General features: G+C 33.0%; 21 protein-coding genes and 1 non-coding gene across 34 annotated transcripts; 12 read left to right on the forward strand and 10 right to left on the reverse strand.

Moving 5' to 3' along the window:
- The first annotated feature begins 374 nt into the window (after positions 1-374).
- LOC116775296 (cytochrome c oxidase subunit 5B, mitochondrial-like) lies at positions 375-2,563 on the forward strand. Its single transcript, XM_061524696.1, has 4 exons — positions 375-536; positions 1,325-1,498; positions 1,915-1,958; positions 2,326-2,563. Exons 1-4 carry the CDS (start codon positions 449-451, stop codon positions 2,386-2,388), a joined length of 369 nt encoding a protein of 122 aa, XP_061380680.1. The 5' UTR covers positions 375-448; the 3' UTR covers positions 2,389-2,563.
- A 735-nt stretch (positions 2,564-3,298) lies between these two features.
- Positions 3,299-8,025, forward strand: LOC116775110 (uncharacterized). Its single transcript, XM_061524580.1, has 8 exons — positions 3,299-3,620; positions 3,953-4,103; positions 4,342-4,435; positions 5,249-5,492; positions 5,712-5,843; positions 6,140-6,247; positions 6,486-6,588; positions 7,397-8,025. The coding sequence occupies exons 1-8, from the start codon at positions 3,614-3,616 to the stop codon at positions 7,989-7,991; spliced, it is 1,434 nt and encodes a 477-aa protein (XP_061380564.1). The 5' UTR covers positions 3,299-3,613; the 3' UTR covers positions 7,992-8,025.
- Positions 8,013-11,336, reverse strand: LOC116775109 (coiled-coil domain-containing protein 102A). The gene is made up of 2 exons (XM_032667926.2): positions 11,173-11,336; positions 8,013-10,318 (listed from the first exon to the last, which is right to left on the reverse strand). Exon 2 carries the CDS (start codon positions 10,299-10,301, stop codon positions 9,168-9,170), a length of 1,134 nt encoding a protein of 377 aa, XP_032523817.1. The 5' UTR covers positions 10,302-10,318; positions 11,173-11,336; the 3' UTR covers positions 8,013-9,167.
- A 1,010-nt stretch (positions 11,337-12,346) lies between these two features.
- Positions 12,347-28,473, forward strand: LOC116775305 (uncharacterized). Of its 2 annotated transcripts, XM_032668178.2 has the most exons (10): positions 12,347-12,553; positions 13,024-13,089; positions 15,387-15,561; positions 18,339-18,534; positions 20,205-20,450; positions 20,820-21,061; positions 21,189-21,542; positions 21,775-23,800; positions 24,519-26,150; positions 26,359-28,473. In XM_032668178.2, exons 3-10 carry the CDS (start codon positions 15,388-15,390, stop codon positions 26,433-26,435), a joined length of 4,947 nt encoding a protein of 1,648 aa, XP_032524069.2. In that variant the 5' UTR covers positions 12,347-12,553; positions 13,024-13,089; position 15,387; the 3' UTR covers positions 26,436-28,473. The 2 variants fall into 2 exon arrangements, with proteins under 2 accessions (XP_032524069.2, XP_032524070.2); XM_032668179.2 differs by having other exon boundaries at positions 12,347-13,089; positions 20,208-20,450.
- A 1,454-nt stretch (positions 28,474-29,927) lies between these two features.
- On the forward strand, positions 29,928-31,106 carry LOC116775115 (cytochrome c oxidase subunit 6C-like). Its single transcript, XM_032667935.2, has 3 exons — positions 29,928-30,087; positions 30,741-30,913; positions 30,986-31,106. Exons 2-3 carry the CDS (start codon positions 30,741-30,743, stop codon positions 31,047-31,049), a joined length of 237 nt encoding a protein of 78 aa, XP_032523826.1. The 5' UTR covers positions 29,928-30,087; the 3' UTR covers positions 31,050-31,106.
- A 972-nt stretch (positions 31,107-32,078) lies between these two features.
- Positions 32,079-65,076, reverse strand: LOC116775054 (uncharacterized). Of its 2 annotated transcripts, none has more exons than XM_032667847.2 (24): positions 64,840-65,076; positions 46,193-46,329; positions 45,062-45,250; positions 44,401-44,568; positions 43,756-43,906; positions 42,534-42,690; positions 41,925-42,077; positions 41,324-41,493; positions 40,954-41,046; positions 40,673-40,801; positions 40,424-40,529; positions 40,025-40,187; positions 39,544-39,752; positions 39,071-39,329; positions 38,466-38,629; positions 38,185-38,261; positions 37,569-38,117; positions 37,361-37,478; positions 36,960-37,089; positions 36,662-36,734; positions 36,454-36,590; positions 35,959-36,159; positions 35,203-35,337; positions 32,079-34,991 (listed from the first exon to the last, which is right to left on the reverse strand). In XM_032667847.2, exons 1-24 carry the CDS (start codon positions 64,905-64,907, stop codon positions 34,753-34,755), a joined length of 3,975 nt encoding a protein of 1,324 aa, XP_032523738.2. In that variant the 5' UTR covers positions 64,908-65,076; the 3' UTR covers positions 32,079-34,752. The 2 variants fall into 2 exon arrangements, with proteins under 2 accessions (XP_032523738.2, XP_032523737.2); XM_032667846.2 differs by having other exon boundaries at positions 46,193-46,350.
- A 454-nt stretch (positions 65,077-65,530) lies between these two features.
- LOC116775212 (zinc finger protein 354C-like) lies at positions 65,531-67,990 on the forward strand. Its single transcript, XM_032668063.2, has 5 exons — positions 65,531-65,691; positions 65,935-66,549; positions 66,956-67,112; positions 67,395-67,526; positions 67,832-67,990. The coding sequence occupies exons 1-5, from the start codon at positions 65,631-65,633 to the stop codon at positions 67,965-67,967; spliced, it is 1,101 nt and encodes a 366-aa protein (XP_032523954.2). The 5' UTR covers positions 65,531-65,630; the 3' UTR covers positions 67,968-67,990.
- LOC116775058 (MTOR-associated protein MEAK7) lies at positions 67,973-83,409 on the reverse strand. Of its 5 annotated transcripts, none has more exons than XM_032667860.2 (11): positions 83,279-83,409; positions 82,454-82,583; positions 75,915-76,047; positions 75,742-75,833; positions 74,924-75,117; positions 74,124-74,260; positions 73,716-73,862; positions 73,170-73,396; positions 72,677-72,862; positions 69,495-69,606; positions 67,973-69,294 (listed from the first exon to the last, which is right to left on the reverse strand). In XM_032667860.2, exons 2-10 carry the CDS (start codon positions 82,580-82,582, stop codon positions 69,496-69,498), a joined length of 1,356 nt encoding a protein of 451 aa, XP_032523751.1. In that variant the 5' UTR covers position 82,583; positions 83,279-83,409; the 3' UTR covers positions 67,973-69,294; position 69,495. The 5 variants fall into 5 exon arrangements, with proteins under 5 accessions (XP_032523751.1, XP_032523748.1, XP_032523749.1 ...); XM_032667857.2 differs by having other exon boundaries at positions 82,421-82,583; XM_032667858.2 differs by lacking the exon at positions 83,279-83,409 and adding an exon at positions 83,121-83,262 and having other exon boundaries at positions 82,421-82,583.
- Positions 83,410-83,744: 335 nt separating this feature from the next.
- Positions 83,745-85,144, forward strand: LOC116775060 (26S proteasome regulatory subunit 8). Its single transcript, XM_032667861.2, has one exon. The coding sequence runs from the start codon at positions 83,880-83,882 to the stop codon at positions 85,086-85,088; it is 1,209 nt and encodes a 402-aa protein (XP_032523752.1). The 5' UTR covers positions 83,745-83,879; the 3' UTR covers positions 85,089-85,144.
- Positions 85,145-85,355: 211 nt separating this feature from the next.
- On the reverse strand, positions 85,356-103,341 carry LOC116775169 (vitellogenin receptor). 3 transcript variants are annotated; one of them, XM_061524509.1, is made up of 36 exons: positions 103,208-103,341; positions 102,693-102,886; positions 102,096-102,256; positions 101,659-101,776; positions 100,919-101,083; positions 100,399-100,650; positions 99,678-99,775; positions 99,342-99,449; positions 98,849-99,033; positions 98,261-98,453; positions 97,984-98,146; positions 97,361-97,507; positions 96,975-97,124; positions 96,588-96,713; positions 96,352-96,496; positions 96,120-96,226; positions 95,952-96,044; positions 95,643-95,795; positions 94,689-95,027; positions 94,400-94,501; positions 93,006-93,162; positions 92,506-92,591; positions 91,677-91,816; positions 91,315-91,388; positions 90,735-90,910; positions 89,876-90,019; positions 89,440-89,587; positions 88,705-88,851; positions 88,513-88,621; positions 87,922-88,050; positions 87,495-87,715; positions 86,937-87,249; positions 86,446-86,588; positions 85,955-86,026; positions 85,808-85,889; positions 85,356-85,620 (listed from the first exon to the last, which is right to left on the reverse strand). In XM_061524509.1, exons 2-36 carry the CDS (start codon positions 102,883-102,885, stop codon positions 85,531-85,533), a joined length of 5,229 nt encoding a protein of 1,742 aa, XP_061380493.1. In that variant the 5' UTR covers position 102,886; positions 103,208-103,341; the 3' UTR covers positions 85,356-85,530. The 3 variants fall into 3 exon arrangements, with proteins under 3 accessions (XP_061380493.1, XP_032523896.2, XP_061380494.1); XM_032668005.2 differs by having other exon boundaries at positions 86,446-86,591; positions 103,208-103,340; XM_061524510.1 differs by lacking the exon at positions 85,808-85,889 and having other exon boundaries at positions 86,446-86,591.
- A 362-nt stretch (positions 103,342-103,703) lies between these two features.
- LOC116775290 (trifunctional enzyme subunit beta, mitochondrial) lies at positions 103,704-109,347 on the forward strand. Its single transcript, XM_032668159.2, has 11 exons — positions 103,704-103,902; positions 104,950-105,121; positions 105,356-105,543; positions 105,982-106,169; positions 106,540-106,714; positions 107,091-107,221; positions 107,434-107,535; positions 107,741-107,854; positions 107,953-108,027; positions 108,109-108,186; positions 108,732-109,347. Exons 1-11 carry the CDS (start codon positions 103,839-103,841, stop codon positions 108,864-108,866), a joined length of 1,422 nt encoding a protein of 473 aa, XP_032524050.1. The 5' UTR covers positions 103,704-103,838; the 3' UTR covers positions 108,867-109,347.
- Positions 109,348-109,838: 491 nt separating this feature from the next.
- LOC116775407 (uncharacterized) lies at positions 109,839-121,653 on the reverse strand. The gene is made up of 22 exons (XM_061524687.1): positions 121,134-121,653; positions 120,143-120,382; positions 119,890-119,994; positions 119,480-119,668; positions 119,328-119,392; positions 118,821-119,021; positions 118,431-118,528; positions 118,153-118,294; positions 117,689-117,819; positions 117,152-117,404; positions 116,736-116,870; positions 116,408-116,596; positions 115,938-116,149; positions 115,171-115,189; positions 114,783-115,013; positions 114,200-114,316; positions 113,641-113,786; positions 113,132-113,285; positions 112,484-112,804; positions 112,304-112,399; positions 111,571-111,792; positions 109,839-111,161 (listed from the first exon to the last, which is right to left on the reverse strand). Exons 1-22 carry the CDS (start codon positions 121,288-121,290, stop codon positions 111,036-111,038), a joined length of 3,549 nt encoding a protein of 1,182 aa, XP_061380671.1. The 5' UTR covers positions 121,291-121,653; the 3' UTR covers positions 109,839-111,035.
- Positions 121,654-124,460: 2,807 nt separating this feature from the next.
- On the reverse strand, positions 124,461-133,367 carry LOC116775188 (probable ATP-dependent RNA helicase DDX27). Its single transcript, XM_032668034.2, has 15 exons — positions 133,178-133,367; positions 132,820-132,906; positions 132,462-132,594; positions 131,885-131,985; positions 131,373-131,568; positions 130,636-130,781; positions 129,921-130,004; positions 129,214-129,341; positions 128,054-128,251; positions 127,518-127,662; positions 126,751-126,933; positions 125,989-126,169; positions 125,593-125,790; positions 124,982-125,124; positions 124,461-124,792 (listed from the first exon to the last, which is right to left on the reverse strand). The coding sequence occupies exons 1-15, from the start codon at positions 133,268-133,270 to the stop codon at positions 124,478-124,480; spliced, it is 2,331 nt and encodes a 776-aa protein (XP_032523925.2). The 5' UTR covers positions 133,271-133,367; the 3' UTR covers positions 124,461-124,477.
- Positions 133,368-133,564: 197 nt separating this feature from the next.
- LOC116775112 (phosphatidylinositol-3-phosphatase SAC1) lies at positions 133,565-143,068 on the forward strand. The gene is made up of 14 exons (XM_032667931.2): positions 133,565-133,780; positions 133,945-134,039; positions 135,768-135,886; positions 136,025-136,117; positions 136,321-136,452; positions 136,669-136,777; positions 137,264-137,379; positions 137,663-137,887; positions 138,628-138,795; positions 139,543-139,749; positions 140,454-140,621; positions 141,004-141,105; positions 141,312-141,442; positions 141,561-143,068. Exons 1-14 carry the CDS (start codon positions 133,743-133,745, stop codon positions 141,631-141,633), a joined length of 1,776 nt encoding a protein of 591 aa, XP_032523822.1. The 5' UTR covers positions 133,565-133,742; the 3' UTR covers positions 141,634-143,068.
- Positions 143,069-143,586: 518 nt separating this feature from the next.
- LOC116775227 (proton-coupled zinc antiporter SLC30A2-like) lies at positions 143,587-169,666 on the forward strand. 2 transcript variants are annotated; one of them, XM_032668078.2, is made up of 10 exons: positions 143,587-143,919; positions 159,254-159,382; positions 161,002-161,164; positions 163,894-164,085; positions 164,313-164,469; positions 164,718-164,811; positions 165,119-165,243; positions 167,134-167,249; positions 167,496-167,671; positions 167,890-169,666. In XM_032668078.2, the coding sequence occupies exons 1-9, from the start codon at positions 143,788-143,790 to the stop codon at positions 167,645-167,647; spliced, it is 1,260 nt and encodes a 419-aa protein (XP_032523969.2). In that variant the 5' UTR covers positions 143,587-143,787; the 3' UTR covers positions 167,648-167,671; positions 167,890-169,666. The 2 variants fall into 2 exon arrangements, with proteins under 2 accessions (XP_032523969.2, XP_032523970.2); XM_032668079.2 differs by lacking the exon at positions 143,587-143,919 and adding an exon at positions 151,770-151,872.
- Positions 169,667-170,566: 900 nt separating this feature from the next.
- On the reverse strand, positions 170,567-177,643 carry LOC116775194 (SH3 domain-binding protein 5-like). Its single transcript, XM_032668039.2, has 9 exons — positions 177,428-177,643; positions 176,908-177,099; positions 176,398-176,583; positions 175,866-175,987; positions 175,044-175,225; positions 174,561-174,727; positions 174,045-174,273; positions 173,576-173,723; positions 170,567-173,180 (listed from the first exon to the last, which is right to left on the reverse strand). The coding sequence occupies exons 1-9, from the start codon at positions 177,476-177,478 to the stop codon at positions 173,078-173,080; spliced, it is 1,380 nt and encodes a 459-aa protein (XP_032523930.1). The 5' UTR covers positions 177,479-177,643; the 3' UTR covers positions 170,567-173,077.
- A 224-nt stretch (positions 177,644-177,867) lies between these two features.
- LOC116775276 (dynein light chain roadblock-type 2-like) lies at positions 177,868-180,078 on the forward strand. Its single transcript, XM_032668142.2, has 4 exons — positions 177,868-178,016; positions 178,085-178,163; positions 178,317-178,417; positions 179,696-180,078. The coding sequence occupies exons 1-4, from the start codon at positions 178,014-178,016 to the stop codon at positions 179,804-179,806; spliced, it is 294 nt and encodes a 97-aa protein (XP_032524033.1). The 5' UTR covers positions 177,868-178,013; the 3' UTR covers positions 179,807-180,078.
- Positions 179,938-184,125, reverse strand: LOC116775186 (KH domain-containing, RNA-binding, signal transduction-associated protein 2-like). 2 transcript variants are annotated; one of them, XM_032668028.2, is made up of 8 exons: positions 183,772-184,125; positions 183,356-183,480; positions 183,137-183,246; positions 182,708-182,913; positions 182,149-182,256; positions 181,770-181,942; positions 181,371-181,591; positions 179,938-181,171 (listed from the first exon to the last, which is right to left on the reverse strand). In XM_032668028.2, the coding sequence occupies exons 1-7, from the start codon at positions 183,977-183,979 to the stop codon at positions 181,379-181,381; spliced, it is 1,143 nt and encodes a 380-aa protein (XP_032523919.2). In that variant the 5' UTR covers positions 183,980-184,125; the 3' UTR covers positions 179,938-181,171; positions 181,371-181,378. The 2 variants fall into 2 exon arrangements, with proteins under 2 accessions (XP_032523919.2, XP_032523920.2); XM_032668029.2 differs by lacking the exon at positions 182,149-182,256 and having other exon boundaries at positions 183,772-184,123.
- Positions 184,126-184,432: 307 nt separating this feature from the next.
- Positions 184,433-185,465, reverse strand: LOC116775187 (dynein light chain roadblock-type 1-like). The gene is made up of 4 exons (XM_061524539.1): positions 185,371-185,465; positions 185,057-185,144; positions 184,815-184,915; positions 184,433-184,680 (listed from the first exon to the last, which is right to left on the reverse strand). Exons 1-4 carry the CDS (start codon positions 185,425-185,427, stop codon positions 184,519-184,521), a joined length of 408 nt encoding a protein of 135 aa, XP_061380523.1. The 5' UTR covers positions 185,428-185,465; the 3' UTR covers positions 184,433-184,518.
- Positions 185,466-185,807: 342 nt separating this feature from the next.
- LOC116775275 (transient receptor potential channel pyrexia-like) lies at positions 185,808-201,943 on the reverse strand. Of its 3 annotated transcripts, none has more exons than XM_061524538.1 (13): positions 201,808-201,943; positions 200,050-200,188; positions 199,389-199,583; positions 198,859-199,076; positions 194,557-194,753; positions 193,122-193,303; positions 192,764-192,989; positions 192,299-192,457; positions 190,939-192,051; positions 190,615-190,875; positions 189,355-190,232; positions 186,926-187,007; positions 185,808-185,907 (listed from the first exon to the last, which is right to left on the reverse strand). In XM_061524538.1, the coding sequence occupies exons 1-12, from the start codon at positions 201,818-201,820 to the stop codon at positions 186,989-186,991; spliced, it is 3,600 nt and encodes a 1,199-aa protein (XP_061380522.1). In that variant the 5' UTR covers positions 201,821-201,943; the 3' UTR covers positions 185,808-185,907; positions 186,926-186,988. The 3 variants fall into 3 exon arrangements, with proteins under 3 accessions (XP_061380522.1, XP_061380520.1, XP_061380521.1); XM_061524536.1 differs by lacking the exon at positions 201,808-201,943 and adding an exon at positions 200,600-200,786; XM_061524537.1 differs by lacking the exons at positions 185,808-185,907; positions 186,926-187,007; positions 201,808-201,943 and adding an exon at positions 200,600-200,786 and having other exon boundaries at positions 188,941-190,232.
- Positions 186,776-186,847, forward strand: Trnad-guc (transfer RNA aspartic acid (anticodon GUC)). The gene has a single exon. It is a non-coding gene; the product is annotated as a tRNA-Asp (tRNA).
- LOC116769118 (dynein light chain roadblock-type 2-like) lies at positions 195,301-198,168 on the forward strand. Its single transcript, XM_032660133.2, has 4 exons — positions 195,301-195,391; positions 195,590-195,668; positions 197,428-197,528; positions 197,990-198,168. Exons 1-4 carry the CDS (start codon positions 195,368-195,370, stop codon positions 198,095-198,097), a joined length of 312 nt encoding a protein of 103 aa, XP_032516024.1. The 5' UTR covers positions 195,301-195,367; the 3' UTR covers positions 198,098-198,168.
- Positions 201,944-244,057: the final 42,114 nt, after the last annotated feature.

Here is a 244,057-nt window from a genome sequence, read left to right on the forward strand (position 1 = left end):
TTTAAGTCACAAATGAAATACACTATTTCAAAAATTGAATAGACTAAGTTATAGACAGGTTATAACAATTTCCTGATAAAAATTAATTTTCAGTATTGAAAAAACAAATATAATATGGTGCAATCACTAAATTAGTTAAAATGTTGACTGAAAAACAATACTCAATATTTTAAATAAAATATTTTGAGCTCAAATATTTAGACGGGTATAATGTTTATTCGTTTTAATGATTTGATTATAAAAAACAAAATGTTAATTTTTCTTCATTTGGAAGCTAGTCCAAGAAAAAGTAACAAAATAAAACCATTAAACTTTTTTTTTATAAAATCGGTATTTTTCTAGAATACCGACAAAAAATAAAAATTTGTTTCATTTATAGCAACACTATTATAAACCCTTAGACTCAACTGGCTATCGTAAGAAGCGGTCTAGTGAGAAATAAAGTGCAATGGCTTCGTTGTGTAGACAAATTATCCGTGCAAATGCTGTTAGGAGTGCGCTCCTTTCAACCGCTCGACGGGGATATGCTGACAAAAGTAAGAATGTAATATAAATGTAAAATTCCTAACCATATCTGTCATTGTTACGTTACGTAATGTCAAAAAAATCATTTGTCCCCAAAAGAAAACCAAGTTAATTAATTTACAAACAATTTGTCAATAGTTTTTCCTTCACAAATACTATACAACAACTTTTCCATAATTTTCTGTGTTATTTCCTTCATTGGAGTAACGGAATTATGACATTGAAAATGACAATAAGCTACGCACATTTCACTATTGATTTACAATAATACTTACAAGGAATTATTATTTAAAAAATAAGTTACATATTTATCTATGAATCAAAAATTAAATTATTCACATTACAAATTATGTACATACTTAAGAATACATATTATAGGCTACTATTTTGGGGATAATCAAAAATCAGTATTAAGGTTATGTATATCTTATCAATTCTGAATAAATTTGATAATGGCATCAAAATTAAAAATTTTATATTTCTCTTAGGGATGAGAACCCCCTAACAATCATAATCAAAGACAGATACATACTGTGTGTAATTTATTCCACAGACTTAGCCAAACAAAATATATGTAAAATTACTTTTTGGGAGAGTTCTGAGATGAAATAACATTGATATAAGTTAATTTAAACACAAGAAAAATTATATATATATATATATATATATATATGTAATTTTCAATTTTAAGGCTTATAAGATTTAAATTTAAAGTAAAATTATTGTTTTTGTATCACATTAACATTGTTTGATTACTCATTAGATATTAGTTATATTTAAATAATTTTCTCTTCTCAAGTGATGCCTGACCCCCTCGAGCATGCTACTGGTCTTGAGAAAAAGGAACTGCTGGCGATGCAGTCTGGTAATGACGATCCTTTCAACATGAAAGTTCTCAAGAAAGCTGCCGGCACCCGTGACCAACCAACACTAGTACCCTCCTGCTTTGACGCTAGAATTGTAGGATGCATATGTATGTACCCAGTGTAGTTATATTTTTAATGCTATTAAACTCATATGAAAATATTAACTCATAAGAACTTTTGTGTTCTTTATGAGAAATAAATGTTTTTAAACCGAAGAACATAATAATCTTTACTATTAAGTATCTTTCTAAATCAGCGGTTCCCAAACTTATTTTGTCCACTGGCCACTTTGAGAATATAAATTTATAGCACCCCAATTTTTTTACCTTAAAAAAACACTATAACTTATTCTAGCTAAATAACATATTACCCCAGGCCTCTACAAAACTCCACTATTTCTTTCCTGGGTATCTTACCACTTTAGCCCTGCAGCACCCACTAGGGGGCGTTATCACCTACTTTGGGAAAGGTTGTCCTAAATCATAATGGATTGCATAACATTTTCAAAACACTATAATTTCAGGCGAGGAACACTCGACATCTATTAACTGGATGTGGATACATAAGGTACTTGTTTAATATTGACCCAGAAAATTTGTCATATGATTATAATTTGATTTAACATTAACATTGAGTTTAGTCTCTTGTATATGTCATAATAGTTTAAAAATACTTAAAATAATAACCATAACTTCAATTCTATGGATATAGAAAAGAGTTTTTATTCATTCAATCATATACATGTATGCCATGTTTGTGTGAGAATAAAATTAAAAGCATTCTATAGCTAATTTCTAAAGATAGTCCAATTTCAATATAGATATGATTTTATTAATATTTCATTTTTATGTACATGTAACTGATAGCTTTTATAACTAAACATTAATGTGCCCAGATTTCTATATATATACATACTAATATTTAATATTTCCAGGATCACCCACGTCGCTGTGAATGTGGACACTGGTACAAGCTTACCGAGAAGGCGCCCCTTTAAACACTATTTAGTATACATTAGTAGTGATTATAAACAACGATACGCATCCATCAAGATTCCACAGTTCCTGATGCGTCAATAAAACATAAGCATTATCAGTGTTTCATTCGTTACCTGCAGTGTTGTGTTGTTTACGGGATTTATTTTATGTAGATAATTAAAGTCTAATCAATTATGTACCTGTTTTATTCATTATTCTCATAAAAGTACTCGGATAGTCATTTGGACAGTTAATTCTTTTTTGTATTCAAGGACATTGAACTTATATGTGAACAGTTATAGAAATTAGTGTAGAGAACCTTTAATTTCATAGTCTTGTATTTTAAACAAGCAATGCCTTTCTAATATGTAATTAATGTAAACCAAATTATAAAACTTTGATATATAAGATTTTCGCGTGTACGCTTTTAAATTAAATCTAAGTTTTTCGAATACTGCACCTATTATTTTATATACTCTTGAACACAGCTAGACGAGGTGAAACTATTACAGTTACTCTAAAGTAATCGAAATGTAGGAACATTTAAATATAAAATAATAAATAATGCGTAGTATCCTAAAAACATCGAATTTTTTGCTTTAGTTCTAATGTTTAACTGAAAAAATGACCAGCATTTAAATGAACATAGAAACAGAATTACATTCCTATGAAAATACAAATTATGTTATTACCATTTACCAATAAGTTGCGAAGAAATAAAAATACTTTTAAACCGAAAAATTTTAAAAATATATATTATTAAAAAGTAATAAATGTATATATTGTGAAATTATTAGCGTTTGGACATATTAACAGTTTTATTCAATTCTATTTTGTGTACATTACTTTAATACAAATGTAACTCATCTGTAAATTATATAATCTGTATAAAGGCGACTTGACATTTATAAATTCAAATACGAGGGGGTTGAAATACAATTTTTGGCAATGACAATGAATTGTTATGGTACATAGAAGAAGAAAAAGTATTTTATTAAGGCCATATCTAAAACAACCAACCAAAGTGTTTTTTCCATTCGACAACTCCTTTGTTTTTTCTCCTCATAGTACTCAAGATTATAATCGTCCAACAAACATGACCAAGACTTTGGCAAAATATGCGTGGTTCCAGTGTGATTGAATACATAGTCTATAAAAAAAGTGTTTGTTTGTAATGTGTGTGCAATAATATAGAAGGATTAAAAATTATTCTTCGAAATAGACAAATTAAACATTATCATAAATATGTCACGTAAGTAAGAATGATAAAATCACTCTAACAAAATATAACTCTGGTAAATTATAAAAACGATCAATTAAAAATTTATGGTGTCCAAGAAAATACTAGTAGTTTTCTTAATATTAAGAATATAAAATTGTACTTTTTGAATAAATGTGGATGAGATGTCAATTGAAATTCAAATTTGTGTTGTGGATAATTATCTGAATGGTGTCCTGGAACATTTATTGTGATTTAATAGTTATGTGTGAGGTCATAAACACATCTTGTTCCTCTACAAGATAAAATAAATACATTTTGAAGTTCAATGAGCTAATGGTACATAATGTTGTTGTTCTTCCCAGGCTACAATCACCACATATATAAAGTTTATATAGCAGATGGATTTGCGACTGATTGTGATGAACTGATTCATCGCTGCCTGCAGCTGTCCAAGTTGGATTATCAAGAGTTCTGCAAAATTTGGAAGGACCTGGACTTTAGCATGATTTTTCAGTATGTCTTATTATTTTCGAATAACATTATTATTGTCTTTTTTAACCATTAACATAACTTGTCTAATGTCTTCTCAATTTACTGGGATCTCACACTGACCACGTTGTACGTCCATATAGCAATACTTTAATATAAGAAATATTTAAAAATGCACAGTAGCATAAATTATTGTTACTGGAGTGAATAACTTCTAGGGTAAATATTAGTAAATAAATTAGCAATTCTCAATTTATTGCAGCGGTAGAAATTCAGGTGCAGAGATAGCAGAACTATCGGAAGAACTTGTGTATATAAGTAAACAATATCTGCTGAAAAATACTGAAAATTTTGAGGTAACAATATTCATTTACTCTAGTAAGAAAGTGTTATAGATTAATAAGACTTTCCCAAGTTTTATTCATTTAAATGTAACTAATATTTTTCGGATATACTACGCGTGCTTAATGCTTATACGTACGAAAAACAGTACAAAATCCCCGAGGATATTTGTGAATCGGCCTCCAGGCCAGACATATTTATGTATTCGCGAATTTTAAAGCGCGTTGTGATGATAGAGCTTACGGTTCTTTAGGAAACCAACATCCCCAAAGACCATACCAGCAAGGTGAACAAATATTACGAGCTCACAAATGAATTCACTCGTAATAGGTTCGTCGTGGATTTATACGCGGTAGAAGTGGAAGCGAGAGGTATAACGGCTAAATCTCTCTACAACCTACTAAAAGACTTGGGCCTGTCTAGAACTAACATCAATTCATTCTTGGAACGTACTTCAAAGGCAGCACCTTAAACCTACACCTGGATCGCAAGTCCCTGGCACCGTTAAAGCTCCTCTCCCTGCATCGCGATGGACCCGGCATCCGCACGGTGAATCCATGGAATCCTAAGTTTCGTCTCTTGTAAAAACTTTTCAGCAACCGTGATCACCCATAATCTCGGTTGCTGAAAAGTAACCGAAACGTCAGGAGTATGAAGTTTTTTACAAAAATAAAGCACGCGTAGTATATCCGAAAAATACTAGTTTCATTTAAATGTCATAGGTTATTCAGTGATTTATCTGAATATTTATATCATACAAATATACAAAAGTTTATAAGAATATTTCACCAAGATATTGTCTTATTAAAATCTATATATTATTGTAGGAATCAGTGGCTGGTTTATTTCTATTGTATGGAGTGCTGACTCTCCAGCCGTATACTAACTTTGCATGGCTTCGTCTCACTCCAGATGATATACCGGCCATTAAAAGAATAGAGTTAGTTGCAAGACAGGACAGGAGACTGGATCTGCTGTATATTCTTGGGGAGATACTTATTAAGTACACTCAATATCATGCCGTTGAGAGGGAGAGGGGTATGGAATCTGTGTTGAGGAAATATCTGGATGGTTAGTTGTCACTATGGTTGAATATTTATGCATGGAACTACATTGATACGAAGGCAGGATCAGAGAACAGAATATCCACCAATATTAACTATAGTATATATTTTTTTATTTTGACATATTTTGTTGTGGAAATAATGCATCGGCCGTTAATACAAAGACATTTTTTTTTATGTAATTAAATTTATATAAACGCTGATAATATTTATTGAAATGGTACAGGTTACACTAGTATAGACAAACTGGGTGTCCGACCTAAAGGTGTGTTCTACCGACAAAACGAAGAGCTGGATATTATAAGAGATTTGGGAACCGTCTCAAGACAGTACACAAAAGCTAAGGACATGCTCAGAGGTAATTCACAATTAATTAATTTGTAATCATCCATAAACAATAATGTTACATTTTGTTCATTTTTATATATGTGCTTAATAATTAACTATAACATTATAATACATTAATTGAACAATTAATTTAATATAATTAAATGTAATCACTTAATTAAAATCCCAACTATTAAATGCTAAGATTAGAGTTAATAACTTAAAATCTTTTGACAATCACTTATATATATATATATATATATATGTGTATGTGTGGGTGTGTGTTGTATACACAAATTTCAGTACCAATATAATGATGTATTGTAGTTGCTGGTCGGCCGGATCCCAGCCTGCAGTACATCAATGAAAACTTGCCATTTGAGTTGAATGTTACCCTGAAGAAGATTATCAATGGAGCTATAGACGATGATTGTGGTATTGCAGAAATATATAAATATATTATAAATAGAGTATTGATTATATACAGTATACACAGATTATACATATTACTCTTTTGCATTAAGAACTATTGCAATTTCAAATTCTATTCTTGACAGTTAAAATCTTAAATGAAGTTACACATAATAAAGAAAATCAGTATAACAATTGAATTATAACAGAAAAGACTTGTAAAGGAACAAAATAATTTGTTTATATCATGTTTTTTAAACAGACGATTCACCCGACGAGCATTATAACATGGTGCAAGCTATTAAGACCAGGGCGGTGACGAATACTGTCGACAACATGAGACATCTCATAGCAGTCGAAGACAGGTCTGTGTTGCATGAACATTGTACAAGAAATAATTTTTCAAGATATCCATAGGAATTTATTAAAGTTTTTTTTTTTGTTCTAGCAACACTTTAATAGTGGTGGATCTGTAATAATTTATATTGATATATATATATATATATATATATATATATATATATATATATATATATATATATATATATATATATATATATATATTAACAGGCCTAGTGAATGGTTTTAAAGCATTTGATTATGTTATTCTTTGTATTTAGTGATTTTAATGTTACCATATACATACATAGTAATTGATTTATAATCTCATGACACGTCAATTTTCTCCTTTCGATATGCGAGGGCCTTATGAGACAAATAACTCGATACAACATATATGTCCATATTTGTAAAAAAAAATATTGAAGTTTATTCAGAAGTACCTTCGTTATCTTATGTCTGAACCACATCAAAAATAATAAGTCAAATAATTGTGGTGGCAACACACACTTTTCGTTTTTATTTCTTTAAAATCCTTAAACCAATAGTATCTTTAAAATCTGTTTTATAGTACCTTTGATTAGTATGAACAAACAATCTGCCGAGCATCGGTAACCAAGTAACTGATGGTTGGTGGTATATATTCAGTCATTCTGATATGCCGTATCGTCTTTCATTCTTTTTGCTAGCCCCACTTAATCCCAGTCACGCCTGGTTGTGTGGTATTCAGAAACACATTTTTTTCAACCGTCAAAACAGACGAACCATTATTACAACACTTTCAGCCTTATTATATTCAAAGAAAGAATCTTGAAACTAAAAAAGAACTTACAGGATATCAACGCAGGAGAATTCAAGTCCAAGAACAAGTAAACAGGGGAAGAGTGATTTGAAAACACCAACTGGTAGAGTCAAATCTGGTAGTCCAACCAAAAGAATGACCAGCTCGCCAGGAAAAAGGAAGTTGGATGTGAAATCGGTAAGAAAAAAGAAGATCTGTGTGGAAAATACAAAATCGGATGCAGGAAGCGCTGATATAGATGTGGAGGATTTTCATAAGGCAGCAGCGAAGGTCATAGCTGAAGGTGCTGAGGGTGGAATCACACACACAAAGGAAACGGATATACATATAGATCCTACGGCTGTGGTTCTAGGGAAGGATGTAGCGAAGAACTTGGAGATCGAGTTCATTGATGTAGGGAATCTATCAGTAGACGGTAATGGGGACAACGAATCTGGAAGAGATACTGATACCACAAGCGACACAAACAGAACAGCTATCAAAACTAAAATAAAGAAACCAGAGAAGAGAGAACTCAAGAGACTGCATTTGAAATCTAAATTCAAACGTTTAGGAATGTTACCAGTCGCTAACTTTAATGATAAAAATGGCGACCTTGACAATAATACGGACCAAATGGGAAATTAAAGCAAAATATGAAATAAAAACTTTATATATTTCACATGTAGTTTTATTTTTAATTATAAATTCTGACATCACTAATCTTAGATTTCAAAAAAATTAGGCGTAACATAATCGTTTACAACATCACACATTATGATAAACGTATAATTATTAGTTACGAAAATATCGTTAAAAATAATCTCTTCAAATTATATAAGACATACATAATACTAAAACCCTCGTAATTTCATTCGTAGTCTGTTAAGAAAAAATATATACTCAAAAAGCTATAATCCTTCATGGAGAGTAGAACAAGAGTTGGCACAATTACTTTCTATGTCTAACGGCAAGTCTAGCAAAATAAATAAAATCTTAAAATATCTACATAATGGAATAATATTTCAGACAATTTAATGAACATATTTTTTTAAAGCAAGACTTTTAATGTTATCTAATTATTCTGCCAATGTCAAAGAATATACAACCTATTTGTATGGAGTAAATTAAGTTGATAGAAATTAATTAATATTATGATTGTTTTCTAGTGACTAGGCATATCCAACTTATTTGCCGATTATTTGCTTTTGTTTTTTTCATAATTATCGCCTATTTTGTGACTTCATATAGAATAATAAAACTAGACTATAAAAATTGTTAACAATCAGTAGGTGATGAATACACACATTAGGCCTCTGTGATGTAAGAACGTTCTAGAAAATTCCCGAACATTGACAAATTATTTTTGTGATGTGAAAATATTGTTTCGTTTTTTTTTTTTGGTGTTTTTTTTTTATTACTACTACATCAACAACAACAGCACAACAACACTTTATTGATATCATAGATATACTAAAAGCTAATTATAATAATACATTTGTCCGTTTTATATACTTAGGCCAGTCGCTATCGCTGTTTTGAACCGAAGCATCGTTGAATAACGGCCGTTAAAATGAACTAACACACACCCAATCTAAAGTCTATCAGAAAAAATCAATCCTTGAAATACTTCGTGGAATGTATTTAAATCGTATTTTTGTCATATTATATATATATTTTTTGTACTGAACGATATTTGCCAAGCTTTAATTTTTTTTAATATATTTATTAAAACCTATTTTAGTTGTAAAAAAAAAATTGACAACATCGAATCTATCAACACCATTCAATATTCATTGTTTCCTACATTATTTTAAGGTAATTTCAATGTTTGTCGTTTTTCTCTACGATGGCCAGTTCATCTTCCTCGCCGGAGGTGGTTTTGTTGTCGTAATTCGTTAAATTGGCTTCGGACGAGCCATTGCTGGACTCGTGTGACCTCGGACTGACGCTCGTCTTCCTCGTGTACAGCACGTTAGAATCCAGTCTATGTTCGAAGGGGACGCCGTAAGCGCTGCCGTCTGATATTCTATTCAGCTTATGTATTTGTTCTCGAAGCTCGCAGACTTGGCTATATAATTTTTTATTGTCCCTCAATATAGCTATGTTCTCAGTTTCCAGTAACTCTCGTTTGCTCCATTGTATCGTGTTCTCAGACTTTAATCTCTCTATCTCCATTTTGTATTCCGCTATCTTCTCCTCTAGCACCTGTTTAGCTGCTATCTCGTCTTGCAGCTCATTCTGCAGCCTCTCCACTTCACTGTGACTAGAATCCGATCCCAGGGTCCTATCATTATGCGTCAACTCCATCTTGGTGTCGTGTAATTCAGCTGTGAGTGTCTCTATTTTGGATAGAAGATAAGTTTTCTGATCTTTCTCGCTCTGCAAACTCTTGCATGCTTCATCCAAACGGAGACGCATTTCACTTAATTTGTTTGCGAGGACATTATCAACATTGGAAAATTTGTGTGAATCCAAAGATGCCCGCTGTCGCATCGACTGCTCATTTGGGGATACATATCCGAGATTCTTTCGTCTCAATTCCACTCCATCATCAGCTGTCAACTCACCAGAAACTATTCGACTCTCACCTAGGCTTAACAGTGTTTCATTATCCTTTTTAAGCTCAATTAACTGTTGTTCCAGATCGGCCTTCTCAGTCTTGATAGCCGCCAGCTCTTTGGCTAGAGCATCAGCTTTATTCTTAAACTGTTTAGCTTCTTCTCTAGCTTTGTTCCGTTCATTACGTACCTTGCTCCACTTTTCCCTCCAGTTGGCCGTGCAGTCTGACCACCAGCGCATGGTTTTCTCCATCTGTGTGGCTCTGGCCCGTGATTCATCCAACTCTCGTTGATAGAGCACCTCCTTGGCTTCCCAGTCAGAGTTTGTGTACCGTATTGAACTGCTGTCATGATCGCGACGCGGTCGATGGCTGCCTCCGTGTGAGCTTTGCGCCATCTTTCATTTATATTTACCTGTAATTTAATAGCATCCCATGAATATAGACATAAATAATTTTTTGTCTAGTAAAATTGTTAGAAACAAATCCCATCCCAAATTTATAAAAAATCTGCATACACTTATAAATAAATTATTATTATTAATAAACATTTATAAATAAATGACATTTTAGCATAATATTAAATTGATTAACATCCTTTCATTTCCTAATGACAAACTTACATAACATTTGAGTATTGTCGTTACTTATTTAAACAATATATATTACTATCAGAGACAATGTTATGTAATTATATCCAGCATGAGTTGCCCGGCGCCAACTCCTGATCCTTGCCAGCAAATATGTCCTCCTCCGCCCCCACTCCCACCATGCTATGTAAAACCCATAATGAAAAGGCTGCACTTAAATCAAACCAAACGTATTCTCGCACAAGCTCTAACTCTGTCATGCATAGCCGGAGCATGTGTATATTTCTTTCTCGGTGTTCCAAGAAGACACAAGTACAAGGAATATTATGCGTGAGTATTCATTTTATATTATAAATGTAATTATTTAATAAAATTTATTCAGTAAGTCATTATTTTTCTATCAAATCCTGGAGACAAGACATAATAAACAGTTTTAAATTATATTTAGGATTTAGTTTTAGATGTTCGTTTTGAAAGTATGACCTAGCAGAATATAAATAATAAATTGAATCATAATATTTAAACGAAATAAAAACAATAATCTTAAAACACCCTTTTCAAGAAACATTACTTAGAAACCCACAAATGCTTTGTGTCAGCATTGATATTTACTTGAACCATTTATGTTTACATGAAGCCAAAAAATATATAACAAAACAATTTTTTATATTTCAAATACCTGTTAAGAGATAATACATTCCTTGTTGACGGGGTTGATATAGTAGTAATAGTATATAATTTAAATTAACTTATATAATTTAAATAAAACTAATATCACTTTGAATACAAAATTCAATAAAATTCTTATCCAGATGCTACTCACTAGTTGTTACTTAAGGCTTTGACAAATGACATTTTATGAATTATGAATTTACTTTAGAAGTTCAGCTTTTCTCATAGACAGATTATTTATTCTAAGTTACTAATAAATTACTTTCAAAATAAAATTTTGCGTACCCATGTGTATTTTATATAAATCAAACTTTCCAAATATTATCCAAATTATCAAACTGTGTATAAATAAAAAAATCTTAGTTTAAAATTTTTGGTCTTTTGCAATACCATAAATTAAAAACGTAAACCCTATCGGTCAGCATTTAATGGTTTTATATAATAATAAAAAGCTTGTTTTGCAAGTTGCGTTTTAACTTTCTAATATTGTTGTAAGTTAATTATACGATTATTATTGTCTGTTTTCAATTAATAGGAGAGCTGAATTAGAAGACTATGCCGATGAAATGGCACGAAAAGGCTTATTTCAATCGGTGCCAAAAGAATCTTTGAAAGATAATCAACACATGAAGAAATAAGCTTTGTGTAATATATGTTACTATAATTTTAAATAAATTATTTAATTTTAATAGTTGATTTTTTTCCAAGTATATTTTATAATCGATCTTATCTTATGAATATATCATGAAAAAAAAACTTTTTCTATGATGAAGTAACAATATTTATGAAGATTTGTAAAAATTTTGTTAAATAAAATTGGTTGAACAAATAAAATTCTATCAACAGGAAGTGATTCGTGTCCTCACGTTTCATGGCGGCAGCCAATCATAAATGCTCATACTATTTAAAAATATGGAGATTACTCTCTACACCAATCACAAAGAACTTGCAATGGAGCATGAATTTTTAGATATTTAACATTGTAAGGACGTATGGTCGTGGACATAGTAGAATATTGAAAGGTTTATATTAAACAAAGAATAATAATTAATTTATATTTTTCCCTGACTTATTGAATGAAAATTTTTTTTCGATGTTTTACAATAATTAATTGAATAAACTACTTGTTTTAAAAGCGACGTCACGTATGTTTGTCTACATCGAGTCAATGCGCATGTCAAGTTGAAAATTGCAAATGGCGTCCGTTGTTATTGTTCGTACCGAATAACTATTTGTAAAATATATACTAATCTTTTTAGCGATTTTTCTAATGGACTGTTATACTGATGCGATGCTTTAACTTCTGATGTTTCGACGCGACGGTTTTAACTACGTCTTTATGTGTTTCGAGTGTTTTTTTCAAATTCTATGTGTGTCATGCAAATGGGGTAAGCTGGAATTATCGGATGTCGCTTAGGTTGTTTTGGATAGTTTCAATAAGAAAATGGAGTGAAGTTCTGTGACCTAAAGTGTAAAAATGAAATCTTTATGAAGTTAATTTATTAGCGCATTAAGTTTGGAATGAAGGAAGAGACGGGAAGTGTAGTAAATTACTAATGTTCCATGCCGTGACTGAACTCCCCGTACATTTCAAAATGGCTGCTGCTCTTCACGATATATGAGCTTTGCGTCACTGAAACATAAATCAGTGGTTTTGATTCGTGAGGAAATTCGCGTGTTTTTAGTTGGGTGATCCCATGTGAAAAGTTGATATTAAAAGAAGGACAGTGCCCCGGGAAATCCTGGGGCGGAACAATTGTGGCATATCATATGTTTTGGTAGTAGTGGACACAGTGACCATAGGACCGATTTTGCTTTACGTCCAAGCCGGATAGTAATGTTGCACTTGATTTTACAGGATGATTTGGGACACGAGACAATAGAACTTGTGTGTTATTGAGCGGAATGTGACATTGTATGATAGGTGAGTTTATTATTTTTTCGTTTATTTACATTTTGCTGGGTGTACGATCGAGTGGTGTTTCGGACAAATTTACAAAATGGACACATTAGAGGGTGACAGTAGGTCGGCCGGCGGTGGTTGGTGTGCCCCGTGCCTTTAAAACACAATCGGCGACATATTTTAATGAACTTTCCACTATTATATATAAAATACGTAATAAAAAAAAGTTGTGTAACGATGTTTAGTCGACCTTGCAGTGGAATAGGAAATATTTAATGCATTAAAATTTTGTAAGGACCAAAATATGCCAACCCTCTGCTACAATTAGTTGGTCGTCTTATTAGCGTGTTTTATGTTTGTCAATCGGGTTTTTGAAAGTGAGGTTATTGCTTCTTGTATAGATTACAACTACTATCTGTCACAAGTTATAGTATGTCCAGATATTATATATGCATCATTATAATTATATGAACCTATTTAACTATATTTTTTGTTTCTTTTTGCTTCATATGAACATTTAAGATGCTATACCAAATATACTTTTAAATAATTTCAGAATAATTTCTAAGACATTTAAAACTTACCTATATATGTTAATATTTTTATATAACTTTATTATTAAAAAATTAAAAAAAAAATTGTACATAGGTTATATCTTATAGGTTGCATGATAAGAATTAAATATTACATTAATCCTACCATTCACATGTTAAAATAAAATATAGTAATTAACATAATATTATTAGATATTTCTATTATTATTTTTTTATGTAGTCTTTAACAGAGATGACACAAGTCATTATTTTTTTTTTAAATGAACAGGCAATAATTTATATATATAAAATGTAATAAGTAAAAAAATAATGTTAATATTCTGACTCAAATTTTACAATAAATTTTGGCCAAATCCGGTGATTAATAATAGCTATGATGCTTTCCCATATAGTTATTTAAGTATTTGACAAGTATTTTTAATTATTACTCAGGCTTACATTCAAAAAATTCTCAGCATAATAAATTAAATACAATATACCATGAAACTATGTTAGAATAAACATTTTATTATAATAACTCTAATGAAAATAAACATGTTTTTGTAAGCATATATTTCGTTAATTACACAGTAGAAAAACTATACCAAAAAAATTTAATTTAATTTTTTTATCATATAATGATTTTCATAACTTATTATAAGACACAAAACTATTTTTTAGGTATACAATTGCACTGTGAAGTTTTAGACTTAAATGGACTTGTTTAGTATGGGAACATTATATGTATGTATATATATAGCAAAAACTAAGCGATTCCCAAACAATATAAAATTTTATATATTAAAAAGACTTATTTATAAAATCATTAAACAGATTTTGGTTTATTTATTAATTTTAACAATCATTTTATAATATGTAAAGCTATCTAAATTATCTATTATAGATTGGTCACATAAAAGGCTCTGATTTTTTTCTTGATGATGAATTTTTTTTTTTTTACATATTAAATCCATGCTAATATATTTTATGAAAAATTTGCATCAAAAATGTCTTAATTTTTTTAATAGAAATGATAATTAACGTTCCGTTTTGTCTTAAATGTGATAAACATTTTTTGTTATTAGTTTTTTTTTTACTCTAATAAAAATATTTAGAATAATAAGTGATAATAAAATTACAGATAATAATTACTTCAACCGTTTTAGTTTATTTCATTGATTAAAACTCATAACTCGCTCATTTTAATAACACATAATATATGTACATAGTATAATATTAAATAATAATAATATCCTTACAAAAAAAATATGTTTAAGTACACCTAATAAATTATAATTTTTTTTTTCCCATCAATTTATTCAACATAGAAATCAATTATTTTATTATCATTAATAATAATAAGAAAATACATAAAAAATGTATTTAGTTGTAATGCTAATGAAATTTTGTATTATCTATGCCATTTCTCAATAGACAATAAAGACTTTTTTTTTTAGTTATTTACTTATTTAAAATGAAAAATAATTGTGATATTTAGGATTTGTATAATTGTACAATTTATTTGTACATTGATTTTGGTGATGACAAAAATATTAATTATACATGCCCCTGACATATGTCAAGTCCAACCCAAGACAGTGAAGTAAAGACTTATTGGGGATATACTATTTTCAGTTATAATAATATGCTATTAATTGTATGATACAGTGGATTGGAGGATAAGAAAGATATAGAGATCTCACTTAACATTTTCTGTCTTCTTCATAAAAATCTAGGTGATTACTAAAGTATTTTTTTTATTAATTAATTTAAAATGTTTTTCAGCATGGCAGCGGATAGCGATGGGTTAGGCACGGCTGGCGGCGGATCGTGCGGAGTGGTTGTTACCTGCGAGGGGGATCTTCGAGACCCGCGCTTCCCTGCCCGCCTCCGCCGCCTGTTGCGAGATCTGCGCGTCCTGCTAGCGGAGCCCCATCCGCACACACTGAAAGTTAACAAGGTGGGTGGATCATGGACATAGGAAATAGTGCCATGGTGGAGGCATAAACTGATTTTTGTTTTATGTAGTCCAAACTGGCGGAATGTAAACTAAAAGTGCTGAATATGGTCCAAGCAGGTTGAATATAGTGGACACTAGCAGAATATTAGTCATAACAGACTGCTCATAATCCAAAGCAAATCCAAATGGGCTTTGTAGAACCTGTGTCATGATAAGGATGTTTCAGTTTTGTTAGCAATTTAGTTTTCAGTCCGATGGCCATACGAAATTTATATGAGATGAGGTTTCATACAATTCTTTTGAATATAAAGACAACTTTCCGTTCTAATTGAATCTACATATCAGTTGTTCTATGCACCTATAACAGTTTGGAGGAAATCAATATGCTAATATAGTTTTTGTTTATAAAAAAATGTATAATAATTAATATGTTACAAAAAAATTCCTATTCTTTACATTAAAAAAATATATATCTTAAGGTATAGGTAATTCATTGCTTGGCATTATCTTTATACAGTTATGATGGAAGGTTTTAATGATTCGTCAGCAGTTTATAACAAATTTAAAATTTTGACAAAGTAATATATAAGCCTTTATTCCAAGAAAATACCAAATGCTGTTAGTGTAGTGTGAAGATCTGAATATATATATATATAGAACTTTTGATTTTTTTCTTTGACTTGAATTAATTTTATTGTTTTGGTCGTTCTTTCATAGGAAGCTGCTTTTTTTTGTTGGAAAACAACAAATGAAACGTAATATATACATATAATTTTCATTGGACGAATTTGTGGTTTCTATAACATATAATTGGGCTATGATTGTCATAAATAGTTTTAATATGAATATTAATTTACGAATTTTACTTAAGAAAACCAAAAACATATATGTGTTTTTCCTCAACAATCATTACTTACTAAAAAAAAAAATCAGTAATAAAAATTACAGACAGACAATTTGCTTAACCTATAAAAGTATGAATAGAAAAAATATATATAATCTACAATTAATTTAAAATATGTTCTGTATTTTTAATTATCACAATATTTATTAATTGTTTGTGGTACTTATTGAAAAAAAATATGATACATATAAAATAAAAAAATATAGGAAAAAAGTGTTCTAATTCTTTAGATGTATGAGAAAATTATGACATTGGATACAACATGTATTGCTCTGGGTTTTTCCCGTCAAAATATATATAATCTTATCTTGATATGTTGCCATTATAATTCTCATATATCACCAAATAATATTTTATATAATTCTAATGTGAAGCAAAAAAACAAATAAAAGCACTTGGTGACTGATATAAACAAAAAAAAAATGGTTCAGAAAAATTTTTTTTTTTTATGAAATACATAAAAAAAATTACTCAATTTTAAATATAGTTATATGATATAGTTCATACAGAAGAATTGCATGATATATAATAAATTTAATCTTGTGTGCTTTGTTTGAGACAATAGATGGCGCTGTTTTCTGGTTGCCATAACAATTTTTCTAAGCACACATTATAAACTTGTCTGTGAAGTCTGTAAAAAGCTTGTTTATACGTAACATTGTTTTTGAACAAATAAATAATTTACTATAAAACATTATATTCAGAGGAAGTTTTTGTGTAACTCGAACAATATTGACTAATTTCTAATGTTATTTTTCATAAGGAAGTTGTTGTAGTATATGATTCAATACATTAAAAAAAATAGTTATATTAAAATATTTTTGACCACACTGAAGTTAAATGTCTATGTAAATTAATAATGATTTTAGAAATGATATGAAAGTACACAGATTAAAAAAAAAGATAATGTTTTATAAAACTTGAACTTGTATTCAATGTAAAAAAATATATTAACTCTGAGAAAAATTGGAATGTATGTTCTCAACAATTAAATTACACCATAACCATTAGCCAAATTCTAGCCTGAACCTATTGTGATGAGATTTGTTTGTTGTGATGGTGATACTGCATGAGATGGAATTAGGGTATTAAATTATCTTTCCCAAATATTAAAACCACGTTCTATTGAAATTACGAACGGCTAAGAGAGTACAAGTCTAAAAAAAATTATAAAAAATGTTTGAGTCGTAATAAAGAAACTTTGTCTTTACCAACTCGCCTTTTTTTTTTTGGGAGTCCCAAAAAAAAATATATATTTTATATGCTTCATTACATTCGCCAGTTATTTACACGTAACTTTATCAAAATACATCCAGTCACGACACTTAGCAACGATTTTATAGACTAATTGTACATTCTATATTGTTTCTTTATAGTTATAGATTAGAATGTTACTGCAAGATATTTTATTTACATATTTATATTAAATGTCGAGAAAAAGATTATTAAAAAAGGTTGATCGCACGGCGTGTTTGTATTTAAATATCTCGGTATAAGTTGGTCTGATAAGTATGGGAAGTCATGAAATCTAATGTTGTAAAACATAGTAAAACAATAGCAATTACGAAATAAGTAGGAATTTAATAAAAAAATATTTGTCTAATTTATTAGGTTATCCTTTTATGGGTTTATTACGTGTTTGTTTATCTTTTGCATGATATTATTTTCCTATGACAATTCGTTTTTTTTTAAATTCTAGATATAAGTATGCAGAATTAAAAATATTCGCCTTATATTTTTTTTTTACAGTATTACTGTTGAATAAAATGTCGACTTTTTACTAGTACTTTTTTTTATATATATAATATATATTACTTATTTTTATATATAATATATATAGAACTTCTTTTGTTTGATTGCTCATCATCCGCAGGTGGAGCCGTGGAACTCTGTCCGTGTGACGCTGTCGGTGCCCCGCGCAGCTGCGGCCCGTCTTAGGGCTTTGGCCGCAGCGGGGGCGCCGCAGCTTAGGGCTCTGGGCATCCTCTCGGTCCAATTGGACGGGGACGCGGCTGTGTCACTGAGGCTGCAGCACGGGACCGAACTGAGGATCAATACGGATGCTGATGGTGAGTGTTGTTTTATTAGTAGAGGAGACCAAAGGATATACATGACTAACTAACCCCTAGTATAGGTTTGAACTCTCACAGATTATTAACATAGATTTAAGAATTGGATAGTGGAAACACCTTTCATATTTTGATGGTGGAAACTTACTTGTTGTAAGGGTAAAGTAGATAATAGGTGAGATTGGATCAATTAGTGTACTATGGAACAAATAATTATGTGGATATATCTAACTGAATCAATTAATATTGATTTTTTTAAAGACACTTACTGGATATTTCCACTTTGTAGTTGCACACATTCGACATAAAGACAATGTCATCCCGTAGTTATGTTTTATACAATGTTGAGCTAAAATTTTCATTGAATTTCAAACAGAATATGATAGAGTGTAAAATTATTTAATATTGGAATTTGTATCAGATGTCGCAGATCAAATTCTGCTTGTTTTGATTCATTTTTAAGTTTGGTTAGATTTTGTACTGGTTTATTTTTTAAGTGTCTTCAAAACAAAGAGTTCATGTAAAATTATATATGTATATGTGTTTATATATATATAATTTTTCTAAGCTTTCTATTAATTTTAACATTTTTTGAGGTGATCTATGTTTTTTTTATTTTTTAATAAGTTTGTTCCATTACACTTTTAATATTCATCTCCATTTCTTGTTATGTGATATTGCACCAATGTTTAACTAAATTGACTCTACTTACCTTTAGTTCTTAATGCCTACTACTGTGAGGAAAAGTGTTATTATTTATTTTATTAAGGACTTCTTAAAATCCTGTCCATTCCAAATACTATACTAATTTTACATACATACATTTGTTATGTAATTGTAAGAACAAAACAAACAATTTTGTTCGTTTAAATATTAAGGGCTGGACTGATTTCGATAGAATCCGAAGCACAGATATAAAAGAAACATGTCGTATTTTATTTTAATACAACCGCAACATTAATGTCCAGGTCGTAAAGTGAATTACATCAAAATTACCAAGGAATAGTAGTTAAAATTTTAACATACACGTAGATAAATGCTAAAGTCTCGCATACAAATGCTATTTTCAGTAATTTACTGTAAATTTTATATTTTAAATTATTATCTTTATCAGGCCACAGGGATATATGTTGGTAGTTGGTCTCATACCAATATATTCATGTGCTATGAAATGTGTGGTATTCCATCCTTTCTATGTTAAAACCTCATTGACAAAATATTAATATTATTTTTATTTTAAAGTGTATAAGTTTTATGAAATGTTAATGTATTTTAAAAAAAAATTAATCTAGTTTTTTATTTGTTCGAATCTATTTTTTGGATATTAATTTTATCTCTGTAATAATAGAAACTTATATTTTAACCGACCTCAAAAGTAGGTATTCAACTACTATATATTAATTGATTTTTTTAAATTTCTCTCAAAATATTAACGTTTTTTTGCGTATATATTTATAGTTTATCTAACAGCATAATTTCAAAATGTTGCCATTATAGGGTGTTTGTAAATTGAAAAGGAAGTCCCTTAAATCATTAATTTGTTGCTTCTGTTTAATGAAACAATATTTAGACAAATAAAATATGCTGGATATATATGAAATGATCAGTGTATATAACTGAAATATTCAATCAAAATAGCTGTTTTAAAAATTTTATCTGTCTATTTCTAGAAGCGAGCACATCCCGTCAGTCTACGGAACTGCTAGCTGGTCTCGGAGGAATCGGTCGTCTGATATCGGACGAGGGGGCTTCCACCAGCTCGGAACCGGTTCAGAACTTCAAATCACCCAACACAGTCTGCCCCATGGATGGTAAAATACCACAGAACATTCCCACACCCACCACAGATAGATGCGAATACCCCTTCGGCAGCATGACCCAGGCCAGGGTTATACATAGGAAGGAGAACACTTTAGGTGACTATATACAGACTGTTTTAAAGAAATTAGTTGGTTCATAGTTTTTTTATATATGTATATTATTTTCTTATTAAAGTTATGATATATTGGAAGGTTATAAATTATTGATTAGTATATGGCACCCATCAAGATGAGATATATATAATATGACACTTAATGTGCTAGAAAATACTATAACTCTATTTGCAAAGCCACTTTGAAGCTATATCGCGGATCTCTGGTTACAATCCTAATTGATGAAAAAGTTCTTGATCTAAATGAATTAAAATTTTTATTTATGTTCATCATAAGAAAAAAATAATATACTTAGAGTTATAAATAAAGGTATGTATACATGAATATAAAATTTTTGATCATATCTTCCAGGTATAGGTCCAACTTTAAGGCCGGCGTCAGCGGAGCCTCAGTTTCCCCGGCCGTCGACCTCGTTCACAGGTCCTCCGCCGCCGTACCCCGCCCCCAGTACCCCGGGACCCCCGCAGTCACCCACCCCAACAGTGGCTATGTCCTCCCCACTGCTGGTCAATCTATTACAGAACGACGCACCAGCACCACAACCAAGAAGTAAAGCCAATCCAGCCAAACTAGATAGATTGGAGGATTCACAGGTGATATATATTATGCATATGTTAATATTTTATTCTGAATTATACACAAAAAGAAAAGTTAGTTTCGTAAATAACATTAGTTAACTGAATATAGGATATATTTTAAGATATATTATTTAATTATTAGGTGGAGTTGGCTGTTGGTCGCGCTCCATTTGAGTATCGCGGCGGAAGGCCGACCACCCCTCGTCCTACCACCCCTACACCACCGTCACCACGGCCGCCAAGACCGATGGTGCGAAGGGCATTTCCCCCACGGCCGACACCCCCTACTCAATACAGACCTCCAAATGCGACGGTCGTAGGTAGGACGAGGTTCCCAACGCCGTATGACACGTTCCCAGCGCCTCCGCCCCCGCCCTACAGACAACAGGTGCCGAGGCCTAGACCTCCACCCCCGAGGGTTACGCCAGAGGATCTTCAAGCTCTCCTGCCGCCTTCGACGACGTCGATGGATCAGAAAACGCAGTCTAGTTTCCAGGTATTTCTATACTCATAAATTATTGGCCTATTGGTATATATACACATATATATTTTTTAAATATGTCATTTATTATTAATATATATATACTATTGTTCTATTTTCATGTAAATTTGTACTTAAATATATATAAATATATAATATAAATATTATCATAAAAACTAAGAATGACGTAAAATATGTTATGCCAATTGCTTTCTATTTAATAATGTTAATTTGTTTTTGTTTTCAGGAGTTCCAACGCTACCAGCAGCAATATAATGCTCGCCAGCGAGCGGCGTCCCGAGCCGCGTCGCAGCCTGACTGGAACGAGCCCTACCGGGACACGCTAGGGCTGTCCATCCCCGACTTACCTGATAACTGTGATCTCGACCAGTTGCTGCCAACCCTGGACCTAAATCTCGACGACACCGCCCTCTCCGCCATATCGGACCTCGACTCTAACACTAAGCTAGACCTCCTTTATGATCAACAAGATTCTATGCCCAACTCGGAATCGACCCCCGATTCCTTACTCCAGGAGATCACAGGAGGTCAATACCCCGCTCCTACCCTCAACGGACCCTACAGTGATGCGACTCCCACCACGAGTCAGATGAATAGTGATGTGCCTTCAAAATCATCGGATTCGTTCGATGGTAATACTGAGACGGCGTTCATGCCGCCTCCTCCGCCCGTGCCTCAACAGTCGACTTCGAAGTTTGTCAATTCGCCGAACCATACGGTGCCTCATCCATCTTTCAAGTCGCCGCCCAACGCTACGTACACAGCCAACGAGAGAATGGATAGAAACACAAACCAGTCGGCATCGATGCCTCCACCTATGAGGCTGCCTATAAGGGCTATGACCTCTGTGTCTACAGCGACAGTCGGCTCACAAGCCACTGCCCAAGAAATAGAGGAGCAAAGCAAACAGTACCTGATAAAAACCCTCATGAGGGACGATGAAACACCACCACCTAAGGATCCGGTCAAAAAGAGCGAAGAGGTGACGGTGGCTCAGGTCAAAGTTAAAGAAAATTGGACGGAACCGACTACAGAACTGTTTGGTATTGGGAAAGCAACAGAAGATGATAGTAAAAAGGATGATGAGCTTAAATCGAAGAATAAGATAATCAAGAAGGAAAAAGATGATAAGCTGGCTCCCAAGGGAGGCAAGCTGAGGACCGGTGGCGCGAAAGAAAAACCGGCGATACTGAAAGAAAAGATAGTTAGGGATGGGAAATGTAATAAGGTGGCCTTTCCACGACCCGTAGTTGTGAAACACAACGCAGATGGACCGAAGTCCCCGTCGGGAGAGAAGGAGTCTCTGAAACTGAGATTAAAACTCGACAAAAATGAGCCCATCGTCCAACCCGTGTACAAATCAGACGTCAGTTTCAATAACCAGCAAGTCAAAGGCGAAAAATCAATGGAAGGCGAGCCTAGGGTACCGCCGTTACATATAAGCCTCAGGGGTCCAAATTCAGCGGTGATAAAGAACTCGAAAAAGGAAAAGAAAAAACTGTGTCCAGAGTTCCTCCATTCGAAGAAAATCAAAATACGAAAATCACTGGAATCCGATGAGAAATCTCATAGACGGGACTCCCAGGAATCACTGGCGTCCAAGTCCGATAGCACTGAAAACTCAAAGACTGATGAGTATTTACATGTTAAAAACATGAAACTGAATAATCATTTTAGTGAAGGGGATGCGATGAAAGCCGAGGTCACAGGTGGCAACAATGTATATAGAATGAAAACGATATCCAAGAACGCTCACATCGTGACCAAATCCCACGACTACACCATACTCACTAAAGTGCAGTCACTAGACAATATGAAACAAAAGAAGAAGTCGAAAATGTTGAGCGAAGGAAAATCTATAGAGAAAGAGAGGGACAAAGAGTGGAAGAACGATTTGTTGGACAAAGAGGGGAAATACGCTCAGAACGAAGGTTACAGAGAGACACAGAACAATCACGAAGTGAAAAAGAAGTTACCCACAACTAAAGTTGAGAAGGATTTAGTGAAATGTGATATAAAATCCAGTGATGTTAAAATAGATGAGTACGGTGACATTAAAACTGGTGCTAGTGAGTTGGAAGGCAGGTTGTTAAAGTGTCATAAGAGTGAACGGACGGTGAGTGTTGACGAGGAGGGGAAGTTCGATCGGGACGAGAACAAGTTGAAACGGACACTCACCGAGAGTGCTATAACATCTCCTAACGGACTGATCTCGGAGAAGAAAAGGAAGACAAGCCATACATCCTGCCCAGGTATGTATGTTGATTTGCAAGTGTAGCATATAATTATACTCCAGTTGGAAAATAAACTAGAATCCCTCACATAGGACAGTTCTGTATATGATAGTATAGGTCTGTATCCGGGCTGGATTGTAATTATATTACAAACATTGTAAATTAATATCATTAATGATATATTATACATTTTAACTGTTTTAATATATTACTTTCTAACCACTCAATGGATGATGAAATGATATTATGGATATGAGAATGTAAATAATTTTCAATTTTTTTTTTTATGTATAGGTGGTTTAGATAAAAAAAAATATATATAAAATAATCAAAATTTATGTTCGTATGTGGACCAAATCATTTCACTGTTTATTAAGAATTGTTATTAGCGCATTCTTCACAAGTAGGTTTAAGTTAATAGAATAGTTCGATATCTGTAGACATCCTGATATTGTATATAAATGTAATTAATATCTATTCAAAAATAAATTTATTTGACCCAACAGTAGTGATCATTTTATTTGTAGCATGGAAAGCACTTACTGTCCATTGGCCCATTTAGTAATAAGAATTTGTATTATTGAGCTAAAAACATCAGATATAAACTATACTAGTCAGTCACAATATTGACATTAATTGATAATAATTTGTATATAGAAGAGAATTAGTTCCGCGGCAACTACCGAACGAGTAGTATAAATTCAGAAATGTGAAGGCTTATATGTTTGGGTTCCAGATGCCCCTGGATCGACAAACATAGGCACGATAGGAGGCAGTCGGGAATCGTCACCGCCCGCCTCTAGTCAACGCCCCGGTGCGGTCTCCCCTCGCCGGAAAGAGAGGCCCAAGGACAAAACGTACTGCAAACTCGTAGCCGAGAGGTCCTCAAGGCCCGAGGCCGACAAGTTTAATAATCGGTCGCCAAACTCGCAGGCCCAAGGCGAGGACTCGGGCATCGAGTCGATGGACGCCTTGTCAGAGAAATCCCCAAACCAGGCGAGTCAATCCCCACCCGGGCCCCAGAGAAAAGAACGTCTGGATATGACCAGATCGACCAGTCCTACGTCCGTGCAGAGGATAATAGGGGTCATAGACCAACCGCCCGCGTCAGACGATTTGCTGGAAAGGCTGTCACTGGCGACGGGCCCGACCCACTACGATCCCGGACCTCCGGACATCGACGACATGGGAGACATCGAGGCCGAGCTGGCGAAAATGCACGCGGATCATATAAACGGAGACGACGCTCCCAGGAGGCCGCCCGACGATAACGCCTTAACCAAAGAAGTGAAAAGGGAACCCACACCGATCCTCAGAGACGACGAGAAAACGAAACAGAGTATCGACAGGATTGAAGTCAAAGACGAAGCGATGGTCGAGTCCAAGGCGACGGATCCTGACGGCAATGGAGGCTCCACCAATGACCAAAAAGTCGAAGCGCGCCCAGAAGAATCGACGGCCTCGCCCAAGAAAGAGAAGGGGCTTGAAGACTTCGACCACTTACCGAGTAGAGTCTCGCCGCCGCTGTACACGTATTCCAATCAAGAGAAAGTGTGTACAAATGACTCCTCGGAAGCGAAAGAGGAGAAGTCTACTGAAGTATCGGAGAACGGTGAGAGGAAAAGCGTGGAGTCGGAGGTGAAAGACAAGCAGGAGCTGCAAATCGAGAGGTTTCCCCTTCAGGCTGAATTTCCAGATAAGAGCTTATTAGAACAATTACTAATAGAAATACCTACGCCTGATTACGTCGGAAAGAGGCCGGAGTCACCGTCCCCGTTGTTGGAGAGGGTTGCGAGGAGTAGCGTACGGACGAGGTCTAGTAGTAAAATGAACAGCCCCGCCGACGGACCTAAAACGCCACGGCTAAGTCCGGGGCTCATTAAATTAGAAAGGTCGGATTCACCGGCGTTGCAGCCTAGGAACTGTCTCCGCAGTGGCTCAGTGGACAAAACCAGCCCGAGGACCGCGAACGCTGTGGGGGTACCCGCGAAACCCGCGCCGGCTGTAAAACGGAAGAGAAGGGAATCAGAGAGTTCCTGCGCCTCCACCATCAGCTGTGAGGAGGGCGTCTCACCGGGACGGCTGAAGAAAAAACCTCGAAGGGTCGACCAGAAACCCATGAACCCTGCCGCCATAGGAGGGAAAGGGAAGAAGGAGTCAGACAGCGATAGTGACGAGCCGTTAATATGTAAAGTACGCGGGAAGGGTATAAAAGCTGTGAAGCCAGGGGTCAAGGTGCCGAAGAGTGGTGTGGTGGGCGCCGAGGGTGTGGGCACCAGGCGGTCCGTGAGACATGGACCCGCGCCCGCCCCGCCTACACCAGCGCCACCTAACAGTACACCTGTCAGGCGGAAAACTAGGAGTGCAGGTGAGTAGCATCATAGCACTATTAAAATTTTAATTTGAATCGGTCTATTATATTGAATCGAGATAGTAGTCATGTTTTGAACTAATTATCATTTGAAGAAAAAGTGTGAAGAAAGAATGTGGATCCTGAAAGATATATTAATTTAAATGGCCTAAATCAATAATGAATATATTTTGTTATATTATAACGGGGAACTGTTTCATTTCAGTGGTGGAGGGTCCAGCGACGACCGGCGGTGGTGCGGGGGTGGTACGTCGGAGACGAGCTTCGCGCGACGGCAAGTGACGGCGGCGACGCGCGGGCTGTGCCGCGCCCCCACTCACACTCCCAGCCTCACACCCTCTACCGCACCCTCTGCCGCTGCACCCTCTGCACCCACTGCACCCTCTGCCGTTGATGTACCTCGAATGACACCCTCGTCCGCACCACGTCGAACCAAATGGAAGCCGTGCGTGTCCGATCCGTCGGCGTGGTATCGTTATACTAGTGTTTGTGACAGTCGAGGGTCCACTGACGCCCCCGGGCCGGTGAAAGGACCATATCAGTTACAATGAACGGTGTGATGATTTGTGGACATTATATTTCAATGAATCTCACGTCTGTAGAATGAAAATTATAATTTTTTGTTTTTGAATATTGTGCAATAAACAACGAGGAGTCCTCTGAGGAATTTTAACCGAAGTGTGTGTTTTTTATATGTAAATGATATAGCGTGTGATCGATGTTTGAATCAAGTGTTCATAATGTTCCTGTGCAGTCGAGTTCGCCGCTCGCCGTTCGCCGACATGTTCTACATATTATTAATTATTGAACAAATCATGTTACCATTCACTGTAAATCACTCGACGTTTCGTTTAACCGTAAGCTTATTTGTTCTATAGTGTTTTAAGAGGTAAGAGCCTCAGACCGCCGGGTCGACGGCCGCGGTCTAGGTTAGCGTGTAGTTGTATCGATAATGTACAAAAGAGCACTCGTCTAACAGGCACATTGTTGATAGAATAGTTATCCGAGATATGCATAAAGTTTTAAAAAGAGATATTTTCATACGTTTTTGCACGACACCACGCGGCAGCGTCAACATGGTAGTATTAAAACGTTGGTTTTGTAAGGAGGTGGCCGCAGTCTCGTATCCGGCCGCTTCCCGTTCCGATGCTGCTATAGAGATGTTAACTTTTTTATATGTAAGTGATATCACGACCAATAAATGTAATTTTATGTGACATTGTAACTTGTATAATTTCTTAGTGAACTGATAGTTATCGCGACTGAACGTATCGACACTCTGACTGGGCTTCCACTATACTAACTATTATTTAACGCCCGCCCCCTCTACAGCCATTCACTCTGGTATCCAGTTGAACGATAATTTAAATGAAATTTTCTGCGAACCAGTGATTCATATAATTTTATATAAGCTTTTTCATCGCCTTGTACATAGTTGAAACATGATAGTATGTAATGACAGAGTGAGCTGGTGCCTCTTCAGTTTTGATATAAAAAAAGTAATCTTGTATTCATATACAATTCGTCTCACCGTTCCTAAATCTGAACGCGCTCCGAAGCAATAAAAAGTGGATGTGAGTAACAATTGATTAAAGACCCCTCTCGACTGCCTTAAAATTTTGCCTCCATTTGTAACGGTTCGTATGATATATGTTTTATTGGATGTTGTTGTTGTCATAATGTTTTTATATTGGACAACGATAGTGCTACAATACAAAATACATTTAGGATTATAGTATTTATATATTGTGGATATTTTATAATTAAATATAATTTAAATATATATATATATACGATAATATTGCCTGAAAAATTGTGCCCTAACACGTGTGCCGTTGTTGAGCTGTGTGTATAAATACTGATACGTTAGTAGTAAGGGGCGAGGCGGAGCCCCAAGTGTGACGGCGCAGGCCTGGGTGCCGTTCACCCACGGGGGGTATCTGTAAATTTTGGTGTATAGATGGGAAAAATATAATTATGTTACGCGTTAAGTAAATTTTGTTTTTTTTTTCTTTTCGTCTTATTTTTTTCGCCGATCGTCGCATTGTACATACGTCTTCGCGCCGAGCGACGGCCGCTTTAGGGTAAAACGCCTTGTACTGTAAATTAAAGAATAGGAATAGCTCGTGTACCATATAATTTTAGTGACCGGGGTCCTCAGATGTAGCTGTGTATATTGGGTGTATAGTTATCATTTAGTTTGTTTTCATTTTGGACTAATGATAGTTATTTATGCTGATAAAATATTTATCTATATTAAAAAAAAAAAAGAGAAATACAAATAGTTTAAACACTATATATATAGGCTAGGGGTTACACACGATATAGTATATAGTTTTGGTATGTAAACATTTAATGAATTGTAAATAGATACGCAGATATAGTGAATAAATAAAGAATTGATACAATAAAATATTATAATTTTATGTTATTGTAATATTTTTTCTAGGATGTGTTGTTAGTCGGCGTTGTGTCGCCGTATTAGGTCAAATATAGAGCATGTACATTTTTGTTGCTGGCAATTATCGTGTTGCGACTATTCTTATATATATACATATATATATATTATATATATATTTTTAATTATTGTGCATTATTTTTTTTTTCTCCTGTAAGTTGCTTTCTCTGTCGTTCTTCATTATTTTTTTTAAATATAATTATATTCATAAAGTACTATGAGTCATGGTGAATTATTATCATATTATTATGAATGAAAAGAAATAAGGAATATTATTGTTCTGCTATTATTAAATTTGTAAAGTTAGTTTATTAATAAATGAATAAAAAAAATATTTGTTTCTTTATTACCCGACGGTCTACTCTAAATTGACGAACAAACCAAAAAGTATGTACAGAATTTATTTTTAAATTAATTTCATTGATAATAGTGTAAATAATTTACTATTTTACCATATACATAAAAACTATTTCCTGATTGTAGCTTCTAAGCTATATGTTTACATATATAACGAACCAATTGATTACCTAATGACGTGTTGAGCTTCAGCCCAAAACATTCATTAAGATGAGAGAAATAAAAAAATGAATTTGTTATTTTCCCTGTTAAGCACGACACCAACTCCTTAGATAGAAAAAACAAAAAAAAATAAAGTAGTTAACATTCTAATCTAAATGATTGTACTTTATTTTATATAAAAAAAAAAGTTATTAATCGTTCAATCTTGTTAATTACAAATGCTAGATAGTAAATAATATTTGGAAGATTTCTTTGACAAAAAAAAACTTGTCCTCATTAATTTGTTTTACTCTTGTGTGTAAACTCTTCACGGTTGGCTATTCCAGCAATTTTTAGAAGAAAAAAATATCTGTAAACAAAGATCTGTGATAATAGTTGTATGTTTATTATAGATAATATATCAGTTTTTATTCAAACATTAATATATCTGGTACGTGTAAACCAGGGATGTCACGGAGGTAATTTTATCCGAAGGCGGAGTCGGAGTTTTATGGCGGGACAGAAGTCGTTGCAGAGAAATTTTTTCGTTTAAAGACAGGATACAATAAGAGACATTTTTTATATAAAAATAGAATGATTTGATAAATGGGTGAAACAAAGAGATTTAGCTGATTAAAAGCAAACATTGATAAAATTATATTAAAATTGACCTGCAATTATAAATAATGAGAGGGTTTTAAATTGAATGTGTTTTTTTCAAATAAATATATTTCATTAATTAATTCAATGAAAAATGGTAAAATATTTATCACCAATCAATATATTTTATGAATACATATAATTTTGTTTGATTTCATTTTATTGGTAAAAATTATCTTTGACTAATATTAATCAATAGAATATTTTTAGTCTGTGAGCTACAACAAAAACTAGCCTACTTCAATATTTATTGAACAGACTGCATTCGCAGTATATTCGAAGTTTCATAAGAATTCTTAAATTTAATTACATACAAATGTAAGTATTAAGTTTTATATTACTGACAAGTTTGTTTAATTAAAACATCAAAAATCGTAGGATTTGGATAAAATAAACGAACGTAGTAAAATCTTACGCCTATGTTATGTAAGAACGTCAATATTCTATTTTCAAATTAAATTTTTGAGTTTTTCAATTAGGAATATTTATTTTTTCTTAATATTAATAGTTTTTTCTTTTGTTACACGTTATATATTGCTTATTCAGGTCATGTTAATTAAATTATTTTCTTATTTTATTATCTGAAAATTTTATAACCTGTTCAGTCTCTAACTTATTATGAATTACTTAAATCCAAACGCCGTGGAACATAAGCTTACCTATTTAAGAATCCATTTTAAGAATTTTATTGAAACAAAATGTACTAAAAGTCAAAATAAACTACTCTCATAATGACCTGGTAAAATATCTATTATTGTTAGTAATTAGAACATGATTTTCATTAGGCAACTCTGGCCATCTAATTCTACGTCTCTGTTTAATGTCTGCTGGGATGTTATTTTATTAAATCTAGTTAAAAATATAAATACTTCTTAGAAAGGTGCTTATCATAAATCAGCATATTAAAGTTTTATGTAACTAAAACATCGTTATTATAAGTAAAAATCTTATTTTCTCCCATTATATTCAAGATGGCTGGTGAGAAGGCAGTGTCAACGGCGTCCAAGCCCCAAATGCGTGGTCTCCTCAACTCTGCTATCAAGCGCAACTTGATCCTCTCCCTATCTTTCGCTGCTGTTTGTGGCTTTGCCTTCAAACAGCTCGTTGGTAATGAACGCAAGAGGAAGTATGCCGAGTTCTACAGGTATATAATAAACTAACACAAGATTGATGTAAAAAATATATGCATATTTCTAAATAATCTGTTACCTTTCAGGACATATGATGCTGAGAAGGAGTTTGAGGAGATGCGTGCGAAGGGACTGTTCCAATCATGCTAAATATTTATGTGATATAATGTAGTTCTTACTTTGCTCTGTAATTAAAAATGTTATTTATTTCAGTATTTTCTTTTTACCCGCAAGATGACGAATGGCCAATGTTTTAACCCTTTAAGTTAAATAACCTGTTATAATTTTGTTAGATGTTTCTATTATTTTATACAATGTTAGAGAGATAACATTAAATTCAAAGCAGTAGATACAGTTACAAAGTTATTGAATGAATATTTAAAAAAAAGAAATTTATTTTCATTATAGAAATTTGAAGAGATGGATTCAAAAATATTCTTCAAGTCATGTAAAATCTAAATTTAGTCATAGTCTAAATAAACAAAAAAAAAAAATCTTACATATAAGAGGTGATTTTGTTTGCAAGCAAAACCATTGGTTTTAAGAATAAGATTAAGTGTGGTATTCAAATTTTCAATTAAATTTGATGTTACCAATTTATCATTCCGGACATAAAGTAACCTTATTAACCTAAATTCCTTCCACAAAGAATAAACATTTTCAAAGTAAACGATTAACTACTAAAAAAACAGTTAAGTGAATTAATTAATATTTATTTAATCTCATTTTTGTTTATGGTTAACTCATTATATTGTGTTTACACCAAATGATTAATACTGAATGAAATTTTTAAGGATCCGTATATTACTATCACCACTTAATTTCAATATTTTTCCTTTTTAAATCTATATAAAAATTATCCTAGAATGAGTAAAAAAAATATGCGTGAATAGAATTCTAATACTACGTTTTTTTTGCTTTAGATTTAATGGCATTTGTTTTTTGTTATGACAACACGATACGTTTTTTTCAAGAGGTAAATTATATTTGGGTATTTGTATTGGGTCTAAAACATTCATCCTATTAATAATAACATTGTTTTTTCTATTTTATTTTTTTAATTCATGTAGCGGATATATGAATATTGTTTATATACATTTCAACAGTATATTATATATTTCTACGATTTTTCATAGTCATATCATGTAAAGTCACGTGATATAAATAAAATACAACTGATTTGTAGGATAATTTAATCAGGACATCAATATACGTATCATTCCGGAATACATAATATTAACAATTCTTTTGATTACATCGCCTCAATTATAATAACACTAAAATTATAATCTACTCAATGGTAGGTTTCTTACAATAAAATATCAGTACAGGGACCAGCCTGTTAATAACACTACAATGAAATTAAAGATAAAAAACAAATGCGTCATCATGCGCCATCTTAGATTTTCAATTACATTTTTTTTTTAATAAGTTAAGAAAGTTTTTTTCTAACATTTAATAAAATTGGTCTTGGAACATGATACGTAACATGCAAGTTATCTGGAGTGATGTTTTGTGACAAGCAATGATTAAAAGAAAATATATGTATGTGTGTTTTTCTGATGCGGCTGTTTTGAAATATCTTTAAAGGAATTGACATATGAGCGCTTGAAAACCCGTTTGAATTGGATTAATAATGACCATTGTTTTTATGTAACAGGTTGATAAAAATTAAGGAATCTAAGGATAACTATTTATTGAAGACAATTAATGGCATAAATGTTTGTTATAGCGTGGTGTCGCAATGCACATTGAATATTTCACTTTTTATCAATTTTTTGTGCCCTTTGACCATTTATTGTTTCTGTGCTATAAATTGTGCTTCACTATACACACTATAAAATAGATAATTGTGAGCTCGTGGATTAATAGTATCAGGCTCTAAGTATCTCATAAAGACGACTCCAACATACCTTCTCCAATCAACTTAACGGACAATGTTTAGTTTACCTAAAATATGAAGATGCATTCAAATTTAACCTCCTTGGTTGAAAACTTTTTTTTTTCGTCGAAATAGCATTATCATTACACCTCTTCGTTAGGTAAACTGAACAGTATTCTTTCAACAACTACTTTAAAACATTAACATTACAGAAAAAATCACTAAATACAATTTTATAGTTAATAATTATTTTTATTTAATTAATAAGCGTAATAGATCAAAAAACATTGATGTTTTTTTTATTAATTACTTAGTATCTTCACTAATATTATCTGGGCGCAATTATTTAGGGTATTTATATCAATAGAGGTTTTACATATGTGGCAGTATGAACCTCTGCGTGTGTATTTTTTTAATTGTTTAAGTATTAAATGTATCTAAACAACATATTTTTTTAACATTTGTTGATAACACCGGCACACGAAAAAAATTAAGTAGAATGTGCATTTGATCGGACCTACCTACTGGTACGTATTTTTGTCCGTTGTATCCGAATTTGAGGTCAGTTTGACCTCTACATCCTCGAAATTTCGAGAAAACTTCGAAAAACCGTAAAATTGATGAAAATCGGTCTACAACAAATCGTATGTGGAACCCATGCTGAATCCAAATTAGTAATTTTGAAACCAAAACATTCTTCATTCGGTGGGCAACATAACCATCTGGCAGTGTCCCTCGGTTAACGGCGTGTGTGCCGTCATGGCAGGTACAAGTTATAAGTATTTTACGATGCAGGGAGTCGGAGGCCCTGTATCGGCGTCTGGTCAGGCCGGAAACTTGGCTACTGGAGAGTATACTATTACGAGAAGTAATTCTCATCTGTGTAATAAAAGTTCTGATTCATTTTGTTACATTTGTGGAGAATTCAATTTGGAAAGGAATCGAAGATCGTTATCTGATAAGATCAAACAAATGAAGAATGTTTTGGTATCCAAATTACTAATTTGGATTCAGCGTGAGTTCCACATACGATTTGTAGTAGACCGATTTTCATAATTTTTTGGAGTTTTCTAGAAATTTCGAGGATGTAGAGGTCAAACTGATCTCAAATTCGGGTTCAGCGGACCAAAATACGTACGCGTAGGTAGGTCCGGTCAAATGCACATTCTACTTAATTTTTTTTTGTGCTGGTGTAATGCTCAGTATGTACGTATGTAAAATTTATATCAGTAAAAATTATAATTAAGAGTTTGACAGTTGTCGTGAAAACAACATAAAATTGGTTTAGTATATTTTCAAAAGAAATAAGCTGGGACATATCTTTTTTTGTGATGGTAGGAATAATAAAAAATTGGTTAATATATTAAAAAAAGAAAACAATAATTCAAAAACCACACGCAGCGTTTTAAATTTAAACGGTAAGTAACGCTTATTTAATTTGTACCCTATAGGCCTCAAAAAGAAATAAAAATAATTGAGCAAGTCATAGAACATGCCGATTCTTATTTGCAACGACGAACTATAAACCGGAAACGTTGTTATGACATGTAATATAAACAGAGAAAAAAAATACAGATAATAAAGGTGAGCATTAAAAAGTTTACGTTCTCTCAATAAGGGCGTTGCTAGACATTTGGTCACAGATAAGAATCGACATATTTTTCATGTTTTACGTATCACTGGATCAATTGTAAATTGTCTTTCATAAAACGAAACAAAAGAAAATAAGCGTATGAACAAACATTAGTATGTGTTGTTGTAAAACTTAACAATGAGCGCCACTAAAAGTAATAGATTTTGATTTCTAACGTGACAATTGTTAAAAAAGTTGCTATAGTTTAGTCTAGTGGCGCCACCATTAACAAAACTTTGAGGCCTGCCCCAAAACATGTGACCAGCACACTTTATAATGATATTAAAACGTTATTAATTCCAACGATTATTGCTAACGGGTTCCATTCTATGCTATGATCAAGTGTTCTCCATGCCCCTGACATCAAATATCTTCCCCTCGTTGTCTTCCTGTCCGTACCCTGTGTCGTCATATTCTGCGTCTCTGCCATTCTTAACGGATTCCACGGTCGGTCCGTGGAGCTTAACGCACAGTATTTCCTTGTAGTTTTCAAGGGCCAAGGCCAGCACAGATCCACCGAGGAGGATCTCGCACGACGTGACCCTGTCTGGCGGAGTGTACACCGCTATTAGTTTCCCTGTAAAGTTTGAATCTATTACTTTCCGTTCACACGACAATTTCATTACAACTCCCTAATACTTTACGATTTATAAAGAATTCTTCCCAAAAAAACTGTCTGTTCAGACATTTAAAGACACTTAAATGCAGTCGTCAAACTTCATATGACGAGCAGATATTGTCTGGTGACGTCACCCATCAGGCCTGTACTCCTCGTATAAGTTCCTTACCAGTATGAAGGTCCCACAGCCTCACTGATCGGTCCAGTCGCTCCTTGTCTGCGGACAGGAGTGTGGCCCCCGCACGACCCAGGGACAACATAGAAGGAGCCGAGCGGTGACCGCGCAAGGTCAAACGACAATTACCTGCGTTATAATATGGCATTCAGTATTCTATGGACTACCGTAATAATGAATTATGAAATAATTTAACATGATTTGAATTTTAATAGTTTTTAACCGTCAGTATACACAACACATCTTAGGCTTCGTTCACACGGCATTGTCCTGCACGTTTTTTTGCAGTATACGTCTTAACGTATAAATAGTGACCATACAACGCACATAGATCCATTCACACGTACACGTTTTTCTGCCGTACAATCGTCGTGTGAATGGATCTATGTGCGTTGTATGGTCACTATTTATACGTTAAGACGTATACTGCAAAAAAACGTGCAGGACAATGCCGTGTGAACGAAGCCTAAAGATGTGTGTTAAAATATGCTATTCATATCTTGATAATGATTTTATTAATATTGTTCTAATTTAGAACTATCGAGTTAATTATTCAACTTAACACACACGAAATTTAATTTAAAAATCATGGAAAATAGTTGCATAATTAAAAAATTATATCATGCAACAGAATTTTTATTACATAAAAACCTCGGAAAAGTCATTCATTATCGTTAAAGGAAAAAAGAAAAGCCTTGAAATATGTTTCGACGAGGCTTATTCCTATTCCAACCAGCATCCATCACTTACCAGTTACAAGATCCCACACAAGTATCCTTGTATCCGCCAGCCCGGACACCACACATCCGTCCGCGGAGCTGATAGCCAGCGCCACGGTGTCACAGCCAGGCTTCCATTTCTTGAACAAAGTCCCAGACTGCAGGTCGTATACTACTATGAAGTTGGGGCTCGGCTCATCTAGCTCCCGGGACACCACACACACGTAGGACCCTGAGATTATTCAGATTACAAGAAGAAGTCGAGTCATCTAACCAAACTAAACAATGCAAGCAGTTCTGGGACCAGCAATATGCAATATACATATGTAGTTTTGATGCTATTGCCAAAAACCTATTTCGTAATTTGAGTTGGAGATTCTATACAAATTTATCAAGACTTAGCCTTTTGACAAAGACATTTATTTAGTGCAGAAAATTATCTTGTATAGGATTATAATGTTTAATATCACATGTAGCTCTTAGGATAAAAAAAGTTTTATTTAAAAAATTTCAAAGTAATTTTAACCTTCATAGGTTATAGCTGCTTTAGAGGTAACGAAGTCGTGATGAGGTATTCTGAGATCATACAACAGCTTCCTAGAGGTCAATGACCACACCAGCAGGGGGAAAGGCTTCTGGGTCTCGTCACCGCAAACTAACACCCTGTATGTAAGAAGAAAAAATCGTAATATTTGTTTGCAATCACAAAATATAATAAGTATTTTGACAAGTACCTTCCATCACCAGAAACGAGCAAAGAATTCAGGAATCTATCCTCACCCGCCTTAAACGTAGTCACGCAATCACCTGTTTTAATAAAAATATACTGAAGGGAGCCGAAGAAGTATTTTTTAATTAAAGAAGAGTCAGGAACTTCGATTGAAATATCGGCAGGACTCGTTTTAAAAGCGTTTGTAATATTGGAAACTTGTTTTATTAGCAAAAATAATGTCCTTAAAACGATTACATGGCATCGGAAATAAATGAAGTTGTTAAAATTAGCAGTAGTTGCTATCTATAACGATTACTTACCAGTCTCTATGTTCATGAGGTTGACGTACATTCTGTTCCGCGAGAGCGCCACGAGGTGACTCGCGTCATGCAGCCCGTAGTAGGGCATCTTCTGATTCATCACACCCTTCAGAGCTACCAGGTATTTTCCCTGGTGAATTATCAAGTTCATAAAAAACGGATATTGCGGCAGAATAATAAGGATACAATTTGGTCACACATGATGGTCGACTAAATATAATGAAAGGAGGTCAACGTCTGCCGAATAGAGTGTTTTGGTATCAGAAGTAGAAATATTTTGGCATTACAGATTACAGATATTTGGATTAATGTGTTATTTTAGTATAAAATCAGACGGGATTCGTTTAATAAAACTTGTGACTAAAAAATACTAAGTTGCTTTTCGTCCGTAACGTTCTGACCTGGTCTAGATCATAAACTCTGAGCTCGCGGCGACACAGCACCACACAGCGGTACTCGTCGATCGGCACCAAGTTGATGGGGTGAGTGACCCCCGTTATTTTCCTTATCATCTTACATCTGTACGCAATCATAACATTTTTATCTTTTTGTATAAGATTTAATTAAGAAAACATTTATAAGAATTGTATTTAAATATCTATGTCTTACCTCAGAACATCCCAGACACAGATTTCTTCCCTTTCAGTTGAGACTGTAGCAACATATTTGCCTCTTGTATTAAACCTCACAATCAAGTCATACGATTTGCTATCGAAACCTTCTGCCATGGAGGTGTCCCTCTTTTCTTTATTCTCCAAAACCTTCCAGAAATCTTCGTTTGCTGGGTAGAAGGTTGGTATCGGAGGGTCCCAGATTTCTTTCATCCAGTCCTGAACGATCTCACTATCGACTTCGATGCCTTCGCGTTGTCTTTTCTCCATGACGGCTCTGAGGAGTCCGTAAAATTGTCTATGGTCGTAATCCAGGGCATAGGAATGTGTCACAAATAACTCTTTTAAGATTTCTAAATGTTCTGGCAATGGATCGATATGAACGAGGGCGATGTCTTCTAAGAAATGCCCGCAGTCTGTGGCTGCTAGTTTGTCATGGATCCAATCGAGTTGTGTGAAGTAAGGCTTCACGGCAAATGCTTCGGGGTCCTCCTTCAGGATGTGGTAGTGCTGGAATGGGAGCTCATCGAACTTTCTTGTATTGTACCTGAAAGTAGCAATAATATTTATAATAATGTCTTAATCAGTAAGCCATCAGACCTATGGAAACGTACCAATCATCGGAGAATTTATTTTCTTGAGACACCAGACGCCCGGCCATTTTGGGTTCGTTTTCGACAAACCACTTGCCCTAAAAATTTTTGATAGTAAGGTAAAACAATTTATAAAAAAATATAATAAGAAAAAAAAATTAACCTCATTTCTCGAGCAGTTCTTTTTAATGTATATTTACAAATTTGAATGCTTAAACACATAAGTGGAGAGTGGTAATTACATCAAATCTATCATATCAACTATACTCAAACAATAAACTTTATTACATAGTTAAACGTACCTCAAAATAGTCAACGAGTGTACGTCTCGCTAGTTCAACTTGAGGTTGGTAGCGTTCAGCAGCGACGGCCGCCAGCGCCGCATCACGCCAGCGAGACTCACGCAGCCAGGGGGAGAGAAGGGCAGACAGCTGCGGCCATAGCAGGGCTCCCGGGGCCCACGGTACTGGAGAAAGTTGAGGAAAAATGGTGATTAATATTGGTACAGGACTTCAGGCAAGGATTAGTTATGAGTGAAATAAGAAAGTTAATTAGTGAGAATTGCAGAGAAAGGAACTGAGTAGTGCAAACTAGAATGATGAATCAAGATAACCCCACGAGGAAGAGAAACCTTTATAGACATTTAGCACTGTTTCCAGAAGAGGTAGGAAAATTTGTAGAGGTAGTGAATAAGTTGTAATCGGGTACATTACGAGCTCGATCAATCTTGGTCAATAATCTAGTCAGTAGTTCGTGATTGGAATACTTCAATATTATATAGCATGACTTAATAACCAAGTGTGTTTACTTACTAGAGCACACAAAATAAGTTCTGGGAAGTGTTAAGGAATTGGAGGGAGATCGTGCATTACTCACTTATCTTTCTGATGGTATAAATTATACTTACAATAAGTTTCTTCACTCCTGAATAGTTCGTCATGGGCGAGGAGGTCCAAGATCTCTGTGTCATCAAGTCCGCGTCTCGCTGCTGTCAGAAGAGAAAGACACGCCCTGACACGTTCAGCGCCCAGCGCTGCTTCGGTCGTCACTAGTATCTGTTCCAGTTGACCTTCGAGATCCTCACAGATCACCAGCTCGGGAGCTGTCTCGGGCTCTGACAGCTCAGTGAAGGTTTCCGCTGAGAGGGATATTTGCCAAGCTAGAATCTGAAAGAAAAATATGCTATTTAATAAACATTTAAACAATTAATTGGTCCATTAAAAATTACCGAGTATTATAATTGCTATTAGATAGCTTATATAAATCAAAAAAGGACGTGCGCTTATTGCGGAGTTTTAAATTCGTGTCACTGAATATATAATTTCATTTTTCCAATTTTTTGAGTTTTAAAGTTATGGTAACATTTACACAAAAGTCAACCTTAGCATAAAGCGGTAGAGTGCATTTCTGAACGGCTTTGATTGCGGCTTCAGGTGGCGAGCCGGCTCCTGTTTTGCTGTATGATGCAGCAGTTGCTAGGAGAACCGCTTTAGCTTCCTCGGCACCTACCGGAGGCGCTCTGACCACTTTGGGTCCATCTTCTGATGACAGCACAGCCATTATCGCTGAACTGGAGGGCTCGTCTTTTTCTTGAATACAAATAAAACAATGAGATATAAGACTTACGCCAGTATTTATTTAAATAAATCAAATATTTTCGGTTTCTTTTATTCTAATAGTTTATTTTAATAGTTTCGGTTACTTTGCCGCGACCGTGATCATTTTCAAATCGTCGAGAGTATGCAGTTTTATACTAATAAAATGATTCGAAAATATTCCTTTTATTTATACAAATAAAATAGTTCTCAATATTTTGATAAATTTGATACAGTATCCATCATAAGTCTACTGATTCTCCTACCTTCAGTGACGGTGACGATCATTTTCACATTCTCAGGCAGTTTGGAGGGCAGCCAGCGCGCTCCACGCAGGGCGTCCGCTCCGGCCACACACAGCAGCACAGGCCGAGTGCGGCCGACCGCTTCCAGAAGACGAGCCAGGGTTGACGACAGGCTCAGCGGCTCCTGGGGACGAGGACTGGATTAGAGCTGATATATTTGTTGGACTCACACCACCGACCACTACTACTGTTTGAGAGGAGATACGACTAATAGTAATACTAATTTCATCTGATCCTAATGAATCAATAATGTTCAAGATTTTTCTATATTTTTCCTTATTTGTTATTTTCTTTTAGTATAGTTTTTTACATGTTTATGCGCTTATGGTTATGGTGATATAAAGGAGGGTAGGTGCGTACATTACGTCCTCGGTATACGGTGCCGGTGTGCAGGACGTGCAGCTGATCCACTATCGACTTTAGAAGCTGGTGTGAGCTGCTTGACTGCGACGTCAGACCTACGAACCTAGAGACAGTCCGCGTTAGACTCCAAATTGTGTGCCGAAAAAACCGAGTGAATCTATTGACGGTAACGTTGGTTGACCTTCGGGCTCTAGTGATTGTGCAAGGTAAGCTTATATAATTCGGGTTAATTGTTTTTATATGAACCTTAGAACGAGTGCGACGTCTGGTAACACAGATGGCGCCAGTGCAGCGGCACGAGCGAGTAGCGTGGCCTTGCCGCAGCCGGCACCACCCAGCAGCGCCAGCGGTACTGAGCTTTCCCCGCGCATGTACCTGGTTATATAGAACATTTGAATTTGGAACGAATGTTTATTTTTTTTTGTCCAACAGTCATTTTTGTTGTATAATATGAGATAAACAATTAAAGATTTTACTTCTGATTTAAGATGAGAATGAATGAATAATGATATTAAATCTGTACGTACGTTTTGAGTTCATTGAGCGTTATTTCACGATTTGAGGTACATTGAGTCACTTTCTGACAGAATGAGAGATGTTCACTTATTTCGTCGAACAAGCTGGAATAAATATATATTTATTAGTAAATTTATTAATAAATGATCTTATTTATTTTAAGAGTACACTAATTGGTAAACTGATTTTTAAAAATTTAAAATCTATAGCAGTTTAGTATTCGCAATATCTAAAGGCAATTAAAAAAAATAAATTCACACTATTTATGGCGTGAACTTACTTTTAATATAATACAACCTTCATGAATACAATTAACATTAGTTTTCATGTTATATAACAGCAGTGATAAAATGAATATTGCGGGTAGTTGGTACTGTGTACCTGGCGGGTATTCCCCCGTAGCCGGTGGGGGCGTCAGCGTCTGCCGCGAGGGTGTCGAAGAGTGCGTCCAGTCTGTCGGCGAGCGCGTCGCGGACGGCTGCTGCGTGCTGGTCCGGGCTCGTGCCGCGACGCATTGATGAACGAATTATATTACGCTCGCTCAAATGAATCTGGGATGGAAGTGAAATAAGATTCATTGAGAGAAACGAAATATATTGAGATTAGACAGATACGGTGTTTCATAATGTTCTTCAGTATTGCTTAATTTGAGTAAGTAACGATGAAGATTACCGACCTTTTCAGCGTCTGACCGCAAAATACTAGTGTATTTATATAGACTTAATTAATTTTATCAATTAATTAGTTTTGGTTCATTCAAATTTAACCTATTACTGATTTTTTTCAATGCAATAAGGTAAGGTCCATTTAGGATTAAATTGTGAAGAAAAATAATTGTGATAAATATTGGGGGGAAGGATAATTATAAGGAATTTTTATTATGCCATCATTACAAAATGGACGCTGTTAATTTTATTGTAACCAAACATAGGAATAAATATGCAAATATATGAAAGAATATTTCTTATTAATTTCAACACACCTTGAGATCTTTGTGTAAGTTAGCGAGTCGTCTCTGTAACTCGCGGGTGTGTTCAGCATCAGGATCGTTGTTCTGGGACACATCCCCGCCTCGACAGACCCACACACAACGACGAGCCGCGTCCGAACTCATCAACACCGTGTGCTGGACCTCCTGGAATTTAGATGTTGGTTTTGGGTTCGGTAGTATGGAAATCGGACATCCCCTTTCATAAGATCTCGGTGCTAGTTGAGTAAAGCGGCCACAGCGTTTGGGTAGCGAACCCTTTTTTGTACTTGGGTTCCGTTCCGGCCCTAAAATTGAAATTGGTTATCTGATCTAAATTTCTGCTGGACACAGGCCTCCCCAGCCTTCTGAATCCTCTGACAGCACGCACTAACCTAGTCGTTCGTGCTGCTAGTAGGCCCTTACGCAGTGCTCAGTAGACCGGACCTTTATTTATCAGCAAACAATTTGTCAATTTATAGCAAGTTCGTATTTTGTTCTTTAATTTTCTTATTTTGCGTTTCATTTCAGATCACTACTGGTTCATGACTATACATATTTCTTAATTTAAAAACATGTTCACAATTAGGTATTGCTATATATCAATTTTTTCTGTTCTCATACCTGTTCTAGTACAGTAGTGAGATAGGCGTCGCAGGCCTCCTGTGGTAGTGTTCTGACTAGAACGCTGAGGGCACGAGCCATGTCTCGTCTCCAGCGAGCTGGAGCACCACGGGCGAGGCGATAACAAGGAGGTGTCGTGCTGCTGTCTAGAGTGTACCTGGAGATTATCATATATTATATGAAAATGACTCAATAAATAGCAGGCCGCGGATGGGCAGGGGAAGTTATCTTTATCACATATCTTTATTTATAAATCTTTGTAAATTTTAACGCAGATTATACAATGTGAAACGGAAAACGATTGGTATGTAGTGTGACGATACAACTGGGAATACGCGCACTGCTGTGCCATGAAAAAACTTTTTAGATTAGCGACTTTTTGTTTTTTTTTTTTTTTGAAGTAATTGTATTACACGAGTTTATATGTCTAAAGTAGATTATAGTTAAATGAAACTAATATATTTCGGATATACTACGCGTGATTTATTTTTGTAAAAAACTACATACTCCCGACGTTTCGGTTACTTTTCAGCAACCGTAATCACGGGCAGACGAGTTACCGAAACGTCGGGATTATGTAGTTTTAAAATAATAAAATCCGCGTAGTATACCCGAAAATATATTAGTTTCATTTAAATGAATAAAACTCGCGAAAGTCTTAGATCTCATTAGATTCTACGTCTAACGATCAAGACAGACGATGGAACTACAGCATCAATTTATGTGTGAGAGTTCAGTTCCACTGTGACGATTATCTTAATATTGGCGAATTTCCACATGGCGTTTATATAATTTTCAAAAATAAACAGAAGATTTTTCAAGCTATAAGATTTCATATTTGACATTAGGTCTGACATCAAATGAGAATAGAATTATCACGACAAAACTATTAAAATTTGGAAAATCTATCCAAGATTTTAGTGGGTATAAATATATTTTAAATCCCACCATAGTAGGTACTTATGGTTTGAACAAAAAACTAATGTATGAATTTTTTTTCAGATTATTAACAAACGAAATAAAAAGATGTACATATATAGATATATGTACATATACAAGAATGACATAAGAGTTATTTCATTTCGCTAACTGATTTGGGACTATAATGGGCACTTTTCTTGTCTTTAGTACGTTTTCTTTAAATCACACAAAAGTTTTTGATATTTTTAATAAAAATTCCTTAATAAGATTATTAATTAAATAACTCTCAAACGTGTATTACCATTTGTTCAACAATGCTTTATCATTTTCGTCTTCGGCGGTTTCCAATGCCGCTTTAAAATCAGCGCATTCCAGGGTGTGGGGAAGCAGCGGAGTGCCAAGACTCGTGTTCAAGAAGAGAACTGGCACGACAGCCCCCAGTTCAGATTGACCTGAATCCAGGGTATTGCATTACGAAACTTTATTTAGATCCAGCTAATTTTAATTTCCGGTGTTCACAAAAGTTTTGTCAGTATGTATTTGGGTACTGAAATTTATCATATTCTTAAAAACTGAACATGTATTTATATAAAGAGTGCTATATAATAATGACAAAAAAACTGTCAAACCTAATCGCTAAATAAAGTAGTATTTATTTACGAAAACAACTGGGTATGTGTATAGATATACAAATAGCTTATATCTCAATACTTCTATAAGATAGTAAATTACTTCTTTATTTACTACAATTAATTATAAATATAATTATTCAATATGGCGATTTCATTGGCACTGTAACTGTGGACATAAAGAAATTAATAGTAGACGTTGGAAAGTATGAAAAAATTATCTGAACTAAACAGCTCTCAGTTTGTCATTAAAACGTCGTAAATGGTGGTATCAGAATAGTGAGGAATTTATTTTTAAGTAATAACCTATAACTTACGAGCTAGTTCAGCGATACACAAAACAGGGAAGCGATGGTCTCTTTGTTGTTCAAGCGGTGAGCGCCAATGAAGATCAGCTACATGGACACGCCAACCGCGGCGACGAGCTCGCACACGGAGACGAGCAGCCACAGCGCAATGGAGTGCACCTTTCTCTGTGCAACAATCTATGGAGCAGGAATATTACATAGATAGAGACGGAACACACACATACTGCACATTAATTTGACCGGTGAAAGTTTCACTTAGGAGTTCTGTTCGGTTTCGGCGACGTTATTTAACTGAGATTGTTTTCAACTTCCAAATCACATATTTTCTTTCAATTAGAATAGGTTTCATGGACAAGTTTCTCAGCGATTTCTATAAGGTGTTCATTAGCATACAGCCAGTGATGGTGTAACGAAGTTTTTGCGGCAGTCGATGGACTATTTTGTTGTTTCTTTGTTTGAATAGAGAGAGGACGAAATCTGTTTGAGGTTAAGTGTACTCGACGAATGAAATCGACTTTTTAATGTATGTTTTGAAAAAATAATTGCGTCTAAAATTTTATTTGAATTATTCTTCACGATTAAATAACCATAGCTTCTAGATGTTTTCATCTCTGTAATGTAGTGAGTGGCGCTAGAGGAGAAGTACTGATGGAGAATCAAATGAATTCACCTTGGGAGTCAGCAGCACAGACGTATATAATCATGGCCTTCCGACGTCTGGTCCGCTGTGAGGGAATCCGCCCCAGCAGGTAGGAACGCTGTTCTTCAGGCAGGGCAGCCACGTTAGCTGGTATGGGGGGACCCACCACATCCTCACGAGGTGACGCGCAAGCTACCGGCGAAGACAGCGATATGGAATCTAAAACATTTTTTTTAAATGTCATCCATTAAGACAAACGTTTAAACTTTAAAGCATTTAAATATACATAACCAGACATAACAATAGCCGGTGAGTTGTAAGTGATTATGTAGTATATTTTTGTATTAAAAGTTTGTAATTAAAACAAAAAATAAATAAATTGAAAGACACGAAAAGGAAAGGAAAAACCTATTGAAAAACGACGTCTTCCGCTAAATGACAAAAAGGTGTATATATTTTTAAGAAGTCATTGACTGCTGAGTTTGGACTCAACAAAAGGTAGGCTATATCTTTTTTTAAATACAACTGACCTTTAGACCTTTATACTATTAAATTGAAGGTAGAAAATGTCAACTAATGAACTATAAATCTGGCAACAACTGATTGGAAAATAATTGGTCCCGACTGTTTATTTCAAGAACAATCAGATTTTTTTTCTAACTGCTTGTAGGATAATATTTTGTTATATACACACGCACACACACACAAACACACACACACGCAAACAAAAAATGAAATATATTTTATAACTAATAACAGAATACAATTATTTTCCTATCATCTTTATAAATATCAACCTTTACAGACAGTCTTTATTACGCAGGGGTTATAAAATAGACTTGTTTAACTACGACTTGTTATATGAATATTATATTTTCCTGGACACAATTACATTATATTTTATTATTACGTACATTTAATTATTAATTTTGTTAATTCAAACAAAAAATTAAAATGATTATAACAAAGGAGCGGATTTTGTGCCGATTTCTATAGTCAATATTGTTTTTATCATATGAAAACTTTTCAGAAAATTTAAATACTGAACATCTCAACAATACATTAAAACAACAAAAACGAAACCAACATTAAAATACATAATATGTTCCATTTAACTATAGGGTTTAAATAAAAAATCTGTTTTACGAGTAATATCGTTACCTGATACACTCGAGCCGACAGGCGGGCGAGGGCCTTTCAGTTGTGGTTTTTTGTCCTTGAACGAGGGCACAGGTTCCAAGAGCTCCTGGGGCGCCTCCGCATCCAAGGACGGCTTGGTCACCCGGTACGATGGGGACCTGCGCGCGCAGCAGTTAGGTCTACGATTGGTTGAAATGATCACTTTAATGTTAGGTGCATGATCAGACGTATCATTTAAGGAGCTAGTAAAATATGCTCCATAATTGAAAATAAAGACAGTTTTTAATGTATTTAACAGGTGTATACGAATTAAAACTGAATTATAAAGGATAATAAATTGAGTTAACTTTAACCAACTAAGTAATGGATATAAGTTTAACTAAAAAAAAGTTACTATAGTTGAAGTTTAAATTCAATTTGTTAAATTATAAGTACGATTTTATAAACTATTGAGCAATTTCTTCTTATTAACATCAATTTACCTGTTAATAGGAACGAAATAGGCATATTACAATTTATTCCAAAGCTTCTCTATTAGCATTTATGTATGTAATTAAACGTGGCGAGAAAATTGCTTGGAAATTGCATTATTATGCTTGAAAATTGCCAAGAAATTAACAAGTTGCTCACATCGTTATCGATTAAGGATTTGTTAGAAATAGCTTAGGTATATAACTGAATATTCCGTTAACATACCTTTATACAAAACTTTATGATTTGTATTCTAGAAAGTTATCAGCAATTTTTCATTCAATAACCTGAAACTTTTCCCGACCCCTGAGATTTTTATGATAGCAAAGTGCCACTCTTAATTTATTGCTATCAAAATGAAAAAAATATAAATAATTTTGGGAGATCTTATATTATTTTATTATAAAAGGAAATAAATAACATTCAACATATGTTTAACAAAAGTCTTAAGTATCTTCAATGAAGGAAAGGCTACTTATCTCTATATCCCTGTCTTAGAATTCCATAGGACAAGTCCGTTAAAACTTTGATTGATAGTAAAATTATTTAATGTCTTTCCTGCATACAACACTACACTGGCAGAATATACTGTGCAAGTCTTTACACGGATGAAAGCCATAATAAAAAAAGAAACAATCAAACAAAAGTATGCAATGCTTCTTATTCTTAACTAAAATACATTCCATACACCATTCTACGATTTAATAATGATTCGTATAATATTTATAACAAGAAAAAAGAACATCTTTACATTATAAACCAATTATTTGTCAATAATAATATACAATTATTTGTCTGTACGATCAGATAATAGATTAATTATGGTCTTGATATTAATATTTTTACATATTTAATTCTAAGTTAATATTCAAAATATTAAATCATTATTACTATTAGTAATGAATCCGATATGAAATAATCGATATATAATTCAATTAAAATTAAGATTCAAATTCCTATGTGTTATAAACGATTATGATTCTGGCAACACTCTCAGGCTAGAGGGTGTAAATAAATTTAACTGTCCCAGTTACGAAATTAATCATCCTAAAGAGACGAAACCTCTCAGTATTCCATGAATTCACCGTGCGGGTGCCGGGTCCATCGTTTTGCAAGGAGAGGAGCTTCAACAGTGCCTGGGACTTGTGACCCAGGTGTAGGTTTAAGGGGCCCCTATCTAACGCGGGTTAAACGCTCATTTCAATCGTCCAAGCTCCTCTCTCTCCCTAACCAAATTTGAAAAGAAAAAAATTTGAAAAACCCGTACAGAAACGTCCTTTTAGTAAAACAAACGCTTTCAAACGTTATAAATAATTTATTTTCATTCAAATAATTTACAATTCATTTGAGCGGAAATATAAAGCGGGATTTCCTTAAAACGTAATACCGCGCAACAGATTATACAATTCCACAGTATACTCAGGCGTGGTCGAGGGTGGGGCGATGACGTCAGAGATGACGTCATAGTGACGCGGCTTCGACCCAGATACGAAGCTTTCAAATATTTGTACTGTTTTGTTGTACTCGAGGTCAAACACTGGAACAGTCGTTATAGTGTAATGATATTTAAATTAAAATGGCCATACGTTAATTATGACAGAATGTAAGCGATCATCCCTTAAAAATTTCCGACGCCATTTTTTTTTTGTATCGTTCCAAGCAAAGTTCACCGAACATATTATACATACTCATATAAAAAAAAGTAAAAAAAAAAACAAAATGAGTAATAAAAAGGTTTTACACTGAATTCAATCATTACGATCAAAGATCGGTATTTTATTGAATTAATTTAATTTGTTCACGTTTTGGGATGTGAGATTTGATTATAGCGATATACGATCCGGTTCGTGAAAGCTCCATAAAAACTTTTAGCTAATGTAAAATACCCTTTATAAAGTCCTCGAGGAAAACAGGATTTGGGTCAGGGATATATTTTTCTAAACATTTGTTACTTGTTTCGGATTTTATATAAAGGTATACTTTTTATCAATACTTATCTATTTCTCTCTATATTTCCTTTTCTAAATGCCGTTACTGTAATACATATATTTTTTTGCACACTTAACTTAATAATAAGCTTATCGGACAGACATTCATTGAAATTCTCAATTAGAAAGTGTCTCGTGTAATAATATTTTTTTACGTGTAGTTTTTGCATTGAAATTTTACGGCCACCTATCGCATGTCGCGTTACAGTCAGAGCAGGAGAGCGCTGATAGGGTTTCGGCAGTCTGTCGCTGTTCACATGAGCTAACCGAGTAACATTTATATTTTCTGTCATTCGTGAAAGGTCTCTGCGGTATTCGTGTGTTTGGAATTGACTGGCCCGCCTGCGTCGTGTTTTCATGAAGATCAGATCTTTTTTTATTTCAAACACGTGGTCCAACAATTTTCTACGATAAAATGAGATTTGAAGTATGAAACAAAAGCTACATAAAACGAAAAAGAATAAACAGTGACTAGTTCTAAAATATGGCCAAATTATGAGAACAAATGTCAATAAATTAATGGATTTAAATATTGTTTCCCAAAGTGGTAAGGAGGAGCCCAGAGTCTTGATTAGTGTTGTCAAAATGAGCATTTATTTGGTATAAACAAAAATATTGAATTGACCTCACTTCACCTCACTTCGCAAAGAAGTTAGATAATACTTTGACAAGCTTAGCGACGGTTACTTGTTAATACTCGTATGGTAGGTACATATAAACATTTTTTCAAGTAATTCAGCATAACTTCCATAGTTAGGCAGAGAGAGGAGCTTGGACGGTGGAGGTGAGCGTTTAACGCGCGTTAGATGGGGTCCTTAAAACTACACCTGGGTCGCAAGTCCCAGGCACTGTCGAAGCTCCTCTCCCTGCAACGCGATGAGGCATGCACCCATACGGTGAATCCATGGAATGGTGAGAAGTTTCGTCACATAAACATCGCAATTTTTTTGGATATAGTAGCAATATCTGTAGGCTATAAGAAAAATAAGTACTTTTAATACAATACGTACATATAAAGTATATGTACGTTATATACATAATGAAAATTCTGAAATAAAGATAATAAGTACAAAACTCATATAATCATATCTTGGCCGCAAACAAATATTTAGAGAGAACAATCGGATGTTTGACTTAAGAGTCATATCGAATTAATTTCTATGCCACAGAAATATATACAACTTGAATTTTACAAGCTGACTTTTAAATTTTTTTTTATACCTTTATTTTTAATATAAACATTAAATAAAAATGATTAGACTATTTATTTTAAAAACACCCATCATGTTGTTTGGCTTTATGTAAGAGGGCATTGCGTTTCTAACGATAAAAACGTTACTATTTTTATAAAAGAATAATAATATTTCATGGATCTTCAGTAGTTTATGCAGTATTGTTGTAGACAAGTTTAAGTTCTCTCAGTTTTGGTTCAATTTGATTGTTCTTCGATGAAGTGTCAGCTGCCATACTTTTTATTTATAGCTTGCGAATATTAAGCGAGCATTCGAGGACTACCGGCGAACTACTGAACGGAAAGTTCGGAAAATGGTAAAAAAAACTTTTTTAATCAAATAAATGGAAGGTAATACGAATGATGTGAACATAGTTCTCTTTAAAACTATATAAAGCACTTGATTTTACAGACTCACTCAAACTTTTTTTTTCTATATTATAAGAAGGATATGTCAGCTCATTCGTTTAACATTTACTGTCATGGTGGGCTTGAGACATTTCTACCCATGAGTCATCTGCACTTGATTTAAGCAAAATATCTCATAACTTATTCATAGACATGTTATACAATCTAGAGCATAGACACACCATATTTGTTTTCGAATAATTTATTACGTCTTTTTCTATCCTTTTGCTTGTCTTTAGTGTGTGATTCAAAACAAATACAATAAGAATTCAGATGCAGAAGCTGTGGATTTCTAATTATCTGGAAGCGAAAGCTAAATTATATATTATACAGCCAAACATCATTGATAAAAAAATATAATAAATTTTATAAAACCTTTTTAAAACATAGCCTTTTTGCCTGTAAAAAAATAAAAAATGGAATAAGATCTTCTTTAATAGGAATAAATTCCTCAGATAATTAATACATTCAGGCACAAATCTATTTGTGTGAAAGATATAATTTATGAGCATATAGAATTATGAAGCAGAAATTGAATATCCCAATGGAATGCGTACCACATTATATAAATAGCGGGAATTTATTTAAAATGACGATAAAAATGTCTGCCAAGCTAGAGGTACTTAATTTTTAAATTTAGAAACCGAATTATAAATAGTACAGTATTAAAGGTTTTATATAAAAGTTAAATAGTTTCCTTGGCGTCATGCCTAAATAAGCTCACGGTAACTGTCCATGGTATTGAGGAAATAAAGATCGCATGACAGTTATAACATGGAAGTTTCTCTTTATAATAATCCGAGAACTTCTATTATGCGAGAGTTTTAAAGAAACTGTAATTATCATGTGCAAATGAAAAAAATCAAGATATATGTACATGTAGATGGGGCGATAGTTTAGTTGGTTCAGAAACTTGATCGTGATATAAATAGGCTGTATGTTTGAATTCAGTTTACGCAAAGTCTTAATATCTATTTGATATGATTGAATTTTAATCTAACAAAAATATACGAACTTAATCTAAGATCCGAGATATTAAAATTCGTTGGTTAATCGAAATTCTTGCTACACATTATGTATTAATATAAAATATTTTGTAACATTCTGTTCAGTTTAATTATTGTCACTATAATAATCAGGTTAAATTTGGTAGGATGTGTCCGGAGCCTGGCAACACTTCAAAGTAGATCCAAATCAAGTGTGATAGCGTTGCCAGAAATATAAATTTGAATCACTATGGTATTTATTATAATACCGTTATATTTACTGTCGTCCTCCAGCTGGTGCAAAAACGACATAGTTTCATTAATATAAAATATACTTTACAAATGAAGACTTTATGTGTAATTAGTTTTTAAGTTACGCAGAAATAGGAGTGTTATAAATGTATGTATGTATCATCGTATCTCTTAAATGGATCGCCCGATACCGATGAGGTTTTTTTCATTTGAAAGAAAGTTTTCTGACGTTGGTTCTTACGTATGTTTGATTAATATCGGTCCAGCAGTGTAAGAGTATTAGCTTCTTTCTAAAATGCTGTAAGGTGTTTTGCCTCTGATTACTCTATAACCGGCTTGTTGGGGAAAGTTAATTTATAAATGATAATTACATCAAATTTAATATTTCTAATCTCTCCCCTACCTACATAACACTGTTAGTCAGTTAATAGAGACTTGAAAATACTGTTGTGAAGACTCGACGAGGGCGATCGTTTGACCTTTTCAATACTCATACGATGTAAAATACGGGATATAAAGGTATTTTCATCAAGATGAGATCGTCACATTGAGTACGGAGCGTTCACAGTATTTCATACATAAATATTTTCCTCCAAGTATTAACGTACGTTATGCGGTTAGAAACAGGAAACGCTTCGTATTTAGCGACGATGCAAACTTAGGATAAGCATTAAGATATTTCACGAGGACAGAAATTGCGTTAACATTCACAAATCTAAAGTATTTGTTTATATAAAACGAATATTTTCGGATTACTATGCGTTTTTTATTATTTTGACGAGATGACAATTCTCGTCTCGTGTGCCCGTGATCACGGTCGCTGCAAAGTAACCGAAACGCCGCGCCGGGAGTTTGTAGTTTGAAATAACAAAAAGAAAACGCGTAGTAATCTGAATATATTATTTTTATTTAAATGATTACACGCAAAAGTATTAGATTTATTTGTTGAAATATTTTTAAATACTTTTAACATTATCATTGAAATTATTACAAACGGGTGTTAGATTTAATTTTTTGACAGACCACGTAGCCATTTTGAATTGAATTTTATTTTATTTCTGTATTCTTGCTTAGTTCCAACTACACGTAAATTCATCATTATATAACATAGTTGTAATAATATTATTTGTATTATGAGTTTGTTTTAATTAAATAAATGCGACATATCTTAAGAGCTTCTCTCATTAGCTTTACTACGGGTTTATGCGTTAAAAATAAATACGCAGAGTCTATAGTATTCATTCATAAAACTTTAACTAAATCAAGTCGTACTAACAACAAGAAATTACAAGGTAACTCGTGGCTATCTCAATGAATTGTTAAGATATTACCGCAAACGTCTGGTTTATAACAAAAGTATTGTATATAAAAAGAAATTGTGATAATTTTATTACCTTATATACTATGAAGGTATATAAATAAATATAATTTACATTCATTTATAGAATATTTACATTAAAATATTAATAAATTAATAAAAGTTTTTTTTTAAGGAATTGTTTGTTAATGTTAAAATTTAGGTCAAAACTGTCATAACGATTCCAGTTAAGTCCAATAATGATATGATGTTTATTACGGTTCTATCTTCTGTCTTATAGTTCAATATCTTTAATGTATAAATCATTTTCATATCAAAAACTTTGCTTAAACTCACTGCAAAAGTCATCGAAACGTCAGGTGAGAAGCAGAATACGTAAAAAAAAACATGGTCTTAAACGTTCTGACTGAACGCTGAACTGTCATATAAATCTACGTATATATTTTTTGTTTTCATATAAAAATACGAATTATAATATCTTTAATTTGAAAAATGTGTTTTGAGTTATAATTTATTTAGAAAACCGGGTTCACAGGAAGATGAGATCAAAATGTCGTTTCGTTATTTTTTTTTTATTATATCCAGCCTTGCACTAAAGAGAATTCGGACGGTTTAACTTATTCAGAACGTCTAAACTGTGTCTGAAAATACGTACAAAAATAATTGTTATGTTTTAGAACATTGTTTATTTTTAAGAATTTTTTATGTATCAGTTATATTTTGATGAAAGTTTAGTGTTATAAAATTTAATTTTTAAATAAATAAATTATATAGGTATCTATATTTAATTATTTGACTTTATTTGTTAGATTTTAATAATAAATAAACAATAAGTACGATTGAAGTTGAATATACTCTGCACATGTAATATTGAAGTACACTGTATTTTCAACTCAAGTAACTTCGGAAACAAACATTGAATAGAAAAAAACATACAGAACAATACATTCGTACTGCAAACGAGAACCGAGTTATTGTCATTATTGACATCAGACATGACATTTGAATTTGACACGAAAAAATTTGTACGTTACGTACCATAGACATTAATTTCGTTAAAATTATTATTGAAAAAAAGATAATAATAAATAAATCGTATTAATGTTTTCGAAAATAAAAATAAATACGAGTTAGTTATATTATAATAATAGGAAAGACAATTAAAATTCATTATTATACATTCCGCTGAATTATTACGGCTGTCGTGACCCACTTGTGGTGTGACGCACGCGTGACGTCACCCTTTGTCTTAGTCTGACGGCGCGAGGACGGAACGACGACGACGCGGGATACGACACGACTTAAATGGTATTGTTCTCATCTCTGTTAATAATTATTGATGTTATAAAAGAGATTTTAACAGAGTTATAATATAAGTACGTGTTTATAACCAAATAAGATGGTGCAGAAAAACGAATTACTTATTAATTGATGAAATAGAAATTTAAATTTTTTATTAATAAAAAATTCATTGCCGCGAGCAGAATACGAATCTGTGGCCTCCGATGTTTTAGAATCTAGTAATTAATTATAATCTAAATGTTTCAAAGTTATTTTAATATAACAACAAACAAAATTGAACGTTTATTTGTTGTTGATGAATGCTAAATATTCCTCGGCCGTGTCACCGTCCGATGTGCCAAGATACTTTGTGCTTGATATATTATTAAATTGTTTGAAGCTTCATCTCTCACACTATTATTGTACGTCACTCAGCTATTTATGTTGTGATTTATATATCTGTATGATTTCATTGTTTTTTATTTTTAATAATAAACAATTATAAAATGATGACATCATTTTTTATGTGGACTTGTACACGATTATATTTATGGTATTCTTTTTTCTTTTCAAATACAGGTAAACGTTAAACGTCAAATTTTTAGATTTTTAATCTATATTTTAGGTGTTGGTGTGACATGTTTATTATTTAAAAAAAGTTTTATTTGGAAATATATTACTATATTATTTAGTGACTACACTCTTAACTATTTCTTTCTTTTATAGAATATAGCATATTTTTTATATAATCATATTATATATGTTAAAAAAAATATTGGATAAAGTATTGTAGAGGTTTTGTAACTTACAGTTCCTGAATAGCAGTTTAAGAAATACTTGAAGTTGATTAGTCTTTCATAAAAACCGAATAAAAACCATAAATTTAATTCCATTGCTAAAGAATTTTTATAAGTAGTTTTATATTATTTATATTAAAAAAGATATTTCATCATTAAAAGCAAATGTTATTTATATAATAATTAATTACTATGAGATATATTTTTTTATTTCTTTTCTTATAGAGTTAGTATTTCTTGAAGTTATCTGATGGTTTGATAATTATTCTGGTGATGGTTGCTGTGTGCACGAGGAAATTGTACCAGACGAGATTAATTTATACGATGAACTTAATTTTAAAATTATATTCTATATATAAAGTGACTGTCGACGTTGTTACTTATTGTAAGTATTTTTCTGTTCGTATTTTATTTATTTAAAATTATTATTAATTTTATCCTGCGTCTATATTCGTTTAGAGTTTTTTTTTACTATTAATTTAGTTATCAATTTTTTTTAAAATTGGATAGTAGTGAACTACACTCAATATATGCTTACATATATATGCATACATCCTACTATTACTATTAAATATTTTAAATTAAGAACAAGTTCTTATAGTTTATAAAATATATATAATTGTTTTTGGGCAGTAAGATTAAAATATTCATTTAGTTAATGAAGTTCATTAAAATTTTTAAGTAATATGTATTTTTTATTATAGGCAGTTAACTTATACCGCGAATTCTCTTAACAAATTGCTCATAAAATTCGACCATAAATGTTACTTCTAAGACCTGGGAATTCTAAATCATTACGAAATATAGGTGTAAGTATCTATTATAGATAACTACTGTGAGAGTTCATCTGAAACAGCTGTATTACGGTCATTTATAGACTATATCAGATATCTCTAATTATATACCGAGTTTAATATAAATATCGTTAGTTATAAAGGGTCACTTAATAAAGTCGTTCCTTGTAAATGCATTCAAGAAACGGAACAAACGTTTCATTCATTACGTAAGTTCCGATTTCTCACGCCGGTGACGTCACCGCCTTTTGTTTTTCAATCGCACATCGGCATTTCTGTTGAAACAAAATGTTATGTTCCATATTAAAAATGTAAATAGTTATGGCGCGTTTACCAGCCTTCGTTAAGCGGCTGACTCGAATTACATATTTCAATATATTATTCGGACTTCCAGTTTGGATTATGGTCTGAAATTAATTTATTTATAAAAAAAAAACTCAACAGTTTTCGATAGTATATGACAACTTATATAGGTTAGGTTATAAATTAAACTCTATAATTGTAGAATATTAAACATATAAATAAATCCTCAAACATTTGAAACTCGTTTAATGCCTTTGATAATATAATCGCTGTCTCAATTACAGCGGTGATTTAACTGACATGATAACTATTAGGTTTCAGACACCGAACAAGTATAACTCTTACCTCTCAGTTCATTTTATCATATAATATGAAATTCTATAATTACAGAGTGCCATTTTCAAACTATCCACAGTAAAAGGTTAAATCTTAAGTTACAAATTGTATAAAGTTTTCATAGCAACTGAATATTCGCTGAGACCGGTTCATGAAAACAATGACAGTGTAAAGTTCAGAAAATGCATTTGTTAAATCAGACAACAATAACGTAATGAGGTTTTTATAAAATTTCATTGACAACGAGAGGTTCGACTCAAAATAGGATTAAAAAGGTTAGTCGTTTTGCACTTATATTTTTCGTCTATTGATAGCAATACTGTAACACTTTGAAAAATCACATATCATCTTAGCTGAAACATTCATATAGACAAAGTAATTCGTTATTAATTAAATATGATATTGAAATATTATGCCAAGTGCCTATTTTCATAGCAATTACGGCAATAATCTTAAATTTTCCTATGTACCTAGTTATGAAATTATTCCTAATATTTCATGACATTGACATTTACGTTACTGTCATTGTGACAAGTCTAAACAGGTTATTAATCGTCCCCCGTAGGCTAAAAACAAACATTTCTATTAATAATCTTATTAAATCAGAATATCATCGTCACAACAACTTATAAATTAATTTTTTTGTATTTTTTTTTGCTAATTTATCAAACCGGGTAGACAAAGTCGCGTTCATCAGCTAGTCGATCATTATTCAAACTTTGAGAAACACAAATATCCCTTGTTAGACTACAAACTTTTTTAAATTAGTAATACAATACTATACAAAGAGGTTTATCTGGAATCTCAATTAGAAGTATTCAATAATTCGTGACAGTACAAAATTGATTAACGAGACCAATTATTTTCTTTTGGATCAGTATCTGAATATATGGATAGCTACAGTTATCTGCTGTATGAAAAATGCTGTAGAAATCCTCTACACGTGTAGGCCAAATAATCATTGCCTATAATATCAGATGCTGAACATTTTTTTCTTCTTTGAAAGACTTCACGTAATCCTGAAAGCTTCTTTTATAAGACTTATGTCTGTACTTATGTACAGAACTGTTGAGATTGGAAGAATTTGTAAAATCTTTGTCACTTACAACACGTCTTTTTTATAGTAACTATATATTTAAATCACTGTATTATACGATTGTTTGAAGCTATTCAATTTAAAGAAAAAAATATTGTTAAGTAAGATTTATCACTGTTTGGAACTATTTTTGTAATTCCGCTGTACTTATATTTAATTCTACTCATGGTTTGTGAGAAAAATTTAATTTTACAGAAAATGGAGAAATGAAAGTAAGGAAATAGATTATTCTACTGTTACACATACAAAACACACATACTCGGACACTCACAGATTAAATCAACACAATTAAATCCTTTCTTTAAGTCGAAAAATTCATACAATGCTCTGTGGGAGTCGGTGACACGAACATTGTTTCAGTGTCGACTCTTCTATGTAAATGAATTGAAGTACATAATAAAATTGACAAAAATACTTTAACGCATTTAGTGTTTAGAATTTTAACTACTTTTTTATTTTAGGCAATTTTGTAAATGCTTCGCCAGACAATATATAAATTTTAATAAGGCAAAAAAAAAATGTTTCTAAATACAATTTTTTTTTAAATCACTATTTTCTCCCTCCAAATCCTAGTGTCACTTTATGACATTTTGTTGTCACATTTGACATTAGGCTCAAATAAAAAAACATAAATATTTACATTTAAATCGATATAAATTATAAGCAGCCGTTTATTCCAATACAAACCAATTGTATTTAAATCGCAATAAATATTGTATAACAAACAAATAATTATCGAAATCACCTAGTAAATGTCGAGGCGGTGTTGGCTGTATGCCAGTACGTTGGTTTATTTTTTTATTTCTTTATCGTAATGTGCTCACGCTGGGAATGTTTGTTTAAAAGAATGTTATGAAAAAAGGCCGTTGTTAACGTAATACGTTTTATTATCGCTAGGTATTTTTTTTATATTATTAGATGTTGTACTTATTTAAATTACCGCAATTGAGCCAAATTTTAAATTCTCGATTAAGAGATTCTCAGTCTGTTAAACTCTTTGATGAGGTTATTTGTAAATAATACCAAAAATACATAAATCTGTGGATAGAATAATTCTTTATGGAAGTGCAGATTTATGTGTTGAATTTTCTTTTACAGATTATACCTATTAAACGTGATACGTATTTGCCAAGATATAATAGTTGTACAGAGGTTAGTATTGCAACTGGTAACCAGATTAGAAATATTTAATATTCTGTAAATTAAAAAAAAATAAGCAATTCATTATATGGCTCATTTTAAAATAATAAAAATACATTTCTATGTTGTTCTACTAACAATAATAATTTTAAATATAAAGTACGAAAACTGGCCGCCATTTTGTGAGTGTTGTAGATTGTTATTAAATATGTCGTAGCGACAAGTGCAAACTGTAAGAAAAACATGTAAAGATATATTTAAGTTTGAATAAAATGTAGATTTGGACGATAATGTGACAAACATCTATACCGACTCCATAGTCGTAATGAAATTTGTTTTTATAAATATGATAGATGATATTACAACTGGCAAGTAATAATACAGTGAAACCTCGTTAAGTGGGACCTGGATAAGTGGGAAACCTCTATTATTGAGATGTCCAATGAGGTCCCGGCACTTTTTCATCGGATTACGTCTATTAATGGGACTTTTCGGTGAAAATTCTTTGAAAATTCTGTCTCAGCGTATTGATGGAAAAGGAAAGTCAAAACGAATACGATCACCAGAGTATCCTGAACTTGAAAAATGTCTCTCGACATGGATAAAGCAGGAACGGAACAATAACATCCCATAAGTGGACCAATGGTTAAAGAGAAAGCGCAAGAATTTGCACGTAAGCTCCATACTGATAATTTTTCTGGTAGTAATGGATGGCTTGAGGGTTTTAAAAAACGAAACAGTATAGTGTTCAAAAATATTTGTGGCGAAATCAATTCTGTGGACAACAACGAATGTAATGAAGGGATAAAAAATGTGAGCCTCTATAAACGAGAGAACTATAATTAATTTAAACCTGTCTAATTAGAAAACTGGGTAAATGGAAAACCTCTATAAATGGTACAAAATCCTTAGTCCCTTCAGATCCCACTTAACGAGGTTTCACTGAATAGCTCTATTCAATAAAAAAAAACAATTTATTACTTACGTCACAGAGTGAATTAGATTGGAGTGTCTGTTTATATTATCAAATACATATCACTTTAATAAAGGCACGATATTTTTTTTTAAATAAACGCCTTTATTCCATTCGAGAAACTCCTTCGTGTTTTCTCCATAAAGTAGTCAAGACTATATTTCGTCCAACAAATAAAAACGTTGACATTGGCAAAATATTCCACGATCCCAGTGCGAATGAAGCCATAGTTTATAAAAATAAAAAAAAAAATAACGCACGAAACTGTAAACGACATTTACATGACAACTGCATTTTTTAAATTTTGTGTTTCTGTTTGTTTGAATCTCTGAAACGGCTGGACCTATTTTAATGGGTATTTCATTTGCATAGAGCAACACAGGCTGCTTTATAAAAAACCTTAAAAAGGAAGAACTTCTCAATTCGATTAAACGTTTATTACGATTTTAATCCCTCAAGTACAAGTCGATTTTCAATTTTTTTTTATTTAAATCATAATCCTAAGGAAAATCTATTGTCACCAAATGGAATCAAACATTATGATGATAAAGAGTATATCAAACGTTTATAGTGAGAAGCCGCAGGCAATAGCCAGTGTAATATGGAATAGTCCAATTAATATAGTAATCATTTATGTAGTTGAAACAATAGTTTATGAATGTGACACAATTTAATAAGCCTCGACGTCGGGCGATACTTCACGCAGTTAACCTTTGCATTGGAAGAATTTTTTTCGACGCCAAACTGTCACTGTCACCGACGGCGGAGTTTTGGCGCGCGCGCAACAAGAAATGGGTCAAACGCTGTCAACAGTAAAGAAGCTGGTTTGACTTTTTGTGTCTATTTTAGTTACGTGGTGTAACTCATTCATCTTTAGTTTGTACTTAATGAAATCATATATATATATATATATATATTAACGTCAGGTTGGTGCCTCATAGCGGTCTTGGCTGTTCATATCTATCATGGACGTAATGTTTGGAATTCAATATAAAAGCACACTTGTACTGTCCAATATCCTATTACTCGATTTCTTTACAACTGTATTTAAAATCACACTCAAATAATAAGACGAAAATGGATTATGAGCCAATAGGTTAGATTTGCCCACTTCGTTTGACGGCTGTTAGTAGTATGACCCCGTGCTCACTCTTAGTGACAACAACTACCCTATTGGGTACTGGCCGCTCATAATTTTTATGATATTAATCAACTAATCGACTGAAGTACTTATTACATTGAAATATTTCTGACATCACTGATAAAACCGACACAATTTTATTATAATTAACAATAAACTATAAGGCAACAACTGTTCACTTTATTATTAAACTAATTAAAAATGGGCGCGTCGTCATATATGTTATGTAATTCTTAAAAATTCATTCTACGATTTGATTTTGGTAAATATTACAATAAACAATGCTTTATATAAAATTTTTCTTTATTAACTATTTAAGTATCGAGCTTATTTGGCACGATGTGATACAGATTATGTTATATTACGGGCGAAATATGAATCTTAGTCTGCCCGTGATCACGGCTGCTGCAAAGTAATCGAAACGTCGGCAAAATGTCAAAATTAAATTGTATTCTAATGTTGTAAGTGTACTAAAATCTTATATATCAATTCTTTATATGTCTAAATATACATAATTTTGCTACGTTGACTAACAGATATAAAAGTCAGTCATAATACTTTAATTTACTTTACGTTAACTAAAGCTTCGTTTGTCGTGAGTGAGTTCTGAAGAACCATATATATTACTTAAGATCGGTCTTATGATCTCTTCCCATTTCATAATAAGGAAAAGAATAAATCTTTTAAGGGTTTATGTATGGTTAGGGCTGGTGTTATACAACCTGTTTAATATTGAAGATTTTAAGAGAAAAATCTTTGTAGTATATGTATGTATATTGCTTTCCTCGTAAGTAAATGATCAGTAGGTACCGTTGCAAGTATCAAAACGTCTAACAATGCTATACTTTAAAACATAGATAGGTTATTCCTTGAAATGTTTCTCGCCAATAAAAAATATATAATTTGCACAATGAAATTGCTAATAAATAACTTAATAAAGATATAAGAATTCATATAAGAATGATGCAGAATAAAACTTATAGAACATGAATTAAAATATATATTTACTGTCAACATTGAGACATATCTTTTACAACAAAATGGCGGAATTTATTTGGGTCTTGGGACTCTTTATATTCGCGCTCAAAAAAGAAGCGTTTAGTTTAAAAATCTGTTTGGGCGCGGTGATATTAGGATGGATATCAGACACTTTAGAGACAATCAGTTACGGTATTTTTTTACTTGAACCTATTTATGCGTTATTGAATATTTACGTATTCGTAAAATCTTATTATTTTTTCCCTGCTTCATGTTGGATATTCTCTTCTAAGTTTATCGATTTGTTACTTAATGAACATGGTAATTAAAATACAAATTCAAAATATAAACTTCTTGAAGTATTACCGAAAAGTCAGTAATAATTTTGATAAGCATTCAGCCAGCTATTGTGTCCGAGCTGATGACGTATCCAACTTACTCCTTATTAACTATTAGTGCAACCCTCAAAGGCCAATTTCTAATGAGGTGATTTTCCAAAAACGATTTTATCTATCCACATCGTTTCAAATTTAGAATCTATTAAAAATCTCCTTAAACATATAATATATTGCTTTCACTAAGTCATAAATGTCAATTGAATTAAAAAAAAATTAATCACTGAACGTTTTATAATGTATTATACTTTATAGTATAAACGTAGTTTAATGAATGAAAAACTTGAAACGCTTCGTATGCTGTAACGATCCAAACTTGTGTTAAGCATACAGAGACTAATGGATGTTAAAACTATGAGTTCTATAAGAAAGAGATATGGAAATAGTCTGACGTATACCCCATTATATGATGCTGATGTTTCATTGGTGTGAAATGAAAATTGAATTAATGAGACGAAACCTCTCAGCATTCCATGGATTCACCGCGCGGGTGCAGGGAGAGGAGCCTCAACAGTGACATCTATGATTTTCACGTATTCATATTTAAATGAAACTAACCTTTTCGGATACTACGCATTATTTATTATTATACATCTAAATAATCGCGACGTTTCGGTTCCTTTACAGTTCACAGCAACCGTGATCACGGCCATGCAAGATGAAAGCGTCTGACTGAATTAAAGTAAAATATATTTTCAATTCTGTACATAATTATAAAACATTGGATGATACTAATTTAATAAGAGCAAATCACAGATTATTCGTTCTTTGTTGTTAACATCTCATTTATATTTCCATATCTTTTTATTATTTTTACATTAATTTGTATTTTGGACAAAATAAATTTAACAATTTTATCTCCATTGATTTCTTTCAGAACAACATATAGATAATGGATGGTTAGTTTATAATAGGTTGAGAAAATTCTTGAATTTTAGAATTATATTTGATATATACATAAAAAATAGGGAAGCAGTCATTGACAGTGAACATTCTTTACGAAATGGATGTATATAACGTAGTTTATTACCAACTGTCGTAATTATACAATATACTACCTATACAAAACATTACTTTTGAATCTATCGTTCCAATCCTAGTGATATACTTGATGTAACATTGTTAAAGGCAATCAATCACTTGATATAATAATCGTAAAATATAATTAATATTTAGAAATAACGAAATAAATAAAACAATAATATTTTTTATGTATAATAAATTAAAAATATAGACAAAGGACTAAATACATTCAGCCAGGTGCAAACGATTCTTTCTCGTATAGACTTAAATACCTTTACAGTTACAGAAAAAATATTATAAGCACATTTTATGAAATATCGGTATATAAAAAGATGAGTGTGTTTCAAGATTAAGGAATCGACTTAAAACGTGTCGATACCTATCGAATATTAGAAATCTATACATCGATAGAATATCGATTAGATAATAGAATAAAAAATACTTATTAGAATTCCCGCCACGAAATCGACGTTTGTACGTGATGAGAATAATGTTATGTGATTAATATTAAATGAAGTGCATTGAAATATTTTGTTACAAATTGGATGACGTAATTCATTGACAATAAACAATAGTAAATAGACATCGACATGGGGTTAGGAAATGACCATAGAGAATAGAGCAGAGTGGGAGAAGACATTCACGTTCAACCAACATTAAGTTAAAGGTGTCAGAGAAATATTGTTTTTGGTAATGAAAGGAAACCAATATATATATATATATATATATATATATATATATATATATATATATAAATGTCTCAAACAAACTAACATATTCATGTATTTTTAATACTAGATATAATAATAAGTGAAGGGATTTCAAGATTAAGAGTAATTTTTTTCCTATTTGTAATCCTTCATTATTTTAATTTATATTTTTTCATATTTTCATACAAAATTCTAGTAATAATTTAAAAATTTAATCTTATGTATACAAATTTATATTTTGTATATCTCAGGATGGATTGCGTCTCTGTTCTCAATTTTGTTTTAATAAAATCATATTTTTCGTTAAACATATTTGAATATTTTCTGTTCAAGATTAATGTTATCTTTAAACTTGTAAATTAAAATATCTAATTTCTTTCAATGAATTTAGAATAATATATTTCCTACGGAAGGAAATAATAAAATGATATTTTTTTTAATAAAAAACTCATTGAAATAACCTCTTTCGAGGCTAAAAATGGAGTTTAAAGGAATATTTATCGTTCTGTTGATAATATTGTATTTATTTCTTATTAAATCAATAAATTGTAAATCAAAAACGTATTTCACTTTCATATTTATACGCATTTTATTAATTTAGAAGTATTTTCAGTACTTGTAAGGTAAAAGCATTATTTGTTAATATGTTTTTTTCAACGTTATAACGCTTATATATAAAAGAGCCCAAGAATGTGAGAAAAGTAGTGTTTTTATACTTACAAAGAAATATAATAGATACAGAATAACACCATAGAAATAAACTTATTGGGTAAATTATGATATATACAATTTTAGATATAATCAGCTTTCTATATTATATTGATATTTAACTTGCAGCGGGGTTGATAAAAAAAATATTATAAACTATACGTAATAATAAAGGGTTTTATATGTTCTTTAGAAAAACATCACCCGTGGGCTTACGACGCTATATTGATTTATTATGATCTGTGCTTATCTACAGAACAATTATTTTAACGTTCATATGATATTTTAATTTATATCATAATATGCGACCTTCATGCGCATCAATACAATTGTACTCACTCTTCCGAGTGCTGCGAGATGCTATCCTTGTCTTTGTGGGCTTGACCAGAGCTGCAGGAATTGCCCATGGCGCCGTCACAGCCCGGTTATATCACCGCATACGTCCGTGATCAGAGCACAGTATATTTTATATTAACACAAGCACAACGCCCTACAGTCTACCATCGAACTCGTCTCCTTATATCGCCTCCGCCCGAGCGACACGTCCGTCCCCGCCGCGGTCTCCAACACGAATAATCGATGCCAGTTTCCCCCTCCCCTTACGTTTTCCGCGCGCGCGTTATTTCCACGCTTTTCACGCTCACCAATCGTTGAAGCTTGAGCTTCGGACCAAGGAGTTTTTATATATTTTTACAAACGCTTAACACATCCACATATTACAGCGTAAATTATGCCATAAATTATGTGATGAATAAATAATGTATACTATATATAAAAAGATTATTTTTTTTAAATGTACCCTAGTTGTTAAATGGCATGAGGCAGAATGTCGTATGTTGATGTAATGCTAGATTTTATTTATCTTATACTATCGTGTGTATAATGGATATTAATTGTTATCTCATAGGTTTAAAAACTAGTATTTTAGTAGTCTGTTGCAAATTAGACTGGCAGCCGAGGGGACGGCCGCCACCATTTAAAATACGAACTGTTAAAAACAAAACTTCATTCCCTTGTTTCTAGCTGTCGGGTTTCAACAAGTGCCTTACAGTATTATGATTATTGACTATAAATATTTATAAATTAAAGCCATATATAATATTTCATCAACTCTTAAGTGAATACAAATAATGCCTAGGTGTTTTATGACCTCCGTGAGGCCTTCGCGGATATCTTCCTCACAAGAAACAGGTGTTTTACTGCTTATGAAGTTGCACTACACTCTGACCATTCCACAATTTATATTAAAGACGTGTTAAATAGTTTAAGTATACTGTATTTACTCTTAGAATATGTTGGTTTTTTTGTTTAAGAATAAATATAATGTAACTTTAGGTTAATAATATAATTGTACTTAAAATTATCATTGTAGATTTTAATTTAGAACGTAAGTTTATTTAATTTCCCATACTATTTAAATGGTAAATTTCGCAGATGATTATAAACCAATGAGGATTCCTAAAGCGTCGACGAAAAAGCAGAAAAATCTTTTGAAATTGAACGAAACTGTGTATCACGATAAAGTTCCTATATCGACGAGGTTCTACCTTCAACTGTTAAAGAAGAGTCAATTCATTAAAACATTTGTAGACACAGAAAACTATGATTACGCTTCGGAGAGCGAAAAAGCCATAAATTCGCCGGAACAACCGAAAAGAAACAATGCGAAGAGAGACAACGACAAATCAACTTATAATCTGAGATCGAACGAATCCAAAACAGAGAGGAGAGTGTTCGGACAGAAGACGAGAGCGCAGAGAAAGTGTAAAAAGAAGAATCAGAACGTCACAGCGGAAGGGAAACCGATTGGCAAAGAGAAAAAGGAACCGCTGGCGCCGATCATCGAGGAAATAAAGAACAGAGAGCCTCTGAAGACTGTCAAGGGGACGGAAATAGATAAAATAGCGGAAAAGCTGAAGAGTCTCGTGAAAAATAACAATGACGAGAAACTGAACAGGGAACTGTTGTTCTGCAAGGAGTCGTTCGCGAGAGATGAAAGGATTGAAACGATCAGTCTGGAGACGGATGAGGATAATAAAAAGAAAAATGGTTCGTTCAAATTATAGCTCTGATTATATTTACATAGATTTTTGTTGAACAAAATCGTGATACTAACTTAGTATTCGTTAAACGTTATAATAATGTAGGTATTTATATGTGTGTTTGTTACCGAGAACGCAAGAACTTAGTTTTTGATAGCAGTAATGCATAAAAAACACATAGGCTCACTGTTTATTTTTTACTTCTCTGTTATAAACTCAACAGATTTAAGCAAGATCCAGTCAAGTCTTCAATTAAATATTGAAAGACATATAGAATATATATATATATACAAAAAAAAAATAAAAAATAATATAATAAAAGCTTTAAATAATAACAATTTCCGCTAACGTAGAATAAGTTACTAACACTCGATAGGGAAATATATCAAAGTATTTTTGTAATGGCAACACAGATAAGGGTCGCGATTGGGAGCGTCGAGTCCACGTGTGTTCCTACTGCGGCAAAGGTTTTGATAGACCGTGGGTATTAAAGGGACACTTAAGACTACACACAGGAGAGAGACCCTTCCCCTGTCCACACCCACACTGCGGCAGGACGTTTGCCGATCGGTTTGTATTCTCATAATTGCGACATGTTCCTCCCTTAATAAAGAATTGTTCGACCGTTTTATGTTAGGTGTATTTGTATTTAACTCAGAAACATTACTATGAAAGTTATTATTATACATTTACAGTTATTTTATCAATCACTGTTTACTAAATGGCGCCATAAGATTAAATTTATACGTGACTGATAGGACTTTAAAACACGTATATTGGTATACCTTACAACAACCTTAGAAAATATTCTCTTCTATGTGTATCACAATCTAGTACAAGTTCTTCCTACAGTTCCAATCTCCGCGCCCACCAGCGCACACGTGGTCACCACTCGTGGGTGTGGCGCTGCGCCCACTGCGGAAAGGCTTTCAGCCAGCACAGATATCTGGAGAGGCACAGAGCTGATGCGTGTAGGAAATACAAGTCAGTATTCTCCCAGAGCTGTAGAACTTTCATCATTACTTACCATTTTGCAAATAATACTTCTCAATTTATTATTTAATATATAAAATTTTATTATTATTTTACTATTATTATTGTAAATGAATAGTTCCAAACTTACAGTTATATCAGTTATAACTAATGAATAAAATCACCAGGTATTAACATATATCTAGTCACTATGAAAAATTTAGATCATAGATAATTACATAGAATAAACAAAAACTTATTTCATACCATAGATAATACTAACTGTCAAAACAAAAACCATCTTTTTTTTTAAACAGAATGCATTCGAGGAACTCTCATACATCTTGCAACGTGAAAATGGCGCCGGTTCCTTTGTACGGCTTCATATATAATAAGGCTGAGAGACTTGAAGACGGACCCATAGACCTCTCCATTAATAAGAGAGACAATTAAATATATGATAATAAATGTTTTATTAAAAATATCTTCTTTATTTCCTTACATTCATGAATACCGAAGCTTTGTTCGAGAATTAAAAGACAGGTGAGATTTCAACTCCAGACAGATTTCACTTCCGGTTCGCAAACTACGGAAACCATAAACCAATGAAACCGCAGAGAATATGACTTTTACAGTTCATATAAAACTTATATTAGGTGATAAAATGTAAAAATTAAACTGTCCCATACATTTGTATATATTAATTGTATATTTAAAAACTAATAGAACACATACATTGATATAAGATTTAAAAAAATAAAAAAAATATTTATTAGGGTGTAAAAAAAACAACATTCGGATTACTATTTATTTACAATTGACCATAGAAAAAGATTTCGCACAATGCGATAAATTTATCGATTACAAAACCGTATCCAAATCATTACCTTTTAACTTCTCTGTAACCAAAATTAAAGATTAAATTAATTTAATTTAATATACATATGTATATATTATATTTTTTTAATAATTGGACCATACAGCAAAAGCTGGAAGCGGTTAAAACAACAAGCAAAACAATTACATACATTCAAGTTACTTTTCTGTGCTTTGATTATAAAATAAGTGTTGCCATCTTCACGGTGAAAACAGATTTTCTTAATATAAATTTCAGATTATCTCAAGCCATCTCTATAATTCGAGTGATATTAACATCAATATGTATATTCATTTTATTCATAATTAATTTAATTCAGAAATTTATAATGAAATTATGGCAATAATATTTGGTGAGTCAACTGACGGTTTTTACAGAGCCGTAAAAACATTTAAAAGAAAAAAAAAGTCAACAGACGGGAATGTTACATGACTGTGCGTTATCAAAACAAATGTCAATTGGCACAAATTTTGGCGCCAAAAATATATCGAGTGCATTTGTATAATTTGTAAAAATGTATCTAATATTCAATATTCGCTAACTATCTACTATAATACATAGAACAGGATGTAATCAAGTTTTTATAAACTTATTATTATAACGGTAACAAATGAAATAGAGTTATATATTTCAATAAATTATGACTAGTCATTTAAAGAAATTTACAAAATGACAGTTAGAAAAGACCGAAATCTTTTTACAGTTAACGACAGCGTCACGACACCGACACGACAACTTCTGGGTTCATTTAATCATTTTATTAAGTAATAATATCGTGTGGATGTCGTGTCGCCGTGTTTGAATAGCCCTTGTCCAGCTCTAAGAACACTTGTACGTTATTGCGTCATATGCGAAACGAAATGCGCACAGAAAATTACACCATAAATATAGCTCGATGGTTTCCTGTAAAATAAATAATTAATGAATTCAATTGAATTATTATTAAAACTAATTTATAATAAACCTACATTATTTTATATATCCTTATAAGAATGTAATGAAAGCTTCAACACAATTAAAAAACTGTCCTATTTTTATAAATAGTTCGAAAATACGATAAACACACAACCTAGTTGTTTTCTGGTCGGTTAACACATACGTACATTATAACGGTGGCTGTTCTCTCAGACCTTCGCTGTGACGCGTCCGCCCCGCCATATCGAGTATCGCCTTCGCTTCAGGGTTCGTATCCAGGATGCTTACGTCACGCTCATCCTGGAATGTATGTCGTAATTTAACACTGCGTCTCGTATGCGAGGTCACGGGTTCGAAACCTGGCGAGTATTAAGGAATTTTTTCCGAATTATATAGTACTGTCTAAGAGTATTTAGACACAGCTGACAGACTTAAAAGGAAAACATCTGGAGGAAATCAGGACTTATAATTTAAAAAAATAGAAATCGCCAATCCGCCCTGAACAAACGTGGCGATTAGTGCTCTAACCTTCTCCATGTAAGAAGAGGCCTGTACTCCGCAGCGAACCGATAGGCTGATGATATTGTTACTCGTTATTGCCAAGGTCAAAGGGCAATGGTAAACAACTATGATGGTGGGATCAAAGTAGAGCAGGTTCTGTTGCTAGGGTTGAGTGGAATATGGAATAGAGTGACTAAATATTATTGGGCATGAAAAATATGACGTAACGAACGAGTTCTACTAATCACAGAATAAGTAAACCGGTCTGTTCTTACCGCAAGTTCGCAACGCCACACTACATACAAAGCGTTTCCTGTTTGTATGTACTTCATAAAACTACTGATTCTATGTGGTAAAGCTACTAGGTATTTGAAAATTATATTTTAGGTTATACTTAGAAATGAATTTTGTGTAAGTATTTAAGGAAGTATTATTTAAAATTCCAATTTTATTTTGGCAGACTGACGAAATGTGTATTATATTGTGTTTCTCTAAGGATGTTTATAGAATATTACCCATTTATTATTATGTACCCAAATCTTGATGGACTTGGGTGCCAAAACGGTAAATGTTGATGGAGACCTACATACAGCAGTCGGTGATCACACACGCTTATACGATAAAGATAATGTAACATTGCCAGTAATCATTACGTGCCGTAGACAAGATTTAAACCTTCCTTGGGAAACCAACGTCCCCAAAGACCATACCACCAAGGGCAATAGGTATTACACGCTAACGAACTCATTAAGAATAGGTTCCCCGTTAATTAGTACGCCTGTTGAGGTATAACAGCCAAATCTCTCTACAACCTAATAAAAGACTTAGGTCTGACAAGAACTACCATCAGTTCGTTCTTGGAAAGCGCGTCGAAGCCAGCCCCGGTAGGTTCGTCTCAAATTTGGTTAGGTGGAGAGAGGAGCTTGGACGGTGGAGGTGAGCGTTTAACGCGCGTCAGATAGGGGCTCCTTAAAACTACACCTGGGTCGCAAGTCCCAGGCACCGCGCTGTTGAAGCTCCTCTCCCCGTAACCCTGGGCCCTGCACTCGCACGGTGAATCCGTTGAACGCTAAGAATTTTCTGCTTTCTTTTTAATTCTAATAACCATTTAAACATTCTTTTTTGTACGTATTGCAAGCGTCTGTACAACAAATTCTCCTAATTTTATAATCCAAGGTAACTTTCTTGAATAGAGTTACTTAATATATATTTTATGACGTTTATTTTTATTGTGTTGCCAGTATCCGATTCCTGCTTTACTCATATACATCAATATAATCTGTACATAAGCTAAATTATTATTTCTATATAACTCTCGCCTTCTTACTTATTCTTACTGTTTTGTATATTTATAACTTAGAAGAGGTTCATGATTTCTGTTACGACCTACATTCATTTTTTTCATATATATTCAATAATTTTAAAAATTTAACCGTTTCCGAACTGAGTGTCAAACGATAGGTGTTTAAAATTGAATTTTACTCGAATGCTACTGTTTGTGTGACCTCTAAGACTACCCTCGATTCAAGGAGTGCGTTGTTACTGATACTATCCACACTTCATCAGCTGAAACGTGTACGTAACTACCCCTGGATTTTATTGATGATTTACCTGGCTCCACTTTAGTATTTTCTTAATGAGTTTTTCAATAGGATTATGCAATTGTCTTTATTATTTAAATACTTTTCACCTCTCCAGTCTCCACTCTTGTTCCCTGTATTTCCTTATCGGAATTAGGGGACCTCAGATTTTTTTTAAAACCAGTGAACATTTCAAAGACCTTTTCTATACATATTTCACTGCACTGTCGACTGCTCACATGCTGGGATGGTCTCCTCTTATTGCAAGTGAAGCGTAATCTTTATATGCGTGTATTTTTGCTATCAAATTTCTCGAGTACTCTGTGTGATCGCCATGTCAAGTGAGCAAAATAAATTTAAATATAATTGTACAGCTTACTTTTGATTACTTCTATATTAGCTTATATATATATATATATATATATATATATATATATATATATATATATATATATAAATAAATAATGCAAGTGTTCGTGTTTATGTCACCGAATTCCTCCTAAACGGCTGGACCGATTTGAATGTTTTTTTTTTTGTATGCATTTGGGTGACGCCCCACATGGTCAAGCTGCACAAGTCACCCCGACAGCTATGGTAGCAGGCTGTGTCTGCTGTATGTGTCAACACAAATTTAAGACAATCTCTGAGCGCAACTAACAATACGCTCGCGGCCGGAGTTGCGGCCACAAACTAGTTGTGTATAACTAGCACTAGTTTTGACGGAATATAACTAACGGTTCAACTAATTTCTCCTAGCGATATCTAAGATGAATCTTTTTTAACAAAATACAGACAACAAACAAAACAAAACAGACCCTCGAAATTATCTCTAAGTCCGTCGCTGACTTGAGGTTTTCCGATCATCTCCAGCAGATTGCGTTCTGATTTATGTGTCGTTAGGACGCTGGACGACTGAGACGTCTTCATGTCCTGGGATGGATTTAATGGGATTAGGGTATAGGGATGGGATGGCTATTACATTGATCTTAATGGTTAAGGATGATGATCATTTTGAATTAACAGGATGCATGCCCGTACCATCATTACGTATACGTAACTAACCACCAAATCTCAGTAAATAACAATCTTTATATATTATGTCAAGTAGAACTTCGTTTAAAATTTAAAAAGAGAAAACGGATGAGCTTTGACACAAAAATCATTAAAGCACGTATTATAATGGGGCCAACAATTTAACTGTAACATGTGACAGGTCGAAATGTCATTGTCTTGTTTGTAGTACAAGTGACAGATGACAGATGACAGGTGACAGATGACAGGTGACTTACCCCGTCCTTATCGAGCAAAGGTTTGTCACCAACGGCCCAAACTTCAAGTGATCGAAGTCTGAACGTCGGTTCCTTGCTGAGACGCCTGTACCCGCGGAAGGTGCTGCAGGACTCAGCGGACGCACCATCACCGAACGGTTCCGCTGATATCCAGATACCCCCGAAATTAAACTGACCACCCATTAGCTGCGGAGTTATCGTTTCATTTGTTAATATAAATACAATACAATACAGTACAATCCATTGTGAATTCTGAATGTCTGAAACGATTTGTTCTAGATTTAATAAAATTTAACAATAATATTGTTTTGTTACAAATATGTAACAGTTAAAGGAAAAAATTATTAGGAAATATAGCATTTTATGCAATATATAACAACGCGAGTACATAGTATATATACATATATATAAAGATAATAATATTTCCTCTTAATAATTTCAAAACATTCCCACATAACTGGACCCGTATATATAAGCTATGTTATTAACTCACAAGTCCGTTGGGCAAGGTCTTTGTGTGATGGTTCAGGTACTGGTAGTGATCGTTGTAATTGGTCGCCGGGTACACTCTCATCTTAGGCACGCACGTGAAGAGGAAGGAGTCGTCGGTGCCGGTGAAGTTTGGACCGAAGGCCCACGAGGCTGTGGCGAAGCCCCCGAATATATACCCGCTGGAGTCCTCGACTATGATCACTGATGGACCCTGGTCGATGATACGACCTGAAATCATATATATCAAAATTATCAAATTACTGCTAGGTTTTTATATACATAAATATAATTTAAATCTGACAACACTTTATATACAAAAAAAAAAAACAAACAGATACAAAATTTTTTGCTTTGTGTGGATTTCCACTATAGTCTATGGAGGAACGTAAAAAATTATCTAAAACGCACTTGAGACCATTTCAACTACTTAGATTTTGCATATCGTAAAGCTTCGTATAATTATCAATATCGATTACCCTTATATCTAACACCCACCATTAACTGCCAAATTAAACACAAACACAAACAACCTGTATATAAAACCTACCGGTCATAGTGGAGAAGGATTCCCCATGTATGTTGGTCGAGAAGAGGAATCTCCATTTATGCTGATGCTGCGGCGGCAGATGACTGTTGATCCACACGACGTGCGAGAGATCTATGAATGCGGGGTAGTCCGGCATTGCCTCCAACCCTGCAAAAAAAAAAATTCAATTCCTCTCACCCTACGGTTATTTGATAAAAAAAGTAATGAAAACAAATATTATTAATTTCTTCCAACGAAACCTCTTTCTTTCATCGAAATTTTTTTCCTAAGAAAAAAAAAGTCAAGATATCACATAAATATTACGATTTGTTTATGCATGTTTTTGCAAAATGTATTATTGTATGAACTTCAAAATGAGCTCGACGTTCCCATTAGCTTCTCATTCAGAATAAGCTAATGCAGTCCTACCTTCAACTGCCGGCAGCAAAGATGGCGCGGCTGGTGGCATGGGAGTGGGGCTCTCGTCACCACCACGTCTGTTAATACCATACAGGTTCACGTACACTAGCTCCGCGAGCTGCTTCAGAAGGATGTTGGATTGCAACCTGTTTGGGAGTCAAGTTATGGGCCATCATTTAAGAAATTCGCGAGTATTCATTTAAATAAAACTAATATTTTTCGGATATACTACGCGTGCTTTATTTTTGGTTAAAACTACATGACCCCAACGTTTCGGTTACTTTGCAGCAACCGTGATCACGGGCGGACGAGATGCGAACGTCTGTCAGTTGGTCTTGTTATTTGTCATATAATTGTCATAAATACAATATATATATATACAAAAAAATCAACTGCTCTGTTCTTGGTAAATTTATATTCAAGTAAACATAATTATTGTTATAGTGAATACGTAAAGTTATTGAAATACGGAGGTTCGTTTTCAGTACAACGAGAGAGCACTACGTAGACGTTTTGTTCAAAATTTTTTTATTCGCCGAAGATATTTATATTGAAGATAAAGTTGGGTTCAAAAAATCTATCCACATACAATGTGAAGGTTTAATTGAAAATGCGGTTTAGTAACTTACGTCGTTAAACTTTTTTAGGGTAGTTTGACAATTTTATATTTAACATAATATAATAAATTAATAACCATATATTCTACGCTTGGACCTAGAGATCCTCACACCGGAATATATGTGAGATTTTTAAAAGGACAGTAACATGTGTTTTTCTGTCTCTGCCGCCTACATCCATCTTTTACTTACCATTTAGACAGTTGGGTTGCTGTACAATGATGCTGCGCCGTCTCCAAGTCCCCGATGGTAGCCGCGACCGCCTCACCTAGACTTTGGACGTGCGAGGCGCTCGCCCTGAAACCTTTCTCCAACCACGTGGACGCGCGTTTCGTCGACGAAGACTTAACTATCTTCATGTACGTCGACACTATGCTCTCGCAATACTGTTTTATCAAAACAAAAATTGCTGTTGTAGTTTTTCAATGGACTGATGAAAACTACTTCCTCCGCGGCGACATAGACATTGGATTTAGAGGAATGTTTTAGAATATATATATATATATATATATATGAGAACCAACTGACAGCGCCATCTGTTGGCTGTGTCACGTCACTTATAGATGCAACTTTTATGAAGCGACCCCGCGTTATCTAAACGGAGTAGCGGGATTAATAACAGCCTATAATGATATCTGATGTCCGATGCGCATTGCTGGCGACTCTCATCAGCATCTGTTCCGCAGTTTTCGCATGAGAGGACAACCAAAATCAAAAATATGAATACTACGTAACTAATGTCCTTACATTATACGAAATAATTTTTATACAATGATGAGTTATTCCCTCCGATGTTTTCATTTACATGTGTGAAGGCAACGTGTACAGTGCACCACACAGAACTACAAGCTTACCTTACCTTATAATTACTTGGTATAATTGTATGACGAAACAAAATACATATAATATGCGGCAGGCGTAATAAACACGTGATTTTTAACGGTATTTTGATAATAAAATTAAAGGTATTTTTTTAATATTTCTCAAATGGCATTCAAATTGGTAACTACCTCTTTTAAAAGTTGATAGGGCAACTCGGCGTCTTCATTGTAATCCATACCTAGACAATTATATGTCACCATCATTCTCTCCTCGACAGTGCCTGGGAAGAAACCGAAAACAATATATATTTTTTTATTATAATATCAAGTTTATTTCTGATTTCTATGGCGATTCACCTCACCTCTAACATTGTAGACGTAGAGCTCAGCGAACCTGTTAAAATCCACTGTGGCTGTTTTCTGTTGACCGCAGCCGAAGAGAAAATTGGTGAGATATTGAGCCAACCTCGGATCAATTTGCGGACCCCAAAACTTCTGTGATGTCATTGATATTTTTGATTGAAAACACACGTTTTATACGAAACTAATTGGTATGAATTTCATTTTTGTTGGACCTATCTTCCTCTCTATCTAGAGATTTTAATGTTTTACAAACGACATAGCCTTTGTTTACGTGAAGTGAAAAAAGGAGTTTTATATTATGTATTTTAATTCTCTCTTTTAATAGTAAAGCTAGTTGATATATTTTTAATAACCTACCCTAAATTCGTCTTTATAGCGCTAATTACTGGTAACATTAAAAAAAAAAAAAAATATGCTTCGAAGTAGTTTCACGAATAGATAATTTGAATATCAAAGTAGAAAACATAACGAATTATATATAAGTAAATTCAAATAATACATGACAAAGAACAGCTGAATAGGAAAGTGCAAAAAAAAAAATACCCCCAAAATTATTATATCTTCGTTAGAAAATAGTTGTCTAAAATATTCTCCTACATCCGAGCCATCTGAATCACTTTTGAGATTCCATGTCAAGAAATTATAAACATACATGATCTAGTCCCAGAACGTAAATAGATCGTATTTAAATTTTTATTTAACGATGTTTTCATAGCCGTTATTGAAGTTTATACGATTTTAATAGCGCTGTTTCTTTTAGACCATTATTAAAAACAAAATAAACTGAAAAAAATTTTTAGAATATTTCTAACATGATGAAAACACAGAAGATTGGCGTGAAGTAGTCTTTAATGGCTGCGTTTCGTCCGATGAGCGAGAGAGCCGGTTGCCCTTTCCCTTTTGCCACCCTTTCCTACCCCTTCCCTTTTTCCTCCCTTTCCCAATTTTTCCTCCCCCCTTTCCCTAATCGAGGGTGGTAACACATACGCAAATCTATGTTGAGGATGTCCACGGGCGACGGTACTGCCTCCATCAGGCAGGCCGTCTGCTCGGTTGCCCGCTTTAGCACAAAAAAAGAAAAAAAAAAACAATACTCATTTACTGAGCTTTAACGACTACACTGAATCTTAGTTTATATCCGTTTCTATATACGGATGGTATAACGACGAAAATGTCTATATTATGTCTCTCAATATAGAAAGCTTTTCATTAGCATCGGTTAAGCCCTAACTAGCAGACTTTAGCATTAAAAATATAATACATATTAGTATATATAAAAACGAAAAATTTACATGTCATAAAATATCACAATGTATTTTATTGTATTAAGGCGTGATCACACTAAAAGCTAGTGTTTGATTAAAAATAATCAGAAAATTATATAATGATATTTAAGTTTTTCGCGTGCATTAATTTAAATAAAACTAAGATTTTCGGATTACTACACGTTTTTTATTATTTCAATACGAGTCACTACCGACGTTTCAGTTACTCTTCAGCAACCTTGATAACGGGCGGACGAGATGAAAATGTCGTTTAATAAAAAACGCATATTATAATCGAAATTTTTTGTTTTAATGGAAAGTAATATTATTCTGGAAATAATTCTTTCCGACTGTATAATGTTGAATGTCATTACGAACACTCTCATTAACAGCTTTTTCACCCTTTACTTTAAGACGCAATAATATAGGTCGAAGGAAACACAAAATAAGTATATTACGGGTTGTTTTAAATGTGATAGCTTATTTTATTTTCTCATTAAACGTCCTCAGTCGTATAATTCGATCGAACCTCTCCAGAAAGATAACAATATAGGGCTATAGATATATTATATAATACAATCACGGCAAGAATCAATCAAATTCACGGTTACTGTTATTTAAGAAAAAAAAAAGGTAAAAATTATTACGTTAAATGATTACATTTCGGTAAATATATTTTCTTTGGAAGATCTATCTCTGATCTTTAAGAAGTAACATATAGTCTCTCATCCATTATTTTGCTAAAAATAATTCAAACGAACCATCTACCCACATTTTAATGGATTCTGATCTGTTTTTCGGATGTTCATTAGAAACAGAAGATTTCTATCATAAATCAGGTACAACGGCTTTCAATCCGTCGAATTCTCACATTTTATTATTATAAAACAGGTTTTACATTTACGAATAAAAATAATGAGATAAATAGGTTACATATTATTATGGCAACACTTTTTTCAAAATTCGAACGTCTTGAATAATGCTTGTTTAAAAATGGATAGTTTTGCTATAGACCGAAACTCTAGAAAATTCCATAGCAGAAGTATATCAAATATTTACATTAAAGGCATGGTTTTCTTCAATCTTACTGCCAGCATAACAATAGATTAGGTGTTATGCATAATGTAGCCACGGAATAAACTAACATGGCGTTTACGAATCAGCTGTTAAAATTATTATGCAACTTAATTAATATTATTGATAAATACCACTATATATTGTTTATTATCGTAAAAATTTTTAAAGAGAAATAAAACAAATCAAATTCCTAATTATTTTTTATGTAACCTAGTTTTGAAGCGTCATTTAAATATGTAAATACTCATGAAAATATAAAAATAAAATGTAATGTTATATTAAATTTAAAAAAGTATAACTAGCTGACTCGCCCGCGTATTCATTGGCTTTCAACCCGCCTCGGCATTGTTTCGCGCAGAAAATAGTGTTTCCGATCGGATACTCACGTGATGTTTACGTTTTACCAAAATTTATGTTTGTGTTAGTGATTTATAACCGGCTCACAACTTATTACCGACTGCTAGTATGTACCTGAACGGCGATTTATGTGCAGAAATTACCAACATTTTTTAACAAGTCAATCAGACGAATTAGGGATGTAATTTGTAGGATACTAGATATATTAATTTGATACGGATTTTTGAACGGTCATAATAAAAAAAAAATAACACAGTAGTAATATTTTGCGACGATATAATTGAACAAATTTAATCTACAGAGGTCTGTTGCAACTTGTTTATTAATCAATCGTAAACTGCTCTACTTTACTTTCAAACAGTAGTGACGTCAAAGCCATTAGATTCAACCGTAAAATAAAATCGTAACACGAATAAAAATGGCCAAATTTAACGCCTTTCGCATATTTTTCTTTATTAGTCCATTCCAAATATAATATTTTTTTATGACAAGGGGGCAAACCAGTAGACGGCTAACCTGATGGAAGTAGTGCCCTCGCCCATGGACATACGCAATATAGTTTTGGAGATGCGTTGCTACCCTTGATTGGGGAAGAGAGGAGGAAAGGGTGGGAAAAGGGAAAAAGCGACTGGCTCTATCAATCATCGGACGAAACGCAACCATTACAGACTACTTCACGCCGATCTTCTGTGAGAGAGTGGTACTTACCCGGTCGAGACAACCCATGTTCGAGCTGCAGTCATTGTGCCCACAGCTTGGCTCTACCACCTCTAATCATAATACTTATATTCTAGATATAAGCTATTATGATTTTTGATTTACAAAAGACAAAACCCTTAAATCTTAATATTTTCCTTACAAAGAGGTTCCTGCAACTATACTTTTATATATATATATGGAACATATAAAAAAAAATTCGGTTATTAGAACTCAAATTTGATTAGTACTATACTAGAAAAGTAAGAAACAGATTTACCAATTTTGAGTTTGTCTACCCACTGCTGATTACAAGTTACGACGTACTTTAATAGTAGGTACAACATAAAAAAATATATAATATGTTTTATGGGAAAAAACCTTATCTATATTTCATTCCTCAAAAAAATTACCTCAAAAGTCATGAAAATTGTCTAGATTTTAATACTAAATTAGTATTTTTATACAACTCTTACTTTATCTAACTCGAGCCTGTCAATATATTAAATTTTATGTTTTATTAAAAATATATATAATTACTTCGGAATTAGGTCAACGTCTTCAAAATCGTTGACGGAAATTTAATATTTATTTAATTATTAATTCAATCAAAGAAGGTCTTATATATTTAAGAACAGACGTGACGAATTAATTTTATTTCAAAATTAAAAAAAAAAAACGGCTTATCTGATGCTTACACGTACATACAACTTAAGAAAAAAATGACTTATGGTCTACACGAGATTTAGGTATTCTTTATTAGGTTAGTGGTATAAAATATATAAATTTAACATAAAAAATTCATCTTAAACTCGCTGATATACACGCTCCAATAAATCAAACACGCAGCTATCAGATACTCGATTCCGATAACAACATGATGCTTTTTAATACAGCCAGGATCCTATCGGCGTTTGCAATAAAAAATCGATAATGGTCTAGAAAACTGACTGCCAATCCATAAAATCCGATTTTTATAGCGTTCATATAAATAACGTACTAATAAACAAGTGTTTGAAATTTCGTCAAACTTCTGGTATTTTAAATTATATTACAATATGAGTGTCAATGATTTAGGTTTTGTTGGGTAGTCGTAAAAGGGAAATAAGACAATTTGCACTATGAAAGGCAATTGATACTAACGGAAAGTTAGGAACGGAAGAAGTAACGGAAACGGAAGAAGTAACGGAAAATAGAGAACTAAGACGCCTCAAACAGTTGCAACATCTATTTCCTTTATATTCTTAATTCAAAAATATTTTTTAACGAACTTCGAATTTAAAAAAAAAATTGTATAAACATTAAATAGAGAAGGATGAAGTAATATTACTAAAATAAAAAAAAACTATCAGGAACACATAGCTTATTTTACCAATAGATAATTTGCTCCACTTCAAGAACTATTGATATTGATTTGTATGTATGGAGGACAGACGATCGTAAACGTACAAGGGCGAGGGTGTGACAAAAGAGCCAGTGATAGCTTATAGGGTAGGGCTTTTAATTAAGCTCAGGACCTATTTGCGGTGTACATTCAAGCAACAGAATAGCACAATTCAATTAACTTAAATTGACTTTAGCACAAGCACAAAAGCCCTCTCATTTACCACTATATATATATCAACTCCGATAAACAATTACATGTCAGTGAGTACTTTTTAGCGTATACAATATAATGGATTGTGAAATGTTTATAACATCCGTATTAAATAAATAAACTAATATATCAAAGGCGCCCACTACACTTCCTGTTGCGCTTGTATACCATTGTTTGAACGGAGGAGAAGCATCTATTTTAAAACAAGTTTATACCTCAACGTCCATTAAACTGATCGTAAATCAAAACGCGAAAATAGAAACCAGAATAACTCGAGACTTCAAGAAACCTAGGCGATAACTATCGCTGATAAACACGGCCATGTAGGTTCTTCATCACCAAGACGTGACACTCGCTGGTGAAGGGCTTAACCAGTATCATTAAAACCAGAAACACATGACCGAGTGCCAAATAAGAAATTGCATTATACATTCAAATCTAGCCAAATAATACGTCTCGTAAGATAATGGATAAATAGTAACCTTTCTAAAATTACTCATTAAGTTTATAAACGAGAATTTAATGATACACGAATTAGTACAAACTTTGTACACAGGACACAAAGAAAAACAGTTTTAAATTTAATATATAGAAATGGTAACACAAAATTTCAATAAACAATGTTGCCACGTCAAATTAATTTTAATTATATTTTAGTGAATGAGCCAACAGTTGTTTTAACATTTCAAATCCCGTTTACGAACTCCGCCAACAATAGAATATTAAATAACAAACTAACAATGTTAAAATTTTAACATTTGTTGGTAATATTAGCAGAATATATGTTAAATTTAAATTAAACGAGAATTTGAGGGTAGGCTGACTAATATAACACTAACATATCCTCCTTTTTTCAATTCAGTGTCTATCATATCATTACTATATCATCTATCATCAACAATTCGGTACATTAAGAATTTGATGATTTTTTTTTGTATTGGAATTAATTACTATTATGAAGAAAAGATTTAAACTCGGAAACTATTTCAATATTCAACCCTCCGGCAAACACTGGACATATTTTAAGATTATATTCTTTAAAAATTTACTTATATAAACACACAAAAATTACTCACAAATATGTTATGAACAAAATATAAGCATCGAACGTAAATTAGACAGACCACAAGTTAACAAACAAAACAAAAAGTGATAACTGACTTTGCCTAGAGGACAAAAAAAAAAAAAAAAATAAATGACATCTACATTTGAACTAAATATGAACATAACACAAAACTACAAAAATTGGCTCAGTGATATTGGGGAATAATCGAGTGGTCACACAATATTATTATTATTATATATATGTATATATATTAATTAATTAATTTGATTATTTATACTGATATTTTCTAACTTATTAAATTTAAGTAATAGCAATTTGAAATAGCAATAAAATACTTTAATGGTTTAATGCTATGTTATATGCTATTTATAGTTATTATGTATGTTGTTAAAATATCCCCGAGCCAATGTAATGAACAAAATGATGGGTAAAACAAAATGAACACACTTCTAAGGACACTGCATCTACTTTGCCACTCACGATGAGGTCCTCTTCCCTTATTCTCTCCGAGTTCTTGCTGGCTGCCCTGAATGTTGCCGCAACATACTTCTGCTCCTCCTTAGTTAGCAGAGCACATTTTGCTGCCAGCTTTTTGCTAGTGTTACCCATTCTATAATAGATTTTAGTTATATAATAGTATATATAATTATACCCCTTTTCTCCTAAAAGATCAGAGCTCGCATAATACTCAAAGATACCTTAAAAAATATACATGTTATTTAAGTGAGTATTTTAATAATAATTGGTAGCCTATGTGAAATGTATTTTTAAAGAATAGGAGATATGATTGTCATTAAATAGATTTTGGGCATTTATTTAGCACATTGAGATAAGAAAAACTGAGATTAATAGATCTTGTTTATACATGATAAATAAAAATCATAGAATAACAACTGATTCAATTAAAATAAACATAAAATATAGTGAACTGATAATGTTTACGAATCGTATCTAAAAAATTACTATTTTATTTACTTGCAAATTAAAAGAATTTTAAGCGTAAGTCACGAGTTAAACATCATATGAGAGTCTTTGGAATCTTGACTTTTCATTCCGTTTTACTGTAAGCTGACCTTATGTATAATAAGTTCTTCACAAGGATAAAAAAGGAGGCTGTTTATATTTTACCTGTCTGGATAAAACAAACCTTTAATTTATTTTACTCATAACTTAGAATGTATTATAAGTCATTTCACAAAATACTTCAAAAAACCCAACTAATCAATAGCATTTTTGTTGATTAAATCATTAAATTGAATTTGAAAGATGAAGTTAACTGTCAAATTACTTTTTTTATTTACTCACTTGTCGTTGATAACAAAACGAATGCCACGGCCGCGGTCTTCACGAGACACAACTTGCGTCACACGTCACGCTACATCGACTGAAATTTTATCGAGTTCGTAACTAAAATTTGGGCTGAAAATAAACCGCCAAACAATACAAAGCAAATATTTAAACTTGAACGTAACTGTGCGCGCCTAATATTTATATATTTGTTCCTATACATGAGTCAAATTCAATTACAAAAATATAATTTTTTACAAGCAATAAATATTGTAGAGAAATAAAAAATATTTAGCTAAATAGCAAAGATTTTGTTCAGTGTATTATTTTGTTGTTTCAGGATACCTCAATTAACGAAAAAATATATAAAAATAAAAATACCAGGAAATATGGACTATCATAATATTACAAAAAATCACTTTATTCGATTTAATCTTTTTGTACGAATTTTTAATCTATGGACATGACTCGAGAAATTAAAGTAATTTGACATATATGATTTGTCAAAAACATTGTCATGAAATTGTGCTGTTAGGGTTTCTCATTGAGCATTGTGTTGTTCAAACAGAAGAAAGTTCCCTATACCTGATAAATCACATGTAACAAGAAAGAACTCAAAATGACGCTTACCAAAATGGAAGTAGACTCCGTAAAAGGAGAAGGCTTCCGACCGTACTACATTACAAAGATCGAAGAACTGCAACTCGTAGTTGCCGAGAAGTCACAGAATCTTCGACGTCTTCAGGCACAACGGAATGAACTGAACGCTAAAGTTCGTATGCTGCGAGAAGAGCTGCAGCTTTTGCAGGAGCAAGGATCTTACGTCGGTGAAGTCGTCAAACCAATGGACAAGAAGAAGGTTCTGGTTAAGGTACACCCAGAAGGCAAGTTCGTTGTAGACCTGGACAAAAATGTCGACATCAATGATGTGACCGCTAATTGTCGTGTCGCTTTACGAAACGAAAGCTATACGCTACACAAGATTCTGCCTAATAAAGTTGATCCATTGGTGTCGCTTATGATGGTGGAAAAAGTCCCTGATTCCACATACGAGATGGTTGGAGGTTTGGACAAACAAATCAAGGAGATTAAAGAGGTAATTGAATTGCCCGTTAAGCATCCTGAGCTGTTTGATGCGCTCGGTATTGCCCAGCCAAAAGGCGTTCTTTTGTATGGTCCACCTGGAACTGGTAAGACACTCTTAGCTCGCGCCGTCGCCCACCACACCGAGTGCACCTTCATTCGTGTCTCTGGTTCAGAGCTTGTGCAGAAATTCATTGGAGAAGGTAGTCGTATGGTGCGAGAACTTTTCGTAATGGCTCGAGAGCATGCACCTTCGATAATTTTCATGGACGAAATTGATTCAATTGGATCATCTCGAATTGAGTCTGGCAGCGGAGGAGATTCTGAAGTCCAGAGAACCATGTTAGAATTGCTCAATCAATTGGACGGGTTCGAGGCCACCAAGAATATTAAGGTCATTATGGCAACCAACCGTATTGACATTTTGGATCCCGCCCTGTTAAGGCCTGGCCGTATCGACAGGAAAATCGAGTTCCCACCTCCGAATGAGGAAGCTAGGTTGGATATCCTTAAAATCCATTCGCGTAAGATGAATTTGACCAGAGGTATCAATCTCCGTAAGATTGCCGAGTTAATGCCTGGCGCATCCGGTGCGGAGGTTAAAGGTGTGTGCACTGAAGCCGGCATGTATGCTTTGCGTGAACGCAGAGTCCACGTCACTCAGGAGGACTTTGAAATGGCCGTGGCAAAGGTGATGCAGAAGGATTCAGAGAAGAATATGTCCATCAAGAAGTTGTGGAAGTAAATTCTTTGCATTCATTTAATTTTAAATTAGTTAATAAATATGCTTTTGTCTTATAATGATGTTTTATTTAAACCACTAAAATTATTTTTACTCTAAAATGAAATAATCTTATAATGCATAAGGAATTTTCAATTTTATTAGCAAAAAATATTAAAATGCTAATATATATAGTTTTATATTATAATAAACTATCATGGAAACTAAACTCAACGGTGGCCATTTTATTGATTCGTACAATCAATAAGGCATTTTAAACGAAATAAAGGATTCAGAAAAGTAAACATTTTTTATTAATATAAATTACATATTATGGATTAGTGACAGAACAACAATTATGCTTGTTCATAATTATATCTGTAATTCAAATAATACTCGAGGTAAATAAAAATATATGATTGTATTTGAATCTGCCAGCAGATTATTTTTTTTACTTCACAACTAATCATTTGATCATTCTCCTTGTTTCTCTCACATCGAGATCAGACTCCGTGTCCGATGGATCATGCTGTTCTTCGTACATGACATTTGAACCCTAGAACAAAATATGCTAGGATAAAAAAGTAATAGTGACAAATATTCTCAGAGAAATGTTACCATCACATAAATGTAGTAATGTTACCATACTTATTACAATTTATAAAAAATAAAAGTCGATCTTTATTGGCTGTTAGCGGTGGTATAAAAATATTTTATTTATTCTATAAGATTTATGATCTTACGATCGGCTTCTGTCTTTCGAAGGATTCCCGCCAAAAATTTCTTACGAATTGCAGTGGGTTCACAAACTCGTGGCTCATTGCTCTGAAAGTAAATAAAAATTGTAATATTATTTTAAGGTTGTAAATGCATGTTATGTAATAAATTACCCGGCTTCAGGGACGTCGATGATTGGGTGCGAAAGATGAGTCAGGCCTTCTGAGGTGTTGTGATATCTGACTCTGTAATAAATTTCGTGAGCGTTAATAATGTAACCAGATAATTCTTCACCTTCTATTATTAAGTGCAATGTTCGTTTTAAAATTTTGTAACGCAGAGAAAAATTTGTTAGCCACATGGCCGGATTGGACTTTATGTGTAATAAATTTCTATTAATGAGATCAATACCAAACTTTACAGGCGCAGTTGGATAAGATCTATTTTTTACATAATGGTTTTTGTTTTCTTGCTTTTCCGAAATCACACACAACTGCTTTGGATTTCGAAAACTTTTTTCTGCTTGTTTAAAAAAAAAAATTAAAAAAAGATTTGAATGTTACACAAATTAAAAAAAAACCTTGAATACCATGCAACCCGAATAACGTATAATATTTGACAAATTCAGTGTTGCTATTTTAATATTTGTATATATATGACATACTGTATATATTCGGCTGGCGTCTTGTTTTTCCTGTAGAGGCGGTAGTGGACAAACGCGGCCGCGTACACCGCGAGCATCAGCAACAGCACCCACAGAAATGTTAAGGACCAAACGTGGGAATGGGAGCCGTCACTGAACACGGCCTGCTGTCGACAATAAAACATTGGATATGGCAATTTTAATTTTAATATGACGCGATCTTTTTGTGGCGTTTATGTTCATTGATTAAACGCAGAGCGGTTGCTAACGTTCGTTTTTAAAAACGACACATTACATTAACAGACATGTAATGAAGATATTATAATAATGAAACATTATTAAACGACTAAGATACTGTCCTATATTATAAAAATATTTTTCTACACCTAGACAATACTGTGGATAATATAATTAATAAATCAGTCGAAATTTCTAGAACACCGCCAAACTGGGTCTTTTAACATTTTAATAAGAAAATTTTCTAAATACTAATATATATACAATAGACTAACCTCCTCCGCCCCGCCCCCAGGACACACTCCATCTCTAACTATACTGCCATCATGACACACGCACACAGCTACACGATCCAGCACGCACACGTGTCCGCACTCCGTGACGTCACACGAGTTGATGACGTCATCTCTTTGTATGCTCTCGTGACTTAGAACGAAGTTTGAGGCGTTGTACACGTGGCTGAGGGTCTCGCAGGTTTTGGGGCCGAAGTGCAGGCAGCGGGTTACGTGGGAATTGTGTATGAAGTATATGTAGTCCTCGAAGAATGCGAGGTGAGGTGTGCTTATAGGGTGGTCTATGAGAGTTATGCTGAAAAGTTAATATATAAAGTGATAATCATATATATATATAAAGCATTCGTTGTCGCCGGTGTTGTAAGGGATACAAAGTATAGAATATTGCTTATATCGCCATATTGGGCTAAGCTTTTTCGAGTGGTCGTTATAATTCGTATATGGCATACGAATTTGAAAGCTGCCAATCTTTAATAGTTGATAAAAAAAGCAAACATGACTATTACACGCAAAAGTTTTCCATCAAACAGCCATACTCACAGATTGCTTCCATCATAGCCGACCTTCAGGATAGAAGATGGAGTGCTGATATACAGGAGTTTGCTGAAGGAGTTCACAGCGAGGCCCAGACAAGCTGGAACCGTGGCCACGTCGGACGGAGAGCGACCAGACATCGAGGATGAGCGTATGTGAGATTCAGAAGAGTCAGATAGACAGTAGAATAACAGGTGATTAGCGGGGTCCGTAACTAGGGCTGTCACCTGGAAGAAAAACTTGTTGATAGAGATGTCTCCTGATGACATGAGTTTATATACCTCTGTGCCTGTCAATGTCACACTCGAGCTAAGGCTTTAAGTGTGTTAAAGGTATAAATTGTAATTTTTTATACAATAATAATAAAAACGAAGAGACATTAAAAAATAAATCAATTAAAAAAAGATGTGTTTTTATTTCTTAATACACGAACCTGCACATCTGTGGGTATCTTCTGTAATTTGGCACACTTCTGCTTCTTGAAATTACAAACTCGTATGGAGCCTTGGGACGGAGTGCTGTCCGCGAAGTACACGTTACCGGTTATCCAGTCCGCTGACAACTGTAACATGGCCGCTCGTATCAAATTAAATCCAAAAGGTCAGTCAATTTTTTTTAATAACCCTTCGATATTCAAACAACATACATTTATGTTTTGTTTTCGTCATTCGAAATTCAAATATTATGTTACAATTTCATTTATTATTTTTTTGATTCAGTTCGCAGTTCATGCTGGTCTTGGGAGTGTCGTGTGAGAAAAAAATATTATCTTATAAGTGTATTCATTTTTTATTGTGGTCTTGTCAGATTTATGTCATTGTATTTATGTATTGTGTTGTGACCAAACTGGCGGGAATAGTTAAGTCATGTAAGCGTCGCGATGGCCGGCGTTAGAGTGATTTATATGGACAGATGTGAACGCTGATACACCTCAAGAGGCTACCGACGCGACAATGACGTAACTCACACTAACCACCCCAATTTGAGCTGTGAGATGTTCCACAGGCTCTGATTATTACGTTACCTTGCCAGGTCTCCCTATGTTGGTTATGCTTTTTACTGGCGGCTGTCTTTTGTTGTCCACTTCAATCAGCTTACCGACCTCACTCGAAGTAAAATATAACTTGCCTCGCCTGACAACATATGCATATAATAAATTATATATATGTGTGTAATTAATTAAAACTTAAAAATTACTTTACATTTCTCGTCATACCTGACATCGCAATCCAAGTCGCTGAGTTCCTCCCCCTCGTGATATAGCATTGTATGAACGTGAGAGGTCAATGACCACGCTGCACCCCCCCGGGAGTATAAGGTGGCCGGAGCCCCATACAGCGCCTTACACGAGCGACGGTCCAATCTGACAGTGACGTCTTAAACGTTAGTATACCCCATCCCCGTCTCCACACCACACCATGCGGAGCCTTAGCAGTGTTTCATTCTTACACGTCGTTTGTTAACTTATTGTTAGACTATTGAACGCTGAACTGGCGATCCAGGTCATTCGTCCACGGAGATCTCGGCAACCGAATGTCCGATCGAGCCGATTTTTTTTATTCGATAGCGATTTTGTCTGGGTGGTTTTAAGCAAAAAAATATTGATCGGACCGCCGCGCCGATTTAAATTTAAGGGCCATGAAACTAAACATATGTCAAAAAAACGGTTCGCTACCGAAAAGCTAAGGTCGCTTCACTCAATACGCAGCTCGAGAGTTTTTAAGTGAGGTAAAATCCGGAGGTGCATCTTCTACTTCAGTGTCGACTTGACAGCGTCACCGGGAGGATAGAACCGCATGGGAGGTAGTATGGTGATACAAACTTGTACTGAGCCTACACTTTGTTTCTTGGTACGGAGCAATATAATTAAGTTTCTGCTGTCTGAAAGTCTGGGGGTGTTCTAGTGATATATGATATGACAAAACGAAGATAAAAGGTCACACTACATTACCTAAGTCCGTATCCCTTATAGCAGGCGCACACGGACGTCTCCCCGTCAGTGTGGCACGTGTGCGAGCACTCCTCGCAGACACTCCTGCAGGAGCACCGCGGGCCGCGGGGAGTACGGCGAGATATACACCCAGCAGCGCAAGTACTGTCTAGATTGCAAATACATGTATGTTTTTACTAAATCAAGGGACATCACTATGCTTGAGGTTATTATTTGATCTATGTACCTATCTCGCGTTGGGTAGAAATTATGCGACAAAAGGTACATGTTCAGCGTTATTTCTGTGTAAATTTTGCGATTTCACTGACTCATTTACTAAGGTGTAATAGTAGGGCCTATATTGGACCAACTTGCCCTGTTCCACTCATCAAATTCTTGTGATTTCCTGTTTTTATTTTAATAACTAACTAACAATAGCAACATCTTTGCAACTTACTACAGAGCCCGTTCTCGTCGGAGCCGTCCCGGCAGTGAGCCTTGTCGTCACACACGTGTTCCCACGGCAGGCACTGGCCATCATCACAGCGGTAGTCCTCGCAAGGTGTTGGCGGCGTTTGTGTCAGAGGTCTTGTTTTATTGGCTGTGAACGATACAAGCAGGTTTTTGTTCAGATTTTCTTTAAATGTGACAAAAAAATAATTTTATATGTAAGTATAAATATATTTTTCAGTTTACCTAAACACTGGGGTTATTTTTTTTTAATTTAATATTAAAGAACATTTATGTAATTATTTTAAAATAATTAATATTATTAATATCTTAACTCTGCCTATATAGATAAAAAATAATGACATTTAAATAAGATTTTTTTAATAAATTTATTTATTTTTGAGATCAGAACTGAATGTTCATTAAATGCTCCGTATTTTTACACTATTCCCCCTTCGAACTAAACTCACACACTCCGGTTTTCAATGTATATATCAACGTTAATGATAGTTTCAAGGTATATGAATTGGAAACAGCAAACTGTCTGTTTAATTTCACAATGCGAACTACTACTAAGGGTACGGGACCTTTCCTTTCTATTTAATAATATTTGATAGGTATGCCTAACAGAACCAAAACCAACAGAAGTTACAAAAGGCTCCAAAGAACCGAATTTAAAAATCTATGTCTTATATAAATTTTTATTGGTGTTGCTCAATGTCCATTAAAAAAACTTTTTTTTTAAACTCAACGGATAATATTCACTCCTAAACGTTCTTAGTCCGAACAAATGAAATTGAAAAGTTAAAACGACGTTTAAAGGCATCAACGCTACAGTCATACTAGGAGTATTCGTATTAATGGACCTCTGGCACAGACGTCGAAGGTCTCGTCGGATCCGTCAGCGCAGTCCTGCCTGCCATCACAGAGCTGGTCTCGGTACACGCACCAATGTTCCTGAGTGCACGGGAACAGTTCCCCGCACTGGAAGTTACATCCCGCCTCGTCTGAACCACCCGGGCAGTCTGTGCGGCCATTGCAACTGCCATGATAAACTTGTCAGAAAAGATTTAAACACAGAATCCTTCTACATCTCAAGTTAAATGACCAAATGTCGTTGAATATGAGACGACACTTCTCAGCATTCCATGGATTCACCGTGCGCCGGGTCCATCGCGTTGCAGGGAGAGGAGCTTTAACAGCGGCTGGGACTTGTTACTCAAGTGTAGGTAAAAGGGGCCCCTATCTAACGCGCGTAAAACGCTCATTTCCACTGAAAAGCTCCTCTCTCTTTCTAACCAAATTTGAAAATAACCTACTAGGGCTGCCTTCGAAAAACGTTACAATAATATTATAGGCAGGGAAGTATTGTGAGAAAGGAGATATTATTTTTTTGTTTAGAAAATAAAATTTTTATTATTTAGAAAATTACTAAGTTCTTCTGACCGTGCTGTTTGAGGCAAGCAAATTGACTTGTTGTGCTCACATCTGTACTCCCACGGAGCGCACGACGAGAAGTCCTGTACACCAAAATAAACGTACATTTTCATTAAAATGTACCTATTTTTTATATACATAAGATATAACTTCCTTCATAAAATGTTCGAAAGAAAAGGAGATCGCCTTATGAAAATACAAAGGCTGGTAACACAACACTTTGATATTCAAAATTAATTAGTCATAAGCCTTTTTATGTTAAATCAAAATTTGGAAGATATATAATACTAGTTTGGATGATTTTTAAACTTCGCTACTTTGAACAATATTTTTTTACATATAGATACATATTTAATTCAAGATCAACATACAATAACTCCAGCAAACTCTGGTTCATCACAGTCCCTTTCGTCCTCGTGATCTTCGCAGTCGTATTTTCCGTCACATCTCTTGTAAACCTCGACACACCCGGTATCACATTCAAAGGTACCGGACGGACAGCTTCTGCTCTCTATTGATAAATTTATCACCGTAAAGTTGCTTCTAATTAATCTACTAATATTATAAACGGCAAAGTTCGTGAGGATACATGGCGGGTGGTTGATATTTCGTGCAGAAATACTAAATCGATTTTAATGAAACTGTACAGTTATGTAGATTAGACATCAGAATGCGACTTAGGGCACAACAGTCCAAATCCCGTATAGATCGCTTCAAAACATGTGTTTAGTATGAGCTCCCGTGACACAGGCTGTAGATGATATAGATGTTGCTGCAGTCTCAACTCGCAAGCACACGCGGACAAAACTTAGCCTTACATCACGCTGCATATAACATGCAGTGAAATATATGCAACTATTATTTCATTCCATCAAAATGTATCATCGTTTGAAGCTTCGGGGAAAAAGGTTACAAACATAACATTTTGTGACTGAAGTCGTTAGACTCTAAAATTGAGATTTTCCTTTAAAGATAAGTATAATATCGAGTCAAAGCTGTAGCAATTGAGTGTTTTATATTATTCGATAAAATTGATCTGTTTCGTAACCCAAGGCTTAGAAAGATTTCATTCATTTGGTTTTTTTTGTCAGTTTATTACACTATAGAAGTTTGTTAATCTATAGGAGTGTTTGGTGTCGCAGGAGAGCTGTACATTTAGTTGTAAAATGTTTAGGAAATTTCAAATATATAAGTTCTCACCACAGCTGATCTCATCGGAGCCGTCCAAGCAATCTTCGTGTTTGTCACATTTCCACGCGAGTGGTATACATGATCCTGAAGCACACCTAGATTAGGATAAATTTTGTTTTAGCAGAAAAAATATATTCCTAAAACCTTAAATTTTTTGAACTTATTGCTCAAACAGTTTTAGACAACTCTTTCCAAATTTATGACGTGAATTCTTAGCGTGATTACTAATAAATTGACACCAACATTCTCTCAACAAAAACAAAGTTTATAGAAGTAGAGAGAGCAGACAGTTAAAACATAGACAAACAAGTAAGAAACTTTATTGACAATGTCTGACGTGGAGAAACATAATTGGTACAAACAAAAAAAAATCTAAGGGAAAGCTTAAGTATAGAAACGGAAATTTCATTATCAAAATCATTTAAAGATTCATAAAAAGCAAAATTTTATTGGCACTGTGTTTTGTGTGCTAAATTTGCCAAGTCTAAAACTGTGACCAACATACTAACATGTATTCAAATTCGCCACATTCTCTGGTATCACAGGCGTCTGGGTGTTCATCAGAAGCGTCTCTACAGTCCGCGTGGCCGTCACACGCGAGCGCACGCTCTATACATATAGAGTTGTCCGAGCAACGGAATTCAGAGGAACCGCACGTTAACAACTCTGGACCAATGAAAGGATAGACATTAATATTCATTTATATTAATATTTTTTTAACTCTGGTATTCCTATAGAGAGAGCAGAGAGTAAAATAATTTATGTGTTTTGAATGATGAGAAATGAGAAGATGGTACCATAAAGAGCTAACATCGTCAGTTGCCACTGTTATTGGAAAAGGCTGAATAGACACCTCGTCTGCCCGTGATCTCGGTTGCTGAAAAGTAACTGAACCGTCGGGAATATGTAGTTTTTTACAAAAATAAATCACGCGTAGTTTTTCCGAAAAATACTAGTTTCATTTAAATGAATAAAACTCGCGAAAATCTTAGATCTCATTAAGGCTGATTAGAATTCCAAAACTTTTAGTATTGTAAGGTACAAGAAAACTAGTGAGCTATAGGCAAATTACGTAACTTAATCTTTATCCGCGGGGTGAAAGGGTGGGAAGTGGGTTCCCTACATTGTTTTTTATTCTAAAGGGGATAAACGAGCAGACGGCCTAGCTGATGAGGAGAACTTATCGTCGACCATGGACATTTGCAACATGGTGTCGCGGATGCGGTGCCGGCCTTGTGGTGAAGGGAATTGTAGAAGGATGCTGATGGTCATTGGACCATCCTGTCAACCTGACAACGATCCCGTCAACCTCAAAAAAAACCATGACACAAAGATCGAACATACCACCGCGCCCCTTTCACCACTAAGGCGAATTTTCAACCTTTAGCTATTTTTGCTATAGCTACTTCGTACTGATTCAATAGCAGTGTATGGTACTGTGTGAGTCAAGCCAAGCAATACACGAGGAGCTGCTCACAGACTACAAACTAAATTACGTTGTCATTTACACCTGAACCAACCTAAACCTATTTTTATCTATGTGTCCCCATATATAATACCTAAATTTGTCCTTAAATATAGTCGTTCCATTTAACGTTGCTAATGCAACAAGGAATTACTTTGTTATAATTTGATATATATTGTATACCGAAAGAAATTTAATTCACTATTCCAGATTGGATATCTGACGACTGGAAGTTTAACACTTATTCCACTAACGCAGCTAGAGTTACATAAAACTATATTCTATTGTTTTGTTCCCAGTAAACTAGGTACCGTCGCTTTTTAAATTGATCAGAGTTCCAAAGAGTTCTAATTTCCAAAGTTTCTATAATTGAAAAGTGGTGGAGTTTCATATATGGTAAATGAAATGTTTTTTTAGAATTAAATAATTATTACTTACGTTTTGTGGTATTGTTCCGACAGATTTCAGTTCTCTGAATACAAATGCCATGACAATCGATTTCGTCATCTTCACATATTTTCAAATAATATGTTCCTTTAACTGAATCCAAAATAAAACCGCTTTAAAATTAATTAAAAATCAAACAAAACAAGGTGGTATTGGCTTGTAGTTAAATACCGTACCAAAAGAAAAATAAGTATTGGACTATTAAATGAAATTCGGGAGTGGAAAAAATATAAAGGAAACAATTTTTACAAGCGTGACACTCGAAACAATAAAAACTTACTCAAGCACCCTTCTTCGTCTTCACCAAATTTGCAATCTTCAGTACCATCGCATTTCTTGCTACCGTCAAAGCATTGATTACTTTTATGACAATAAAACTCGTGCTCTTTACACTTTGTGACTTCGTAACAAATCCCATTATTATTTATGAAGCCGACGGGACACAAGCAAGTGTACTGCAAAGGCGCTGAATCAATCGATCCCGGTTTTACGTATTCGTGCGATTTTTGCACACAAATATGGGAGCAAGGGGGGTTCGAGTTGGAGCATGTGTGACCATGCGATTTAGGAAGGGGTGAAGTAGCGAGAATAACCAGATGTGTGGTGTTTGGAAATATTGCTGAAATAACAAATTATGTTTTATCAATTATAATAACAAAATCCGCGTAGTATATCTGAAATATATTAGTTTCATTTAAATGAATAAAACTCGCGAAAGTCTTAGATCTCATTATAATAACAGAGTTTTTGAATATAGACAGGGTAGAATTCAGATGAGCAGGGTGGTTACTTATTACTTTACTCTTATAAAACAGGTAACTTTTACACGACTGTTGTGTTTCATTATCTTTGTCCATATTCAAAATTTTTGATGGTAGCAATATTTTTAAAAATCTCTCGCCTTCACTATCTATGATGTATTAAATTAAAAAAAAAACTATTTTTAACCGACTTCAAAAAGGAGGAAGTTTCTCAATTCTACCATATTATATACTTTTTTGAATGTTTGTTCGCGGATAACTTCATCGTTTATGAACCGATGCTGATGATTGTTTTTTAATAGATAAATAAAATGGAAAGGTTTCTGTTCTATATTATATAAGCAAATAACAAAAGTATGTATGTATGTAAATAAAATTGTACCTGCAAACATTGGTTAATAATAAAATATTGTAACGGTATTCAATCCTCATCTTAATATAGTTCCTCTAGGACCTTAGTAACTATCACTCACATAATTCTATTCTGCGTATCTTCCTCGTCGCATCATGCATATCCGCCCAATACAATTTGGTCGACCGTTTGTCCGTCCAGAACACTTGATTGTCGGTCACAGCGAGACTAGCGATATTTGTTACAACTTCACGGAAATTCTCTCTACCAGTACCTATTAGTAAGCATATCAATATAAGTAACATACATCGACATACTCATCGCATTACACCAAGTTCCAATCAACAACTGATTTTGTAATTATCATATATAAAATCTGAATATCATCACAGATAAATTCTTATTGATGAATGGAAAGCAATTTACGTACCTTGTGGATGTAGAAAGTCAATTACTCCGTTTTGATCATCAGATAAAAATACTACATCCAGATCGGTCGAGTACCTCATCCGGATATTTGGACCTTAGAAATACAAGAACAATCACATTTATTGCTAAAAGTAAAACTTAGAAACAAAAATGAAATATTATTCCTTACCACGTGTATTATTTGTAACTATGTGTTTACGATCGTCACCATCGAGTCCGAATGAATCTATGTAGATGATATCGTTATCGGTATCCAAGACAGCAACTAACATACGTCTAAAACGAAGACAAAGTGATTGTGTTTTAAATATTTGTATAATATTCTTTTTTCTGTGTTAACTAGTTTGTTACATGAGACGTGTTTTTTTGTTTTCGTATAGTGGATTTCGCAATACTCTTACCCGTACGCTGACAAAACGCAAAAACTTATGGGTATTTCCTCTTCCCTAAATCGATACAGTAATGCTGTGTGTTTGTTTTTCAGTGAAACCACTTCTATAACGCGACGACCAGCGTCCAAGATATATAAAGAATCGGATACGTAATCTACAAATTAATGTTTTATATTTTAACAAAAAAATAAACATATATTTAAAAAAAAAATCGAAAAATATTTTTTTTTATCACATTTACATACCATAATCCATATCAACAACATTTTCAAGACCTTTGTACATAAAAAGGTGAGTAACGCCGAGGGAAAAGTCGCTCATAAGGATAGAGTTGATAGACTTGTGTTGACCGTCGTATATATAAAGAGTATCTGGAGATAAACGTAATCATATACAGAAGCGGATAAAGGAACCTTGTAGAATATATTATAATATCAACTCCATATTTAAAGACAATTTTTAAGGATAACATTATAAGATTTATTGCAGATATTGTGACAGGTTTAACTTTACCAAAATTCCTATTCACTGGTTAAAAACCAGGGCAGGTTTTTTTTGGTAAAACCAAAAAACATCCGAAAAATTATTCTATGTATAAAAAAATAATGATAAAAGATAATATATTATCCCACCTCTAAAATTGTCATAGGCCATGGCTTGGACCCGTCCTATATCGAGGACAGTCGAGTGGGTCTCTGGATTTCCGACAGTATCATAATATATTCTGATGAAAGCTGAGCCTGATGCTACCAACAAGTAGTCAGGACGATAGCCCGGTATCCCTTTAATCCAATTTATCTATAGATTTTGTATTCCAAAAACATCAAAAACAAAAAGGATTTAAAACGTAATTTGAAAGCATCTCTCAAGATAAATATTCAAGATCTTAACTAGATTAAATAATTAAAATAATTTACCATGAACGTTAATTTGTTATTAGAAAAAAGCCAGGTCGAAAACGTAATAAATTTAATCTGTGGTTCATTTTGATTATTTTTTTTAAATTAGCCATACTTACATTCGCAATGCCCTTTAACATTTCGCATAGAATCTGGACAGGCGCACACAGAGCTCGTGTTGGATGTTATAAGGCAGAGTGGACACGAGCGAGACGAACACGGGTTGTGGGTTGCGTTCGTGAGGATCGGATGGTAGAGGTGCATGTCTGATGGACAAGCATGGAAGGTCAATGCTAAGGTAATTCAAGCACCTAAGGTTTATCAGTCTGCTCATTAGTTTTGACTTAAACAATAAAAGTTCCTGTGATTTTGGCATAACAGCTTTTTATCGTAAAACGTATTTTCTTTGATATCAATATACGAGTTAAAATCTTATGTTGATATTAGAGAATTCATTAGAAAGGAAATCTTATTTGTTTTGTAAGTTACAAAAGATTTTTAATTTAGATTAGTGATGTAAGTCAAAGCAAACCATAACTCATTTAGTGAAGACGGAATTAATGAAGTATATTTTTTTTTTGGTAACGTAAAAAATAACGAAAATATCCACTGAGGGCGGAAAAATGCATATGTGGAATAATTATGAATATTATTTCGTAGCTATTTAATAAACATTATATCGTACAGTGAATATCAATTGAAATTGAGTTCAGGAGTTTTAATATCACAGTCGAAAGCTCACCAAACACCGGCGTATCCAGGGTCAGCAAAATGTTCCTGTTGATGCTAGTGCCGTGTATTTTATCTGCTGTCTGTATCGTCCTGGAAGTCCAATCACTCCAGAATATTGTGTTTTCAAACACTGATAGCGAGTACGGATGGTGGAATTGCTCTTCGAAAAAGGACTGGAATAATTATATATCGTTACCAAAAAAAAAAAAAAAATGGGTGACAAAATTTTTACATACAATTATTTTAAGTACTTTCATATGTAAAATTGTTAAAGTAGGTCAACTCACATAAACTCTCTTATCATTCAGTATAACAACTTTAATAGTTCCATCAACGAAGTACAACCTTCCGTTTGGTGCGTCCAAAGCAAGGCCTTTCGCAAAAGTACTCAGCTCGTGCACAAGGTTTTCCGACTCCGAGCCATCCATCTTAGCTTTCATTATAACCGGCTTGTCATGCTTATCAGCCCAATACATTACGCTAGGAATATGATTTACCAGAAACTAATTTATTCATAGCACTAACACCTGATTTGAGTTTCATTATGGACAAAATGAATTTTAAAGCTCTTAGGCTAAATAAAATTAATAAACAACAATTATGGTAAAACAACTAAATATATTTGCTATTTCATAAATGGAACAAAGAAAGTAATGATTCCTTTAAGGATGCAAAATTACTACAATTGATAGGTCTAACATTATTATATGTCTCCTCTATCTATAACAAACCACTTATATAATGCGCCTGATGGCTGACTAATAAGATACTCTTAGATAGTGTATGACAAACCATTCAAAATGTCAAATTGATGGACTATGAAATGGAATGTCAACATCAAGTTGTTTGAGTACGGAATATGGGAATACCCTCACCCCTTCCTTGGATCCAATGTAACAAACTTTGGTCTTCTCGTGTGTGCGGCGAGCGTGACGCACAGAGCGCCATCAGTCCGACACACAGTGATACAGCCGCGTGCTGTGTCACTGAAGTAGATGTTATCACCGAGATAGTCCACTGCTATATCTCCCGGATCCTCAAGTCCCAGGGCAGCCAGCACCTGAGACATTCACCAGGTATTGTACTCTCTAACGTTATACCTTTCAATTTATTTTAGGAAGCTATTATAAATTCAGTTTATTATCATTATAGGTAACTAAATATATATATGTATATATATATATATATATATATATATTTTTTTTTTTTGGAGAATGATTTTAGATTCTACTGAAATTATTGTTGGGTACAATTCCGTCAGCTGGGAGATGTCCATGTTTATAAATTTGTTACCAAAAAAAAAGTTGAATTAACCTCAATGTTCCTAACGAGTTATGTGTACGAATGTTTTGTGTAGATTGTATGGACCTGTTTGGTTTCAGCGACGTCTTCTAGCTGTGCCTTCATGATGGCTTGATGTCCTTTTTCTGTTTCGACCCAGTATAAATATTTGCCATCGTATGCAACACCGTGGGCCTTGAAATACAGGATGCTTATTTGAAACGCGTCGAATAACTTGGGATTTTTCGATATTTTTTCAATGTATATTAATAAAAATTTCATTTACAGTATTCTAAATAGATTATGTATCTCCGGATTTTGTCAGATCGAAAGCGACAAAAGAGTCGTTTAAATTAATATTTTTTTCAATACTGATCCTATTTATATTATGATCCGACAAATAAGTTCAAACTGTGATCTCACCTTTTTGATTCCAGTTAACACGGAAACGCTATGGTTTGATTTGACTGTCACATACTGTATAGAGTTTTGGGTACTGAAGAACAACATCGCTTCGGGACCTGGAAAAATAAGGGTCAAGAAATTTTTTATGAATAGTTAAGATTTTTGCGAGTTTTATTCATTTAAATGAAACTAGTATTTTTCGGATAAACTACGCGTCATTTATTTTTGTAAAATCTCGTCTGCCCGTGATCGCGCTTGCTAAAGAGTAACCGAAATGTTGTGAGTATGTAGTTTTTTAGAAAAATAAATCACGCGTAGTTTATCCGAAAAATACTAGTTTCATTTAAACTCTTATGTTTATTACTAAGCCGTGGTTTCTACGATCGTTTGCTTCCTAAGTCTTCATTGAAACTTACCATCAGGTGGTGAGACTAACAAAGTAACCGATTAATGATAAAAAATATTTAAAGTTAAATTCCATATACTTTAAGCCTTAAGGCCTACATAGGTGAGAAAAGGAGGCAATAAAATTATTGCAGTGCTTTTAACGCTATTTTTACGTTTATTATAAGAAAGAGAGAAGAGAGAGAAGAGAGAGAGAGAGAGAGAAGAGAGAAATTAATGGATATTTTAAACATTTCCTGAGAATATTTCTGAATTTTACATCTATTTTTAGAAATAATAAAAAATAAGTATTTTTACGAGGAACTCCTGCTTTAAGATATAGATTTTGTCTAACCAGGAGCAAAGCACAGATACTGAGCATGATCAGATCTGTATCCATCTTCACAAGTGCATTTGAAGTAGTCCCCCATATCCTCACACATGTGGGAACAGACGGGCACTTCCTGGAGACACTGTCGGGAACGCTCGCACTCCCCACTGCTGGGATTGTACTCCTTGTAGGAGTTACACACGCAAGTACCACCATTACGAGTGGGCTTGCAGAACGACTCTCTGGGACAGGTTCTGTTTGCACACATCTTGGACCCTTGAAAGAAATGTTCTCTGTTGGGACAATGGAACTCCATCCAAAAAAATATTTAGCCGTATCAATCAAAACATTACCGTTTTGAGAAACTATAAGATATAACATTTTTGAAAAAAAAAAAAAAAGGAAAGGACTAGTATGTATCATTTCTTTTAGAATAATTGAACCGATGAACAAAGCGTCAAAATGTTTGCAACCCTCCCAAATAAATAAATAAATATATATATATATATATATAAGTATTCACTTGCGAGCTTTGTATACTTACATTCGGCACAAAATGCCCCTTCATCACTACCGTCTCTACAATCCTTCAGACCGTCACACATGTTATTGTACGGTACGCAGTAGGATTTATCCAAGCACGTGTAGTTCATAGATCTGACCTCGCAGTTCAGTGTATCATGAAGATGCTTCGGACGAGGTGCATGATCTGAATTAAATGTTTTTTTTGGGACCAAACAAAAAAAGAAAAATAATTTTTTTTTGGCCGTGATGACGTCATAACGACTAGGCTAGTACGGATTTTGACGCTGCGATAATCAAAGCTAAGGTTTAAAAGTCATACGTTGTACCTATTCAATCTGGAGGTCAAAAAAACAGTGTTGTAATAATTGCTAGATATATAAACTAAATATTAACATATTTCTAGTATTTTCATTATGTTACTAAGACTTATATTATTCTTGACTGCTGTATATATAATAAAAATAAATCTTGAGGATAACTAATTTTCTTATTCTTGGTATAAAGTACAAAAAGGATAAACAAATTACTCATAAAACCTATTAACATTACATTTAGAGATAAAGTGGGTTAAACAGAGATTTTATTTCTAAAACAAAACGTATTATATATATTTTTATCAAATAAATCCATTGGTGTTGCCATTTTGTATTTCACTTATTATTAGGAGAGACAGCTCCAAAACAGGAAGTCACGTCGCAGGGAGGAAACTATTAAATAAATAAATAATTACAGAAATATAAAAATTAGCGAATAACTCACGACAAGTCTCCACGACGTCTTCATCTGTTTTATCAGCACAGTCGTAATAACCATCACACATCCAAAGATCTGATATGCACAGCTTCCCGCCATCGCATTGGAAACCTTTGCATGATGACTAACGGGAAATACGTAAATCAACAAATATGTCATTAAATATTAACATCAATAAATAAAAAATACAAGCATTTTGGTAATTATTTTTTTCGTTTCGTTATAATTTAGTTCTAAATCACTGAAATAAGAATTAGTTTAAATCTGGCTTGTGTATTTTAGGCTCTATTAGTTAGTGTTTCATTCAAATACAATACATATAATAAATATGTTCAAGCAAACAAAACCTATTCAGTTTTTAATAATAGCTATCATCCGTTCACACGCTATTTTTTCATTTGGCTGTCTTGAACTTAATTTAATTATTTGTAATAAAATCATACATTATCATGTTGGATTATCTTTTCACAGCCCATTTCATCGGAACCATCTTTGCAGTCGTTCTCATAGTTGCACACCCATGAGCTCGGCAGACACATCAACCCGTCCGTACATAGAAACTGGTGAGTCTCGTTACACAAGTGAGCATCTGGACGGTGATTGGCTGAAATTCATATTGACAGTTAACAATCTGGCTTGTAATTGGTTGAAACTATAACTGTCGTTTAATTTTTCCGCTTGCGATTGGTTGTCCATAAAATTGGCAGTTAGATCTTTATTGTGATTGGCTAACACTGCAAAAGTCGGTTACGAAAAAATGATTTTTTTTTTATTATTTTTTGATTAAGGTTTTTGAACCAAAATATTGGATTTTATATTCTCTAATTGCATTCTAACAATTCAATGATTAATATAAGTATCACATATTAGCGTTCTACACTTTATCTGAAATGAATCTATTTTTTTATAAAGTGAAGGTAGAACAACAAAAACTCAAAAATATCCGATACTTATGCAAAAAAAAAGTTATAAAAGCGAAATTTAAATTTATTAAAAAAATATTTAATAATACAGCTTTAAAAGAAAACAGATAAACTTACCACAAAAGTTCTCATCGCCTCCATCCTCACAGTCGTTATACCCATCGCAATACTTCTCCGACGGTATACACGCTCCTGATGTACAAGAAAATGAACCTTCCATGAGACACTCCGTCTCATAAGTCTGCAAGTCATCCTTAAACTGCGCGGAACAGACTGCCAGCAACGAAAAAACTAACAGGAGAACTGCCATTCTGTATTAAAATTAAATACATTTTTAAAAACAATTTACTTTAAATTTACATACTATTTAAAAGAACATATTTTTGTTAATCAAATGTTTAACATTTTACCAGTTAATAAGAACCTTAATATATTATAATAATGGGAATATCATTGAATATTTCATAAATAAGGTGTATTTTGCACGTATTGTTTGTTCTTTTATATATATTTGACCCCATAACTTATCAAATTATTTTCACTACGTGAGATGAAGTAAAAATTCCTTCATAGCCGCAAATCGTTTAAAATAACAATAAACAATTAAATGAATTCTTAATAGTATTACTTACCTTTTAAATAAAGCGTTAATTTTAATTTTTCATTATTACTTTAAAAATTATTATTGAAATAATTCAACCAAAAACGGTTCTCTCACGTGGCAGGCGAAGATGAAACGAGGTTTGGATTGAAAACGATAATTACTTTTATTGTACTACCCTCAAAAACGCTTAAAAAATTAAATACAAAATTGTTTATGCACCATTCAAATTCACTTATATCCGGTTTCTGTTTATTTTTGTGCCTTAAGCAATATTATTGTGAACCTAAATAATTATCAGTTTATTCGTTTGGGTTGTTTGAGAAATGTGATATAAAATTTAAAAATTCTACAGAACAGTTTTATGTTTTTTAATTGAATACAAAACTAAAATGTGAAATTAGTATTCACTTCAAATCAGTTTTTTTTATACATAACAACATGAAAATTACATCATTGTTAAATATATTTCAATTTTATATATTTTTGAACGGAAATGAAAGTCGGTCCTGTAGTGCTGTCTTGCATTGACAGGTCATAGTCCAACATTTTAGTTTCTACTGTAGGTTTTGATTACATATTTAATATTTATTAAAATCTATCAAAGTTTTATATAAGTTTTATTTTACATTTAATTGTTAAGCACAACTTTATTTGTAAAAATGGCATCGCAAGTTGCAAAGTCCCTAGTAAAAGCCGCTCGTCCCAATTCGACGGTGAAATTTAGTAAGTTATTTTTAACAGATTAATTATTATATATTATTTTGTATAACATTAAAACCAAAAAACAATCATTTTTATCTAGTTCTTTTTTTTAATAGTTGTTCACATTTTCAATAATCATGTTGGGTGTAAAGTACTTCAGTATTTTAAAAGTAAACTTTGGACTCCCTCAATTGGCTAAGACACAATTATTTATGATTTATCTTAATGTTGGAACTTTCCTAGGCACTCTTCACACTCGCAATCCTATGAGATAAGTTTATTCTAAAAATCTGGTGCATCAAATTTGGAAATATTTTTTATAATATGTTAAGAATAGAGTTATTGAAGCAATTATTGTTTGCCAAATAAAATATACATAATTTTTTTTAATTAACTTCATAGTTAGTGTACGTAAATAAAAATCTAAAATGAAAATTGTTCATAACACAAGAACCAAAAAATAGTTAATAATAAATATCTTAAAAAATACAAAACACTGAAGATTTAACCAGATAGCTTATTAATTTTTATAATATTTATTTTAGATTATTCGGATATATATACTTAACATAAAATCTATTTTAAATCTTAAGTCAAAATACCTAAAGCTTTGCATTTTCCCAGAATCCAAACTATTATTTATGGTTTTCTTTTAATGAAGTATTTAATAGATTTGGCAAAGGAATACAAGAAACAAATTGAAGGTTTATATGAATTTAGGGACCACCATATATTTATATATATATATAAATTTAACAAAATAGGGGGGATGTGACCTTGGAATTTTTGGGATATTGTGTTCCAAGTCTGGGAGGTGAATAAATCATTTTATATATTACTAAATTTGATCTCTGGGTGGCGATGCCAACTATAATGTTTCGCTTAAATCCTAACCAGAGCTAAACTTTGCTAGCTATCAGTTTTTTCTTTAATATCAACATAATTACATCTGAGACCTAAATTAATTTAACATCTCAATAAACTGAATTTTTTTTGTGTTATTATAAATTTAGATTATTCTACAAGTGAATTATTTCTACTTTATTGGCAATTACCAATTTTTCCCAGACACAGCCTGCCGTGCTCTCAGTGTTGGAGCAGCGTTACAGCAGAAAAAGAGTCTCCCTGACCGCACGGGCAAAAATGTTGTGCTCGTTGATGGTGTGCGAACACCTTTCCTGGTGTCGTTCACTGATTACTCCAAGATGATGCCTCACGAACTAGCCCGACATTCACTACTGTGAGTTTGACCAGAACTAAGTCTGATACATAAAATAAACATAACAATCTCATAATTATGTCACAGTATAAATATTATTTCTATAGCTGATTAAACTTTGCTTATTATATTTACTTTATATGCGAGATAATATTTGAATATGCAAAGGCACAAAAGCAAATTTAGGTATAGCAATTGTATGTATAACCATTATTGAATTTCTATAGCGGAATTAAAATAAAACACTTTTTGCAGGGGTTTGCTCCAAAAGACTGGCATCCCCAAGGAGGTAGTGGACTATATTGTTTATGGTACAGTCATACAAGAGGTGAAGACATCCAATATTGGTCGTGAGGCAGCCCTGGCTGCAGGGTTCAGTGATCGGACACCGGCCCATACGGTCACCATGGCTTGCATATCATCAAACCAAGCCATCACCACTGGTGAGTTAACAAGATAATGACAAAAGAAATATTTGTAAACACTGTCATAAGTCATAACCACTTAATCTCAGATTTAAAGTGGATTAAAGAAGCAGAAGTATTTTCTGCTCTTCTATTCTTTTGATATTTGAACCATTTTCTGGAAAGAGCAGTTAAAAGCCGCTGATATTTCTAGGGGAGCTTTAATGCCTATCTCATATGGCACCTTAAGCATTCTCTACACATCTCCCGCTGTCTATACAGGGCTCTATTACATCCCAATCCATCGAATTATCTTCTACAATCACCTTTACATTAGTTAGTCTCAAAGTCCGTCAGACTTCTCACATTAATTCCAACACTTAAACATCTCAGTTCATCATTATTATACAACAATATTTATATTATTGGCCTTTTAGCTATCTTTGATCTTTTAATGACCTCTGTGACCACCAACAGGTATCGGCATGATAGCGGCCGGAGCTTATGACGTAATAGTAGCTGGCGGAGTAGAGTTCATGTCTGATGTACCGATCAGACACTCCCGCAAGATGAGGTCGCTCTTACTGAGACTGAACCGCGCCAAGACACCAGCTCAGAGGCTCTCACTGCTGGCGTCAATAAGACCTGACTTCTTCGCTCCGGAGGTGGGTCAAAATAAAAGCATTTAGAGATCTTCAGTAGAGATCTATATATGTTGGTTACACACACACACATATATATATATATAAACAGTTGTAAAAAATGTTTGTTTTTTACAGTTTAATGTGTGAGATCACTTAATTTTTTGTTTGTTATAATTATACTGAATTTTGTTTCCTACTAATTGTTGAATATATTTTATAATTCAAGTTAAATTGAAATGCATTTCATTTAAACTTTAAAAATCTATTTAACAAGTGGTGTAGTTTGTACATTTATGATAGAACATTATTATCAAGTTCACTTGTGCTGTATACAGCATTAGCTTCTTGTCTTAATGAATAAGAATGACATAAATAGTTGTATACATTCCAGCTCCCAGCTGTAGCTGAGTTCTCATCAGGTGAGACGATGGGTCATAGTGCAGATCGTCTTGCAGCAGCCTTTGGAGCATCTAGAGAGGAACAAGATCAGTACGCCCTAAGATCCCATTCCTTGGCACACCAAGCGCAGCAGAACGGTTACTTCACGGATCTTATACCAGTTAAAGGTATCACAACTTTGGTTCATAACATATATGATGCGAAAATATATATTATAGGCAGTAAAACTATAAAAATACCTCTGTACCTACTGAAATGTCACCTGTATGGATAATTATAATTTACAATTAAAAGGTATCATAAGTTATTACTTATTAAATCGGTTGTCTGTTAGTGAAGGTCTCATCAAAATCGGTCTAGCCGTTTCAAGGATTAACGGGAACAGACAGTACAAAAATTGTAAAAGATGTCCCATACATACATCTACCTCCATCCAATAAACAATTTTAACTTTAATATCACAAAAACCACAATATTATGTTTCTGTATGAATATAAAGTTAATTTAATTATTAGACTTCCTTGTCATTGTTTATATTTTCAGTGGAGGGCAAAGATGGTGTCGTTGATAAGGACAATGGTATCCGAGTATCCACACCCGAACAACTTGCCAAACTACGTCCAGCATTCATCAAGCCACATGGCAGCGTTACAGCCGCTAATGCATCGTTCCTGGTAAACTATTTTTATATATAGCGGATTGAAAAGAAATTAATGGATATCTTTGTCTGTTATGTTATCGTAATATTCTTAAGTTATTTTTTTTATTATTAAATATGTTTCAAAAATTTGAATATCATATTAAATAAGTATATTTTTAAAACATTTAATCAATATGATATACGCATTGTAATTATATATAAGTATCAGATTCATGAAATTTACAGACTGACGGAGCATCTGCATGTCTGGTGATGTCCGAGGCTAAGGCTAAGGAACTGGGGCTCAAGCCGAAGGCTTATCTGAGAGACTTCACCTATGTAGCTCAGGTAGACCTAATATATACATACAAACTAACTTAAGCAGAATCTTGAATAGAAATTGTGCAGGACATATTATTCTTTTACAATTATAGTGGGTATATGGTATAAAGTCATAAGTTTTTTGTTCTGTTTTATAATACCTACTTAAATACTTATATTTTTCAAAGTTTTTATCATTAATTAAATTTTAATTGTCCTCTTAACTCTCTAGGATCCAGTGGACCAACTACTCCTTGGGCCAGCTTATGGCATCCCAAAGATTCTGGACCAAGCCGGCCTTAAACTGAGTGATATCGATACTTGGGAAATTCACGAAGCCTTCGCTGTGAGTTATATAAACATTTAAATGTTACGAAATGGTGTTTTGCACCAAAAAAATTTTGTATAGATTTAATTACTATAATTTCTCGTTTTATTTTGTAGGGACAAATTTTGGCCAATCTAAAGGCTTTGGACTCCGATTGGTTTGCACAGACATATCTCGGCCGTCAGTCTAAGGTAAAATCAATTTTACAACTTTCATATATAAATCCAAGTAATAATTGTATCAACTATTTATCGGTCCTAATGTTTTCGTAGGTCGGTTCTCCTGATTTGGATAAATGGAACAAGTGGGGCGGTTCTCTCTCCATTGGACATCCATTTGCTGCTACTGGGGTACCAATATATATTGATATTACAAAGATTAAGTTTCTGAGGATGGATAGATTTTTGTTGCTATTACGTGCAGAAATAACTGAACGGCTTTTGATTAAACTTTACAGTTTTACAGTTTAGACATCAGAATAACTTGGACTGTCATTCAACTGGAAATCGTATAACAGTTCCCACGGGAACATATTTGTATCTTTTGTTTTCTTTCTTTTGTCTTTGACGAGATTTTTTTAACACTTTCTTTCAAATTTCACTCTAAGCTCAATTTCGAAGTCGTGTGCAAAGTCATAGGTAATGAGTACCTTTTAACACCTTCATTATCTGTTTGTTAGAACCTTATCACTGGAAGATATCTCTCTAGAGACGACTTATGAGATGGAAACTTCTTAGATTTAGATATACACATATATATGTACCAAAACTATACTATTTTAATAATCCACGTAATCTTCCCATGTTCAGCATTATTATATCTGTACAGATCTATGAAGAGAATATATGAAAGATATTATCAAGGATATTGTGTTAAGTGTAACTCACACCGGCAGGTTCGTCTCGCGATGCACACCGCTCACCGTCTCGTTCGCGAGGACGGTCAGTTCGGTATGATCAGCGCCTGTGCCGCTGGGGGGCAGGGGGTCGCCATGCTGCTCGAGAGACACCCTGACGCCAAACACGACTAGACAAACACACACCACTTGATACATGTACAGCTATATAACGGCTCATCACTTTTCATATATTAATTATGCTACAATGCATATATTTTTAAACTATAATTTTCATTAATATGATTCAGTTAGCGAGCTTTATTATATCTTATAATCATTAGTCGGTTTTCTTTGTAAAATGTATGAGAATAATTTACATTCAGACGTAATTATAATTAAATGAGATGTGCGTGCACACTTGAATAGATGCCAACTGAACATATAGGCTTTTTTGTTTCGTTTAAAATATTTTTTAATATAAGAGCTTCAGTTTTAGTCCACTCCTCTGTGTTTTAGACTAATGTGTGTTAGGTTACAAATATAAAAAAGTGCCTTTCAAACTAGAATTTAAGATCAACATGTCATTCAATGGAAATTTTTAATCACTTCCCTTAGTTAAGGTTGTACACATCTGTTATTTATAGAAGTCTAGATAATAAACATGATGTTTAAATGTTATTTCATTAACTACACTATTAATGTAAATTTACTTATTAAATACAAACAAGAAAAAATATAACTATACATTTTTAAAACTTTTTGGCAGTGACAAGACAATTGATAATCTTCATCGTGTTTGAGATGTTAAATGCCTTAAGTTGTGACAAATTGTGTAATCGGTATAACTAAAGCTGTTTAAATTTATCGTCTTATTATATTGGAGACTTGATAAAATTTATAGTATCAGTAAACATATAGATTAGGAGCTGGACAGAGGATATCCTCTATGGGTTTAGACTGTGTATAGACTTTCATAAAATTTACTTGCTTTTTAGAACTTTCAACATATAAAAAGAGCAATGTATTAATTTAAAGTCTCACTCTACACTCAGTCCAAAACCACGTCAGTGATATCAGTATTATAACTATTTGCTAATACATTTGTAATTATTTTACATATCATCAGAGAGGTCGTTTCTTCGTAACCGTAATAAAACAATGCTGTGAGGGCAACTATTTATTGGTCGCCTATATTGCTATCAAATATGTATATTATACTAATCGCGAGACGCCTCGTATTATAACTAAGATAAAAATACAAGCATCTTTTAAAAGGACATTACAAACGATAGACCGTCTGACATCTGAAGCTATGCTCTCAAACCGATATAACGAATGTACTCAAAATAATTTAAAAAATAATAATAATATTAATAGTATACCAAATCTTAATGTCACGTTCTATATTGTTTTCATTGATCGTTCACTTCCGTCGCGGGCGATCGCGTATCCATATTCATCCCCATAAAAACCTATTAAACCTGTTTATTTATAATATATGTTCCGGAAGCGCTAATTCTATTTTTTTATTTTTTATATTTTTTTGTTGTAAATCACATATGTCTAAGTGTTAGAGATAAAGAAATTAAATTCAGTTACGTGAGAAAAATATATGATAATTACAAACATGATATCTCTGAGGATGTTAATTTTAGCTATGTTACAATACATCGGTCGGTCTGTCGGCGGTCGCGAACCGGTCCACAACAGCTATATACGAAATGTACTTAAAGAAATTATTATTGAGAGATATTTAGTATGAGATACAAAATAATTAATTACCTATGTGACAATCGTATGATGAACAGTTAACAAAGTAGTATCTATAGTCCCTATGTTGTAATATCAGTCACCGCGAGCCTATTGTTACGGCGTGGCGTAAGTTTTGATATAACAACCCTCCCTCCGACCGTCTCGTACAAAAATAATTAAAATATATATCTTTTACATTCCCGTTCATAAACCAATGAATGTCACGCAAAACGAACGCCGCACCGTAGACGGTAGTATTAAAACAAAGTCTATACTCTATGGTAAAGGCCTGACGTCTATATTATATATACAACCTTATCATCGATATAGCTAACATTATCAATATATATTCCATTGTGTCATATAAGGACGCCCAGAAACATGAGACCCCTCGTACAGCGCGCCACACGCGGCCTATTATATATAATATATACAGACCGAAGACAGTTGTTTTGGATTCCAAACTACAGATATTTGTACAAGAACCTCCCACCGATCAGTATCTCAATTTAATTATAAACCCTATAGATATATAACACAAGTTTTCGTGTCGGTCTCAACATGTATATACGTAATGTACATAGTTGTGTGGTCGGGTGTACGTTTGTGCTATTGGAAATCAGCCAGCGACTGTCTCCAGGTGGCGTGGAAGGGGATCCGGAGCAGCTTGAGCTTGGTCCGCGGCAGCTGAGCCGCCAGCAACCGCTGGAGGGTCGGGATGGGTAGAATTTCAACCTGGATATCATACAGATATATGAAAATTATTTTATATATATATAAAAAATCTGTCAGTTGCCTGCTTAAGTTAATTTTTATATGTCACGATATGTCAACAATCAATCCATCTTGCGTTGTTGTATTATAGAAGGTTCAACAATGTTACTCTCCACGTGACAGTCAATAGCATTTTCTACTTTTATACTCACAACGGAGCGCTTTATCAGACTATAAAATATTAGTAAAAAAACTAACTATAACGTCAAATGAGGACAAAGATATTAAAATTTGTAAATGATGAATGTAGCTGAAGAGTCAATACTGTCTGTTAGTGTAGCGGTTCATGAGGATCTACGTTTGAATATATAAGTATTGTGATTACACTAGTTAGTATAAAAGAGCTGTTGTACTGAATACGAATAATTACGACCTGCGGAGGTCCGGCCACGGTGCGGTGGTCGTCGGGCAGACGACACCCGGGGACCGGCTTGAGGACGGGTATGCACTCCCCTACGTCCCGCCGCTTGGTGTCTCCGTCGCCCGCCTCACACTGGTCTATGAACAGCTCCGTGACCCTCAGCAGCTCGATGGTCACACCCCACATGAGATGCGTCAGGGTCTCTTTCAATCGCAGCACACCGCTCAGAACCTGGTCGGCACAGCATCAAGATATAGTATACAGCATGCGACTATCACATGTATTATAAATAGAAATGTTTTGTGCACATTCTATAGGAGATACAGTTAACTGAGTGAAGCGAGAGGAACTCACTCATCAGTCATTCACGGAGATGATATCGGCGACCGATTCGATATTTTTTTTTGTTCGACAACAAAGTTATCTGAGGTGGTTTTTATCAACAAAGAATTTAGATCGGACCACTAATTTCAATTTTAGGGCTCGATAACGGAACCCATGTACAAAAAACAGTTCGGAACCGAAAAGCTGAGGTCGCTTAAATCAACTTGTACCGAGCGATGAGTAAAGTATGAGAAATGAAGTATTTGTAGTCTTATTAAATAAAATTAAGTGGAATTGGAGACAAATTCTGCAGCGTTGGCCATATAGTACAAATATGACTTTCGACAGGTGTAGAGATCTGTATTATTGTATGATTTGGTTATTTGTGTGAGGTCTGCTGTTAGTTCTGTATCCCCACCTGTTTGTTGGTGGTGGCCGACTGCGACACGTACGTCGGTATGATGAGCAGTCTCTGTATGTTTTTACACTCCGCCAGAGCATCGTCGAAGCCGACCTGCAAGACGTGAAGTTCATGAATTAAAATAATATTATTAGTATCACATTCTTCAGAGGGATATATATTTTGATCGGTCGTTACCTTAACATCGAAATTAACTAACTCCAGCCGTGTCAGTTTGGGCAGGGCTGCCAGTGCTCTTAGCAACGCCGGCGCGGCGCAATGTGCCACCCCTCGCTCCAGCCTTAACTTCCGCAACTTGACCAGTTTTCCGAGAGCCGTGGCGAAGGAACCGCCGAAGGAGCACTCTCCCAGCTCCAGCGACTCCAGCTGTTCCAGCTGTCCGACCACCTCACAGGCGCACCAGCCCAGCTCCTTGATGGACGTCAGCGACAGGTGTTGTAGTCTAGACAGGCCGGCCAGGGGGCGGAGGTCTCGCGTCAACGATAGACCTGTGAGGCTCTGGAAATTAAACAAAGATTGTATGTATTGTTATTATGAAAATCGCTCCTTATGAAGGTTGACAAAAACAAATAATTATAATTACGTGACTTCTTGAAAACATTCCTATGTTAGTTTTTAAACATACACCCCACCACCTATTGGGAGGTTGTGAGACAAAACTATCAAACACTTTTCACACACAGAAACAAATTCAGAATTTCAGATATAGTTAGATATTAGAGTTACATTATTATATATTTTTCTTGACACCATATCATATATATATATATATATATATATATATATATATATATATATATGAATGTACGTTCATGTGATGTCTACCTTGAGTCTGAGCAGCTCCAGTCTAGTGAGTCTGGCGAGTGGCGTGGGGTCGAGTCTGGCGTCCCGTATGGCGGGCGCGGACAACGCGCGCAGACCCGGGACACGCTCACAGGACGCCTCCACCGCGCGGGCGGGACAGCGACATAGTTCTAGTCTATATATATATTTATATTTATTTATCAAAGTAATAACGTTAAGAATAGAACTAAATTACTATGAAATTTAATAAACACTCATTTGAATATATTATAGACATACTGAATAATTAATTTTACATATTCGGTATTAGCATATAAAAAGTATTGGCAATGATAGAAGATCATTTACCGGAATATATACTAGAATATATTTTACGTATCACACATACACATCATATATACATGTGTATATCGTTGTATATGTTACATTAGATGAGACCACTGCCGTCAAGTCTATTAGACTTCTACTCCAAAGCCTCGTCTATTCTAAAGTCATGCGTCATCAAAATCAGTCAAGTGCACCGACCATACCTCTCGAGCGTGTCGACGGTGCCGATGTGTTCCGCGAACTGATCCCAGAATAACGTGTCATTTGGTGGCAGCAACATCTTGCGGAGGTCGAGCCAGCGGGTCCCGTGGCGGCGGAGAGCGGCGCACAGGCCCGCCCAGTCACTCACCTTGGAGATAGATACATTACATCTTAATCACAGTCAGTTACCAGTACTTAGATCTATACTACACACGACACGTACTCAGTTCGTTCATCAATAAAGCCACGTCCTTACTATGCGGGTCGTGTAGGTTTTAAATTCTGTTTCATATTAAACACGATATGTTTCACTTCATATCGAGACGAGTTTACTTGTCTGTGACGTCACTCTTGTTTATTTGTGTACGTCATATATCATTGTTTCTTGCTAAACGCAACTCATATTCAATCGTTAGGTACAATGCTCGTTAGTGAAGAGGTGACGGAATATATATATATATTTGTATTTTTACATACATTGTGGATATCAACTAATGATATAGTTAGGGTTAATTTTATAAAGGTATTATATATTATATATATATATATATTGATACTAACGTGCGAGTTCTTCATCCGTACGTGCCTCCATAGTGCGGGTGTAGCGGCTAGTTCCGCCCACAGCGAGCACGTGCGGGCGGCGCGCGCCACATCACGCATGCCTAAGTACTGGAAGATCTGGAAATATATATACATATATGCTTCTTATGATATTATTCATGTAATTGTCTTTTTAAATACGTTATTAACTTGCTATCTTGATTTTGAGTAAAATTTAAACTATAAATATATAATTAATGAGAGAAACTATTAGTCAATAAAAAAGTGGTTAAACAAAATTTTACAAAGATAATTTAGATTACTCTATCTAGATATGTTTATTGTAATATTATTAATAACTAAGTCAATCTATCCAGCGGACCGCGCGGTGTGTGAAGCGATCGCTCTAGCTTCGTATAACATTAAATATCAGAAAACATAAGTATTGTGTTATGTAATTGCCAAAATGGTATATGACAAAAAAAAATGCGAGTTATTTCGCCAAACGTGACATGTTTTTGTAGATTTACGTCTGGGAATATTTTAAAATTACCTAAATCTTGATATTACAACTTCTATAGTATAGTATAGTATAATAACAAACCTGTACAGCTACATTATAGTTGTTCGCCTTAGCCTTTTCTATGAAGGGTGTGAAGTAATCGGTGTCGTCTTTTTTGACTCTTCGTCTCAGAGCGGGCGAGGGCGCAGCCGGCGGGGGCGAGGCGCCGTTGGACACACCGCGGCGTACTTTAATATCACTAAAATATAACAACAGAACATTATCATTTAATAACCGTTGGAATCGCGTTAAAACTATGCACAGAGGATCATGTCATAATAAAAATTATCATGTGTACATAGCTTTAGTTATTTGGCTTTCTGTTTTGGATCCTTTAATTTGATTGTCATCTAATCTGATCATTGAGTGGTTCACGACGTTTAATATAAAGATATGTGACTCACCTCACACGAGAACAATACATACTTACCAGGGAACCCTTGGAGCGGCTTTTAAATTAATTAAAACAAAATATAAGCTAATTTATCTTACATTTTATATCTTAATAATAATGTATAAGCGAACGAAGGTACAGAAAAAGTCTACAGATATTTATTAAATTACAATATGTTACCAAGTTTTTTACAGTAACAGAATCCATTAGAACTGACAATTTTATTACATCTCTTTAAATAATGGCCGGCACATATATATCTTGAAATCATACTAAACATAAGAAAACCCATTCATACAATCACGTTTTATCTAATTACAAAACTTTATAATTCATGTTATGTTTGAGGTTACAAATTACTTCACGCTGTTTGAATACAAAAAGAAATATTTTCCTTAAATATAGAGTACATAATGGTAAATTGATCTTATCGATGTCTTGAGGAAGTTATCTGAAAAGAAAAAAACGTTAAGCGTGTAATGCTTAATATTAAGTTTAATTAAAATTAATTATGTTCTCATGGAAATACAATTTCAATATATTTTTTTTTTCATATTCGAGTAAAGAAATTGATAAAGTTGTATGTAATGTCCTTTATAATCATTATAATTATATTTCAATATTTAAAATTGATCTCCTAATGTAGTACTGTATAAGTTATGAACAGACAGACTGAATGACACACACTGTATGTATTGATAGTTAAAATATATATGATATATACTAAATTTGTTCGGCATCTTCAGGTTATTTAAGAAGTTCCAGATGTACAGGTCTCTGGTAGAAAAGCCAAACCTTCACACTACTGATGCACAGCTCTAGCTACTACTATGAACCGTCTGCCGTTTAGCACCACCAGCGACTGTGGTAATGAAGGCCGGCAGGTGGTGGTGGGGGGATTGGACGGAGGGGGTGTGGGCGCGGAGTGGGGCGGAGCGGGGGGCGGGGCCGGGGCCGGAGCGCCCGGCTTGGCCACGGACCACACACGCTCGCCATCAGGACCGCCGCCCGCAACCTGAAGAATCACGGATTAATATATAAATGTAATATTACATAATAAGTAACACACACACCATGTATAAACCAAAGGTGTGAGCTATTGTCACAATCCTGTTGACGAAATTGTTTATGCAATATCCTCAATGGATACCAATCCTTCTGTAGACGCTTGCTTTAATGTAAATAGTATTAAGAATCATGCCAATTAAATAATATTTTCCTTATCAATAGACACGTGACAGGAAAAATTAATAGTGCTTCAGGTGAAACACACCTTCATTCTCAAGAGCACTCGCTTGTCATTTCTCGATTTCGGTACTGGTACTGGAACTGGGACCGGAAGGCGCCTGGCGCTGGACGAGCATGGAGCCCCGGGGCCAGCTCCGGCCGGTAGTGACGTCACGCCCGACTTGTGGGTGAGGGGCGGGGGCTCCACCGGCGGAGATGAAGTCTTACGACAGTTCTGGAAATGTTACGACCGCGATCATTGAAATGATTAAGACTGTTACTTTCAAAATTGCTTTACTATAACTACATTTCAGTAGATTTCTTCGTTAGCACTGATGTTAGCATCGAGGAATATAAGGAGTGCTGGAACCCACCTTACACAGGAACGTGTCCTGCGGCAGACGGAGCCCCACACAGGCCGGGTGGTACAAACAGAGGCAGGCCTCGCAGGCCAACGACGGCACACCCGTCCCGCACGTCATGGAACACGGCTGTTGGATCTGACGGTTCTGGAGAACATATAGTATATAAATAAACGGATTTAATTACATTCAACCTCAGAATGCAAAAAAGTATCTATTGAGTTAGTATTCAATAATTTACGATATGATTATGATCAGTTGGAAATTATAAATTAATTACTAACGATAACATTTGTACAGTGAATGTTTGAATTTAACGTTCAACAGCATGGAAGTGTTTATCAAATAACTTGAGACATTGATAATAACTCTACTTTGTTAGACACTTCATTAATAAAAAAACCACGCATGAATATCTTTCAATATACCTGATGGTGTAAGGGAGGCGGTACATCTCTGTCCGGTGTGAGCTGCGGCCGGGGAACGGATATCTGATGCGGGGCGTGGGCGGGTGCGGGGGCGGGGTGGATAGGCTGTATGTGCTGGGCTGGTTGCACAGGCTGCACGTGATGAGCGGCTTGTGCGAGGCTCGCGGGTTGTGTGTGCTGTGCGAGCTGCGCCGGCGGTGTCGTCGTCCCCGGCTGCCCAGCCACCGGCCGCGGCTGCACCGTCGGCGGGCCCCTGTGACGCAGACTGTTACCTGCGCACAGCGCTCAGTACCCGGCGACAAGGGCTCATTGTGTTGTCAATCAGCCCTTCATTGTAATATCTCATGGGATTGTTTTAAATAATTTTGCGAGAAATTATTTAAATACAATTAAATTTTCTATCGACCGAACATATTTATGTCGTGAACCACTCGGCAGATGAACTTAATATACGTTAAATGACTATCAAATCAGGTAAATATAATTTGATCCTCATTTAAGACTAATTACCGCTACAGTATGACACATGTAACAGACCTAGGTTTCTTCCAGGCGGCCATGTTGTTGTTGTCATGTGTGACCGCTTGTTGTGGGGTCTTCTTCACCTGTTTCGCAGCTGGTGCACCGTTGCTACTCAACCTGGAGCCCATGGACTTCACCTGCGACACCTATCACATGAGTGACTTAGATACACCGTGTATAATGGATTATATAATTTAGGAAACGTTTTACTAAAGGCCTTTGATTAAGAGACCCAGAAAAAGATAAGGCCGTTGTGTAAAGGCCTAGATGATTTGTAATTTTATTCAGCTAAGATAAGTTATAGTGGTTTTTCAGGACGTGAGAAAATAGGAGCACAAAATTTTAATTTATTCTCAAAATAAACTAAATAAGTTTTGGCAACCGCTAATTTGGGACATTGAAATCAAATTAGATAGCTAATGAAGGAATTTATCTTTATTCTAAATGTTTGAATACATAATATAATATTGAGAATCTACCTTCAACTTCCCAGGGGGTGACTTCATCCCCGGCTCGGGGCTGGCTCCCTTCGGAGGTTTGGGCTTTGGAGTTCTCTTGGACTCTAAGGTCGGTGTGACTGCTGGCACTGGAGACTCAACACGACGCTGGACTTTCGCATCCCTTTAGTTTTATAAATAGATATTAATTACATAAATAATATATATATATAACTATCCAGAACATTATATAAAATTGAGAGCTTTATGTACTATTGTTTATAAATAGATATATTATATACAAGTTAGTGATATCACACCGTATAATTTCTTTATCAGGATCATCAATCCCGAGCGGTTCTTTGAAGAAAGAGAAGTTTTCTAATGTCAGCCCCGTGCCAGTTAGATGCTCAGACACCTGCAACAGTAAAACAATCAGGCAATGCCATGCTTTATATACATATTTTTATATAAAATAATATTTTTACACTTTGTTTTATGACCGTAAGTAAGGCAATTTTTCATTAGATATACAAAATTATTGATTTTTTCACTATTTCTCTTTTAAAATATGATAAATATAGAGTTAAATTGAATTTTTCTTTAATTAAAAACCATGATTAGAATGAGATTTTAGAGAAATAATATTAAGATACAACTATTATCCTAACTTATTTATACAAGTGAATAATTAATGTTAAATCGGCTACCTCTCTGGTAGAGCGTAGTTTCTTTCCGGTGGGTGTATAGTAGTATATGTCAGCATTTCTCCTGGGGTTATCGCTGGAGGCTCCAGCTGCTCGGTACACCAGCTCCCTCTTCCAACCCCTTTCCAAAGGAACTCTTAGTAACGGGGAGGACATTTCAGTTGTAGCTCTGCGACCGATGCGACCAGCTGGTGACGATGATGCCTTGGTAATATATTTTATTATTAGTGAGGAAAAATATTATTATATATAAATAGTAAAGACATATATTTTTAATATATATTCAACTTGTAGAATACTTTCTCAGTATGAGTACTGATATAATATATAAGTAAAATGCTGGTTAATAGATAACACTGACAATTTATTTTACCATGTAGTGAAATTTATAAAATTAACAGCATATAATAACCATAACAAAAAAATCCTTCGTTATACACAACACTACGGACTGACTTCATGTTTATCAAGAGAATGAAAAGTTAATTCGTTTAAATGATTTTGTCTTACATCAGTTGACACACCGCCATCACCATCAGATCTTGATGACAAAGCTGACGAGGGTCTCGATCCTTCTGTAAATAAAACATTATTAAATTAATAAAATCTCATTTAGTTTATTCGGCAATCAATATTGTTATGTTCTTGACATCCGCACTCACCAGTCCGCTTTCTCAGCTTGGAGTCATCGTCGGTGGAGAAGCTCCTCACAACTTCAGAAACCTCAGCCTCAAGATGTTCTGACCACTTGGTACACCCGCTTGCATCGATCCTTCTTTGAAGTGATGCCATCACACGTCGGACAGGAGTATATGTCTTTGCAGCTGCTAGCACTTCAGCTTCCAGCCGTTCTGGAATAAAAATAAACATATAAGCAAAATACTTATATCATATATTTTCTGTTAATTATTAGTTAGAGATTTATAGTGCTTTAAAAAAAAGCATTCTCGACAACAGAATAGAAAGTGTTGTCATATTCATCAATAACACTCAAAAATAAAAAGAATTAAAAATAAAACTATGAGAACATAATATAGATAGTGAAAATTCAGTTCTACACATATATGCTTACCTAAAACCTGACAGTAGCCTGTCAGATTGTTATGCTCTATAAGGTCAAAACCTTTGAAACCATCGCTATCACTTGAGGTTCTCGGTTTAACTCGTCTCCCATCCTCTGATAGCATGAAATTACCAGAAATGCAAGAATTCTTTTATATTACAATTTTATATCAAAAATTATTATGCTAATGTCTGAAACTGTGTGAAATATTACAAGGCTTCAAATTGATATAAAAATATATATATAGTGTGTATAAACCTACCAACAGTTTTGCTGTAGTCGTCCAGGCTGCTCGGTTCACACTGATCAAAGCCTTTAAACTCCTCTCCATCGTCGCTGAATGCTGTTGACAGTCTACGCTTCACACCTCTAGCAGCTTCATCACTTGCGTCTTGAGTTTCTTGGTTTATTTCTTGCATTTTTTCTTCAATTTCTTTATATTCCTCAATTTCATTTTCTTCACTCTCCATTTCTGCTTGCAATTCCGAGTCTTCGGCATTTTCTGATAAAAGAATACATAAAGTAATGAAATTATCAATTAATGATAATTAGTATAATTATAATTAAATTTTTACAGCAACATAATTGCATACACATATTATAATAATTATTTTTTATCAATATAAAAAATGTATGATATAGAAATTGCATTTAAATTTAGGACGGCACTAACATTTCAAAAAAACAAATGCATTCTGATTAATGTGTTGTGTATTAGTCATGATTTAAAACTCTTTGATATTGATTTATAAAGTAATGAGATTACAAATCATTTTAAATTGTCAGTCAGATCGAATGAATTTGAGCTTAAAGTTTAATGTTTTATTTCTTATGTAGCCATTATCAGACAAAACTTTTCTAACACTCACTATACAGCATGCAAAATTCTTTTAAACATCTACAGTATCACTAAGAGGAAGTATTTAAAAATTTATTGCTTATGAAGTATCTAAATCTGTGTGTTCATAAATCTATAAAATCGCCTTTGCAAAACACAATCGACTACACTATCAATACATGACCACAAACAACTACTATATTGAAACAATTAGATATAAAGAACAAGCTTACTAATAATACAGAATATTAACAATAATTAGAAAAATCTAGTTATTACAAGTTGGCGTGAAATATTCTCTTTTAATTTGATTGGTTACCGAGGTAGAACAAGTTGAAGTGCAAAAAAATAATTGAACGTGAAAATCCACTGTATGTCAACATTCAGATAAGAGGTTATGTGAAAGTCATCTTACCATTTATTTCTGGTTTAATTTCTGTCTCAGCAGTTTTTAATACAGCTGGAACTTCTGTAGCGTCAGCAGAATCCATTCCCTCCGAGCCCACATCTTCGCTGGCGACTTTATGCTCCTCATTTGATGCGTTATCACCCACCGCCATTTCTTCCGACATTGTCAAATCTAAATATACTACTTAGATCCACTGTCAGAACGTAAATAACCACATAACAATCTGTTACGACACTTCACTATTATACCAGGCAAATTATCAGAATTTATGCGCGTCACAACGTAGATTTCCCGCTATATTGACACGAAAAAAAACTTTTGCAAAAATTAACTTTTAACATTCACGAAACATTCATCCATAGGCACATAACTACAAGTACTTATTTTGGGTTAACTTAACACATCAAAAAAGTTCTTTTTACAAGTAAATAAACTTATTTTAAGCAATTTAAAAGCAAATATAATATGTCCCAAAGAAAATGTCGGTCATAAACAACATCCGTTCAGACGGACGCCACACTATATTTCTATATTGTCTATGATCAGTGTGATTACTTTGTCTATTAAATGTTTGAATGTTTTTGCATACACTATTCTCTAATATTAATCTAATTCATTTGTTTTTTTATTGTATATTTTACTATATTTATTTAAATAATTAATTCTAATTTTACAAAACTGTTGTTATTAATAAAAGAAAATTATTTTGTTATCAGGAATTTTCTTAAATACTAAGGGAGTGATCAAAAATGAGAATAAAATACTTTGTATATTATTCTTTTATCTCTCAGTTTTTTTCGGTTTTAAGGTCTGACAAAACTCCACAAATTAACCAATAAATGTTAAAGACTATTTTGCTATTACATGATCCATGATACAGAAATTGAGGGGAAGTTACCTCTCGTGAGTCTAAAGTTGTCTTATACTTGTATAAATGCTAATCTATATCATTAACAGTAATCGATAAGAAAATTCCGTCACTACACAGGTATATAAACCATAAACATGTTATACATATATACCTCTAAAATAAATTAGTAGACATTGAATACTGATTTTAAATATGGCATAAGTTTATAAACACTAATATGATAAAAAAGTTATATAGCTTTTTCTATTTTTACGACTAGAAGGTAATTTCTGAAAGTATTGGACCGATTGTTAAAATTTTTCACAAATAAAAAACTGCTTCAAATCAGCCACGAAGTGCTGCCCCTATTTATGAATGACATAACCTATTTTTTATGTAAGCGGGCAAAAGCTAGTAATTAATATTCTTACTATTATTGTAATATTTAATGAGTAAGTAAGACAGTTCCTGGACTAGTAACAGAAGCTTTTTCTTGAACTAATTTAGTACTGGCAAATATTTCAGCTCAATTAGGCCATAAGACACACGATTTAGTTTTTCCAAATAGTCAAAAACTCTATTATATATATTTTTTCTGAGATGCTAATGACCATCCATGTCACCGGCTTTCTGAGATGCTGAGAGAGGAACGCCGGTGACCATTCATGTCACCGGCGTTCCTCAAAAACACTCAAATAAACTGATTTACGATACGTAGCTTTTATTCGAAAAATAGTTGATGGTGGCATTATTGCTTTGAAAGAATTACAGATTAATATGTTACCTATATAATTTTAAAAATTTTGATATTTATGATTCTTCAGAAAAACTGTAGTCTGTCGGCTCTCTATTCGGCGCGGTCTTTCTTAGATCGTTTCCGAAATACTTTCGGACAACTCATTGTCTTCTATTTGCAACATCGCATTTCGCTGCCCAGCCGTGTGGCACTGGCTTATTGGCAATATTCTTAACACGATTACTATGTTCATCGGTATTTATAGAATTTTAGTCTTGAGGACTTTGAACAAAGCTGTCTGAAAAGAAGAAAAGGTAGGAATCATGATATAATAAAGAAGGAAAACTACATGTCAAACCTTGGAAAGTCCACGAAACAACGTTTTAATAGGTGCAAAAACACAAAAACGTGGTGTTGGTGAATGTCTCAACGAAGTTAGGATCTAAAATTGAGACTTGTTCCTTTTACCTAACACGTAGCATTAGGCGAGGCGATCATTATACAGAATTTTTAGTGCAGGTTGAATGAGTTCCAGTCTTGAAAAGATTATTTGATTACCCCAAAGTTTTCATCGTCACACTACATACGAAATCATTCCCGTTTCTTATAGAATAACCTGACTTGATACTGGTCTTATAATTTCTAATTATAAGATTGAAATCGCCAACTCCATGTCAGTGGGCTCCTATAGGCTGAGGATGATGATGATGATGATACTATAATGTGCGGAGATTTGAGAATGAAAAACTATTAACACTCCAGTATGGTACACAATTTTTTCACTTACTGCTTGTGTCACATAATGTCTGAGTCAGATACAGATTATTCTTATACCTAAAATTAATTGAAGGAATAATCAGTAAAAAAATTACCTAAAAAACGGATAAAATCTCGGACAACTAATGCCCCAATATTCATTTAATGGACCATATTTTTATTAATTTTTTTGATTGATTTAAAATAATAATATCTATTAATAAAAATCTTTACTCGAGTTTGAAGTTCAACCCTTTAATTATTAACATTAAATCTCCTATAACGTTTTAATAAGTGCACTGATTTTGCAGTATGAACTTGGACTTAGTACCATATAGGGAATGTCAAAAATAATTTTATTAGATTTACGCTTACTAATGCGACTACCAACAAGGTGGCGTTAAACGTTCCTGGGGAGGGAGAATAGATACGGAGCGAGGGTAATTGAGTGGGTCAATTGTGAATTGTAAGCGATGTTTATAAATTTTGTCTTAATAAAACAATATGAGTACACTAAAAATCGATTTTTCCCCTTCCTATTTTCATTTCCATATTACGGAGTTTCACTTCTACCGCGCGGAGGCACTTCAAGGACTATTTTTTTAATGCTCTAGCTTCATTCGCACTAGAATCATGGAATATTCTGCCAATGTCAACATTTTTATTTTTTGGACTTTTTTAAATTGGACTTTCATTATTTTTAGTTTTTACGATATGTTGCCTTCATGATAAAAAAAAATCTATTATATATTTTTTAAAGTAACTTGTAGACAGACTTACTTGTAAGCAGTATGCTCAAATAAAAACTATTACACTTTGACATTTGAAGTTAAAGGCCAATTGAGCTATATAATTATTTTATTATGTCATGGAACTCGCCCATTCTTGACAACTTTTTTTTAAATACGTCTACGGTTATAAAACCATTAACATTTATAAAAAGTTTATATAACCACAGATTAGTTATAATATGTAAGTAAAACCACAGATAAAATTTTATATATAAAATTATTTATTTTTCTTTTTCGTATTTTTCGGTGCTTGCGGTTTGCCGAATGTCTTGCCCTTCTTGCCCTTAACTGCTTTGCCCTTCTGGAACTTTCCGTTCTGCAGTGGTTTTCCTTTCTGCACCCTATTGGCGTCATATCTCAGTTTCTTGGTGGACGCTTTGGATACATCAGTGAGGTCATTCGCGAAGTTCGTCTGCTTCTTCCTCTTCCCTTGTTTCTGTCTCTGAGCTGGTCTCTCGTCATCGTCTTCGACCGCGCGAATTCTCTTCTGCTTCTTCTGACGTTTCGCCATTCTCGATTGCAGGAGTGCGACCTTCAAAAGAAAAGTTCTTTATACAAATGTCAAATACAGATTAACAATTATCCAGACCGGCTGAATGAAAGACAGATGAAGTAACACGGAGTAACTTAGAATACTAATTATATAAATACTTTGGAATACTTTTATAAATAAGGTAGTAATATATTTCGGAACTATCAGATACAAGTATTATTTCCATACCTTCTCCATTTCCTTCCTAACTCTCTCTTCTGCTGAATCCTTCACGTGCTTCGTCTGCCTCTTCTTCTTCTTCTTCTCTCCGTCGTCGGAGTCGTCGTCATCGTGTTTCCGTTTCTTTCCTTTACCTTTCTGTGTTTTCTCGGCTGTTAACATTTACAACGTATAGAGTATTATTGAAGTTGCTATACACATTGATATTTTTTTCATTTTAGACGATTTTTATATAGTTATGCTATGTTTGTGTGTGTGGTTATATAAGAAAGTCAATATGCGCATGCGCATGTGTGTGATTGAAAGTTGCAACTAAAACTATATCAATTGAAATGTTATATATACATGTACTTATTTGTTCTTAGTGTTCCACATAAAGGGTTTGTAAACGTTATATACACTAATATGTTCTCTCGATATCAAAATTCCTTTCATAATTATCGATATATCTTCTTACTGATTATGACGTGCTGATCGATTTTTGGTATAACCGCGCCGATCAATAATCACCTACCAATCATTCATTATACGCGGTGCAAATACATATATTATCTTGCGATATTATTACACTGTGTAAAACATAGTTTCTAACATAACAATGCCTTTGTACATTATATTACCTTTGCCCACATGTTTTGTCAGTGCTAGTCTCTCTTTCTCCTCTCTCTTCTCTTTCGGTGTCTGGAACCAGTCGTGTTGTCGCGGGGCTTCCATAGGAGTGTCAGTTTTCTCGTTCTTGATGGCGCTTTCTAGTTTATTAGTCTGTTTCTCCATCTTCTTCAGCTGTTTGTCAGCGTATTCCTCGTCCAGTATAGCGGCTGTTGCAGGCGTTAGATATTTTAAGGAATCAATTGTATTATTATATATTTTTTAAATAGAAATATTCTGATATAACAAGGCTATAGAAATTGGATGATATGTTAGGGAATTTCTGTCACCCAAAAAAAAATAAAGGCTCAAATATTTTTGGAAGGACGGATAGAGACCAAAAAACCTTAATGTAAAATTTGTCTCACCAATCTCGGGCTCCAGCTTGGCAAGTTTGTCCCTATACTTGGCTACGATGTCCGCGGGCAGGACGCGAGATTTCACAGCACGACGTGCGCGACGTACTATTGTCTTCACCAGGTTCCGCTCACCCTCACCGGCCAAGGACACGGACACACCAGCACGGCCAGCACGAGCGGTACGACCGACCTAGTAAAGATAAGGCATGGGCACATAGAGTGTGGCTTCAGTATAGACAGTAATTATAAGGTGGTAGATCCTAGCTGTGGTCAAGTAACTACAGCTAGAGCCTGAGCTGGCTCGATCGGGGAAGCACCACCCTCTCGCTGAAGATCGTCATGAAGTAGTCTTAAGTAGCTGCGTTTCGTCCGATGAGTGAGAGAGCCAATTACCCTCTCCTTTTTCCCATCCTCTCCCACAATCAAGGATGACGCCGGTCAGTACTGCCCATCAAGTAGGCCGTCTGCTCCTTTGCCACTTTTCTCATAAAAAAAAGAAGCAAAATGACATCCCGTAAACGCGATCGGGATTCGAACTTACGATTACCGGGTTATCACTTGCCGGTTTACAAACTGAGCTATCGCGGCCGACTTGATTTGGTGAATTAAGCGTTATGTACATTCCGATCGTTACAAATTTTCATACACTAGAATAGAATGAATTACAACTTCTGTTAATAGAAAACTAAATATTTTCTTCTATTTACAATATTATTGTAGACGTTAAAATTTAAAAAAAATATTGACAGTATTCGTTTTGTTTCTACCCACCCTGTGTATATAGTGCTCTATGGTTGCTGGAAGTGTGAAATTCAATACGGTCTTCACGCCAGGTATGTCCAATCCTCGGGCTGCTACATCCGTCGCCACCAGCACGTCCACCTGCTCCTCCCTGAACCGCTTCAGGGAATCCAAACGCTGGGGCTGGTTTAGTGCCCCGTGGAGCTCAGCCACCTGGATGTCAGATATTTTTTATTATTTGTCCAATAAGTTTATGTGTGGCTGTATGCTTAACGACTTATTACATTTAAAAAAAAAACAAATTAACTTTATTTTTTATTAGCTTTATTATTAGCTTAATTGCTGGTATAACAAATAAGTTAAATCTACGTCCAAGAAATCATTAACTCATTTTTCTTATTACTCTCATGGTGTTATTCAAAGTGTGGGTTTGAAACCCCCCCGGGGTGTTCGGGGCACGAGTGCAGTAAAGTACTAAAAGTTAATAAAAATTTTACAATGATCGTATTATAATTTGTCGAGAAATATTTATCATCGCAAAAGAGGTAATGAAAGAATTCGAGCAACACTACTCTTATATATTTTTATGAATAAATAAATGAAGGATTTACTTGTATTTTTTTTTTATAAGAGAGCGGAGGTTTCACTAAATGACATTGCAGCGATTTTATTTACACTGCGTTTATAAAAACAACGTATAAACAAACCCAATAAAAATCATTATTGTAAAATAAATCTTAATGTAATACACTGAGGGTCTATTTTTCTTTGTGTTATATATGTTAGTATCAAATGACCTTGATTCCCAAAAGTCCCAGCGCCACGTGCAGTCTGTGAGCTTGCTTCTTAGTCTGTACGAAGATGACGGCCCTATCCTTGAAGGTACGGCACACTAGCGCCGCTAGGATCGCCTCCCGGTCGCACTCGCGCTCTTTACGGATACTGGAATCATTGGGTTATTTTATTTTACATATACATATATACAGATAAAGGATATATTATGTGTAATTTTTTTATGATTATTAGGCGTGTCGTATTCAAGTTCAAAATAGCGATTATAAACACCCTTATTTACGGCGTAGAACATTTATAAACATTGTTTTATTGTATAGTAAAAAGTATTTCTCGCGTGAGAAGATGAAGGGAAAAGTTTCATGATTTTTGTTCGCCATTACCAGGTCACGTTGATACGAAGTTGTAATTTTATAAGTAACGCTTTACATGGCAAATATGAGAACATAAAATTATCGCGTGTGTGTGTATATATATAGGTATGTATATATGTATGTGTGTGTGTATGTGTGTGTGTATATGTATGTGTATGTATCTTTACCGAACAAACTCCTGTCTTAAATTGAACGCAACATCCTTGTTGGAGTCAAGGAACAGCTTGACTGGTTTCTTGAGTGAGACGGCCGCCAGGTCTCGGACCTGGTCGCTCATAGTGGCTGAGAACAGCATTGTCTGGCGCTTCGGGGAACATTGACGGATGATCTCCTTCATCTGCTCAGCGAAATACTCGTCCAACATCCTATGGAAAAAATATATATCGGCTCAGTTCGTATTCGAATAATCAAAAATAGCGGTACTTGAAATCATCTGGTGTCATAAACACCGGTGAAGTCACGTGTGCAAGTGCAGTCATAACAACGAGTTGGTTGGTATAAATAGAGGCGAGCGTACAGATTAAAAACAGTCTCGCTCGAGCCGTTGCAATGATGGAAGTTAGGGTTTCTATAAACCTACCTTCAATAGCCTAAGACCTCGAGGACAATCAAAAACATAGGCATTGGTGACGTCAGTTACGCTGACGTCATTCTTTTCAAATACAATAAATTTCTTCTAAATCCGACGTATATAATTATAAAAATTTTATTTATTACAATAGTATTATTGATACGGCCAGTAAGATGGTGTGGTTGCCGGCACGTGTCTTGGAAAGGTTTTGGGGTAGTGGGGATAAGTAGGGCTTGTACACTTAGTGCCACAAAAACTGGTCACTTTTGATATTTATCAATAATAAAAATTCGTAACAGTAACCCAACAACGAGTCCAAGTTAAGTGCTCGCAGTTGTACTCCAGAGCTAACATCTTACCAACAACTTGCCAAGTGACGTGCCGGCTACTATACATTATCAGAGCTCTCATCAAAATTATACACTGACATTCTTCTGGAAACATTGTCTCTTAAATAAAGAATGTTTATGTTATAAGAGTCAGCATCATTCGGTACATGTTAACATACTATGTACGTTTTTCATATTTTTATCTTAAACATATGCATATACAAAGTCACTGCATATCAAAAAAAGTGACGGTACAAAATTATATTCCAGGAAAACGATCAAATTACGTTCTCAGAATTCCTATACTAACATGCAAAACAGATTATTTAAAAAAAAAAAATATGCGTTTTTTGAAAATGGAACGATTTTTATTTATGTGACAGCAATTTATGATTAGCATGAAATAGTTAACTGTCTCCCAGTATACCTGTCAGCCTCATCGAGTATGAGCACTTCTATGGAGTTCAGGTCGAATGACGGAGTGTTCCGTACGTGATCAATGAGCCGGCCGGGGGTTGCTATCACCACGTCCGGGTGACGACGGAGGACGCTCTCCTACACCAAACACATTATTAATATCCTATATCAACTTACTATGTAAATTTTCATTAATCAGCTGTTTTTAGGAACTTTTTTTCCTTTCTTTAAAACAAATAATCGGAAAAAAATGAACAAATATTTAAATATATATATTCTAATGACAAAGTTTATATCAAAATGTAAGTATTTTAATGAAAAGAGACTTTATTACAAAAACTATTGAGATTCATATTGAATGATCATTATCTTAACAGCTTCTAATAGACTAATAGAAAAAAATAAGGAAACAAAAAAAAATATATATTTTTTAATAATTACTGTATCTTATATTAAGGCTCAACATATATGAGATCAGAAAATATTAGATAGGTTTATGTATAGGATCCTAGGCTTTAATTTTTTTTGTTTCACTACAACCATAAAGGCTATGGACCCTTTTCGTCATTTATCTCCTGATCTTCGATATGCCTAAGTAAGATCAAGAAAACTGACTTAAAATGTTTTTTTATTCCTAATTTTTTTATCATTATAGCACTTTAATAGAAAATGTTAATGTTATGTGATGTTGTATATTTTTATTAAGTCTTTGGTTACCTGATACTTGACATCCAACCCTCCCACAGACAGACCGATGGTAACTGATGTGAACTGTGCCAGCTGACGGGTAACTGTATGTACCTGAACGATGACAATTATTACACTTAATAATATAAATTAAATTTATTTTAACATATAAATGAAATAAAATAGATTCTTTCATTTAACCACTTATATGAAAGCTTGAGGGAGGCTAAACTTCAAAAACGTAAGCATCCCGGAACATACAATAGTAAGTTCTTATCATTTATTTAGAATCGATTTATTATCAAATCATTACAACAAGGCTCTTTAATAATTGGTTCCCAAGATATCTTGACACAGCTGTCCAAACACACAATGCAAGAGCTAACCACCTAACCTAAAAATTACTGTTAGAGAAATTCACAGGTACCTATTACTAGCGTCTTTAGATATTTACTCTATTTTAGTATATATATATATATATATATACACTTATATATATTCTGATGGCCATCATAGTTTGACCCCTCACTTTCTTACTTGCCTCCTGACTAATATTTGCAAGCTCATTTCAAACTATTGTGGTTGCCATCAAAGTTTGATCCCTCCCTTTTTTACTTGCCTCCTTATTGATATTCGCCAGCTTTATAATATTTTAAACTTTTCTTTTGACCATCCAGGTGTGGCCTCTCCCTTTATTAGTTGCTCCCTACTTCGATACTTGACTGAACCTATACACAGGACCCACCTGAGCTCCAAGTTCCCTGGTAGGCACAAGCACCAGTACTCGCGTGCGTCTTTCAGTAGGTTTGTACAAAAGTCGCTCCAGCACAGGCACCATGTACGCAGCTGTCTTGCCTGTGCCTGTGGCTGCACACGCACAGATATCCTTGCCTGTTATAAAAAAAAATGTATCAATAGTAATAAAATTCAGTGATTTAGGAAATAATTATTGTCTTACTCATTTAAAACTTTTTGAATGATGTTTGGTACATACACCAAACTCTAAAGGATTTTCGACGACATATAGTTATCAGACAGTTTGTTCGTGTTTCATGTAAGATATGCTGAACAAATTTATATGAAACTTTTCAATATTGTTGCTTAGTCATCAGAATAGCATATAGGCTACAATATTCCTCTTCACTAGGCTTAGCCTTAGAACCCGCGCACACAGAGAGCGGTCAGGAGTTCAGAGTTCCGCGTTCAGCGTTCATTAGAATATACCGAGACTGTAACAACAACGCACACAGAGGGCAGTCTGACCGCTTCCTGACCGTTCTCTGTGTGCGCGGGCCCTTAACGGTCGTATATAGTATGAAGTCACGTGACACTGGTGTTAGATGTCGCTAACAGCTGTTAATATATCTATTATAATAAGAACATTAAAATTTTCTCCCAGAACAGAATTACGTAGACAAAGCAGACAAAGTCACCGACAAAATTATATTTTAAACACATGTGAACACAAAAACATTTACTTACCCAATAAAGCTATAGGTATGGTCGCGGCTTGGATGGGTGTAGGGTGCACATAATTCATGGATGCGATTGCCTTCAGAATTGGCCGAGACAGATTCATCATATAGAAGGTGGCTTGTTCATCATACGGCGGTGGTTCTTCAAAGAAGTCAGAATCGTACTCAATACGAGCACCTTCACCTTCATCTTTCTTTAGCTCCTGGGAAAATATATGAATTATTGTCATCATTCTAGGAGAAAGAGATTTTCAATCAGACGGGGTCGCACTGAAGACAGTTGGATTGAAAAATAAACTAAATATTTGGAAATAAGGCCCAGACATGGGATCCTCGGACCTGATATTCTACTGCATATATTTTGTCAACCTCCTCTATGAGATCTACGAGATCATAATTATATAATATAAATAGGTTTTAGTATTTAAATATATTTTTTTAATGCCCTCCTTGTATAGTTTACCTATTTGAGAAATAAATATATATTTTTTTATATGAATTAGAACAGATTCTTCATACCTCCTCTAACATCTGTTTTTTGGTTAGTTTCTTTGTTTTCGTTTTAATTTCATCTTTCTTAAGTTCATCGTCAGATATTTCGAATTCATCCAGGCCAGCATCTGAGGAAAATATATATACAAATTAACAGTACAATCAATTCCGACCAAAACCAATGTAATTCATGAACATAGAATTGAATTTGGTGATTAGTACAAACTCATTCATATATAACCTTAAAAAAAATATATATCTGGCATGGGAATTAGATTATTAGACAATGTATTATATAAAATGTTTGGCCTCCCATATACCTTGTGTGATCGATGAGATAATTTATAAAATTTTGTATAAATACTATTACATACAATCTCTTATCCCATCAATTGAAGTATAATATTTCAATTATTTTTCATGTAAAGGAGTCAGAGCTCAGTATAGAAGTTCTGCATATATATATATACTTTAAAAAATTAATTGTCTTGGTATCTGTCAAAAAGTAGCAAATATCATTTAATATTATTGTTAGTACTTTATAATGTTCCCTCCTAGACATAAATCAAAATAAAATCACATATATATATATATATTGACTTACCTTTCTCTCCTTCTGATTCACTATCATCAATATTGCCTTTGACCTTTGCTTCAGCTCGTCGTTTCTCAATCTTCTGATCTAATGTTTGTTTAACATTTCTCTTGATATACTTATGTAGATCATCCCACGGACTCTGGAATTATAAGGTCAATAAATATTTTAAAAAATCTGTATATTTAAGAAATATAGGTCCCTATGAGAAACAAAAGTGGGTCCAATTTTTAACTCTATTGATATATAAATACTGTTTGGTTTACTGTATATAAAAAAAAAATTTAACAACAGTTTATATATAAATTATATAAAAATTGGATACTAAATATTTCATTTGTATCATTGGTTTTTATAGGAAACTTACCTTATTATACTCATCAACGGAACCCACAAATTTGAATGAAGGGTCAAAATCTGCTTGTCTTTTAACTTTTTGTTTAGTGGGCTGATACTGTAAATAAATCATAATAATATTAAATATTTCCCTCCCAAATAAAACTTTTTACTTGTTACAGTATACATCAATTTGCAATATTCTATGACTCCTAGGTATGTCAGTGTCAATATTTTGATAGTTTTTAGAGCAATTGTTTGTAATCTTTTATATAAAATAGTAGTAGCGGTACTACAATAATATATTTCAATAATGTCGAAGGATAATAATAAGGAAAAGACATGTCCAAGTAAGTTGTGAATGAAAAGTTAATATTTGCACAACTTACGTCTTCTTCCACATCAGATTCCTCTGAGAAATCTTCTACTTCTTCATCATCATTAATAGTTTTGATTAGGCCTGGATGCCCTTCTACTTCCATATTGATAGCTAATAATAAAATCTAAAACTTTTATTAAAACGAAAGCTCATTATTTAAAGACGGTTCAGGTTAGTTTTTTAAGTCAAAAACACATGTATCTGTTATTCCTATTTAATCTGTTTGTATTTCAATCCTCCGTTCAGTAATCAAAACCAATAAAAAAATATGATTAAAACTCATAATATCATAAATTATAAAACACACTTTTATTTGCGTATGTATCTAGCGAAAAATTGAATTTAAATATAAATCGTATACCATGACTTAGAAATTGTTAGACACAGTAATCTTTGAATCTGAAGTGTCATCACTGAACACTGATGGTTGAATTAGCGATTTATAATTTTGCAGTAACGTGATGTTGTAACGTCACATTATTTTTATTAATATATTTATTGTAGAAACGAAGAAAGCCTGTTGTAAATGCTATGATATAGGTAAACTTGTGTGTTATGAAAACAGTTCTGTAAAAATGGCAGATCAATTACTTATTCATGATGATATTAAACTGTAAGTATATTTTGTATTAATTGTATTATCACATTTTTATTTAAAATTAATTTTACTAAATAGGTTCTTTTCCGGCTTATAAACTTATTAATATTTGCAACAAAACATTTGTACTATTAAATTTAAAGTTTTTTTTACTACGAATTCATTATAAATATTTGTAGGTACACTACTTCAGACAAGTTCTACTTCGAACCAACAATCAATCCCACTGAAGTGCTGGTAATTGATAGAATTACTGGCGAGGCCACTGTTAAAGGTAAGAAAATGAGACATAACACAACATAACATAACAACCAACAGTACTTAAAGCTTTAAAATTTGAACCAATATTGAGCCGACATTTAAATTAGCCGAATTAATAATGCAAAATTCATAACGAGCGGGATTAAAATCTGCTTGGGTAAAGCAACTACTTATGTTTAACAATATAGCAACTGGAATGTAATATTTAGAAGGTAGTTTTGAGTCCTGCTTGCTAAGTGCCAATGAATGTTTATTTTATATTTTCTAATTTAAATGGTAATACATAAATATACATTTATTACACACAGATAATAAATCATCAAAAGCAATATATGATATAACTAAATAAGTTTTATTTCCCTAACAATGAATAAATGAAAAAAACTGGCAAAAGTCTTAGATCTACTTATACCCATTCAGTATTCACTATGGATACAAAAATTCATTTTTTACATTGAATCGGTATATTAAGTAGGTCATAAGTGATAATAAATAATACTTCAGTGTGAACTTATCTTATTAGATGAATTACAGCTGTTAATCAAAATTATTACAAAACTTGTTCAACCTAGTATGGTATCTTTATACAATATTTCTGACATATTTGAAAATTATTGCTCAATTTTAAGAAATGTTATGAGGTGGTAGAGCCTAGCTGTGGTCAAGTTACTACAGATCAATTAAGGGTTGGCTCGACTCGGGAAGTACCACCCTCTCACACAAGATCGGCATGAAGTAGCCTTTAGTGACTATGTTTTATCCGATGAGTGAGAGAGTGAGTTGCCCTTTCCCCATTCCCACCCTTTCCTGCTATTTCCTTATTCCCACCCCTCCCTTTTCCTTAATAATCAAGGTTGGCAACGCATTCGCAACATTTATGTTGTGAATGTCCATGGGCAACGGTCACTACTGCTCATCAAGTGGGCCACCTTTCATATAAAAAAGAAATTTTTGCTGAAATAATGTATTTTTGACTTATAAGGCATTAAAAATGGAAATATACAAATTTATTTTAAGCATTATTTACTTGAATAATCTATTAAAATCATATATGTATATCACACAAACTTACATTTATATAAATAAGACATTATATATATTATAGGTAATGATCGGCTAAAATTACTATTTTTATTGTACCCACAACTTAATTTCTTCTAAACAGCTGATAAAAGATCTCTGACCTTTATAATCCTACTAATATCATAAACAAGAAAGTTTGATAAATTAATGGAAAATCACTTAATGAATTTTGACATAACTTTACAATAATATAGCTCAGATATCGGGATAACACAGAAGTATTATTCCCGGGAGACCATGTCTTACCAATTATATTTTATTTGAAGTCCACTAACGCAGACTATAGCTGTCACTGCCATAAATATCATATGTATTAATTTTCACATTACACATTTCCCTCTATAAAAGAGTTACAGCCTTAAACCAGTATAAGATAAACATACAGATCATAAAAATGATCGAATGTGTTTGTATTACTAAAAATTGTTGTCAAAAAATTCGATGAAGAAATTAATTTGGGATAAAATTTATTATTTATAGTTAAGCCAATAAAGATATAAAATAAAATATGTAAGCACTTCCCATATAGCCAATTTATACATATTTGTATTATAATAATATATATATATATATCTGTTAAAGGAAATATTATAAATAAGATGAATAAAATATAATTATTACGAGTACTTTTTAAGAAAATAAATTGTTATTATTTCAGACATAAATGCAGTAAAGATCCCAATACCGGCTAATGCCTACAAGCCGGTGTGTGGCTTCCTTGGATCCATCAAGCTCATATCGGGATTATATTTAGTTGTTGCTAAATATAGAATACTGGTAAGTTGTAATATCATGAAATTACATACATTACATCTATATATATATATATATATATATATATATATATATATATATATGTAATCAGCATATTTAAAGCCAGTCACCATAACATCACATATATATTTTTTTCAACAGGTAGGTAAAATAAATGGCCAAGACATATATCAGTTGGCCGGCACAGACATAATACCATATGCGCGGTCCAATACACATCTTACAAGCAAACAGGTTAGTATATAATATACCTTTATAATGATATTAAATACAAAGGAGTTTTTATATATATAAATATATAGCACTATCTGTATGAATGCATTGTAAACATAGCATTTAAAATTTATTGGACAAGAAAGATTTGTGTATAAAATACTGTGAAACTGTCAGTATTGAGTTTTAATGGTTTATTGTTTAATATGTTGCTTATATTGTAGGTAGAGGATAATAACACATATGAGCGTATGCTGCGTTCGGCTTTGGATACTCCTGGTATGTATTTCTCATACGGCTACGACCTGACCCACTCTATGCAGAGATTGCATTCGGTTGCACCGGATTTCCATAAGGTATGTCATGTTCTCTGTCTGAATATATATATATATGTGGTTACAGTACATAGAATTTCGTCTGTAATACTGACATGAAGATTGTCAACCTAACCAAAAAAATTTATTAGTTTTTTAAACAATTATTATTAAGTCCCTTCTATTATCATATTTTTTAATTTGTATGTTGATTTGCTTTTACTATATATGTATGTATATGTAAATTTTTGGCTGCAGATGTCGCTGGCTAGCCGAGCTGATTCCAGGTTCCTGTGGAACGGTCACCTGTTGAAGGAGTACTCTCACCAGCAGTTCGCGAGGTTCGCTCTACCCATCATACAGGGCTGTATCCTTTTATAAAGATCTCGTCAAGAAAAATTACAGTTCTTGTATGAAAGATAAATTGCAAAAAAAAAAAATTTTATAAATTTTTTATAAAAATATATATTTAGATAATAATAATAGTATTATCAGTCTAAGTAAAACAGTTTAGAATTATTTTTTCACTGCTATTTGTACACTTAGATTAAGAACACTTTTATTTTATTATGTTAGCGGAAAAGGTCTTCTGTGCCCTGTCTGCTAATTAAAAATGTCTCAACTTTAATTAAATAAAAATTAATCTTTTATAATATTAGTTAATTTGTTCTAGAGTAGTGATACCCAAATTTTTAAAGGTAGTTTTAAAACCGTACAGCAACTAAATTCAGTCAAGTAATGGTGGAGATAATATACTAAGATTTATATTATTAATGATTATTTATAAAACTTTTTTATTCTCTATTTTTACCAAAAAACAAATACCTTTAATATTTCCTATAACCTGGAGCAGTTGTGGCAGTGAATCGTGTCAGTGTGAAGGGCCATCAGCTGATCTGGTCCCTGGTCTCCCGGAGGAGTGTGGAGAGGGCTGGCACCAGATTGTTTACTAGGGGTATCGATGGACAGGTACAAGGATATGAACTGCACATTAATTAGGATAAAATTGGGAGAGGAATTGTTTTTTACATTGGGAATTTAGAGCATTTCACACTATGTTCTGATATACATATAATAAAAAATTCTTGAAACTATGTGAAAAGTTTATAGAAAATAAAAAAAAGTGTTCATAGATAGGCAGAATACACAATTCAAGCGTTTTTAAGCAACAATCATAATACATTAGGAAATTAATAGACTCGGATAAATAGGTATTTGCTATTGAAGTCTGCAATATAAACAATTTCTATAGGGCAACGTAGCAAACTTCGTGGAGACGGAACAGATCATAGAGCGTGGTGGTGAGAAGTCGTCATTCCTGCAGACCAGAGGTTCGATACCGCTGTATTGGAGCCAATATCCTGACCTCAAGTACAAGCCGGCTGTAGCTCTCGCTCCGGAGGATCACGTGGCCGCCTACACCAGACACCTGCGGGATCAGCTCCAGCGGTATGGGAACCAGGTCCTGTTGAATCTGGTGAGTTGATCAAAGCATATGATAAGATTGAGGGTAATAAGAAATCTAGTTGATATCATCATCATTATCCCATCGGAGCCCACTGCTGAGCAAAGGCCTCTTCTCACATGGAGAAGGTTAGAGCATTAATCGATAAACGGGTTGGCGATTGCAATTTTATAATTTGAAATTATAAGACCAAGTTTCCTCAAATTGTTTTCCTTCACCGTCCGTCGGTGGGGTCTAAATACTCTTAGAAAGTACGTATGGCTCGGAAAAGATCACATTGGAACTCGCCAGGTTTCGAACCCGCGCCCTCACGTATGAGAGGCGGGCCTTTAACCTCCAGGCCACCACGACTATTAGTGATATCATTGGTATACAATGATTTATAAATAGTGTGTTTTATATAAAGACGCTTCAAATTTCTTATGAAATACTAGAGACGTGCTTCTGCATACTATTCTTATGTGGTCTTCTTTAATAACATAATTCTTTTTGGTGACTATTTTCCTCAAACTATTCAACTATATATATTCAGATAGCATAGAGATCTCAGCTGGAAGTCGAGAAGCTTCTATCGATATTTCGGCCTGGATTTCTATTTCTTTCTATTTAGTTGACCAAACAACTGTTCGTCCAACCAGATGTTCAGTTATTACCAAAACTCATGGACACCTGCAACACCTGAAATATCACATTCTAATAGCTGTTCACAATTATCTTCTAATATTAACCTGAATCTACTTCAAATACATCAGATCGATCAGCACGGTAAGGAAGAAGCGCTGGAGCGTGGCTACCGCGCAGCTGTAGCAGCAGCAGCCCTTCCAGCTGTACGCTACGAGCCCTTCGACTTCCACGCGGAGTGCCGCCGGATGCGCTACGACAGGCTCTCCGTGTTATTGGATCGCGTGGCCCACGAACAGGTGCTGGGATGTCACTTAATGCTTAGACCTTGAGGCTTTGACACTGTGAAGTGTAATACGCGCCCTTGAATCGTTATATTACATTCCAAGACAGTGAAATTAACCTTGATACTATTAAATGTGTTTTATATATGGAAAACTATGAAAAAGTCTAAACATTAATTATTTACTGCGACGTTACAAACTTGTGGTAATAGTAGGTACTTAGGTAGGTAGCTCGAGAGCGGTTTGAAATATGTATTTGATAATAGGGATGATATGAAATTTATCTTAATAGATTTTCTAATTATCTGTTCCTACTGCTTCATTTTAATTTCTTTATGCTACTATAAATTATGGATTACACGTGTACTATGTGTCTAATGTCCTGAATTCTCTATAGAGGTAGTTGCAAAAACACGGCGGCTTATCCAGTAAAAGTAAAAGAAAGCAATACACGAAAAATAGCTGATGAATGAATGAATGGAGATGTAAAAAGCACGCTAGATGTTAGGCATTTGTTTTTTTCTACAAAACCAAGTGGGATGTTTGGTTCTGATATATAAATAGTTAGATCTGAGAAACAAAAAAAAGTGGTCTTTCAAGGGTCGAAGGTACAGGTTTTTCTTGCAAAATAATGGCAACCCATCCGTAATTCTCTTTATTTTGCCGGTGTTCATGGTCCTCGGTAACCATTCTCCACTAGATGGATTCTTTTGCTCCTTTACTATCGTAAATACATATATATAATCTGTGTCGTTATTGCAGACAGAGTTCGGTTACTTCGTGTCGCGCGGCGGGACGGTGCTGCTGCGCCAGTCGGGCGTGTTCCGTACAAACTGTGTCGATTGTCTCGACCGCACTAACGTGGTCCAGAGCCTGTTGGCGAGGAGACAACTCCTGGCGGTGCTGAGGCTGCTGGCGGTCACCACGGATGATGACCAGGACACGCACTTCGATAGCCTCTTTAATTCGGTAATATTTAGTTTATTAAACCTCGTATATTCTCACATATCGCTCTCAATATCCATACTAAAAGTTCGCATAGTCACACTAAAGACGGACAGTTTGCTGTATTTTATTTACAAGTATGAGTTATTACATTTACAGTAAATAATATATTATTATTAGATAACAAGTCTCCGTACACGATAGTATTTAGGTATATAGGTCCACATTTAGTTTAACGGTACCATCTTGGCAGTCGTTGGTACTTCGTTCAGATAATGGACAAGTAAAAGCCAAAATTACAACCAAAAAAGAAAAAAGAAAAGTAAAATTCGGATTTCTATGTCAATATTTTTAGTATTCATCCCAAAAGAATCGGATGCCCTTGTAGTATTTTTCTTAATTGACTCTAATTTAATGAAACATACACATCAAGTGAAAATGTAACAGAAGTTGGTTCAAATATAAATAAAAAAATCATTGATAAAATTAATTAAATTTGTCTATTAGTTAGTGGAATTTCAATATTGGAGTTTTAGTTTTAACTAGTCTTAGTTGAATTAATAATATATTTATATATATATATAATACGCTCCTTTAGTTAAGTCTAACATAGACAGCAGATATTTCCTAGAAAATAATTTTGATACAATCAACATGATTCAAATGGCAAATGACAAACATTTGATGAAAGATTTTGTATCAAACACTTTGTTTACCTGTTTTTGCAGGTGTGGGCCGACCATGCAGATATGATCTCCACTCAATACTCCGGCACTGGTGCCCTAAAGACAGATTTTACTAGAACTGGCAAACGGACCCGTCTTGGTCTGTTGAGAGATGGTATCAACTCACTCACCAGATACTACAAGAATAACTTCAGCGATGGGTTCAGACAGGTTAGTCATATATATATAGTTAATGTTACTACAAATATATAGTGTACAAATACTCAGTAGGAAATCTCGTTGGTGATTGATAAAACCAGACTTATAAAATGGGTATAAGACAATACTACACGGTTTAACCCAAAGCAGTCTACATCGTTAACTTAATATACTGTTATTAAGATATTTACAAGTTAATATATTTTCACACCTACCTCTGGGAGTACTATATGTGATGATAATCTTGAGAGGATTTTTCTCAACCAAAATAACCTTGGTCAAGGTTTATTTTTCATAGCAATTCATCATAATGTAAACTACTTATACAGAACTAAATAATGAAATAAATAAAATTATAATGTATGTATTGTATTTTTTTATTGCGGATATCCAGGATGCCATAGATCTGTTCCTGGGCAAGTATACAGTTGTTGACGGAGAGGGCAACACCGCACTATGCCCACTGAGGAGACAACGAGACTGGAAGTATTTTACTGTGAGTTAATATGACTAATTAATACAACGCTAATATATATATATATGTACAAGTCATATATACATATATATATATTTTTTAAAGAGATGTCTATAAGAGACAAGTTGATATAATGTATACATTTCTTATCCAAGTTACATGTTTGGTACAGGGAAATAAATATTATTGTCTTATATATTTGTTATATATATATAATATTTTCCCAGTTGCCGTCACTCCTACTTGTGGGTCTGTCCATGATGTTCGCGGGGACTCTATTGCCACGTGGATCGGGTCTTCTGATGTACCTCATGTTCTGGGGGGCATGTGTAGGAGCCACTATCAACTTTATATTCAGGTGACCATTATATATATGAAAATACAAAGCATACAAAATATGCCATATTTATTAGTGTTCTAACTGTTTTGGTTCTAATATATGTTTACGTATATACATATGTTTTATGTTTGTTTAGACATGGTCCCGAGTTCGTGGACTGGCCACGACTAGAAGGCGTGAACCCTCGCAGGCCGCTGTCTTCTTTATGATAGACCAGCCGCTCCTAGTCGTCTCTGTCGTGTAGCACACACACAAACATACATATACACACACATACAACAATAGAAGTGTTAAATACATTCAGCACGATGGATATTGTGATGTCCTCATACATACAATAACCTTACATAACAGTTCTTACAGATGGATTGCTATATGAGATAATTTGATTTTGGAAAAAAGTTGTATGAATGGACTGAAAAGGTTTTATATTTACCAACAAAACCATACCAAGATTTAATCGGATTATAATATATACGGGAAATGTCTATTTTTGTTGTCAACACTCTTTGACCTCTTTATATCTGATAATATAAAATAATAGACTCCGCTTCACATTTTCAGATCATTACAAAAGACCTTTGCACTGTCACATTATCAATATTGCCAACATAAAAAATTTAATATTGCCAACTTCTTTGTATTTTTGCACTTGTACATGAATTTAACGAAAACGTGTCTAATACCTCATATTTTAGAGTACACTATTGCTTAAGAGATATATTTTTTCTGATATTTTCATTGTGATAATACAGATCATATAGATTAGTCAAGCAAAAAGTGATTGCATTGATGGAAACAGTTTTAAAATTTAGTACTTTTTTTTATACATACATAAAAACCGTCAGAATATAAATTGATTATTCTTCTACTGTATATTGTAACTGCTTCTATTGATGATAAATTGATGCGCTGGTTATATCTATGTATTATCTGTATGTGAGTGATCATTCATTCCATTTATTAAATTGATATAAATTTTTTTGAGTAATATTATTATTCCGTCAAGTATTTTTTATCTGTCCTAATACTGATTGTGTTGTGATGTGCACTACTAACCCATGTGACATATTTCACACGGATTAAAGCTGTTTTATTATGTATTTTTCATTAGAATTTTTCTTGTTTTTTTTTTCTATATGGAAACTACATTGAGCATTTGATATTTTTTATATATGTACCATAAAAAAATAATATTAGTGTTCCTATGTTTGCTATGATATTCATATATATGATAAACGCTTTACAAGTACATTTGTGTGAAATATAAATAAATCAGACGACTCGGGAGTGAGGAACATCTTTATGATAACATTGTTTACTGTATTATATGTCTTATGTTACGGGATTAAAGTTTATATTACTTTGCAGAGTCTTTCGTGTATATAATCATTACTTCATTAGGATATATCTGATGAAATTGTATTGAAATTTGAATTTTAATTGTATGTATGTTGGAGTTCACTGCAATTGTAATTTAAGACAGTTTCCAATGTTATTTATAAAGATATGTTAATTTTACTAATTAGTTAATGTTGTAAGAATTGTATCCCATTGATTTTCAGTGGACGATTTAATGTAACTTATTTGTAATTTTTATTAAATCTATCTCTATTGTTTATTTTAATAAAGCGTCTGGTCTTATTTCTGTGTTTTATTTGAAAATTATTTTAAGTATGCAATTATACTATTAGTTAATGTATAGCAAACGTTTTTTACTCGTCCATACTGTCTGATACGCGAGTTTTGGTACGCAAACTTTCCATTCAATTATTTCGTATCGTTCTGAATATTTTGTAGATTTTATAATATCTTTAATAAAATTCAAAAGTAAAAAAAGCTATAAAAACATGAATGAATGCCATTTGGAACTATCCTCTGGCCATTTTTTTTTTTACAAAATTATGGCTTCCATAAGTTTTATGGAGTTTCAGTTTTTAATTAAGTAAATGTTATTACTCACAATAATTGCAATAATTGATTCATTAAATTTTATAATATTAATGTTTGATGTTGCTAATATACTTAATATGTAAAATAAATGATCATAGTAGTTAAGTAGTATCTATTCGTAAAATAGTTTGGTTTTAAATTCTGTAACAAAGTTTTTGAACGTAAGCGATTATGTTCATTGTGCTGTCAAATAATGTCATTTTGGTAGTTGTAAACGATATCTCCCGGAGAGAGGTATCTTCGTCAATCTATACATTGTCTATTTAAATTCATAAATAATATTGTATTATATTGTCATGTATGTTGTTCGGAAAATAAAAATAAACATTTTCTTGGTGGTATAGTGTTTTCTGTATGTATAAATAATATGTTCTGTGGTTGTTGAGTGTATATGACTATTCGGCTCCAGAATGTCTGATGAATTAGAAGCCAGAATGTGGGATGAAGGTGGGTCCAGATACGAGAGCAGAAGTCGGGGGGCTTATTTTGAGTCCGCATTTGCTTCTTCAGAACATTTGGATCGCGCGCCCTTGTTATCAGAGGTAGGCATTGTTACCGATAATGTTTATTTCTCACATTTTGCGCAATTTTCTGATTACGACCAACATTAAATTGTTTTGCACTCCGCTCTATTGTTATATTATACTTTGTGTTCGGAATTGCCTTTACTTTTTTCTTAATATGATTAATTTTTTGATAAATAATAATAAGAAAATATTTATTAAAAAAAAAAAATTCGTAATTATTTACTTCGTAATTATTGATGTGCATTTTTTTTATTTGAAACATTCTTAATTCAAAACAAAAGCCAGTGTCAAATGTTATGTCTGGCAAGAATAACAATGGATTTAAAAATAAAACATCCGTTTAAAATAAAATTACAAATTCAAGTGGTGTAGCCAATTCAATATATAGTAAAAAATGTCTTTTTTATATGATATTTTTTGTAAAAGTTGTTATAATGTTTTTAATGAGGATTTTTAAACATGTATCAAGTGCTGTATTTATTTAAATATTTTTAATTTGATTTGTTAGTGAATTTATTTAATAGATATAATATTGAATGCTAGCAACAGTACAGTTATATGTTACTTATATGTAAAACATATCTTAAGGAAATAAAAGATTCCAATACATGTTGAGATAAACAATATGCCTTTAGATAAATGAATGTCCAAGGCGGTTTATATAATTAAGTTATATAAAGGCCTTAATATATATATGTATATATTCAGGTATGCTCTTGCTCCAAGGACTCGGTACTCGTATAGAAAAAAATTCAAATGCATACAGCACTTACAAAGCATTATCAAATACAGACACAGCAATTAAATTTTTCATATACTACAAAAATTTATAAACATTAAAACTGGGGAATTGAATTTTAAATACTTAAACTAATTACATATGACTTAAAATAAATTATGACTTTGCAAGCAACTAAGCAAATTATTATACCAGAAGTTTCTGAGATTAGTGTGTTTAAACAAACAAACATCAAGCAAACTCTGCAGCCTTATAATATTAGTATAGGTATGGAATGGCATCTAGTAAATATATAGCCTTGGTTACACAAACAGCCTGTTTTGTTTTTAGGGGAATTTTCTATCGATGTAAGAATATGGAAACTTTTTGCTTGAGATCTTTGATTTGTTAACATTGGTATAAAAAAAAGGTTAATTTAACTATAATGTGTAAAAGGAATTCAAAATTATTATCATTACAAACTAACATTTTTGAATACTAGATGTTTTTTTTTATTTTATATCTACATGTTCCGGACATTTCGGTTACTTTACAGCAGACATGGTAAGACAAGACGAGAGTATCTGACACGGGAATATATAGCTATAAGATAATAAAATAAACATGGTGTATTCGAATAAGTTAGTTTCATTTAAATGTGTACACACAGCCTTAGATATCATTACATTCTGCCTAAGCTTTATTATATATAGTCTGATATTCATTTCAATTTATCTGTATTTCATTATAATCTCCTTCTTAAAATGTAAGTAAACATATATATGTATATTAAATTATTTCAGAGCCAAAAATTTTTTTGACACACATTTATATATTGTGTATGTTTTATCTAATGCAAACGAAATTTCCTGTTTGATAAAAAGAATAATATGAAAATACTTATTTAAACTTTATTTTAATTTGTTATAATAATATGCTTTAACTGATAAAGTTAATATAAGTGTATAGTTTAGGTTTAAGAGAGATTTTTTTTTACTCATTGACAATATGAAAATAAGTTTATTTATTTTGCATTTAATATTGTGTTTATGACAAAATGTCAATTCTTTTTTTATATTTTTTTTTCATATAATTTTTCTATCACTTATTTTTTATCACATATTTTTTTTTAATATACATATGAAGCACTTATACACGTATTTTAAAAATATTATGTGTCTTATAACTTCCTTCCTTATAGCACATAAAGTGATTTATTCACAAAAAAATTGCTATAGCGTAAATCCTGATTCATATTTATTTCAATGTATTAAATTGAAAATATACTACGAGTCCGATCTTTATATTACTTTGAACGATTTATCTTTATAACAAACAGTCAACAGCAAAAAGTCTAATATCACCTTTAGTAGAACACATAAATAATATTTCCATCATGCTGGCAAACATAACGGCCGGCGTTATAAAAAAAAAGTACTTTTATGTTCATCCGAGCCTAACTGGACGATGGATGTATTCTGTTTTTTTTTTTTTAAAGGCAGTGATAGCTGATGAAATATATTGTATAAATTTAGATGAAAAAAGTTTTTATTAATAAATATGTTCATGAAAGATGTGTATTATTATGTTTTTTTTTTAATAATGCTTAAACTTGTTACGTAGTTGTAATAGTGAGGAGTCGAAAACACCGTCATCAATAGTTCGATCGTATCGATAACTGGTGATACGTTTTAAAGTTAAAAAAAGTTATAATATCGGTTTTTAAGTAAACGATTACCGTACCCAAACAACAAATTAAGCTTAAATTAAAATAAATGTTGACTTGACAGTTGCTGTAAGATGTTGGCTTTGACAGCGTCACCGCGGTTAGAACAGATGGGTTCTCATTTCTCGTTGCACGATAGTGTCCACGTATGTACGTGAATGTAAAACTAGGAACTGTTTGTGTTTAGTTTGAAGATGCAAACAAATAGTAAAGTTAGCGATACTAACAAGCAGCTTAGGTTTTGTAGGATAATAAAATTTATGACGCAAGCGAAACAATTAAATACGTGACACAGTACTTATGCGTTTTTATTATTTTTCTGCAAGTCTATTTATTTAATAAACTCGTCAAAATGTAAATAAATTATATTGAATAAAAAATTAGGTACACAATACGACGAGTCTAGCGACACTATAAGAGTAATCTTGTTAATGACGTCAAAGATACGTCAATATAAATAAACTTACCACTTGTTTCTATCGTCGAACTAAATACTTGTAGTTTACAGTTTTATCGTCCATATACAATTTAAGAATATCATGTGAGAAGATTTATGAATGAAAGACTGGAAGATTTATTTGTCAAGGCTAAAAATAGTAAGTATTTTATTAACAGCGAATATGTCTAGTGCGTTCATAACATCAGCATTATAATTAAGTTCTGTTTTAAACAATATTATAATGCACACAGTCTAACTTTAAGTAACTAAAACTGTAGTAAACTAACAGTATGTAAATAGTTATGGAACACGATTTTGCTATATTTGCATAAACATCGCTTCAATCTGTGCCAGAATATTATGGCACTTTTTTTTTTATATACATATAATCTATGGCTTCATTCTAGAAATTTCAAATTTGGAACGTCATTTTAGTCATTTTTTTTAAAATAAATAATCGCACAGTATATGTTAAACAGCGCAATACCTTCTTATAAAAGGGGTTTTCTACGTAATGTTAGTTGAGTCTTTATTAATATGTTTAGTTAACAGTTATCTGCTTCATATATTTCTTCTACTTTATGTTAATTCTTGACGAGGAAGCGCTTATAAAATATTTGAATGCCATGCAGTCAGACACCATGAAATAACTGACTACTAGCCAACTTTACAACGCACACATGCAAAAAAACCCATGCATCCACAAACACATACACAACAACTCAGCCGAGAGTCCACAGTCGTAAATCTATTTTTAATCTCCTATGCAAAAAAGTTACGTCGATATCTGTGTCTGTGTGTGTGTGTGGCATCGTAAATCAAAAATTTGAGTTATATATACATATGTAGCTAGCAGGTTTTGTTTCATATATCACACGCGACTTAAAAGTATAATAAAATTAATCTTCATAATACTATATATACGATTATTTGTGAGGATGCATGTATGTTTGTGGTTCTTTAATGCAATAACTACTGAAGGATTTTATTGAAACTTTCCAACGCTTACACATTGGAATTACATATGATATAAATTGTAATACTCAACTAAATTATATTCTAACCATCAGGAGAATAAATAAGAATCGACTTTTTCAAGTATTTACTCACTTTTTTGTTTAACTGATTCTCATATCATCTGCCCGTGATCACGGCTGCTGCAAAGTAACCGAAACCTTGGTAGTATATAGTTTTAGTACATCCGGAAATCTTAGTTTTATTAAAATAAATAAAATGAAAATTATAACATCATTAGGTTTACTAACCAGTAATGTTAGTAAAGACGGATTCTCACTGTCTCTAAATAATGTTTAATATATTAATTAATATCAAATTCGTTCTTGTCAAAGTTAAAGCTTTGTCAAATTCGTTGTCCGCTGTATCCATTCAAAAAATTATTTGTGGTCGGTACTGATATAGATATAACTCTGGTTTGGAAGAAGAATCAGCTCCAAGAAACAGATCCAAATTAGCGTATGTAATGCACAAAAAAATATCATATTCCTCACAACACTATTGTACTATCCAAAATAACTTTCAAGATAGAGAATGATAAAGAATGTGAGATCTTGATGTTTTACGTCTTTATAGAAGATTTGTGGATATTAAGTTTTGGTTTCTCTTAATTATTATCTTCCAAGTATTCTCAAAGCTTCCTTATGTTTTTCATTCTGTATTATATCATATTTTTGCACTAGTTTCTCGATTTTTCCACCTGTGATTTTTTCGTTATACCTGTTAAAATGACACATCTACAACTACATACTCCCACTACTAAACATTTTTCCACTGTCTCTGGCACTTTTCGAAGTTAGGTTTTGTTTTGTTTAGGCGTTTGGTGAAAATTTTTCAGTCTTTAGTGATCTTTGGAACTCTTTTCGGTAATTTCATAATTTAGTTTTTAGTTTTTTAAACATCTTGTTCATCTCTGTTCGTTTAGACTTAATCTTTAAACACATTCCAAGATTTCATGATCAATATCTTATATCGCTGGTAATGTAAGAACATTACTGTTATTTTGAACACCGAGTCATTTTCTACGCTCTCTGCCTCGTCATACAATGCTCTCTCTCTCTCACTCTCTCTATAATTTTCAATATCATATTCTTCATACAATGCTCTCTCTCTCTCACTCTCTCTATAATTTTCAATATCATATTCTTCATATAATGCTCTCTCTCTCTCACTCTCTATAATTTTCAATATCATATTCTTCATACAATGCTCTCTCTCTCTCACTCTCTCTATAATTTTCAATATCATATTCTTCATACAATGCTCTCTCTCTCACACTCTCTCTATAATTTTCAATATCATTTTTGTCATACAATGCACTCTCTATAATTTTGTAGATTCCTTTCTTTTTCTTCTTACTTTTGCAGTACATACTTTACTTACATCACTCTGATGTCGTATCATCTTAGGTTTAGAATTCATCTGTAGTATTTTTTCACGTGCTAACTGTCTCCTTGGTATAGTAACCTGTAGTAATGATAATATATAATGAAAAATATTTTTTCATTTTAAATAAGCATTTAAAGTATACGAGCTGACGTTCTCATTACAAAAATTCAATTTTTTTAACCGACTGAATCATTTCATAGATTAATTGTACGTCAGACTTTAAATATTATAATTTTCTTTATTATCACTTACCAGTGTAGTGATACGATGATTATATGAAAACTGTACACAACTAGAAAATGGCCGCCCTTGAAAGGGGTAAGCGTTTGCTATTGCTTACAAACGCCTATAAATATCTTTGAGTTTTTGTTTACAATACGGCCTTCCTAGAATTTATGTTTCTAATTTTGTATCAACGGAAGCAAAACTTGCCAGGCTTGATACACAGAATAGCGGGAAAAGTTTTAATTAAAAATATATATATTACAAATGAACGTGATTATTTTAATGTTTTGTTTAATATAAATTAATTATAATCATTTTATTTCCGATAAAACACACTCTAGTTAAACATCTGATACAATATACATATATATATATACATATATATATATATATCAAATTAAATCAAAACCAGCAAAGGGACAGGGCAGGGTAGAGATGTTTTTAAGATTTTATAAGACTTTTCAGAATAATGTGTTTTAATTACGTATTTAATTGTATTTTTGTTTAATAAAGTATATTAAAATGTAAAAGATAGCAAAGTATTATATAAAAAAAATATTGTTATACGCAGTACCGTACAAGTTACGGCTTATCGAAGTACCGCCCACATAATATGCATAGTGATCGACTATAGTCCTAATAATATTATAAATGTATAAGTTTGTGGAGATGTATCTATGTCTGTTGGTCTTTTACCCGAAAACTACTTAACGGATTCTGATGAAACTGAACACTTACGTAGTTTAAATACGAGAATAAGACATGTTGTATTTAGTATGGTCCCATGATACAGACTGTAAATATCGCTAACGGTGACACAGTGTCTATTATTTTACAAACACTTTATAAATTTATCTCTGAGCCTTATTCCGAAGAATTCGCGCACAAAGTCGCAGATAGAAACTAGTTTATATCAACACGGATGGTATTAACACGTCGAAGTATGTAAAAGTTTAAATTACAGAAACTACTGAAAGCATTTTTTATTAAACTCAGTTTAAAATATAAAGTTTTCATTAATTGAAAAAAAAATTTAACCTAAGAAACTCAAGTGTTCATTATTAAGTTAATGCAAATTTGCATGCAAGTTTAAATAGCGTATATAAATTCCGGTTAGCTTCAGACTTCAATGTGCGGTTCTTTAATACTAATTTAACTGTGAACGAGGTCTGAGACTTAAGTCGAGTCTCCGTAATACCTATTTTTATCTCGATAGACGTTAAACCATGATCTTGATATCGTTTTGTAGAAAATAAAGAATAGTACATCGCATTTATCACTTAGTATCCAATAAATCGTTGTAGTTACTATATAAATAGAAAATAAACGTCCGAGTTTTACATTGTAAGTACTATTATTTATATTATTTGACTTTGTAGTATGTAGTATTTGCCTATGACGAAGTATCCTGAAACATAAGACATCATAATATATTTAATCCCCCTGTATAACCTGTATCTATTTTAATAAAATAAAGGAGGACATATCTGTGAGGTGTGAGGTCATCTCAAGGAACGTTCAGTGTTCAGTCCAAATCACGTATCTGTCAAGGAGCACCAAAAAAAAAACCTGATAAATATTTTTGGGCGTTTTCAGTTTTATGAGATTTTACCTAATATATAAGTATATTAGTGTTGCCCAAATACAAGAACAAGACGAGAAATTGCCAGTCTTGGTCTTGGTATTGCATTAATACACCTGGTCTTGGTCTTGGTCTTGCTAAAAATATGCGGTCTTGGTCTTGGTTTTTCAAAAATTCAAGAACAAGACCAAGACCGATTTGAGCAACACTAAATTATATATATGTATATGAGTAAAAGATAACGTTAGACTATATCAGATATCCAGCGATATATAGTTAATACGATTGTAATAAAAATACAATACTATAGACGATTTCAATGTCTATCATCTGACCTTTGATTCCATAACATGATAATGCGTCTATGTAGTGCAAAGGAAAATGTTATATTAATAGTTTTATATATGTACATATATTGCGTGATGCAGTCCATGCGCTATACTTGCCAGTAACTAAAATATCTGAATGGGTTACAGTTTTGTCATATACATAAAATTAATTCTCAAGATTAAAATTTGAAAATCGAATAGTTCTTATATGAAAATATTTTAATTTCGTCTTCTGATTGATTATAAATGTGACAAAAACTACTGATAAAAAAAATATCAGGCCAGTTTAAAAATGTAACATTAATTTTATGTAAAAAAATTAATAAAGCCTATCATATAACTATTTCGAGTATAGTTTAAATAAATTTATAATCATATAGATATTTTTAAACAATTTCCGAACGTATTTTTGAACTACCCGCATTCCGTATATATTTTTTCCCTCCTGATACATCTGTCGCAGTAATATCGGTTTTTGGGTGTAATAAATCACAAATTTTACGTGTTCATTTATGTGATTTTTCATGGACTATGAATATAATGCAAGTGAGTGCCTCGAGTTTTTATATATTTATTGTATATAAGTGTTAATATAAATATCACTTTTTCGTTATATTATTTACTTTATAAATAATAAGTGATGCTAGTTTCAACGTTTATTTTAATGGGAGACATATTTTTGATTTTGTTTAATCTTATGTTTATACTTTATTACGTTTGCATGGATTTTGAAAACAGTTTTTTTTTATATGTATATATATATGTTAATCTGTTTCATATACTTGTAAAGTTCACTCATAGAAATCGATTCAGTACTCACTTTATAACATTATTAATATATAACGTTAGCATTCTTGATATTCGAATAGACACGTCTACACGTACATATTATAGCTTTAGTATAAATTTGAAAAAAATTACCACTTTTCATAATCACACTATATACGGAACGTTTTTAGTTTTGCCGATTCATCCACTTACTGGAAAAACTTGGCATTCTCCGTGTGTTGTGTGACAGGTCAAAGTTGAGATAAAGATACACAACGACTAAATCCGATAAGCGTCAAACGTCGAACTGTCGGTTTAGCTTACTCGATAAGAAATCGTACTAAGGGTAAAGATAAATGTTACCAATAAAATTCAAATCTGCGAACCATTTTCTCGTAACTTCAGCCAAGCTCTATGTATTTTACTGCACGTACAACATCAAACTGTTCTGCAGACTTTGGCTCACTGATGCATGCATGGATTTGCATATGCATAACGTAGCGGGAATACATATATGAACATTCACCAAATATATGCATTACATATGAAATTAAAATATGCAGCTATAATTGAAACAATCCATGTTACATATAAATGAATGTTTTTATTTGTCAATTGCTCGAATTATAATTTAATTTTTTTTTAAGACTTTTATTACGTTTTAGCGTACGCTTATTGATCTCAACTTTTGTGAGCTTTGTGAGTGTCACTCATGTATGTAGATGATAAAACTGCTTTATTTATTTAAACAAAAACTTTTATTATAAAAAAAAAAAATACAAATTACACACACACATACCCCACACGCGAACACACCCACACACACATATATATATATATTTGGAGGTTTTACCTTCTTATGCGTGATTTTCACACTGGAAAAATTTTATCATTATGTAATCAATCAAGTACTTCTAAAAAAGGGGGGGGGGGACAAACAGACAAACATAGATTGTGATTATTTATTTAGATCTTTCATATTTTCCATAATCTGACATCGGCCCGAGGATTTTTTTAGTAAATGGCCGCGTTATTATATTCTTAAGGTTTATATATAGATTAATTCATAGTTTTATTTTTTATACGACTATATAAAAATTATTATATTATTTATCGTTTCATTTTTTTTTTGTCAAATAAAATGATGATTCTTATATAGTACTTTTGTGTTGGAAATCTTTGAACATACCTAAAGATTAATTTCGTCCGTAAGTTTTCCGCTCTGTAGAAGGTAAATTGCACTCAAGATACAAATGAACCTGTGCGGGGTTACGAGTGTTTAATTTGTGACGTGTACGTATTTACGGAATGTCCCAGGTTCAGTTTGTGATAAATTATTTATGTAAATTTTATGCTGTATATACTATTAACTAACTTAACTCTCATCATTCTGATTGCGATTGTGTCTGTTTAAAAAATGTTAGGTAATTTTTAGATTTACAATAAAATAGGACTGCTTTTTTTGTATCATAAATAAATAGAATTTTGAAGATGTCCGTAACTTTAACCGTCGGAGAAAAACATTTTTTAGGTTAAATTAATTTAATTTCTACGTTTTAGTATGATTACTTAATAAATAATGTTTAGTATGAGATTTTAATATTATCGTCAGACGTGAATTATTATGATATCTAAGACGCGAGTATTCATTTAAACAAAACTAATATTTTCGGATGTAGATTGCGTTAATTTATTATTTTTAAAACTACATAGTCCCGACGTTTCGATTACTTAGCAGCGACCGTGATCACGGGCAGACGAGACGAGAATTCTCTCTCCGTAATAAGAAAATTATCTCGTAGTAATCCGAAGTAATTGAATCACTGTCGGTTTTCAGTTCTTGATGAGTAAACCTACTTTGATATCACATGCGATCATTTATGAATGGAATACTGGATACTGTCCGTTTGGTTGTGACATTACAAAACTGTGTAAGGGTTATTGTAGCAAAATATGACTTGCTTACTTCAAAGCATCGACAGTTCCGTATAATATAATAATGAATATACGGAAAAATAATTTATGGTAAGCATCTCAAGTGATAATTTGAAATAAGTTGAATATACATATTTATATATATATATATATGTATATATATGTATATTCAAGATTTTTCTTAAACCTTGATTGAAAAAGTTAATGAAGTTGAAAGAGCGGGATGCAAACAAACATGCTGTCACGCTTTTTATGTTAAGGAAATTTTAAGGATTATTAATTGAACGAATAAAAAAATAATTTCTTTGTTTACAAATCACTATATACCATTTAAGATACTCTGTAATACTTGCATTGCTTATATGTATATATATATATGTACCTTTTTTTCTTTTTTTATGAAACTTGCCCCTTCACAAGCTTCTGTATAGCGATTGCCGCCAATTTTCCGAGCAATCTCGTGCAGAAGCCTTCGCACATTTGTAGTCCAATTTAGCATTTAGCCTAGATTTTTAGCTGTAACTAGATTGCAACAATGCCATAAGGTAAATTGCTTGGCGAGGATTTTAAACTTAATTGGCCAGACGCCACTATGTTTCACATTCGTGCGAATAAATGTATACATATAAATACATCTTTTTTATGAGCTCATTGTTTTTAAATTTCAATTCAAATCACTACTTCGATGTATTTAAAACCCGGTGTTAAGTTTATCTTAATATCTTTATTTAAAAAAAATATAATATTTTTCTGTTCTTTTTTTTTTAATGTAAAAGTTGGCAAAGGATGAGACGGCCTACTTGATGGGCAGTAGTCACCGTTGCCCATTGACATCCGCAACATCTTTGTTGCGTTGCCAGCCTTAGTTGTTGAGGAATAGGGAGGGGTGGGGATAAGGAAATAACAGGAAAGGGTGGGAACAGGGTAAGGGCAGCCGGCTCTCTCACTCATCGGACGAAACGCAGTCATTAATGACTACTTCACGCCGATCTTCTGTGAGAGGGTGGTACTTCCCCGGTCGAGCCAGCAAATGTTTGAGCTGTATTTATTTGACCACAGCTAGTCTCTACCACCTATGAATTGTTATTGAAATTTCTCTTTGTTTTAAAAAAAAAATCACTTTATGAAATGCATTTGTAAGTATACGCGGTATACAATATAATAGAATAGCGTTTTTGTTTATTTTTTTTTGTCTATCTGGCTTTTTGTTTGTTCTTTTGGCTTTTCTTTTAAACGGCTGGAGCTATTAAGAAGGAAATTTCACTGGCATACAGCTGATGCGATAGTGAGGGCCTAAGGCAATTTTTAACCATATTATTTACATATTTTTACTAACACATGTAATAAAAGAAATGGCTGAGGTCGTAGCCACAGCTGTATGAAATAAATTAATCTAATAAAAATTTCAATATTAAAATCGACTGATTCAATTAAATTTTTAACGCCATAGGAACTGTGTGTATTTGTTAATCAATAATAATTTCCTTGTACAATGTTCATTTTACACCAATTAGCAGACAAAAAAAAACATTAATTTACATTTCGAAGACAGAAAAATGTATTCAAAAAATAAATCGCAACTTTTTTTTAATATATGTTTTTTTTTAATAATCGACAGAATTAATTTTCATCAAAATCGTTTGTACGTAATCTATGCTATAAATTGACATTTCATGTGACAGCTCATCGAAGCGGACATAATCGATTATGTTGTGATTAAGAAACATAATAATAAAGTCAAATATTGACCTAAATATTCATTGAGTTTTATAAAAATATTTGCATGTATATTATATTTTTTAATTCGCACGGAATAAATCGAAGATCCTCTTTTATACATCTCAAAATCGAATAAAAACTTTTCAGTGTTAAATTTTGAGTTTGATATTTTTTTTATTGTACACAAAACTCGCTTTTTTAATTTAAATTTTAAGCACATATACATATATGACGTTAATTGAAGGCGTTATATATATTAAAAAATGTTTCGTTGGCTTCATTTAATGAATTTTATAAATTTCAGTTTATTGATAAAATCCTTATTATTTCGCATACACTAGCTAGACTAAGGCTAGTCTAGACTCAACATGCTATGTAGGTATTATAGATATTAGATATATAAAATTATTTACACGATAAATGTGTGAGATTTTTTTTTTTCAATTCCATATATTTTTGTAATAAAGATTTCTTTTGTATCTGTTGCAAGATAAGTGTATACCATCTGTAACTTTGGCGTTTACAGCATATAATCGGAGTCTCCTTATAATAGTTAGATTTCGATTGTGTCTCTACTCAGAGTTTACGTAACGAACTGTTTCTCGAACAAACGAAGGTTATAAATTTTATCAAAAACCTGATGTCAGGGTCATCAAATATTTTCTTTGATTCTTTATGACTGCTATATTAAATAGACTATTAAACTGTCGGTCTGTCTGTGTTCAGATCAACCAAGCTAACTCCAAGACTTCGTAAATACAATATATTACAATTATATACTGTGTGTATACGATTTATATCAAAGTCAATACGAAGCTAATTAGGTTTTACCTGTGCCATATATATATATATATATATATTATGAACTGAATTTGGTTCCATTGAGTGAAGTTTGAGATAAATCATTGATTTTATAAGTGGTCCAGGTGCCGCCCTGGGGTAAACGGTAGACTCGAAGATAATCTGCATTTGGCGTGACATTAAATATGAAGGTCCATAATTCATAAAAAGGGTATCCAAGGTAATTTATCTCTGCTATAGAAATATATTGACCGATGCGAGCAGATAATGCAGCTATAATAAAGATTTTCACTTACTCTTGCTTATAAAAGCGTCACTCGCATATTAAATATTCAGTACGAATTATATTTTGATCTTAATATTATTATTTTTTGTCTAAATCTGGGATATTATGGAAATACATATAGAGAAAAATTAATGACACTTCATGCTATTAATCTTAAGCATGTGGATGTATATGGTTTGATTTAGTCATATATCTGATGCCCTGATCAATAAAAGATAGAAAGTCGTTGTGACCTAGAGGTTTAAGGCTTAAGGTTTAAGGCCTCGTGCATGAGGCTGCGGGTTCGTAACCTGGCAAATACCAATGTGATTTTTTCCGAGTTATATGTACTTTCTAAGAGTATTTAGACTACACTGACAGACGGTAAAGGAAATTACCGTGAGGAAACCTGGACCTATAATTTCAAATTATAAGTTTGAAATCTCCAATCCGCCTTGATCCAGCGTTACCACGCAAACCTTCTCCATTTATTCTCTAACCTTCTCCATGTGAGAAGAGTTCTCAGCTCAGCAGTGGGCACCAATAGGCTGATGATGATCTGATTCCCATAACCTTAACACAAGTACATATTCATTACTAAATACTAAGCGTTTTCAGTTTTATATTAAAAAGCCTTCGCATATAGTAACAGGTTAGATATGTAAATGAACAACTAGAGACACTCGTTACATAGTGTTTTTACGCACAAACTCGTGGTAGGGCTGCTGGTGATAAATGGTGTTGGGTGGAACTGATTAGTGTTTGGATGACCTTGAAACAATTGGAAGGTCAACATCACAAAATCTCTGATCCCAAAATGATATTTTTCTATGACATTTTTATCATTCAGATATAATTTTATCGCGGCCTCGCTCCTCTGTACGGATTATTTGATGGTAATATATTTCACAGAACTATAATTTTTCTTAAATGAAAATATAATTTAAATATATACAGAAAGAGCATGTTTACGCAAAATGACGCGTTTCCGTGAACACAGCGTGATTATTATAAAATAATAAATGTATATATCGGATTTATTATAAATTTATTGTTTTAAAGACAGGACGCCAGCCTCGCTGACGCCACCGATGTCACTTGTTTCAGTACGTTCCAGATATTTTAAAATGAAACTTCAATTCTTCTAAATGTTCTAAATGTCATTTATACCAGAATTTAGACATAGTTCTATTCTCATTGATTTCGTTTTACTTTTAACAATAGTAACGACGACCAATAAGTTGTTATAATAATTGATGCCAGCCTTGAGTTATTTTCATGTTGCATCCGTCATTGAAGCTGCTGGCGCCGATATATACAATTATATATCTGTAGATGTATATAACTGTTATATATTCTATTCTAACATAAAATTAATTAACACAGCGAAGGCTGTATCGAGCATCGTAAAGGCTTTTCTTTGCGTAATTTTAGTTCTAACAAGAACCGGTATCAGCCGCCTTGGCTTACGTTCTTACAAAATGAGTTTGAGTAAAACTGTCTATAAATACTAGCCAGGAACATGGTTATGCCCTAAATAGAAATTTATATTGACCGTGTCTAGAGTCTGGTAATAGTTTTTTTTTTAATTTTTATTCAATGTCTAATATTTTTTCTATCCTACGAATTATTTACAACAAGATATCATCAAGATCTGTATGCTTACCCTAAGTCCACATCGTCACACTAAATACGGAACGTTAAGAGTTTTTAAATATTTATATCATCCCACATAATAGTATTAACGTATGTTATTGATTGTGAAACAGGAAACGCTTCGTACGCAGTTACTGTGCTAACTTGTGTTAAGTGTAACAGTCTATTGATTACATTTTTATTTGATAAGATATTAAATAAAGATTTATATATATATAAAAATAATAAATTATTATAAGTAAGTAAGTTGATAGATTAATATTTATTTGGAAATATAAAAAGTAAGTAAAAAGAATCCCTGATTTTAGAAATCAGAGTAAATAACGTAAATAATTTTTTTTTTAATTCTTTAATATCTCCTGAAATAAGCGGGTTATTATTTTTATTGGATTATTTGATTTCATATAATAATATATAATATATATTTCGGTACAACAAATTAATTCCTAATTTTATCGAAGAGTTAGTTTTATCAGCGAGTCTTCGTTATTAATGATCTGGCTGAGATTAAAGTAATGTAGCTATCATTTTGTCTGCTTGCTCGATGTATGAACGAGTCGAGAACCTTAAATTCAACAATTACTTTCATAGTCCCAGATCTCCTCCCCTCCATCTTTACTTTAAGCTGTTCATGATATTAGCTCTAAGAGAAACTACGTGTCAAAATATTTGAATTCGTAGTAGTCTGCTATCTTACGATTGTTCCCATGCCTCTATACATAACTTCGCAGTTGAATTGTGAATTAAAGTACTTCTGTTTCTATTGAGACTATCTGTTTTCAGGAGAGCTACACGGAGGTGTCGGTGGCCGTGGCGCCTGATGCTGAGGAGCATTGCCACTGGCCCAGATCTGAACCGCCAAGTGCCGTACCACAACTGTTGGCCGCACTTATACTGTGTGGTATATTTATGGTAAGCTACTTCTTCTGCTTATTACTGATTATGTTATCCATATTCGACAAAGTGGAATTTGATCATAGAAATGTGTGATACATGTTTTGCCGGCGTTTTCTTCTGTGTCGCAATCCTAATGTATTTATTATTAGCAGAAATATAATTAAATCATTCTGTTGTTTGTAGATATTTATGTATATCTTAGAGTCGAAACCTAATACGTGCGAATTAGTTCACTAAGATAAGTTACCTTTTCGCAAGACAAGTAACCAGTGAAAGTAGAATACAGATCAATAGGATATTGTTAGTTTTTAACACTCACTGGATCAACCGCTCCCTTTCTCTGTCTCCCTCCCTCTTTTTCTCTCTTTCTCTCGTCTTCTCTTTTTAGCTATATTTTACTGGTAAGCAAGAAATCATTGAAGAAAGTCTATACTACGCGTTTTTTATTGTTTTATTTCTACATAATCTCGATTTTTCGATTACTTCAGAGCAGCCATGATCTCGGGTAGACGAGATGGAAGTGTCTGTCAGTTGGTCTTGTTCTTTGTCATCTACCGCCAACGATTTCTTAATTTTCTATCGTACTGCTCTAGATGTCTGCAGAATGCGCAAACTGTGTCTTGTAATCTTGCTGTGTTGTCCCAGATATAAGGGATTTTATATGTTTGATGAAGAAGTCCCAGTTGTTAAATGATTGCCAGCCATCTTCTCTATTGAAATTAGGACGTTTTTTAATATCAATAGCCTGGCAAAATAATCTTGGTATGCACGTGTCTTCATGATCGATGTGCCGTGGTTTGTGGTTTGTGCAAATAAGTGGCAATGACTCGTTTTTGTACAGTGTGTGACGCTGTAAAGTAACCGAGACGGCGAACAGAAAATAAAATAGTATATCTACAAAAAAAAAACTTCATTTTAAACGTGTCATCGCAAAAAACAAACTTTGATATCATTTTTTTTATCAAAAAGTTGTAATAATTTGAGTAAAAATTGGATATCACTTGGCTTAGAGTTAAGGTGATTCCCATTCACATGGATTTAGTTTAATTTTTTTTGGATATATATATATATATTATAGCCAGACTTGCAATAATATCAAAAATTCATATGTTATTCGTCAACATGTAATATATTTTCTGTGGCGATACAATTGTAACTTTAAAGAAATATTTCTATACGTCCATTAAACTAAATATTCGCGTAAAGTTTAATAAATTTGTGTTAAAAAAAAACTCCAGTTATTACATTAATTTAGAATTAAAATCGCTTAACATTATGCATTTTTACAAAACAATTAAGTTAATTTTTTTTATTTTTAACGATCTCTCCTCTTTCCATTTTCTATGGTAAATCATTTACAACTTTTATAATTGTTGAATTAGTTTTAGTTTGTAGAGTATACACAGGAATAAGACTTGTGGTCGCATGTTCATGTTTAAGTTAACGTTACAAACAGGTTGATATAATATTATTTTCGCGTAGAAGATTAAAAAGTTTTGACGTTTTAAAAATATCGAATACTATTGCCTTATATTCGGCCATTCGGTTAGCTGGTGAACCTAATTAGGCCGAGCATAAAATAAACACGTCTATCTTAATTTATATTCTGTGTACATAGATGTTATTGTATCCAGATCTGTGAATTGGTCGGCGGTTACCTGGCGGGTAGTCTTTCCGTCATGAGCGACGCTGCTCACATGTTAAGCGACTGTGGCGGATTCGCCCTGGCCTTGCTGGCATTCCGCTGTGCCAATCGACCCCCGGATGCCACAATGTCCTATGGCTACCGAAGAGCTGGTGAGTTTATTTTATATTTCTACTTAATCAAGCTAAAGTAACGATTACCGTCCCAATTCTACAATGGGCTATATTAAGCATTTATATCAGAATATGAATCTTTCGGGCTATGATGAAGTGGTTCTTTATGATTTTAATGTAATTTCGTGTAATAAAAATGTTATTAAACTAAATATCAATAAAATAAGATTTTTTACGTCCAAGGACGTATGTATACGTACGTTCGATTCGTGTCTATTTCTAAATAATGTTAAAATATTATCGATGAAATGTGAGTTTTATAATAAAAATAGAGCATAAATTAAACTTGTATCGTTATACGAGTTTACTATAAGTGTAGAGTGCATAGTGTATCACACGCTGGCCGTCAGTGTATCCGTATATAGAGGTGTCTAGACTGGTTGATTGATCGGTTGGATTAAAAGCGATACGGGCAACTCAAATACACTCTAATTAAAAGATATACACATAGTAGTTTCTTAATTTTCCTAACTACCCTCGATCTTGAAGTTTAAATAGTGAGATAATCATGAAGATAAGATCAATGTGTTTTTTTCTAAACGATTTCGTTACATTCATCGGTACTAAGAAGTCACCACAGAATTACACCTACCCACCATTCCTGTAGAAAACATACTCGTCAATACACATAACCAACAACATTATATGCCGGCCTCCCATAATGAACAGTATTCCAATACTGTCACCAAAGTTAACAACACATCGCCTTTTATACCATTTCATATCCCCCCCACCACCTGCATCTCCTGTCACAGTTTATAAAAAATATAAAAAAAATGTATAATTAAGCATTATTTATATTAAAGCAGAAACCCTTGTTAAGAATATAAAACGCTAACATATTATATGTATATATATAATGTATATATACATAAATGAGATTAATTAAATTTTTAAATAGCCATTGCTGTATCATTTGCTATTTAAATGAAGCCATTATAATATATAATTAATACTTTGTTCGCTTCAAGCTGTCTGTAATATTAACAGTTTCAAACTATTTAAATGGCTCTATTTTATATATTATTCAGGTGCAGAAAATAAAATGAGAACATATTTTAGTTTTTAAATTTAACAATCGTATCGTGACATTGCAGTTGTTAGTATATATAACGTACAGTTGTCAATATAAATAATACTATAAAGATGTTGTCAAATTTTATAATGCCTAAACTAAATATGTATACATACAAAATATATTATTTTTTAATTAATTATATAATTATCGTTGTCTCTAATTCCGAATAGCTTATCCCAAGTTAGCCGTTGTTTATTCATGTAGCCCTGGTAGGTTCGTTTCAAATTTGGTAAGGTAGAGAGAGGAGCTTGGACGGTGGAGGTGATCGTGTAATACGCGATGGGGCTCTCTGAAACCTACACCTGGATCGCAAGTCCCAGGCTGTTGAAGCTCCTCTCCTTGCAACGCGATAGACCTGGCACCTGCACTGAGATACCATTGAATGCTGAGAGGTTTTCGTCTCATAGATCGTTACACATTACAGTATTGACTAATATTATTAAATGAGAAACAGAAACGCTTCGTAAATCGTATATAAATGAAGACAATATCATTTGGTAACAATACTGATTTTAAATTCAAACGTTTGAATCAATTGGGGCGTCTGTTTGTCATGTTACGAAGTATAAATATTTGTAGCGTTCGACGTAAAAAGACGGGAATAATTATCTTTCACAAAGCCTGTCTCTCTCACTTATAATACGAGTAGTTTTTGCAATCGATTTATTGACAGGTAAGTCGTTATATCATTAAACGAAAAATCAGGCTAAAATTATTTTAACATTTTTTTTATATATAATACAACAACATTATATATTCATTCTGAAGTGCTGTTAGCTCATTTTTAATACAGAATTCTTGTATTTATTTAAATGAGATTAAAACTATAAGCACTCGTAACCTTTTTTTCGATATGCTTATTTTAAAAAAGTACTAATCATAGCTCGTTTTAATTTAGATTTTTTGATAAAAATATAAGTGAAACTAAGTTTTTACAACATTACGCGTTTTTCATTACGGCAACTCTGATAAGAACCTAAAAAACGGGATCATGAAGATATAAAAAAAAAAAACACTTAGTATTCTAAAAGCTTAGTTTCATTTAAATGTTTGGAACCCAAAAACTTAGATATCATATAAAAAAAATATTCCGCTACCATGTTGAGTAGATTAATTCGTCTTGGATGTGATCTTTACATCGTTTTCGAATATCTATAGAAATGTGCATTTTTATTTCCTTGCCTATAGCTGATGTTGTCTTGTCTTTTGTTTTTAAGTAAGATGAGAATAAAATTGCAGTTAATAGATCGGGTTACTCAACGTCTGATCTCTAAGGCCGATACTAAAAACCTCTTTTGTTGCTGTTATTGTTTATCAAATTTTTTGACAATGGAACTAAAAAAAAAATTTTAATAAAAATCATTAAAGTTCCGAAAATTCTTATCGATTCGTCACTGAAACATTCAAATTCTATAAACCGGAAATGCTTAGACAATTTACGTGGCATATTTCGATTAAGAATTACTATAGGCCGCAGAAAACCTTGAAGGTCCCGCTATATAAGGCTCCGTCACACACGCGTCCGTACATCCCATGACCTAAACGATGATGTAAGCTTAAAACTGCTACACGTCAAAGCTGTTTTATAAATTTGTTTAGACTGAATTTTCCTCTATATCCATCCATCCAGAGGTACTGGGAGCGATGACGTCAGTTCTTCTCATATGGGCCCTAACTGGTATATTCGTGTACGTGGCGGCTATCCGGATACACACGGGGGAGTACGACATAGAACCGGACATGATGATGCTGGTGTCGGGCTGTGGGGTGGCCTTCAACATCGTGCTGGCCCTGGTGCTACATGGATGTGCCTCTGATATTGGTGAGATGATCCACGATAGCTCTGATGCTGCTGAGATATGATATGATCGTTTGCTTTATATATGAATCATATGACCTAGCTATGTATTTTGCCCGGCTTTGTTCCAATAGACCTCACAATAGTATCAAGAAAAGATGTCATATTTACATATGTCTATATTGTATTATGGTTTTTACCTTCAAGATTATGACATGATGGTATTGATGATTTTTCTCTGCTCTACCTAGCGCACCACCACTCTCACGGAGGGGCGGCGTGTTCCCACACCAGTCCCAAGTTCCGTCTTTTCAGACGTGAACAGAAGAACGGTGCGGTTGCCAACGGGGACTACTCAATGAAGGACTTGTCGAGCACTGAAGCACACGTCAGTGGAGGAAAAACCAGGTACAAATATAATTAGTCTATTTATTCAATTTATGTTATATTTTAATTTATTTGTATGTAAAATTCTGTTTTTACGGCGACGTTTGGAATGACGAGTTTCAGTCGTTTTGTAAATTAAGCAATGGTGTTCTCACTTTTGTGGAAGATTTTTTTTTTAATTAAATAAAAAATAAATAAAAAGCAGTCACTCAGCAAGTATTCCTAACATAATAAGTAGTATATAGAAGCTATTGTTTCATTACCCATAGGAATATAAATCTTCGCGCTGCACTTATCCACGTGATCGGTGATCTCATACAGAGCTGTGGGGTTCTACTGGCAGCTGTACTCATAAAAATATACGTAAGTTTATATTAACATGAAAAATACATAATAATATATGATTGTTTATAGATATTAAATGATTATGGTTCTCCCAAAACAAACTCCACGAGACCGCTTCTTCAGTCACTTCCTTATAACCAATACCAGCTGGCGCTAACAATGGCCGTGATGTCTTGCGTCTTGTGAACCAAAACATAATATTATTTTTAATAATTCACCTAGTTTAAGTAAATTTTATTACATATTCTGGAAACTTGCCGGTCGTGGTCCACACTTATTTAACTCTTCGATAGAAGTAAGTATATTTAGTGTAATAAAATTTCAGCCGGACGCGAAGGTCATTGACCCCGTGTGTACGTTCGTGTTCAGTGTTCTGGTGCTGATGACGTCAGCCAGGGTCGTCAGGGACGCCATCGCGGTCCTCATGCAAGCGGTGCCCGGAGACTTTAGGTGTGTATATAAAATACCTAAAAAAATAATTAATAACTGTGTATATATATTTGTACGAATATCAGGTACTTACTATTGTGTAGACAATTCCAAGGTCGTCACTAGTTAGTTCCTAAATACCAAAAAAACTTGGTTTAGTTGGTTTGGATATCAATTTTAAACAAAATCAATTTGAACAAAAAGATTTGCACGATTTTTTCTGGATGCGTTTGAGTCGCTCCCCGGGTGGTCAAGATTCAGAAAACAACCCAGCAGATAAACCTGCAGTCGGTATCCAGGTTGTTTAAAATGATAGCGCCGGGACAGATTCCTGTATGTATTGTGTTAACCTTCTTTCTAAATCTGGAAACTAGGATATATATGTGGGAAGAGGATTTTATTTATTTATTTTTTTTTATTATATTCTACCACTTTGTATTTTTGTTAGTTAACCCAGAGTTTGCCATGGCAACACTAAAGAAATGTCAATAGAGAATAAAAGACGATGTGAAGACGACTGATGTGTTTGCCAAATAAAACTAAGATTTTGTATTTTCAACAATTCTTTGTTATCCATACCTCCCACATATATATATATATATGGGGTTTTCCAATAGGGACGCTTGAAATGCAGTGTGTTATATTCATTCCGTCCTCCCAAACCACCATGGCAGGTTACAGTGTCGAACAGCACGTGCAAATCATAAAAATGTTTTATGAAAATGGGTCTTCAGTTCGAGCAACGTTCCGCGCACTTCGCCCGTTTTACGGTCGCGATGATCGTCCTGCCGAGTCGACTATCCGTTGATTGGTGGACAAATTCGAGTCAACCGGGTCAGTTAACAATCAGCCGGTTCCCGTGCGTCAACGTAACGCGAGATCTGCCGAGAATATCGCCGCTGTGCGCGACAGTGTCCTCGAAAACCCGCGGCAGTCAATTCCGCGTCGCGCACAGGAACTCGGCCTTTCGCAGACGACAACTTGGCGAATTTTGCGTTGTGACTTGAGCCTGCACCCGTACAAGATCCAGCTGACCCAAGAGCTCAAGGTTAATGACCATAGACAGCGCCGTGTGTTCGCTGACTGGGCATTAGAGCAGTTGGAAGTTGACGCCGATTTTGGCAAAAACATCATCTTCAGCGACGAGGCGCATTTTTGGATGAATGGCTATGTCAACAAGCAAAATTGCCGTATTTGGGACGAGACCAATCCACACGAGGTTCACCAAGTGGCAATGCACCCGCAGAAAGTGACTGTTTGGTGCGGATTTTGGGCCGGAGGCGTGATTGGTCCGTATTTTTTCGAAAACGATAATGGTGTGGCCGTCACCGTCAATGGTGAGCGATACCGGTCGATGATAACCAACTTCTTTTGGCCTGAAATCGAGAATATGGATCTGGACAACATGTGGTTTCAACAGGACGGCGCTACGTGCCACACAGCACACGCTACGATGGAAGTTCTGCACGAGCAATTTCTGGACATGGTCATCTCGCGCGGAGGCGACGTGAACTGGCCACCGAGATCGTGCGATTTGACCCCGCTGGACTTTTTCTTGTGGGGTTTTCTTAAGTCGCAGGTCTATGCCAACAAGCCGCAAACCACCGATGCCCTCAAAGTCAACATACGCCACGCCATCGATCAAATACAGCCCGATTTGTGCGCCAGAGTCATCGAAAATTGGACCTTTCGTGTGCGCGCCACCAACCGAAGCTGTGGCGGTCATTTGAATGATGTCATATTCCATACATAATGGGGTCGATAGACCTTCCAAATAAAAAAAAAATTCGCAAATATCTTTCCTACATGTATTTTTTTTTGCATTTCAAAGATCAAGCGCCCTTAATGGAAAACCCTATATATATATATATATATATATATATATATATAATATACATTTATATATTGCAGGTATCGCGAGTGTGTCGCCGCCCTGTCAGCTGTTAACGGTGTGAGACACGTCCACTCTGTGCACGCGTGGGCTCTCTCTACACACCACACTGTGCTCACAGCACACATCGCTATCGGTAAGTTATAAATTATAATATATGAATGTTTAAGTGTGGACCTCCAGCTGTATAGTGTGAAGCATGTCATAGCAGTCCAGGTCAGGCCCTGATCAACGTACCTATATTGAACTTTTCTGAGTCGACTATGGACGGGCATCTGGCAAGCGTGACTCGCACAAGATCAATGCAACGAAAATTAATTTTTATTATATTATATAGTATTATCAGTATTTGAAGTCGGTTAATATTAAAATGTAATAACAGACGAGCTGTCCGAGTGGGAGTCCGTGCTGTCCAGCTGTCAGCAGCTAGCTCGTCGGCAGTTCGATGTGAGCAGCGCGGCCTTCCAGCTGGAGAGATACAACACGGCCATGGACACCTGCACCAAGTGCATGCAGCCCGCAGCTGGGCCCTGACCGCCGAACACGCTCAGCCGACCGGTCAGCATCACACACACACACACACGTACACTCACACATACACGCAAACACACACGCACACATGCGTAGATAGACCAACACAGTGATACATAAATATCGCCCACATATGCATAATACCAAACATAATTCCTTACATCGAACAAAACACAACTTTATCTCCTATCACTTAAGACGCATTTTAGTTTTTTTTTTAATAATGCCATCAATATTTGTTACAGGGAGCCGATTAAATGACAACGGCTGAGCGACGAAAACGAGGTACGGATTAAAATATTATAAATTAAAAAAAAAAATAAACACTACATTGACTAAATTAATGACTTTTGTTGAGATTTAGATCGGTGGGATAACGTGAATTTACATACACAGGATATTAGGTCTAGGCTACATGTATTGGATGGAACTAAGGATATGCGTACATTTCCTTACAATTATTATACTTATATTATGTAAGGGCTTAGTACTTATTGAGTTAATGTATATAATTTCTTAAAAAAACTAAATTTAAATATAATCAGTGTCATGTGCAATATTTTTTATTACATTTGTCTTCCTTTTATAGTCTTTATTTCTTGATACCTCACCTGTGACTTCATTATTATTATATATTCTGATTCTCATATTATACGTTACTGGCGTTCGAGGATTCGAGGATTCTTAAATCCCGGTAGTTCTCGGACGATCGTTTTCGAGACTCTTCTTGTTTAAGATGCGATTGTGATAATAGACGCTAATATTAAGCTAAATGTATTCTTAGTTGTAAGCTACGTTCTGTTAACGAGACACATTACGCAACATTCCGAAGAAAAAAAGTATTAAAATTCATTGTATTTTTTAAAATTTTCAATCATTTATATAAAAACTATTATAAAAAAAAACTCATATTTTTATTAATTTATTTTCAATGTCAGATATAATAATAGTTTTTATTTAAATGAGTTTGTTAGTTATAAGAAAAAATAATATTAACTGTAGCTGAAATCTGAAGAATTTGTATCAATTAAATAGAAATGTACGCTTTTTGGTAGTCTTTTGGTAGATAATAAAATCATTGGCTGATTTTTCTAGTTCGAAGTATTATTAGTGCCAAAGTAAGAAATGTACACTCATACGAGTATAGTACATCTAGACACACTTGTTGACCTGCATAAACAATTTTATGTGTTCGTTACTATTTTTATAAATTATTTCATAGAAAATTTTAATATTTACTTATTTTTTTTTTTTGTGGTATCGATGTTTGCTTTAAAGTTGGTACAATAGTTAATTTTTATTAAGAACTGTCAAATACGTACGTTCTCAGAATTGATTTCAACCGGACTATAAACTTTTGGCGCCAACTAAATGTCACTGTCAAAACCTGAAGGATATTTTTTTGACGTTAATTATAAGTAATTACTTACGGCGTTAGATTGTTTTCACACATATTTATTTATTGTATATTGTTCTTTTTTGAAATGATGATATTATATTTTATACATAACTTACAATGACATGAATTTATTATTTGTTTTATTATTTAAGTTATTTGTAAGTTATCTCATGCTCAAAAGTATTTAATTTATTTAGATGTGTTGTATAGATAGTGTTGTTATTTTTTATTGAATAAGTGAATGTTAGAAGGACGTATGTAATAGATAATTCTTAATATTAGGGAGCTGTAGTTTAGCTGTAAGCGTACAAATCGGTTTTCTGGGACAATTTATTATGTGAGTATTGTGCTTTCTTAATTATTGTAATTTTAAGCGCCAGTCGCAGCTTATAACAAAAACTCTGTTTGATTTTAATGATATTCTTATATTTTGAAGTAATAATTATTATATAAGATTTAATGAGTCCCGGACATTATGCCAAATTAATTTAACCAAAAATAATGTATTTTTTATAGATGTGTAAATGTTTTGTGCCCAAGTTGTTTCGCTGTTGTTACTTTGTATAATATATCGGCCGTCCGTGTGTAACCGTTGTAATTAAATAAACTATATAACATTCAAATGACTTTCATTTATTTCTGATTAAATAAATAGACAGATATTTTTTTTTATCTTGACATAATTATGTCAACAAAGACCTCTTTTGTTTCAAATAAGGAGCATATATGTATACACAATTGTTTTTGCTCTCTATACGACTACCAGTTATTGTTTGTATTTTTAATGCTTTTGCTGATGGCATACTGAATAAACTGAATGAATACACATACATAAACTAGAAAACAAAAATTTTATGTATATTGATGATTGATAGAAGTTCTATTTTCGATAAACTAAAAAATATAGAATGAATTTTTTTTAGCTAACCTGTACGTGATGGATGTCTATAATTAGGGCTTTAAAAAAGACATTAAGGTTCCTAAAAACATTTTTCGTCAAAATCAATTGTTTGAAAGAAAGACGCTTCCAAAGAGGAAAAATGAGTGTCCCCCTCCCCCTCTAACTTTTACAAATAAGAGAGTGAGAAAACTAACAAAAGTATATGCTGTAGACTTCAATGGAAACTTTCAACAAAACTTGGTTTGAACGAGATATCATTATTAGTTTTTAAGAAATAATACATTCTCAAGAAACGCATATACAACTTTGTCGTTCATACAAACACTATGTAAAACCAAGTTTTTTTTGTTTATAAAACATCGATCAAAGTTACAACGCACTACATAACTTTTTATATTATGTCATCTACTTGCTGCTACGGAACCCTTCATGGGCGAGTCCGGTTCGCACTTTTTAAATTATTATCACGAACATTTATTGGAAAACACTTTAGACGTATTGTTTACTTGATGTACTTACGTCATTACTTTTTTAAGTTATTCGGCCACAATCTTTATACTTATCTGTGTGTTACCAGCGACAAAAAAGGTTAAATGTTTCAAGGAAAATAAAACGGCAATACTATATCCTACATATTTATTCATCTGAAGTTTTTATTCTTTATCTAAACTATTTATTGTGTTACGGCTAATTTTTGTACAGTTTAATATCACAACGGCAAAAATAATAATATTTAAAGCTATTCTCGCGTAAATCTAAACTTTTATGTTTAATTATTGCATTCTCTATATCGTTAGGTGAAATGCAGAAACGAAATACATGGAATTAAACTCAAAACTAGTCTTATAATTGACTTATCAATATACATACGTTACAAACAGAGGTTCAAAAAAAAATAACTAAATTGTAATCATTTTAAAATATGTTAAAATATAAGGAATTCTTCACATATTTATTTCAGGTAATGTTATAAAGTATAAGCGATGATAATAATATTCTTAAAAACATATTAAAATACAAATCACTTATACTATGCCATTCAAAATAAATCTAGTATTCAGACATATGTACGAACAAAAAACATACGTAACAAAAAAAAAATTAGCTGCAAAAAATATTTTAAACATACATATATTATTTTAAATTCCGAGATATGTTCAATTACAATCGTTTTCTGTAGTACTTTATATACAATTGAGATCACTGTGTGTAAAAATGAACTGATAATGTACTCAATACTGGCCGTTCATATAACACGTCATTCTAAGTTGGGGAGGTGGGGCGCGGATAAAGGGGGGGGGGCTTTCCAAATTGACGTCACTCTCGTGATAGTAGCTACTCCGAAGGGTACTATAGTATGTTGCACTACAGTGAGGCTAACCGTCGTCTCAGGCAGTCGCAGTTGCACATTTTACTTTTTATTATAAATGCGAATACAATAGGAGTATTCTGTATGGGACTGCTAGTGTTCACTACTAATTTGTGAAAAGTGCAATCTGGGAAGTTCCGCTCGCAGTCAAACTGGTAATGGCGTCAGTGTTTACGAGAGGAGGAGGGGGGGGGGATAAGAACATAACATTAGGATGATTGTGAAGGGGGGCGATATCAGCAACCATCCATGACGTAATACACGGACAGCCACATGTTAAAATTAACTATCAATATTAATTATAAAGGTCATGGCTTTTTGAATCACGATCATCATGACTTATCATGATAATCTATATCAACATTTTCCAAAAGTAAATACAATTTTTTTTATGTTATTTAAAAATCAAACCTTTATTAGTTCCAATGAGATTTTACTCAACATTTAATTTCATTTAAATATATATATATATATATACAGCTATCAAAGACTAAACTATGTAATACTGTCTTTATAATTTTTATTAAACATATACTTGTATGGAAAATGCTGATTTCGTACAATCTAATACATTAAAACCAGCTGACGTGAGACGAACTCCCGCGTTTCTCGACGTTGTGCGACCTACAAGCGTAACACAATAAACTTACAGCACTAGGTAACAATTTCGTTTCTATTATATTTACAACTTATTTTCAAAACGAATTTTACATATAAAATAATATTACAAAAAAAAAATAAAAATATTGTCTATTAATTTCATAAATACAATTATGTTTTTAAAAACGTCACCTAATAAATAAAATGATTCTGACACTTACTCGTTCCATCCCCGCACACAGAACGCGCGTCTCCAGAACTACTTAAAACTAATTAATTTCAATAAACATTTCATTATTCTGTAACAACATTAGTTTCCTTCTATTATGGAAGACCTAAACAAAATGAAGATTATATTATGAATATTTTCAGAAAATTAAACATTTATTATGCGGGTATAAAAAAAATATAATCTGTCAATACATATCGGCAGAACAGTGACTGAAGTAATAAAATAATTCCTTAAATATAGTCTCAATAGGAATTTTTTTTCTCAGCGACCCGCCATATTTATAGTCACTATATAGGGTGTAATTTTATTTTGGCCTTACGAGATTCTTCCGGCAAGAATAAGATTCATAATCATATAATAAAAAAAATCAAATAATCTTATAGTTACTGTGATATTGCGTTGAGTATTTCGCTATAATTTGAACTCTATCACATACAAGTTAAAGATCAAATTCCGCCGCCAGACACTATAGTTCTAAATTAACTACATACGTATTTTAATATAGCATAAGATTCATTTTCGCTAAGCACTGCTTAGAAATAATTGTATTTTATGTATGTTTTTTTAAATATCAAGCGATAATGAGCTTTATTATAGCATAATTATTAATCGGGATCTCCCGATTATAAGTGCATTGTAATATGAACTACATGCAATCAACATAAAGCGCATTTTACTAAAATCACAATATATATGTGAAGGAGTGCGTAAAGGCGATTATGCATATATTACATACAGTGTTATACTTTATTCCCTTGACATAAAGATCATTTTCAATGTTCACATAGTGTAATTTTATATCAGTTTTTCGATTACTCCTACTGTTGTTGTAAGCAGAACAATCTAATATGTGCCCTATACAGTGTACAAAAGGTATATTTTCGTACAGCAATGTAAAATGAGCTCTATGCACTTAGTTTAAGGTGTACTTTTCAATATCTGTCCGGAACCACGCCTGCCAGCCGTTCACATACAGCCTCCAGCTGAGCGTCCAGCATTAAGGACGCTATCTGCTCATCTGTTAACATCTCCACACTGAAATATAGATTTTAATATATATATATATATATATATATATATATATATATATATATATATATATAATATAGAGTATATATATATGTATACATATATATATGTAAATGTTCTAAAGTTATCGAAGCCGTTATAATGTTTACTTTACCTCTGTAAAGTAAACATTATCTCGGCTGTCTATATTATGTCAATATGAACAAAGATCATTATTAAATTTGTAACATTAAATTAAAGTGAAATTTATCACTCAGCAACAGCACGTCTCTAACGAGTTCCAACTCGGGTATGTCAACTACTATTCCCTCCAGAGTAATTCCATTAAACTTCTCTTCTTTAATCCCGTTATATAACTTCCGTTAATTTTGTTTACTCATTTCCGTTACGTCACTATGTACCTCGCCAGACTGTCGGTGTCTGAGTAGCGTTCGTCGGAGGCGGACGAGGTCCCGTCCGGTGCGGGGGAGCGGCGGGGGCGGGGCGGGGAGCGCCGGGGCGTGCGGGGCGCAGACCCTGACCCGCGACGCTCGCCGAACAGGGACAGACCTGGAAAGCAACGTACGAAACGATCAGCGAAAAGACCTGGACGTCTGGAGATTGATACTCATGATATAACACTAATAACTGTTCGCAGTCTTTCATTTATAGTTGCTCGTGTCTTGGGGATAAGTGTGGTCCTGTACACTTGGTGCATTATAAACTGGTCACTTGATGTTTGTCAATAACAGAAATCCGTAAAAGTTACAATACAACCAGTCCAGTGTCGCAAAACATCCAATACGAAACGTCCAACCCGCAACAACCGGCCACATTTATCTTCAGTCCGCGATGGATAGTAAGCGTAACTGATGGGTACACCGTAAGTACCTTGGAACATTTCTTTGACTTTCTCTCCGGTGTCATGTATGAGGTCGTCTAGACTCTGACGCCTTCCTCGTTCCAGCTCGGCTCGCAGGGCGGCGCCCCGGTCCCCGCCCCTGTCGCCGAGTATGATCCGCCGGGGCGACGCCGCCGACACTTTGGACTCAAAGGGACTGGGTGGGGAAGTCTTCTCGGGGGTCGATCTCGGTCGAAGGGAACATTTCTCGAAGCTTATCTGTTGAGATAATTATACTCGTATTATGAAATAGTTACCCTTAAGGTGCATTCACATTATACATTATAGTTTCGTCATTGCTATAATTTTACACCGTGTATAACCGTCTTTATATCTTCTCGCTATTGACTATGGCACAGTATTAGTGCTTTAGCGGATACCATTCGAAAACGTTAGAGTTGTAAAAAAGCTTTTTTAAACCGAGTTTAGCTTATTCCATTTCTAAACGCCTCTAGGAATCTACTCAAGGATATATATATATATATGTATATGTATATGTAAATGACCTCCTCAGGGCTGGAATAGTCCAGGTCTATCTCTGTCCAGGTGTCGGGGTCGCTGCGGTCCGCTCGTCTCAGCCACTCCCTCACACTCTCGTCGTTGTTGGTAATCTCCTCCAGGGCCTCGCTGGCGTTGGACTCGCTCGTGTCCGTTATTGTTGAACGATCTATGTCTGGAATGACCAAATACAATATAAAATAACATACTAGTTTACCAGCGCGACTTCGTCCGACATAAAGTTCGTTTTCAGAAAGTAATTAATAATGTATACTAAAATAAGTGCGCCATCTGTAGTCAGTAACACGTGACTTCATACAGATACAACTTTCATGACATATCCCATAACGAACTACACGAAGTTAAGTACAAATTAATGTTCAAAATATCTTGAATATTATTCCACAAAGGACAATTTAATTAACACATACATTTCTCAATCATCAATTTATTCCATACTATACCAGTGTGCCAACAGCTCATCATCTCACCATTCCTGGTCGACTGTCTTCTGGACCGATGCCTGTGTATCTCATCTGATATCCGCTCAAGATTCCTTAGGGCTGTTGAGTATCTCTGTTTGGCTTCACACACTTGTTGTTCTAGACTCTGTATTCTAGCCTTCTGACTCTCCAGCGACGAATTGATACGAGCCTTCTCCTCAAAGTAGGGCCTGATACAAATAGGATGCGAATTAATATATATCAGTTTTGATTTTTTTTTCTCTAATTCGTCCTTATGGACAGGCTAAGATCTTAAACCATACTGCCTGTTTATTAGTAGATAATTTTTATTACTGAAAAATACATTTCAAATGTCAAAGACAAGGATTTACTGACACTTTTTTTTTAATAAAGTTGCTTTTTTAAAAAGGTATGCAATATTCATGCTGGATACTATAGTAAAGTGTGTAATGTAAAAGATGTGCTAAATATGGCTTTATATGCAAGCGTAAAGGAAATAAAAGAAATTAAGAAAAAAAAAGGATGTACCAAAAGTGTTGCGGCTGTCAGCAGCGTGCCTGTGGAAGAAATGTGCAACTAAAGAAGCGTTATGGCATATGTTAGTAAGCTTTGTACTACTGAAGGTGGCAATACGATTATTAGAAAAGAAATTATCTATATTTCTTTGATTACTATCTTATTACGGCGTTTTTTTAGCGTTTATGCTCTTCAAATCATATAAGCTAATTGTCTTGTAAGAATTATATAAAAAAAAACGTTAAAAAAAAAACGCTACTGTGAAACTAGCCTTAATATGAATGATTTCAGAGATATATTGGTATATAGTTATATTTTCAAGAATTAATTTACCGTGACTTAGCGATATGTCTCTTAAGTCCGTTCTGCAACTGCTGCACTAGTGCCGTGGCCGCCCGGTGTGAACCCGCTTTAGTCCGCTGCGTCACCGTCGCTGACGCCCTGTCCGCTTCCGCCTAAAGCATAATTTAATTCAGTAACAAAAATTGTGTCCATCAAATTTAATATCTAAAATAACAATTTCCTAATTTAATGATTTGACTATCACAGACTCGGTAGATATACAAATATATTTCTTTTACAAATTTATTATGCTTAGTGCGAATTTCCCACAGCCATGACTAAACAAATTGCATTTTTAGTTTCAAACAATCAACAACTTAGTAAATTCGCATACTTGATCTTTGAATGTGTATATTAAGTCTCTATATATATATCAACATCTAGAGAGAACTTTCACTTTTATCACTATTAAAAAAGAAATTATATAAGGAACATTTTAATCATATATACAAGCTGTAAATACCCTGATAATATATATCTTAGTCATCAGTTAAGTACCAGTAATAAAAAAATATTAATATACTTGGTTGACTCTATGTGTTGCGTGGTTAAGCATTTCCTGCCATGCGGGGTCCAAGGTGAATCCCCCGGAGCCATCGGCCAGTCTGGCCAGACCTTGCTCCGCCAGATACACCATTTCCCTAGCAGCAGCATGCGCACTATTCGCTTTGTCATAAGCCAGGTTAGCGGTATGCAACTCCTGGGAGGTCTGCGGATATTACATTATTTGTGTGTATCAGTGTTTTTGAATAATATATATATATAGGTAAAAATGTAGTCAAATTTAGTAGATTAAAAATTATTTTTCCTTTCAAACACTGTTCCAGTGGTTATCCTTTTTGTTATATCAAAAAAAATTATAACATTTTCATTATAAACAAACCTCATACATCATAAATTAGACGTGCACAACTGTACCTTGAGTAAAATAATATATATATCTTTGTGTGTATGGCAAAATGGAATAAAGAAGTAGCTTTTATAGAAACCGGTGAATATCTTTAGGTAAGAATTACAGTATAAAATAACTTACAATATTAGCTCTGAATCTAGCTTCATAGTAGGGTCTGGCTTTGTGCACGCTAGTTCCAAGCTTCTTAGTAAGCTGTTGTATCCTTAAATGTCCCTCGGCAAGAAGACGGCGGAAAGCCAGGCGGGCTTCATCTAATTCTACCTCAAGCCTATTAATCTCATCTGTTGCTGTGTTCAGGCGTTCTAACTCGATCTATAAAGAAATATTTATTTTTCAACCACATAATCGACTGCTCCATTAATTTGTAGGATAATATTTTTTAAATGTTTATATTTTTGTAGTATATATGTCGGAGTCAATTAAGAAAAGTATATAATTTGTAATATTTTTTTAAGGAACAAATAAAAAATATTAATTGCATAACGCGTAATTTTTATAAATCTCAGTATATCGATAGTCTCTCAGGCAATTATTTTCTGAGTTCGTGTAATAATATTAGTCATGTCAGCCACCTACATAAAAAAATTGCTATTGTTCGCTCTTCAATTTTAATGTCTTTTTTAATATCGATTATTTTTACCTGCACTCGAGGATCTAGAGTTTCTGTACATTCTGCTACGCTATCGTTCATTTTCCTTCTAAATTAAATTCATTGTAGGCACAGTTACATTCAGCATACAGCTTTATTTATATTTCATTGCTATTATTCAATTAAGTGCCGCATCGCCATCGCTAAAAAGCGAATATTAAGCTTTACTACACAAAGCCTTGTTCCGCTTGAAGTTTTTTAGATAAGGTCTACTGTACTCTATGGAAATTAATGTCAAAAAGTCACAGACATTTTCGGACTTCGAGTTTAATTATATTTATTCAAATTCATATATGTTACGACTTATTTATTAAATTAAAATTTAATAAGATTTAAGACCAAATTTTAACCTTACAACTGTGTTAAAGTTTAGTTTGCTTCTTCAACTGATACTTATGGATTCAAAAATATTAATCGTATATTTCCTCTATGTCAAAGACTTAATGTCAATGAGTTATGTGTCATTATATCTATCAAACGGTATGGGAAAGTGTAAGTTGTGACTTTTGAGGGAAGTCGAACTGTTGTAAGGGGTAGAAAGTGTTATTTCCATATTAAAAACAAATTAACTGTAAACATGGTGTGTATATATAATTATACATTTGATTTCTGTATTTAATTATTACAATAATATGTGACTTGTTTAAGGCTACTGAAGTTGAAGAAACTATCAAAAGAATCCAAGCTCATAAAGGTGTTATGGGTGTCGTCATCGTAAACCATGAAGGTTTGATCAATTTTTATTAATTTCCATAGAAACAAGCGAAATCATTGATTTTATGTATAATTGTAGTTTTTTTATTAAACTAAAACATTATATGCTACACACAGTATGTTTTAGCAAAGTAAATAACTACGTATTGCTACAAAACTATTTCAGGCATACCAATCAAGAGTTCTTTAGATAATGCAACTTCAGTGCTGTATTCTGGTCTGATAGGACAACTCACTGAGAAAGCAAGGAATGTCGTACGCGAAATGGTAATAAGTTCATTTTGTTTATTTATTTTATGACTTGCTTTACATTGAAATTGTGGAAAATTATGAAAATATCAACATTATCATTTATTGTAAAAAAATATACTTTTCAATACCATGCCAAGAACATGTGAAGGAATGTTCATTATTTAACTATTAGTTGACTTGGTCTTTACTTTTCAGTCTTAATTGTTTTACCAGAAATATACCTTTATAAACTAAATTAAAGTTCACAGGGACAAATCTTGATATTTCACAGTATTAAATGTACAATTCTCACTCGATATAGTCACCCTTAGTTAAGACATGTTTATGAAAATGCTGGCTTTAACAATTGACAGATCTAACTTTGGTTTAGTATCATCATAAGCCGTAATCAGTCTTCTGCTGGACATAGGCATCACCCATAGCATGCCATCGAGCTTTTCAGATCTTCTCCGTTCTCTCAATCCACCTTACGGATATCATACCAATCTAACTACAGGGTATCAATAATTTTGTCGACTGCTTCTGTCTCCACTATAGAACTTATGTACTACAATGGCTGATAGTAGAGTTAGGCTGTTAATAGATAGTGCATGACTAATAAGGTTTCCGACAAGAAAATGTGTTATAAAAAGACTTGATAATTTCTCTCAATACAGTGCGCGTCTATTAATTACTATCAAGTATTTCAGGCATCTATTTTAGCAATCTGATAGTAACTAAATTCATGAACTCCCAAGCAGTCTTAATATTATCGGTGCCCAAACTAAGATGACAGAAAATAATGTAGGTATATAGGGGAAAAATTATATGCTCTCTGGCAAAATTGTAAAGTATACTTATGAAAACACTATTGCATCGGTGTTGACCTCGTGACTTGAGAGAATAAGTAGGCAATAGAGCAAGTATAGTGGACCTTCTCCTGAGCTTATAACTTCGAACACTCATTTTACTGAGGTTCCAAGGTAGTCCAGTCTGTTAATTTTCCAGTACTGTTCTGCTAAGGAAAATCCTTAGGCTTGTTCCTTTTACCTTAGCAATGAAAGCTCATCAAGTAACCCTGGATAATTAATGCCTTATATAAAATAACTATATCAGACTTCTTTATATAATTTAAATTAAATTCATATTGCCAATCCGGATATACCTTAGTATACTAAGAAAAAATACTACACTTATGTAATATTTTTTGTGTAATGTTCCTAATTTTATTTTTATCCATTAAATATCACTAGATTATAAGTTGTAGTATATTTTTTAGAAATGGATTATTGTGTATGTGTATAAAATTTCCAGGATTCCACAAACGAGTTGACCTTTCTCAGAGTAAGAAGTAGAAGACACGAGATCCTGATTGCACCGGACAGGGAATTTATTCTCATTGTGATTCAGAATACTACTGACTAGTCCAAAAAACTTAAGAGTAACTTATATAGTATACTGTATCTTGGTATAGTTTAAAGGCTTATCCTTATTTTAAGTAAAAGTAATCACTAACAAGCCATCTCCGGTATAATAAATATATTTTGCTTGGAATCTTTCTACTCACACAAGTACTTATATTTGGAAAATAATATCCTTTGATATATTAGAGAAACACCTTGCAAATGGATAACAATGTACTACAATCACTTATAAATTATTTTATTAGGTGTAAGGTAATAAACGTGGCGAACTAATCTTTGTTTTATTTGAAAGGTAAGGAAAATGAAACAATCATTTCTCGTTCCTATTTATTAGAATTGACGGAACATAAAGACATGCACACATGAAAAACTTTATAATAATGTACTTACCAGTGTGTACTCGACCTAGTTGGTTCAATTAGACTTATAAGGCTAATTATTTTTGAACTAATTTACTGGGATTTTTATTTTTTGTATATTTCTACCAGTTATTAGTTATATTTTACTGTAGTTTTCTTTTAAATAATATTTTCCTACAATTTAATATTGGTTTAAATTGATATTTGTATAATAATTTTATTATTAAATTTGTATTAATTTCATATTTTTATGAAATGTAAATTGGAAATTGCATTTTTTTTCTATTTTAGCTTATTTCCATACACATATAATTAAATTATTATTATTATTGTGAGACCATTACTGGTTCTTTGGAAGAATATTTTGAGATTGATACTTAGACAGTATTTTTATTTAAGAAAATTACCATTTATTAACATATTTATTTTGTGCAAAATAATTTTCCTCCCAAGTTCGCTGGCAATCAAAATTCATAGTTATTTTTTTTAATTTCTGTTTATTAAGTCACACACAGTACGGAATACATTTATCATTTAGTTTTGAACATTTTTACAAGTATTTTTGTGAACATCTTTAAGTTCGTTAACATAATTTTATTATTATTAGGACTATAGCTAATCTTAATTTTTATTTTAATTGTAATAAAATATTTATACGCTATGTACTCAACTTGTAGATCTATAATAAAATTGTTACATCTATTTGTTCTTTCGACAAATTTCTATGGAAAGCTATTCATATTAAAATGTCGTCTTCTGTAACATAAGATTGTTTTTTTTTTACGATGCTATCATTGTAACATATTTGTTTTGTTAATAATCTCATTTTAATGCATTTGTTTCGGTAAATTATACCATAAAATTTGATTTTTATTCAAATTATACTTATTATTTAAGTATTTTTCTAGTTTCACAGTTTTTTCTCCTTTTAGTTGCCTTTATTTGTTATGATTTCAGTTTTGTCAACATTACTCACCATTAACTGTGAAAGTTTGTTCGCTGGTGTCCTGAAAGCATAGTTATGTTAACTACTTTTTTACTACAAAATTAAAAATTTAATAATATCACACAAATGTATGTGAATAGAATGAAACAAAATCGAGTTTGGCAATTGCCAGGGATTATATCTTTAGTCAAATAAAGATATTTTTTACAAAATCATTGATATTAGTTTGTTATATAAGTGCATAATCACACTCGCATTACCAATAGTGTTACTTAGCCCCCCGCGCGTACGGGGAGGACCTGTGACTGAAATGTCTCCCTTGTGAAGGTCCCGGGCGGCGTGTGCCTACATCTCTGGCGGAAGCCTTATAATCGCGGCCATCTTCCTTGTAGTAACCACCGTCCTCTTCGTAGAAGCGTTCCTGGTTACGATCGTAATAGTAATCCTGTTCTGGCGCAGCACGCGGCGGACCTCGTGGTACCTGGTTATTCAGTAATGAAATATTTACTATCAGTTAAAAAAAAAGCCTCAAAAACAACAAAGGTCTTACTCTGTAAGAAACCTATGAAATTAAGCTAAGTACTTGTATTCCTTGTGATCGATAGTAAATAATTATGTATTCCTTCATAGTATATTACGAAAAAAATTTAACAACTCACAGGTGGTTCCGGGGCAGCATATGGGTCTTCGTATGTATAGCTGGACTCCATAGCGGAACGGGCTCGGTCTAAAATACTGAAGACCTTCGACTTGGATGGCATCGGCCTCAAAGGTGCTGGTGGCATTCGTGGTGGCGCAGCCGGTCTTGGAGGAATATGTGGTGGTACCGGACCTTCAAGTAAACCATGATGTTAATAAAAAATTACTTGTTGTATATACCCGAACATATCAATTCTATTCGACACTGGTACACAAAATCCCTGCGATTCCAAGAAGAGTTAAGAAACCTATCATTTGAAACGTAAATATAAATATTTTATATAAACTAATAAAATCTCACTCCAAGACTAACCCTAACTTTATAAATTATGGGCGCACCTGCCATTCTAAGCTCGGGATTCTGGTATGAGTGAGACCTCTTGGTGACTGTACACGCTCTGTATACCACGTTCTTTTGTGGATGATCTAGCAAGGGCGCCCGGTGATCTGACAGACAAATGTGCCCTTAGCCTCAGTTTGCGGATTAATTAAATTTTTATTTGCTCAAAATCTTACAAATATTTATACCAGAACCTTTCGGGACACACAGAATATTCATTGTGATCAGACCATTTTACATATTGTCCTTTTAAAGCTGCTTATTTTTAACCGTATTAGGAAATCAGTTCATTTTGTGTTGGTTTTTTATTTAATTTTGAATAATTACGTCTCATACAATCTCAATGTCTTTTATATAGAAATTTAATGTATATTCAAGATTAAAAAGAATGTATTCACTAACATTATTTGAATTTTATATATATATATATACTCGTATAGATTGCTTGCTATTAACCAGCAAACTGAAGCTTTAATATATTTTTAATAGTAAGGAGTTAAAGTAAGTGTTAGCTTGTAAGTAAAATATATAAATTTTAAATGTTTTTCATTATAATACCTCTCTCCATGAGATCTCTCATCTGGGCTTGCCGGAACATCTCGGCAGGGTCTGGTATTAAGTATTTCTTCACTTCGGCCAGTGCATATGCGATTCTTGCATAAGCTTCAGCGGGTGGAGCCAATGCTGACACTTCCACATGCAGCTCATCTGACAAATGTGCATATTTAGGATCTAGGGAATTTCTCAGTTCTTCTTCCTTTTTTCTGAAATATTTTTTTTTTTATCAGATATTTGTTACATATGAATTTTCAATATTTATAAATAATCAACAGAATCATTAAGGGCAAATAGTATAAGCAATTGTATATATACAATTGTGCATAATTACTATTTTCTAAGAAATACATCATTTTTACATTTACATTGCAAATCTTATATGTATATAAATAAGAATATTATGTGATTGTTTAGTCATTATCAACAAACCTGTCTTTCATAGATCCTCTGCCAAGTATGGCCATTTTACACATTGTTTCTTCCTGCAGTTGTTTCATGGTGTTACCTTTAGGTCCAAGCAGTTTACCAACAAAATTCATCTAAAACATACAATTTGTTTTCATGATATTATGTTTAACCGTCAGTTTATAAATTCAGGTAATTTAAGAAGTGTAAATAAAAATTATTGTTAATCACAACTTTTCATACCTTAGGATGTTCTTTTATAGGCACCAACACCTTAACTGTGACTTTGATAGGCTTTTCCTTGTAGACATCTAAGTATTTGAAGTCTTTAGGAGGTATTCTGCCTGAAGACTGAACTTTTGCAACTTCTAGAACGCAACATCCAAATTTAAGGTTAAATAAATTACAAACGAAAATTTTTTATGACCAAAACACAAACCAAGAAGCTTAGTCTTACGTCGTGATTCATTTAGTACCGTTATTAAGACAGGTCAATGGAGTTCAAGTTGAAATAAAAGTTTTACAAAATGAAACAAATATTTCAGTACGTTTTTTTTAATATAGTTTTTTTTGTAGATTTTAAAATATATTAACAGTGAAGGGTTTAAATGTTTATAATTTATAACATAAACAATAATTGTTTCTGATAATTATCATACCTAGATCAATGAGTCTGGAGGACACGGGAAATTTGGCGTTATTTAACTTTATTTTTTCACTGAGAAGCTCGCGCATATATTCGCCGGCTTTTTCGTTTAATTTTGTCCCTTCTTCGCCATCTTGTTCATGTTCTTGTTCTTCTTGTTGTTCCGTTGATTTTCTTTTAAAATCACTATTATGACCATTTTTGTCATACTTTTCTGCCATTATGACAAATTCCTTCAACAAATTACTAATATATAAGATGCTATACAACGAAATATAAGAACTATTTCAATGTCACAAAAATACAAGCACATAAAGCTCGCACTCGGTAGTGAGCAGTGACTCGCGATCACAAACAGCAAATAGCAAAGCATAAAACAAGTACAGATAATACAAGTATATGTAGGCATTGTCTCATTGACATAGAATATAAAGATAAATCACCAAAATTACAGTATTAAATAGAAATTATATCCATATTTAAAAAACACAATTTGAAAAAATCCGGAGAATATAATGAGAATTGAGTTCTTAAAGTTAAATTAATAAATAAATGTCTTTGTTTATTTATGTTAAGGTTATATATATTCCATGAATATTGATTCTAAATATACTAAAAAGTATTCTTATTATTATTTTTAACTAAGGAACAAAAAATTAGTGAAATAAATGTGATATGGGTATTTCTCTCTATTCGTTTATTTTGGTCTTATTGAAAATATTTCTAACAAGGTCATAAAAATTATCAATATAACTAATTTTTATTTATTGTTCGCATTCATTTTGTCTTCCATCAGCTTTGCATTTTTTTTATTGGTTCTCGCATGTTGCATTACAACTATAGCGAATTCTTGACGTGGTGCCACCATGACTTCAATTTTCTTTGTTATAATTCTTAAAATTAAGACCTCGTCGAAAGGGTCCTGAAACAAATAATATATTAATAGAGAGATAAATATATTTAATTATAAAAATAAATAATATTTAAATAAACATCAAATCTTGGTCTAGCTCAAAGGCTTTGTTTAATGTAATATGTATAGTTAAAGTTTGTTACAATTTCTTGTGCACTTATTTGTGCCATTTGTCCCAAATTTCTCATTCCAATTCCATAGTTCGTGGCTGCGACTAAGTTTGTGTTTGTTAATATAGGTACTCCTGAAAATTTTAAATTGCAATGATTCTTTTTTGCGACATTGCACAAATAAAATAAAGTGCGTAATGAATAGGGACAAGATTTTTATATATAAAAAAAATTATTTATAAGTGAAGTATTAGGTTTGATTATAAAATTTAAACCTTCTTTGTTCGTCATTATGACTCCTTCCACTGAATCGTCTTCCATCATTCTGTCTACCATTGGATTTATCTTATTTATTTCATCCGTCTAAACGAAATAAATACATGATTATAATTTTCTCAAAAAGTTTCCATCATTAGATATTCGCTTTTTCTAAGTTCAGTCAAAATTATTTTGTAGTATTTTCTTCATGAAAACAATCATATAAAATTGGACCTTTTTTATGTAATATATAAAAAAATAGTCTATGAAATTAAACAACGGACAAAAAGCATTCATGAATTAATAATATTTCAGCATATGAATTACTAACCGTTTTCACAAGCCATTCGTCAAGTGAATCTTTTAATAAATTTGATATTATCTTCATTATGGCCCTTAATTAGCGATATTATTTATCAAATGACCCTTAAATGTTACAATGAAAATAAATTCTTTTCCTTAATTAATACATAAATATATGGAATTACAAATAAGCTCACTTTTTTAAATTCTGTTATTATTTTCCTTCGAATTGGACTTTGGCAATTTGTGTACAACACAAGCTGCAAAATCTTTGCCCGTAGCCACAGTGATTTCGTGTTTTTTACTTATTATTCTGTAGGCAATTAAGTTGTCAAGAACATCCTGTCGGCCATGATGGAAACTTAGACTTATTTGTTAAAAATTTTAAATGTTTTATAATTATTCGATTTTAATGTTATTAAGTAATACGTTAAGTTAAATAAATATTGGGTGATGAAGATTACTATTTCTTTTATTGCAGTTTGGAATAAAGACGTCAAAGATGGCAGCCTGCTTGATAAGGTTTGAGAAACTATCAGCGGGACTGTGCATATTTGAGGAAAATCTGTAAAAAATATAATCAATAGAACTTCATTTAATTCTGAAAGTTACTTAGTTTTCTTTCACATAAATTGATTATAAATTAGCACTTACAGATAAATTGTTAAATATTATTTATAAGGCGTTCCGGTCTTCAGTTTGTGTTTTTGGAATTTGAGAACCGTATAGAAGTGTCTTAATAATATTATAAGAATCGTGAAAATGTTAATTTAGGAATAATCCATACTAATATTATAAATGCGAAAGTAACTCTGTCTATTTGTCTGTCTGTTACTCAATCACGCCTAAACCACTGAACCGATTTGCATGAAATATGGTATGGAGATATTTTGATACCTGAGAAAGGATATAGGCTACTTTTTAGCCCGGGAAAATGACGCATTCCCATGGCAAAATTCAGGTCGGCCGATCGCTTTTACGCCTAAACTACTAAACAGATTTCAATGAAATTTGGTAAGGAGTTAGTTTGAGACTTAAGAAAGGACATGAGTTACTTATGACCGCGGGAAAACAACGCAATCCCATGGGAAAAATTACTTTTCTAGCCAAGGAACGAAAAACAAAAAACATCGTATATAAAAATGTATTGCAGTAACCTATATTCTTCTTAAAATGTATTAACCTAACCTATGACAATCACACTTAGTATGGCCTCATCCCATCTCGGCACAATTCAAACATACGTACAAAAAACTACAGCTCAGGTTTTTTCATACTACTATCGAAAAATCTATCTAATCCGGATGAAGTTGTGAGTAAAAGCTATATATTACTAATTGAGAAATTAATGCAGACGAAGTCACGGGCAAAAACTAGTAATATATAAAACTTGATTTTAAATATAATAAAGTATTTCGCTAGCTCTTTCAACGTCTTCGGTAGTATAGTGGTCAGTATCCCCGCCTGTCACGCGGGAGACCGGGGTTCGATTCCCCGCCGGAGAGATTATTTTTTGTAAATTAATTTTGTGGAAGGACTCATGTATTTTTTAAAATCCGTATAGAATATTATTTTTGACTCACTGTGGCGAAAAAACATAATTCCGATTACTCTTGAGTTATCTTCGATTCTTGTTATTATCGTTGTCACGGATTTGTCGAAATCCTGTAAATTATATACCATTTTATATTAACTATTACGTATACATATTCATTAACTTATTGTACACACATTGTTTTCAAAATCTATTAAAAAAAAAGTGTAATAATACTTAATTAGAAAATACTTTGATACAGTTCTTACGCTTGGGAAATCTGTTTGATAAGGTTTTTTTTTTATTAGCGACATTATATTATATAACTTTTATAAAATATTCAAAAGTACTATAAAATCCAATGTATAACAATATAATATACATACAACATCTAGATGGTTATTCAAATACCAATTTTTTTTAATGGCATAGGTCTAATTTTTACAGCATTTTATAATATTAAAAATATATGTTGGGCATTTTTTTTTTTTTAAAGATATGACATACATTAAAATATTTAAAGAAAAAAAATTAGTGACAGTAGGATAGAATTATAAAATTTAATTATAAATTTATCATGTATTTCTTAAAATAAGTAGGTTTTATTGTAGCATTTACTTTAAAGGTTTGAAATTTATTATCTTTTTCATTTTATTTTCCATTACTTCTAACGAACGTAACCGTCGTTATGAATAAATTGATACCTATTTTTTTGCTATTTGTCATATAACTATGGAGCTTTGTAATTTTGGTCAAATAAAAAACAGATAAAAAAGAATTTTGACGGTTAAAATACGGAGTTCCAGGAATTTATATTGATAGTCGCTTTGATAGATAACAATTAATAATAGCTACGCCGACACTATTTTGTTAGCTCTTACATTAGTTTTTAAACTTTTAAATAAAATAGATGTATACTGATAATATTATAAAAGCGAATGTTTGTGAGGACGTATGGATGTGTAGACATTTAATGGGTTTGTATTAGTTTGCTTTCACCATATGAACAAAGTGTCAGCCAATTTTGTTTTTTTAAGGATATATATTTTAAAAAGCCCTAAAACAAATAACAATTTTCTTTTTACTTGTGTTTCGTATTTTCTTATTTTAATTGCTGAAATATCATTCAGTTTTTTCTTTTTTTTTTTTAACGGACTCGGTTTGAATATCGATATTGACATAGCACCTGAGTCTCAATTGGCGCCATTACGCTAAGTGCTATGAAGCAAATTGCTTGTAAATGTCTTCAGTATACAATACAATTTATCTTATTTTGACCTCCTGCTATATTTTTTATTCGATAGCTTTTATGTTATATTTAAAGAATTATTTTACATACTTATTAAGAAAAAACCTTTTGGAATAAAATTGATGTGGCTGAAACGAAAGATTTATGTGTATGTAGATGAAGATATTGTAGTTCCTGAATTAAAAACAAAAAAAGCGTTGTTCGATTAATGGTTCTTACACAATGACGACGATTTATTCGGCTTTTTATTTACCTAAAAGCCTGTCACTTTAATACTATAAAAAAAATATGAATTAGTTTTAAGTTTTTTGTTATGAAATCAAATTTTCCATTTAATGAGACGATATTCTCATTTAATATCTAAAATATCTAATTTGTCCCTATAAGGGTATTTTGTTTAAGACAAACGAAGAATTATTAATTCAAATAAATTTAAAACACATAATATGGCAACACTTAGCTCGTATACCTACATATATTCCATTATGACGCATGTTTACTTAAAAGTAATATTTTTTTATGAAACAAGTGTTAATTCTTCCAAATAATTTTTATATTTTACTTCTGCTAGGCGTGACACGGTGTCCATCTATTTTTTCTCGTACAAATGCTGCCAACTTATCTTAAGTATATTAATATAAGAGAAATAGATAAGATTTAGTATTGTTTAAAAAAAGTACTATTATTTCTTGCATTTATTTAATGTTTAATTTTGAAATAACAGATTATTTAAGGGGTACATGGAGTTAAAATTTAAGTCTTGTCATTATATATATAAAAGTACGAAGCATGGTTAGAACATGAATAAAGAAATATTTTTAGACCAAGCATAGTTTAATTTCTTTAAAAGCTTTTCTTTTCTGTCACGTGGAGTCGACAAACATTACGTTTCTTCTACCGGAACAGCAAAGTAATAATTAAATGCCAAAGTTTGGACGTTAGAGAGTTTGTATTTACCAAACAGTTTGAAAGACCACGTTGAATTATATACGAGGTTAAGTTTCTTGAACTTAACGTCATATTTGTTTAAAGTTTAACTAAAACTAATTCTAAGTTATGTCTTAATTGAAAGGCTGTTGTGATAGTTTAGGATTGTTTTAACACGTTCTATAAATTCACGATATTCGTTCACTTGTTATATAATATAATGATAAAAGTGGCAAAGGAAATTATTGAAAATATATATATATTTTTTGTTAATATATGTATTATATATGAATTATATTTACATTCTCATATTCCCTAATTTACTTTCCAATCTGTGTAAAAGTACTTTAATGGATTCCATTTCTGAGGACATTTGATCCATTTTTACGTTTAATTCAACAATCGATTTATTTGCTTCGCCCATTTGAGTTTCAACTTGCTTTTTAACTTTCACCGGGCATTCGTTCATTGGTAATATTTCCATATCCTTAAGTGTAACCTTTTTTATTCCTTGAATTATTTCTTTGGTACCTTCATTATTGGTCGCCTCCTGTGTATCTTTATAAGACAGATTCAGATTGACAATAGCCTCATGCATTTCATCAATTTTCTTTTTAAAGGTCTCCATGTGGAACTCTTCCTCCATCTGTTTCTTTTGTTGCTGCGCTTTATCGATTATAGCGTTTTTAATACGCGATGGTACCGACCTATTGAACCTCCAGCGAGTCTTGCCAGGACAGAAAGACATCACATTCATAACCTTCCTTTTATTCTGCAGTCGTTTGCTAACCCGATTTGGCAGTATGGTGCTAAAGAACTTGTTGTAAACTAAGTTGTCCAAGGTACCGAGAAATTCGACTTGCTTGGCGAGTCTTCTTATATTGCCTAATATTTCCAAATCATTGATGTCATTAACCGCCACACCAACCATTAAATTCATGAGGACTATCGCTGCCAGGATGAGAAATATCACGAATATTAGTCTAACCACTATCAGTGATTTTGCGAGGTCATTTGAATGCGCCTCATCAAATAAATCCATGTAATCGAACTCTGACGTCATCATCACCATGGTTTTGACAAACGCAGCCCATGGACCATCAAATGGCATTTCTGATTTGAATTGTATCATGAAACTTAGAGAAAATCCGATCACCAAGAACGCAAACGTGAGGAGTATCTGAAAGGAATCAAAGTGAGCTGATCAGTAGTAGACTTTCGTGTTACAGTCTCTGTATCAGACGAAATATTTGCTTTTTAAACAATGTTAGTATAACTTTTAACTTGTTTGTAATATTGATATGTGGACTTAGAGTTAAGCTCAGAATACATATTAGATATTATTCTTATCGTTTTTCGTCAATTACAACTAATTATTACGTTTAAATAAAATACGTATCAATTAACTAAGTATATATGAGATAGTTTGCTTTATAGTTTTCTAATAATCAGTCTGCACTGATAGCTTTTGGTTAAAAGATGCACAAACATGAGGACGTTATATCAATACTTTTTAATTTTCAATAGTATAATTAATATTATATAGTACATGTTAAATTTACCTTTATTACATTACTGGCAACTTTACCAAACATAAGAACATAATAACCCCAGTTTGGGAATCTAGATAGTAAGAACATTAGTTCTATCCAAGAAAGTAGCAGGGAACAGGTCGCGATGTGTCTTGGCAAGTCGGTGACACTATCGGAAAAAAATGCTACTACTGGAGGCAAACTGGCCGCTAGGAGAAGAGAAAATACTTTTATCCAAGTTTCTAGTTGTCGAAAATATCTCGTATTTTTTAAATTCATGTATAACAGCTCCTGAAAGTTTTAAATAGTTTTACAATTTTTATTCAAGGGATAATTTTGTTCGAATTGTCTTACCTGCAATATTATGAGACATATCGTTGAATATACGACATAGCTCCAAATGTGTGGAGCGAGGTAAGCCGGCCTATCTGTATTGGTATCTTTGTAAAAGAATATGGATGTGATAAAAATTGTTAAAGATGAGACGAACATCGCGTAAATAGCTATAATAGCATAAAAGAACGGCAACAACGCCTGCCATTTTAAGTATAGAAAGCTCTCAAGCAAGGGATGTACAAGAAGTTTCTGTTGGCCGTAACGATTTCCAGTTTTAAGTAAAGATTCAACAACTTTCATCTGTTCCATCTCGCAGGCGGTTGGCAACAGTATTTTGTAATCCACGGTCACTACACACTTGGAGTCGTTTAAGTTCTGAGAATTAGATGATATGTATGAATCGAATACATCCTCTAGGAACTCGGTCGGTTTGGACACGTTATTTATTATCATATCGATAGCTGTTCTTTTAAATTTCGGCGCTGCAGTGTATTCTGATAAGTCTGCCCCTTCTTGTAAAAGCAGCGATATAACGTCTCTACTCCCGTGATGGCCCGCTGAGTGTAACGGATACCAACCTAAGCTATTGACCTCCAATATGGTTGTTTTGTCACAATTTAAAATAACTTTTGCACATTCCACGTAATTTCTATTAGCGGCTAAATGTAAAGGTGTTGCTGATTTGTGAGGGCTGGGGGTAGTTCGTAATCTAATATCAGCGTCTTGTGATATGAGATATTCTAAACATTTGACGTTATTGTTTAGTACTGCAAAATGTATGGCTCCTATTCCTCTCCTGTCTGGTGTGGTGAGCGAATTTATGAACTGTTTTATGACACCATCTCCGTACTCCATAAGAAATTCCAACATGCTTAGATGACCATACTCTGCAGCCACGTGCAGGACGTTAACATCCCCAGGCATAAGCATATTTATGGATGCCCCTTTTTCGAGTATAGTCTCAACGCAGTTCAAGTGTCCATTTATAATGGCTTTGAAAAGTGGCGTTTCTCCTTCCTCGTTCTGGCAATCTATTAAACCGTTTTGGTATGTCAGTAGAATTATTTCATCCAATACATCTGTATTTCCCAACGCTGCTGCTAAATGTATGGCAGTTTCACCATCATTTGCCTGAAATTTTAAATCTGAAATAGAATCTCATTTTCTAGAACGATAATGAATAGACTCAAACGACATTAATGACTTTGATATTCAATTTAATTGTTTTTTTTTTTAAGTGATATGTTTGTTTCAGATTATAAAGAGATATAATATATTTAGATATGTGAATTTCTGATCTTTTTGAATTCTTCTAGTTCAATCTCTGGCTCTGTAAATGAATATTATCGTCTAGAATTATAATATTGTAAACACTCACTGTTATAGTTACATCAGCACCAGCCTCTAATGCAATACAAACACCAGCGACCCACGCTGTTTTGACAGCGGCATGCAACACTGTATATCCGTCTTTGTCCTTGACATCAACCATAGACGACAAAGGATCCGCATCTTTGTAATTATAGTTGGCTAATATCTGTAACATAAATGGACAATGGACGTTATTACAAACATTATTATTATAGGTAACGTACTTACAAGTTAGTTTGTGTCTATCAATTGTGTTATTCAAATAAACTTGTAAAAATCGATTTTTTTTTTGATAATCCGTCCATGGCTTTGCTGTTTCCGACCGACTGCCTGTCTTGTTTACAGTACAATATACAAAAAAAAAAATATGTATCATAATATTTAAGTAGGTGTTGATTAAAATATATAAAGGCATTTCTAACGTGACGTAATTTTTATTTCAATTTCATAATAATTCAAATTCATATACAACCTTTAGAGCATCGTCCATTTTCTTGTCAACACATACGTGTAACGGTGTTTTGCCTTCTGAATTAAGACACGAAACAGATACTCCTGCATCCAATAACTCTAGAATACATTCTATGTTATTAAGTTCCACGGCAGTGTGTATCGGACTGTCTACGTTCATGCCACCAGCTCTCATAGTGTTAAACTGGCTACCAGCTTTCAGCAGCATCCTAATTACTTCTGTAAAACTAATATTTTGACAAAACGTTACATTAGAAAATAATATTTCATCACAGATTAAAAAATCAACTTAAATATTGTACGTATACTAAATGTTTTATCATATCGGTCTTGTTTCAATTTAAATGTATTAGTCAAACCTCTTCTGATTGATTTCCTTATTGTAATAATAGGCTGAACCAGCAACATCTAGGGGTGTGCGACCCATGACATCGCAGATATTTGGATTCGCACCAGCTGCTAAAAGAAACCTGGTGCAGTGATGACGAGCCCTGGAGGCTGCCACATGGAGGGGAGTCCATCCAGGTTGGAGTAAAGGCAACTGATAGGAGATATCGAGCAAAAATATAGTAAATATGTAACAGGCGTTACCACTTTCAATACCTGTACGTTTACTTGTGTTGAACAACATTTTATGGTTATACTTTCAGGGTTTTTCATTACAAATTGAGAAGCATTAAGGTTCAAGCTATTCTGTTATAGTGTTATATCGCTTGTAACACATCTCACAATTACTAATGAAACTAATATATTTCGGATTACTACGCGTATTTTATTATTTTAAAAACTACATACTCCCGACGTTTCGGTTACTTTGCAGCGACCGTGATCACGGGCAGACGAGATGTGATCACATTTAAATGAATACTCGCGAAATTCTTAGATCTCGTTATACATCACTAGCTCCGGTGATATATTAGCGAACTGGAATCATTTATCTGATAATTATTTAATGCTTAATTGTAATGTTATGTTGTTGCTGTCGTTGACGTAATTATTTATTTAACAAGGGAAATGTAAGGCTTAAAATGCGGCCGCTGTTATGTGGATTTAAACCGTATAATATGTTATTAATTAGTTGTGATTTCATGGGAAACACGTTACATCTGCCTTTACTTAGAGCCAGATATTATCTGTGAGAAAATCACTTATCATGTCTGATGTAACATGTATAACCTCTTTAATTGTTGTTATAGATAACAAATACTATTTATGACATTAAATTTTTTATTTTATTCTACAATTCTGAAAAGATATTGTTTAATATGAAGTACCTGTGAGATTAAATTTATTTTAGTACATAATATTTATTAGTATTTAAACTATGGCTTCAAAATATATACGGGAATTATACGTATGTATATATTTTGTCAATGTCAAAATTTTTAAAAGTTGGATGACTCATAATCTTGAGTAATGAAGGAGTCTGTCGAATGGAATAAAGTTTTTTTTTCATTATTATTGATATTTTTTTTATAGAAGACTTGATATATAAAAATGCTTTAAGTGTTATTTGCAATGATAGTGTGTATTATTATTTAAAGTAGTTTGAGCTGAATGTGTGGATTAACGTCTGAATAAAAAAAAAATATATTAACACAAGCAGGATTCGAACCAGCGACTGCTATACAATGAAAATTTATAACGAACACGCATTAAATATAATTAACAATTATAATTTTCAAACTCTTTGTCTGCTGTTACTGTCGGCTATGGAAGCATGTGGTAAAGGTAACGCAATATTGCCTTCAGTTTGATTATTATGTTCTGGTTATCTGTTTTATTTATACTCACGGTGCCTTTTATGTCCATACACATATGGTCGATATTGTCCTTCCATGTTTTCGGCAACGACACCTCTATCTCGCCAAGGTCGGATCTCACATTTACGATCTCTTGAGCTTTCTGTCTCATATCGAACGATAATTCAAACTGATTCCTGATACCGTCGAAAGTCGAAGAATCATCGTTGTCAATTAATTTTTGCATTTCTGAAATAGTATCGGTTTTAAAAAAAAGGACGATTCGAGATGAAAACGTAGGTAGAAAATACGCCATCGCAGGAAAACTAACTATTTTGCTTAACGCTTTTCTATCTTCTTATAAAATAAACGTTTTATTTAAACGAATGCCTCACGTACCTACTCATTTAAAAGGTATTGTTTTTCAGAACAATCACATTTCTCGCTTCTGGATAAAGAAAATATTTTTTATATTCATCACGATGGTATATCTGTTTTCACGTTCAAGATATCATTGAGTCTTATTCTCAAATTTCGTATATTTTAAATAAATTCTGATTGCTAAAAATGTTTTTATGAGCTATTATAATATAAACTTAAGAGTTAAATAGGAACGAGAAATAAGACTGAAATGCAACAAAGATTTAACGTACATGTGTCCGTATATAAGAGTGAGTAAATACAAATTTTAATATAATCAAAACAGATTAATTTGGAGATTTGTGAAGTTTTTATGCAAAGAAGTAAATAGTGCCTGGCTGAATGTCACGCTTTGTATTTTTTAAATATTCTGAAGAGAATTTTGACGCGAATTTTAATAAGGTTGTTTTATGAGCTCCTCTAAAGGCTTTTAGTCCTTAATCATGGAAATAGCCCAGAATTTTATGGTAAGGAGTGCCTTGCGGTTAAGGACCGTAAATTTTAAATTGTAAACGTTATTGTCTGGCGAAATTTCTTACTCGCTACTTAAGTCAAGTGCCGTATCTGCAGATCTGTTTACAGTCGTATCTTTAAGGAAATATAGCTTGAATTTATGTAAAGAATAATTTAAATATGTTTAATTTGGTCTGAATATATATTTTTAGGGTAAACTAGCTAGAAACACAATGACTCGGATCAATGAAAATGGAAATGTTGTTGGAACTATAATTGTTAATTGTGAAGGTATGGTACAGAATTTTATATTTTTTAAATTAGTATATTCGTTATTAGTTTATATCAATTATTTGGCGAGATATGATGTGGAACAGTTAATGCCATTGCAACAATTTTGAGTCTCAAAACTGCGCAGAGTTCAAAATTGCAGATTTAAGCCAAAACTATTTTATCAAAGGGAGCTCAGAAATAATTGCGTTAGTGAATCCTTTCCAACTGAGGGATGTTGATTGCGAGAAGTAAGGCGCTCGAATTGAGAAGCTTGAATTGAAATTGCAATTTTAGATTTGAAATACTGTTTTTATGTTTATTTTATTACTTTACTATGAAGTTAGTGGAATCTAAATAGAGTTATTATTGTATGATTTAATAAATACTCTAGTGAGTTCCTTTAATGTATATTAATGCACTACAAGTTGAATAAAACATAAACTTAAAAAGCCAAGCGCCTGGCTTGTCTTTTTTAATTAAAACCTTTAGGACTTAACCTTTGTTTTGCTTTGAGTAAACAAGTGTTTTTACAAGTCATTTTACAAATGTCTTCAGTTTTGCTAATACCACTATTAGAAGACTAATATTATGAAATATGAAGTTTAATAAAAAAGATGTCGAATTAGTTGTATTTTATCATCTTTTGATGATGGTAAACAAGATATCAAGAATAGTGGAAAGGTCAAGCGGTTATAGACTGATGGACCAAAATGTTTTTGCTAGACTCATTGCACGAGGTCAGATTTATGGCTAACCAATAACTTTGTATAACGCATATTAGTTGAGGAAAGTCAAAACCATTTAGCTCACAGGTAATGTAAGTTTTGGTGAAGTTTTTATTAATTCACCAATCACGTACAAATCAGATTTACTTCTACACTATAATAAAGAAATACCGTCTATAAGTCCTGCAAGGGGATAACGTTTTAATCCGAGTAGACGTTTAAAATCTATAAATCTAGTCTTAAAACGTCTCGAGAGAAATTACGAACGCACTTAAAAGCCGTTGTTATATGAAGTCCCGCTGAAGTAATCTGTTTCTGCAGAAGAACTACAGCAAAATGGAATGTTTTATCGCTGAGATATTTTACATCTATGCAGATGTGAATTTGTTTACTCCTAGCATCATTTGTAGCATGTCTTTGTAGCTATGTATATATATAACTATTATCTTCTTCCTACTTTGTATGATTAATTTTTGGTAGTGAAGTGATGGCTGAATCGAAGGTTTAGTTTTTATATTATTTTGTATGGTAATTTAATTTACTTTTAAATCCTTGGGTGATGACACACCTGAGAGTCCTAGTAGTTTATCACTCACAGTAGTAATTTACTATCAGAATTGGGATACCTATAAGATTTCGCTTTACGTACATGTGTGAAGTATTCAAGTTGGCCTATCAGGATGTTACCTCTGGCGAACATATTTATATCATGCGTGCAATAATATTGTTCGCTTCTTCATTAAGCTTAGTTGCGGGTAGGTACAGCAATGGAGTCGTAAGACAGTTTCCTGACAAATCGTCCAGTACAGTAATGAGCGCCTCTCTGATGCTCATGACGATTGATGCGTTTATTGTCATATGAGACTTGTGCCAACATCATTCTAGACTCTGTCAAAGTGCTAGCTTTATAAATTACGATTAACCAAATCAGCTACCGTATTGATGACATCCGTTGCACAAGAGGTGTAACTAAATAGAACGTTTCAATTAAATCAATCTATGCCTGACTTCCGTATAAAGTGTTTTTTTATTGTTTTTATTTTATGTGACAGGTTTTCCAGAAACTACGACATTGGACAGTCTGACGGCTGCTACCTATTCAACTCACATGCGGAATCTGTCACACCATGCTTCTAACGCTTTGAAAGAAATAGTGAGTTATAATCATAAGAAATTTAATTCTAACAAAATAGTGATATGATTTTATGTAGAGGAAAAACAAGTTGTATCAAAGTTTTTCATTCAAAACCCCCACCAGGGAATAAAAGTGGAGCAACAGTTTGGAACTGTTGGGAGTTATGTTTGATAATGGAAATACACTAATAAATTTCGCAATGGAGTGTTAATGTTAGCTTCTGAAACATAAATTTAGTTTTAATATGAAAAGAATAGATTTTTGAGGAAATTTGTACATGTTCAGGTCTAGTTGGTGGAGGAGTACTCAATATACTTGAGTGTTCTGAGATAAGTTGAAAAATACATTAAATACAATGACTTTTCAGTTAGGTTTAATACGAAGTTTATGAAAATGAACCTATCAACCTTTATTATTTTGAGGTTCCGTGCAGAATAGCGACCTGCAAATAGAGAATTAAATTGATTCTATGTAAACAGGATGTGACAGACGAGTTGGTGGTTCTGCGATTGGTATCAAGGAAATCTGAGGCTGTAGTGGCTCCGGACCATGAGTTCACACTCATCGTGGTGATGAGGAGGTCTTGATGAGTTTGCAAATGATAACTTGTATTTGATTTCATTGTTGATTTTTCTCTGGACTTTTGTATGACAATAAACATTTGGCAAAGAGCTTCCGTCTTTATTTAAATATTATTTCTGTTTATAATCATTTTATTTATTATATTTCTTATACCCATACAACAATTGAGATATAATGACAGCTTGTAGAGCATACAGCTACTAAATCATGCTAATAAACCGTTAAAATATTTGCACATATGGACGTATCCGCAACTTAATTAGTAGAAACAAAATTATCACTAATTTGATCCTGAAGTGCTTAGATGTTGTTATAAACTTATAATGCAATATGGTTTGTATGAGAGGTTATTTTTTCAATCCACATTTTATCAGGCTGACCTAGCACACTTATCACATCGTAATTTCTAAGGTTAATTATTTTTAATCCACGAAAACAAGGATTGTTTTAAGTTTGACGACGATATCTTGGCGTGTGGGTCTGGAATGAGTGTTTTTATCTGTATGTGGCTCCGTAGATCTTAAGAGTTTTTTAAATTTGGAAACTCGTTTCCTTGATATGGTTTTTAAGCTGTGTTATAATCATCTCTTTTCCAAAATGACACAGCATTTTTGTCCTATCATTACACGATTGCGAGCCCTAGGCTTGCGGTTTTTTTTTATTTTTATTTTGTACAGTTTAGTTATAATTGTTAGATCTCCTCTGAAACTGATTTTATATTTATTTTCTTGTTCCCCAAAATAAAAATCTCATTTCATTGACTAACCTTCCGGTAGATCCAAGAGTATAGCCATTTGCCTTGCATTACCAGCGAACGCGGCTAGATGGAGTGGTGTTCTTCCCAGCCTGTCCTGGCGATGTCTTTCTGCACCATGTTTTAGAAGCAGGTCTAGAGAATCTCCTGCTACCATGGCCGCCAAATGAATTGCTGATACGTAATCCAGACGACAAGTTGCATTAGGATTCGCTCCTTCCTTTAGAAGCCTGTTCGAATAAATTATGATTAATATTAAGGATCCGAAAAAAAGATATTGATTGTCAATTTTAGTAGTGATTGATACAAGTTGATAAATTTTTATTCTTGAGGTAATCAGGGGAGTACATTAACGTTAAACTGCACACGACGCCATGAGTCACAAATGTAGAACGGATTTTTAAAATTAAACATTAACTTTAACAGAAAAATAATATAAAATAAAGTTTTAGTAAAAGTTTGGGATTTCGTGTAATCATATAGATAAAAACAGAGTATATATTTTTTCAATTTAACGTAAGAACGTATGTAAGGAGTTATACTTTTCGACTTCTTCAACATCATGGTTTCCTATAGCTTCCAGTAATTCTGTATTCAGGCGTCGAAGCCTCCTGTCACTTCGGAAGAATTTTTTCGGATATTCTGACGTATCTAGTCCTGGAGTACAATCCGGGGTGGATAGAACAGATGATATGTCCAGGGTCAGCTTTTTGGCGACTGGTGGAGTTGGCGGAGGGCTGTTGGGATTCATTACTCAATTTACTTCTGTACATAAATTATATATGTGTGGGAGGAAAATATACAGCTATTGTACTATATGGAGTTTTATAATAAACAAGATTTCTTTATTACTTTATATTAGGTGGGTAACGTATTGGCCTTGAAATACCTACATATGATATGCATAAATAAAGATATTAAAACTATGTCAAAATATACTTTCGTATTTAACAAAACAACAAGCATTGAGTAATATTCTAACGGCGTACCATTAAATTTTAATGAACATATAGTTTATAAGCTAATAATAGCTCAGTTTCTATGTAAGGGTAATTGTTTTCGAAGACAAAAACATTACTCATTTTAAATGCAGCATAAAAAAATAATATAAATATGGCTAGCAAGTTATTATAAAGGATCATGTAATTTTAATTGTATAGTTAATAAATTTACCTTCAAATAACAGTTTATAAGGTAACTTACGGTGCCATATTATTGGAGGTTGGTTTCCGGGGCCTGGGGGGCCTTTGTCGTCCTTCGTAACTGGCTGGCCTGGTTCTATCATTGTTGGCCAGCAGAGGAGTCGATTTCTCCTCTTCGCTGTGATATCCTTTCTCTACATCTATAAATATTACACAATGGTCAGACACGAATAACATATATTTTATTCAAAGAAAATGTCCTAATATAATAACTCGTTTGACTACAAATATCCCGGATTCTAAGGACATTAAAATGTCTTAGTGCGATAACGAAAATTAGAGAAAATGTACTTATAGGTAAAGTTTTTAACCGCGTTTTGTTGAACTTTTTTCTTATCATATACATCATTGATGTTGTGAAAATAAATGCTGAATTGAAATATAAATAATAAAACAATAGAAAAATAAAATTATCGCTTCAAACTCCGAAATCATAGATGACCTCTAGTTTCAAAAGTAAAACATTGTTTTCTTCGACGAATGCTATTTACAATACTTAATATTTAATTTCCCGTAAAATAAGAATATTATCTATTTATTGATCTCATTACCTTTAACCAAAAACGACGCGAAAGTTTTACTTTTGTTCCACATTTGTTAATGGTTTAGTCAATTCATATTATGATCTCACATTTCGGTAGCTGGACGTTATTTTTTTTAGATTATCATATACAAAAATTGTACACTTTTGATGTGATTTCATCAAAACCGACATGGGAACCTGGCGGTAGTAATCGCGTGACTAAATCAAAGATAAACTCTACCTTATGTTTGCACAGTCCCCGAAGGTCACTCGATGCGCGGGCGCATACGGAACAAAAATATATTATAGAAAAACTTGTATGTTATCACTTTGGAAAAAAAATTACCATAATATCTTACAACACAAGAAGGCAATACGCAATTTGTCTGTCCAATCTAGTGTTGGTGTTTTATAAAATACACACTACTTTATTTAGTTGCAGGGCTGTTTTTTTATGTTATATATAACCTCCGTGGTCCTATCTGAAGACTGATTTAAATATAATGTTTTACAAAAAGTTTTATAGTTTTTTGGCGTGACGGTTTATCGTACATTATGTTACACACATTCCCAATTTTATAAATTTAGACTTTATAAAATACTCAAAGTTTTTGATACTTAAGTTGTCCTGCCTGTTTTTGTATATTAATTCCCAATAGGTATCATTGGAAGGCTCTTCTGAGAAAGACAGGTAGGTAGTTGTTATTAACCAAAAAAAAAAAATAGTACTGTTAATATCTTAACATTATGAACAGACTAGCAAAGCTATTTTACATAATTTTTAATAATCATTTGTTTTAACTTTAACTGTCACATTTCCATAGTTAAAGTAGGACTGAATTGTTTTTAATTATATATAAATAAAAAAAAAATATTGTGGTAAAGTACTTACATCGTGATAAAAAGTACTTACATATATTACTTAACTAAAAAAATACATTTTCTATATAGACTAGCTATATAGTAGTTTTCTTGGTTATAATATTAGAACAATAATAAAAATATTTGGGTACAAAATATATGACTAATACACTGTCTTACATATTCCAATGGTTATACAATTTAAATAATGTTTACAGTGAATTTATTAACAATTTGTGTTGTTTACATATGAATTAATGTAATCAGGTAAACAATTTCAACAGCATAAAGCTAAAATATATGGTACGGCATCTTCCTGTTGTATCAATGTAAACATGTTCAAGCAATAATAACTATATTTTAAACAACACATACCTTTGTGGGGCATTATTGTAAACAGAGTCACATATTATGAAACAACTAATAATTATAACAAATCGTAACATTTAATTCCCGTGCGTTCGTCAAACACAAAACGTCTCTTGCTTATCATCATTGCGTCCTAGGCACTGTTATTTTTAGAAATGTCATAATATACATCTTTTTTTTATCAATATTTATATTTTTCTTTACGTAAACATCCGCTTTAATGTAGCGATTTTAAATAAAATAACACGTAGCTTTATATTTGAAACTAATGTTCCAAGCTTCTATATTATTTGAATGTCAAATTGCTGTCTTTATTCAAAAGTAATTTGTACCGTTTTGTAAGGGCTAACCTAACCAAACAACAAGTGGGTACTATGTACATATTTGTTTAAACCGTCTGCTGAATAGACGCGGAACTTAATTAAATTTAATCATATCTTACCATTATATGTATGTGAAAGGCCGTTGTTTCGTTATATATAGCGTTCATTATTTTTATTGGAATCATTCCGTATATATCTTTAATTTGGTCAGCGAGAGAAAGCAGCCTTTAACGCGCGTTAGATAGGGGGCCCTTTAACCTACACCTGGGTCGCAAGTCCCAGGCACTGCTGAAGCTCCTCCCCCTGCAACGCGATGGCCGCGCACCCGCACGGTGAATCCATTGAATGCTGAGAGGTTTCGTCTTTAAATAAAAAGCATGTATCTACGTGAACTTATTATGGTCTAATTTTGTAAAATTTTTTAAATTATATGATCTTTAATAAATCTATTACGATTTGTATCCTTAATTTTGACACTTTTATTCCTGTCCTGTCTATTTATTACGAAATCTGTTGATCCAATCGAAATATTATCGCATGATAAGAAAACCTACAAAGTCAAGATAAAGATATTGATAAATACAATTACGATACAAATTTTATTTGTACATTCATATGTAAGTATCATTTTTGATTGAGTGGATTTATAGAACTAAGAAATACGCAAATGGAATTAAAGAATAAATAATATTATAAAGTAAAAGAAAATTAAACTTTATAGGAAATGGAAATATTATTTTGGTAATTTAAATCTTTTTTTTATATTTCGTAACTTTTGATTTTAAAGTATAAACATAAAGAAATGAATTACTTTATCAGCACAATCCTATTCAAAGATAGTCGTTAGTTTTTTTGTATATGAAAAACATTTTAGGAAACTTACTGTCTATATTCTATTATAGACTATCTGTTAAAAATTTGACTATTAGAGATGAGGTTCCGTGTCAGGAATTTGTGTCCGTAGTATGAGCTTCCTTTGTTAACCTTAAAAACGCCATTTTCATCGTGATCGTTGATAAGGAATAAATAGGACTTGGACTAAAAGTACTTCCTTATATTATTTTTATATGTTTATTGAACTCTACGTGTGTATGTCACTGAACTCTTCCTAAACGGCTAGACAGATTTTAATGTTTTTTTGTATGCATTTTGGTGACGCCCCAGATTGTTTAGATTCACAAATCAGCCCAGCAGATGGCGCTGCAGTCGGTATATATGTTATTTAAAATAAAGGCTCCAACGTAGGCTATATTTATTTTATAATTCTCGTGTGACGGAGTCACAGTCAAAACCAAGTACTAAGTATATATTTTTATATATAAGCAACACCAGTTAGCTTGAGTGTGCCAGTATATTAGAGGAGAGAGAGAAAATGTGATACGTGATTTGGTTACCGTGAAGTGAATTACCACGTGTTCTCATGGTCATATACAAAATATATTATTACAGTACGTGTCCTTCTGGAATACTAAATCAATAGTGGTTTGGGACAATAGTAGTCACTAAGCTTATCATAAAAATAAAACGTAGTGTATTTATCGTAGAACTCAAATTTGGCAATGATATTATTATGTAAATAAACGAAACAAATAATCTGTATCATGTTTACTTAAAAAGATATTATTTTTGTTATAAAATTCTCCCCCTGTATAAATATTTTATTTCCTATATTACGATCTTACTTTCCCAAACAAGCAGTTATTATTTACTTATATATAGTTATGGTCGCATTTAGTTTAGTAGCTTTTCGTGTATCTACTTCTGTATTTGAACGATATTTTTTTCATTTAAAGTAAAAGAGACAGCAACTATTATAATGAATGTAAATTAATTTAGATGTCTTAAAACATATTGCATTTGTATTTATGACAAACACGGTTTCAGTATTAAAGATATATTAAAATGTCTGTAATGAACTTTTTGTAATAAAATCGTGCATTTAAATCTTTAGTTTTCAGTTAATATCATAAAGATTGGATATCCTGTTTTTATTGTAAATGTTAAACTGTAATTTGATGTTCTTCCGTGACTTGGCTGTCATTCCATTTCATTCGTGGGTATGTGGAAAGGAAGTCGTAGGTGGAGAACGCACTTTCCTAGCAACAGCCTATTGAACCTTTTCTTGAAGACGCCTTAATTATAACTCTGTTCGTCCTATGATAAAAATGTATGCAGGAATTAATGCCTGCAAGTCATGGGAAATTTCTCCAATGGGATACCGGCAGTCTGGCTATTTTATTTCTTTGCTCAAAGCCAACTAGATTGGTTTTGACCAAGTCGTGGTCATGTACTCGTATGTGTAAGATTGAATTAATGTTTTTAATATAAGCAACTCTAGGGTTGATTATGAAGAAATACTGATGAATAAAGATTATGTGTAGAACGGAAAAAGTAGGTATATCAAGTGTTTGTTTAAGAGAAAATGTATATAAGTAAAAATATATAAATTCGTTTAAGTGAAAATATATAAATTTATATAACCTTATTACGTTAACGTTCATATTAAGCGAATTAAGCGAATATTCTATCATTAAGTTGGTATTATACTGAACATTAATATTATTTATGTGAATAAAATAATATTTATTTTTTATATTTATGTTTTATTTTATTGGACGTTTAAAATACTTATAAAAATGAATGATAATAGCATAACATAATGCGGGCATATGTATTTGAAATATTATTGAATATTAAAATTTACATAACTTACTAAGAATATTGGTGTACATAAAAAAAAAAAATATATATATTTTTTAAATATAAGCGCTTATACTAAAACTTATAAGATTGAAATCGCCATCCCGTCTTGAGCAAGCGCGGTGATTAATGCTGTAACCTTCTCCATGAGAGAAGAGGCCTTTCCTCAGCAGTGGGCTTCGATAGGCTGATGATGATGATACTAAAAATAAGCTAAGTTAGTCTTCATTTCATCCTATATGTAACGAAGGTGTCAAATTTTCATCGTTAAGGAGTTTTGATATTAAGTGAGAAGACATTAAATTCATCTATTTATGTTCGATTCATAACCGGAAGTAAACATTACGGATAAAAATTATGGACCTGCTTAAAATCTGTATAATTATAGCTCTTATTAAAGTATTCTTGTTGAAACTGAGTTATATTTATAGCAATACAAAAATCTACAACTGTCATCCCGTTATACCAAATACCAAACAAGAGATTATATTAAACAGCCAGCATGAAAGAGTAATGACAGTTGTCAATGTATCTAAAATGAGGTGAAAAAAATGTATTACACAAAAATTATGATTCAATAGAATGAACAAGCCGTTTTAATTAATATATTCACTAAGTTGTTTCGTAGTGCAGTTAAGTATAGTCCTCATATTGAGTATAGACTGACTTATAAAAACTTATACACCAAAAAGGTTAATTTGTAAATATAGTCACAAAAAGCACAGAAGAGTATTGCTTAGAAAATTGGTTGAATTTATGTCAAGCGTCGACTGAATATTGTACGGATGAAAGTCGTCTTGGTAAATTTTAAAAGCGGTCCATCCTATTTCGCGTCCAATGTTTTTGTATTTTTAATTCGGTCTCTCTAATTGGATTTGCGAATGCTTGGCGACTTTGTTAATTTACTTTGCTGTATTGCATAAGGAATTTATTATTTATATGAAGCGATTAGCATTTACAACATGAGTTGTAATTTTAACAACGTGTTAGGACGTGAGATTGTTTTGTCATTTGCTTTCACTTTATTAGTGTATTTTGAAATTATATTTGATATGAAAATTAATTAATTAATTTAAATTTTATTTTAAAGCTTAATACAGTTGGATCTCTAGCGTTCGTTACTCGCCCATGCAAAAATATTTCTGAACTGAAGGAAAGCAAGTTCAAGTAACAGAGAGAGAGTTCAAGTAATAGATGGCGTTGCTAGTCAATTTACATATAAGAGCATTCAACAATAGTTTTTCTCTGAACAAAATTCGGGATTTCACGGAGATATTCGTAATTTTTTAATAAATACATTTTTGTTTTAGCTTAAAGCAAAAAAGCCTATGTTGAATAAAAATTTTATGCGTATAAAGCTACAGTGTGTGAAGATTATAAAGATTGTCATCAAAAAAATCCTAGCCATCAGTAGCAAAATTCAAACGAGAGCCAACAAGAGATTAAGACAAGTCCATAAAAATATGTCTGTTTATTGATGACGCAATATATCCAAGTGCCTTCATATATATAGAGGCACTCAAATGTATAAAAGCCTGTTTAATTCATACCACGTCTTGAGCACATACAGTGGAGCGATTGATATCCTGAATAAGATATTTTCAACCATTTGCAACTCCCGGGTAACGTGGCTGACGAGTTAAAGCCTGGATATAATATTAATGGTATTTCTGATGTGTATCATAGCAATGTGGCGCAATTTAAAGCAATATAATATTGAACGCGTATATAGAATTAAATGCGTAAGGAAATTTCGGTTATTATGTCTCTAGTTTTTGCATACGATTTCGTCCGCGTAGACTTCGGAACTAAATTCAGTTTGAAATGTATTAAGCGTTTTATAACCATAGATATTTAAGTAACCGGTAGAATACACAATACAATTGTTATTCCGTGATCTCGGAAAATATACGGAATTTTGGGTCAATTATTTTGATGCTACCATTATTAATCTATTTCATGAAAAATAGTTAAGTTAATGAGATCTATGATTTTCGCGAGTTTTATTCATTTAAATGAAACTAGTATTATTCGGATATACTACGCGGATTTTATTATTTAAAAACTACATAATCCCGACGTTTCGGTTACTTTGCAGCAACCGTGATCACGGGCAGACGAGGTGTGAATTTCACAAAAAAAATTAATATCCGCGTAGTATATCCGAATAATACTAGTTTCATTTAAATAGTTAAGTTATTTTTACTTGAAAGTTCAATGTTTAAGTAGGAAATAAAGAAACGTGAAACTTAAATGTGAATGAAAACTATGAATATTTATGAACCCGATCTATATTTTTTAATGCTTTAGCATTCTAGTTATGATATTATTTTTGATGATGCAACGTCTAATTTGTTAATAATCGTTGTGATTATAATGAGATACGAAAATAATTAAATGTCCTTAACATTTTCTAAATCGTTTGATAGCTGATGTTTAAGAGCAAACGCCATAGAAAACGTCGGCATAAAGTTAGAAAATTTGTGACGGTATATCAAGGGCTAGTTGAGGATATGTGAAAAGAACAGATTGAGGGTCTAAAACCACTAATATTTATGTGACATAATTGTTAGATTACCCATAAATTTCAGTTTTCTAAGCATAAACTGCTTAATTAAACAGATACATTCAAGGTTTTTATATTCACTAACAGCAATTGTGAACAATCGACGATTGACGGTTTGAACCGTAACTAAGGGTAGGAAACCAATAAAAGAGATACGATACGTTGACAAAAACACGCGCTTGTTAATTCACTATAAATTTGGGAACACAGTAAAAACAAATTAATTTTCGTTCCCATTAAGTACGAGCGCACTGTCAGCTTTAAGTCATAAGTTGAAGTGGAGAGATAAAAACAGTGATTCTTTTAATAATAATAAAGTTTTTATAAGAAGAATAGTAATAATCTGAGAAAGCCTCACAAGGAATTTCCACAGGTTGTTTATGTTGACAGATCTCGATCCATTACCACTCTCACTATGAATATATAATTTAAACAGAACATATTTCATTATACATGAGATAGTGATGGGTTTTTAATAAACAATTGCTTTTGTTTAATTAATAAGCAAAAAACTTTTAATTCAATTGTGATGTCCACAGAGCGGGGCGGGAAAAAAAAAGAAAGCACAGATAATGTAAAACTTGGCATAGACTCAAAAAGGCTCCAAATTTAAATGTGAATAGATGGATTCCTTCAACGGTCATGAATTTTAAATGGCATCATAATATACCTTTTATACTTCAATGCTATTGGTATGTAAGTATAGAAGTTTATTGTCGTATGGCAAAACCTTAATGTAATTGATAAAACCTTATACTAAATAATTATTTAATTCTCAATCAGTGACAAAAACAATATTTAATAATAGTTATATATTTTATTGAGCTAGAAATTTATACTAAATTGTTTTAAGAATCTAGAATATGAACGAAGATTAAATTCGGGGTATCATTTATATGAAATTTATATAAAAAATCTGAGAATCAGTGTATGAATTAAGTTTAAATTAATATTATCTTTGAGTTATTGTTGTAACAAAATGTATTCTGAGAATATATATATATATATATATAAAATAAAATTTTCAGCTTTAGCTTATAATTTGTACCAAAAACCGATTATTGGAATTTAACCGAACTGTACATGTTTTTGTTTCCCATCACTGCAGTGAAAGGTGACGCCTTTGTTATGTTTAATTCGTTGGAGGGAAAATTAAATGTTACTTAAAATGTCAAAAGAATGCCTCGATTTTATACAGAGTGTAGACAGACGTAATTACAAAACTGATATATATATATATATATTGTGTAATTAAGTTTAATATTGTTTACATTTTAAACTTTATATATATAGGAGCGAATAGTTTTTATTGACGTAATTAATAATAATTAGTTGTGGTCAAAATTATCATATGTCACCTGCGGCATCACTTGCGTAGCCACCTGTGCTAGTGTAATCACAACAATGAGTGTTGGTTGGTATGAATGGAATTGAGGGTACAGATTAAAACAACCCTTCCGGTGACGCTGTTAAAGCCATTAGAGCTAGCAGCTACAGTGAAGTCGAAACAAAAAAAAACATAAAAACATTCACTCGAGCCGTTGCAGTGATCGGAACACTTCGAAATAAGGGATTCGTCAAACTGTCTACGAGGTGCCATTCAATAGCCCGGGACCCTGACGACAATCAAGAACATAGGCATTCGTGTCATCAGTAGTGCTGACGTCACTCTTTATAAAACAATGACCTGTATATTATTTAAACAAATAAAAAAAAGTATTTCATTTACCGAAATGATTGCATCATATTAATTAAAGGTCCAATACAATTAAAGTTTTAAGTCATATTTATAGTCATTTATTAATATTACAAGTTATTTTATTTAAAGTAAGTATTTGATGTACAAATAAGAGAACTAGTAAACGGAATAACATTAAATAATATTATAAGGAACTATTACTTTAATTATCTCATAATGTAAGTACCAACTTCATGATAGCCAGACACCAGTTCTTCAAATGAAAGATAATTTTGCTGGTTCTATTCTATTAGGGATAGCTGAACTAGCTAATGTTACAAGTGGCGCCATCCGTGCCGTACTAATTATATTATACTATTATTATTTTTATAACTATTTATAATTCTGAACCATTGTAATTTTGTAATGGCAACATTTAAATATCACCTTGTATTTGAAAACTATAAATACTGGCATCAGACATTTCGTAGGACATTACTGGAAGTAACGCTGAACATTAAAAATCAAGTCTGAAACTTTACCTCGAACACTAAGACGGTTGCAAACGAGACGAGCGGAAGTGCCAGAAGTTTAGCCTTCATTAAATTTACAATTACAATACTTGGGACTGAAATTCAATAATTTTAAAGTTTATCCATATTTAACGTTGAAAATAACGAACTATCAAATGATACAAATGTGATTGTGGTGAGGATTGCAATATTTTGACTAAATTCCAGTAATTGACGTTCATTTTTATGGAACTATCGCAGATATTTATTATTCATTGATTTATCACCGGGCTTTTTTTTGCATCGAGGTTTTTTGAAAGTATTTTCATTATTATTCTTAAAAAAAATAAATAAACATCTTGAAATATTAAAAAAAATATGCTAAATGTTTACACATTACATACATTCACATACATAAATATTCTTAAGTTCTCCAAACAAAATATAACTTACGACAATAATTATTATTTAGACATTTTTATTATTAAATATTATATACTTACAATTCAAAGTGTACTCATAGTGCTGTTCAGAACAATTCACTGACAAAGGGTATATTGCATTCCTTGGAACTCGGCAAAGGATTATAAACAATGTTCAGAATGTCTTCATTGAGTTCTCATAGTGCAGGTATGTGCATAGCTCTCGAATATCTGATAAATAAATAAAACTAGCTTTAGAACTGCTAGTGGCATACCAATTCTCACATTTCTACTTTTCCATGAATATTTCACAACAGATTCCATATAAATTTTAAAGTTTTTATATTAAATTAAATCAGGAAATATTTACTTTTTTTTATATCTAGTTGAATTAATACAAATACAAGCATTCATATAATCTTAAACGTTAATTTTAATAGAATCCGTGAGAGGTCCTTCACGTCGTACTAACGCGATATGGAACTAAATGTTTTAATGTACATTTTTTTTTACTTATGCTCGGTACTCCGGATATGCGGGTGTATATATTTGGATATAAATATGTGAGACTAGTATTCGACATAGAAAATTGAGCATAATAGTTGGAGTAAGTTATACTTCGCGGTCATTGTACTATTGTTACAAGTGGCGCCATCAGTGTCGTACTAATAATAATACTATTATCCTTAGAATTATTTTTATGTTTGATTAATTAATTATAATACTGAAGTATTGTTATTTTATATTGCCTACATTTAAGTATCAACCTGTATTTGAAAACTATAAATACTGGCTTCAGCCATTTTGTAGGACATTACAGGAAGTAACGCTGATCATTGAATAACAAGTCTGAGACTGTACCTCGAACACTATCGAAGTTTTTCGTGTTCCTTAAGAATGTGCAGCAAAACAACTAATAATATAATTAAATACGAGAAATCGTTAAAAGTATGTTGTCAGAATTGAAGCATCACTTTTACTTTTCGTTTATGTTATCAAATGAATACAAAATAATTGAATCTGTTATGTATTTTGCAAAATAAATGTTGTTGCCTAAATGTTGCCACTACAGAATCGTAGATGTTTAAATATTGTAATTAAAATTTTATCCTCTCAAAATTCACGCTTAACTATATTTTATTATAATGTACATAAAAATCATTATAATTGAAGGTTAGGACGGCATTGACCGTGGCGAGGTGAACTCCAGCGTGATCTCATGGACAGTGGAAGGAACGATTGTCTCAGCCGAAGGCCGGGCTCGCTACTGTTGCAGCTACTCTTTGAGGAGTGGCAGGAGAGACGCCACAGCATGCTCACCTTCTGCCTGATGCAGGTGCTTTCCGGTCACGGATGTTGTAGGAGGTACTTGTTTCGAATTCGGAAAAAGGAAACGCCCGGGTGTTGAAATTGCGACGACCAACCAGAGGACATGGTGGAGCATACGGTAGCGGAGTGCCCAACTTTGGCTGAGCACCGCCGTGTTCTCAGGGTAGCCATCGCCGGCGGCGCCTTCTCGCATCCGGCCTTAGTTCAGGCCATCGTGCGGAGCAAGAGGCACTGGGAAGCCGTCTCCTCCTTCTGCGAAGCAGTCATGCTATCTAAATAGGATGCGGAGGGCGTGAGGGAACGATCCTCCTTACGCCCCAGCCACTGCAGGGGACGCTCTAGGCGTTGGGGATCGCGAACCGACCTCCAGCCAGTGTAAGCGCGGATCTGCGGACGGCGAGCAAGGGTAGCTTGTCGCAAGATCAGAACCAGATTTAAGCGTACGGCGTGTAGCGTACCGCGCGCACCTCAAAGAGCTATCAGACTGCCACAGATGGGGCTCTTTCTTTCAGTATGTTTAAATCACACAAAATCACAGTTACACATTCAAGCCGATAATTAATAATCAGAAAGAGAACTTTTAACTGTTAAGACCGAGCAGTGAGTTCAAAGCGCCACTTCTTAACACCACCAATACACCAACTTCAAGGATCCAACTCGATCCATCCCCAATTTACACCTCCACTTGTGACAACTGTCCAACTGGCCTTTTATAAAGATGACGCCTCGACCTCACTCAAGCCACGTGCTCTGCTCTGATTGGTCGTTACTTAAATTACGATAATACTGTTATTTAATCTGTGAAAAACGTAACTTATAAAGTAAGATTAAATTAAAAGTTATTAGAAGCTTTTACAATTTCAATAAACATTAAACATTACACACTATGCGTTAAACAGTAATTCAGTTGACAATGGCTACTTAATAACTTCCTACTTTAAATATAATCACAAATCCGTTATTAGAAACATGTTTTAGGCTTTACAACAATGTAAAAATGCGTATTAAATTATATTAAGATTTCTAAAATGTGTTTAGATGATAAACAGACAATTTTATGCAGTATCGTACAATCAAGAAGCAACTCCATCAATGGCTTCCTCCGACATATATATATAAAATATAATTGTATATTTATAATTAATTAATAATTACCCAAAGTGGTGTCATGTAAAGTCTTGTTTTAAATAAAATTTGTAGTTTTATACGGTGTTTTCATTTGATAAATTTTTTATGTAAGTATTATAGAAAGCAAGTTACATTAAATTAATCAAATAGTTGGATAGAGAGCTTGATAGTCAAGAATAACAAGGGCATTTCCTGGACCTCTCTCATTGTTTTCGAAGTGAATCGAGGAGAAAAGAAAAGTGCGTCTACTGTAAAATAAAATGGAAATGTCAGAATAACTTAATTTGACATTTATATACTCTTACTTATCCGAAAAAGTTGGGGGACATGACTCAAACACTGAAAATAAGTAACTAAATTCGATATGAATTATCACTGGGTGATGATTTGACTTTTTTTTTGTGGTAACGCTTATTATCACTATTATATACAGTACCTATCATTATTTTGAAAGCTTTACAAAAATAATAAAAATATTTTTTTGTAATAGAAGGAAAAAGATGGCCGACTTTTTTTTTGTTTAAAACATGGAAATACTTCATGGACCATATCAAATCATGTTGCGTGGTATAAAAAGAAAGTGACTTCAATCCACAAGCCATAAGAATTCTAGTTCTAAATTTAAAACCAAAAAGTATTTTCCACCAAAACGTTCTTTTAATAAAAGCAAGGGAATAGAAACTCACAAATAAGACGTTAAATATCATTAAGCTATCACAATAGCATGAATTTAATAAAATTCAAAACTTTTACATTAACTTAAGATAACAGAAACGAGTTCTTTTTTCTTTTGTTTCTTTCAAGTTCTGACTTAATTAAAAAGGGTAACAGGTTTGGTAAAGTTAATTTCGTTCTAAGAAATGTCATAACAATTTCTGTAATAGTGATCGAGTCGTTAAAAGAGCAGTATTTTCTTCTGGTTGAGTAAAATAATATTTTAATTAATGCCGTGGTTCGTAGTGGATGACGTATTGATTATTTTAAGGACACTCTATGAGACAAAGGCAATGAAGTGTGTTTTAAGATAATGGCGTTGTTGCATACATATGTTAATTTACTGATTAATTAGTTTTGTTTGTTACTATTGAGGTCTCTTTTAATATCGTTTTAAAGGGCTTTCTATTTTCTTTGATATAGCTGAGTGAAGCGTATGAACGTCGTATTTCTGAACAGTTCTGGTCCACTCCAGGTCTAGTTTTCAGTTTACACCTATCAAAGGAAAAGTGGCAATAAAATAATATATTTTAATTATCAAAAGGATTTAGTAACGCTGTTTTTAAAAATTTTGTAAAGTTCCTTGTAGTTATTGTCTTCGTAAGATCGACATTGCTAAAACATTTAAATCCTCCCCATCGATGTAGGCACAAGTTTCTTATTCGACTAAATTCACATATTAATTAGGTATGATTGAAAGTATCAAATAATATTACTAAGTGGAATGTTTTATATATTGTGGGTTCTTATTAAGCAGGTGCCGTGTAATATTTTTTGCTGTCTCGTATTAAATTCCTGTGAGTCGATAAAGGAGTTATAACGTTGGCAGAGTTCAATTATTGAGTCATAGCTATGTGCAGTTATGAGCAGCCATATCCTTGCTCTTTCCAGTCGTGTTCTAAATGGAAAATCGGAATTCTGTTCATATTTATTTTATTGACATTAAAATTTTATATTAATATAAAGAGAAAATATAAGAAATACGTTATATAAACTCCATATCGTCGAGAGCACGTAACGGCTAGACCCGGGACATCCGTTGTTCGATCGCAGGAAACTGTCGCTACCGAGCCTTATCTTTAACGCCTACCTTTAATAAAGTCCGCGATAAAATTAAAAGCAATAATAATTATTCATATAAGTATAATTAATATAAAATTCAAACGAATGAAACTGAACTATTTAGTATCGCCAACGAGATATAGCCAAAAATATATATGGATTTAAAAAATTATTTCTAAATTGATACTGATGGAAAGAACCGGTTTAAATATTGAAACGAAAATTGCTGTGTGTAAGGAATGTTGTCGGCCCTGAAACGGTATCAACTATGGAAGGGGAAATAAACACATTATGGGGTATAACAGAAGAGAAATGACGATTTAGAGTTTCTTGCATTTTCACTTAAGCAACGAGTGAGTTATAAAGCTTTATGCAGATTTATTTTTGTAATACAACCCTTGTTCCTAAATATAGTTGCCTTCTGAATTCCCTCTTGTCCCTTTTACCAAAATTTCCAACATAAGTAGTAAATTAGAAAAACAAATAGCCCGGACCTAATCCCTTGGGTATGCGACACCCTTATCAAGAAGCTTCTGGGATTTGTTATTGACAGACGAGCGTTAAAAAGCGAAATGAGACAACGAAGACGATTGTGATAAAGGAATATTTTTATTTTCGAACTGATTTCTAATTCACGGAACGGCCGAAGTCTTGGAGGTGCGCCTGATTAGCAATCAAAGATTTTGTTTGATATTTATAAAAAAAATTCTATATTGAGTTTTATGATTCAAGACATACATTTTCATAACCGAAGTTACCGTTTGGTTCGAGAAATAAGGAATGGCTTTGATATCCTTTTAATTCGTTAAAGCGAGTTCTCACATTCGTAGAATATAAATCCCTTGTTCCAATTAGTGTAAGAAGGTTGTATTAATTCCGGATGTAAACATTTTGAAGTTGTTTAGGTATAAGCATAATCAATGGAAACAAGTAAGAAATGAATAAAGAGGGTAGACATTAACTTTACTTACAAGAAAAACAATAGTTAGAGGTCCTTTGTACTGGAACAATTTTAGTGTGCGTGGGCCCCTCCAGAATTAAAAAAAATATGAAATATGTTTAAGTCACACATAAAGAGATCATCTTCATATATGACGAATAAGAATATTTTTTGTGAGTCATATAAGAAAATAATGTCATGGGACTTAATTATTTTAAATCACCTAATTATTTTCCAGCGATGTATTAAAAGGAATGAAAAACTAAGGAAAGTCTAGAAGACATCTAACAGCTGCAAAAAAAAGTCTAAAATGCCTATAAACGCTAGCAAAAAAAGAGTTCACAGTAATTTTTCATTTGATTTGATGGTTCTGGGTTTTTGGGAAAAGAAATCAGATCGAATATAGCATTTGATTGAAATCGACCCAAAAGATGTTGACGTGAAAATTATTTTGTTGTACACAGAAGGTTAGTCCTTTTCTGTAATCTTCAACAAATTCTTGAATACCAATGTTGTTGATATTTTTAAGATATCTTATTAATCTTTTAAGGATTTATAACATACATGCAGATTTAATAAATATAATTGTATTACGAGCACATTGTTTATTCGTTGAAGTAAAAATTCCTTCTTACATTTCGTAAGTATGGTTACGTTTTACGTTACGTTTTCACAACACTAAAATTATATACGTGACGACGATGAAGTCTATATACTTATTTGAGGTATTAAGGATTTGTAAAAAGAAAGACGATATCTTTGAAATCTTATAAGTCCTTTTTACTACATAGTTGTATTTGTTCATTGATTTTTGTGGCATTAACTTAGTTCTAAAAACTGTTTCCTCTTGAGTTAATCATGACAAGAAAATTGTTATAATTTCTCAATCAATCTACTTGATGAATTGTTTTGACTTTCTTAAACCACATTAACTTATCGGATGGTACGTCAGTTTAGAAACCTATTATGAAATCGGGGCTTAACATCACTGAATGCCTTCCGGGTATTTAGTCTGTGTTGAGATCACAATCGCGAAATACACGCGTAAATTAGAACCATTAAAAATATTCTATAAACATATAAAAATATTATAATATTTAGGTTATTATATTCGTAAAATAATTACACTTTTTCAACGTTTACAAACAATACAAAACAGACCCGGCACCGGTATGGGGAATCCATGGAATGCTGACAAGTTTCATCTCAGACTTATGACGATTGCTAGATATTTTTTACATGTAAAACACTTTGTAACCAACAATTTTTACTTTATGATATAAATTTTATTGTAATGTTGTACGCTGTACAGAATTTTCGTTACAAATCTTTATCTTCTATGTCATACTGGGAAAAGAAAGAGATACGAAAAATCCGTAAGTCTAATAAATAAAAGATAGCATAGATATATATTTTATTCATTGGTACACATTTGAATAAGATCTTCCGAATATGTCTTGAAGCGCTACCTTTGTCCTATTTTAAAATGGTTTCTGTTATAAGATATAGTGAGGTTAAATATATAAAATAGTACATGCTTTATATGCTCTGGTTACACACACACACACACACACACACACACACACACACACACACACACACACATATATATATATATGCTCTCTTTAAAACCTCTTACAATTTATATATATAATCGTGCACGTTTAAATTTGGATTAAAAAATTAAGTGTTGTCGTGGGATTACTTTACCTTGTAGAAAGGCACATATTTTAAAGGTAAAGATTCTTTAATTTGTAACAAAAAAATTGCATAATATTCCCGAAACTTAAAATCATTAATCGGTACCTATGTGTTTTGAAACTATAGAGATTTTTCATAACAGTACAGATATAGATGTGAAATTAATAAAACGAAAAATTATTAATTTAAAAACAATTAAAACAACGACAGTTTAATCTCTTCTATATATTTGAACTTGAATGAACTGAAAATATAGTCAGCTATATTTATTTAAAGAAAAAAAACTTTTCTTCGCTTTTGTATTCTGGTCCTTTGTCTATAATTTTACGAAGATAATGAAGCCACAAAAATAACAAAATTAAAGTATATTAGGTAAAGAAATATTTTATATGTTTTATTTAAGGTTTTTTTATTATTAAAGATAACATCTCTATAATGTAAAATAATATAAAAAACTCCATTTCAATTAAGACACGTAAAAATGGCTACAGTTTTAATATTAATTTCAAGTTAATTAATTTGTATTTAAGATTGTATTTTTATATTATTCACTTTTTAAAAAATAATGTTTATGAACAGATAAGAATGTTAGTGAACGAAGATTTTTCGATATAAGATTATTCTTATAAAAACTATTTAAATTATTAATATCAACAACACAAGGAATAAGTATTAAACTGGTCTTATAATTTCAAATTATAAGATTGAAATCGCCAACCCGTCTTGGGCAAGCGTGGCGATTAATGCTCTTACCTTCTCCATGTGAGAAGAAGCCTTTGCTCAGCAGTAGGCTTCGATAGGATGATGATGATGATGAAAATTAACCGCATTTCTTGAAATGCATAGTAACATGTTCATAAAAAAAAAATGCATTTTTAAAAGCGAATACCAAAAGATAACCAAATATTTCTAGTTAAATAATTTTAAATAATTTATATATAATGCGGGGGAATCGAATATAAAATGAAATATAAGCAACTTTCCTGGTTAAGATTTAGGTTTGTTTACGTTCATTTACGTTACTACTTAGACAGGAAGTCTCAAACGAATCCAGGTTGAAATAACAAAATATAGATAATGATTCGCTCCCAGGATTTCACGAATTCGACCAGTGGACTTTGGATGTCGTGCCTGCAAATTTTTGTTTACCTATATAGTAAATAACTTATATGATTCTTTGTCAAATTCTTTAAATAGTAAATTACTACGTTACTGTTCCAGTTCGAGTCGATTTTATGAATATGATGTGTGTATAATAAATACAGCTATAAGAATTACTAAAATTGTACTACTATATTAATTTATAAGAGACGAAACCTCTCAGCATTCCATGGATTCACCGTGCGGGTGCGCGGCCATCGCGTTGCAGGGAGAGGAGCTTCGACAGTGCCTGTGACTTGCGACCCAGGTGTAGAGCCCCTAGAGTTTAAGGCCCCTAAGGAACCCTAGATTAACAATACTACTGTATTATTTCAATTATATTAATTTCTTAAAGATTAAGATTACTAGCGTTAAACTTTGAAATTTATTTATTTTATTGAGTTAATTTAAGTAGAATTCTTAAACTATGAGAATGTATAAAATAATTGGTCTTTAATATTTTCCATCGTGTAGAAACTACACACTTGAAACTTAAATTGACTATTGTTTTATTTTTTTATAATTTAAAAATATATTTTGTTTAATTATTTGAATGTTACTATTTATCTGTTATAACAGGAAAAGTGTATATTGAAAAACGAAATAAAAAAAAATAAAATATGCAAATTACACACACACACACACAAATATAAAATGTTATTTGCGGTATTCTCAAGAATGCATTAGCATAGTTTATTATCGCTTTTCTATCCTTCCTTCTCGAGCGACAAAGTTTAATAGGAAACAAATATTTACTTTCTTTAATAAGAGACTTACTAAACCAACACCTCTCACTGAGAATCTACCAAGTAAATAATATTAAATATTGTACTATAGATATCCGTACAGTAAGATGGTTGGTGACAAAGATTTGTCCATACTGTAGGCATCACTTAATATTCTGAATGAGATACTGTTCACTTTTATATGAAAAACGTTTAACGCTAAGACGTAGTGTGACAGTGCAAACTCGTGATAAGCTAGTAACAGGATAAATATAACAATTCAATCGAATTTTAAATTTAACAACGATGCAGTGATGGATCGTAAAAAAGAGAATTTATCATCTCCGGAGCTCATAAACTAAAATTACTAGACGTAACACTTCCTGTATACATATATATTTTATACACAGAAACTATAATTCTTTATGTATTAAAACCAGGGCTTGTCAGTAAGAAGTCGTAAAAAATCTTAACGTTTTTGCTAACATATAAAAAAATATTAAAAAGAAAGCGTATCCTAAAATTATAAGGGGTTTTCAATTGAAATTATTTGAGATAATAAAGACGTAAATAATTTGTTACCTTATTTAAAAAAATCTGTCTTCAAACTGATTTCAATAAAAGAAAGGGAAAACAAGGGTACCTTAATATAAGTGACGTCCCGGAGGAAAAACAAGATGTGGATACGATGGTCAAACAGCTGACAAAATCTATGTAAATAAAAGTATTATATGCTATACAGATTTAAATATTTTGTCTCTCACAGACAATAAAATTTGTTTTTGTCAAGTCAGTTGCGTGTCTGAATCAAGCCTTTCATGATATATGTTATATTTCTTTAAATTACATATTTATACGGTGATCAAACTGTAATCTGTAGTGAACAAGTGTAACTTATAATTTTTTTATATGACAAGAGTTCTAAACGAATATTTTTTAAAATTTTAATCTTTATTCATCTCGGAATGCAAACTGAGACAAGTGAATACTATATAAACTAAACTTTAAGAAATTCTAAGAAATGTATATACCGGCGCAATTTGTATTAATTATTTGAATAATCAATAATTAAGGGTATGATAATAATGAGCGTTAGCTGGTATAAATAGAGGCGCGGGTACAAATTAAAGTCATTCCCTGAAGAGCCGTTGCAGGGATTGGACTTCTTCTAAATAAGGAATTCGTCAAAACGTCTACGAGGTTACCTGCAATTGCCTCAGACCTTGACGACAGTCAAGATTATAGGCTTTCGTGCCGTCAGCACTGCTGACGTCATGCTTTTTAAAAAACCACTGTTTGGACACTTCTCCGACATATACTTATAATTAAAGTGATTTAAAATACGACATCTGAAATTCAAACTGTAAGGGAATTAATACATAAAATATAAAAAGTTAGTTTTAAGTGCAAAAGTTAAATATAATTAAATATATATAATATATTTCGCTGGCTTTTATTTCTCCACACTAAAATTTCTAGTATTGTATATGTCGGAGTAGGAAGCACTTTGTCGTTTTTTTAAGAGTGACGTCAGCATAACTGACGTCACCGATGCTTATACTCTTGAATGTCGTCAGGATTTCAGGCCATTGAAGATAGCCTCACTTACATATATTTTTTCAAATTTCTTCTTTTTGATGTTATTTATGTTAAGCTACTTTTTTGTTATTAACTACACGATATATTACTTTTAGATTATCCTATTGAAAAGGTTATAGAGAATTTTATGTACACTTATGTTCGAGGTACACTCTCAGATTTGTTTTCCAATGTTCAGCGTTACTTCCAGTAATGTCTTACGAAATGGCTGAAGCCAGTATTTATAGGTTTCAAATATATGTTGATACTTAAATGTTGCCATTACAAAATTACAATGGTTCACTATTATTATTAATTATAATCAGTAATAAAAATAGTTTTAAGGATTATAGCTTATTTATAATTAGTGAGGCACTGATGGCTTCACTTGTAACATTTATTCCATAACATAGAATAAAGATTTATATTTTTTATTTAATCTAATATAATAAAGAGTAACAAAATGCTAAATGCTTTGTTAAATAAAAAATTCTTTCCCCAATTTTACATATTAATTTTGATAACGGCAACAATGCAATACATTTCAACGTCTTTCGTCTGCGATGCTTTGTTATTTTAAATGTCCATTGTTCAATAAAGTTCTGGTCCATGCAAAGACTTAAAGGCTTGTGTCGGTAAATAACGTAGCAGTTTCTTGCACATTGGCCCGTAATACCGTTCTTACGTAATTAACAGTTAGGAAATATTTTATTAATTAACTTATGAAAGTATTGTTTAAATTTTAATGAGAGCTTACGTAACTTATCAACATTATATGACGTAGTACATTTTTTATAGAAATACCTTTTCTCAATTCGATAAAGCAAAAAGATTTTACTTCCTTTAATTCTTTTCAGAGAGCGTTCGCTCCGTCTGTGGTAAAAAATCAATGTAACAACGTAGTAAGCTTACCCATTTCCTGTTCGGATTTACCGAGCTCTCAAAAACTTTGTGTTACGGTCAACAAACTCTGTGAACCTGTTGTTTATTACCAAGTAAAGTCATTAAGTCACAGCACTAAATCTAGGTATTAAGGTTTAAGTCTAAATTAGTTTATAGTCTAGATGACTACCGGCATGTGTCGATAGAGTTTAAAGTAATTACATGTGACAGAGAATTGGTATCCAAAAGGATGTTATAAGAGACATCGTAAATGTCATTACTTATAACAAACAAAAGCATAGTTTATTTATTTGTAAATAAAGCAAATTGCTTAAATACATCACAGATAAAACAAAGTAAATATAATATACAAGAGGTTATATTACTCAATTTCTTGTATACGCTGGACCCTAAAGTTAATGTCTTTAAGTTACGACCACAGATTAAATTTCGGTTGACATTTAAGTTACCAACTTAAATCTCCTCATAAGTAGAGGCGGAATTATTGCGTTTCAAAAGTTATAGCTAATGATTAACTTACTTTCAGTCAATGTTATTCAATATTGAAAGTTTTTTTTTAATTATTTAAATATATATATAAGTTCCAGTATTTGATTTTTGAAATATATTATTATTATCACGTACGAAATAAGGTAAAAAAATTCAATCTCCTTGTCTTCATTACATGTTAAATCCAGTCCACTTACTAAAATTGAATCAGATTACAAAACTTCAAAGCAATTACTTTTCCTCGGTATCTGGTTTTAAGAAGAATCGGTTTTTTAAGTAATGGTCGAGACAAATCTGGTGCGACCAAATGCCAATTGAAATACTTTCGTACTAATCAAAGAGCTTCCATAATAATTAGTAATTTGATTTGATGCAACTTTGCGTCAGGGGAAAATTATTTCATTTTTTTTTAAAACCTTTGTGACGTCACGTATTTTATAATTTCGAGAACTGAAGATAAAAGTGCCTATCGTTTCGAATAACTGAAAACATTACCTTAAATTTATCAAGTCAACGGCTAACGAGAAAACCTTTCAATAATTCAAACAGTAATTTAACTTTGCTTCATAATAAGTTTAGTTTCAAAATGCCGTGGATCCTGATGACACCCTCGAGACGGGCTCATATCACATCTCATTAGAAATGTAATGATTAATTTTCTCAACTTATATCTGAATAGTTACTTTCGTAATGGCGTGACTTGAACGCCGTTGGTAGATTATCAACGACGTAAATTGTTCCGGAACTGCATAGGTTCGGTTACAATTTACTTATATTCATTATAAAAGAAATAAAGTTTTGTTACTTTTTGTATTTTTTTTATATAAGAATAGGCAAACAAGCAGACGGTCTACTTGATGGGCAGTAGTGAGCGTCGCCCATGGACATCCGCAACATAGATGTTACGGATGCGTTGCCAACCTTGATTTTTGAGGAAAAGGGAGGGGTGGGAATAGGGAAAGGGCAACCGGTTCTCACAGTCATCGGACGAAACGCAGCCACTAAAGGCTACTTCACGCCGATCTTCTGTGAGAGGGTGGTACTTCCCGGGTCGAGGCAGCTCATATTCGAGAAGCAGTAATTTGACCACAGCTAGGCTCTACCACCTGTAATTTAATAAAATCAAGTATTCTAGAAGTAGTAGTCCAAGACACACTTACCCAACATGCGGAAGTTATGGTCATAATTAAATTATTTAAATTATACAAATGTATATTCCATGATTATAATACGAATTACTGAAGCGTCTTTCAGTGAATAAGGAATTATAAAGATGGCGGCAGGAAGTGCTAATAAATGTAGAATATATTTTATTATTTGTGCCTTTCGTACTACAAATAATATATAGTTTTCCAAAGATGTCTTAATTTCCATGTAATGAATCTTAAAATGACAGCGTTACTTTAAGTGTAGTTAATTAATAAATTTATTTCAATTATAACGAAATAGAGATCCGTTTGGAATAATAAAATGTTTCGCCATAAAAATCCATGAACATAATAAACGATCTCAAAATACTTTCATTTTGTGTGTAACTTTTTATCCCAAAGGTCGGATAGGTCGAGGGTGAGCTCCGTCATAGAACTTTTCTTCCTGAATACACACAGAAGATTCAAAACAACCTCAATTGTGGATGTTTAACATTAAACTTATGATCATTTAGGAATAATAATAAAATAAATTTCTATTTGTATTTTATAGTTGGAAGTAACGACACCCAATACAATCTTTGATAACCTAAATATAATGTAACATTTAGTAAAAAGTTTTGCTATAACTATGTCAAAGCTATCTATTATATTATCTCTATGTAAACTATGTGACACTTTAAGCAAATGTACAAAACAGTTAAACGAGATTATATAAATTAATTGAATCGCGAAATGCGTAACAAAATATGATCATTGATTATTATTGGTGATACAAACGATATAAATCACTTGAATAAGTTTCTATGACACAATGAAATTATAAATATCAAAATCTTGGTGTAAACTGTTAGATTGTTAAGACGCTTACTATGTTTGACCTCTGTACCTAATCTTCGAAATCATATCTTTTAGCTAAGGAAACTTAGTACTGGTAAACAATTTGCAAGAAAATAGTTTTAAATTTTCATTGTAATAAACACGTTTTATAATGTAAATTTGTCGTATAATATTTTAATGTTGTCTTAAATTTGAATTCATTATACAAAACATTTAAAACATAACTTTTTATTAACAATCTATTGTTTACCTTTTGTTTACTTTGAACAGAATTTCATTAAGATCGTTCCCTCAAAGTTACACATAATTTTTTACCGCAGAAACGAATTACAAAACTTTTGTCCACTTTTAGTTGGACGATAAATTGGGAAAATTTATGGTTTTAATACAATTGGTGATAAAAAGGACAAAATATTGCTCTTGAAACAAAACGGCTATATGAAAACATGCTTTTATGTATTCATTTTTATTAGAATAGAATATTGTGACTATTTGTTTTCTATCTTTTGAACTCGGAGCGCCTGTTTCAGTTAATGATTACATATATATCGGATTTATTACAAATTCATTATTTTAAAGAGAGGACGCCAGCCTCGCTGACGTCACTAATGTCACTTGTTTCAGTACGTTCCAGATATTTTAAAATGAAACTTCAATTCTTCTAAATGTTCTAAATGTCATATTTATACCAGAATTCAAACATAGTTCTATTCTCATTGATTTCGTTTTACTTTTAACAATAGTAACGACGACCAATAAGTTGTTATAATAACTGATGACAGCCTTGAGTTATTTTCATGTTGCATCCGTCAGTAAAGCTGCTTGCGCCGATATATATATTATACATAGACAACAATCCTATAGAGAGTTTTCGATAATTTGACAGATCGACGAGAAGTGATCTGCACTTGACATATTGGTGCTCAGATCCGCCAATCAGGAGATGTATATCAAAAAAGTATGCTGTGATTTTTTTTGTATTAAAATATACACCAATAAAAAATTTCATCCATTGGTGAAAATAAATTTTGCGGTTTTACTTTAAAGAGAAACGAATACAAAAATATAATTTTTTAAACATTGTTATGAGCATAAGCATGATGATCATTAATTTTTAATGCTTTAAAAGTGTTAAAGACAAAACTTATAGGGTATATTCTACGTAAACTTTAGACAAAATTCATATAAAGAATAAAGTTTTCTGTTGTAATAGATTATTTATTATTTCATATTAAACCATTTATAATAAAAGCCATAAGCTTGCACATTCTAGATAAGGGATCGGAAACTTGGAGCTTCCTTTGAACGAGACGATCAAGTCGAACGTATTTAATGACTATTTGATGGTTAAAACGTCGTTAGTGAAATATTTTAACAGCTACCTCATACGTTAATAGCTTTCTTAATACTGACAAATTTTAGAAAGAATCACTTTGAAATAAAATGGCATCAAATAAAACTTAAATCCTCATCAGACCCATCTTTGTCCAACCAGATGGATGGTTTGTTTTGTCCACAGTGTTCACATACTGTTGATTTAACGGACGCACGAATTTAATATCTAAGACGTTCCTTAACCCTTTTTCAACGATCCTGTTTGTTTTGTCCAATGTATGATAAGAAAAATAAAGTTTATATACCCTCGCTTGCCGTAAATTCTTGAAACCAATTCACAACTTAAGAATATGCTAAATTCATAAATTGTTTTAATAAAGATCGTCTATAATATGTTGTTCATTTTATCAGTAGCTTCCCTTACAAACGGTAATATTGCAGGTTGTTGGTCAACTGTGGCTTGACTACTCATAGTGATATGATACTCATCGTAAGACTAGTGAAGATCCAGGATGGCTGGCAATAAGACACACTTAATACATTCCGCACGAACTTAAGAACTAGTAGGTTGTAGATGAAAAAAATAAGGCTAACTGACAGACACTTTCATCAAGTCTCTTCTTATCTGCTTACTGTCTAATATATAGATAGTCGTAAAAATATAGCAAAATAATGCTTAGTAATTCAGAAAACCATAGTTTTATTTACAAGTGTAGACACCCGCAAAAATCTTAGATGTTGTCATATTATAATAAGCAACAATTTTCGAAATTTATCAGGTTTATATTATAGTCATCGCGTTTATGTTAGTGACGTCCTGAGATACATATGTGAACGTTGAGACTGGGAACCAAGACTAACCAGCCTGTGGCTTCACCCATAAGAGATTGTTGAATACAAATGAATCACTGGTTTAGAGTCTGTATTAATTATTTAAATTGGTAATTTATTGTATTTCATTAAATTTAAACAAAAATAAATAAATATTTTTTTGTAATCATTAAGGTGGTAAAACCTAGCTGTGATCAAGTACTAGAGCTCGAACATGGTCTGGCTGGACCGGGGAAGCACCACCCTCTTAGATCGGCGTGAAGTAGTCTTTAATAGCTGCTTTTCATCCGATGAGTGAGAGAGCCAGTTGCCTTTCCACTGTGTCCACCCTATCCCACCCTCTTCTTATTTCCACGATTTCCTCCTTTCTCAACAACCAAGGCTGGCAACGCATCCGCAGCATATCTTATGTTACAGATGTCCATGAGCGACGGTGACTACTGCCAATCAAGTAGGTCGTCTACTCGTTCGCAACCTTTTTCATAATAAAAAATAATAGTCTTAAAAAATATTAACACTTTTCATATCATTATATGTATATGTGTCTTCCATAGCCTTCGTCTCGCATTGTCGTCTGAGAAAACAGTCACCTTGTGACCTGTCTCCACTATTATTAATGACTACAGTTATTTTATACTACGATACAATGCTTAGAAATAAAGTATTCTTATATATTTAGAAAAAAAAAACGAAGAATTGAATAGTACTACACAAACCACTGAGAATATTAAAATTGTGTAATTTAGTAATTAAACTATTTTTACATTCATTTATAAATAAAAACAAAAAGTAGTCTGTATAGATTTCTATATAAGACCGCCTAGAGTTCACTTTGAGAATAAGAATATATTTATATATTATAGGAATATATTTTCTTGATTTTTTAATCAGAACAGATTTATCTTTCACAAAAGGAAGTGACTTTTTTTCAAGTCGATATAGAGTTCAGTCAATAGCAATTTTAAATAGCGATACCATCTTATAGAGACGTAGAGTCCGAACAAATTAACACAATGAAAGGTTTTATTAATGAGGGAAATATGATGGTGTTGAAATAAACGATACACGTTTTATCAAAAATAAAATAAATTAATTCTTTAAAGAAATATATTAAATCTATCGCCTTTTAGCGAAGAAACGTTTTACGAAAATCTAAATCCACCTCCATTTTACTGTTCTTTATAAATTAGCAATTACTTTAAAGGCTCAATGAAAGAAATCATTTGAAACTTCATAGTCGTGACCAAGAGTAAGAAATAAAAGTTACAGCAAAAGTCCTCGCATCAGACACAAAGATAACAAATATAATAAATTTACTGACTTTCGTCGTAAAGGTCACGAACAAAGAGTAAGACAAAACAAGACAATTAATATTATTGTACTGAATACTGAACACAAATGTTACACAATTTATCAACTAACAATTTAATAGTGTTATTATTCTATCATTATTCGTTTAATGTATCTTAAGATAAATATCCTTTATATGGTTGAGGGAAGTTGTAAAAAATTCTATGACATGTAGCCCTTTAAAGTGACTTCCATGAACATAATCTCCAATCTCTAATAATACCTACTTTAAAACAATTTTTGTGTTTTGCCGGATTTTTTTCATAATTTTTTTAATTAAAATATAAATGAGAAAGTTCTTATAAAAGTCTGAGTGATTTTACTAAATGTTTCAAATACTGTAAAGCCAATTATAGCACAAATTGTACGTAGCACTTCTAAAAAAATGTCACTTGCTTAGTGAATGTAACTGCCACTGATGTCCATGATGATGATTTTACAAAGAACTTAACGAACGTCCGGAGTGACTAAAAAAACTAACATTGCATCGGTTAAACCTTCATCAATGTAAAATGAAAATGACAGAAACAAACCCAGCAGTCTTTATAACAAAGCAAATAATGAAATGGTTGTCTAAACGTTCGGTTTCTTTATTCGTGATTTCATTAAATGTACTGACCCTTACAGAATTGAAATCTGTCTACGAGAACGCAACGCTTCTGTGAAAAACTTGCATGCCATGCAAATGATGGTTATCTAATAGCAATCAAAAAATATGTTTGTAGAAATGCTTCTATAAGCTAGCCCGTCAGAGAGGTGAAAAAGTACATTTTTGGTGTTTATTAACAATTCCTTTAAATTAAATACATATATTTTTTAACATAACTTACAGCATTGCTTATAGTGAATAAATCTTTTATTAATGAAGTAATCTTATTTAATTATAACCAAATATAATTGTATAATATGAACAGGCGTTATGGTTATATTATTGTCAGAAACGAGTTTATGTTAATTGAAATCAAATATGTTACAATGAAAACAAAAGAATTTGTTCAACAATGTAAATGTGGTCTCTTCTTTAAAATTTCAATTTTAAATGATTAATGATTGATTAAAGATATAGTTCTTTAAATTTGCACTTCCGTTGCCTTAATTAAATAGTGTTTAAATATTTTTACAACATTAAGTGTCAGGAACAAATATCTTACTATATCAGTTTTCGGTTTTGTTAGGTTAAATAAATTCAGCCGAATAACACTTTATCTAACAAACACTGAGAGATATATGTACATTTACTTCATCTTATTTAAATATATGTCACTGGACGTGCTTTATCAGGACGTAGAGAGCAACCCGTTATTTCTGTCTCGTCCGTTCCCATAGATAACTCCAGTTTTTCCTGGTTTCGATCCCATATTGGATTTATGGCTTTGGATACAAAAAACTTCTTATTTCAGTTCGATTCAATGATTTCTATGGTAGCGTGTGGGGCGTTCGACGTTTTTAAAACGCGGTTTTTATTTTCGTTCAGAATACGTAATATTGTGATCTTAAAAAAAATTTTGGGATTAAATTTTATTATATATAAAACTGTCGATGAAGCAATCATTTGAATTGTCAATATATTTTGTCAGGATAGATTTTTTATGCTTATATAAATTTTAACCTTCCGTTTAGATCTTGTAAGATTATGTTATGTTAACTACGGAGTTTTTAAATTCTAGAGGCAAGACAAAAATGTCTGTTTTTTGATATTTAAATAAAAATATAAATTGTAATTTATTATACAATCCAAGTATCATAACATCATATATGTATATATTTGGGTTGTATGACATTTTAATATATTTTTTTTTTATATTTACATATTTATATTGTAGACATTAAAAAATATGTCAAGATGACTTTATTTTCTCATTGTTCCCTTTGTTAAAGGATTTGTTACGTTTGCAGATTAAATATATATTTATAAAGATGTTTCATAAGCATACAAACTAATTCCTTTTTCATCTACGGTAATCAAATATGTACAGGTAGAAAGGTACTAAGGAAGAAATGTTCCCGAAAATACATATTCAATATAACATATGAGATGTAATGTGAAACAAATATAATTCTTCTAAAGTTAGAACAAAACGAAACAATTTTTTTTTAATATTTTATGTTGAAGGTTGCAAATGAGCAGACGGCCTACTTGGTGGGCAGTAGCTACCGTCACCCATGGACATCCGCAACAGATATGTTGCGGATGCGTTGCCAACCTTGGATTTTTAGGAATAAGGAAGGGTGGGAATAAGGGAATGTTGGGAAAAGGTGGGAATAGGGAAAGGGCAACCGGCTCACTCACTCATCGAACGAAACGCAGCCATTAAGGCTACTTCACGCCGATCTTCTGTGAGAGGGTGATACTTCCCTAGTCGAGCCAGCCCATGTTCAATCTGCAGTAACATGACTACAGCTAGTCTCCACCACCTACAAATTTGTGAGATGAGAGTTAAAAATAATATCATACCATCTGAAACTTCTAACAGCATAGTTATATGGTATTTTGTATTGAATTTTTTTTCGATATATACTATTTTATAAATACATATATATCTAGTATTGTATATATAAAATAGAATATATTGTGAATTTTCCGTGTTGTTCACACAAATTTACACTTTATTTAGATTGAATGAAATTAAACAAAACAATTACGTGAAATATCAAAATAAAATCAATTACTTTATTTTCACAAATTCTTAATGAATCTTAGCTTATAAATTATTATAATGTATATAGTATATAGGTACGTTATGTTTTGGGTAATTTTCATCAATATCCTTTAAGAAGTTTTTCTGTTAAGTAGTAAGCAATATCCATCCATCCTTATCGTCAGAAACTTTGTCATTAATAAAGTTAGTAAGACAATGCTATCTTCAGGTAATAATTTATAAAAATAAATCATACAATTTATTTGTTTACAAGAGATTAATATCAATAATTAATTTGAATTAAATCAGAATACAAAGTGTATACTGTTTACATATAAAGAATTTTCTTCCTTGGCGCCGCGCCGTATACGTGAGTTACGATGAGTAACTGTAATTATTCACACAGGGGGATTTAACAACTGTTACATAATTTAAGTTTTAATATGTGCGTACTTCATAATTAGTTTAAATTGTTTAATATGTAGACACGTGCGTGACACTGTCGGAATGTTTATCAATTTATTTAAAACTTAAGGAATATTAAATGTTTCTTTGTCATGTTTGTTAGCGGCGTGTGTATATGTGTATACGTACTTGTATGAGATAAATTTCATGCTTTCATATTAATTAACTAAGTTCTATTCAAAGTTATTAACAAAATCCTCAATGTTTCGTTAAAAAATGAAACAAATAAAAACCATTTATTTATATCTCTGCACCGTATGTAAGGTCTTTGTTTTTAATTAAAATATTTCGATTAATTGTCTATGTAGAGTTTATTTATATATTTTTTTATATAAATGACACTTTATTTTAATTTTGCACTTGATTATTTTTATCACATATACATATAATAAGCTCCTGAGACTGACCGCGTTCGTCTGGGATAAGCCCACGATAATCTTTTATCTTATTTCCTCCACCTGTTTTGATAGTACTCTTTGTTATTGTTATCTGTGATGCAAATTAGTTTGCACGCAACATGTGGTTAAAAAAATGAATCAAACCCCGTATAAATAACGAGATTAACTAAGAAACTGATGATGGAGATTTTGTCTTGCTCTCTCAATATTGTATTATATAGTTCGGTATGATTAGTTTTTTAATTATGGTTCCATCAAAAGCTTGAATTGGATTTTCTCTCGACTTCACACGTCCTTTAGAAAAATATAAAATTATTTTTAATTGCTGAAATCCTTTCAGGTTCCGCATGCGCTTTATGTATCATGGTTTTCTTTGTACTTGTAATTACTGAATTGTTCGAATGATTTTCTTTATCGGTATACACATTTTAGACCAGTACAAAATAATTGCAAAATCCTCTTGTTTTATGAGATTTTTTGGAGAGGTACTTAAATAGTATTTAATCATTTAAAAAACATACAACCCGTTGGTTATCGGACGACCATTTAAATCCTTTGTTGATGAATGAAATCATATATTTGCAATCATAGCAGGAAATCAAATCACAGTTTATAAAAATCAAATACTTAATCAAACCGTATATAATCTTGAAAGTGGACTGTTCTCAATTACAGATTCATAACATGATGGAATCGTACCATCAGGGCACTAAAACTGAAAGGACTTCTCTGAATAGCAATGCTTCTTTATCCAGCGTAAAACAAAGTGATCTGACAAATTTTATTTCAATGAAGAAAAGAAGTTAGTTCAACAAGTTTAAACTTTCAATTTTTTCTAGTAATAGTGTAACTGTGAGTCACATAAATGGAATCTGATCGGGAACTTTTTAATTTGTGTATTTCTGCATTACGACGAACGTCAACTTTTTAATTTATTTTCTTCCTCGTAATAGTATTCGTCCTGAACATTAAACTCTTTGGTGAAGGTTAGTTTGAAGAACTAAACTTATGCTTAGTGTTACTATCAATTTGTAGCTGACATTTTAAAAACCAGTGACAAAATTCTATATAAATTTTCGTGTAAAACAAAAACTACCATCGTATATGTGAAAATAAAACGACGTCAAATTGGAAACAGACCAGAAATTGAGTGGACATAAATATAAATTGGAAAATCTACAAAAATTTTCAGAGTTGGAAATTCCAGACACATTCAGCTCTATATGATTCGTTCAACCCGCCTTTTCTACTCACTTGTTACACTCATAATATACTAAATTGTTTTAGAACTTAAATTTAAAAATATCCACTAAATAAAATTGAATAGGTAATAACATCTATATTAAAAATCATTAAATTGTAATTCATATAATGTTTAAAAAAATTTCATGGCTGTTGAAAATATGAAAAGTAAGTAATATGTACGAAAATCAATAGGAAGACTGTCCTAATCTTTGTAAAATTACTTATTGATTAACTATTACAAAGGTGTTGTGACATTAAAGCTGAATCTGCAACTTAAGAAATAACCCAACTGATAAAGCTGTCGAACTGTTTTGAATCTTATAAAAGGATTTATTCAAGGAATATATTTTATTCAAAGGTATCCATTTCGATTTCTGCACTTCTCTGATATTTCCTTACGAATGTGAAGATAAAATATTTCCGAAAGACGCTTCCGCTGTTTCTGAGATTTTATAAAAAAGATTAAATTTCCTTTAAGGCATACAAAATGTACATAAGTCAGATCGTTACTGATAGTAAAATGAAGCTGCCTTACCGTTTCAGTACAAAATTTTCCCTTACACTCCATACAATAAATTCTCTTACATGATAAGTCAATGTAAGTATAAATATATTTAGAAAGTCTCTTCTCAGTTCACACGAGCTCGGGTAATACAGAGACGTAAAGCAGAATGAGATAGCATCTCACAAAGATAAGAATGGGACTTGTATAAATAAGAGGAGTCTTTTACAACGTCGTGACTATGTCACAGTTTTTATAAAGACAAGGCTATAAAATATAAATAATTGACTGTAATGGATTGTTGACATATAATTATTTTAGATTATACCTATATGTACGTGACCATAATTATACTCTAACGAGTACACAACACGTATTATAAGAAATAAAACTTATTACAGTATTAGTAACAAGAAATAATAGCTACCAATTTACTTAGAATATTACTTATCTAACCACTATCGAATGATGAAACAAAAAAAATAATGTAATTCTGATTAATAAAAATAAACAGTCAAAATACATAAATATTTTATCATTGAATTTAATATGTTAGTTCTGTGTCTGTCATAATTTAAAATTAATTTATTACGTTTGTATGAAATTGTTTTGACATACGTAATAATACAATTGTAGCAATTACTGGGCAGCGATTTTGTAAGTATAAAATAATTTCTGATTGATTAAATCAAAATACGTATGACATTGTGGTAAGTAAAATTATTTTTAATTTTCTATTTTGCTGATTAAAGTATTTTTATGTTGAGAGTTAATTTATTTTACTATTATAAGTGTTATCAAAAAAGGTACTACTCGAAATAGGAGACAATAATTACTTTAGATGGAAAATGGCACACAGATAGCTTCAGAAGAAATTAAAATAAAAAAAAAACAAATTCGACCGATTTGGATTCAATTTGGTGTGCAAGTTGTTTAAATTTCAGATAACGGAAACTAAAAGAGTAAAACCGTTGAGAGCAACTAGTATAATAATAAGATTTAGGAATTTTCAAAAGCGGTAGAGCCTAGCTGTGGTCAAGTTACTTCAGTTCGAACATAGGGTGGCTTGACCAGAGAAGTACCTCCTTTTCAAAGGAGTTCGGCTTGAAGTAGTTTTTTATGGCTTCGTTTCGTCCGATAAGTGAAAGAGCTAGTTACCCTTTACTTGTTCCCACCCTTTCCTGACATCTCCATATTCCCACCCTTTTCTCCTTTCTAAACAATATATTTCTTATGTTGCAGATATCCATGTGCGATGGTGACTACTGCCCATGAAGTAGGCCATCTGCTCGTTTGCCACATATCTCATAAAAAAATAATTAGCCGCGATTTTCAGTTTTTCTCAAGGATGCAATCATCAGATTCTAGTTATTTTATCACAGCACGATAGGCCGGTACGCGGACGGAGAGTCCGCAGGGCGATCCGGCTTCCTCACGAGGACCAGTTTACCTGTTCTGCAAGAGAGCGGGAACTGGCCCCTCTCAAAATATGAACTGAAGAGACCAACTAGTCGAGGCTTGAAAGACTTCGAGGCCAGGACCCATGCCTTAGCAGGCAGGCCGTCGGGTCCTGGGGCGGTTTTCTTTGACTCAATTGTCGCACCGCCCCTATCAATTCTACCTCGATCATCACCGGAATGCTTCTGTCATCTTCGTCAGAATCCGCATAAGGCACCCCAGGTTGCAGAGTCATTATCGGAGGGGTGTAACCCCGTTGCAGTCGGGAGAATAATGCGCTCACCACGGCCTCCACCAACTCCGGCCGGAGAGTCTGAGTTAGCGGTTGAGCCATGGTGTGGAGCTTATTCCGCACCATTCGATAAGGTTGTCCCCACGGGTCACTATTCAGACTCTCCAGCAAGTCCTGGCGGCAATGGTCTTTGTCCCTCCGGATTTCCACCCTGAGAGTAGCCTTCGCAACCCTGACTCGTCGTATAACGCCGCCTGTCTGGCTTCAGCGTCCAGAGCCTGAATGCGGAGTCTGCGGTGTCTAGTATATCGGCATCGCGCTGTGACGCACTCGCTGCGCAGAGCAGCCAGCTTCCGAAACTATCAATACACTTGACGTTTGCGCTGACCTGGCCGGACCCGAGGCATCGCCATGTCACAAGTCCTGGAAATTGCGTCCTGGGGCCATCTTGGTGAAAGGTCCACTTAAGATTATAATTTAGATAAATTCTGATTTACAAATTAAATATCTCACGTTATGATAATGGAATTTGTAATTAGAAATGAAATAACTTCATGTAACATTACGAAAGAGAAATATGAGGGTAGAGGTTCTACATAATTTTATACGAAGGTGGGAGTAGAATTATTATTTAACCTAAGCTAAGTATTCTCTATATATACATTAATACTATTTTTAAATAAAGTGTCTGATAATTAAATAATTAAACTGTCGTTACTGTCTCCTCATGAGAATAGCTTTAATGTGACTTAACGGAAGCGTCTTTTTATTGTAATCAGAACCAATTTATAGTTTGTAAATTTGTCAAACGGTTTTTATTTTTATTTTAGACTGGCCGATATAAGTTCACGTGTTAGTATAATTACGTTCGGCATGACAGAATAATTTCAAACAATACATCATTAGTAATATTTTGGAATCGGTCACATAATGATGTCTATGATTTTTGTGTATACACATTGAAATAAATCTATGTTTTTCGATTACTTTAACGTTTTTTACTATAATAAATCTAAATAATTACGACATTTTGGTTCCTTGATCGCGTCATCATAGGCAGACGAGATGAAACTCGTCTCATCAATGTCGGTGTCATCTAGATATAAAATAATAAAAAACTCGTTGTTTTCGAAAAACTTACTTTCAGTGGAATTGTTCAATAGAGTAGATCCAGGATATTTGGAAATGTAGGTTGGAAATAAAAGCTGTAACAATGTATTTTATAGACACAGTATGTATGAAGCAAGTATTTGTTCATTTAGCTATAAAAACAAATATTCGAAAAAATAAAATGTTACAATACACGTATTGTAATGGATCCGCAAGAATACCAATTACTTGTATAGAGTTTTGTATCTCGAGGTCGTGTAAGGTGAGTTATAATGAGTAATAGTAATTATTCCCACAGAGATTTAATAACTGTGTTGTAATTAATGTTCAAATGTGTGCAGAGTTTGTAATGAGTTTAAATTCTTAAATATAGGGCAATATAATTCTGTAACTCGTGCGGAATATTAAAAGGTTTTTTTAATTTTCTAATGTCAGTAATAAAGTTCATAAAAAAATATCATAAGTAACGTAAATATTACACCTTTGCTTCAGCATTCGTAGCAATTAATGCAATATTTTAGGTCCAATAAAAATTATAAGATAATGATTGTGTTACTTAAAACACTTTTTCTTTTAATATCTTTTTATTCTTGTAAGTGAAGGTGATTTAAAATTATTTATATTGAAGCGAAACTTCTTATGCGACTTCCAATAAGGTTGCGTTAGACATTTTACGCGTCTGGAGGGGGGGGGGGGGATAAAAAAGAGAACGAGATGGAATGCGCGGCGCTCGAACGCATGCGGCCAATCCACTCCACGCACAATTTTTTTTTTCTATCTTTTCTTTTTAGGAATAATAAATTTTCATTATATAGGGTTTTCCATTAAGGGCGCTTGATCTTTGAAATCTTCCATCGTAGCGTGTGCTGTGTGGCACGTAGCGCCGTCCTGTTGAAACCACATGTTGTCCAGATCCATATTCTCGATTTCAGGCCAAAAGAAGTTGGTTATCATCGACCGGTATCGCTCACCATTGACGGTGACGGCCACACCATTATCGTTTTCGAAAAAATACGGACCAATCACGCCTCCGGCCCAAAATCCGCACCAAACAGTCACTTTCTGCGGGTGCATTGCCACTTGGTGAACCTCGTGTGGATTGGTCTCGTCCCAAATACGGCAATTTTGCTTGTTGACATAGCCATTCATCCAAAAATGCGCCTCGTAGCGACGAAAAAAAAATCATCTTCAGCGGAAGATGATTTTTTTGCCAAAATCGGCGTCAACTTCCAACTGCTCTAATGCCCAGTCAGCGAACACACGGCGCTGTCTATGGTCATTAACCTTGAGCTCTTGGGTCAGCTGGATCTTGTACGGGTGCAGGCTCAAGTCACAACGCAAAATTCGCCAAGTTGTCGTCTGCGAAAGGCCGAGTTCCTGTGCGCGACGCGGAATTGACTGCCGCGGGTTTTCGAGGACACTGTCGCGCACAGCGGCGATATTCTCGGCAGATCTCGCGTTACGTTGACGCACGGGAACCGGCTGATTGTTAACTGACCCGGTTGACTCGAATTTGTCCACCAATCGACGGATAGTCGACTCGGCAGGACGATCATCGCGACCGTAAAACGGGCGAAGTGCGCGGAACGTTGCTCGAACTGAAGACCCATTTTCATAAAACAATTTTATGATTTGCACGTGCTGCTCGACACTGTAACCTGCCATGGTGATTTGGGAGGACGGAATAAATATAACACACTGCATTTGACAGCTGTCACTCAAACAACATGGCCGCAATCAGCTGTCAAAGTTCAAGCGTCCCTATTGGAAAACCCCATAAATATAATATAAGAATAAAAACAGTAATTATAAAATATTGTAACATTAGTGATTACACTCTAGTTTTTTTTTTAATTTCACTTGATTATTATTCCACTTAATGTAGACCTGTAGATAGAAATAAATCCGAAGGTGGGCGTTGGTAAGTTCCAACTTTGACTATTAGAAAATAGTATTACATACTCTATAAATAAGCATAATGAAGAAAATAAATTTAATTAACAGAAAGGAATAATGAGATCTAAGACTTTCGTGTGTATTAATTAAAATAACACTAATACTTTTTCGGATTTACTACGCGAATTTTATTATTTGAAAACACTTTTTTTTTATTTGATTAATATCTCGTCTGCCCGTGATCACGGTTGCTGAAAAGTAACCGAAACGTCGGAATTATGTAGTTTTTAATAGAGAGAAAATCTCTCAGCATTCCATGGATTCACCGTGCGGGTGCCGGGTCCATCGCGTTGCAGTGAGAGGAGCTTCAACAGTGCCTGGGACTTGCGACCCAGGTGTAGGTATAAGGGGCCCCTATCTAACGCGCGTTAAACACTTACCTCCACTGTCCAAGTTCCTCTCTCTACCTAACCAAAGATGAAACGAACCTGCTAGGGCTGCCTTCGACGCACGTTCCAAGAATGAACTGATGTTAGTTCTTGAAAGGCCTAAGTCTTTTAGCAGGCTGAAAATTCAAATTTATTTATAATAATAAATTTGTAAATAAAAATTTAAATTCACTTAGTTAATCCGAAAAAAATATTAGTTTTATCGTAACAGAAAGGAACTTTACTAAATTAGGAAGTAAGTAACAGTATTAGCGATATGGTATAATAATATATTATATCTGTAATTAGGTTAAAGATAAGATCATTTATGAGGTTATTAATATTAGAGACTAGACATAAAAAATTATTAGATATAATGTAATCTAGTGATTAATAATGGTCTGTAAATATAAAAAAATGTTAAAGTTTAGTAATAAAAAATAGAAAATAATATTATTGTTCAAAAATCTAATCGAATTAATTAAAAGCTCACCTGAATTTCACTTCTTCGACCTTACCTAAGTTTTTCTCCTTATGAGGAAGGCCAAAATGCATCTCTTAAGAGGAGTAAAGTATAACCATCGTTTGCAAATAACGGATGGAAATCCAACGTGCGAGTGGTCATCCAATGGTGAAAAGAACTGGTGGAATCAAATCGTGCAGTTCTTGCGCACAGCCTCCAAAATGCAGCACACCTTTAATAAAATATATGCAATTAGAGTGTGGCTAGTTTCAACCTGTTTAAGGGCTAACTAGATTAGATTCTGACAAATTGTCGTAATTGAGGAGTCTTTCTCACCTCTCATTAATTCAGCTAAAGGCGTGAGTTGAATCTTGGCGGCCTTTGCCCAAAAGTTACAGCAATGCTCTACACACGTCCGAACCTATGCTTTGTAAAGACAAAACGCTGAAGCCCTGCCGTATTTTTGCCACACCAATGAGTATCCCTGCAGCTGCCTTATCCTTGTATTTGATAAACCATCCATCAAGTTAAGGTTCAAGGACACTGCCTAACAATTGATGATGTCAGTGTATTCTGAGCATACACTTTAAAACTTGTATAGAGTCCTCTGGGTAGTCAAGATTCAGGTTTGTATTTTTCTGGTAATAAATTTCGTAATTTTCCATTTTGAGACTGCCTGAAGTGTGAAATTAAGACAATCAAACTTCCAACGGCGTCTCTGTCAAACCCCATTTCATTCAGGTTGCTTCCACAGCTCTTAAATAAATATAGAGTAATACACCACATTAAAGGTATGCTTTCAAGCGCGTAAACAAAAACTGTCGGTAATAGTAGGTCGTTAATATGTAGCAAAAGATACAGTTGTAGAGGACAGACAGAGAGAGGAAAATAAGAATTATGACAAAAAGAAAAGCAGAAAGTGTTATTTTTTTCGACCCCAAAGAATTGGCTGTCTTCACGACATTGTCTCTTGGATAGCAACAATGCAGCTAACACAGCTTGTGTCCTCCCACCGGTGGAACTTATTAAGAAATTTATTTATTTATTTTATTAAGAAATTTATAAATTTTACCACTTCCTTATAACAATAACACTATGTGACTTCGATCACTTGAGATCTTTCACAATAAATTAGTCCACCTTCGAAATACACGCTACAGATAATTCGTTTAGTCTTTTTTAGAAGAAGCGTGAAATTACATGGGTCTTTTACAGTCCAATCTCTTCATTACTATCTGATATAGAAAATATTTTTAATTAAAACGAAAATTAATCAAAGTCACAATTATATTAAAATATTCTTATTAAGTTTTTAAGCCATTATCTTGGTCGAGAAGATAATCGAAGTGTTAACATCTCGAGTGAAGAAATACAACTTCGACTTTCAAAGCTAGATAAAAAAAAATCAAAAAAGCGTGTGAAGCTAAAAGGACATCAGACCGACGTCGGATTTGAATTGGCTGCACATAAATATAAATTGCAAAATCTAGCTCCACATTTCCTCTTTCATTCATAGCAGTTGCGTTACACTTCGTACCATAAAGTACAAGACTTTATTTATTGTTTTTGAACAAAAAAATATCTTTCTGGTTTAAATAGGAGTTTCGTTAACATGTCGAAAATTAAAATTATTTTTATGTTATAAAAAAATTGAAGACAAAGTTCCCTTATTTTATCAATTAACGTGGTGTCTTTTACATCTATATCTTTGTTTCTTTACGATATTGTAAAGCTCAAATGGTTGGAAAAGGTCTTTATTGTATTTAGCTATTTAAGAGGCTGTTAACCTTTTACTAATGCAAAGTCATCACTGATCTTATTGACAAGCGATTTGAATATATATATCGGCGCAAGCAGCTTCAATGACGGATGCAACATGAAAATAACTCAAGGCTGTCATCAGTTATTATAACAACTTATTGGTCGTCGTTACTATTGTTAAAAGTAAAACGAAATCAAAGAGAATAGAACTATGTTTGAATTCTGGTATAAATATGACGTCTGGACGCACGACAGCGGACTGCAGAGTTCAGCGAGTGCGGAGCATAAAGAATGTGATTATGAAGAACCTTCGAGAAATACAAGAACATTTAGAAGAATTGAAGTTTCATTTTGAAATATCTGGAACGTACTGAAACAAGTGACATTAGTGGCGTCAGCGAGGCTGGCGTCCCCTCTTTAAAATAATGAATTTGTATAAAATCCGATATATACATATTTAATTGTTTAATTCATAATGAGATCGATTTTGCTTTACCAGCTTTTGCCATAGTTGGTAATTTATTTAAATTAAATTTTGATAGTTTTTATTTTTTTAAAGCTCGAAGATGGATGGCAGAACCGTACATAGAGAGGGGAAGCTATAATGCATAATATCATTTTGTTTTAATAATTAATTTATTCCTATGTTTCTGTGCAAACTTTGAATATGTCATAAATACTGAATCTGCAACTTAAGAAATAACCCAACTGATAAAGCTGTCGAACTGTTTTGAATCTTATAAAAGGATTTATTCAAGGAATATATTTTATTCAAAGGTATCCATTTGGATTTCTGCACTTCTCTGATATTTTGTTTTATAAGTGTGGAGGTAAAAAATGTTTGATATTGGCGAGACTCAGCAAATATAAAAATTTGGTTTCCCTTTAAGAGATATGTATTTTTTTGTGAATTATTTTTTTTATTTAATTGCCTAATTTGGTCAATTATATTTTCTGTTTTTTGTAGTCTATAATCTTGTTTATTTTACCATATAGTAAAGATATCAAAGTTAAGTAGGAAAAGGTGTTTAGATGGTTTCGTCTAGGTCAATACAAGCTCGGGCAAGACAAAAAAGACGAATAGTAAAAAAAGCAGTTATTCATAAGTGACAATATCATAGTTTTTTATTTAAAAAGACATCATAATTAAAAATATTTTCATGTTGGATAGCTGAAATGATTGTTGATCGAAAATTAATATTAGCTATAAGTTATTTATTTTCAATTCATCTGACTTATGATACTAGATTTATTACATATGTCAGATGTTTATATGAATTAAATTTTTCTATAGTACTCCTTTAGTAAGCTTGTACCTAAGACATCAACAGTAATGCAGTCGCAAAAGGTTTAATGATCTGAATTTTGTGATAAATAAAAAAAAAAATACATTTTCTTAAGCAAGAGTAAAACATATATGTATACTGCGTGGAAATTAATAAATTATTTATCGGAGTGAATAACTTTTATTGACGTAATTAATAATTAAGGATGGTGTAGCCTGCACAACCACCTGCGTAGCCACTTGTACAAGTGCAGTCACAACAATGAGTTTTGGTTGGTATAAATAGAGGTGAGTTGTAACGATCGGACCTCTTAGAAATGAGTGATTCGTCTAACCGTCCACGTGGTTACCTTCAATAGCCTGAGAACCTGACATTAAACAAGAACATAGGCACTTGTGACGTCAGTAATGCTGACGTCATAGTTTTTTGAAACTACGGCGTGACCTATACTCCGTACCGTACCATACATATATTATTCAGGAAATTAATTCAATGTATCTGATAACTTACGTGATTTTCTTTTAACATTTAAAACTAGAATGTAAGATTTTAATTAAATCAATTTATCATTTGTTGATCATTAAATTTTACATAAACTATTTTATATATATCACAAAAATCTTAACTAATAATGGTAAAATTTTAACTAGTTTGATTTCCTTTTTAAAATGTATATTATATGGCCGTATTTGAATTTAAAATGGACCAATGACGTCAAGTCGAGAGATTAACTTTATTAGATTACAAAGTTTGTACATTCTGAATATTAAACGAAATTTCACATGTTATTATAATGGGATTCGTAATTGGAAGTGAAATGTCCTTATGTAAAATCACGAAAGACAATTTATGAAGGAACGGGCCATATAAGTTGGTATCAAGGACACATAAAGGTTGAATTTAAATTAATGTATTAAATTAACAAAGTGTTGTGTATATTAAAGTTGAAAATTTTGATATCAATAAGACTATAAAAGGAAGTTATGGCGTAAATATAAGTCGCTTAGACATTTACAAGTCTTTAAAGACAATTTTCAGGAATTAATTGCTGAAAATTGTCTTTCCCCATTATAACAAAACTAATTACAAATTACATCTGTCTTTACGTTGTAGTTCAATCAAAACAATCGGTGATATCGGTTTTGTAGACAAAAGCCATATTATCTCGATATTCATTTAATTTATTATTTTTAGCTCATCATCATCATCATCATCAGCCTATGAGAGCCCACTGCTAAGCACAGGCCTCTTCTCGCATGGAGAAGGTTAGAGCATTAATCACCACGCTTGCTCAAGACGGGTTGGCGATTAAAATCTTATAATTTGAAATTATACGACCAGGTTTGCTCACGATGTTTTCCTTCACCGTTTGTCAGTGGTGCCTAAATACTCTTAGAAAGTACATATGATTCGGAAAAGATCACATTGCTACTTGCCAGGTTTCGAACCTGCGCCCTCACGTAAGAGAGGCAGGCCTTTAACCTCCAGGCCACCACGACATATTTTTAGCTGTCCCCGTTTTAAATGATTCAAGTGGTTCTTACGATACTGGTGAAGCACGGGCACGTTGTTGGTTATGAGCATGTTTTACATGCTGCAGCTCAGCCTCTAGATGGTTAGTATCACAAAGGCGTTGGACTCTCTGTAACAAAGATTTGCCAACGATAGCTAACTGGATAGGGGGTGGTGTGAGTTACCATTAAGATACCTATCCGTATGTGTGGGTTTACTATAAACAGTATGTCCCTAAGTATTGTCACATTTCCTAGTGACAATTATATCAAGGATAGCTAAAGAATTAAATGTCTTTAATTCTATGGTAAACTGAATCTTGCTATTGATTGAATTAAGATGGTTCATAAAAGCAGATGTTTTATTTTTATTTAAGGGTGTGTATTACACAAATAATATTGTGAAGGTGTCATCTACATACCGTTTATATATTAAAGTTCTTATTGGAGGAGAGCAAAGGGCTCGCACCTCGAAGTCCTCCATGAATATATCAGCGACAACGGGGGAAACCGGCGAACCCATGGCAATTCCATTTACTTGTACGTAGAATTCATCCTTCCACATAAGGTAGCCAGATGTTAGGCAATGCTTTAGTTTTATATCATTAACAAACTGGTTCTTTAACAAATGTTTAACTGGGATCTTTAACAAATGTTTTTTTTTGGCCCCAGATTTGCCAGTTTATAAGTCGATGAATCAATCTATCTATCTATATATCTCATAATAGGGCGTGAGGAACATGTTGTTTAATAATTTTAGGTAAGTGTGAACCAAACCACTAAAATTGTTTAGGTTACAAACCTCTGTTAGGTCACATTGCCTAGTCTGATTTAATTTTGGGCTCATTGCGGAAAGGAAAAAGCAACAATATCTTTCTCTTCTAACTCTAAACTTGCGAGTTGACTACCACAATCACATACCACCCAATTTCATTGATTGTGTCTCTTCCATGAAAGTGTGTAGTATTAGATATAGTATTACATAGTATTGGTAACTCTTTGTAGTCTTGATCTTTTTCCGGATGGTATTTCAACTAAAATGCAAAAATTTTTGAATCTAAGTCAAGTCTATTCTGACAGGACCAAAGTGCTGATGTTTAAAGATAGTTATAATGCCTAAATTTTAATTACGTACGTACCTAAAAAAGGAACCTTTGCAGACACGTCTAATTGTTGTCCCATAGCAATAACCTCGATACTCTGTAATATTATGGATTATACATCTTATGATTAACCTGGAAAACCTTTATTTTCTCAGTAAGCGATACTACGGGTTTCGATAAATCGGTTAATATGGGATCCTCAGCACTTTTTCTCTGCCAGCTCTTTCTAGCAGCTCTCCAAGAAAGCGCTAAGAGGCTTATCGTGTTGATTAAATTTACTAATATAATATTGCTATAATAATTCGGCTTAGAAGAAAAGCAATCAATCAGTCAAACTTCGTTTAT

Source organism: Danaus plexippus, chromosome 25 (genome assembly GCF_018135715.1).
Source record: "Danaus plexippus chromosome 25, MEX_DaPlex, whole genome shotgun sequence".
Taxonomy (NCBI): Eukaryota; Metazoa; Arthropoda; class Insecta; order Lepidoptera; family Nymphalidae; genus Danaus; species Danaus plexippus.

Coding starts and splice junctions, on each gene's coding strand:
- LOC116775276 (XM_032668142.2), top strand. Junction 178,164..178,316: donor CGTCATCGTAAACCATGAAG/GTTTGATCAATT, acceptor AAACTATTTCAG/GCATACCAATCAAGAGTTCT. Junction 178,418..179,695: donor GGAATGTCGTACGCGAAATG/GTAATAAGTTCA, acceptor TAAAATTTCCAG/GATTCCACAAACGAGTTGAC.
- LOC116775054 (XM_032667846.2), bottom strand. CDS start 64,907: ATGGGCAATTCCTGCAGCTCTGGTCAAGCCCACAAAGACAAGGATAGC. Junction 38,118..38,184: donor AATAAATTCTCCGATGATTG/GTACGTTTCCAT, acceptor TGCTACTTTCAG/GTACAATACAAGAAAGTTCG. Junction 37,479..37,568: donor TGTGTCTGGGATGTTCTGAG/GTAAGACATAGA, acceptor GATTGCGTACAG/ATGTAAGATGATAAGGAAAA.
- LOC116775212 (XM_032668063.2), top strand. CDS start 65,631: ATGCCTAGGTGTTTTATGACCTCCGTGAGGCCTTCGCGGATATCTTCC. Junction 66,550..66,955: donor GGATAATAAAAAGAAAAATG/GTTCGTTCAAAT, acceptor ATGGCAACACAG/ATAAGGGTCGCGATTGGGAG. Junction 67,113..67,394: donor GGCAGGACGTTTGCCGATCG/GTTTGTATTCTC, acceptor TTCTTCCTACAG/TTCCAATCTCCGCGCCCACC.
- LOC116775275 (XM_061524536.1), bottom strand. CDS start 200,642: ATGTGGAACAAAAGTAAAACTTTCGCGTCGTTTTTGGTTAAAG. Junction 200,189..200,599: donor CGCGTCGTTTTTGGTTAAAG/GTAATGAGATCA, acceptor TAATATTTATAG/ATGTAGAGAAAGGATATCAC. Junction 192,990..193,121: donor AAGGAAATCAATCAGAAGAG/GTTTGACTAATA, acceptor TCAAAATATTAG/TTTTACAGAAGTAATTAGGA.
- LOC116775112 (XM_032667931.2), top strand. CDS start 133,743: ATGGCAGATCAATTACTTATTCATGATGATATTAAACT. Junction 136,118..136,320: donor CACATCTTACAAGCAAACAG/GTTAGTATATAA, acceptor CTTATATTGTAG/GTAGAGGATAATAACACATA. Junction 138,796..139,542: donor ATCGCGTGGCCCACGAACAG/GTGCTGGGATGT, acceptor TCGTTATTGCAG/ACAGAGTTCGGTTACTTCGT.
- LOC116775305 (XM_032668178.2), top strand. CDS start 15,388: ATGGCAGCGGATAGCGATGGGTTAGGCACGGCTGGCGGCGGATCGTGC. Junction 20,451..20,819: donor TAGGAAGGAGAACACTTTAG/GTGACTATATAC, acceptor CATATCTTCCAG/GTATAGGTCCAACTTTAAGG. Junction 21,062..21,188: donor ATAGATTGGAGGATTCACAG/GTGATATATATT, acceptor TTTAATTATTAG/GTGGAGTTGGCTGTTGGTCG.
- LOC116775227 (XM_032668078.2), top strand. CDS start 143,788: ATGTCTGATGAATTAGAAGCCAGAATGTGGGATGAAGGTGGGTCCAGA. Junction 159,383..161,001: donor TACTGTGTGGTATATTTATG/GTAAGCTACTTC, acceptor TATTGTATCCAG/ATCTGTGAATTGGTCGGCGG. Junction 164,470..164,717: donor GTCAGTGGAGGAAAAACCAG/GTACAAATATAA, acceptor CATTACCCATAG/GAATATAAATCTTCGCGCTG.
- LOC116775296 (XM_061524696.1), top strand. CDS start 449: ATGGCTTCGTTGTGTAGACAAATTATCCGTGCAAATGCTGTTAGGAGT. Junction 537..1,324: donor ACGGGGATATGCTGACAAAA/GTAAGAATGTAA, acceptor TCTCTTCTCAAG/TGATGCCTGACCCCCTCGAG. Junction 1,499..1,914: donor TAGAATTGTAGGATGCATAT/GTATGTACCCAG, acceptor CTATAATTTCAG/GCGAGGAACACTCGACATCT.
- LOC116775109 (XM_032667926.2), bottom strand. CDS start 10,301: ATGGCGCAAAGCTCACACGGAGGCAGCCATCGACCGCGTCGCGATCAT.
- LOC116775115 (XM_032667935.2), top strand. CDS start 30,741: ATGGCTGGTGAGAAGGCAGTGTCAACGGCGTCCAAGCCCCAAATGCGT. Junction 30,914..30,985: donor AAGTATGCCGAGTTCTACAG/GTATATAATAAA, acceptor GTTACCTTTCAG/GACATATGATGCTGAGAAGG.
- LOC116775060 (XM_032667861.2), top strand. CDS start 83,880: ATGACGCTTACCAAAATGGAAGTAGACTCCGTAAAAGGAGAAGGCTTC.
- LOC116775187 (XM_061524539.1), bottom strand. CDS start 185,427: ATGAAGATAATATCAAATTTATTAAAAGATTCACTTGACGAATGGCTT. Junction 185,145..185,370: donor ACGAATGGCTTGTGAAAACG/GTTAGTAATTCA, acceptor TATTTCGTTTAG/ACGGATGAAATAAATAAGAT. Junction 184,916..185,056: donor CATAATGACGAACAAAGAAG/GTTTAAATTTTA, acceptor TAAAATTTTCAG/GAGTACCTATATTAACAAAC.
- LOC116775407 (XM_061524687.1), bottom strand. CDS start 121,290: ATGTCGGAAGAAATGGCGGTGGGTGATAACGCATCAAATGAGGAGCAT. Junction 116,871..117,151: donor CGCCTCCCTTACACCATCAG/GTATATTGAAAG, acceptor TATGTTCTCCAG/AACCGTCAGATCCAACAGCC. Junction 111,162..111,570: donor TGGCCGGACCTCCGCAGGTC/GTAATTATTCGT, acceptor TATGATATCCAG/GTTGAAATTCTACCCATCCC.
- LOC116775058 (XM_032667857.2), bottom strand. CDS start 82,582: ATGGGTAACACTAGCAAAAAGCTGGCAGCAAAATGTGCTCTGCTAACT. Junction 75,118..75,741: donor CCTATCAACTTTTAAAAGAG/GTAGTTACCAAT, acceptor TTGATAAAACAG/TATTGCGAGAGCATAGTGTC. Junction 72,863..73,169: donor AGACCTTGCCCAACGGACTT/GTGAGTTAATAA, acceptor ATAACTCCGCAG/CTAATGGGTGGTCAGTTTAA.
- LOC116769118 (XM_032660133.2), top strand. CDS start 195,368: ATGGAAATAGCCCAGAATTTTATG. Junction 195,392..195,589: donor AAATAGCCCAGAATTTTATG/GTAAGGAGTGCC, acceptor ATATATTTTTAG/GGTAAACTAGCTAGAAACAC. Junction 197,529..197,989: donor CTAACGCTTTGAAAGAAATA/GTGAGTTATAAT, acceptor CTATGTAAACAG/GATGTGACAGACGAGTTGGT.
- LOC116775110 (XM_061524580.1), top strand. Junction 4,436..5,248: donor AAAATACTGAAAATTTTGAG/GTAACAATATTC, acceptor ATATTATTGTAG/GAATCAGTGGCTGGTTTATT. Junction 5,493..5,711: donor GTTGAGGAAATATCTGGATG/GTTAGTTGTCAC, acceptor GAAATGGTACAG/GTTACACTAGTATAGACAAA.
- LOC116775188 (XM_032668034.2), bottom strand. CDS start 133,270: ATGGAAGTAGAAGGGCATCCAGGCCTAATCAAAACTATTAATGATGAT. Junction 129,342..129,920: donor GGTTGGATGTCAAGTATCAG/GTAACCAAAGAC, acceptor TGTTTGGTGTAG/GAGAGCGTCCTCCGTCGTCA. Junction 125,125..125,592: donor GACAAAACATGTGGGCAAAG/GTAATATAATGT, acceptor AAATGTTAACAG/CCGAGAAAACACAGAAAGGT.
- LOC116775186 (XM_032668028.2), bottom strand. CDS start 183,979: ATGGCAGAAAAGTATGACAAAAATGGTCATAATAGTGATTTTAAAAGA. Junction 183,247..183,355: donor CTATAAAAGAACATCCTAAG/GTATGAAAAGTT, acceptor TGTATGTTTTAG/ATGAATTTTGTTGGTAAACT. Junction 182,257..182,707: donor GAGAGATCTCATGGAGAGAG/GTATTATAATGA, acceptor TTTGTCTGTCAG/ATCACCGGGCGCCCTTGCTA.
- LOC116775290 (XM_032668159.2), top strand. CDS start 103,839: ATGGCATCGCAAGTTGCAAAGTCCCTAGTAAAAGCCGCTCGTCCCAAT. Junction 103,903..104,949: donor CAATTCGACGGTGAAATTTA/GTAAGTTATTTT, acceptor AATTTTTCCCAG/ACACAGCCTGCCGTGCTCTC. Junction 105,544..105,981: donor AAACCAAGCCATCACCACTG/GTGAGTTAACAA, acceptor GACCACCAACAG/GTATCGGCATGATAGCGGCC.
- LOC116775169 (XM_032668005.2), bottom strand. CDS start 102,885: ATGGCAGTTCTCCTGTTAGTTTTTTCGTTGCTGGCAGTCTGTTCCGCG. Junction 97,125..97,360: donor TGTTAAAGGGCATTGCGAAT/GTAAGTATGGCT, acceptor ATTGGATTAAAG/GGATACCGGGCTATCGTCCT. Junction 90,911..91,314: donor TGCTTGCCTCAAACAGCACG/GTCAGAAGAACT, acceptor TTATCATGGCAG/TTGCAATGGCCGCACAGACT.
- LOC116775194 (XM_032668039.2), bottom strand. CDS start 177,478: ATGAACGATAGCGTAGCAGAATGTACAGAAACTCTAGATCCTCGAGTG. Junction 175,226..175,865: donor AGACATATCGCTAAGTCACG/GTAAATTAATTC, acceptor TATTTGTATCAG/GCCCTACTTTGAGGAGAAGG. Junction 173,724..174,044: donor AGTCAAAGAAATGTTCCAAG/GTACTTACGGTG, acceptor GTTGCTTTCCAG/GTCTGTCCCTGTTCGGCGAG.